Raw genomic sequence first — 288,358 nt, forward strand, 5'->3', positions numbered from 1 at the left:
AAACCGAGGCTTGAAAGCAAGCCTGTGTGATTGGGCTGGTTCTCCTGCATCTCTGTTATTTCCTCGAGAAGAGCCTGCCTGGGCTAGGCCGCTGGTCCCAGGAGGGAGATGAGAGATATGTGGGGCAGAGCTGCCCCAAGGAAGCCCAGCCCCGCCCTGCCTGGAACAGGGCTGTCCAGCTGCACCCCTCCCCCAGCCTGATGCTTGAAGAAACGGAGCCAAGATCAGCAGCTCTGCCTACCGAACCTTCCCAGGAACTGCAGATGCAGGAGCTGGAGTAGGAAGTGATTGTTATTTTAAGCCTCTGAATTTTGAGATGGTTGGTACCCAGCAGTGGCAATGAGCCCATGCCCTCTGAGACTGTTGCGGGTGATTGTATGAGAAACAAAAGCACTTTGCAAATGTGAAGCCATGGAGGGTGGGCAGAGGGGAGAGGTGGGCTGTGGAACAAGCTCTGAACCCGCAACCTGAAGACCAGAGTTAACATTCACTCCACTCCCCCAATTCACTCTGTAAACTTGGGCAGATCATTTAACTTTTCTGGGTCTTATCATAAATTACAGAGGTGGTTGCAGATGCAGATCTCATGCAGATACCATGAGAGCTTGAGAAGATGTTGGAAAACTAGTATAGGGCCTAGAACTTCTTTGGTAGGGAACTAAGAGAGGGGTGGGGAAGGTAGGAGAATATCCCCCGCCCAAATAAAAGGGACAGATTCATTGAGATGGGAATTGGATGATTTTGGAGAATATGTTTGGCTAAAAGCTGGGAGGTAGACTTGGAGCCCAGATAACAAGTCTCATTTCCCCAGAGACCAAAGACACTGTTCTAGGAGCATAGGATACATAAATACTCTTGAAAATGGGTTACAGAAGGTGCCTTCCTGACAGCTCTTTGCTTGGAACAAAGGGAGGCTGGGGACAATTATGGATTCTTTGGTCAGATGGAGAGGTAATAGGCTAGATTAGCAGTGAGGTGTGTCTTTGTGAGCTCCTTCCCTGGCCACCTTTTCTTCCTCATTTATTATCTGACCTTTGACAAGTCACTTATCCTTTGGAGAAGTAGATGAAATACGAGTCATTCATTTATTGTGTATTGATCATCACATGCTACATTCCAGGACCTGCTCCAGGCACTGGCGATGAAGCAGTGAGTGAGACAGTGTTCCCCAGCTGGCTACTAGCTCAGGCTGGATGAATTTTTTAAACACTGTCATTCACATCAAGACACGTAATAGGGATCCCTGGGTGGCGCAGCGGTTTGGCGCCTGCCTTTGGCCCAGGGCACGATCCTGGAGACCCAGGATTAAATCCCACTTCGGGCTCCCGGTGCATGGAGCCTGCTTCTCCCTCTGCCTATGTCTCTGCCTCTCTCTCTCTCAGTATGACTATCATAAAAAAAAAAAAAAAAAGACACGTAATACTAGATCTCTTTTCAGAGGGGAAAATTATAGCTCAGAGAGATTAAGTGGCTTGTCCAAAGTCACACAACTTGTAAGAAAAAGATGAAAAATTACACCTTTGACCTTAGATCTGTGTTGTTTCTACTGAACTATGCTGAATCTTCCAATTGGTTGTTTGATTTTATCTATAAAAATGTTATTTTGGGGGCACCTGGGTGGCTCAGTCGGTTAAGCTGTTGCCTCAGGTCATGATCTCGGGGCCCTGGGATCAAGCCCCGCATCAGGCTCCCTGCTCAGTGGGGAGCCTGCTTCCCCCTCTCCCTCTGCTGCTCCCCCTGCTTGTGTGCTCTGTGTCAAATAAATAAATAAAAATGTTCATTAAAATGTTATTTTTACACACTTTTAAGAGTACATCTCTGTATATGAAAGAGTTAGGTACTTGAATTTTTGTTGTTCTGTTCAAGGTGCCTTAGTTTCTGACTATGGAAGTAGGTTCCTGTATGGAGTAGGGACAAAACTTAAATGTACAAAAATAAGAGATGGTTTAATCGAGCGTGTCCTTCTGCTCAATGGATTGCTTTGAAAACCTTAAATACGATGGCTCTGTCTCCAACTTTATAGGTGAAGGTGTAAATTGTTATAGTTCCTCAAGGCAATGTGAAAATAGACATCAGAACTATAAATGAACATGCTTCGTTCTAACAGTTCTCACTTGAGGAAGTTGTTCTATAGAAATATAGCTCACAGATGTACAAAATTATGCAAGCAGCCTTTGTTTTTCTAGTAAAACACTGGAAATAACCTAAATTTTCTTGATCAATCTGTACCAACACTTATTGACTAGGTATTATATGGAAGGTGCTCAGATATATTTTATAGAAGATATAAAATGATATCTGTGAAGGTCCTTCTCATCTGGTACAGCTGAACTAGAGTGTACACAATCCTTATATCTACAAGATAGCTAACCATCGAACCCATCATACCAGAGACTGAATGTCGAATCAGCGTTATGTTAGGATGAGGAAGAAGTTTGGGCTCGAGGGCCTCAGAAGTCTTCAGGAGAATTTCATTTGAGCTAGGGCAGGGTTTAGGTAGAACAAGAGGATTGTGGGAGCCAGGCAGGAGTCTCTCTTAGCAGAGGCAGAGTCTGAAACCAGCAAGGCAAATTGGGAGCAAAGAGGACCTCTTTGGTGGAGATGGGAGGATGGGCTTGGAGAATGACTCGGTGGTAAGACCAGAATGGTGGGTTGGGGCAAAATGAAGAGGACCTTGGACGCCAAGATAAAGATCTGGAATTTTGTTTAGGTGTTCGAGCCAGGGGCAACACACACAAAACAGTGTCTGGGGGAGTGTAATCTGGCCACCCTATGCCAGATGGATTGTAGCAGAGCATGCCTGAGGTTAGGAGACTCCTGGAGACCTCAACAGGAGTCCAGGGATGAGGAAAGGGGCCCGAGCTAGGCTGGTGGCCAGAAAAGTAGAAAAAGAAAGGCAGACATCTAGGTGTTATTCCTCCACCTATCCTGCCTGGACATGATTTTGACATTCCCCTGGCAAGTCATAATTACTGGAACAGTTATTATCTTGGGTTTTACAGGTGTATAACACAGGCGATTGTGTAAGTACCCGAGGGTTATGGACATGGCGTTCAGTGGCATCGCTGGCTCTTTGTCTGCAGACTGTCATGGATTGAGAATTAATGCAGAACATGTTTTCCATCGCAGCCAGGGCTGCACCTAGCTTGCTGCTCTGAGAAACTGTAAACACAAATCCACTTCCTGAAAGCAAAGACTAGAAGGTAAAAGTAGTTCTTAAGACGTATTTCTAGTATTCAATCAGAAGGTTAACTGATGTTTTCATTTAAAAGGGGGAGGGTTGCTAAAATAACATGGAGCTCTTAAAAAATTAAGTAGATTATGAGTGCCATCATGTAAAGAAGTCCGTGCTTCACTGTTAGGTGATAAAAACAAGTCTCCTGACAGTATCATCACACGCTGCTCCTGCTAAAAGCACTGCATGTGTGGCAAGTATGAAGTCTGGGAGGCCACCCCTGAGCAGGGACACGGAGGGATGGGGTGGAGGAGGGTGCAGAATGGCAAAGTCGCTTCTGAGTTGTTACAGTATTTTACAGGCAGGTTAGTGCTTATAACTAAAAGGCTCTTAAAGGTATTTTGTGCATCCCAGAGAAGCACAGCTCCCACCTGCTCAGGCCTATGATAGGAAAACAGATGGGGTGCTTGGGTGACTCAGTCGGTTCAGCATCTGCCTTCCGCTCAGAGCATGATCCTGGGGCTCCGGAATCGAGTTTTGCATGGGGCTCCCTGCTCAGGGGAGAGCCTGCTTCTCCTTCTCCTTCTGCTGCTCCACCTGCTTGGGCTCTCTTCAAGTGTCTCTCTGTCAAATAAATAAAATCTAAAAGAAAGAAAAAGAAAAAGAAGAAAGGAAGGAAGAAAGAAAGAAAGAGAGAAAGAAAAGAAAGAAGAAAGAAAGAAAGAAAGAAAAGGAAGAAAGAAAGAAAGAAAGAAAAGAAAGAAAGAAAGAAGAAAGAAAGAAAGAAAGAAAGAAAGAAAGAAAGAAAGAAAGAAAGAAAGAAGAAAGAAAGAAAGAAAGAAGAAAATAGACAAAAATGCTATTTAGGGGAATGGAGGCAGGGAGAGGGATAATAAAAATCTTCCTGGATCTAATAGATCACCTCTCCAGGGTAACTCCCCAGCAGAGGCCGGTGTGTTTCATTGAGCAAGCCACATACTTCTAGGCTTCAGTTTCCTCAAATCTAAAATGACAATGTTGTGATCAAACAAAGTAAGGTATATATATAAAATGTTACTTCCCACGCTGTGGCCATCTCCAAGCTTTCAGCAGGCTATTGTTGTTCTCTACTTGGCATTCCAAATATCCAACAATGACTTTGTATTTTTCCCTGACTTTATTCACTTGCTTGACCCCCTCCTACTAGAATGTGTGTCCTCCTTGAAAGCAGGTTCTTAACGAGAAGTTATTTTAATCATTTTTTCTTCCCTGCCGACACAAATCGTGTGTTATTACGGTGGGATGGAGGCAAGAACTAAAAGCCTTCCTTTAGTATCAACCCTCCCATCTAGTATCAATGTAAAGATAATCATTACAGACTGTGGTTTCTAGAGATTCCTCTAGAATAGGGGTTGGGACAACACCGAGGCCCCATTTCTGTAAAGGGCCAGATGGTAAATACTTTTGGCTTTGTGGCCATACGGTTTCTGTCACAACTACTCAGCTTTATCCTTATAGCAGGGGAGTAGCCACAGCCGGTATCTAAACACATGGGTGTGGCTCTATGCCAATAACACTTAATTTGTAAAATCGGGCTTCAGCCTGATTTGGCCCTGGGACAATCATTTGCTGGCTCCTGATCGCGAATGGTGCTTGCTGTCTGATAGAAATATAATGGGAACCACATACATAATTTTACATTTTCTCATAGATATACTAAAAAACAATTTAAAAACAAGTAAAATCAATTTCAATAGTATGGTTTTTTTTTTTAACCCATTATATCCAAAATGTTATCATTTCAACATATAATCAAAATAATTACTGGGGCGCCTGAGTGGCTCAGTTAGTTGAACACCTGACTTATGATTTCGGCTCAGGTCATGATCTCAGGGTTGTGGGATTGAGCCCAGAGTCAGGCTTGTGCTCAGCGTGGAGTCTGTTTCTCCCTCTCCTTCTGCTCCTCCTCCTGCTCATGCTCTTTCTCTCTCTCAAATAAAAACCTTTAAAGACAAACAAACAGATAATAAATAAATATTGAAATATGTTCCTGTTTTCATAGTAAGCCTTTGAAATTTGCTGTGAATTTTGTACTTGTAGCCCATTGCATTTCCAACTAGACACCCTCCAAGTTCCAAGGCTACCATGTTGGACAGGTCAGCTGTAGAACCTAGACAGAGTTTGTGTGTATATAATTACATACATTAAAAAATAAAATGTAGAATATTTTATAAATATTCTATATAAATATAAATATTTTATAATAAAATAAAATAGTATATGTATGCTTTTTTCACTGAGTAATCTTTCTTGATGATCTTTTCTTATCGTCTATAAAGATCAACTTTTTAAATTGTATTATCATATGATCCAGTGATTCCGCTTCTGGGTGTTTATTAAAAAGAAAATGAAAATACTAAGTTGAAAAGATATATGCACTCCTATGTTCATTATAGCATTATATACAATAGCCAAGCTAGGGATAAAGAAATTTATATTTATATATACCTCACACACACACACACACAATGGATTATTACTCATGCCTAAGAAGAATGAAATCTCATCATTCGTGACAACATGGTTGGACCTAGAGGGTATGAGGCTAAGTGAAATAACTCAGAAAGAGAAAGACAAATACCATATAATTTTACTTATATGTGGTCTCTAAAAACCAAAACAAACAAAACAAACAGACTCATAGATACAAAAATCAATGTGGTGGTTGTCTGAGGGTCTGAGGGTAGGTTGACCAGTGAGAAAAAGGAAGGGGCTGAAAAGGCACAACCTTTCAGTTATAAAATAAAGAAGACACAGAGATACAATGCACAGCATGGGAGTTAATATGTGACAACTTTATACAGTGAGAGATGGGAGCTAGCTTTATCAGTGGTGATCACTTCACAGTGTATATAACTGTTAACTCACATCTGAAACTAATATAATATTGTATCAAGTATATACTTCAATAAAAATCAAATGAAATCAGCATGTAGGCACACATACACACAAAAGATCAACCCTTTTTGTGATAGTATCCTATTGTCTAAATTTATCATAATCAATTCTATCAGTTCCCTATTGGTGGACATTTGTTATCATTCCTAATTTTGAATTCGTATTTAAAATAGTTCAAAATAAGGGATCCCTGGGTGGCGCAGTGGTTTGGCGCCAGCCTTTGGCCCAGGGCGCGATCCTGGAGACCCGGGATCGAATCCCACATCAGGCTCCCGGTGCATGGAGCCTGCTTCTCCCTCTGCCTGTGTCTCTGCCTCTCTCTCTCTCTCTGTGACTATCATAAAATAAATAAAAAATTAAAAAAAATTAAAATAATTCAAAATAAAATCTTAAAAAAAAAAAAAAACTAAATAAAATCTTTGGGACGCCTGGGTGGCTCAGCAGTTGAGCGCCTGCCTTTGACCCAGGGCGTCATCCTGGAGACCCGGGATCGAGTCCCACATCAGGCTTCCTGCATGGAGCCTGCTTCTCTCTCAGCCTGTGTCTCTGCCTCTCTCTCTCTGTGTCTCTCATGAATAAATAAATACAATCTTAAAAAAAAATAACTAAAATAGTTCAGGAATTGTCCTTTTACATAATAGTGTTGGCACCTGTGGGAGTGTATCTTTAGAATAAATTCTTGGGAGTTGAACTGCTGAATCAGAGGCTGTGATGACTTTTAACTTTCAGTAACTGTTGCCAAGCTGGAAAGCTAGAGTTCTATCCTATTTTTCTTTGTATCTCTGACATGTTGGCATTCAACAGATAATTGTTAAATGGATGGATAAATTAAAAGGTCACGCCATTGAGAGAGGGAGGGAGAAGGAGGGCCGAGGGAGAGAAATAATCTGGCATAAAGTGGGAACATTTAATTGCACATTAAGGAGATGGAAATGCACTGAGTTGGTGTAAGGACAGGTGCTTGTGTAACATTCTGTTAAGCTCCTCGGAACTCAGCCCAATTTTTTCCCTCTTAAAAAGTCTCCAAGCCTTGGGTCTTGGGCTCTGGGACTGCAAGTTTCACTGGGAAATTGTTCCCTATGTTTGAAGGCCAGAGTGAACCCCAGTCTCCTCTGCTGTGGGCAGGACAGAGTTTCCAGTTAAGGGTGGAGGGTGGAGGATGGGAGGTGGCCAAAGGGCTACCTCCTCCCAGAGGCAATGGGAAAACCCCTGCCTTTCAGGGATGGGACAGGTTCCTGAGATTCTGGAGTCCCCCTGTGGAAATCTCTCATGCCAAACCCACTCCCCTTCTGGAACGAGAGGAGGTTGAACCACCTGGTACCAAGCAGAAAATGAGGTCCTCTGTCTAATGGCCCAGTACAAGGATAGAAAATCTGACTATGAAAACCTGAATTTATCTTGAGATCTTCCCTCCCCCCTTCCTGCTAAGAATTCTCCTCTGGCCCGCCTCCCAAAGCTGCCCTCTGGCCACACTCACAGCTCTGCCTGGCAAGCCACACTGCTGGGGTCTCTCTGCTGGCCTCCCCCCACCCAGGCTCCCTCTTTCTCCTGTCCATCCAGCCCTCCTCACCCCCATCCGCAACCCCATCCTAAAACCTGACTTCCGTGGCCAGCTGGAAGGCAGGGTCCAGCAGGTTCTCCCCAGAGGCTGCTGTAGTACCTGGCACACAGCACTTATTATGTGTTAGTTGAACAAAAAGACAAAATAATCACTAGGCTTTTTATTTTGCCATTCATGGCCTTCCACATGGAACAACACACTGAACAAGCATTGAACAAGTGCCAACTATACGCCAGGCACAGTGACAGGTGAGTCAGGTAGAGGTTCCAAGCTCATGGAGCTCATGATCTTGAATCCTTTTTGGGTTGTGTCTGACACTTCATGGCTTGCTGGACACCCACTGATCGTTCTGTACTGTTATTCACCCCCATACTTATCTGAGTACCTATCATGTTCTAGCACTATGCTAAATACATACTGTCTAATTTCGTCCTCACGAGAACCCTCCAAGGAAGGTAACACTGGCCCCATTTTACATGCAGGGAAAATAAGATGGAAGGACTCACTCAAATCCACACATGCCCAGGAGTGAGTGGGGCAGGCCTTGCACCCAGGCCTGCTTTGCTCGGGGTGGGGCCCACCCTCTTCACCCTGAAGTTCCACAGCCCGGCTGGGAAGCGCTTGACCCTTCGGGGATGAGGGGAGAGCATTCCAGACCAGGTGAACGACCTGCAGCCCAGTGGGACATCACTGTGTGTGTGGGTGGGGGTGGCTGAGACTGAGCAGCACAGTTCTCTGTGGCTGGGACACCAGGAAGGACAGTGAGGAACAAACTGGAAGATCCTGAAAGTAGCTGATGGCACAGTTCTCTCGATTACTTGTCTCCTCATCCCTAAGCCTTGGGGCTCAGTTTCTCTCTGTAACTTCTTTATCTTTATGATCTTACTCCTTTGCTCCATTTTCTGGGTGGAAGCTCCCTGAGGGACCTGGGAAGTGGCTTGTTCAGGGCGGTTGGTGGTGCGTCAGGACAAAACTCTCAAGATCCTCAGCTTACTTTCCAGGTTATGTTGGTTCTTATTTTGTCAAGCAAAGTAAAAGTCAGTGGTGCTGGCGCTGGTTGGGCGCTGTCATCGGAGGGCACTCCGCGGCATTCAGAAAGGACAGGCGACCCTTCAGCTGCTAGGCCTTTGCCTTCCTTACACTCAGGCCCAGCAGCCCCACTCGCCTCCTGCTCCAGTGCTTCTCGCAGCTGCCAGACCGTCTCCCTCCCAAGGCCATGCCTTCAGGAGCAAGGAAAGAAAAACAAGAGTAAGTCATTTTGATAAAATAAGGCCTAATGGATCCAGGGAAAATTATTGTAATCAGAGCCACAGCCATGGCACTGGGCAGGAGGGAAAAAAATCTGTAAAATAATGCTCACATTATCCTCTTTTTCTCCCCCCCCCCCCAAAGTTCTACTTTGAGTGGTGTACTTTTAAACATCCTGACGGTGTTTAAAATCTTGCCAGAGGCAGGAACACAGAGGGGAAATATTCCTGCCTATAAACAAAGGGGAAGGTTTCATACAAGGGACTGAGAATTTTGAGACTTAACTTGGAATTGGCAGTGGGAAAATGTAACGCTCTGGAAATAATGATCCCAGCATTAGGTCACTTGGGCAACGCAGCCATCCTGCACAGCCTTAGAAATGTTGCCTCAGCCTCTTCCCAACGTGAAGCCACAAGAAGGATGGTTCATTCATTTGTTCAATGGTCAGTGGTCTCTTACTATTTGCAGGGAACTGGGACAGATTCAGAGTGAAAATAACTCTCTTGACCTCCATGCGAGCGTATGTGAGCAGCAGGAAGATAAGCATGTGTCGGAGTAAGTACAGGGTCAGGGTGGGAGGTGATGGGGGAGCCCAGGGACTGCTCTCAGCCGCCTTTTTTTTTTTTTTTTAAGATTTTATTGATTTATTCATGAGAGACACAGAGAGAGGCAGAGACACAGGCAGAGGGAGAAGCAGACGGGGAGCCTGATCCCAGGACCCCAGGATCACAACCTGAGCCAAAGGTAGACGCTCAACCACTGAGCCACCGAGGTGCCCCATCTCTCAGCCTTCTGGCGTGCTGCCTCCCCAGCGCCAGCCGCTGAAGCCTCACCCATGGAACTCCCCTCTACAAGCACTGAAGGGCATCCCCGTACCTTTCTTGATCCTTCCATGGCACACTCCTTTCCCCCTGGACAATTCACCTACAACCAGCATGTAGATCTGGACTTGGATCCCCTGCTCTGCTGGATTATGGAGGAAGGAAGAAGAGGCATAGAAGACAGGAAATTGGCCCTGGGGAGCTGTGAGCTGGAGAACATACAGGACTGACTTCCTGAAGCTGGTCACTCAGTCATTCTCCCCTAGCGACATCCAGAAAGCCGAGATCAGCTTGCTCTTTTCCTCACTTAGGCTCAGTGATAGGGATGCTGCTCATGCTTTCTCACCGCAAGTCAGGGCAAGAGGTCTGATAGTGACCCACCTACGTTCTCGGTGGGTCTACCAGAAACCATCCGCTCCCACCTTCCATCTCTTTAGCCTGATTGCTGCTCTTTTCTAGATGAGGAAACTGGACCCTGGGGTGAGTGATTTGCCCAGACGGAGAGCTGGTTTGAAGCTGAGGTCCTCCAATCAGTCCATGGCATCCTCTGCTCTAGAATGCCACCCCCCCGCCTCGCCCCACCACCTCTCTGGCTCCAGTTCATCCTGACCATGAGGTCCTGAGGAAGAATGTGTCACAGGGTCAACTGTAATCCAGTGACTCTACTCCCAGATATTTGCTTATGGGAGAGAACACAGGTACCCTCAAAAAAGAAAAGAATTTTTCTTTTCATTTCTTTTTTAAAAATTTATTCATGAGAAACACAGAGTGAGAGAGAAAGAGGCAGAGGGAGAAGCAGGCTCCCTGTGGGGAGCCTGATACGGGACTCGATCCCAGGACCCCAGGATCACGATCTGAGCCAAAGGCAGACATTCAACCACTGAGCCACCCAGGTGCCCCAGACACGAATTTTTCTACACATTTATTCCTGATAATCAAAAACTGAAAGCAGGTGTCCATTGATAGATGATAACACAAACAAGGGTAGGTCCATGCCACAGAATACTGGTCATCAATAAAAAGGAGCAAACTGCCAGTAAATGTGACGACATGGATGGATGTCACAGATGTTGAGTGAAAGAAGCCAGACACAAGTACCTAGTTATGATTCTGCTTGTATGAAGTTCCAGAACAGCCTAAACTGGAAACCAGATCCCTGTTTGCTTGCAGGAGTTGGAAAGATAGGGAAACAGAAGGGGTTGGGGAGGAGATTAACTGGGAAGGGGCATGAGGAAACTTTGGGATGATGAAGATGTTCTTTTTTTAAAAAAAGATTTATTTATTTATTCATGAGAGACGGGGGGTGGGGGGCAGAGACTTAGGCAGAGGAAGAAGCAGGCTCTTTGCAGGAGTCCGACATGGGACTCGACTCTGGATCCCAGGACCCTGGATCCCTGAGCTGAAGGCAGTTGCCCAAACGCTGAGCCACCCAGGTTCCTGAAGATGTTCCATCTCTTGACAGGGGTGTGGATTATAAGGGTTCGTGCATTTGCTAGAACTGATCAATCAGTATACTTAAGATCTGTGCACTTGAGGATTGGAAGTTATATCTAAATTTTAAAAATAGGAAAAGAAGTAGGTATGTGATTGTTGCAAAACTTTATAAAGAAGTAATGAAGTAAGCAAAAACTTTTCCTACATCCAAATCTCACACTTCCAAGCTAACTGCTGTTCATTACTCCATGTCACCTTCCAGAGGCTCTTTCTGGTCATATCCTTCCACAGAAATGGGCTCCCCCTGCCCACTGTGTTGTAATCTGCTCTGTGACAATGCGTCCAGTGGAAGGAAGACCCTTGAGAGAAAAGATTGAAACAGCCATTTCTGGGTGTCAACAATTTCCCATTTTCATGTTGAAGTTTCATTGGTTTTCCATGTTAGCATGCTTCGAGTTTGTGGATACCATGAAGGGGCAAAAGAATGCCTTGATGGCACCATATTTTTCTAAATGATTTTTCTCTTGGGGCATCTGGGTAGCTCAGTCAGTTAGGCATCTGCCTTCAGCTCAGGTGGTGAACCCAGGGTCCTGGGATCAAGACCCACATTGATTGAGCTCCCTGCTCAGCGGGGAGTCTGCTTCTCCTTCTCCCTCTGCCCCTCCCACCCCACTCTTGTGCTCTCTCTTTCTCTCTCTCTCTCAAATGAGTAAATTTAAAAATCTTAAAAGAATAATTTTTCTTTTAAGGGAGCCACATTCCACTGCTGACCCCAGGCTCCCTGACCTCATCCTTGCCTCCCTCTGACATCTCAGGTGGTGCCCTTTAACCCCTGCTACTTTTTTGCCATTTCTTTTTAAGATTGATTGATTGATTGATTGATTGATTTGAGGTCGGAAAGGGGCAGAGGGAGAGAGAAACTTTAGCAGACTCTGCCCTGAGTGTGGAGCCCACCGTGGAGCCTGGTCCCAGAACCCTGAGATTATGACCTGAGCCGAAATTAAGAGTCCATCGCTTAACCCACCCAGCCACCCAGGCACCTCGCCTCTTTGCCAGTTCAACTGTGCCAAACACTGTCATCTTTCATGGGCTGGAGCCCCCCTGAGGTGCATGGAGACAGCGCTGCTCTCACAGTCCCAATGAGCGCTTTCCTAAGAGAGAGGACCCCTTCTTAAATCCTCAACGCCCCCAAAGACATTCCCTATGACACTTTCAGTATTTATTTTATTATTTTTTTAAAATATTTTATTTATTCATGACAGACGCACACACAGAGGCAGAAACACAGGCAGAGGGAGAAGCAGGCTCCATGCAGGGAGCCCGATGTGGGACTCGATCCCGGGTCTCCAGGATCACACCCTGGGCTGAAGGGAGGCGCTAAACCACTGAGCCACCCAGGAATCACCACTTTCAATATTTATTGAATGAGAAAATACATGGAAAGGAAAAGCTATTAATGAAATGATTTGCATTTAGTAATGATGACAGTATCTACATGCATTGAAATAATAATAAACAGCTAATATTTATTGTGTTCTTACTAGGTGCCAGGTGTTTTGCTAAGTGCCCTACACACATTATCTAGAATTCACCCCCAACCCCACAAGTGGAAATCATTGTTACCTCACCGGCTACATGAGGAAACTGAGGCTCAGAGATGTTAAATAATGTGCCCAAGTTCAGCCTACTGGGAAGTGGTGGCCCAGGAGCTCCGTGTGACAGGCACGAAGGGTTTAGTCACACGATCTTGCTTCCTCTATTTACTTATTCTGTGCTCAGTGCTGGAGAGCCTAGGAATTGCCCAGCACCCCCACACACACACTCCGGGGGGCCTCCTGGGAGCCAGGGAGTCACAGCCTATGTGGGAAACAAAGGAACAAATGCAGGTGCCTTGTGCTCAGCCTGCAGTCCAGCTCCAACTTGTTCGCTAGCACAGGACCCTTCCCGAAGCCAGCCCCACTCTTTTAGCATCCCTCAACCCCTGGTAGCTCCCTGTGCCCAGTCTGGCTTGTCCCCCTGTCCCCAGTTGCTTGGAGGGGTTAACAGTTGAAAACCTGTTTGCAGACCATTAGAAACAATAATCACCTTGCCAGTAACCTGATCTACCTCAAAAGAAGGGTCTTGGTTTTAGCAAACAGATTAAGTGGCGTGTGAAGTGGAGGGGTGGAGCGCAGGCCTCAGTCCGTTCCCCTAAGTCGCATTTCCTCTGGACCCCTGGAATTTGTGTGGTGATCAGGCCAGGCCCAAGGGCCACCTCTGGGGCTCGCACCCTTCTGGCTGTTTCTTCCTTCCCCTGGAACTCTGAAAACTGGCTCCCCTGTAGGCAGGGATCTGACACAAGCACCGCCCCCCCCCCCAGATGGTTGCTTTGTAGGCTGAGGGAGCACAGACCCCAAGCCTGTCTCCCCTCATCCCTGCCACTCAGGTCGGCTGAGAGACAGAGAGACAGCTGTGTGCAGGAGCCCAGCACTGATGGTTAAACTTTCAGGAATTTGGCAAGCTGGTGGTCAAACATGGCCATTATTAAAAATTGAATAAGCCTATAATTACATAAATTCTATTTTTTAAAAAAAGGTAATAAATACTCAAAACTCATCACTTCTTAATTATTTTCTTATGTTTCATTGGTGTCTGCACTTTGGAGTTGTTCACATCTGTTGTGTCCCTACAGTGGACAGTCCGTGCAACGGGATTCTACCCCACACATCTCCAGGCTCTCAGTTTCCTGACAGCACGTTGGAAAATTGAAGTCGGCCATGGCGGGGGTGTTGACACCACAGAAATTGGCAAATGTACAAATCGGGGCTTGTATTTCCCCCACTGCTTCTCCCTCCAGAGCTGGTTGTTAAACATTTACCAGTGTCTCCGTGCTAAGAGAGGGTGACTAACCCAGCAAGGTCACAAGCGTGCAGCTGGACCCCGGGGAGCTCACCACCATGCTGTTCTACCTCTTAAAAAATAACAAACCCTCTTGGACAAGTTAATTGCGAGGAAGTAAAAGAGTTGAAGGAGGATTAATGGTTAAAGATGAAAAGACTTAAAGACATACATCACACAATCACGATACGAACCTTATTTGGATTCTGATTAAAATAGACTACAAAAATGACATTTATGAGGCATTTGGAAGTTTGAGCCCTTACTAGATATTTGGCAGTGTCTGTGAATTATCCTTATTTTTTTAGGTGTGATGATGGCATCATTTTTTGAGCACTGAGTATTTCAGACAAAATTACATGCTATGCGAGATTAGTTTTATTTCTTTATTTTTAAAAAGATTTTAGTTATTTATTCATGAGACACAGAGAGGCAGAGACACAGGCAGAGGAGAAGCAGGCTCCCTGCAGGGAGCCCGATATGGGACTCGATCCCAGGACCCTGGGATCACATCCTGAGCTGAAGGTAGATGCTCAACCATTGAGCCACCGAGGCGCCCCTAGTTTTAATAATAATAAAAAAGTGAGTCTCTGTATAGACTGGTGGTTCTCAAAATAGGGTTTCCTGACCAGCAGCACCAGCAGCAATGGGAAAATGCAGATTCTCAGGTCTCACTCCGGACCTACTGACTCAGAAATTCAGTGTTAACATGCCCCCTAAGGGGATGCTGCTGCGAAGTCAAGTCAGAAGGACTGGTTTGGATGAAGCAAGATTCACCTTGAGTTGATGCTTGTTGAAGCTGGGTGACACGTGGGGGTGAAATCATCTGTGACAAAAAGTTAAAAGAATTAATAGCACAGTAGACAAAGGGAGGGTAGGTCTGATGGGAAGACATTGTGGCTGGAGAGACATGGATCCTCCTGGGTGCCTTCACCACATCCTATTGGCCTGTGTGTCTTTATTGTCTTTTGAATTAAAAATCCAGGTTAATGGCTTGCGAGGCCTCCCGACTCTCCAGCTGGGGGCCTCCTCCTGCCCACCACAGCTCCTGGGGTGTCTCTCATCAACCCCGCCCCCTCATTTGAAGCCCTAGTGTTAATAAGGTTTGATCCTGAAACCTCCAATCTCTCAGAGAAGCAACTATTTTAATTTTCAACTTCCACCTAAAGCTGTGTGACTTGAAAATAGCCACCCTCCAGACCTGCTTTATCAGCTACAGACGTGATGCAATTAATTAACTATATGCAGCCTCTCCGGCGCGAGCTGCTTAACTTCCAGCCCATTGTAGCCGGGGTTTACTTAGCAGATAGGGCCTAAGAGCCTGTAACTGTTTACCTCCCCGTGGAGGGCCGTCCTGGGCAGATGAATTCATTAGTCGGTGTTTGCAGAACAGCAGGAAACAAAAAAAAAAAAAAAAAAAAAAAAGCATTAGACATTAGATGAGTGTTTCTTTTTTTTTAAATTTTTGTGTAAAAGTTACCAAAAAACTGAACTTATATCCAAGTTATGTTGTTGCGTCCCACACCCCTCCCTACAGCTCCTGCTCTGTAACCCCCTCCACCCCTGCCGCTGTTCCCCCTCTGTACCTCCTCCCTCCCCCTATCTGTACCCCTTCCCCTCTGACCCCTCCTCTGCCCCTATCTGTACCCCATCCCTCCCCCCATATCCCCTCTCCTCATCCCCTCTCTGTACCCCTCCTCTACCCCCCCGACTCCTCTGCCCCTATCTGTACCCCCTCCCTCCCCCATATCCCCACCACCCCTCCCCCTCTGCACCCCCTCCCTCCCATCCTCTCTACCCCTCCCTATGTACCCCTCGTCTCTGCACCCCTCCTCTCCCCCTCCCCGACTCCTCTGTCCCTATCTGTACCCCCTCCCTCCCCATATCCCCTCCACCCCTCCCCCTCTGTACCCCCTCCCTCCCACCCCCTCTACCCCTCCCCCTCTACGTACCCCTTCCACTCCTCCCTCTGTACCCCTCCTGTACCCCTCCTCTCCCTGCACCCCCTCCCTCCCCCGTACCTTCTCCACCACTCCCCCTCCCCCTCTCTGCACCCCCTCCCTCCCCCTGTACCCCTCCCCCTCTCTGCACCCCCTCCCTCCCCCTGTACCCCTCCTCTCTCTGCACCCCCTCCCTCCCCTGTACCCTCTCCACCCCTCCCCCCTCTGCACCCCCTCCCTCCCCTGTGCCCTCTCCACCCCTCCCCCTCTCTGCACCCCCTCCCTCCCCTGTACCCTCTCCACCCCTCCCCCTCTCTGCACCCCTCCCTCCCCCTGTACCCCTCCCCCTCTCTGCACCCCCTCCCTCCCCTGTGCCCTCTCCACCCCTCCCCCTCTCTGAACCCCCTCCCTCCTCTGTACCCTCTCCACCCCTCCCCTCTGCACCCCCTCCCTCCCCCTGTACCCCTCCCCCTCTCTGCACCCTCTCCACCCCTCCCCCTCTCTGCACCCCCTCCCTCCCCCTGTACCCCTCCCCCTCTCTGCACCCCCTCCCTCCCCCTGTGCCCTCTCCACCCCTCCCCCTCTCTGCACCCCCTCCTTCCCTCCCTCCTCCTGTACCCCCTCCCAGTTTTTTTCTCTGTCTCTCATTTCCGCTATTTCTCCAACTGGAAAACTTTTTTGGATTCTGTCCCAGAGGATGGAAAAGGTCTGTCGTCTGTCCATTAGGTGGGATATTTGAGGATTTTTTTAGTTTTTTGGGTTTAACGGCCAAACGCCTCCAAATCCTCTTCCTGGTCCCCCCTCCCGGAAGCTGTCCTTCCCTCCTTTTTCCCTTCCTTCCCCACTCCCGTTCCTTTTAAAAAACAGTCTGGTCGAGGCCTTGTCAGGAGACGCGAGCCCATGTTTCTCCCAGAAACTGCACTTCCCAAACCTCCGGGGAAGGACGGAGGCGCGGGCGGGAGGCGGGAAGGCAGCCGCGGGGCGCCGCAGGGCGGCCTCAGCCCTTTCAGCCCGACGCCTCGAGCAGGAGCAGGATGCCCTCGTGGCCCCGGCGTGGGCCGCAGGCGCCGGGCCGCCCTCCCTCCCGCCCGCCTCAGCCGCGGCCTGCGGGCCCCGGGACCCCACTGAGGCCGGAGGCCCCGGCTCCCGAGGGTGCGGCCGCGGGCTGGGTGCCGGCTTCCGCCCAGCGACGGGGCAGCTCCGGCTCCGCTTTTCCAGAGGCCAAAGCCCGGCACCGTCTCGGGAGACACGAGCGCGCGGTTACCGCCTCTTCGTGGCGCTGGCTGTGCGCGGGCGCTGCCGACGCCTCCGCGTCCCCGCGGCGCCCACGTTGCAGACGAGGAGTCACGTGGGCGGGGGTCACGTGGGCGGGGGTCACGTGGGCGGGGGAGGCCGCGTGCCGCCGCGCGCAGAGCCCGTGGTGCAGGGGGGCGCCTGCGAGGCCGCCTGAGGCGCCGCCCGCGCCGCCCCGCCGAGACCCGGAGCCCGGAGCCCGGAGCCCGCCGCTTCTCCGGTAGGTTTTTATTTCTACAGACCGCGGCTCCGAGTATTCGCGTCCGGAGGGGTCCCCTTTACCGCGGGCACGTGTTGGCCTGTCCCTCCCCCACCCGTGGCCGTGGTCCTCGTCAGACGCGGCGGGCCGGGGACCCCAGCCCTCGCCCCGCGACCCCGGGGAGCCCTGGACCTTTGTAAGGAGCCGCGAGTTCCCGTCGCCTCCCCCCACCCCGTTGTCCTCCTCGGAGACCTTGCCCGGCGGGCGGCCTGGACGCCTTTCCTCTTGACGGAACGGAAGAGTGTCTGTGTGCCGGCTCTCGGTCACATCATGATTGGTCCTAGACTGACTTTGCCTACCTCGTGCTTTTTTTTTTTTTTTCTCCTAAAGATTTTGTTTATTCATGAGACACACGGAGAGGTGGAGACACAGGCAGAGGGAGAAGCGGGCTCCTCGCAGGAAGCCGGATGTGGGCCTCGATCCCGGGGCTGGGATCACGCCCTGAGCCACCCAGGCGTCCCCCGTACCTCGTTCTTCTGGAAGTTTTTTTTATTTTTATTTTTATTTATTTATGATAGTCACAGAGAGAGAGAGAGAGAGAGGGCCAGAGACACAGGCAGACGGAGAAGCAGGCTCCATGCAGGGAGCCCGATGTGGGACTTGATCCCGGGTCTCCAGGATCATGACCTGGGCTGAAGGCGGCGCTAAACCACTGAGCTACCTGGTCTGCCCAATATCACATACTTTTATTTATTTTATAGAGGGTGAGAGAGCACGAGCAGTGGGGGGACAGAGGGAGTGGGAGAATCTCAAGCAGGCTCCAGTACCACTGTGGACTCCGACTTGGGGCTTGACCTCACAACCCTGAGATCATGACCTTGACCTGAACCGAAATCAAGAGTCAGACTCCTAATGGACTAAACCACTCAGCCGCCCCTAAAGATCTTTTTTTTTTTTTTTTTTTTTTGAGTAATCTCTTCATCCAACGTGGGGCTCAAATCTACAACCTGGAGATCAAGAATCCCACCCTCCACTGACTGAGCCAGCCAGGTGCTCCTAGAATGGTAGTGATTTTTGAATCCAAGTTTGGAAATAACTTTTTTTTTATTGTGGTTCGATATCCATAGCATAAAATTGGCCATTTAAACAATTTTTAGGTGTCCAGTTCAGTGGCATTAAGTACATTCCCATTCAGTCACCACTCCTCCATCTCCAGAACATTTTCATTTTCCCTCACTGGCTTCTGTGCCCACAGAACACTGGCTCCCCTTTCTCCCTCACCCCACCCCTGCCCTGGCAATCACTAGTCTGCTTTGTCCCCCTGATATGACTGCTCTAGGTCCTCATACCAGTGTGATCACACGGTATTTGTCTTCTCATGTCTGGTTTACTGCACTTGTATCTTCAAGGATCATCCACATGATAGCGTATGTAGAATTTCCTTTCTAGGGCTAACAGTCCTTCGTATGTATAAACCACATTTTGTTTTTCCCTCTTCTATCATTCGTTCACACCTTTTGACTATTGTGAATAATGCTGCTATGAACATGGGTGTCCAAAGGTTTGCTTGAGTCCTCGCTATCATTTCCTTGGGGTAGGGACCCTCATGTGGCATTGCTGGATCATACGTAATACTTTGCTCACTCATTCAGGTACCACATCATATTCCATTGTGTGTTTCATGTGTTTATTGGCAATTTAAATTAACTTTTCCATAAATTGCCCATTGGTATGATTTTTGATGGTATTTTAGACAATCTTTATATAATCTGGATGTTCATTCTTTATCTGTTATATACCTGGCAAATTAATCACGTTTAAAAACAAGTTTCTACATCATTCCAGATCAAGCGCTTGTCCTTATCTCTGATTATTTAAGAAATATTTATGGATGAGGATTTTTACTATTATAAAGATAAGAGCCCACAGGCAGCCATTGGTAGGGCCTTTGGTAGGCGTAGGGCCTGCCTTGTAGAAGGTGCTCTGTAAATGTTTACTGAACGACTGGATTACTTTTGGCCAGCACATGGTCTCATTAGTTTCTTTTTAAGGGTTCACTGCGATCAGTCCAATCCAGGAATTAAATCCTTCATGATACCTCATAGTATAGCTTTTCCTAAGTTTAACCTGTTCTATCAGCCTCGGGGAAAAAAATTAAACCAAATTGCTATGAAAATAGATAGTTCAAGTCTCTGTTATTTGAAAAGCACTGTAGTGAAACCATCTTGCAGTGGGCTTTGTTAAAATGAGAATAGTTAGTGATCAAATAATCCCTGGACTAGAAAAGCTTGGAAAAGGGACAATAGTTCTTTACTCATTACTCCTGCCTCTTTTCCAGAAAGATTAGTATAGGTTTAATATGTATCAAATAATTTGCTTAACACTGTACACCTGTTATTTAATCTTCAACATAATCTTGAAGGGAACCCATGGCCATCCACATTTGAGAGATATGGGGGGCTCAGGAAAGCTAAGTCACTTGCACGAGATCACACAGCTTGTGGTAAATTGTAGAGCTGGGAATTAATCTGTGTTCCTTTGGGGCAGGCATTGAGATCTTAACCATTTTCTCATCTATGTCCATGGTACCCCAATACTAGAATGGGCTACTAGCAGGTACCATGGCCAATAGTGGGTGACCTTCCCAGGGTGTGTGCATGGAACGGGGGCAGGAAGGTTTGCCCGTGTCCCAGGGCTGGGTGTGGGACACAGGTTGGAGTGACTGTATCCATGAACCTCACAGGTCCACAGTGCACTGGCCAAGCCATTCCGTCCCCCCTCCTGAGACTGCTTCCCTAAGGCGCTACCAGGTCCTGGGGCTGGAGGGGCCTCCAGGGTCAGGCATGAATGCTCCACCTGTCATCCCTTGGGAATGGCTCTGCTCATCTCCTGGGTGATTCTGTCTCAAGCACAGCCCATAGGGATCTCTCTGTCTTTTGAACCCTGACCACACGGGGAGTTTGCAACTCACAACTTAATACAGGCTTATATTTGTTTTTGTCTTGTTCTCTGAACTTTGTTTCTTGTCAAATAGTGACAAAATTTGTCACACAAGACAAATAGTGACGTCTCTAGGGCCAGAGGCCTGGGGTACACTTTGCAAACAGTGCTTCTGAAATACAGTACTCGAGCCAGGTATGGACTGATAAAGTATATTTTAGTGGACCACCGTTTCAGAGCCTCTGAGACCTTAGAGTCAGCTGAGAATAAGTGGTTATGAACAACTTCTCAGAGAGGAGAAGAAAGATGAGAAGCTCTCGAATTGAATTTTCTGTTTCTGGAAAGAATGCTGTGTACCTGTTTCAAAGTGCAATCAGCAGAACATTAGGGGGAAGCCCCCCCAAATTCCAGCTATCATTTCCCTCATGCTCATTCTCACTTCCAGTCTTAGGCATAGCTCATTTTCTAGAATTGCCTGCTCCAGGGCCCATTAACTAGGTAGGAAGTGCCTCTAGGGAGCCTGGTGGGGGTGGTGGCAGCAAAGGTGAGAGAAGGACCCCCGTTTTACTTGGAGGCATGAAAAATTAATCTACCCGTTTGATGATTTAAAATGGCATTTGGAATTATGGTTCAAATCCTTTAGGGGTTTTGTCTGTTCTGCAAGCGTGTGGATCATTTTAAATACCAAGAAGTTGAGGGGCTTGTCACTTGTCTGTGATTTGCCTGCACCATCCTGATTCCCCGCCATCTAGATCTGCTGTGATTTCTATTCACCCAGCTGCTCTCATCTTTGAAATTGTCCCCATGTGATCTACTGTTACCTGTATCCGTTACAGAAGTCCTCACTGAAGGAAACAATGCTCCTTGAAAATAGGAGCCTCTCTCTTTCTCTGCTTCACTTGAAGTGTTTAACGAGCCAGCAGCCAGATGCCCTTGCACTGGTTCACACCCAGAACTGTGGCCCTGGCCTTATAGGCTCTGGGAAGAGCCATAACTAATGCTAGTAGGAATCCTTTGACAACTTTGGAGGAAAGGAGTGTAGACTAGTCTTACTGCCCCTGGGTAACCATAACAGAATGCCTTGACTGCACCAGGTAGAGTGGAGTCTCTAATCCCCCCCAACACACACACCTAGGTGTGGACAGCTTCTTTTTCTCATTTCAAGGTAAGATCACATGTGCCTACAACTAGGGAGCCCCAAATTGTGGTTGTCAGCAGAATGTGCGTGAGAGAAGTTGGCGGTCTCAGTCAAGGGAGACAGAAAAGACTGTTTCCCTTTAATTGGAAACCTTTCTCCTTAGGAGGTGCTCAAAGGCTTGTCATTTGCACAGATGTCTCTCTCTGAAGCAACACAGTCTGGGAGCAGACTTGCTCCTTGGCCACGGCAGGGATCAGGAACATCGTGGAAGGCTGTGTGCTGTCCGGTGTGGGAGCCTCTAGCCACAAGTGGCTACTTACATTTATACTACTTAAAATGAAATAAAACGAACCATTCATACTCTATGTTGCACGACCCATGACCTTTCAAGTGCAGGTGCCTTCTGTACTGGACAGCGTAGCCACAGGACGCTTCTGTCATTGCAGAACGTCCTGTTGGACAGTGTTACTCTGAGGCATGCCACTTACCAGAGGCTGCCTTTCTGGTCCCAGGAAGGGGGGACCCTCACTTTGGCCCTGATTGCCCCAAGTGAGGCTGGAGTGAGGCCAGTCACCGTGGTCATAGCACAGGCGTGGTCACTGGAGTGAAAACTTAATGCTACTTTCAATAAACATGTATTTCTTTTTAAAATTTTTATTCATTCATTCATGAGAGGCAGAGAAAGGCAGAGACATAGGCAGAGGGAGAAGCAGACTTCCTGCAGGGAGCCTGATGTGAGACTTGATCCCAGGCCCCCGGGATCATGCTCTGAGCCAAAGGCAGATGCTCAACCACTCAGCCACCCAGGTGCCCCCTAAACATGTATTTATTAAATAACAGCACTCCATTCAATGTCACTCAGACATTGGAAATCCTGACACATTTCTGTTGCCTTGGAGTTCATAATGTATACATTGATTGACGTGTCCTGGAAAGATGGAATAACAGCAGGAGAAGTGATGGTGGGACATTGAAGAGAGGGGACCGGAGAGATCCACAGGCGGTGAACTCGGTAACTTGGTGACAGGACACCGACTGGACAGCATGTGGGGTGTGGGTCGTGGACGTGAACTCTGGGCCTCACGGTCTTCAGTCTGGGAGTCTGAGTGGGCCATCTTCCCCTGACCTCTCTTGAGCCACCTCCTTGGCAGCTCTGGCATCCTTGGGCTCCCATTCCCCCTCCCAGAGCACAAGGCGGAGGGTGGAGGGCAGGTGGGAGGTGCTGAGTCTGCGCCACCAGACCCCATTCAGGGTGCACACTGTACCCTGTTTGCCCCCGGATCTGGGGGAACTGAACCAGCCTGTCTCTAGCCTAGAAGCACAGCCTGAGGAGGCTCTGGGCTCCTGTTTCAAGCCTCCCCGGGACTTGGTTTCCTGGTCTGGGTGTTTGGGACACGGCATGGGCTGCTATTACAGTTTTGCTTTTCACTTCCCGACTGAATCAGGATGTGCCCTTTATTGGGGTGGGGGGTGCAGGGGTGAAGGAACCCAGGCATCCGCCCAGAGCCTGAACAGTCCCCACAGCACGGCAGGAGGGAGGGAGAAAGAACCAGCAGGAGGGCATCTCCGGGGCGCCAGAAGCCAGTGTGCGGTCAGTGGCAGCGCGGGCTGGGTGCCAGGGTCCCCTTTCCCATCTCTCTCCTGACCGTTGTTGCACTGTTGCATGCGTGGGGCCAGCACCTTGGCCCCTCCACCCGCTCACGAGCTGGCCTGGTCAGGGGACACGTGGCCTGGAGCTCTGGGCCCCGCATTCCGAGTGGTCCCCCACCATCCTCCCAGCCTGAGGTGATGCCTGGGGAGGCCCCCCAATTGTTTCTGCTTTACTTTCCAGCCTGGAAAAGCCAGAGTGAGGAGGCGTGCTGCTTAGCAGGTCCTAGGTGAACCCGAGGGCTTTGCTTCTAAGACGGGGGCGATTTTATGGAGACTTTGCGTGGAGCGGATGCTTCCCCCGGCTTGTTTGTAAAGTCCATTACTAGGACTCTGGTGGGACCAAACACTGGGCAAGGGGAGGCATAGCTAGTGCCTTCGAAGGGAAACAAAAAGCACGGGCAGTAGAGTGAAGTGGGTACAAGTTACGAGATGAGTGCGTAGGGCTTCGAAAAACAAGTAGCAGGGCCAGCTTGGTGTCTTTGCACTTTCTGGAAACTGTGGTGTGGGCCAGGTGGGAGACAAGAGTGAGAGAGGATGTGAACAAAACTATGAATGGGGACGAACCTGGCCGTCCAGGAGACCAGCCTCACTTCGGGGGTGGAGGCATCTTTGCCCTAAAGAACTTTCTTTCATGGGGATCCCTGGGTGGCGCAGCGGTTTGGCGCCTGCCTTTGGCCCAGGGCGTGATCCTGGAGACCCGGGATCGAATCCCACATCAGGCTCCCGGTGCATGGAGCCTGCTTCTCCCTCCGCCTGTGTCTCTGCCTCTCTCTCTCTCTCTCTCTGTGACTATCATAAATAAAAATTAAAAAAAAAAAAAAAAGAACTTTCCTTCAGCCTCAGCTCTAACACACCAGGAACATCTCTGATAGTTTTGGGCATCTGTGAGGAGCAAGAGTGTTTGTGGTATCAGCCCAGGCCCTGAAAGTGCCCTGAAAGCAGGTTTCCCAGGCTGGTCCTGTGTTTAAACTGGGATGTGAACTTTGCAGGCAGCAAAGGCTCTGGATGTAGAAGTTTGGCTGATAGAAGCCCCCGGTGGGGAGGGGGGTGCTTGGCCCAGGCCCTCTGGGGGCGTCTCCCGGCTGGCTGCCAAAAGGGCTGGGCAGCTCCAAAGGCACTTGAAACAAATAAAACAGTGACTCTAAAACGTACCCCATATGTCACGTTCTTACCGAAAAATACTCTCTGTAATTAGTTACAAGCTTCTGAGAATAAAATCCAATTTACCTGTCAAAGAGAAAGTCTGAGCTGAGCTGTACCCCCCTCACCCCTGCAGGTTGCTGGGGGAGGGGCATGTGGCTTGTAGGCCCTTCCCTCCCCTCACCCCTACTTTTCTCCTGCCCCCTTTATTGGTGAGGACTGAAAAAAAAATTGGAAAGTTGGAAAAATCCTCTAAAGACACACAGCTTTCCAAGGACAATCAGGCCACTAATTACTGTTAAGCCCGAGCCCCGTTCTGTGTTCCAAGTGGGGGACCTCAGTGTGTAGCAACCACTTGCGTCTTTTCATGAGTTCGGGCTAACTCCTGAATAGCAGATTTCTTCCCCTGTCCTTTTCAACATTTGCTTGCTGCCCAGCCTTCTGTTCCTTTCTCCTTCATCTTCAAGTTCACCTTCTCCCTCTGTCCTTTTTTTCTTTCTTTCTCTCTCTCTCTCTCTTTTTTTGTTGCCCCCTCCCCTTTATTCTTTTTGCTTTTCTGATAGCATTTTTCTTCTGGCGTGGTGTTTTAAGTCTCTAAATGAAACTTGACTGCCCCCACGGCCGGCTGGAGAAGCACAAAGGCCTCCCGTTCCACTGGCTACAGTAACGCCATTGTGTGTCCTAACAATGCACTAATTGGTGGTGACAATTGTGGGGCTGGGAGGAAGAGGGGGGGCGCTCTTTTCCAATCAGCAGGGCCACCGGGATAAAAGGAAAGGAGGAGGAGGAGGAGGATGGGAGGCCCGGGGTGCCTGATGAGAGGGGGGACAGATCTGCAGAAGGGGCGCAGTGGTGGGGCTCGTGTTGGGCTTTCTAAATTAATAATACAAACAAAGGAGAAAAGAATTGTTTTGGGGAAAAAAAGTAGACTTTGCCTCAGACAACTTCAGAGTGGGGGGGTGGGTTGAACCCCCTCAGGGCGACTTGGTGGGAAGGGAACTGAACAGCGCCCACAGCTCCATCCCTGTCCAGCAGGGCTGCTAATTGATGGAGATGTGGGAGAGGCCCATGAGAAGAGGCCGGGGGACCTCTCTCCATGGGCTGGTGGAGAGGCAGGTGTTGAGGCTGCTGTGTGGCAACATCCCCATGTCCACCACATTTCTCAGGGAGGGGAGGAAGCCACAAAGGGAGGAGGCCGAACCATAGGCTGTGTGGCACATTAGACTCTCACAGCGTCCAGGAGCTGTAGATGGTGACTCTGACCTTTAAACTGGTCTGGAAGTGGAGTTGGGCAGGACCATAGACAACAAAATGGTAGCCAAATGGTGCTGCTGGAACTCTCAGGGCCTGCTGGAGGATGTGCGAGAGGCCCCAGAATGTCACCCAGAGCCTGCAGGAGCCTCCTGGCCACCTGGCTTCAGCCAACACCCTTCCTTTGCGCAGAATGACTCATCTTCCCAGACCAACATCAAACGTGCCCTCTCCTAGAAGCTCCTCCTGGCCAGGTGGGGTTGACCCACATCCTCTTTCATGCTGTCCCTCTGTGCCCTGAAAACGACAGGACCTGATGTCCAGTCATCTCTCCTGTGTGCCAGGCCCAGTGCTTAAGTGCCTTATCCACAGCATTTCACCTGAGTCTCACAACAGCCCCATAACAGGAAGATTATTTTTATCCCTATAGAGAAGACCATGGGGAAACTGAGGCCCCCGAGCTTCTCAACGAGGTTCAGTATTGCGCTCAAGGCCACCCAGCTCAAAGCGGAGAGGAGAGGAATCTATTGAACTGCTTCAGTGATGTTGCTGGTTCACAGGCCCTGTTTGCTTCCACACTCACCTTTCCCCAGTCACTGTGGTCTCTGCAGGGTGGAGGCTGTAACTGTGGGCTTTGCGTCCCCAGCACCTAGTGCTTGGCATACAGGGGGGCTCCAGAAAAGTTTGCTGACTGAAGGGGGAGATGGGTGGGCTGGATTATTGGCAGGTCTCTTCTGTGCCCCCCTTGGGTCTCAGACTTCAGCCTGCATCAGAATCCGCTGGGGTGGAAGGTTGCTAAAACACAGATCCTGGGGCTCTGGCCCACCACCCCCAGCCCTGTCTGGGTAGAGCCCGAGAATGTGCTTCTCTGATACTTTTTCCAGCAGCTCCTGCTGGCCCTGCGTCCCCAGCCTCACAAGGGCTGTTCCAGCTCCAGCATCATGCTAACATCGTGGTGGGGAATTCATTCCTCCTGTTATCTCTGTCTTTAGTAGTCCGAGATAAGAAGTTTTATTAAGGAGAAATTGACATTGACAGGTTTGGATTATAATAAATAATCTTAGGCTTCTGCTTGCTTTAAATAAAAATCTTATCGAATAGCCATTCGTACCTGATGAAAAAAAGCCACGTGCTCAACCAACCACACTGCAAATGGTGGCATTTTCAAGAAAACATCTGGACTGAGTCTGTTATTTGGGAGGACTCCGTCCAATGGCCTTTCTCTCTCACAGGTTTTTTTGTGCCTTTTGATTTTATGTCATGAATATCTTCTGCTTTAAAGGGAAATGTGCCTCCCAGGGAGGACTGAATGAAGAGCATTTGAGTTCTGGTCTTGGCAAGAGCATTGAGGGGTCAGGTGAGGCTTGAGGAGCCTTCCCATGAGGCCCAGAGTGTCAGGTCAGCTCAGGAGCCAATGCCCTGCATCTCAACATGTGCTGGGAAACAGTAGATGGGACCCTCTGCCATCCCTGCAAGTGAAGCGTTCTCTCTCTCTCTCTCTTTCCTCAATTCTATCGGAACTCTTTCTCTTGAGCCCGTCATTCCAATTAGTCTGTTCTTCAGCATCCTCGGTGAGCCACTAGCATCGTGTTGGGGGTGTTGCCTTGTCACAGCCTTTGGGCTATGGAGGCCAGGGATGGTGGCCCCTGGCAGGTTTGCTCTTATGTGTTCTGCTGGGAGCCTAGGGTGGGATGGGATGGCAAATGTACAGAAAAAGGGGACAAAATGTGATGAGATGTTGTGTGGGAAAAGCATTGTGTGAGAAACCAGGTCTGGTTAACCTAAAGAGAGAAGCCATTGTTGCATAGTTGATGGGAACTTAGGGAATAGAAACCCCCAGGTCTTTGGAAGAGCAGAGTTCAGGGCAGTTTCAGGGAGCTGGATAAGTGGAAAACCCCTTGAGCAGCTGTTGTGCAGGTGCACGCTCGGCTCCCGCCAAGTTCAAACTCCTGCTGGCCCAGCTTGGGCTATGGGTCTGACAGTCAGACTTTGACAGGCCACCTGGAATGGAAAGCACTGTCCTCTGAAGGAAGAGTGGGACACCTGTGCCTTAAAGAAAGTGGAAGGCGCCTGGCTGGCTCAATCGGAAGAGTGTGTGACTCTTGATCTCGGGGGTTGGTGAGTTCAAGCCCCACATTGGGTATAGCGATCTCTTAAAAAACAGAATCAAATCTTAAAAAAAAAAAAAAAAAAAAAGGAGAAGAAGAAAAAGAAGGTGGAAGGAAAGCTGAGGAGGTACCAGAGCCTATATCAAACCTTGGGGGTGGGGGAGCACCTCATAATCTTATTTTTATTTTGTAAAAGCTTTATTGTTTGAACAAACAAAACAACAAAAGATGTTTTTGAGATAAGATGAATTCGACTTGAAACAGAGTATCAGATAGCAAGGAAACATTGCTAATTTTGTTAGGTGTGTAATGGCATTGTGACTGTAGAAAAAATACACTATTTATGATTTATTTATTTGTTTGGAGGGGAGGAGCTGGGGAGAGAATCTGAAGCAGACTCCCTGCTGAGCACGGAGCCTGATGTGACCTGGCTGAGACCTTGACCGCAGCCAAAATCAAGAGTCGGATGGTCAATAGACTGAGCCACCCACACGTCTTTTTAGATGTGTACTAAAGCATGCAGGGGATAAAATGTCAATATGTCTGGGATTTGCTTTGTGATATTTCCTCAAAACAGTGAAAAATGAAAAGGTGAGGTGGAACAAACAAGGCAAAATCTAATAATTTTTATCTTAAAAAATGTTCATTTTTCTCTTTGAAAATCCTCATTAACCGCATCCTGTGTTGGGCCGCGTGTGAGCTGTTTGGGTGCCAGCAGGATAGGTGTAGGGGTGATTCAGGCAGGGCTAGGTTCTGGGGTTCACTGTCCAACCAGACGTTGCCACATGTTGCCAGCGGCTCTGGCCCCTGCTTCCCCCCCCCCCCCTTTCACCTTGGCGTGGGGTTGGACGTGCAGGTGCAGGATTACTTCCTTGAGATACCTGTCATGGGGCATCTCCTCCGGCTGTGGGGGCTGCTCCTGGCTGTGTCCTCAGTTGCCTCACTCCTGGGCTTCAGTGAGAAAGCCATCTGGGGAAGTTGACCTAGTTTAGAACTCAAATTCCCTTCCCTGCCTATGCAGTTGGAATTGGTTTCCTCTGCAAAAGGTTTGAATCTCAGCACAAAATGCCTCTAGCTGGGCTTGGGTGCACACACAGGGATCGTAATGGAGTCAGCTCCTGGTTTATTTTCCTAGCAGTGTGCACCTCGTGGTATCCTTGGAACCTGGCATCATTAAGAGCATGTCATCACAATACAGCACAGAAGCTAAGGCAATTTGGATGTCCTTGGGCCCCAAATTAATATGTGCTTTGTATAGTCTTGTAATTTGGGAGGCAATTTTCCATAACACAGTGAGAGATGTTCCTTCATACATTTGAGATAATTTAGCTCAATGTTCATTTGAAAAAATTACTGTGCTAATAGCAGCTCTTCAGCTTCAGAACAACAGCCCATCCTGGGAGCACACGAAAGTCCCTGCAAGTGATTCTCATATCGGTTTGTCTGGGAGCATCTGGATAAAAGCTGCTGGAATTTCCCCGAGACCTAGATGGCAGGATCTGAAATGTGGCATGAATGTGTGAACTCTAGCTGATTTGCATAAAGCCAGTCTCCCTCAATGGAGAAATATGAGATAAAGGTGGAGTCACGAGTGTCACTGTTGTCCAGGTAAACTGGAAGTCACTGTGCATAAATCAGAACTCCTATATATTCAGCTATGGGAAAAATTTATTCTTCCTGCTGGACTTTTCTGCCCAAAATACATGCCAAGGGGAAAGCAGGAACTCTATCTCTCTGCCGAGTGTGTTTGGCCCCGGGGTTCCTGGTTCCTATGTACCAGAGGACTTTGTTATCTAGGGGGCGGGGGTGGGGGGGGAGAGTGATTCTCCACCCCAGTCAGAACCTTTTTTTTAAAAAAAATTATTTATTTATTTATTCATAAGAGACACACAGAGGCAGAGACACAAGCAGAGGGAGAAGCAGGTTCCATGCAGGGAGCCTGATGTGGGACTTGATCCGGGGACTCCAGGATTATGCCCCGGGCCGAATGCAGGCACCAAACCGCTGAGCCACCCAGGGTTCCCTCTACCCCAGTCAGAATCTAATGGAATAATAAAAATACAATTTTTTCTTGAAGATTTTATTTATTTATTTGAGATAAAGTGAGAGTGAACGAGTGAGAGAGCATGAGTTGGGGGGAGGAAGGAGAGGGAGAAGCAGACTCCCTGCTGAGCAAGGAGCCTGATGTGGTGCTGGATCCCAGGACCCTGGGATCATGACCTCAGCTGAAGGCAGATGCTTAACCCACTGAGCCACCCAGGTGCCCCAATAAAAATAAATTTAAAACATTTTTTTCCAGGACGCCTGGGTGGCTTAGAGGTTGAGCATCTGCCTTGGGCTCAGGTTGTGATCCTGGATCGAGGATCGAGTCCCATGTCAGGCTTCCTTCATGGAGCCTGCTTCTCCCTCTGTATCTCTGCCTCTTTCTCTCTCTCTCTCTGTGTCTCTCATGAATAAATAAATACATAAAATCTTTAAAAAATCAAAACATTTTCCCCCCAATCAGGAATGTAGTTTCTAATGATCCTGCTTTAGAACAAATCCCAGGTAAGGCCCCAATAGACCCAAGTTAATTTCTAGTTGCATTCCTGCCCCACAGCACTACTGGCTGCCTATAGTGATTTTGAATGATGTCATCACTACTGTGGATGTGTTCCGTGTGATGAGCATTGTGGGCACGGAGGCGATGATAATTTTTAAGACTCAACTTTTAGGGAAAGCTCATGAATAAGGAATACTTGTCATCAAAGTCATTGACCTCAGAAAGAGAGGGGAGGGGGAAAACTGGCTGCTTTCATTCACCTGTAACTGGCATTTGAGGCTGAAAGTCATCCATCCATTCAGAAGGTGCCTGTGTTTGGAATGACTCTCGTTCATTTTCAAGTCTGATTCTTCTACTGAACCAAGGCAAATTTGGACACAGCTCAAGGTTTCATGCATTTCCCAGGTCTTTCTGGGCAAGAAGCACCTGGTGCATTTCCATTTTAAGCACCACTCTCAAGAGTGGTGAGGGTCATGTTGGCTGGATGGGTCTGAACTGAGAGCAGACTCTCACATGCATGCGCATGAGGAGAAGTGGAGCATCACCAGGAGGAACGAAAAAATGAAAGGGAGAATACAAGGCTCCCTTTGTAGCCAGCTTAGTCACCTGTGGCCATGACCTGGCCACTGCATTCACCAGGCTGTCTGGCGATAGTATATACTGGAGAAATAGAAGCTGACCGCACCCTGGAAGAAAATAAAAGGGGGTATAAAGGTGAGGTTTTATGGAAACGATTGTAACCCCTGAGCGGCAAGTCCCAAAGTACTGTTCTGTCCCGTGTCTGCTGGGAAGAAGGGCGGCGGCAACTGTTAGCTCGAGGGCAGCTAAGGCCATGCAGTCCCTCCACAGCCCTTTGACGTCCTTCCCTCTGCGGACCACCAGTATGCCAAGCAGATGTTTATTTCAGGGCAACTTGCTTCATTTCATCTAGTGGTTCTTAACTTTCAGAACACATGAGAATCACCCTGGGAGCTTTTAAGAAATACAAACACTCAGGCCCCATCCGGAGAGATTCGGATTCAGTTGTCTGTGATGGGGTCCTGACATTTTGCTTTTGTTTTTATGTTTCTGATGTGGGAACCACTGATTAAAGCCATCATCTTGAGCCATCATCAAAAGACAGGGCAGGGGAAACAATGAAGGGAGATTCAAATCACCATCTCCTGGGGCGGGGGGAGGGGAACAAAATAGTCTCTTTCCATCCTTCTGAAAACATCTTTGCATATCTTCTGTCTCTGATAATGCCAAACTTCCTGGAATTACCAACCAGTCCAGTTTACCAAAGCTAGGGGAAAGCTAACCAGTCCTGTGAATCAGGTGAATTCCGGCTCTGACTATGGTTTTGTGAAACATTAACTCGTTTCTCTTTATCATGGATTGTAGCAGGTTTCTTGTGAGGATGAAGTCCAGTTGTTGCCTGGACAGAACGGGTGTGAGCCCCAGTTGGTTTCCTGAGGGAGGAGGTGGAGAGGCTGGGCATGAGCACTTTGAGGTACGTCTTGGGTGTGAAGCTCAGGGTTCGCCTTTGGTAAATGTTTAACCGGAAGCACCTTTACTAGTCTCCAATGGCTGTCTTTGAGAAAGTGAGTTTAAATGGTGTTTTGAAAGTTTCCTAGTGGACAGGCGTACCCCCCCCCCCCCCCCCCCCCCCCCCCCCCCCCGCCATGGGCTTTGTGGTGGCAAAGCAAGGGCCAGCCCAGGCTAGGTAGAGCAGATACTCCCGATCACGTCTCAACAGCTAGAGGACTGCTCTCTCTCATGTAAACACCTACTCTGCTTGTCACTCTTTGCTCCCCAAATATGGTCTTCAGGAGACTAGCATCCTTGCCTGCTGGCTTACTGCCTGCCACTTGTCTATCCGATTTGGTGACGAGATGAAACCAGGGCGGGGAGGCTTGGGGCAAAGCTATGTAAGGTAAGACATTCCATGCATGAGCTTTGGCAGGTTTGTCTCAGACCTGAAAGAAATTGTGCCAGTTTCACAACCAAGACCCATAGTAGTACCTCTGCATTAAAAAAACAAAAAACAACTTTATATTCTTCACAAGCATTGTGAAGTAAAGTATTGCAAGCTGATAAATTAGAAAAAAGCTAAAATCTGGATTAATATTAGGAGAGATTTTTTAAAGTCCTTGTAGCTTACTTTCAATAAAGCTCAAATCTTGACTTTGAATTAGCATCCAGAGCTCATCTTGGGGTTTCACCAACCCTGTGAATACAGTATTTTAATGAAATTGTTATGAGAACAAAGTATTTTCTGCATTGTTTATTGAGAGAGAGATAATTTTATACATTAGGAACTGGTGCGCTTAAATTATATGACAGATGACCATAAAAACTAGGGTTCTTGTCAACAACACAACTTCATCTTATATTTTAACAGTTACTGATATTTAAAAATGATATAGACAAAAGTATGGATAAGTTATGCTAAAACAAAAGGCAAAAATTCCAGAAAACACAAACAACACATATGTGTGTATGTGTGTGTATGTATGTTAGTGCATTAGGTATTTCAAATAGCTCAGCACATAGTGATATAATAGCCCAAACCTTGTACTGCACTAGCAGAAATAAGGGAAAACAACACGGATCTGACCCAGGAGCAGAATGAGTGGTGTAGAACTCTTCTGCACCACATTTAATGCTCCTCATTTGCAGACTAAACATTTTCCCTCCTTTTCCTGTTCCCCCCCAAATCTTGTATGGTAGGCTTCTGGCTATTTAAAATAAGATTGTGGTAGGTGACTGAAATCAGAACCTAGACCTCCAGCAGCAAAAGCCAAATATTAATAGCTCGGTGGACCGCCCACACCACCCAGAAACATTTTTATCACAATGTATCCAAGAGGCTTCCCACTTCCTACTTGGAAAACAGGTGGTGAAGTAAAGCAGGAAACCTTTATACAGTAAAAGAAAAGAAAATTCTGTGTTTGTGTCATTTTTTAACCTGAAAAAGGCTGAGTTCAGTGACTTTACAGATTCAAATCTGGCTGACTGGTTTAATGCCTCCACTCATGCCTTGATGACCGCATGACATTCCCCTGAGTTTGGTTAATGAAAGCAAGCAAGCAAATAAATAAAAAAAGAGTGACTTAAAAAAGAAAAGAGAAACAACCCCAGCATAAAACAAAGTAAAACATTACGTGCTATGTCTTTTGTATTTCCTAGCATGAGTGTCCACAGAGCTAGAAGCCCATGTTTGTACCATTCTACTCTCACAATGTGCTCCCTGAAGGAATCCTTCCCTCCCGAGCTTAAGGCACCAGGTTAAGCAAAGGGGAAGGGTCTGCCATGCTGGAGGAATGTGCAGGTTCCAGCGCACCCGTGTAACGGTGGCTGGCAGGAGGAAGCCCTGTGGCCTTCAAGTGGGTCAGTGGAGGCGGCTAGAAGCACGAGGCGGTACTTAAGGCACTCCTGCGGGGCGGACAAGTGGGAGGAGCAGCGCAGGCTCCTGGGGCTGCAAGCCCCCCCCCCCCCTGAGGCTGGCGGGAGGCCTAGCTCTAGGGACCAGGGCAAGGAAGGGGAGAGGCTGGTCTAGAGCGCTATGGTGGGGGGGGGGGTAGTCTTCACTGCGCTAAGAGGTGTTGTAGGCGCCTGAACCTTCTCCCCTGGGCAATGGCTGTGGCTTCCACACCTTTTAACAGGGTGGCTTCTTTTTCCACAGGGAGGAACCAAAAGCCAAACAGCAGTTGCCCCTTTCCTGGGGTTTAACTCGCCTCACTTCGGAGGCCAACTGATGAGGAGAGTGCTCCCTAATACCATCACGGGGGGAACCCGTTTTAAATAAAACCCCTCACAACTACAGTTGTGCTGAGGAGGGGATGCCACACTTTTGACTTTTTACCTAGAGTTTAACCTTTTACCTAGAGTTTAACAGTGACTTAGACTTTACCATGGCATGCACCCACTAAGACACATTGAAGAAGGGACACCTGGGTGGCTCAATGGCTGAGCATCTGCCTTTGGTTCAGGTTGTGATCCCCAGGGTCCCAGGATTGAGTCCCACATCACGCTCCCCACAGGGAGCCTGCTTCTCCCTCTGCCTGTGTTTCTGCCTCTCTCTCTGTGTCTTTCATGAATAAATAAAGTCTTTAAAAAACAAAAAAGACACACTAAAGAAAACCCTTCAAGTCAGGGGGTCTGAAAACAATGACACTGGAATTGTCTACCATTCGGAATTGCTGGGTGCCAGGACTTAACTGCACCCCATGACAGGAATCAACACTTGTCTGCGTAAGTTAACCGAACGGGGCTCAGTCACCCGTCACTGGGCCCAACCTAGGCCAGCGAGTTCTGTCAGACACGGGGCTAGAAGGATGTCCAATGTCCACAGTGCGCTAATGCCTACTTGTTAACAAGTACCAAGGGAAGGAAAAAAGTACCTCTGGTGACTCAGTTCACGCAAAGGACAGTGTGTTCGTGTCTCTCTGTTTCACCCCCAATTCTCTACTTTTTGACATTATCTTAGAATCAGAAAAGAACTGAGGGGGATCCCTGGGTGGCGCAGTGGTTTAGCGCCTGCCTTTGGCCCAGGGCGCGATCCTGGAGACCCGGGATCGAATCCCATATCAGGCTCCCGGTGCATGGAGCCTGCTTCTCCCTCCGCCTGTGTCTCTGCCTCTCTCTCTCTCTGTGACTATCATAAATAAATAAAAAAAAAATTAAAAAAAAAAAAAAAGAAAAGAACTGAGACAGAAAATTCAAAAAATAAGGGGGGAACCTGTATGCATCACTCTTTACTGGGAGAAGTAAAAATAAATAAGTAAATAAATAAAATAACCCCTGTGCCGACTCTCGGCAGTATTAGAATCAAGAGCTGAAGGTTTACTTCCTTATCCAGATACTGCGGCGAAGTGCGGCAGAGCGGTGGCGATGAACGATTCCGCTCAAACTTGCGAACAGTAGCATTGGCTTCACCCGAAATTAGGAACAGAATGTACCCTGGCTTCCTCAGATAATGGCTCTCCCTGCAGGAAGCATTCGTGTGGCATCCAGGCCTACCCTGATGCAGTAACTCACACACGGCCCTGTTTGGCCAACAGGTAGAGAAACCACCCCACAGGTCTGGAAGCCGAACCTTTTCAAGGAGGCACAAGAAGGGGCTGTCTGGTGTCAGTGTTCAGTGTGTACACACGCAGGCCTCGTCGGAATGGACTCCCTCTCGGTGGCAGAGGCTGCCTATGGCTGCGGCATGACCTGAACACCACGGTTCGAGCCGCAGCCGGAAAGGAGTCACAGCCAGTCCCCTCTGCAGGAGTCCGAAATACCACTGAGTTAGTTGGAAACCACAAATCCCCAACGCTGATGATGTTCCCTGTTTGGGGGAGGCCTGGTCTAGTCGGATCCGAAGACGACTGCCCTGTCAGCGAATCAAGTATTAAAGCTCCTAACAATATGACCTTTTACGGATGGAAAAGAACTCTTAATACGGTCCCCTGAAAGGCAGTGAGGCAAGGGGGATGACGAGAGTTTGCATGGTTTTCATATAAAGAGGCTTTCAACTTTGGGGAAAATCAGCCCTGGAAAGAACATGATTCGATTCCAGTTGACTGCTTTTAAAGTACTTTGTGGCCTTCCTGCAGTGGTGCAACTGCGGTCTATTTCGGGAACTGGCTTCTCCACGGCAGGGTTAGATGCCAGCATTTTACCAGGGTTGGACTGTCTCACACATGAGTTTCTGGCACCGTTAGGAGGGATTTCCTCAAGTGATCCACCAGGGAATGGGCCTTTCAAGCGAACAGAGGTTCCTCCAGTCGGCCGCCGGCTCTAGGAGATTAATTGGCCATTTTCTTGTGTGTTTTATGTGCGAGATATTTAATATGGGATGAGAAAGGGAACGTGAAGGAAAGCAGGTATTAGTTTGGTCTTAAGGAGGTGGTAATCCACGGATTTGCTTTTGTTTCGATAGTTTCTAAGCAGTAGAACAATTACCTAACAGTGCACCGAGTCATTTGTTTGGGTTGAAAACAGTAAGGGCGTTCATGTGCTCCAAGGCGTTCTGGGCTGGAAAACAGCAATTTGGAATTTTTCATGACAGACCCAATTCCTGAGCTGGCTCCACTCTGTCCTATCAGATTTTGGTGGTGGTGGCTGAGAGCCGTGTAGGCCGGCAGGCGGCACCGGCCAGGCTGTCAGGGGCGGACAAGAAGGAGAGAAAACAGAAGCGGCTGGGATGCAGTCCTGCTTCTGGGTAGCCAAGGGCGAGCGTACCTCCCTCTCTCTCTTTTTTTTTTTTTTTGGTGCCCTTTTGAAAATAAGCAGAAAGTGATGTGGGTAGAAGGTTCTAACTCCTCCCAAGGAGAGGCTGCCAGGGGAGGCCAGTGTTTAGCAGGGCCCTCTAGGCGGGTGCCCCCGTGAAAACAAAGGCCTTTAGAACAGGGATCTGGAATCTCACCTCCTTGGCAGGCCTGCCACTAGGTGCCTGCAGGGTGGGACAGGAAATCTGTCCAGAGGGAGAGCAAACGTGCTGGCCGGGAGGAGGGGGGCCTGCGCTTCAGGACTGCAAACGCGCTGTGCTGGGGACCCTCGCTGACAGTCGGGACCTTGGATACATTAATTTCGGCAAAGGCAGAAGTAAGCCACGGTGACAGGGAGCCGGGGGTGGAGGAGAAAGGCACTTTGCCATCGGAGCACATCTGTTTTATAATAAGCAGGTCTATAATTCTCTTGTGAAAGATCATGTTCTGCTATCTTCTCTGAGGCTGGAAAATATAAAAACTGTATTTCACGAAGGGGAGGAAAAAGGAGGAGAGGATCAAATTTGTTTGCCTGTTTGCCAAGTGCTTGTTTGAGATTTTTTCCACCCTTTATCTTTCGTGTGCAGCATTCTCTGTAACTGGAGGGGGCGGGGGAGGAGTCAACCTGGTTTTCTAAGAATAAAAGGCACCCTAAGGTGTCCTTGTGAATGGGGTCTTGGCCTCTGGGGAAGTTTATATGCCCTTGGTTATGGCTGCTGTAGAATCAGAAAAGAAATGCATGCGCAGTGGTGCGCTGTGAAGTTGAAGCGAGTGGTCTGGGGCCCACGGAACCGGCAACAGGTTGTGCTGACTTCCGGCAGGCTGCGCGAAAGTCTGTCGGAAATGTCTTGCCTCTAAATGGACAGAGGTATCAAGAGTTAGGATCTGGGGGGAAGAGGTGTCAGGGAACATGGCCGTGGGGTTAAACGTATCGTGTACGGTGTGAGCCTCTGACTCTCCAGATCCTAACAGCAGCGAAACTACCAAACCAGGAAGGTGTTGGAGGCATCAGCTCAGTGGAAACAGGGTCGTCTCATATAGTCTGCTAAGAATGGTTTCAGTATCAATGTATCCTTGTGCTGTGGAGTTATGGTGGGAGGACCCGAGCCATGATTTCCAGCGCCGTCCCCCTGACACTTTGGTCACAACCACTGCTACGCTGGCTCCTACGAGGGCACTGCGGTGGGGGCCCCCTACTTGGTCAAGTGGCGAAGCAGTGCATTATATTTCCTATTCCTATGATACGATTTAGCACTTCCTGTTTCACTTTAAGGTGGCAATTATGTGTGTGTGTGTGTATATTTATTTAAACAATATTATTACACTGAATTCATTACTTATAAGTTTGGTATTTTCTTAATAGTCTAACGTGTTCTGACGTCCCATGTTACTTTGATTTTGTAAACAATTTAAAAAGCGTAGAAGTGGCAAAGTTGACAAATTAAGGGTCCAAATGAAAGTGCAGTGAAGAACAATGAGAAATAAAGTATTTAAAATAAATAAGTAGGAAATGCCTACACAAAATTCTGTGAAAAGACACCGAAGACCATCTCATAGAAGGTAAGCACTATACCCATAGGTCTACAAACCAATGTATTTAACCACAATCGCAGGAAATTTCCTCAGGCCAGCACTATTACAAAATCATAACTATTACCCATGAGACCCCGGGAAAACTCTTCGAAAGCTGTGTTTTCAACCAAATATGGAGGGGCGCCGTGTCATTGGGTAGCGCTGGGACTCGTACCAGCAAACAGCCGACAACGTGCAGGTATTGGTCGCAGAGGTCCCTTTTTTTTCCCCTCAGGAAAAAACCTGAGATCAACCTCAGAGCCAGAAGGAGCTCTCCTCATAAACCAGGGGTGCATGCTCTGCAGAGGGAGCTCAGTCGCCTCACTTCTGAGCCACTCGGCTCGGTTGAGGGGATCCCCACCTGTGTGGTAGAAACCGAGGTGCTGCCGTCAGGGACGCAGGGCCCCTTGGGCCATCCAGGCATCACTCCTGTGTCCGAAGATTTTCACATGAAACAAACGATGATGAGTGCTTGCCTCAGTGACTTCGTCCTCTGCAACGGCTAAAAATAAATAACACAAAAATAACCTGAAGTTCTGTGGTCCCGTAGGTAAGCTTCCTCCTGTGTCCTGTGTAACAAAACAGCCCCTGAGAGCAAAAAAAAAAAAAAAAAAAAAAAAAGTCTGACCTATAAAGCCTTGTGTGTAAACCACATTTTGCTTGGGAGCAAGCTGCTGAAATTCAGGGCTAAGTGTGATTTAGCTAATGGTAGTTGGGGTTTTTTTTTTTTTTTTTTTTTTGAGCCACAGTGGCTCCACTGACCGCGATTTACACAGAACATACATACGGGATGAACAGGTATGTGGGAATGTGTGTAAATATATATCTCTATCTAGCTGAACAGGAGACATACTCTTCTTCCAGAGGGATCTAACTGGCTAGCAAGGAAGCCACTGGGCTGCTGGATCAGCGAGAGGTCAGGCCCTGGCCTCAGGCTCCTGCTGAGTCAGGTGTTCTGGTAGGACAGCTCGAACATGTTGCAAGCCTCCTCCAGGCTCTCGTCCATGTTCAGCCTCCGCCAGAAAGATTTTTGCTTCTTCTGCAGCTCTCGGCGGACACATCTTGGGCAGGGGACGGACTTCTCTTTGCATTCGGCATGGAAAACGGCTCCACAGCTTTCACACCTGCAAAAGCCAACCACGGAGATGGTGAACGAGGCTGACGAGAGCAAGACAGAAAAGCCTCGGTGCAGCTCGGAGGACAACATGCGTCCCGGGGAGCCCTGCCACTGGGAAGAGCGATGACTCATAGAAAATGTGGGCTCTTGCCTTTTCCAAGATGCTCAAGGTTGAATTTTACTTGAAAAAAAAAAAAAAGAAAAAGTCCCCCCCCCCCCCCGATTGGAACTAGTTGGGGTGAGGCTTCTGGCTCACAGTAGAGAGGTGCCAACAGTCAACTAGCAACCACGTGATCACGGTGATGCTGGACAGAGCTCCAGAAACTGTGCATCAGTGTCCCTTCCTCTGGAAGGAGGCTGGGTAGCAAGCCTAGGGGTGGGAGCACGGGGATGGGGAACGGGAGTGACGGAGTGACGCGCTTCTCTCAACAGCAGCGCCACCCCAGCGTCAGCGCTGGGAAAAGGTTGCTTTCAGCCTCTGTAAACGTGGGAAAGGGGGGGGGGCCCTGGTACTCCTTGCCGCCTTTGACAGTTTGGAAAGATAAAATGACACATTTTCATTTTCTGAATCCTTGGGTCTACTGTCCTTCTGAGTTTTTTTTTTTTTTAAGTTACGAAAACCTTTGTAAGCCCACCTTTTAACACAAGTGGGAACGGTAAAGCATGAGAAAGTGGGGAAGAGAATAGTTTTTTTTTTTTTTAAGAGAATAGTTTTTTTTTCTTTTTTTTTTTTTAATTTTTATTTATTTATGATAGTCACAGAGAGACAGAGAGAGAGAGGCAAAGACATAGGCAGTGGGAGAAACAGGCTCCATGCACCAGGAGCCTGATGTGGAATTCGATCCCGGGTCTCCAGGATCGCGCCCTGGGCCAAAGGCAAGCGCCAAACCACTGTGCCACCCAGGGATCCAAGAGAATAGTTTTTAAAGAAAACACGCAGATACTGTAATTTATAGAGAGGAGGCATTCCAGGTGGATGACTAGTTTGTTGTCTGGCTTGGTGGAAGCCTGTGCATGAGGCCAGAAGGCTTGTTTTTACTGCAAAGTCTTTAATAATGAGTAAGTGACAAGCACGGCCATGGCTGCTCTGGGAGGTGGCTGGCCAGTGTGGATTAGGTTCCCATTCTGCCCAATGGGAGTGACAAGCAACTACTCCCTTATCTCAGGAGCCAGGGAATTGGGCCCGCATGGTTTCATTCAACCTGCAACCATCTATGGAGGGCCCAGCACTGGACTGGGCCCAAAGAGGACTGCAGGCTCAGCTTGTGCTTCTTTTGCTTTTCCTCTAGTGTCCTGGGCTTCAGTCCGGGGCATAGGCCGGTTCCCTAGCCTGCCACTGACTGAGCCCTGGCACCATTCAGGGTTCAGAAAGTTTGGTTCACGGAAGATCCTCCCTCCCACCCTTGTATCCAGGACAGGAGGCAGTGGTTTGGAGCAGAGAAGCTGGGCAAGGGAGGGGTAGGGTGGGGTGGGAGGGAAGGGGAGGCGGGCGTATTGAACAGCTGAGAGACCAAAAGACAGAAGTCCAGAGACTGTACCCGGCCGTCTCTGCCCAAGCTCAGCTCTCTGGGCAAGTAAAACATAGTGGTATTTAGGAAAGCAGGCACAGAGGGACATGGCCTGACTTCAAATCACTTTCTTGCTGTAGGACTGCTACAGACTGAATTGTGTCCCACCCCTCAATTGCCACCAAATCCCTATGTTGAACTCTACCCCCTTGTGACACTGTATTTGGAGATATGGTCTTTAGGAAGTGATTAAGGTTAAGTAGGTTCTTAAGGGTGGGTCCTGAGCTGACAGGTTAGTGTCCTTATAAGAGAACCAGAGAGCTTCTCGACTGTGTGTACCCAGAGGAAAGGCTGTGTGAGGAGCATAGCGAGAAGGTGGCCATCTGCAAGCCAGGAGGGGAGCTCTCACTGGAAACCAAGCCCTGCTGGATCTTGATCTGGGGACTCCCAGCTTCCAGAACCGTGAGAAATCAGTATCTATTGTTTGAACCCCCTAGTCTGTGGTATTTTGCAGGACAGCCTGAGCAGACTGTGACAGTGACCTGGAGCAAGTCTACTCCACCTCTCTGAGCTTCCATCACCTCATCTGCTACATGGAGTGTCCATCAACGTGTCCCTCATAAAGGTCTTATGAGGCTCAAAGGGAATAACAAATAAAACAGAGCTCCTGGCACAATAATACAGCCAAGACTGATCCTCCCAGGGTGAGCAGATGCCTCCTGCTGTCTTCTGACAACTCTTCCTGCAGCCTGACTGTACCAATGTCACATGGTGACCTGAGGACATCTTGATCAACCCCTCATGTCAGACATAAGACGACTGAGACTCTAAGAGGGGCAGTGATTGTCTCATGAGGACACTGAGTTGAAGACAGAGCTGAGACTAGAACCCAGGACTCCTGACAGCCTGGGCGTGGTGCCTCCTGAGGCCGGGTCATCTGAGTGAGGGGAATGTGCTGTCCTGGAGGCAAGCGCAAGCTTCCAGTCCGAAGACTCGTGCTCCAGTCACAACCCTTTTTTAGAGTTATCTGGGGCAAGTCATTGCCTTTTCTGGTGCTCTGGTCTCCTCATTTGTAAAGTGCTGCTCACAGTGACTTCCTTCCTACTCCTGGGGTTCTGTGGGACAAAAATGGGTGACCGTCTCTGGAAGAGCAGGTGTGTGATGCCATCTTTCATGATGACTCCACTACCTGCCTCGATGCTGCAGCCACAGGGGCCTGGACGGTCGAGGTGGGATCCTCTCTAGCATCTCCCGGCCCTTAGCCCCTCCCTCCTCTAGTGGGATGAAGGTTAGACTCAGGTCTCTGTGTGCCTCTGGTCTGGCTGGCTCCTCCCCGGGGCAGTGGCTTTGTCCTCACTGGATCACACTTCTGTACCCTCCTATCACTGAAGTGACACTAATGGTAGCCTTATCGAATACATTTCCTCCTTCCTGCCCCCCCCCCCCCCCCCCCCCCCGTGCCCTGCTGAGTTAGTGATTTATACACCAGGGATGTTGCCCTAGGGCAGCGATTGATAAGGAGAAAGCCATGGGGTTCCTTCAGAACCACTCCCTTATCTCTGCTGATACCGGCACCCCGCACCCTGCTTGGGTGAAGAGGCTGAGTGTTACTGGGTATTTCTGGTGCGACAAACACTCATGGGGTGACGGAGGGGCTGAGTACACCTGCTCTTTCTAGCCAAAGGTCAGTAACTGAAGAAAAAAAAAAAAGTCTGAGATAAAAAATTAATGATTTCAGAATGTACCCAAGTCCTATTTTCTAACCATTTGTAAGCCAGCAGTCATCTTTTGAACTTTATAATGGACAGACTGATCAATGACCTTCCCAAATTCAGACACTCCATTGTTAACTTTCCCCCTCATTTTTTTTTTTTTTAATGAAATGAATGTCAGGGAAAGGAAGGAGGAAGAAAAAACTATTTCTTACATAAACGTTACAGAGCTCTGTAAGAAAAATGTGCAAGAAAAATAAAGCATTTACATGAAAAAATGCAACCTATAGCCTCGCTCCTCTTTGAGAAACGGCTTTATTTAAAAGGATCTTTCACTTTAAAAGTGTTCACTGCCTCCTTAGTGTTTGCTGAATTTCCTGACTGTATTTAAAGTTTGATTTTACAAACAACTTTTCAGGAACACATCTTGTATATAAGGGAAATCTACCAGTGCAATCATCCATGTAGAAAATTGCAGCAGATAATGAAAGAGAAATGTCCTTCCATGTTCCCGAGTGATAAATCAAATGAAAGCCAGCCAGTTTCATCTTCATTTCTGAGCTCCCAGCTCCCAGCAATCAGCAGTTCCACTGCCTTTCGGTTGTTGCTGTGCATCTCCGAGAACAAAGAACCATGTCCTCCTTTCTAGTGTCACAGAGAATGCAACCACAGGGACACGTATTGCTACTGACCAAAGCCATCCCATGGGGTTTTCCTGAAAACATTCATTGCTTCACTGAATCCAGGGATCTTAGCCTGGGCACTACTGACATTTGGGGCCAGATAGTTCTCTGTTGTGGGGTGCTACCCCATGCATGCAAGATGATCACAACATCCCTGGCCTCTACCCATTGGATGCTGGGCACAGTCCCTCCCTCCAAGTTGTGACAACCAATGGTGTGTCTGGACACTGCCAAAAGTCCAGATGTGCCCTGGAAGGGGCTGGGAGATCATCCCAGTTGAAAACCACTGACATATAATCTACCTGGAGAAGGCATCCTAAAAGGAGTACCCAGGGGGCACTTAAACAGTGCCCTCTCCAGGTTGAATTTGCAAGTGTCAGCTGGCTTACACCAACCAATAAGGTCCAACATAGTGTTACTGATGCATTTCATTTTCACAGATGTATACTTTCAATACATCATTCGGTTAAAATAGCCGAAACTCGCTGGCATTACCCATTCTGTGGTTTTTAAAATTAATTTAGAACATCAGGTAAGAAGTCAATACCCATGACACAATTCTGTGCATTGCTACTAAGACCCTTAACTTTCTACCAATTCACTCTGATTTTTTAGTCTTCCTCAAAAGCCATCTTGGTGGTTGGCCCTCAGTTGCGCGTATTTGCTCTTTGGCCAAGAACATCTGGGCTGTTTTTCTGTGGTGGTCTTTGCTTCTTCATGTCCTGTGTAGGCCAACTAGCAAATCTAAACCAAAAACTTGTATTTGTTCCACAAAATAAATTGCTTTTATGTAACTGTGAAGCAGTTAGGTTTCAGCAACATCTACAATGAAATGAGACTAGAAAATATTAACGAGGCTGATTACTGCAGAGAGGAGGGCTCAACTAGAGTGAGGAGCATGGAGTTCTTGGCCCAGGTTGGCCCCATTGTCCCTGGGATCGTGGGTGAGTTACTTCATCCCTGAACCCCCCATTCTCCACAGAAGTATAAGTAAAAGGGGAGGCTGGATTATCTAAAGTTCCTTCCAACTTGCAGATTTTGTGCAGGGGTGAGGGGGCAGGGAAAAGCTACTCTGGGTTTTATCCTTCTCTTTCCACATTTTCTAGCCCAAGGTCTGTGGATGGGTGAGTGGGAATACCTTGCTGGCTGCTCCTTGGAATGTCTCAAACCGACGAACTAGGACTGAATGGGAGGATCCTTAAAGTGAAGAGTATTACTTTAAATTTTATTTATTTGCATTGATTAATCAAACCACGAAATAGCTTACAGACTAGTACATGCAGCTCTGGTTATCAGGAATTTGGCCAAAAGGAGCTGACTCTGCCTCTTTCTCAGAACATTTCAATAGTAAGGATTCCTTTCTAAGCATTTTCCCCAGCCCCTCATCAGCACCCTTTCTCCTCCCCGCCAAAAAAACCAGAATGGTTCAGTGTTGTTGACTTTTTATTTTGGGGGTGGTATGGGGACTGGCTAGAGGTGGCATCCTATGTGAAGAATTTTTTGTGTTTTAACCACTGGGACAGCCGCACAGGTGTGAACCCTATGCGTATTGGCACCCGTCTATACCACACGATGTGAGATGAGGAAAGGACTAGTTCTGTTTCTTTGGAAACTCCAGGGGGCAGTGCCGTGAACTGTCCACGTGTGTCGGGCAAGGTACGTGCTTGCCTATGTACCAGTCCCCTGGCTATGGCTGGCAGCGGGGGCAGAGCTCCGCCAGTCGGGGGCAACCTAGATCTCATTCTTTTAGTAAAGGCATCATTAAGTGAGACTACACTCTAGGAACAGTCTTTGACCTAACGATTACCTTACTGACCTTTGGCAGGTGACAGGGAGGTTCACACCCTAGAAATCTAATAGCCACAGGCACGGTGGTCTTATTTCCGCTCTCCAAACCAAGCAAATGGACCTGCTGCAAACAGACAGAACTACATATGTGCAGGGGCAAAGGTTTGCTTCTCAAATATTATGGCAAAGCGGCAAGAATTCCTGGCCGTAGACAGTTTCCTGTTCTGGAATGCTGATGATGTGAGACCAATTAGAGGCAGGCTCGATGGCTTTGTCTGTGTCTTCCAGATTCTAGCTGCACATATGCAGGTCACAGGAAGCTGCTAAAGGCCCCTGCCCCAAGTTGAGGTCACTGAAATGCTGCTGCTCTGTTCATGCTGGATTCTTCTCCTGCTGCATTTTTATTTTTGGCGCAGGCAATGACCTCAGATATTTCATTAGATTGAAATTCAGCCTTGAGTTTGGCTGGATCTCTGACAAGTGGAAGGACAGGCCTGCAGAGTAGGGCAGAGCTCTGGCTGATTTCCACTCTGCAGAGCCCACAGCGACTAGGGTGGGGTGCAGAAATAAGTGCATGCGAGCCGGCATGCGAGTGCGGTCGGGTGTATGGCTACTATGTAAGGCGCCCCACGGAGCCACTAGCTATTACTGGTTTTTCCAAGAAACCAAGATGATTATTGAAATCTCTTCGCTAAGGGAGGTAGTTATTGGGGCCTGGCTATTTTAATGTTTTGGGTTGGTGTTTTCTCCTGTTATTGTGTGAGTAAATGAATATAAGCCACTAACTTATAATTTGCTTGTATAGGAAGTCACATAGGTGTATGCCTGCGTACGTACGCATGTGCGATGTATGTATGTAGGTATGTATGCTGCTTAGAAGAACACACAGAACATGCTACTAAACATTTTAAGGTAAAATGAGTTAATTATGATACAGTTGAACAGATTTTTTCTTTTGTGGGGGAATAGGAGGGTTAAAATAAACGTTTCACACAATTCCAGTAACGTGCTGATGGCTGGGGACAGTCCAAGTTTCACAGCCTCTGCCTGGAGCACCACTTCCGGTGAAGCCTTGAGCCAGGATTACTAGAAATCCACACACGCTGCAGATGCCCTTCTCTTCTGCCTCAGGGGAAGCAAGGGGAATGGGGACGAAGAGAGCAAAGGGCCTAGAGATGTTGGATTACAGAACTGCTGTGGCTCCATGCAGAGTGAGGAATAGACTACATTTGGGATTATTCATCGTGGGTTTTTTTCTTCTTTTTTTGGCTGGGGGTGGGAGTGGGGCAAAATATATCCGTATGGTTTGACTGGAATTGTATGAGACTGGGAAAGGTCTAGCTCCTTTGGCCAGATGTCTGGCAGATTTAGGTGTATATGTGCTGGTGTATTCAGCTATTCCAATAGTTCTGAATGGTAAATGCAAATACAGGCAGATCAATATTGGACATTTAAATTAGGCAACATCTGTATAGCCTTCTCCCCTGTTTTTATAGAAATTATCCTTATAATACCTCTCTGAGCTAGGTATTATTTATTTTCCTCTTTCTTTCCTTTCTTTCTTTCTTTTTTATTTTTTTAATTTATTTTTTCTTTCTTTTTCTAGATTTTATTTTATTTATTATTTTTTTAAAGTCTTTTTTAGATTTTATTTATTTATTCATTAGAGACACACAGAGAGACAGAGATATAGGCAGAGGGAGAAGAGGCTGCATGCAGGGAGCCTGATGTGGGACTTGATCCGGGTACTCTGGGATCACGCCCTGAGCCAAAGGCAGACGCTCAACCGTTGAGCCACCCAGGCGTTCCTGCTTTCCCATTTCTAATAAGTAGTCACTCAGTATATGGATAAAATGAAATGAGGTAATAAAGTAACTGGTGGCTTCTCTGGTCCCCAAACTAGTAAGTGTGTGATCGACTCTGGCCTTGATTCTAGTCTTCTGACTTGAAGTCTGGCTCTCCTCCTGTTGCTAGCTAGTGGTCCTTTAAGTTATTTAGCACAGGCCCAAATATCTGCTAAGACTCAAATCATGGGAAGAACAGTTGGTATGCCCTGCAGCGATCTTTTTATTTACCTTTTAATCCTCAGAGTTAATTAAGGAAGAGTTTTTCCCTGATTGCAGACCACAAAGCCTTTGGCTTTGCACTTTTAGTTTGTAAACCAAGCTCAGTTAATAGCTTTGACAAAAGCTTTACTTAAAATCATGGCTTTGAAAGAGAATGTAAACAAGGGTTAATTAATTCATTTGTTAATTTTGCTATCCCATTGGGAATGGTAAATCACATTATCTTTAGTGCCAATGCTTAAATGCTTCTTGCTAATTTGTGGATGGTGATAGAACTTCTCAGTAATACTCTATGTATGTATATGAAATCTTAATAGGTTTGACCCAAGTGAAATAGTTATTTGAGGATAGAAAAAAACTAGTATTTCTGACACTTCTCAGGTTTTTTGTTGTTGTTGTTGTTTGTTTTTTAATGGTTCACCTTACAGTTAATATAATTGTCAATAAATGTCCATTTCTTCTTCGGGTACTTTAGGAAAAATCTTGTTTAATATTAGAAAAAGTAAGGAAACTGCAGGAAGATTTAAGAATTTTTCTATAATTTCCAGAAGAAGCTAGAATATATCATAGTTGTAGCCATTAGAGAACCATAAATAAGACCAGTGGCTTTCTATAAAAATTTAGTTCAATACACCTAAGAGTCCAAGAGATGTTTAGCTGTGTCTTACCACATCTAAGAGGTAGTGAATATAATAATATTTGGCTAATGTAGAGTTAAAAAAAAGCTTACACGTGGACTTCCAGTGATTCACCAGTCCACCTTTTTAATGTAAAACTGACAAATTAAACTGTCAAGGTGTTTGACGTAGGTCTGTCTCTCTCTCTCGTTTTGATGTAGGTCTCTTGAAAAGAAATAATAATTTATAAGGATGATACATATTCCTAAGACTCTGAATGGGATTTACTTCTATTTAACATATTACATACCAGATCCTCAAAGTACTAAGAGTCCTAATGGAGCCAAAATAAGACATTTTCAAGGATGGGTACATTAGAAAAATGCAAAACATTCAGAAGGAGAAAGACCTTCAAATCAAAGATCCAAAGTGTTTTGTCATTACTGTACACTGTTCCCCTAATTCGTCTCCTCTCACCAAGACAATTGTCTTAAATGAGATGATATCACGTAATTTTCTAATATTCAGTGTGTTCTAGGCCGTGGTTTTCAAAGTGTGGTCCCTGGACCAGCCAAACCAGCATCATCAGAGAATTTGTTAGAAATGAAAATTATTGGGTGCCACTCCAGACTTACTGCATCATAAATTCTAGGGTGGGACCTGGCAATCTGTGTTTGAACAAGCCCTCCAGAGAATTCTGATGAATATAACATTTTGAATACTGTTGCTCTAGGCCAGTTGTTTCCTAAAAGAGCAGGGCTGAAATATTAGACAGGACTGTTGTAAATATTTAGAACAAAAATATGGACTTTGCAAAATGAAAATGAGAAGTGGTATTAATGTTTTTATATTGGGATTTGCATTTCATATCTATTAATATTTTCTCATAGCTGCTAGGTAAGAACCTCATTTTACTTTCTTTAATTAGAAGTGATATTAAGCTGTTCAGATATTGGCCATTTACATATTTTTTCAGTCGGCTACTTCATGTCCTTTGCCCATTGTCTAATGACTTTTCCTTACTGAGTTTAAAAAAAATTTTATACTCAGGAAATGAATACTTTGTTAAATGTGTTAAAAATCTCTAAGTTTCCTGTTTGCACTTGTCTTTACGGAACTTTAAGCATTTACCTTTTTAAAAACATATTTAAAAGCATTTTGCTTCCATGGCTTCTAGGTTTGTGTCAAGCTAGAAAGACCTTCCCCACTTAAGATTATAAAAATATTCACTCATCTTTTCTTCTAGCACATTAGGGGTTTTATTTTTACACCAAAATATTTGATCCATCTGGAATTGATCTTGACATAGAGAGTATGGTAAAATCCGGAATTATTTTTCTTTCTCCAAATGGCTGTCTACTTCCCAGTTTCATTCCTTAAGGAATGTTCCATCTTTTGTTTTGTTAATTTGCTGTGCACCTTTGGCATGTACTAAATTCCCATATTACTTGAGTTTATTTTTGTACTTTCTGAAATCGTGTTCTGTTGATCTGTCTGTTCCTATGCCAGCACTGTACTGTGTAGTATATACTACATTTTTATATCTAACAAAAACAGTCTCCCTTCATGTAAACAACTTAGAGGTCAAATTCTATATTGAGTATGTTAGGAGAGTTTACTGCCACCCATCTTAATGTTAAATAAAAATTTTTTGAATTGTATATAATTAACTAATTTTAAAAACTTCTAGTATAATTTATAAGGTTTATCTAAAGTGAAATGCACCTGTGTAAACATCTCAGGTGGTCAAGGAGTAATTCTGGCTTTATATTTTTTTCATTTTTATATAGTGATAAAGGTATTGTATAAATTTGTTAAGACTGATTGTTTACATGTTTTTAGGAAACATAAAATTGTTTAGTAAGGTACACACTTTTAGTAGTTAAAATTATCCTATTTTGCATGAACTGTGGATGCATTATCTTGGAGAAATAGTTGCAATAATGCTTAAAGCATGGTATACATTATCATTGAACAAAGGAAGATGTGAAGAACAAAGCATGTTTTCGTAGTCCCTTTCATTCAGGGAAAACTGTTAGAACTTTTGTTTTTATTCTGCATATTAGTAAAAACTGGATAGAACTGATAATCATACTAACAGAAATAGTTATGCTCCCTATGTATACAAGCCATGAGCAGACGTGTAAGACCTCAAAGTCACTGAAAACTTTACGTCTTTCAACATGTGTATTCATAAGACAGGAACAGGGTAGAGAAGGCTAGATGCCAGTGTATCAGTAAAGGAAACTCTCAAAGGCAATAACACGCTTGCTCACTGGGGAAAGCCAATGGGAGGGAGCCTTTAGCTTAGGTCTGGGTAGCAAAGTGCTATGCTAACTAATAACTAAGCCTTTTCTTTCATTTCTCTGAGTGTGGCCAGGGCAAGCTCTCTAGACCTCCCAGGGAGAAAAACTGAAGTATGAAACGTTGGGGTAGGGTTAGGCAAGGTGGGGAGAAGGGTTACGTACTGCTCTTGGGTACTTTCTAAATATTAAGGTTCCCCTGATTAGGTTTCTCTCTTTTAAATAAGATACCTTAACTGCATTGTCAGGGAAGCGGAAGGGAGGACAAGTCATCTTTCTTGCTTGCTGCTTTGACATTCATTTCTATCCCGAGGTCCCTTGGCTGGTGCCTTTTTCAAGCACTGTATGAAAACTGTGTTACCTCAGGCCTCACTATCCCCTCCTCTACCCTGCCCTGCCATCCTGCTCCCACATCTTCCCCACTGCCAAGGAAAATTTTCTTATCTCTTTTTATTCTCAATTCTGAAATTTTTCTTTCAAATCGATGTAAGTTGCTTTCCAGCTAAGTCTTTTAATTTAAATTTCCTTTCTCTCCACCATCAAGGATTCTTTCTAGAAAAAAAGTGTTAACTCCTCTTAAAGAATGGCTTTTAGATACTTCAGCTTCCTACCTCTCAAGGCCAAACTAGATTTTTTTCAGTTGAAGTTAAGTCAGCTCAAGTTAGTGGCTTCCAATGTTTCCAATGCAGTCTTTGAATCAACCACTGGCTCATGACTTGCAAGGCAGTCTATTATGTTCTGGGTTTTATAAAAGGAAATTCCCGTATTTCTGTTTTTCACATGCTATCTTTTCCTGTTTTCTCATCAAAAGTTCATAAAATTCTTCCCATTATTTTTGTTAAGAACCCCTCCCCCCCAACCCTACCACCATTACCAGAAGTAAGTGAGACAAGTTAAGGGTATGTGGTATAGTCTTTTGCCCTCCTAAGGTTAGTTTGTGTGTTCCCTCAAATTTCAGGCTGATGCTGTGAGGACAAGGTGAGGCAGAAAGGGGACTGTATTGGAATTCAACAGCTGGCATCTCTCAGGAGCTATGGCTGTGGTATTGGGTGGGGATGCCAGCCTCCCTGGGGAGGGAAGAAGGGAAGGGGTATGTGTCAGGGGGTGAGAGTTACAGGCAGATGACTCTATGCAAGTTCTATGCTACATAGACATAATTGAGTCCAAGTGGTGACTGTGGTAGAGAATGAACATCAATAGAGATAGCCTTTTCTCTAGTTTAAATACTTTGAAAGCATCAGGAACTGAACAGATGATTATTAATGACAGCTACAGAGCCAATATTTCCTGATGCACCATCAAGTGGTTTAATATTCAGAATACTGAAGAGGTTTAATAAAGACATGATAATAGGAGATCCTTGGGTGGCTCAGCGGTTTGGTGCCTGCCTTCGGCCCAGGGCGTGATCCTGGAGTCCCAGGATTGAGTCCCACGTCGGCCTTCTGCATGGAGCCTGCTTCTCCCTCTGCCTATGTCTCTGCTTCTCTCTGTGTCTCTCATGAATGAATGAATGAATGAATGAATGAATATATAAATAAATCAATCTTAAAAAAATATATAAATTAGATGCTGAAATAAAAACAAAAAGAAAAGAAAGGGATTTTTATTTTTTTTAAAAGATTTTATTTATTCATGAGAAACACAGAGAGAGAGGCAGACACAGAGACAAAGGGAGAAGCAGGCTCCCGGCAAGGAGCCCGATGTGGGACTTTATCCCAGGACTCCAGGATCATGCCCTGAGCTGAAGGCAGACGCTCAACCACTGAGCCACCCAGGCGTCCCAAAAAAAGGATTTTTAAAAGATAAGTTTAACAAGATCTTGCTATCTGTATTCCGATAATTAGGCGAAAACAGTCTCACAATATCAAAAACACATGCTGACAAAACCAAGTTCCTATTGTACCTTTTGTAATTCTAAAGCATAAAATAGTTCATTTCAGAACATACTGCTCAGGCTGAAGAGTCAACATTTTTTGTATGGAAAGGTAAACACTCCTCTCTTCCCTATTGTGTATTCAGGTTACTTATTTACAGTGCCACAGGGAAAGAAAAAAACACACTCTAAAAAACGGCCAAAAAGATGTTTTGAAAATTAAAACTATCTGAGTAGCTTGGCAAAACTCAAGTTTTTGACATGAAAGTTTTCATTGGGCCAGAAAAATACATCTATGCCTAACATATGATAGAACGTTAGCTATCACTCAATAAAGTCATAGCTTGGTAATGTCTACATTTAAATATATAGTTTCCTTGAAATTCGTTTAAAAGTTATTTAAAATAAATGAAAATACATGGAAAAGCACAGATCTGAAAAACTAAAAATAAGCTCTTCATGAATTATTTGTTGAAAATTTACTATGTGCTGTTCTAAATGCAGAAAATTGAGCAGAGAGTAAAATAGAAAAAAGTCCATTTCCTCATGGAGCTGACATTATGTCAAAATGGTGGACTGAATCAAAAATTGAATTTATATCTTAATCCTTTCAGTAAATTGCATCAAAAATAGTCAACCTTGCTGAAAACATCATGACAAACTATCAAAAAAACTGGTACAAAATGATAAGCAAAGGAGCTGGATGAAGTAAAGTTCTATGTTCTTTGTTAATAAGAGCTTAAAACAGTGCTATATACCAGGTAGGCAAATCCAGAGGTGGGGTGGGGGATGGCTTGTCAAAGGTCACACAGCAAATCAGTGGACGAGTTAGGGATGACATCTAGACTTCTGTATTTCTACTCCAGTGATCTTTCTGTGGATTAGTCTGCCTCTAATTTTTAGATAGATCTTAATGATTTTAGAACCAATAAATTTTTTCTCCTGTTAAAGTAGCCATCAAAAAGTTTATGAACTTGGGATCCCTGGGTGGCGCAGCAGTTTAGCGCCTGCCTTTGGCCCAGGGCGCGATTCTGGAGACCCGGGATCGAATCCCACGTCGGGCTTCCGGTGCATGGAGCCTGCTTCTCCCTCTGCCTATGTCTCTGCCTCTCTCTCTCTCTGTCTCTCTCTCTGTGGCTATCATAAATAAAATTAAAAAAAAAATTAAAAAAAAAAGTTTATGAACTTGATTCTGATATGTGATAAAAAAGCTGGATATAAAACTATATATTCAACATACTGCCAATCTTATTAAAAAGTAAACATGCATACATACGTATGGAAAATTTTCTTTATACTCTCTGTGTACTTTTAAAATTTTCTCTAATGCAAATCAGTTAGACAGTTATGAGTTAAATAACGATGAACATTGTTGCCGCCAAACAACAAAAAATTAGGTTGTCTGAAATGCTTAGAGATAAGATGATAACACAGTATTAACCAGACACCTAACAAGAAGCCTGGTAAGAAATGTGTCTAGGTGGAGATGACAGCCATCTATTCAAGTGACCAAATGGCTTCAAAAAAACAATGGCAGCCTACCGGGGAGGACTACATTTATAAATGCACTGTATTTATAAAGTGGCTTAATGGCATAGAGGGTCAGGTCAGCCCTGTGAAACGAGGGTTTCACAGAGGTCTCGTCTGTGTTAGCAGACATTCTGAAACACTTTGACATGTGAATACAGGAGCCACCAGGCCAAGGTGAAATGTTATTTACCAAGTTACTCTTTGACCAAAGTTTAAAACTAACACTGTGTTAGAGATTTTTGTTTTTTGTTTTTTAATCAAGGAAAACCTTGACACAATGAATACATCGAAGAGCAGGCGGTCAGATAGCCTAAGAGCAGAATTGCATCTTGGTAAGTTGCCACTCTGCTTCTGCCACTGACAAACCCTTTGAGCACGTGGGGCTTCAGTTTTTCTACCCCCCAAGTGTCCAGATGTTCTCCACAGGCCTTTCCATCTCTGTTAATTTATGATTCCAGAACACAGGCAGGGGTCTTGTCCTCTATCATCAGTGTTAGAAGATGCGGAGAAAATTCCTCACTCTGCTCCTCGTCAATACCAGACAGAGGAAAGAACAGTAAGCAGATGGAAACTAAAGGTTCCTCAGCAAAGGTACCTAGGAAGAGGAGTTCCAAATTTCCTCTAGCTGTTTCAGGAATCCCACACCTCATCACAATATGCATTGAGTGGCTGCTTCCCAAGAAAAGCCACAGAAAGGAAATATCATTAAAAAAAAAGCATATACGCATTGGGGGGAGCTATTCCCTCCCTTAAGCCCAGCCTCGCCAAGGCTGTTGTCCTCTATTGTTGAACAGGATGTAACAGGACTGCCAAGCACAGCCCGCAAACCTGCTAATTAGGTGCGCTGACAGTGTTTGTTTTGGAACCATTTACCAACAAAGGAATGTGTCAGGCTGATTAGTGAGAAAGGGGTATGTAATGTATGTGTATTTGGGTCCAGATGAGGGAATAATCCAGGTATTCAGTCTGTTTGTGCAAGGACTGACAAAAACGAAGGCTGAACAAATAGGAAGCCACAAGGAAAGACCAGCTTCTGGGCAGCGCTTCTCTCTCGTTCTCCTCTGGAGTTTTGATCTATTCTCCAACCGCTGCCAAAATATTCCTGCCTAAACACGAACCTGTCTTTCAAGAAATGACAAACTATAACTGGCTTCTCAAAAAATGGAAAAGCCTTTGTAAGGTAGCTGGCAAATCTGGGGTTTGGTGATTTTCTAGGCAACTAAGGAAGTGACAACTTTGGGCAAAGCCATCTCCATGTTCATCCTCCAGGGACAAATCAAAGGAAGCAAGGGCCCACAACACACAGCTCTTAGCGGACTGCTCAAGCTGTGCTGAGAAAAACTGCATCTCAGTATCTTCTATAGCAAGAAGCAATTCTGTGCTTTATAATAAAGCAGTTGCTTTCTCTCTTTTAAACCTTTTTAAGGTTCGACTGCAATTAGCTCTTGGAAACTTTGTGTGTACATGAAGCTTCAGGAAGGGCAGAAAGTGCCAAGGCAAAGACCAAACTCCACGCCCCAACAAGTTGAGGTCCTCAGGGGCAGGGTTGTGTGGATTGCCATGAAATGTAAAATGACAAAGACCAATTCACAAGGGTGTTGGGAGGAGCCTCCATGTTCTTCAGTACAAACTGGGCCTTTCTGAAATTTGGCCAGATGGATGAAAGCAGTGGGGCTTGGGCTGAGTTCTCTGGGAGGCCTTCTTTTTTCTGTAAGTAACCTAACAAAATAGATTTCTTAAAATGAAAAAGACGAGAGGCCCTGTTAGAAACTCACTTGCTATGGCTTTTTCTATGAGGCCAGTGTTCATTCTCAACAGACATATGTAGGAAATGTTCTTGAAATGTGTACAAATTGGACATGGTGTCAGAGTATGTTAACTCAACTGCTAAGAGTTTAGTGTTGATAAGTTCAAGGTCCTGAGTGTAATCGTTATTTCTTGGAGGAGGGGAGGGAGTGATCAACTACTGTACACAAAGAAAAACTGTCAAGTTATGCTCAATCTGCTTCTCCAAACCCTAGTGCTTCAAACAACACAGACCCCTTTTAAAAGAGTAACTGCTGAGCTGAACTGCAAATGACCTCCCCCCTCAACAGGAAGAACACTTCCTTGAATGCATTCTCTGGGACAAGTAAATGTTGGGGACCTGGGCAGGCTGATGCTCACACTGCTGAAATACTTAAAACAGTAGGTCAGTTGCTTCAACTTTACAGATAAAGCTTACATATAAAGTAGTGCACTCAGACTTTCACTATGCTCCTCTGTCCTTGCAAATATTTCTCTGCCTCCCCCAGCTTTATGGAGATATAATTGACTTATAACATTGCATTAGTTTCAGGTATACGACATGATGAGTTCATATGTGTATATATTGCAAAATGATTACCCACAATGTTTAGTTAACATCCATCACCTAGTGTAGTTAAAAATTTTTTTCTTGTGATGAGAAATTTTAAGATCTACCACTCTCTTAGCAACTTTCAAATATATGATATAGTGCTGTTAGCTTTAGTCACCATGCTGTACATTATATCCCCAGAACTTATCTTATAACTGGAAGTTTTTATCTTTTGACCACTTTCACCCCCTGCATTTGGCAACCACCACCCACTCTGGTCTCTGTATCTATGAGTTTGGTTTTTTTAGATTTAACATGTAAGAGATCATAAAGAATCTTTCTCTATTTCAGATGGTTCAGGTATTTTAAGTTTTCTTAACTAACCAGTTTATTTAAAAAGCTTTGTTGGTGTTCTTAAGTGAATGCGCATGATATTCTGGGGAGAGCTGCACCAAATGATAACTATTTATGGAATGCGTACTATATGAAACACACACACCAAATTCAGTGTTAAGTATACCCTTCTTACAGTATACCCACATCTACATATAGCCAAAAATAAATAGGGGTCATAAGTCTCCCAAGTGCAATGTTTTGCATATTGGAAAACTTGTGGGGATGATTTGTATGTCACAAGAAAAAATCAACAAAACCAAATGGATCAGACTAAAAGGTTGGAACTGATTTATGAGAGTTGGTATATTTTGTAAGTCCCATGTTAAAATGCATGCTGAGTGTTTTTAAGATGAAGTATTCATGTTCATGTACTTGAGATCTGGAAGCATTTCAAGATTCAAGAATGGCATCTTCACACAAATTTGTGCAGCAGGATGGTCTCTTTAGCAGCATTATGTCTTTAATAACAAGAGAAGGTTAGTGATATGTAGAGATGTCAGAAAGAAAGCTAGATAGAAGGCAATTTAAGGATCTTAAAAAAAAATCTAAGCCTTGGGTCACTTTGTGCATATAGGTGACTTTTTTTTGCTTTTATATTCACTGTTTTCCCTTAAGCCTTAGAGTGTTATCGGTCCATTCTTCTGATTTGTAATTTGGAAGTTAGAGTTTTTATTTCTTCTTATTCTCAATCAAGGAGGTATGTTTGGTCATTTCTCTTTCTTTAGGATGTGGAATTTTATTGCTGTTTTAAGAGAATGTTTATCTCTCCTAAACTGTGCTTTCCTTTATCTAGAAGCGTAAATGTTGGATTAGGCTTAAGTTCTGGGATTCTGGATCTTACTATTGTATTTAAAATCTTACAATTTGGATTTTAGTGTTTTCCTACTTAGAAGTATGTAATTAATTTGTGTTGGAGAAGAAAGACTACCTCAAAGTAAAACAGTCAGCATTATCATCTGAATGGTGAGGGGGTAATAGTATATAGCACACTTAGCCTGAGTAAGGCGTCCTCAGCTTCCACAGGCCTCAGCTCCCACATGCGCCCCTGGGCCTCCTGACCTGCCTAGCAATGTGCAGAGGAGGGGGCTCCACTATAGTCTCTGCCCTCAGCCCCTCATCCCAGCTGCTCGGCGCTCTATCTCTCCCTCACCCTAACCTAACTCTGACCTACTGCTCCAAGTGTAAAAATCTTTACCATGGCACATATAGGGAGAATTCAAAATAACAGTTTGGGAGGAGGCTTCTTTAACAACAGAGGCACATAGTTTCTTCACATGTCTTTTAGGGGGTATACTGCAAAACTGGTTTGAAGACTATAGGTACAGAAGAAACAGTGATGGGTAATGGAAGAAGCATGGATTTTGGAGTCAGATGTACTTGGGTTCTAGTTTTGGCCTCATCTCTTGGGTAAAGTTCATTGCCTCCTCTGAACCTAGGCTTCCCCATTATTAAACGGAGGAGACAGTACCCCCTCAGAGGACTGGCCTAAAAATGAAATGATGAGCTATGTAAATTGCTGGCACCAGTATCAGTACATTATTAATGCCATTTCCCTACAATCTCAACACTTTCTCTATATCTGTCAGAGATGGCGTTCTAAAAATTAACACTAGGGCTATATTTTTAAATTACATATTCAGGAAGCTTCCTCCTGCATAACAATTAATTCAATAAGGAAAAAGTCTGAAGAGCTGATCAGTGTTTGACATATGGTCATTATCAAATAAGTGTGTTAAAACCAAGTATATTCTGATACTGAAGTACCTAAGTCAGTGCTTTAGAGTTCAACATGGAGCTCTCTAACAGTTTAGAAATTGTGAACTGCTTTTTCACCTACAGTGTCCATAACTCCTATGGATGATGCCCCTTCCTAGTGCTCTGGGACTACCCGCTAGACTGTGGCTCCTCTAACACTTCAGCATAACTGCCTAATGGCTCAGTGTCTCTTACTAGAGACTGAACAAATTGTGAGCAGGAGCATGCCATGTTCACTGTGTGTCTCCAGAGCCTAGCCCCGTGCACAAACACAGTATGCTCAATAAATAAATAATAAATCAGTATGCTCACTTATTCAAAGGATGGATAGTTCTGATACTTGTGGAATGCTTTATTACTGAGTTGTAATTATGCTGTTCAAATGATGTTCGAATCTGAAGGGATATTAAGTATATATCTGAGGACACAGAGGTGTGGACTTTAGCAAGGTGGTCAAGGATACATGGTGATGAATTCACTGAATATATCATACCTAAGCTTTTGACTTACATTTTTTTTTTTTTTTAAGATTTTTACTTATTCATGAGAGACACAGAGAGAGACAGAGATATAGGCAGAGGGAGAAGCAGGTTCCTTACGGGGAGCCTGATGTGGGACTTGATCCCAGGGCCCTGGGATCATGACCAAAGGCAGACGCTGAGCCACCCAGGCATCCCAATTACTTACAGATTTTTAAATATGTCTTATGGAAAATTTCAAACATACTCAAAAGTAGAGAGAATAGTGTAATAAACCCCTGTGTACCTATCACCTTGCTTCAACAATTATCTTTCATTTATATCTATTACCTGTCTCCCACTGTCAGATTATTATTTTTTGCAACATGAGATTATTTCACAAATCTCACAAAATCACATTACTTTACCCATCAAGATTTCAGTTACATGTAAATTTAAAAAATTACCCCACTATTTAAATTTATTTTTATTAATCACATTTAATTATTCAGCACATCTTTAGCTAATATTCCTTCCTGCTGGGTAAAGGGCACCCTGAACCTACAGACGTGCTAATGTGATCATTCTTATAAGAACCTGGCACCTCTGCCCATGGCCACAGCTATTTAGAGCAGTGATTCTTCTGGCTGTGATGCAGAATCACATGGTAAGCCTTTGAAGATAGATTCTTAGAGTTAAAAAAAAAAAACAAAAAAACCAACAAGTCTCACGGGAGATTCTGATGTGTAGTCAGAGGGAAGCATCCTTCCCTTGTCATGGGATGAGTCCTGGGATTGAGGGCTTTAAAAAATGTGTGTGCGACCTAGTGCCCTGATGTTGGTTTCTAATATTATATTCTCAAATAAAAGCAACCTGGGCTCTTTGGAGAAATGGCTACTTCTAGGATTAGGACAAGAAATATATATGATGTGTCTAGAACATCTGGTACCACAAGAATGTATGGAAATGATCAAAACCAAAACCCCACAATGATATGAGTATGTCAAAAATGATGCAGGAGCCAGTTGCAAGAGCTGGAGGGCAGAAATTCGAACAGTTTGGGCAACAAAATAATCTTGGATTATAACCCAAAAATTAAAACAAATATGCACCTGCTCATGCTGATGTGAATAGATAATTTAAAAAAATAAATAGGAAGAAGAGACAAATCACTCAAGCAGAATTCCAAATAATTTTGTATAAACTCCACTCCCAAGGGAAGTGGAGTATAATTAAGTGTAGGATAATATGGAAAAGGTGGGGGGAGAAGAGTATCTCCAGTGGAGAAACCTGACACAAACACTGCAGTGGTAAGTCATGTTGTTAGTATGTACCCTTGGTCTGATGTGATGAGAATGGCACTTTATGCCTGTGGTCTTCCTCCCCAAACTCATAAAACACAGTCTAATCGTAAGAAAAACATCAAGTCTATCCTCACAGAGGGGTTCTACAAAATACTCCTCAAAACTATCAATGTCCTAAAAACCAAAGTCTAAGAAAAGTCATAGCCAAGAGGAGATGTTACAACTACATGTAATATGGTATCCTGGAACAGAAAAGAAAATTAGGTAAAAACTAAGGAAATTAAAAAACAAAACAAAACAAAACAAAAAAACCCAAGGAAATTTGAAAAAGCTATGGACTTTTGTCCATAATGTATCAATACTGGCTCATGAATTGTAACAAATATACCATTTTAATATAAGATGTTAATAGGGGAAACTGGGTGTGGGGTATATGCGAATTTTCTGTACCATCTTTGTAAATTGTCTGTAAATCTGAAATTGTCCTAATATAGTTTATTCACATTGATTAGTTTTGGTATTTGAGTCAACTGTTCAGCTGGATGCATTGTGGTTGTTTTTTTTTTTTTTTTAAATTTTTTTTAGGACAGTTTTAGATTGACAGAAAAATTAAGCCCAGTTTTCCCTATTATCAACATCTTGCATTTGTGTGGTAAATTGATTATAATGAATGAACCAATATTGATACATTATTAATTAGAGTCAACAGTCTTTTTTTTTTTTTTTTTAAGATTTTATTTATTTATTCATGAGAGACACAGAGAAAGAGAGAGGCAGAGACACAGGCAGAGGGAGAAGCAGGCTCCATGCAGGAAGCCTGACGTGGGACTTGATCCCGGGTCTCCAGGCTCATGCCCTGGGCTGAAGGTGGCTCTAAATTGCTGAGCCACGCGGGCTGCCCAGAGTCAACAGTCTAAATTAAGGTTCTCTCCATGTTGCACAGCTATGTGAGTTTTGACAAATGTTATAGTGGGCATATATATATACACACAGATATATATACACATACAGAATAATTTTACTACCCTAAAAAACCTCCTGTGCATTACCTGGTCATCTTTCCTTACGTATTCTCAAGCCCCTGGTAATCACTGATTTCATTTTATTTTTCACTGTTTCTGCAGTTTTGCTCCTTTCAGAATGTTATATAGTTGGACTTATACAGTATGTAGCCTTTACAGACTGCTTCTTTCATTCTGTAATATGCATTTAAAGTTCCTCCATGTCCTTTTTTGGCTTTATAGCTCATTTCTTTTATCGCTGGATAATATTCCATCACATGGATATACCACAGTTTATTTATCCATCCACATGTGAAGGACCCCTAGGTTGTTCTCAGCTTTTGGTGATTATGGGTAGACCTGCTATAAACATCTCTGTGTAAGGTTTTGTGTGGACATAAATTATCAACTCATGTGTTACTTACAAATATATTGTTTAATCTACAAAAATGTTGGGATTTTGCAGGTATCATTGTTACTCATTTCTAGTTTAATTTCCTTATGGCTTGAAAGCATACTTTGCATGATTTCTATTCTTGTAAATTTGTTCAGATGTATTTTATGGCCCAGAATATGGTCTCTCTTGTTAAATGTTCCATGTGAGCTTGAGAATGCATATTCTGTTGTTGTTGGATGAACAACATGAATTGGCAGAGATGTCAATTAGATCCAGTTGACTGATAATGCTTTTCAGCTTAACGATATGCTTAAACTGATTTTCTGTCTGCTGGTTACTGACAGAGGGATGTTGAAGTCTAACTATAATAGTGGATAGATACGTATAGTTGTGTATTTGTCTGTTTCTCCTTGTAATTCTATTATTATTATTATTATTTTTTTTTGTCACGTATATCGTGACTCTGCTTGTGCACATCAAGGATTGTTGTGCCTTCCTGGAGAACTGACTGCTTTATCATTATGTGATACCCCTCTTTATCCCTGTGTGAAGGATTGGTATTATTTCTTTAAATATTCAACAAAATTCATCTATGAAGTCATCTGGCTTTATGGGAAGATTTAAAAACAAATTAATTCAGTTTCTTTACTTGTTATAGGGCTATTCATATTTCTATTTCTTCTTGAGTCTATTTTGGTAATTTGTTTTTCTAGAAACTTATTCATTTCATCTAAGTTGTCTAACTTGTTAGAATATAGTCATTTATGGTATTTCTTTATAATTCTTTTAATTGCTTTTTCCTTTTTCCTTCCTGATTTTGAGTATTTGGTCTTTCCTACTAATTTCTTGGTCAGTCTAGCCAAAGAGTTTTCAATTTTGTTGATTCTTTCAAGAAGCAATTTGTAATTTCATTGCTGTACTGTTTTTCTATCTTCCATTTCATTGATATCTGCTCTAATCTTTACTCTTAACTTTCTTCTGCTCACTTTGGATTTAGTTTGTTCTTTGTTATCTGGCTTCTCAAAGGAATTTCTGGTAATGGATTTGAGACCTTTCTTTTTTTTTTCTTTCTTTTGTTTTAAAAAAGATCTTATTTACTTATTCATGAGAGAGAGAGAGAGAGATAGGCAGAGGAAGAAGCAGACTACCTGCAGGGAGCCCAATGTGGGACTTGATCTCAGGACCCCGGGATCACAACCTGAGCCAAAGGCAGATGCTCAAACATTGAGCCACAGGTGCCCCTCCTTTCTTTTTTTTCTGACATTTTTTTTCATGATATGTTTATAGCTATAGGTTATACTCTAAGTACTATGTTAGCTGCATTCCATACTTTTTAATTTTATATTTCATTTTCATTCATTTCAAAATATTTTAAAATTTCTCTTGTAATTTATTTCTTCTTTGACTATAAATTTTTAGTTTGTTTGATTTAATTTCCAAATATTTGAGGGTTTCTCAGATTTTTTTCCTATTGGGGATCTTAATGTGTCAGAGAATATACTTGGTATGGTTTCAGTTTTTAAAAATTTATTGAAACTCATGAGACACCTGGGTGGCTATTGGTTAAGCAGCTGCCTTTGGCTCGGGTCATGATCTCAGGGTCCTGGGATGGAGCTATGCACTGGGCTCTCTGCTCAGTGGGGAGTTACTTCTCCCTCTACCCTGGTTCCTCCCTCCCCTGCTTGTGCTCTCTCTCTCTCTCAAATAAATAAAATCTTTTTAAAAATTTATTGAAATTTTTTTTGTGATCCAGCATATAGTTGGAAGAAGCATTTTTAACTTAATTTTTATTTTTTTTATTAAACACTTTTGATTATGATCTAATGCATATACCATAAAATTCATTCTTTTAAAGTCTATAATTCAGTGATTTTTAATGTATTCACAAGACCATGTAACCATCACCACAGTCTAATTCCAGAACATTCTTGTTACTCCTAAAACAAATTAGTACCCATGAGGAGTTATTCTTTTTCCTTTCTCCCATGACCGAGGCAACTACTAATCTACCTTCTGTCTCTATGTATTTGCCTATTTGGGACATTTCATATACACAGAACATAAAATATGTGGCCTTTTGTGTCTGGCTTCTCTCACTTGGCATAATGTTTTTAAGGTTCACCCATACTGCAGCCTGTATCAGATTCCTTTTCAGACTGGATTATATTCCATTATATGGATATACCACATCTTGTTTATCCATTCATCAGTTGATGGACACTTTTTGGCTATTATAAATACTGCTGTGAACATCTGTGTACAAGTTTTTGTGTGGTGTACATTTTTAAGAAGTCTATAATCTCTAGGCTATGAGTTAAGTACCTGTACTCAGGAAATAAGGCTGGAGTGTGTGTGTGTGTGTATCTTTCTGTGTGTGAAGCCAACCCAAGTTCCTGTATGTTTACAAAGAGTCTGTGGGTTTAAGAAGAGGCCAGAAGAGCTGAGTCAACTCTTAATATCTTAGTTTTACCCTACATGCTTCAGCTCTCCCTGGCTACATGCCTCCCCTTCTGTTCTGAACCACAGTGTAAGTGAGCCCTGCTGGGTGGGAAATGAAGCATGATTTCATGGCCAAAGAAGCCAGTGCACAGACACATAAACAGTATATATTTCTATGATGCTTTTGGAATGAAAGGAAAAGTGATATGTATCATTTTATGATTCAAGAAAAGCAATAGTAAAAACCCTACTCTCAAGTTAGCGGGAGAAGAAAATCATCCATCAATCAATGAATGCGATGATGCCCAAATATTACTTTGGTTAGAAAAATAATCCCACATAAACTCCCACTTTTCTCTCCTTTGGATCCTAAAACTTTCATCACCACACTGCAGCGCATCTGTGGAGAAATGCATGTGGTGAGCCAGACAGCTGTTTCCCAGTGTCTTGTAGTTTTATTCCTGGCGGTCAGTCCAGTTTTAGCATTGCTATGAAACTGCGATTTCCCTTTGCCTATCATTTGGCCCTGAAATATTGTGAGGATTCTTCTTCCCTGATCTTCATTCTAAAAATGAATCTAAACACTCTTCATTACCTAAGAAGGCAGAGTTAGGTGATGTTTTTTTTGCAACTCTTTTATCTCATTTTGGATAAAGATAGTGAAGTGAGCTGGGAATGAATATAGGAAACCAAAGGGTAAAAAATGTTCTCCTTGAATAAGGGAAATCCGATACAAGGTAAGAGAGATACAGTGCTTGACTAAAAGTTGGCCTGATTTGACCAAATAAAACTTCATGTGACATATTAAGGTATACTTTTATAAGACAAGAGATTCTGTACCTGCTTGTTGAAATATCCTCAAAAGGGTAGAGGATCTCTCCATTGTTACAGATTTCACAGATGAACCCCTTCTGGCTACAGAGACTGCAGCTGTACACGTGTGAGGTGGCAAATTTAATGACCTTGCCCAAGAATGGAGCCAGCTTCCCCTCTATTACCTGCGGAAAGAGAAATGGGACAGGGAAGCAAATCCATTGAGAACAGAAGTCTTGCAGACCCAACAAGACTGGAATTCCTTTCCTTTACACAACAGGAAAACCTCTAATTATAATTTCTCAGCAACTCTGAGAAAGAAAAGAGAGTATTTTCACTCCAAAAGAACTCTCTGGTTTAAACCACTGGAGGTTGGAAAATGAAGATGTTGAAACTTCTTTTGTATTCCTCTTTCACTGTAGCATGATATAGGGAATTGAGAAACAACAAATGGGGAACGCTACTTTCATAGACCAACTTACTGTTATTGTGTGCTATTAGAGGAATGGGGTAGATTTTCCCAAGATTAGAAAACATGCAAGGTAAACATTAACGTAGAATATTATGTTGTAAATTCAATAATACCTATCCTCTGATGAGTTAATAGTATAGCTTCTTTTACCATCTTCCCCAAAACATGTAAGAAATGTGGAAAAATAGGTTTCTTTTGGTGCTGATAATAAGTATGTTAATATAAAGAGATTGCAATTCGACAGTCTGAGAGCTGCATTCAGCCTGAGGATTTTTTTTTTTTATTTTAGTGTTTTAAAAAATGATCCAATTTGATAACTGGGAGATTTCACAGAAAAATCCTGAATTTGGGCTTTTTGGGAAAAATAATCAGATTTAGCAAAACCCGGCCTGAATTCCAACATGATGATGATCCTGATTATGAGTAGGGGCTGCTTGCTCCCACAGAAGCACATGTTCTGCGGTTGACAGTTGTCCCCTTCTAGGTCCTACTATTTTGAATCTGCCTGCATACCACCATTACGTTACCTGTTGGCCTGCAAACATCCATGAGTCTGGAACCAATGGTTAGTCAGATCCCTTTTCACTTAAGTAATGCTGAATGAGCTTCAAAGACTTCAGCAGTTCAAAACTGATATGAAAAAAATCTGCCTTCTTTCTCATCCATGCATGGGTATATACATGCTGATTTTGACATAACGAAGATTCAATTTAATTTGGAAATAGCTAGAAATAACTGGTAATAGCTGGATACTTTCACATCATGGAATAATCTCATGATGTTTTAAAAATGAAGAGAACAAATTGGAAAAGCAGATCTTTCACTGTGTGTGTATATAGTTTTTTTGTATTTTTAAAAACAATATATATTATTTTTGTATTAAGATACAGAAAGTGAACAAAAATAAATGTTCACTGCTTTATAAGAGTGGATTTTCTTTTTCTTAATAAAGAGAATAGAAATTATGCTGGCTGTTTTTTGAGTCAAGCAAGTACATTTTCTGCCATCCTTTTACACTCTCCTCTGCACTTCTTTCAGGAAGCCATAGGCCAACCTCCTTTTATTTATATTTTCTCAAGAGCCATTAACATTGATGAACCCCAATAACGTGTACTCCTAATACCACCACATGATATACACTTTCTAAGAAATAACCACTACCAAATCTTATACCAACCACCGGTAAACACTTTCCAATGTGTCATAGGGTTATTTCTAAATTGTGGTAACAACAGTTCAGCAGAGTTTGGTTTTATTTATGTTCCTCTTTACTAAACAACCAAGGTTAATGACACATTCAGAGATGCACGAACAAAATATAGCTCAGTTGGGGGAAAACATCAGGATATAGAACAGTCCAGAAACCAGGTGAGTAAAGATTTTTTGGAGGAACTGAGGGTGAGAAGGGAATATGTGGAAGAAAGTTATTATCTAGGGTCTAAAGGAGAAGGTTGGGCATCTTATGCATAAAGGTTTTTGTTTTTTTTTTCTGTTAGAAAACTTCCTTGAGACAAAGGGTGTGAACATTTTGAAGGCTTTTGAAATATTTCACCAAATTTACACTGCCAGAAATGTAAATGTATTTCTATCGGAAGACTTTAATAAGCTTTAAAAAATTAATCTGAGGACTGGTATCTTTATAATATTTATTCTCCTTATCAAAGGACCTTACCCATATCTCCATTTTATTAAATCTTCATTTGTTATTGCTTAATAAAGTTTTGGGTTATTTTTCCCTGTATAAGCAACTCACACTATTATTTAGGTTATTTTAGGGTTAAACTTTTATATAATACTTTTCCTTATTAGCTATTGCTGGTTTTAGAATATATTGACATTTGAGTATATCTTATATATAACTATTTCACTGAATCTTCATGAATGCAAATCACTTTTAGGTGATTCTTTTGGGTTTTCTGAAAGTAATAACTTGGTCCCTTCCTTTCTAATGTTATATCTCTTATTTATGTTTCATGTCTTATTTCATTGTACAGTGACCCTAAAATAATTTGACGTAATGGTGTTAGCAGATATTCTCGCTATTTCCATGAGAATTAAACTGGAAATTATGTAGTCTACAGTGAATGGTTCGTTTTCTCCATCAAACACGTATAGTCATTCACCACATTTATTAATTCCCTCTCCTTTTTAATAGCAGCTTTGAGATACAATTAACATGCCAAGTAATTCACCTATGTAAAGTCTACAGTTAAATGGTTTTTAGCATATTCACAGAGTTGTATGCCATCATCATAGTCAGTTGTAGAACATTTCACCAACACTTGCAAAAAACCCTATACCTATTAGTAGTTGTTCCTTTTCCCCCCATAACCTGTCTCCTCCCCACCAAGCCCTAAGGAACCAATAATCTTTTTTTTTTTGTCTCCATAAATTTACCTCTTCTGGACATTTCATATAAATAGACTCATACAATATATGGTTTTTTAATGACTGCTTCTTTCAGCATAATGTTTTCAAGGTTCATGTTGATTCTCTTGAATATCTCTGGTATAAGTAAGTCTCTTTTTCCTGTCTTGCCAGCTATTAACACTCCTCTCTAGATTAATGAAATCATTTTCTAGTTTTACTTCTGGAAGCCAGTCTTTTCCCTCTGGTTCATCCACAGCATATATACTAACCAATTTTGGACATCATCTTTATCAAATATCATCTCTTCTTTCAAATCTTGGTGAATTCTTATTTTGTTATTAATAAAAGTTCACTCATTCATTTCATAAAATTATATTGAGTTACAATGTCCTATATACTCACTAAAGGAGTGAACCAGATAAGACTAGAACTTACGTTTTTGCTTGGTGTGCAAGCGTCTCCATTAACTTATTCCATACTATTTATCCAGGCTCATTTTCCATTTCTTACTACATAACTTCCATTTTAAGAAAACTTTTCCCTGTGTAGAATATGCTTACTTTTGCTCTTGTGCCTTCACCCATGTCATTTCCTGTCTTAAGTTTCACTTCTTAACACATATTTATATTTCACCTAGGCTTCATGGCTCAGATCTAGTCAGTTTCATCTGGAAAGCCATCTTTGGCTACTTCAACTGTTACACTTCTCTTGTGCTTCATACAATTTACTTTTATATAATTTAATACAGAACTTGATGCTGTTTTGTACTCTTTACTATTGTTTAACATGTGATTGTTTTGCTTAATCCAACCAGATTGAACATATAAAAATGGTGATACTGACTGTAAAACAGTGACTTTACCTATAAAATGGTGATTTTATATGGAACGATATAAGAATGTAAATTGCTTCAAGGCAAAGACTGAGTCTCACACTTGTTTTAAATATCCCTTCTGCCAGGGACATGAGTTCTTGTTGATTGACCAAGGATGCCTTCTTATTTTTCCTCCTTGCCAGCAGCAGTCACATCTTAGGGGTGTCTTTGTGTCACAAACATTTTTAATCATTCTGCTGTGTGATTTAGGGAAGAGCATAAAGAGTGTGAGGACCTGGTGGCTGCTCAGCTGTTCACGAACTTTTTTTGCTTCTTTATACTTAATTAATTGCTTTTTCTATTTGTTAGCGTAGGGTTCATGGCCATGTTCCAAAGAGCTGATGATGCTGAAAGTTTTTCCTCCAGAAAAGTGAGGTAATAGTCTATACATTTATTTTAGAATGTACACACATTTCTTTAATAGTATAGAAAAGAAAACTATAGGTACAGATATATTTAGGACGTTTAAAGCTTGTCTTTGAATACAACTACTAGCAGCACTGGAAACAGAATCCAGCTCTTCTGGCTTCTGGTCTAGAAGTTTTATCACCACAAAGAAGTAGGTTCTAAGTATGAAATCTCCTTGGTTCAAAAAAAAAAAAAAACCAAACTCCTTGGTTCTTTTTAAAAATCAGATATATCTTCGCTTTGGATGATTGCTTAAAAAGAAATCAAGTATCCTACACCCCTACCACCTCCTCCTGCCTCCAAGAGTCTTGCAACTTACACTCCCAATTCCTATCCATCTTGGTGGAGCCTTAAGGTTAGGAACATATTCCATAAACACCACAAAGAGGATGGCCTCACAGAAGACCAAAGCCTAAGGAGCCACTATCTTCAGGGTCCAAATGAGAACCAAGTAGAAAAGGGCCACCAGGATGCCGATGGGTCTGGAAAATGACTATGGGTAGGGAAAAGTCAAATGTCCAATAAGCCAACAAGCTTGCCAGCAACCACACAGCCTGAGAGAAGTCACACATGAGACCTCTTCTGTGTCAACCCTAAATTGGAGCACTTCCCCGGGTAGTGTTACTACCTAGAGTAACAACAGTCTTCAATAGGGCCCGGCATGGGGAAAAGTTCTGCAAACTGGGTATTTAGATTAGAGTTGATCCAGGGGATTCTGATACCACTGAGAGCAAGCCAGGACTGATCAGGACAAAGAAAACCACAAAAGTACTTCCTTAATAAAACTGGCCAAAGCTTGTTTAAAAAAAGAAAAAAACCTAACCTTCGTAGTTTTAGCTTGACAACTTGGCTGTATTTTTCTGGTGTGTGGTAGTTTGATTCACCAGGGAGTCTCCCAGAGAGGCTGACATTACAGAGTTTTCCATATTCCCTCAGAACTTACTTGTCTCTGGGTACTGGGAAACAGCAAAGCAGAGTGGAAAAGGCAAAGCTGATCTGAGTACCTATTCTAGTTCATCCGCTTTCCAGCCACGAGATGTTGGCAAATTACTTAACCTTTTTGAGCCCCAGTTTATCAACTGAAAAGTTAGGATAATACCTACCTCGTAGGGTCGAAGGACGGATCAGATTTAATATAATGAAAGCACTGGATATAATGTCTAACTTAGAGCAAGTAATTAATAAATAATAGCTTATTATTTATCTTAATCTAAATAGAAACTTTAGATGATTTAGATTCATTCCAACTTTCAAACACTTGAGATTTACAGCAGGGGGAGAAAAGGTCTTTTTTTAATATGTCATTTCTAAAGGGAGAGAGAGTGAGAAAGAGAGAGGTGGGAGGAGGAAGGGCCAAGGAAGAGGAAGAGAGAGAATCTTCAGCAGGTTCCATGCTCAGTGCAGAGTCTGACTCGGGACCTGATCTCACAACCCTGGGATCATGACCTGAGCTGAAAACAAGAGTCAGAGGCTGAATGAACGGAGTCCCTCAGGCACCCTACATATCATCTTTTAAAAGGTATCAAATTGTCTTTCTGTTGGATGGAATCAGTAGCAATTAATGTAAAGCGGTCAGTTCCATTCCCTCCAACACTGCTGTTAATAAAGGAACAAGGCTTCTTTTTGCCAGGCAGGATGCTGGGGAAAGACAGTTAACACACCTCAAGCTTGATTTGACTCACTCATATAACACCTTAGCAACACTTGGAAACTATCTTTCTTAATCTTTTCTTGCTTGTAATTAGTCACAGGTTAATATAACTTTATAATAACCCATCAAAAGTCACAAGGCCATTCCATGTTTAGCATAACAGGCTTGTGATTTCCGTTAATCAGGTGGTCATTTAGGGATGTCAGGAGTGAAGGTGAAATAGAACTCTGAGATAAGGTTGTTATCCTTCCACTTATTTTCCTCAAATGGCCAGTCTACGTGAACAAAATCATGACAAAGTAGTTAGCAGAAGACATCTGTAGCTCTTCCCCATATCCCAGCCCCCTGACTACTACTCATCTTCTTTGTACCAAACTGCCCTATCTCCTTGAGAAAAGGCAGATGTCCAAAATGGGGGAAAACTGTTTGCTTCTGTTTTCCATTATACTTAATTTCTTGTCCTAAGGAAGGTACTACTCTGATTGACTTATTTGGAGAGTGTGCATATGTGAGAGGTATTTTACTGGTCAGGTAGTCAAAGAATATATACTTTCATTTGTAATTTAAAGTTATGTGTCCCTGAGCTCTGGTATTATATGTTGGCAAATTGAATTTAAATAAAATAAATAAAATTATGTGTCTTCTCATCACATGGTAGGATAAGGACAAAAGGAAACATCAAGCTGGTATCTTCACAATTCTATTTTTTACTTTTGCAATCTTTCTACAATTCTTTTCACTCATTTCAGGTACTTCTAAAACTCAAGGAGCTGGCAAATGTCACTTTTCATCATCCAGTTGGTTGACAAATATAACAAATGTGCTTACCCTTCTTGTGTGACTGCAGCCCACGAAAGCTGCCTGGTTGAACTTCCAGCTCAGGGATACACACATTTTCCCCCCTTTCTATTCTGGTCAAGATGGTCAGCATTGGAATTTGAGGCCTATGGCTTTCTTGCAGACTAAGACAACAGACTTTATTTGATTTACTTTCTTGCAGACCAATCAAAAATTACAATTAAGTTAAAAAATAACCTAGTGCTGCCTTCTCCAAACCACAGTTTCAGAAACAGCTGCTTATTACTCATGTGTGGCACCAGGAAATTGCAGTGTCATGTTCAAGGTCTGTGGCCAATAGAGATCTGTGGGATTGGGAAAAGGGCACAAATGATTCTTTTATGTCCGTTACCTTCACTCCCTTGGCACCACAACACCATTCAAAATCTACAGGGGGAGAGGGACAGACCACTAGTAACTTGGGCAAGAAAAGAGGAAAAACTCTTTCTCATTGAATTTCTTTATGCAGTGGCTCATTCTTTCCCCCTGATTTGTCAAGTTACCTTCCATTTCAATACAAGCATTCCTCAGCCATTGTGTAACATCTAGATTCTGGACAACTGTTGGGAATACTGTGATGAAGAGGGCTGTTGCACTTGACAAATGGCCCCTCCTTAAAAGTCTAACCAGAAGACCCCATTCACGGTAAACAAAGCCACCTGCCACTCATTGGTAACAAGCTAGCTTGATGAAATGAAAGAATCAAAACTGTCACACACTGTAAAATGATTTCAAATATAATTTAGTTTGCATTTGCTTGGCCAGAGGACTATGAAAGGTTTTGCTATTTTTTCTCTGCCATTTCTCAGCTGTAACAGGTGGGTACTGTGAAGTCCAGTGACCTTGGTCAGGTGAGTTTGTAGAGAGCTAGGAAAAAACAGTGTAGATTCTGCTCAGGTTTGAAAACCCTAACAGTAAGAGTATTCTGAATCTTCATTCAATTCTAAATTTTTCTTAATTGTAAGTCCTTAAAAATATAAAATAAAAAGCATACCACCATATTATTTTTCTTAAAAACAGAAAATAACTAGAGGCGCCTGGTTGGCTCAGTCAGCACAGTATGCGACTCCAGATCTTGGGGTCGTGAGTTCACCCACATTGGGTGAAAAAGGGGGAAAAAAAGAAAACAAGTAGTATAAGGGATTTTCCTATTTCAAAAAGTTTGTTAAAACCCTACTTTCCCATAATTAACCTTTGAGCTCCTTTTTTCTTTTTCTAAAGAAAGACAGCACAAGTCAGGGAAGGGGCAGAGGGAGAGAATCTCAAGTGGACTCCATGTTTTTTTTTTTTTTTAATTTATGGACTCCATGTTAAGCAGAGCCCGATGCAGGCCTTGATCTCACAACCCTGAAACCATGACATAAGCTGAAACCAAGAAGCTGAGGCTCAACCGACTGAGCCACCCAGGTGTCCCTGAGCTCCTTATAATGGCTCAGTGCTGGGAGGTTGGTGTGTAAACAGAAAACTTCTCTGATCAGCTGCTCCCTCTCACAGGACCGAAACTTTGGCTAATCAAGCACTTTGCTGCAGGTGGACTATGATGTCACCAATTAGCTATTATCTGAGCCCTTCCCAAAGGTGACAATTTCAACTTAGACTTTGTAAACTATGTGATAATTTAATCTAGTGTTGATGTAATTGGGTAGATTAGGGTATGGCCATCATCATTTCCATCAAATTGCATTTTGCTTCCTGCTGGAAACAGTCTCAGGGAATAAAAGAAAAACAATTTCCTTTGGTGAGTGAATGGCAAAGATAAATCCCAGAACACAAATTTCTTATTCAGAAAAATATATGGGATGGGGCCTACTTCAGATAATTTTTTCTGCACTAGGTAAAGTGCCTCCATGGCCACGACCCCAAGGAACTTCAGAGGAAGCATTTGCAAAGGGTGAGTACATGTATTTATGAGGAAAATGGATTAAAATATTTTAAATCGAGACAGTTCCAGAAAATTCCCATGGTCAGCAGGGTTTTACTTCTCTATTGAGTTAATTAGTTGTATGTCTGAAATAAATCATATTTAGGTCTTTATTGTTCATTTTGGCTTAAGATACTAGTGAGTCACTGAAAAGTAAGGAGACTTCCTAAGTGGTCTTTTACACTCAGCTTCCTTACTTCATATCTGAGAAAACCAAGGCCCCGTGATGCCGTGAGCTGCTCAAGATCACTCAGCTGATTGGTGGCAGACCCAGAGTCTCCCTGTTTAAGCAACCTTTCACTATTCGAGGAAGGGATACTTTTAGGGCATCTGAGGTCAGAGAGCAGCTCCTGGGTTTGGTTCAGCCTGGGAATTCTGAGGTTCCTGGATGTCTACTGACCCACCATGTATAAACAGAGGATTTCTAAACTGACTCAGTCCCAGCATGAAAGCAAGATGCACTGTCTACATCTCTATCTACATCTACCCACAATTTTGATCCAAACTAGACCTGCCTTTGGCTTACAGAAACACTTTTTTGTCCAACATATTCTCTTCTCGTATAACAATTCTCTTAAATGGTCACATCTTGTGTTGTTTTCTGAATATGGAATATGATTTTGAATACCTCATTATTCTTAGATTACTAGGATATTCACTGGTTAAAGTAACCACCAAATTCTGTGGCAAAAATGGACTTAACATCAAGTTAAACCCTAGCCTACTTACCAAAAGTAGAGAAGTAACTTCGTAAAAGGAGAAGCAACTACAGCTGGAAAGAGCAAAGCAAAACAAAACAACTCCACCTATGCATGTAACGTGGGAGAAATGAAAGAAGTATGCTTTTCAGAGAGGGCTCGAGTAGAGACCAATATAAAACATCTTAACAGAAAACAACAAAAGACTCCACACTTGAAGGAGAAAGATATCCGGAGAAATAAAAGCAGCATTACCTGATTACATAAGGATAGGAGAGACATAAAAGGCCAAAAGAAAGGGAAGGAGAAGTAGGGAAAGGATGGAAACAGGAAAAAAAAATTAAGAAATAGTAAGAAGCAAAATTGAAATGGTCACAGAAACAAAGGAGAGCGTTGACTGTGGGCTGAGATGGCAGCGAGGCGGCCAGGTTTCCATCCCAGCCGTGCGTGTCCCCATGAGCTGAGCAACCTTTTGTAAGTCACTTCACTTCTCCGTGCCTCGGCTTCCTCATCCACAGAATAAAGGGATTGCACGAAGTCATTCCAAAGTGAAGGATCAATAAGGGTCCCTCTCAGTTTGAAGATTCTATGATTTTGTGATTAACCAACAGGGAAAACATCAAAAGAAGCTTGTTGAATACCCCCAGGAATGTAGAAAGGGAATATCTGGGGAGATAGATAAAAGGTGAGTTTAACCAGACTAATTAGAAGATACCCAAGGAAATTTTCAAAAGAAGTGAAATAATGTCACCAGCTTTTTATTCCTCTGCTTGCTGAGTGCCATTCAAAGAGGGAGTTAATGCTTTTTAGGAATCATCCCCTCACAGGTGTGCAACCAGATATCAGTTTTCCCGAAGACGTCTGCAAATCCCTTCCTTTCATCAATGCATTTAATTAGTTAAAGTTTAGATAGCACTTACGGACGAAAGGCACAATATAAGTGCTCAAAATTATTATTACTTAACAGCTTTTATGAGACCAGCAATGCCTAAGACTAAATGAGAAACCAAAATTAGTTTCTGGCTAGAAGGTTGTGATCTAATAAATTGCTGGGTTATTGATGTGAGGAAAAACAACCCTGCATATAAACTGAAATAGGTGCTCTTTATTAGCTTGCATGCCATTGTCCTAAGACAGCTGGTAATTTTTCTTCCTTGCCTCAAGGAGTCAACAAGTAGTAAACCACCACTTACCGTGCAGTACTGATTATGATTTCATACATCCTGTTTTTCAAGAATATTATCTGCTGTGTTTGTAGCATCTGTATGCTGGACATCTGTATACCCAAGATATGGATTCAAATATATATGGGAACTTACCATACAATAAAAGTGGGGAAAGATAGGTTATTTAATAAATAATGCTGGGGTAACTGGTTAGACATTGTGGAAAAAATACAACTGAATCTCTAACTCATTTCATAAAAGAAGTAACTGCAAATAAATTGGAAGATTTAAATACAAAAAGAAAACCATAAAAGTATTTTAAAACTACAAAAAATATTAGAGAAAAATGTTAGAAAAATATTTATGTGGGGCAAATATTTTATAATCTTAGAAGCCATAAGAGTGATAAATGTGAATATGTAAAATTAAAAAATTAGTAAAGTACAAAATACTACTTACAAAGTGACATGACAAAAACAAACTGGGATAGTTCCCATTTATATAAAAAAGTGCCAATTTCCTTAATATAGAAAGAGCTCTTTTAAACTAATGAGAAAAGACTAATAACATAATTTAAATACAGGTTAATGAAATAAACAGGCAATTTACAAAAACTACAAATGGTGAATAACAAAAAAAGATGCTAAGCCTTACTTACAATGGAAAAGCATATAAATTAAAACAATAGTGTGAAGTTATTTTTTATTTATCAGATTGGCTAGGATTAAAAATATTAATATAGACAATGTGGGTGTAGGAAAATAGGTACTCTTACGATGCTGAATGGAAGTAAAAACTGGTTTCACCTTTTCAGAAGGCAAGTGGCAGTACTTATCAAAGTACAAAGCATGCCTACCCTTTGACCTGGCAGTCTGATATTAACTAATTTACACTACAGACACAGTCACACAAGTGCTCAGGGAAATATATGAGGATGTTTTTTTTTTTTTTTTTTTTTTTTTATATGAGGATGTTTACTGCAGTATTAGTTCTAGTAGAAAAAGATGCACTGGTTAAAAATTAGGATAACTCTAGGGCGCCTGGGTAGCACAGTCAGTTGAACATCTGATTCTTGATTTTGACTCTGGTCCTGAACTCGAGGTTATGGGATTGAGCCCTGCCAAGGACTCTGTGCTAGACAGGGAGTCTGCTTGAGATTTCTTTCCTTTTGCCCTTCCCTCTGCTCCAGTGCACAAGCACTGTCTCTCCCTCTCTCTTTCTCTAAAATAAATAAAATACATCTTTAAAAAAATGAAGATAACTGTATACTATGCAGCTGATGAAAAAATGAGGTAAATCTTTATATGCACTCAATATGCACATAGGCCTGGATGTTCACAGCATATTATTAGGTGAAAAAGGCAAGCTGCAGAAAAATAGTATTGCTTGATCCCATTTGCAAAAAAAATAAAAAATTAAATTAAAAATTAACATTTGTAAATGTGTAGAAATGTCTAGAAGAAGATAGGCCAGCTACAATAATGAAAACTACTTCTGCAGAGTGGTATGTTGGGGGAGAAAAGGGCAGACTTTAAAAATAGAAATCTGTAATGAAATATCAGAATGGGAGATTAAGAAAACAATCCCATTTACAACTGCATTGAAAAGAATAAAATACCCAGGAATAAGTATAATCAAGGAGGTGAAAGCCCCACACACTGAAAACTGTAAGACACCGATGAAAGACACTGAAGACACAAATAAATGGAAAGATATTCTGTGCTCACGGATTAGAAGAATTAGTATTGTTAAAATGTCCACACTACCCAAAGAAATCTACAGATTCAGTGGAATTCCTACCAAGATTCCAATAGCATTTTTCACAGAAACAGAACAAACAATCCTAAAATTTGGATGGAACCACAAAAGACCCCAAATAGCCAAAGCAATCTTGAGAAGGAAGAACACAGCCAGAAGTATCATGTTCCCTGATTTCAAACTATATTTCAAAGCTATAGTAATCAAATCAGCATGGTACTGGCATAAAAACAGACAAACAGATAAATGGCACAGAATAGACAGCCTGGAAATAAACCCACATGTTTACAGTCAACTAATTTATGACAAAGGAGCCAAACACATACAATGGGAAAAAAGTTTCTTCAGTAAATAGTGCTGGGAAAACTGGAGAGGCACCTACAAAAGAATTGAACTGGATTGCTATTTTATACCATACATAAAAAATTAACAGGGATTAAAGATTGGAATATAAGACCTGAAACCAGGGGCACCTGGGTGGCTCAGTGGTTGAGCATCTGCCTTTGGCTCAGGATCCCGGGGTCCTGGGATCGAGTTCCACATCAGACCTCGCAGGGAGCCTGCTTCTCCCTCTACCTATGTCTATCTCTCATGTGTCTCTGTGTCTTTCATGAATAAATAAAATCTTAAAAGAAAAAAAAAAAAAGACCTGAAGCCATGAAACTCCTAGAAGAAAACGTAGGTGGTAAGCTCCTTGACATCAGTCTTGCAAGGATGTTTTTTGGATTTGACACCAAAAGCAATGGCCACAAAAGCAAAATAAACACGTGGGATTACATTAAACTAAAAGGCTTCTACACAAAAAAGGAAACCATCAACAAAATAACAGGGCAAACTAGTGAATGGGAGAAAATACCTGTAAATACTATATCTGATAAGGTGTTAACATACAAATATAAAGAACTCCAACAGCAAAAAGGAATCTGATTAAAAAATGGGCAGAGATACACCTTGGCAAGAGGCTGCACTGCCACCCTGGGTTACTTTTGATGTCATTTCTAGGACCGATAGGTCTCTCATCCCTGATCTCTGGAAAAGAGACTGTGTTCACCAAGTCTCCCTATCAGGAATTTACTGACCATCTTGTAACGACCCACACCAGAGTTTCTGTGCAGAGGACCCAGGCTCCAGCTGTGGCCACCAAATTGTTTTAAAGATCAATTGATTTGAGAGAGCACACAGGTGCTCAGGGGGAGGCGGAGAGGGAGAGACTCTCAAGCAAATTCTTGGTGGAGCCCAATGTGGGGCTCAGCCCCAGGACCCTGAGATCATGACCTGAGCTGAAATCAGAATCAGATGCTTAACTGACTCAGCCACCCAGGTGTCCCACCACCCCATAGTTTTTTTTTTTTAAATAAACCCCATAGTTTTATACCAAAAATAAATAAATAAATAAATAAAGTGAATTAAGCTTGTTAAAAGAACAAATAGAGGATCTGAATGGACATTCTTCCAAAGAAGACATACAGATGGTCAAAAGGTCCATTAAAGGTGCTCAACATCATTAACCACCAGGAAAATACAAATCAAAATCACAGTCAACTATCATGTTGCATTTAGAATGGCTATTATTGAAAAAGACTAAAAATAACAAGTGTTGGTGAAAAATGTGGCATAAGGGGGAACCCTTGTGCACTGTTGGTGGGAATGTAATTTGGTGCAACCACTATGGAACATGGTATGGAGGTTCTTCAAAAAATTAAAAATAGAACCACCATATGATTCATCTTCTGGGTATTAATCTGAAGAAAACAAAAATATTAATGAGAAAAGATACCTGTACTCCCATGATCATTGCAGCATTATTTCCAATAGCCAAGATACAGAAACAATCTAAGTGTTCATCAGTGTAAGAATAAAGAAACTGCAACACACACAGTTATACTGCCCAGCCATAAAAAAGAGTGAAATCTTGTGACAACATGGATGAACCCAGAGGGCATTATGTTAAGTGAAATGTCAGACAGAAAGACAAATACTGTATGATCTCACAACGTAGAATCTAAAACAACAATAAAACCCGAACCCAAGCTCCTAGATACAGAGAACACGGTGGTGGTGGTTGCTGGGGGTGGTAGTAGGAGTTGGGGGGGTGGTAGTAAGTAAAATAGATGAAGAGAGTAAAAAAGTACATATGTCCAGTTATAAATTAGTTATGGGGCTGTAATGTACAGAATGGTGACTAGAATTAACTGTATTACATATTTGAAAGTAGCTGAGAATAGATCTTTTTTTTTTAATTTTTTTTAATTTATTTATGATAGTCACAGAGAGAGAGAGAGAGAGAGAGGCAGAGACACAGGCGGAAGGAGAAGCAGGCTCCATGCATCGGGAGCCCGATGTGGGATTCGATCCCGGGTCTCCAGGATCGCGCCCTGGGCCAAAGGCAGGCGCCAAACCGCTGCGCCACCCAGGGATCCCTGAGAATAGATCTTTAAAAATTCTCATGGGAAGAGAAAGTTTTTTGTTAATTATGTATGGTGATTTATGCTGTGGTGACTATTTCTCAATATACAACAACAGCAAATCATGTTGAATACTTGAAATGATTATGTCACATATCAATCATACCTCAAAGAAAGGAAAGAAATCTATCATAGACATTCAAAGGTGATCATTTCTTAGAAGTAAAAGAGTGGAGAGGGAAGAGAAATTTGAGTGGTAACACTGGGAGAACAAATTAGTGACTATGTGGATAATGTTTGTAATACAGAGTTAAACTTCCATTTTGAGGTTTGCCAACAGTTTTTTAGCCCCACGCCTGCCTTTCCTGTGTCCCACACCTGGGTAAGCTGATGGGAAGTCCAAGTGTTCTCCCTTTAGCACCTGCAGGAGATTCAAACCACTCAATTTCCTGCTTCCTATGGGAATCCTCACCCAGGCCCACCCCCTAACCGCAATAAAACCCTCAAGCCAGTCTGCTTTCCTCTCTCCAGCCATTTTGGACGTGTTTGAGACTGCTCTCCTTGTCCCCAAGACCTCAATTTGTAAGTAACTAGACTTTTCGTACTTTCAAAATATCTGTATAAAGGTTCTGGGTTTTTTTTATGTTTAAGTAATGAGAGTTAACACCTTTATAGTAAATGTTTAAATTGTTAAAAAAAAAAATGACAGCTCCACATAGCAAGGCTTTAGAAATATAGAAGTGAAATTTGCATATGCATATATGTGAACATTATAAAAATGCAGAAGACTTTCATTTTTTTGGTTTTGTATTGGCCTCTGTTTTCACTTGTCTCTGATAATATATTTTTACAAAAGTTCCTGAAAATTGCCTATCAGTGAACCTGTCATGACTGCTTTAGACTTAATGCTTGTATCTAAGGAGACCTATGTGTCTAATCAGAATGTTCCCTGACTTATGGGCGTTTTTAGGTTTTGGAAGGTAACACTGCCCCATTCAATTAGAACGACTTATAAGATATGTGGAGTGTCAATAGCCCTATCTAATACCAGGCAATTTAAGGTCAGGTTTTTGTTTACATAATTATCACCGAATTCTAGACATTTAATCTTATCTCTTTAAATACCTAACTGGGAGTTAGCAAGTAAGCAATCAGGATGCATATTGCATTTTCTACAAAACTTAAATGTTTTAAATGCCCTTTTGCAACTCTGCTTCTTCCTTCCTGCCCTCCCAGAAATGACCTGACCTTACGGCTCCCTCCCCTGAAGCACATTATTTGATCTTGATCACCGGGCTGGTCCCTAAATTCCAATAGTTCTAAATGGTGTTTTTGTAGTCAATAGGAGGAGAAATAGTATCGTTACATATTTTAAATCCATTCCCTAGACATTCAGAGGTCACAGTAGTTCCATACCACCCAGAGCACCGTGCAAGGGAGGTCTGTTACCCAGCTTGAACATTTTTACCACGTAGTTTGGTGTCAACCCAAGGAGAAGTCAGTGTACTGACTCAACTGCCTTAGACTTGGCCTTAAGCAAAAAATGAAAACTGGGATTTTACAACAGGATGACATTCCTAGATAAGATCAGGTTCAAAGAGAAAAGCATTTTGAATAGCAGGCCCACATGCGACATGTTCAGAGTTTTGGCAAACTAAATGGAAAAGGCTCCTAAGAAAGGAAACCCTGTTAAATAGCCAGTTTTTCAAAGGCAGATCATCTGTGCTCTGGTCCCCAGCATCCAACCTCCTCCTGCACACCACCCTGCTAGTCTGCCTTCCTCCCTTCCAGCATCCTTATGCCTCTAGGCCAGAAGAGAAATGACTCTTCTGTAGTCATTTACTATGGCCAGTAGCTCTAGCAAAGGGAAACTAGCAAGCAGGTCAGAGTTTTATAGGAGTTGTTGAGGTTTTGGTTTTCCCTGGGCTCTCTGTTCTTCAGGAGCATAGGTAATTGTAAAAGGATTTTACTTCATTCCCTTAGTTTCTTTTTTATTTTTTAAAATTCATTTTATTAATTTTTTTTTTTTTTAGTGAAGAGCACTCAGCTAATTGGGACTCCAGGCAGTTGTAGAGTAGCTCAGGTTAACTGGGACAAGATGCTTCACTGGCTGTATTTTTATTTTATATATGCATATGTAAAAAAATATATATAATTAAAAATTTATATATAAATGTATGTGCATATATAAAAGATAAATTTATATATATATTTAAATTGAAGCATTTATAAGGTAAAGTGCAAAATATATTTAAATATATATATTTTTATATTATAAATATTTATATACAGTTAATTGAGGTATCATATATAAGGTAAAGTGCACAGATCTTAGGTACAACTCAATGAATTTTCAATCATGTGTGTGGAACTACTATTGTCCTACCCTGCTCTCTTGCCCTCCAGTCCCAACCATGCCAACCCAATCTCTATGCCATCCACCAGAAGGATCTTACTAAAATATATGACCAAGTGATAAAAATGACATGAGCTGTTGCACCACCACCAGAGCAGTGACTGCTTAATCTGTGCCAGTCACTGCCCTAAGCTTTTTTTTTTTTTTTAAGATTTTATTTATTCATGAGACAGAGACAGAGAGAGAGAGAGAGAGAGGCAGAGACACAGGCAGAGGGAGAAGCAGGCTCCTTGCAGGGAGCCAGATGTGGGACTCGATCCCAGGACTCCAGGATCACACCCGCTGGGCTCAAGGCAGGTGCTAAACCGCTGAGCCACCCAGGGATCCCCTGCCTCAAGCTTTTTAATTCATTTTTTCTTTAAGCTAATACAAGTCAAGCACTTGGAACATTTGCAGGCACTCAATGGGCGTTAAATAAATAACTATTATTATGCACGGGAACCTTAAAAGGTCAATATTTTTATGATAACCAATTTGTAGGTGATAAAATTGAAGCTTATAAGGCTTATGTCCAAGGTCACCCAGCTTGGATGTATAGAGTAGGGAGCTGGATTCCCAGAGCCCCGTGCTAACCACTATACTTCAGTATGTTCCTAGAGTTGGTATTTCTTTTTTTAAAGATTTATTTATTTATTTGAGAGAGAGTGTGCACACACACATGCATACGAGTGGAGAGTGGGGCAGAGGGAGAGAATCTTCAGACTCCCTGCTGAGTGTGGAGGCTTATGTGGGGCTTGGTCTCATGACCCTGAGGTCATGACCTGAGCTGATACCAAGAGTTGGACGCTCATCCAGCGTTGAGCCACTCAGGTGCCCCCAGCTGGTATTTCTTTAATGAAAACCCCTTGAAACTTCCTCAGGCCCTACAAGAGAAGGTCTCAACTCCTTAATATGCCCTATAAGGTCTTCCCACAAGCTAGGTACATCCTATCTTTCCAAATTTGCTTCTAGTTTTTATCTACTGTGTATCCATCTCCTGCTCTCACAATGCCTACCTACCTCATCATTCCTTGAGACACTTTTAATTTTAATAACTATTTATTGCTATACTCATGTATGTGTCTGGATGCTTTCTGTATTTATCTCCAATTCTTACTGCTGCCGACTAAAATAAGTAATATCCTATGCATTGTACAGGTAAGTAAATGGAGCAGAAAAATTCAGGGGCTTGTCTCATGGTCAGAGAGCCAATATGCACCATAGCTGGAGTTTGAACTCAGGCCTGTATGATGATTTCAGTGCCTTGTCCTGCTCTTGTATGTGGTCCAATTGTCACCTAGTTTCTAAGGCATTTTTGCCACCACTGGCCCTATTGTGCTCTGCTGCCTTCCACAGATGTAAACAGATCGCTTGTTAAGGAAATTAATGCTCAATTTCCATTTTGGGCCTTTCCAAGTGCATTCAACCTTTGCATTCAAAAAGCTGAAATGGAATATTTCTGGAATATTCCTAATGCAGTCCCCAGAACCAAACATTTAAATGGCAACCTTGTCCAAACACAATGGCAAGTCTTTTGACCAGATGAGGTTATGGCTTAATGGCATGAACCTAGAGGGCAGAGGAGTTGCTGCCAGTTAAACACCACATGCACTTTAGCAGGGCCTCCAGGGGATGTGTGATTCATGAACTCCTGGGACATGTACAATTCCTGAGGGATGAGCTAGTCAGCTCTCCAAACATGAGGACAATGGACGATGAATTCTGTGGGCAGCCAGAAAGGCCAGAGTGGGCAATTTTTGAACTGATCTTGAAAAGCATTTTATCATTGGAATAGCTAACATTCTTGTTGATTATGTAGAATAAAAAAATATTGAAGCATCTGAACATTTGGTATATGTTCAGCTCTTTCTGTACCTCAAAAATGAATATTAATGTGCAGTCTGTAAAAGTCTTATAACTTGACAGGAAGTGCCTGACTCTGCAACTGTCTCCTGACAAGTTTTGGCAGCATTTGATGGTGATCATTCAATCATACTTGTATTTAAGATTATAAAATAAGTTAATTCCTTAAAAAAAAAAGATTTATTTATTTATTTTAGGGGTGTGGGGTAAAGGGATAGGGAGAGAGGGAATCTCAAGCAGATTCTATGCTCACTGCAGAGCCTGATATACAGGGCTCGATCCCACAACCCTGAGATCATAACCAGAACAGAAACCAAGCGTTAAACACTCAACTGACTGTACCACCCACATGTCCCTAAAATAAGTTATTTAGTTTATTAATCTTACATAAATTTAAACTACATGTGCTTCTTTTTAAGTCCCAAGCTAAAAATTCTCACTGTTAAGAAAAAGTATAGGACTTCAACTTGGAATCAGTACAATTATTAAAATAATTTAAAAAGTAAATTGGGTTGACAAAGTGATTCCAAAGTTGATCTGGAAGGATAAAGGGGCAGTTATAAGAAAGACAATTTTGTAAAACAAGAATATGAGGATATATTTGTGCTACCAGATATGAAAAGATCGTAAAATTCATTCAAATGATTGGTACTGGTGATTTGAATTACTACTGAGAAAATAGAAGTGATTGCTCAGAAATAGACCCCAGGACACACATGTAATTAGATTATCATGAATAGGGAATCAAAAGTCAGCATGGAAAGATTATTTAAAAAGGAGCTGAAATGACTGCTTAATCATTTTTTTGGGAAAAACCCTAAATCTTCACTTATACCATGAAGAAAAATAAATCCCAGAAATTAAACTACTAAATGAATAAAATTATTTTAACAGAAGAAAATGCAAATTATTATTTATCTGCTGCAAACATGGAGAAAGGGTTTGTAGGATTTAAAGCCACAGAAATAAGTGACAAAGGGGAAAAATGAACATATCTGAACTCATAAAAGTTGGAAACTTATGTTTCTCAAAACATTATATATAAAAATGGCAAACAAGAAAACTAGGAAAAATATGACACCTAATGTAACCTAATGTATATGGAAATCATGCAAACTAACTGAAAAAGTAGCCTGTCCTCAAACGGGCAAAAGATGTAGTTTATTTTATTTAAATGTAGCAATAAACATACAAGAAATGTTTAGCTTCCCAAATAATAAAAGAAATAGATATGCAAAGTCAAACAATGATAAAGAATCTCTTTTTGGTTCTAAAATTATGAAAGGTGTGTCTGTCTGTGTGTGAGCACTCATGTGTCTAAAATAACAATGGCTAATTCTCCAGGGATCTGAAGGGAGAACTTGCCATGTTGGCAGGTATTGATTTAGTAAACTGTATCGAGAGCTTTTAAAAAGTTCAAACCATCGCTATAATAATTCCTCTTCTGAATTTATCTTTAATCAGAAGTTAAATGATTTTATACAAGAATGTATATCTTAGTATTTATTTATAATATAAATTGGAAATGCCTAAATGTCCAATTAAAAGGAAAAGGAGTAAACTATAACAATGGAATTTTCTACAAGAAGACAAAAGAGCTAGTGCCTCTCTGAAGATTATTTAATAAGCCAAAGCAAAATAATTTATAAACTAAAGAATAAGCCACGTTTTATACCTAATACATGCATAGAACTAGCCAGGGGTGCCTGGGTTAAGCATCTGCCTTTGGCTCAGGTCATGATCCCAGGGTGCTGTGGTCAAGCCCCGCATGGGGCTCCTTGGTCTGCAGGGAGTCTACTTCTCCCTCTGCCTGCTTCTCCCCCTGCTTGTGCTCTATATAGTCTCTGTCAAATAAATAAATAAAATCTTTTTTTTTTTTACTTTTATTTTTTTTTTTAAAGATTTTATTTATTCATGAGAGGCAGAGGGAGAAGCAGGCTCCATGCAGAGAGCCCGACGTGGGACTTGATCCCGGGACTCCAGGATCACGCCCTGGGCGGAAGGCAGCACTAAACCGCTGAGCCGCCCAGGGATCCCCTAAATAAAATCTTAAAAACAAAACACAACAAAACAAAAAACAAAAAACAAAAAACAAAAAACCAACTAGCCAAATGTGTATCTAGTTGTTATCTGTGGTGCTGCGCTAATGGTAACTAATGAAAGTAGCAGCAGCTGACCTTCTTGGCTAGGTATGTGATCTCATTTAATCCTCACATCATCATTAGATCTTGTTTCCCCCGCTGTATGTGAGGATGCTGAGCAGTGACCTGGGATCTCAAACTCCGGTCTACCAAGGGCTGGGATCTGAACCTCTCTGCCCTGCTGCCTGATAGTTATTTTCTCACTAGTGACTTTTTGTACTTTCAGATTTTCTGACATGAATATACTTTAATAATCTGGGAAAAAACACAAACTTTAAAAAAGTGAATTGGGGCCAAGAAGCCCTTGGAAGTCTAGTGTTCTGTCCCATGACAGCCTGTGGTATGAGAGACTGTGCCATCAGTGAGTCCTTCCACTCTTGCCCTTGGCTCTGGATTTTCCTTCTTCAATTTCCCATCCCTTTCTCCTTTCCAGTATACATCATGGAGTCACTTGGTGATGATGGGAAGCCCTTGGTGCGTGGAGGTGCCATTCCAGGGCTGGTCTTGCCTACTCATTTCCTTTCCTCTGCCTCTCTCTTTTCCTTCCCTTCTGCCAAACCTTAGACTTCCTAGCACTCCCTGGGAATAAGCCTGGTTCAAGGTTCTGGTTTAACAAAACAAAACAGGGTATCCTGGGGTTAACTCGGCCTTTCACAGTTCTATGATTAAATTGCATTTTTCAGTGGTTCTGCCTTTAAACTCAAACCCTTTTAAAGAGAAATTTAAGGAGAGCAAAACATAGGAAACAGTGCCAAATGCCAATAACATATTTTAGTCGTTTGGGGAATGGGCAGCTTTAGAAACCGCAAATTCCCACTTATGCAAGGGCTACTTGAGCTTTTTTCTTTATTGCTTAGTGACAGAAGCCTGGCTTTAGACCATGGTCAGAGTTGTTCTCCCTTGTTTTCTTTGTCTCTCTTCCTCTGAAAACAGTTATAAAAGGCCTGAGTTATCACAATGAGAGTTGCCTAAGCCTAAAGCTCTAATCAAATAACAAAAATCATTTTCCACTGATGTACGTTGTTCAGACTAAAATGCAGATCCAAGTCTGTCTTGGTACCTGTTCCACCTGTTCAGCAAGCTGTCCTTACGGAACCCTGCACTCTAAGCTTGGGAGGCTCCACACGTGTGACTTCACTGCCAGTTGGCAAGGCTTTGGTACCATGTGCTCAGCTAGGTGTTCTGTCTCCTTTCTCCCAAAGAAAATGATGGAAGAGGAAGATATGAATATTGCTCTGTGATTATGCTGTCCCAAACCATAGATGGCACAATATTAAATGGAAAGAATCCCAGAGAGCTCCCTTCTGTGACTATCTGGGACTATGAACCCAAACATCAGAGTCCAGTGAGGTCAGCTCCCACCGTTAGAGCTAGATTATGGTGTGGCCCAGCCAGTCCCAGGACATGAATTGGTGAATTGTACTACGTTATCACCAAATACATTGGAAATAAGGTGCCAGTGAGCTCATGTTTCCATAACTACTTCTCAAATTACTGGTAAATGTGAACTAGTTCCTCTAGAGGATAAGTAGATAGCAGTGAAAATTTGAAAGACTTTTTAACATATTGAGTACTGAGCATTTTGGTGGTAAACACATGTACAGAGAAATTGTAAGCCAGAGAAAGCCTCTGAGTATGAAGCAGCTGACAGTTACCTGAGCAATCAATTAACATGAGAGCAAAAGATAAGTTTCATTGCATAAGTCAGTTAATTGATTCTGTAAAAACTGCAAACAAAAATCAAATAAGAACTATAAAGTTGGAAAAAGATACAAATATCCTAAAAAAAAAAAAAAAAAACTAGCCGGGGCACCTGGGTGGCTTAGTTGGCTAAGCATCTGATTCTAGATTTTGGCTCAGATTTTATGATCTGTGGATTGTGAGCATGGTTCTGGGCATGAAGCCTGCGTAATATTCTCTCTTTCCCCCTCACGCCCTCACCTCCTCACTCCTGTGCTCACTCTCTAAAACAACAAACTAGCCAATTAAATCTAGCAACATATAAAAAGAATCACTGAGCAATTGGGATTTATGCCAGGAATGCAAGGATGGTTTAACATCTAAAAATCAAGCAACATAATAGACCATATTAATAGAATAAAGGACAAAAATCACACGATCATCTCAATAGATACAAAAAAAGCATTAGACAAAATCCAACATCTGTGCTAAAAATCACTTAAACTAACAGGGGAACTTCTTCAGTTATAGGCTATCCATGAAAAACTCAGGTAAAGCATATTTAATGATGAAAGACCAAACATTTTATTTATTTATTTATTTATTTATTTATTTATTTATTTATTTATTTTATTTTTATTTTTATTTTTACTTATTTATGATAGTCACAGAGAGAGAGAGAGAGGCAGAGACACAGGCAGAGGGAGAAGCAGGCTCCATACACCGGGAGCCCGACGTGGGACTCGATCCCGGGTCTCCAGGATCGCGCCCTGGGCCAAAGGCAGGCGCCAAACTGTTGCGCCACCCAGGGATCCCAGACCAAACATTTTATGAGATTAGAACTAGACAAGAATGTCTATTCTAAACACATCTATTCAACATTTCACAGGAGGTTCTAGCTAGGACAATTGGCCAAGAAAAAGAAAAACTAATCGTGACAAGATCTGGTATATGAAAAAGTTGGAAACATTTTGCTGACATAAAAGCCAGGAAAAAAAAACCCCACCAACTTTAAGTATATTTTGATCAGGACTTTGTAATTATATCCATGTATGTTGCTTGTACTCGTGGAGAGGCTGTGACTAACATTATCCAGTTGAGAGTTATGGAAACACTTATTAAGGGATCCCATTCCAAATAAGTTAAAAAGTTAGCGCTACTGTTAGAACATGTACTAAATTCTTCATTTTCAACGGAAGTATATTTTTATTGATAATCAGCTTCTCTCCCTCCTTCCTTATCTACTAAGTATATTAAATACTCTTTGACCACATATTGAAAGTATGTTTAAAGAGTACCAATCAGTAAGATATGCCAAATTATTAGCCTACTTGGGCATCCACATATTTTAGACTGGCCCTGCTTTCTGCAGGTTCTGTGGGTCATGACTACTCCTAAGAGAAAAAAAGATAATGTTAGTCAGATAGGCTATTCCAGGTCCCCTTGTAGTGGATCATGAAAGACTCCATATGGACAATGGGGCTTAGTTTCAGATCAGAACAAGCCTTTGCCATCTGTTGCTGAAACAGGTTATTGGGCACATGAAAATGAGAATCTGCTTGTCTCTCTACAAAGATCCTTTAAGGTACAAGGAAAGCCATATAAGGGACAGCTCTACTCAAACATCTTACAGTTAGTGAAATAAAAATATGAAACCCAGTGATATCCACCAAGTCTACAGAGTGATCCAGGGGCCTGGGAATGTCTCAGGTCTGAGAGCTCTCTGACTAGTTTCTATTTGCTTCCTTAGAGCATTGACTATGGCCGTGATCCTGGTGATTTGGGGTTGCTGGCCAATGCTGGTCTTTGAATTTGTCAGTGCTTCCCTGGCTCAGACCTATCCTGACAAATCATCTTAAATTTTGCTAGTCTTTGAACTCTGCTTCTTGTCTGTGCTTTGGCTTTACAATTAACTCTTCCAACTCCAGTCTCCTTGACATTGGGTATTTGGGGCCTCCTCTCCCTTTTACAACTCTTTTTGCATTTCCAAATGGACTTCTAGATCAACTCTGAAATCTCAGGGTAAAATAGTTGTGTTGGTCAAAGCATGAAATGAAAAAACAGAAAAATTACTTTTCTTCTTAAATATGTCCAAGATTTTTAGTTTCTCTGTTCTTCTGAGTCCTAGAAACAACAGCAGCAACATTAAAAACAAAACAAAACAAAAAACCCATGTAAGTATTTCTCAATTGCGCTCTGAACTTTCCACTTTGGAAGTGCAAAATGAAATAAACATTTTAGCAAATAAGAGTATTCCAGTGGATTGGTTGCTCATAGTAACTATTTCAGAGATACACCATCTTTCAAAAAATATTTTATCAATAATTAGCATTGCAGTCCTGATAAGAAAATATAAATCTAGAGAACAGACATGAGAGAATTTCACAAGCAGGATCTCTTTAATAATTTCCCTGAAGAAAATGCTTGAATGCACTTTAGAAAGAGTTTGGCATGATTCCATATCACCCTTCCTGAAGTACTCAAGACTGCTAGGCAATGAAGAGGAATCAATTATACCATGAATAGTAACTGAGCAATGGCACCCAAATTTCATGTTTTCTGAATCAATATTTTTAACGTTTTTACTTTTCCCAAGGATGTTAAAGACCAATCTATTGAATATCACTATCATTTCACAAGAAAGTAATGGCATTTTAAAACTAAAAAAGTAGAAATAGTATGATTTCAATAAGAAAAAAAAAATCTATGAGGTGGTATTAAAAATTCACCACATTTGGGATCCCTGGGTGGCGCAGCGGTTTGGCGCCTGCCTTTGGCCCAGGGCGCGATCCTGGAGACCTGGGATCGAGTCCCATGTCGGGCTCCCGGTGCATGGAGCCTGCTTCTCCCTCTGCCTGTGTCTCTGCCTCTCTCTCTCTCTCTCTCTCTCTGACTATCATGAATAAATAATAATAAAAAAAAATTTAAAAAAAATTCACCACATTTTATTATTTTTCTCCTTTCTTTATGACCTGGCAAAAGCTCCATCCCAGATGAGCCCTCAATCCATGGAGGAAAGGTGGGGAGCTTTTTGATAAGAGCACAAGGAATCTCACTCAATGTTTGCCAAAACCACTGCTTTAAAGTGAATGAACTTCAAAATGGAAGAATCAGGACAGTGTTTCCCAAACTTCAGTCCCGTGAAAACACTTTCACAAACATTGTCATAGCTGCATTCCACCTATGTTATTTACTTAATGCTTTATTTAAACAAAGTCATTTGTTTACTCAAGTAAGTTTGTTTAAAAATGAAAGCTTTATATGAATACCATAAATGGAAGCCAGTATCCCTTGCCATAAAATAAGATAACACAATTGGCTGGAAGACTCTGAGCCTGCTGCCAACTCTTTTTTTTTTTTTTTTTTTGTTAACAAAGTTAGCAGGTGTTAGGGGTTCAAGTCACAGCAGCACCAGAATAAATCTTTGTTTAATTTAACCTCAAGGACAGAAAGAGAATTGAAGGGAACAATTTTCTCATTATGCAATTAAACGTCATTTCATGACATGTCCATGTACTGTCTAAGGCCATCTCTTGGACCAACCAATTTCATTTTGATAGAAAATCCATGGAATCAGAGGTGTCTTTACAGTAATTAAAAGCACTGGCTAACCTGGCCATCCTAAGTTCAAATTCTGAGACTTTTCCATGTACTAGCTGGTGACTTTGGGCTGGTTATTTACCTGCTCTGCCTAAGGTTTTCATCTAAGAAATGGACATAACAGTAATACCCACTTCACAGGTTGGTTGTGAGGGTAAAATGAATAGATAAATGTATAGCTCTTAGAACTGTAAATAGCAAATTAAGCACTCAAAAATGGGGGCACCTGGGTGGCTCAGTGGTTGAGCATCTGCCTTTGGCTCAGGGCATGATCCTGGGGTCCTGGGATGGAGTCCTGCATTGTGCTCCCCACAGGGAGCCTGCATCTCCCTCTGCCTATGTCTCTGCCTCTCTCTCTCTGTCTCTCATGAATGAATAAATAAAATCTTTAAAAACCCCAAAATATTAATTGTTATTCTTAATATCCCACACTTTGAGGAATGGCAAATTAGGATACTGAAGGCCTATAGTAAGCTCTATGAGGCAAAGAGTAATATAGTAACATATTTCTGGAAAGAACAGATAGTTAGGGAGTAAGAATGACCATTCTTTTGATAATGTGAATTAAATTATTAACTTTAAAATTAAATTTTAATTTTTTATTAACTTAAAATTAAATTATTAACTTTGTACACATGTGTCTATGGCAATTTATTGCTCATTGGTTTGCTACCTTCCATGCCCCATTTTCTTGGCTAAGAGCATGGCAGAGTGATGTATTTTTGCCTTTAAGGCCTAGTACACAATGCCTTTGACACAGAAAGGTCACGCCATACAGAAAGGCTTTGGGATTTTAACTCTGAAGTCACTACTTCGGTAAACAAGGCCGTCTAAATATATGAGGTTTTTAATTTTGAAATCAATGTCCCCTCTATTTAGAGTAAACAACAGAATTAACATAGGATTTGACCCTCAGAGTGGCTACACGTTATGATTTAATTCGCATTGCAAAATATAGTAAGGGAGGACTTACTCATCACTAAATCATCAAATAAATAAGCTAACATCAAAAAGCAGTCGTTCTAGGGGGCTCCTGAGATGGATTAGTTGGTCCTGAACAAGAAAGACATATATTAACATATCCTAAGCTGTTGCCTTTCATGTGTTTCATCCCTTTTGTCCCTGGAACTATATTTAGTACAGAGTGAACAACAGTGCTGCTAGGGCAGTCAAGTAGAAAGAGAGGGTATTAATTTAGTAGATCTTGGTCAAGGTTACATAGGGCAAGAGATAGTGGATAAGTACATGTTGAGTTAGACTACAATATAAGGTCATTTGGGAATTTTAGCAATCCCCAGACCCTGTGTTGGGTCTACCTTGATGGTGGCCTCGTTCAGAAGGATCTGGATTTTTAAAGTATTTGTCTTCAGTCCCTGTCCATTTGCCAAGGAGGGACTGTTTCTTCTACCTCTAGAAGTTGCTTCTTGGTAACACCTTTGTTGCTTCTTCCTCCTCTCAGCTCTGGCTGTTTCTTCTTCCAGTGTCCCAAGTTGAACGCTTTAGCTTTTCCCTTTTGCTGCCATCATCTCCCATTTGTAACTTGCCTTCCTTTATGCTACAGACCTCAGAATCTCTAAGCTTCTCTTTTGATCAGGCCAAATCCTTATGCTCATTTGCTCTGCTTTTTCAGGAAGGTTGCTCAGCTTTTCTGTTGAGTTTTGCATCAAACATTAACTATTCTTTCTTAAAAATATTATCTGTCCTTTCCCACTTCTTTTCTTCCTACACTGTCAAGGACTGTTTGTAAATTCCTTCACTCTACTTATTATGTCTGTAAGCAATAGAATGTTCCAGATGCTGGAAGTCAAATGAAGCCGTATCTTCTAATTTCTTTCTGCACCTCTTCCCTAGGGACCTACTCCTTTTAGAAAGCTTATCTTGAGTACTTTAGGGGAGACATGAAGAACAGAATAAACTCAGATGCAATGCAGTAAATTCCTTTTCCCTTCCTTTACTGAGTTTGCATTTGGTCCAGGTGGCTAATGGAAAAGAGTGCCCAGGGGCGCATGGCTGGCTCAGTGGAGCATGCAACTCTTGATCTCAGGGTTGTGGGTTCGAGCCCCATGCTAGCTGTGGAGTTTACTTAAAAAAAATTTATATATATATGTATATAAAAAGAGTGCCCAAGGTTGGAGCTCAATAAGCCTTAACTACTAGCAGTGCCTCTAGCTTTTAGTGAGCTCTATACCTTATCTATAAATGGTAAATGAACACTTGTGGATCTGATTACTTTTTAATGATCTGAATAGGTCATTTGTCAAAGTATAATACTATCCTAGAAATGTCACTTTATCACCAAAATAAGGAGCAAACTTTCCATATACATTTATGTAGAACCTGCAGTATGCCAGGGGTTGCTGCAAGTGCTGGGGATACTAGTGAACAACTCAGGCAAGGGCCCAGCTCTTCTGAAGCGATGACTTCCTGTGAGTATTTAAAGGCCAAGGAAAACTACTGGAATCATACTGGTCAAGGAAACCAGGTTAAAACCGTCCTATTTAAGGAGGAGTAAACCAATTCGTTGGTGGATATGCCACTATGTTAACAAAAGCTCCACCTCCCTGAAGTAGGATACACATTTAAGAGTGGGCAGGTTAAAAAAAAAAAAAAATCCTAACCCAACCCCAAAGATAATGGGAATCATCTGTTCTGTTCTCATGTGCAAACCTATAATTTATGGAAAGATGGGAAAGAGAAAGTCCCTGAGGAGACCTAGCCAAGTTCTGTGGTGAAAATTCAACTGTATTCAAAGCTCAGACTGGAAGAGGTGGGGGTGGAGAGGAGCAAGAAGCCACAGTAAAAATAACATGTCTTGAGGCAGCCAGCTCCTTTTCTTTTCCCCGATTCCAATGCCATTCCTGGGCTGTCACTGGACCAAGCTGCCTCCCTCCCTTGCTCCTGCCACCCCAGCCCTTCCCCATTCACAGGTTATTAATTTTTCCTCTGTGTTTTTCATTCATTTTTTTTAAAGAATTCCAAACTAGTTTGTAGTAATCATTAATTCTGTCACAAGGTAAGGTCAGCAGTATAAAGTATAGGGCAATTTAGGAACCAGGTAGTTAACATCATGTGAGAATGTGTGTTAATGAAACAGCAGGAATTTTCAAATTATGGAAAGGAGACCATTTCCTTAAACACATAACCATGTATAATATATATTTGTGCACACTTACAAATAAAGTGATTTACTACCAAGAATATACTATAAGACCTGATAATAGAAAAGCCTATCATTCTTAAATGCAATGTTACTGTCATTATCACCCCACCAAACTCTGATTTTTATCTCTTTATCATCATGGCTACATGTTGTCTTTTTTGATGCTATTATCACTGCTTTTTTGGCTAATTATTACTTATACTTTAGAAACAATATTATAAATATTATAAAGCTATGGTTACTAATAAGTCAACTATTTTTTTAATTTTATTTTTTGGAGGGGGGGGGCAGAGGTCAGAGAGAGAGAATCTTAAGCAGGCTCCATGCCCAGTACATGAGCTCGATCTCACAATGCTGGGCTGAAATCAAGAGTTGGATGCTTAACTGATTGAATCACCCAAGTGTTCCTCAATTATTATTTTAACTGTATTTTTTAAAATGCCAGTATTAGTGATTTCCACTGGGCCATTTGAAAAAGCATTTTTATTATACTTAATTTGGTCACATATTTCAATAAAATTTCAATATATATATGTTTTATTGGCTCCCTTATCAGCCATGTGAGGTAAATTATTATCCATGTCAGAGATTGAGAAATTGGGGCCAGCTAAACTAGAAAAGATTGGTGGTAGTGGTGGAAGGAGGATGTGAAATATATATTAAATTGTCCAGGCAGGGAATCCCCTTTGTAACATTTCAGTTTCTAATGTCTTTTAAAGTGTTCTTGCTATTCGTGGATAGTTTTCACTGTTAGAATAAAACCGAGAAAGAAAGCACCCCTGGTCATAGGGTGCATGATCAAGCTTCACTACAGTGCGTAAATCAACTGAACTTTGTTAATATGACTGTGAGGGACTTCTAACAACAGCACTCCTAGAGTATTTGCTATATGCCAAGCTATTCCCCAGAGCACTTGACATATTTGTGACTCCCTTAACCTCACAACCTTATGAGGTAGGTACTTTAATAATCCCCACTTTACAAATAAGGAAACTGAGGCATAACAAGTTAAAGTGATTTGTTCAAGGTCACACAGCAGGTAAGGGGCGTGGCTAAGATGCAAGCCCAGGCTGTCTGGCTCTAGACTCCACGTACAATCATTACACTACACTGCCTTTCAGAGAGTGTGCTACAGTTAAACAATAGACTGTGGTTATTTAAAGATTTACTTGAAAATCAGTTGTCCAGACTCAGGACTAAGCAGTCCTACAGAAAAACAAAAGATTAATGGTAAAAAAAAAAAAAAAAAAAAAAAAAAGATTAATGGTAGTGAGATCTTCAGTTCACACTTATGCAATAACATAGCTTGAATTCATGCATAGCTCCTTTTGAGTACATTCTCATCCTTATCTTCCTCTTCCAGTAACTGACTCATTCATTCACTCCATATTTATTAGGCACTTCCTCTTGCCAGGTATTGTTTTTAGTAGTGGAATCTAGGATGGATAAAGACTTGCATTCAACGTTGAATTTATCACTTATGAATTTTTTTTCTTTTCTTTTTTTTCTTTTTTTTAAAGTAAGCTCTACACCCAACATGGGGCTTGAACTCACAACCCTGAGATCAGAAGTTGTATGCTCTATGGACTGAGCCAATCAGGCACCCTTTGTGGATTATTTTTAAATGCCCTTACAAACTCAGGTAACATTTTATTACCTAACCTGGCAACTAGGCAGATGCACCAGATCCTACATATGAGGGGTTGCTCATTTTTTCCTAAATATATCTCCTGTCCACTCAGAGGACCCCTTCAGGATACTAGATACTATTGCCCATCTAGAATATGTGTCTTGTCTTACACATTTTGAATCCAGTGCATCACAGTACATAGTACCTAGCACTTAAGAAATTTTTATTTATTTATTTATTTTTATTAAAGATTTTTATTATTCACGAGAGACAGAGAGAAAGAGAGGCAGAGACACAGGTAGAGGAAGAAGCAGGCTCCATGCAGAAGCCTGCCATGGGACTCGATCCCAGGTCTCCAGGATCATGCCCTGGGCCAAAGGCAAGAGCCAAACCACTGAGCCACCTACGGATGCCCTTAAGAAATTTTTAGAAGGTCGTGAAATACAGTCCCTAAATTGAGGAGTGCTGGTGCTTTCCTGAGGTGGTCATGATCATTTTTTTTTTTTTTTAAAGAAGCTAGTATTTTATTGTGGTAAATGTACATTTACCATTTTGGGGCATATCTCATAATCCCTTTTGATTGGTTATACCTCATTGATTACTTTTCAGAATACTGCAACTTCGCCTCCACTGTTACCCACTTTGTGGGTAATAAAAGGTAATAAAGTCTCACTTCAATTAGTTGGTTTCCCTAATTAGCACAGCCAGCCCCATTAGTACCATGGGAAGAGAGGACTTCAGTCCCTGTGATGCCCCTTCCCACCCTTGATGGATTCAGAAGCTAGCTCCAAGGTCTGAAGTTTCTTTGCCTTCCTCATCCTAAGCAGCTGAAGCAACTTGTCTCTCCACCCCTTTCATTATCCCATTCGGTCCACCCCATCAGTGGGGTGGAGACTCACAGCTTATAAGTGTGCTGAAGAAAACCCCAGAGGCAAGAAACGAGAATAACTTGCTCGTGCTAACAAAACAAACCAGAATACACAGCAGGGGCCAGGACCTCACAGTAGCTGGCTTCCAAATCTTTCCTTATCCCAAGGAGACAGACTGCCTGCCTCTCTATTCTAAGCTCAGGCAATGTGGCTTAAGCAAACTCATAGAAGGAATTCAAGCCTCAAGATCCATTTTCAGCTTCTCCCAGATCCCCAATGTGCCTTTTTATCCTTACTCCATCTTGCCCAGCCAAACGTGAAAGCCTGTGTAAAGACCATTACATGTCTCACTTTGAAAGGACTTGAATGCCCTTATGAACTAGCTCCTGGCTGAAATCTTTGGTCCCATGGAGACAGAGAAAGCAACAGCCAGTTGGAAAACAAAAAAAGAGTTGTTATCTTTATGTCAAATTAAACTCAGATCTGCTTAATATCTTGGCCAACTTATGCCACAACTATTTTGGCCCTTTCCGCTACCCCAAAGCCTTTTGTGGCCAAAATGTACCATTGTGCTGCTGTTTGACACTGTGTGCCAGCAGGCTTCTGTGCCAAAGCCAAGTAACACCCTTCCTTCTTTGGGTTGTGGGGTAGCAGGGGAGGGTTTCTAATTCCTTTTGTGACCACTGACTAAGAGCTGACTGGTCAACAATTTGGTAAATTATATACACACCTAAAATGTCAGCTGCATCAGATTTTTGTTCTCTGTTGTTCCAGTAGCTGAAAGGAACCTTTAGGCCGAAGGCAATTCTGGAAGAGTTAGGTTTTCTAACCACATTCTGTGGGAGGAATGGTAGCAGAACTCTAGGCACACAGGATCCTAAGCAGCAAAGAATTATCTTTGATAAGGATATATACCAATGATTCAAACCAATGGCAAGGAATGGGAATTCAAATTAGCCAGTTACGAACACACACACAAAGAGAAAAAGAAAGAAGCTCTACCACAAAAGTCCTTTTTGGAAGCAGACTAGCTAAATACATAAATATATAAACACACTGACACAGGTCAGCCCTAACTATGAATGTAGAATATGCTAAGTCCAATCTTTTAAAAAACAAAAAGGAAATTCATAGTATCATAAGTCCATATGCAATTAACATGTTCTCCCTTTGGGACTATAATATATTCTGTGTGCTATTCAGTTTTTTCTGGAATTTTGCTGTATTTGACGACTCATCGGATTGGACAGAATGAAAATATTTTGACCACTATGGCAGTGGTTGAAACTGACCTGTAAAAATTTTACATGCCATGGACTATTGGGGGGGGATTCTGGGCCTGACCACTATGATCACAGCATCTATACTGACTCTCCTGGGCACTGGAATTTTTACATATGTGGTGCTGGTAGTCTGAGGCTAGTGATGGGTATAATTTACATAGCCCTGTTCCCCTCTTTGCCTTCTATTTCCTCCTTCTACCCAGTGGTAAGACTTGGTGGAGCTTCAGCCACGTAGGGCTTTGCGTTGCTGCCAGGTAGATCTAGGATGTCTCTAGAAATAAAGTTAGTGCTGGCGGGAAATGTAGTACAATGTAGTGGTTTCAAGTTTGTGCCCACTGGAGTAAGGAATCCTTCAACAGCAGGGGTAGGGACACCTGGGTAGCTAAGCGGTTGAGCGTCTGCCTTCAGCTCACGGCGTGATTCCTGGTCTGGAGATCGAGTCTCACATTGGGGTCCCTATGAGGAGCCTGCTCCTCCCTCTGTTTATGTTCCTGCCTCTCTCTGTGTCTCTCTCATGAATAAATAAATAAATAATCCTTAAAAAAAACCCAGCAGGGGTAATCAAGCAGCTGGTCATAGAGGTTATTCTTTTGATAAGTCTCCAATAATTCATACAAAACTGAAACAAAAGAGGATATGTGCTAGAACTGGACAGCTTGGGTTAGATGACTTTGGGCAAGTTCCCTTCATTTGTAAAAGGTGGTTTGTAAAAGGTAATAACAGTACCTATCTCAGAGGGCTATTGGGATTAAATGAGATAATCCACATAGATTTAGAAAGGGTCTGGCCTAAGGTAAGCAACTCCATAATCATAATAAAAAATCGCGATGATTAATTAGAACACTGTTCTCATTTTACAAAGAATTTAAGCACCAGAGATATTATGTGACTTGGTAAAGGATGAACTATTGTCACCCTCAATTTTCTGAATGTCCCTCTCCTGCCTCCCTGATTAAGTGCTATGAAATGAGGCCCCTTGTCTTCAGTGAGGCTGTGCCTCAACAACTCTGGGATGAAGCAAGCAGACTCAGAGTCCTGGCCCTTTCTTGATCCTTCTGTCTGTCAGATGATCAGTCCCTGCCCCCAGCTAGCAGCAGGCAGAGAAAAGAGAAAAAGATGAAACTCAAATCAGTAGTTTTACTACCTGGGATTGCTTGGACTTTCTCTCTGCATCCTTGACCTCTGTTCAACCAAGAACCCATTCAACAACATCCTTCCCCAGATTCCGTTTCTCTTCAGGCCTAAGCCTTCCCTTAGGATGCCCCATTCTTTTATTGTCCTTTACCTGACCTGCAATGGGCTCTCTGCTTTTAGCCCTGACACAAATGTCAACTCCTAGTTCACCAGATAACCTGAATGATGCTGCCCGTTTTAGTAGCAGACTCACTAGACAGCATATTAACTTTTGCACATTTTCATCGGCCAGCTTTTGTGTGCTGGGCACTATTCTGACTGCCATTAGATGGTAAGGTATTATGCAGTTAATCTGTCTTTAAGGGCTATATGAAATTAGTATTCTTTGGTTTTCGTAAGCTGTCCTTCAGATCCTATTTGTGAAAATGCTTAAAACTGCTATTTAAGGACAAAAAGTCAAAACATCTGTTGATCTTTGGCAATTGGAAATCTTGACATTTGTCCCTCGGGACTGAGGGAGCAGATATCTGGCTTTCATTCCAGGTTTCTTGCCGTGCCCAGAGCCCAGTGATGAAAACTGGCAAGAAAGTCCCAGATAGTAGATAGGTAAATGTAGAGTGGCTTCTACAATGTAATCACTTCTCAAGGATCATGGAACCAGGGTCTTAGAGCTAGGAGATGCTGTAAAAATTGTTTAATTCAACCTTTTCACTCCACAAATAAGGAAACTTAGGGCTCCAGGAAATAAAGTAGAGTCTGAGATTTTTGTACGAAGCCACAGCTGGAGGAAAAAAGTGGTCTAAGTTGGAGGTACTGTGTGAAATTGTCATTTGAAGATGTCCTGTATCTCCAACACGTGGGTTAACAGGATTGAGAATAACCCTTCAGGGGTTAAAAATCCATTAAAAAAAAAAAAAAAAACCCCGTTTTTGTAAAGCTGTAAGAAGGGACAAGGATGAGGATATTTTCAGAGGTAGGCTGTGTTTCCACTCCTAAGATTTAATGGAACACATGCATTCAGGGAGATGCGTGGAATTTCAACACAATTCAACATCAGTTAATTCTAAGAGTAAAGGTCCTTCAGTCCAGCTCCCTTCCACCTGCACGTTAAAGGAAGCTAGAAAGCCAATTACACTCACAGCAGGGCCTCTCCCTGACTGCAAAGGAAGAATGTACTGCAAATTCTACGTGTGCTTTACAAGCTAGTAAAACTATAATTGCAGGTGGGAGGGAAACATGGGTTCTCTTTGTTTCTGCCAACAGTTCAGTCTGGTAAGCTCCACCCTTCTATAGCTACAGAAACAGTGTGGACTCAGTCTTTTTTAAGCTAAAAAAAAAAAAAATACATTCTATGATTCTACAAAACTTAAAGCATGCTTTTTGTTAAAATTGAAAAGATCTGTGTACAACCCACCAAAAGGGCATGCATTCTTCTAAGAGACAGGTGCTGAAGGAGCCTACGTTTTTGCGGGAAGCCCAAACTCAGCTTCTGGTTCACGTGCTGAAGGCCTCTTAGCAAGACCAAAGAAAGATGGTGAGCCTGGGAGGCCCACATGTGATTTGGACTTGTTCTATCTAGCCTGGCCCTCTGGGGAGGTCTCACTGCTGGTCCAGCTTGGGGATGGGGGTGGGAGGGTGGGAGGCTCTGGAAGAGCAGTTCCCCTGTGGGGCCACGGGGGAGGTCTGGTTTAGGACCACCCTGGAAGCAGGAGGAAACCCACCAGGGTTTCTCCACTTTCCCTATCACGGTGCTAGTCCACACAAGGACTGTATAGCTGCTGTTGCTGCAGGGTCCTGTGACCCAGAGCCCATGCAGAATCTGAGGGGCAAGACAGGTATGGCAGGCGTGACTTCTGTGGTGGTGGCTGCCGTCCGGGGTCCACTGATGCAGTGTCTTGGTGGCGCCCAAGAAAGCACAGGGAACCACTATGGAAGGTCCACACCTCGTAGCCATCACTAACCCTGGCACTCGTGCCACTAGTGAAGCTCGTAGCTCTTAAGCCCCATGTGTCAAACAGTGTTCTGAGGGCCTTAGTGTCTTCAGTCCTCTAAACCTCTTGGCAACTTTTGGGGAAGGTACAGCTATTACCCCCAACTTCGGAGATGAAGTGTTTCTTGAGTTATGAAGAGAAGAGACTTGTCCAAGGTCACCCAGTGAGTCTGGAGCGAGCTAGCACTCGAATGTGGGCAGCTAGGCTCTGAGTGTATAACCCTGTACCATCCAGCCCTTCTGCAATAGCCAACATCGGGTATCATCAGCCTTCTGGAGATCTTTGCGCCAGGCAGAAACTTCATCCTATGTTGGCCTCACACTGGCCTGCTGGTCTCCTGAAGGCTCCTGATGGCCATCTTCATTTTGATTTGTATTTAATTTTCCACCTCACAAAGCAGTCCCAGAGAGAGGGAATCTGGTGATATCTCTTGAATATGATTTATTAATCAACAGCTAGAGAAAATGGAGGGCTTCCTTGCTGCCACCTGACCTTTGTCTTCAGCCTTCCTAATGTTTGCATTGCTGCCCTGACCTTGCAAAGTGACCTGGAATAGCTGGCCTGTTTCCTTGTGTGTGTCTACTTTGAGGGTCCAGCTGTCAGCCTGTGCAAGTCTGTCAATTAGTATCTCAAGAGTTTAGGATGGGGTCTGGAGCCTTTTGAGGAGCACAATCTAACACCAACCTCCAAATTCCTTCTCGTAATTGAGCATTCATTAGTTTTGGAGGAACAAAAGCAGGCATTCTCTATTATAAAGCAGAGGTCAAAACCAGTGGCTATGTTTTGTTTGGCCTGCAGAGTGTTTAAATATTGAGAAATTTCACATAAAAATACGGATTTCCGGCTTCTCTTGGAAAATGGGAAGAGATGACAACTCTGGGGCCACTGAATAACAGCTGTCCCCTTCAAAGAGGGACAGCTCTCTGGTTTCTCCTCACGACCTGAAGTCTCCCCTTGGGCCTGCCTCAGGCACGGATGCCACTTGCCTGGCCCCTGCAGGGACCCTGCTCTAAAGCCATATGGGTCTCCTTTAAATGCAGAATGGGATGGTTAGGCTGCCCCTGTGATGTGTTTGGCATGTCAGTACAGAATCAGGAGAGAATGTTCTCAGAAGGCAGGTAGGCGCTATGCTTTTTCGGTCCTGTCCCCAGTACCTGGCACAGTAAGTGCTTGGTACATAATACAACATTTACCACTTCTGGTATGGATAGATAAATGAATGACTGGCTTTCAGGAAAAAAGTGAATTTCTGAATGACAAGGAACCTGTTCAACAGCTAACAGAAGTCCAGGCTTATTAATGCTTCAGCAGCTTTCTGAGTGACTCGTGCTGCTCCCTATACCTCTCCTTGATTTGTTGGGCTATAAAGAGCTTCCCTGCTGTCACAAGTGATGTTAATCTTGTTTAAAATTCTAGGAGCAAATGTGTTGATGGTTCACCAGGATTTAGCCAGAAATTCAAAAACAAACAATAAGAGAAGCTGCCCTAGATGGCCTTCCACTTTTTCCTCGGAAAGATGGGGGCAGTATTATTGAAAAGCAACAAGTTCCAAATGTAGATGGAAGTGCAGGCCACCAACTGATGCCACCAGTGACTTCATCAAAGACACGTGTATTAATGCTGTCTTGTGAGCCTACCATCCTGCTCCATCTCTGGAGCAACATCAAGTGAATGAACTTTGTGAAAACCTCCTTAGCCTTTAACACCTGACTAGACCTGATCCCTGAGGCCCCTTGAGGACCAACTATAAATGTGGCAGAGTAGCTGGCATGAGGCATCAAGGGTAAAGTCCTGCAGGATGTCATTAGGTTAAGTACAGTCATGGGCAGCCTCTACCAGAAGTTCTTGGCACAGACAGTATAGGAGTTTGACCAGAATCAGTAAGAATTAGTAGTCTTTTTCTGAGTAAATGAGCTACTTCAACTTCAGGGCCAGCATGGCTCTGGGGACATAGCGCCCGTACTTAACATCTGAATGAATGAATGGAGAGGAGACACCCCGCCAGGGGTTTGGTGACTGGGAATTTGACTCCTGTTTCAGCAGCACAGGTAGAAAAATTATAAACTCCAAGTTCTTTGTAGCTCTAGCCTGGAGACTTTTGCACAGACTTTTTTTATTACGTTCATTTCTGAGGAAAGTAAAGCGATCCCATCATACTCATTCCATGAATGTTTGTTGAGACAATTTATCAAAATAATCCTGAAGCATGCAGACAGAATGTTCTTCAGAAATGTCAAAGTCAGTAATGAAAACTTTTCCCTGCTTGCCTCCATGACAGAAACATGCAGATTAGATTGTTGATGGGTTTGAAATGATCAAGGCCTGAAAGTTCTCTTCCCATTCCCCTCCATCTGGCTTCCGCCTATAGGCCCTCACATTTTAACTTAGATCGCAGCCTCCAGGAAGCCTTATAACAGTTCAGTTAATGGTGTTCAGTGACCACTGCTGCAAAACAAAATACCCCGAAACTAGTGGTATGAAACAATCATTTTATTCTCAGAATTTGTGGGTCAGAAGTTTAGGCAGGATATAGTGGAGATGGCTTTTCTCTGCTCCATACCTGTTGCATCTAGAGATGGGAATCCTAGAGATGAGAATCCTTTGAAAGTATCTTCACTCCATGCCTAGTAGTTGACGATGACTGTCAGCTAGAATGACTACATGTGACCTCTCCTTGTGGTCTCTGTGCATGGGCTGGTTTGGGGTTCCTTACAACATGGTGTCTGCATCCAAGAGTGAACAGCTGGGTTGAAGCTGTACCATCTTTTATGACCCAGCCTTGAAAGCCACATAGCATCCTAGCATCACTTCCACGGTTCCAAGCCCAGCCAAATTCAGGGAAAGGGAACACAGACCCCCACCTCTTGATGGGAGGAATGCCAGAGTCACAATGCTGCAAGGAGGGCATGTGGGATGGGAGATGTAGTTAAAACCATCTTTGCAAACTATAATTTATTTCCAAAGTACTGAATGTGGCAGAAGTGATGGCTGTCAGACTTGAGAGGCAAATACCTACAAAGGATAGCTTCAGATCACTCACAAGGCAGCCTGCAACGAGGGCCCATGTGAGGAGGAGCAGAGGCCTCCACCAATGACCAGCATCAACTTTAGGTGGGAGTAAGCCACCTTGGAAGCAGATGCTCCAGCTCCAGTTAATAAGGCTTCTTCCAATGAGTTCTCCCAAACAACATCTGGACTACAACCTAACAGGGCCTGAGCCTGAAATGCCCAATTAAACTATTCTCAAATTCCTGACCCACAGAAACCATGGGTGAAAAGGCTTTACTTTTGTTTGAGGTTACTGGGTTTGGGAGTAATTTGTCATATATCAATAGACAACTAATGCACAGACTTATGCCCCACTAAGCAACCACTGGTGTGGCAGTTATTTCCCTGACCGCATGATAGATTGGGTCTGATGCCAATCCATTCTTGCCTGTTCCCAACGGCTAACCACATTTGTGTGTGAAATGGCAGGCTGGGCAGGGAGGGTCTGATTCCACCAATAGTAAGACTGACACTCACCTTACTCTGTATCTTTAAGTAAAGTCTTTGAAATCAGGCCCTCTCCTTGCCGGTATCCTAGCTGCTTTTTTTTAGAAGTGGGAAACAACAATAATACAAACCCCACATCAACAACAACCAAAAACCCAGCTGATTGGAAGCCAAAGTAGAAGCAGGGCTTCCAGGGAAACTGGCTTCCAGGAAAGTGATTTCGGCACTGACTGAGCACCTCCCAGTTCTGTGGCTGCCACCTCATCTATTATCATGATGCTTACACTTGGGCTCACATATGGCTTCTGGGAATCTTATCTCCCCCAAGCTCTTTCTCACCTGGAGGATGTGGCTCTCCATCCAGCACTTACAGCATACGGTCCACTTTCTGCCCCGGATTCCCAAGAAGAGCAACATATTGTGCTCAGCTACCCACAGTTTGTGCCACAGCCCCTGCCCTGCCCACCTTCCCCAATCCTTCACTGCGTCTGTGGACATAGCTGGGTGTCGTGCCCAGGTCTGCAGACGAAGTGTTCTCTGAGCAAAAAAGACTAACCAGCTGGCATAAAAAATTATCTGTATCACCACCTTGTTAAACCCTTGCTTTTACCCACTCAGCTAACTGGCCCTATCACTAAAACACCAATAAATCAATAGTCAATACCCCAAGGACTGAAGGCCTCCTGCCGAGGAGTCAGAAGGCCCAGGTTCCAGTTCAGGCACTGAGCATTAGTTGTCACTTCCCCTTCCCCCTGGCTGTCAAACGTCCTGCAAGACTGAGCATGAGGCCTGAACTATTCAGCGCCTACTCAAGATACACCTCTCCTAAGAAACAGTGACTTTCCATTTGCTCTAGTGCCAGCCTGCCAGTTCTTCAAAGAACAACATTCAGTTCCTTCCCTTTACTCTTGAAACATACGTTCACTTTTGAAATATCTGGTTATTTAAAAAGGCATGATTTGTGCCCCCCCCCCAATAATTTATGTTCCTCCTTCCTAACTCACTGATTAGAACAACTCTGGCTAAAGTAGCTAACAGAGATTTAGTGATGTTTTAATGGAGGCCTCATTCCTATCTTGCTCCAGATTACCTCAGAAGTTTCTGAAGGCAATGATGGCTGCGGCAGACACAGGCCCTGGACATGGAACAACACAGGCAAGCTGTCACACTTTGTTTTTCTGCTTGTTAAATCCGAATGCTCCTAATTAGTTACCCTGCCCGCTAACGCAGGGGTGGACAATGGAGCAGGGATCAGGGGTGCTGAGAGGCTATGAATACAAGTTCCTCAGGCTGCTGAAGCTTGGAGACTGGTGACTTGGTTGTGGGCACCGAGGCGCTGTGTCCCTGTGGACTGTGGATTCAAAGATGTCAGCCTTGTGTGAATAAAGGTCATCACCTGTTGCTTCTTCGGTGAAAGGGCAGCTGTGCTGGGTGCCCACTCAGGCTCGGCCTTTGTCTGCTGACTCTCTGAATAGCGCCCACAGAGAATAACTTTCTCTGATTGTTTGCTTGGTGGGGCAGGGCCATGCAAAATTACTCACATACTTCCCAAAGAATTCAGCAAAGTGTGTTTTTAAAAAGTTCCCTCGAAATGTCTTAAACATTGCCTTTGGTGACTGTACTCACTAGCTAGAAAACACTACATCACCTTCATGGTAGGACCACCGTTTATGTTATTGTTTCTGGTGACCATTTTGACAAATGCTTAGATCACCGAGATGACAACTCCTAAGTCATATGGGTGTGGGGGACTAGTGAAAAAGTTAACTGAAAAGTTGGCTAGCTGTTCAGGAATGTTTAGTGTTTGGAAAGTTTGCAACAATGAACAACATGCCATTATCCCAATGTATAAAAAGCATGGATTTTATTTGGTTTTAGAATTCTGTGCATTGCTGTTTTACAGAGAAGCATTTCTAATGTTTTGTTTCAGGTCTAACATTAAATTAGTTTGTTTGGGGAGAGTGTGTGCTAATACGTTTGGGATAGTGTGTATATATATTCATCCATCCATCCATCTGTTGATACATTGAATACATGCCCAGTTGCTTAGCATAAGCGCTTACTGCTTTAGCATTCTAGGCAACTCTAGAAAGGTAGGCTGCATTTGATTTACCTCTCTCTCTTCATGGCTCGAGTGCTATGGACCCTCTTCTCTGGCATCATTCCCAATTCACATCTTGTTAGTAAGTACAGACAACATTCCAGACTGTTCCATCTTCTTTCATCATCATATCTGCTGAAATGTATCTCCCCTTGAATACCATCCCGTGCTTTTAACTTACTAATAAGATGAAAGAATTTGTGCCAAAATAATTTATTCTCCTCAGGTAATATTTTGTATTACTGGAATCTAAATTGCCTTAACTTGAAGGTAGGATCTAGTTTGGAAAATTTAGGGCCCTTGGAAGATGGGTGTGTGTATTGGCAGGTAGGTGGTAGGCGGTGGAGCAGGTGGCTAGGAGGGGCTAGTCTAACCAGCTGCCTCACCTGTGGGATCATCCAGTATCCTTTCTCATGAATCACATACAAATGGAATCATTCAATGCTTAGCTTACATATGCCCTAAAGGTGAGTAACACCAGAAGATTTAGTCATTAATATACATTTTAGGTTTTGTCACAAGAGCACTGCTTGCCAAAATTCAGAACATAAATGTGATCTTTCCTTTCAGCAAGTAGAAGGAACTTGAGAAGAATTCTCTTATCACTTACACCGTCTGAGGAATGAGCTATTAAACCAGGGTTCTGATTTGCTCCTTAAGAGCAACTATGATCTCTTGAACATTAACTTACATATACTAATGTATTCTACTGGTACAATGTGGAATTTTCTTATCAGCAATGTAAGTAAGGAGATGGTTTGTCACAGACTTTATAGGGAAAGGAGAGAGCTAATACAGAAAGCTAATGCACTGAGAGTTCTAGTATTGTTCCTACTCTCTCATTGGGGCTTATCTTTTCATTGTATTCCTATCTTAAAGCCTTCCTGTGGACTTGTGATAATGCTGGATAGACAGAAAATAGCAAGACACAAATTCCATTCTACTTCCCCCTCTTAAAAGTATCAATGTAGGAGAAAGCTCTTAAAAAGCAGTGCCTTAGTTTCCCCATTCAAAACATGCCTCAGTACTGTCCATTCATTCATATAGGCTTCATCCTTGTCTGCCAAATCCTTTAGACTGAACTCCTCTCAGTTAAAAAAAACAAAACACTGCATTCACACCTCCTCCAGAAAGTTTCTGTTTATATGATTTTATTTTTTTAAAAAATCAGCAGTATGTTAGATTTACATTCAAAGAACACGGATTGAATAATTTTTTCTAACAATATCTATGAGCTGAACAGAAATTCACCTGAAATTCTAAACTGAAGAAATGACGGGCTCAAGTCACCGCCCCTCCAAGTTTCTAGGATTTGAAGAGCCTATGCTCCCATATTTTACCTTCCTTGGAACTGCTACAAGGCACAAGTACTTGGTTCTATCTTACGTGTGACATGTTACAATGCTATCAACTGATTATAGTCAGGTAATGACCATAGTGGTCAACTACTACCTTTATGAGGTACTAGTAAAACCCAGCAAACAATTTAATGACTGGTGAAATAAATCGACAATTAGGAACTCGGCACCAGCATAAGCTACTAATTTTGCCAATAACTGGCACTCACTGGCTAGCGGGTAGGCAACTACAGCTCTCAGAACAACTGGAGGGAGTTCCTTTTGCTAAGCAGTGTCCGTCTGTGCTATTATTTGTTTCCTTATATTCAAGTGTACAGGAGTAAAGGAGAACACCTGCAAGGAGGCCAGTAAATTCAAATAATGAGAAGTGGGGGGGAAATGGTCTTGAATTAAACTTCAGAAGCATTACAGTAGCTTAAAATCTTTAGCCAAATTGTTGAATTGAGCCTATCTCCTAAACTTTGGGATTGATAAATATAAAAATGAAAACAGAGATGTAAGAAGAGAGCAAATTTTTTGGTTATCAGAATTATTTTTTAAAGATTTTATTTATTCATAAGAAACAGAGAGAGAGGCTGAGACATAGGCAGAAGGAGAAGCAGGCTCTTTGTAGGGAGTTCGATGTGGGACTCGATCCCAGGACTTTAGGATCACGCCGTGAGCCAAAGGCAGATGCTCAATCACTGAGCCACCCAGGCATCCCGGTTATCAGAATTCTTTTAGCATCTTTATCTTAGGTATTACTAGTGTTTTGTGTATTACTTAAGATTATATATCCTTAAATTTTAAGTGTCCTCCTTTACCGTGTTTATTAAGTTCTTAACTTTTTTGATTTTTGGAGAGGGAGATGTCCACATTTTGTTTTTGAAATAAAAGTGAATGGATAAAACCAAATTAAGAGGAATTTGTAGAAAGCAACCTATGCCTTTAGGAAGGATATTTATATTATCATTATTCAAGATCTAGAACTCTTCAGTTACTTTAGTTTATCTTCTACTCATCTGCAAAACTTGTAAACTGAAAATCATTTTTCTATAGTTATTTTATGTGATCTGCTTTTATAGAGATCTTTATTTTAGGAGTGTGAAGGATAATGAAATGGGGGGAAATAACCTACTCTGAAACTCCTGAAGCTGACGTGACACAGGATGACCAAGAAACCAGACATAGGCCAAAATAGGGCTGGCAGCTGGCTCCATCAGTTAGGTCGGATTGCCTGCTGTCCTCGACACACTCTATGTTTTCTCCCTTGTGTTCCCTTCTTACGTACTCACAAGAACAACTGAGATTCAGAAAACATGCCTGAAATTTACTCAGAAACCAAGGGAAATTGAGGTGGAGGGGCCTTTCAGTACTGATAGCCTAGATGCAGACAGATCAAAAGCTAAATTCAATTTAAACCACCTCAGGCAGAAAAAGTAATTGAATTAAACTTCCTCTAAATATGATAAGTTTGGGGATCTTAAAACCATGCACAAAGGACCAGGTTAGAGTGAGCTGTTGCGTATTAAATGGATGCACAGAGCTCTAGCTGGTCCACCCCCCCCCCCCCCCCCCCCGCCGCCCCAGGGAGTTTGATGAGCTGCTCCTGATTGTCTCTATCACTTTACTACTGAGGCTGAAAACTGATTAAGCTGCTTACGGGGCTCCAGGGGCTAATGGTCTGGCCCACCAGGAATACTGCTGTCACTGACTTAAGTAAGCTGCGTGACATAGTGGTTTGGTTATTACAAGGGGGAGAAAAAGTCTGCAAGGCTCAGGAAAGCTTTAAAAAGCAGGTTTTATCATGTGAAATGGATATACTGCTTTGACACCCTAAAATGAATATGGAATTTCTCTGAAATTTTTCTCTTCATCTGGTATCAAAATTCATTTTTGAAAGGCTTCCTCAAAGAGTACTCACGTTGGACCCCACCCATTGTTTTTCTAAAGCACCCTTACAAGACTATATGCATGCCTTTTTTTTTTTTTTTTTATATATATATGCATGCCTTTAAACATACTTCTCAAGTGGGTCCTCAGATACTACAGTCAGGTAGAGTCCTGGAAAATAGCTAAGTGAATAATGGGTATTTTGATTGATTTTCCTCCTTGCATGCCACTGGGCAATGGTAATTAAAAATATACCTTTTCCCACCCTAGCCAGCAGATCACTACTGCTTGATTATGTAGTAAAGGGTCTGCAGGACTGAAGAAGTGAGAGGAGCTGATGTGTGCAAACAGGTTCAATTAGATGCATGCATGGAAATTAAAACCATTATCTTGGACCTTTCCAACTAAATGCTCTAAAAATAAATGCTTTAAAATAACTTTCCTCCCTTAGGGTATACAAAGAAAACACAAAAGTCTTTAAGTTAAAAAGCAACAGCAGGGACGCCTGGGTGGCTCAGTGGTTGAGCATCTGCCTTCCACTCAGGGCATGATCCTGGGGTCCTGGGATTGAGCCCCATGTTGGGCTCCCTGCATGGAGCCTGCTTCTCTCTCGGCCTGTGTCTCTGTTTCTCTCTCTGTGTCTCATGAATAAGTAAATATAAAGTCTTTTAAAGAACACACACACAAAGTAATTTAAAGTCTTGGAAAATGACTGAAGGATCTGAACAGCTTTTTAGTTGACCTCTTTTCCCTGGGTAACGCAACCAGTGAGGAAAACAACAAACAGAACAGAATTGGTGCAGTTTGAAATGCTCCGAAAGCTGTCACAATTAATTATTTTTAAAAATTTTGACTCTAGAAAGAATAGATATATGGGAAGTTCTGCTTTCAGTTAGTGTCTAAAAGCTTCTGAGGGAGTGAGTTGTTGATTTAAATGATTAACTGAAGCTTACCATATTCAGAACTTTGGGTTGAACAGACAAAATCTTGGTTTTCTTCCTGGTTGCTAACTTGGTCAATTATTAAAAGGACAAGAACTAGGAAAAGTTTTAAAAGATGGTTTTTGACTCTCATATGCTTCCTTATGTTTTATTAAACTTTAAAGTCCTCCAACTGTTTGACCTAAGCACAAGTCAGAGTTTCCTTGAGGCAATGCCTTTTAGATCTTTTTTTTCCTTGTACAATTTTTTATTGAGATGTAATTCACATGCCATAAAATTCACTCTTCTCAAGTATACAGTTCAGTGGGTTGTGGTATATTCACACAGTTGTGCAACCATCACTTCCATAATTCCAGAACATTTTCAGCAGCTACAAAGGAAACTCCGGGCCATGAGCAGTCACCCCTCAGTCCCTTGCTCTTCCCAGGTGCTGGTAACCCCTCCTCTATTTTCTGGCTCCATGAGTTTGCCTATTTTGGACATTTCATTTAAACCATGTCAAGGGCAGCCCAGGTGGCTCAGCAGTTTAGCGCCGCCTGCCTTCAGCCCAGGGTGTGATCCTGGAGACCCGGGATTGAGTCCTACCTACATCAGGCTCCCTGCATGGAGCCTGCTTCTCCCTCTGCCTGTGTCTCTGCCTCTCTCTCTGTGTCTCTCATGAATAAATAAATAAAATCTTCAAAAAAATAAATAAACACTGTCGGAAAAGATATATTCTTTTCTGTCTGGCTTCTTTCGGCAGGAGGCTTTCAAGGTTTACCCATGTTGTAGCATGCATCAGTACTTTGCTCCTTTTTATGGTCAGATAATATTCACTGTGTGGATATACAACATTTTGTGTTCATCAGTTGATGAGCATTGGTTGCTTTACTCTTTGGCTATTACAAGTAATGCTGCTCTGAATGTGTATAAGTTTTTCGTGGACACAAGTTTTTGATTCTCTTGGGTATATCCTAGGAGAGGAACTAACTGCTGGTTCACATGGTAACACTATTCAACTTTTTGAGGGACCACCAAACAGTTTTCCAAAGTGGCTGTACCACTTTACATTCCCACCAATAACGTATGAGAGCTCCAGTTTCTCCGTACATCCTTGCCAACATTCTTAGTGTCCCATACTATCTCTATATAGCAAGGCTTCCCCCCCCCCCCATTCTGAGTAGAATTATTAGGGCTTGAGAAGAAATTACCCCAAAGATGGCAGAATTCAGTGCCTAGACCATAACCAACAAAGACAACTTCCCAGGGAGAAAACAGAAATGGCCCTTCTGAGAGCTCACCTGCTGCAGATCAGCGAGGGAATACAGGTGGATCTGTTGAAGGAGGTATTCTCTGGGGAAAATTCTGAAAACAAGGACAGAAACATGAATGAACTGTGGTGCTGACACAAAACAAGTTTTGTCTCATTTAAGACCCCTTTCCTCTGCCTTCTTCCCTTTCCACCGATACTCCTTCCAGAATTCTCTGAGAAACCTCTTAACAATACACCTTTTCTCTCTCATACAAAGATGGAAGTAAAAGTTTGATCTTTTTTTTTTTTTAATTCCTAAATGAGTTTATTTCCAGACAAAAAGGAGTAATGCTCTGTTCTGTTGTTTTAACCCAAGTGTAGATGACATACAGCATTCTGGTAGTTTCAAGTATTCAGCAAAGTGCTAGAACAGTTATATACATGATGAAATGAAGTGACCACCATGATAAGTCTACCTACCATCTATCATCATACAAAGTTGTTGTATATTATTAACTTTATTCCCTGTGCTGTACATTGTATCACTGTGTCTTAGAAGTAGAAGTTTGTACCTTTTAATCCCCCTTCCTCTCTGTTACCCCTCACCCCACCTCATTCCCCCTCGGCAACCACCATATTACTCTCTGTATCTATGAGTCTGTTTCTGTTATATTTTGTTTGCTTTTTAAGGTTCCACACATAAGTGAAATTATGCGGTATTTGTCTTTCTCTTATTTCACTTAGTATTATACCTCTAGGTCCATCCATTTTGTTGCAAATGAAAGTTTCATTCTTTTATTATGGCTGGGTAATATTCCATCGTATGTGTACACTACCTCTTCATTATCCATTCATCCAAAGATTGGCATTTGGGTTGCTTTCCTCTCCTGCCTATTATAAATAATACTGCAATGAATATAAGGCTGCATATTCTTTTCAAGTTAGTTTTTCTGTGGATAAATACCCAAAAGTAGAGTTGCTGGATCACATATTTTTAATTTTTTTTGAGGAACCTCCATACTATTTTCCATGGCGACTGTAACAAATTACATTGCTATCGGTAGTGTAGAAGGATTCTCTTTTCCCACATCCTCACCAATATTTGTTACTTGTCTTTTTGATACCAGCCAGTCTGATAGGTGTCATTTGATTTTCATTTACATTTCCCTGATAATTAGTGATGTTGAGCATCTTTTTGTGTGTCTCTTGGCCCTCTTTGGAGAAATGTCTTCAGATCCTCTGCCTATTTTTTAAATTGGTTTGTTTTTATGATATTCGGCTGTGAGTTCTTTATATATTTTGGATATTAACCCTTTATCAGTTATGTTATTTGCAAATATCTTTTCTCATTCAGTAGGTTACCTTTCCTTTTTGTTGATGGTTTTCTTCACTGTACAAAAGCTTTTTACTCTAATGTTGTCCCATTTGGGTTTTTTTTTTTGCTTTTGGTGCCCTTGCCTGAGAAGACAGATCCAAAGAAATATTGCTAAGACCTACATCTGAGAACCTACTGCCTATATTTTCTTCAAGGACTTCCATGGTTTCAGGTCTACATTTAAGACTTTACTCCATTTTGAGTTTATTTTGTATATAAGAAAATGATCGAGGGACACTTGGTCAGTTAAGTGTCTGCCTTCAGCTCAGGTCATGATCCCAGAGTCCTGGGATGGAGCCTCACATTGGGCTCCCTGCTCAGGGGAAAGCCTTCTTCTCCCTCCTCCACTTCCCCCTGCTTTTGCTCGCTCGCTCTCTCTGTCAAATAAATAAATTCTTTAAAAAAAAAAAAAAAAAAAAGGTTCAACTTTATTCTTTTGCATGTAGTTGTCCAGTTTCCCCAACACCATTTATTGAAGAGATTATCTTTTCCTCATTGTATACTCTTGCCTCCTTTGTTGGGCATTAACTGAACATATGAGCATGGGTTTATTTCTGGACTTTCTAGTCTGTTCATTAATTAATGTGTTTGTTTTTGTGCCACTGCCATAGTATTTTGATTACAATAGCTTTGTAGTATAGTGGGAGATTGGGGCGTAATACCTTCTGCTTTGCTCTTCTCAAGATTGCTTCGGCTCTTCAGGGTCTTTTGTAGTTCCATATAAACATTAGGATAATTTGTACTAGTTCTGTGAAAAATTCCATTAGTATTTTCATAGGGATCCCACTGAATCTGTAGATTGTAGCTAGTAGATTTCTTCCAATCCATGGTATGTATGTCTGTCCATTTATTTGTGTCATCTTCAATTTCTTTCATCAGTGTTTTACAGTTTTCAAAGTACAGGTCTTTCATTTCCTCAATTAAATTTATTTCTAGGTATTTTATTCTCCTTGAGGCAATTGTAAATGTGATTGTTTTCCTAATTTCTGATAGTTTTATTAGTGTATAAAAATGCAAGAGATTTCTGTATATTAATTTTGTATCATGCAATAGTATTGAGTTCATGTATTCTAATAGTTTTTTAGTGGAGTCTTTAGAGTTTTCCATATATAGTGTCATGTTATTTGCAAATAGTTTTATTTCCTCTTTTCCAGTTTGGATGCCTTTTATTTATTTTTCTTTAAATGACTATTATAGCTAGGATTTCCAATACTATGTTGAATATAAGTGGTAAGAGTGGGCATCTTTGTCCTATGCCTGATCTTGGAAAAGATTTTAGCTTTTTACCATTGAGTATATTATTTGTGGGTCTGTCATATATGGCCAGCCTTATGGTGAGGTATGTTCCCTCTGTACCTACTTTGCTGACTTTTTACCATAAGTAGATGTTTAATTTTGTCATGCTTTTTCTGCATTTACTGAGATGATTATATAATTCTTACCCTTCTTTCTGTTATTGTGGTATATTATTTTGAGTTTGTAGATATTGAACCATCCTGCATTTCTGGAATAAATTCCACTTGATCACTGTCAATGATCCTTTCAACTTCAATGTATAATTGAATTTGGTTTGCTAATAGTTTGTTGAGGACACCTGCATGTATGTTCATCAGCAACATTGGCCTGTAATTTTTTCTTCTGGAATGTCTTTGTCTGGTTTTGGTATTAAGATAATGCTAGCCTCCTAGAATACATTTGGAAGTGCTCCTTCTCTTCAATTTTTTGGGAATAGTTTGAGAGGCATAGGTGTTAGCTCTTCTTCAATGTTTGGTAGAATTCACCTATAAAGTCATCTGGTACTGGATTTTTATTATTTGTTGGCGGTTTTTTGATTACTGATTCAATTTCATTATTAGTAGTTGGTCTGTTCAGATTTTCTATTTCTTCTTGATTCAGTCTTGGAAGACTGCATGTTCTCTAGGAATGTATCCTAATCTTTGATTCTACTGTAATCAAGGTGCTAGTGACCCAGGCTTGAGGGCTAGAGTATCAGGTTTCTTGCACTAGCTGTATTCCTTACAAGCTGTGTCATCTCAGGCAAGTCCTAAATCCGTCTAACTTCAGCTTCTTCACTGTTTAATAAAGATGAATGAATACAGTGTCTTTAAATATCTTTCCAGTTCTGTGCCTAAATTAATAGATTTTGGAGTCGAGAAAATTGATTGGTATGGCAACCTGTGTGTCTTTGTTTAATAGCTTCTATGGCTTTCATTAATGGGGACAGTGATGTTGAATATCACATTAATGAATTATCCTTTTACATATATAGTGATGAATTTTAGTACATAGATACAGATGAGAATAATGGAATAAAATATTTCAAATTGGGAGTCCCTGATAAAGTCTAATATCTTTAGCTGCTGTCAGTTCACAGCATCTGGGTAAATGACAGTAAATAGGAAAAAACAATGGATTATGGAGAAGCAGATAGGTACCAAAGTGTTGATGGTTATAACCCTCCCCTTTTCCCCAACACACATACACTCCCCAAACAAAACTCATGGTGCTTGCTAGCATTTTTTTTCTCTCTTATGTACTACTATGCAATTTTCTTGTACCCTAAAGGAAAGAAACAACCAATTTATTTAATTAATGTTTATGATTGTCCACTATATACCAAGTACTGTGCCAGGCACTAGGTAGATAATTATGAATAAGATAGTCCCAGTACTGAGTTCAAGGAGCATTAAGTCAACTAAGCATATATATCAAAAGATATATAAACTGATAACTGAGAATTACGACTTATGCACAGGAAATATATTTTTAAAGTGGCCTAGCATGTTGGATCTCAATCCTATTAAAATCACATGGGGGAGCTTTTAGAAAATAACAGGGCACAAGCATGGGTAGAACCCAGAAATCAGTGTTAAAACAAAACAAAACCTCTCCTGGTGATTAGTGCAGCAAAGGTTCAGAACCACTGGCCTAACAGCTAGCTTTCAGTCTTTCAGCTAAGTCTGTGTGGAACATATGTGTGGAATAGGAAACCTAGGACCGTCTTAGTGTGGGGCACCTAGGGTAGTGATGGAGGATAATCTAATATGGGGACACAGCATGGTTCAGTGGGAGGAATAATCTTCCAACGACAATTGCTTAATAATGAAATCCCTTAAATAAAGTACCATGAAAGCAATGTGGCAGAAGGGCTAAGAAATGGAGACAGAGTGGATCAAGTAAGTAGGCTGGAAAATTATTTAAAGATTAGCTTCTGCCTCTTCTGTTTTGTACAAACTTAGGTCAGCTGGACACCATGGGAGAAGGAAAGCCACTGAAATGGACTGCAGCAAGAACAAATGCAGGGTAGTGTTCTCTTGATGTTTTGCCACTTAGTTCTTTCTGCTCTAAAATCCTAAAACTTCAACAGAGCACAAGGAACTAAAAAAAAAATAAGTATAAATTTACAAACCAAATCATACTGATATACTTTATACTTCTACTAGAGCATTACAGCCAGTTGGTTATCCAGTTAACAATTACTGGGTGTGTAAAATAAGCCAAGTGTTGTGTTAAGTGCTGTAGATGAATGTATCAGTGAACACAGTTGATGAGCAACAAAGAGAATTTGCAGATTCTCCATACTAGGCTGGGTTCTTCTTGCTTCCAAACACTGTTCATTAATTAACTCCTCTTCTCACACTAACTCACCAACTTTGTGCACGGTCTGCTAAAGTTATCTATGTATTTATTTACGTTTCTGTGTATAAATAGATTTCACGTTTGTTTCCTCTCCCCCAGAAGCACCTTATCTATGGTCTCCTCTCTACCACTCGTTCGTGTCTACCTCTGTAATTTACATAAGGTCAGCCATACCAGACACCAAGAGCTAGAAAATGCAATATAATGTAGAAAAGATAAAGGAACTAAGCTTAGTGCTTAGTGCGTCTGGAGAAGATGCGTTCAGGAGATAACGATGGTGGCCATAAAATACACAGGCTTTTAAGACTGGATGACGCCAATCAGCTTTTCTTTTCCCCAAGGATGGAAATTGTAGCACAAAAGCATTGAAGTCAAATACGACAATAAGTTTCCTGAGAGGGAAGACTGAGAGGTATTAAAATATATCTCTTATCATGATGTTTTTTAATGTCAATAAAAAAAGATGTTTTGCAGCTATTTAGAGGTAGGGACACACTCTTCTGCCATCAGAGGAAAGGGCCAGATGATGTAAGGCTTATTTCCTGCTACCAGTTTGTTCCTCTTTCCCACTGTCTTCCATCTTCAGGGTAGACCAACTGTGCAAGACACCCTCTGAACTAAAATCTTTAGGCAGATCCACAGGGGAAGCACAGGGTGAATAAGAACATAAAAGTCAAGCCCAGGAAGGCACCTGCTCTTGTCATCTGGGTGATGCCATGGGCTTTTCCCTGTGGTGGTTTAGCTGTACAAGTTGGCGCTTTCAACCAAGCTATTTAGATGGACCAAATGAGTAGGAGCATCCAGGGGCGAGTTTCCCTTATACTCTGAGTAGTAAAAGGGGTTGTGGAGAATCTGCAGGCCCAATGTGTGCTCAGGTAGCATTAAACTGCCTCAGACAGAGCTGACCAGGCAGGACAGGACTCTGCAGGGGATGCAGACATGAATTCACAGTCACTTCAGGGGCTGCTGGGGGAACCATTCATGTTTTGGAGAGAAAGCCTGGCATCCCTTTGAGATAGTCATCTCAGCATTAATTTTACTACTAACGTATTCAATAAACGAATGGATTATTTGCATTTTGTCAGAAAACATAACCTCTGATCATCACATCTCCCAATGAATTTAATGCAAATGAAATACAGCCTTACAACCTCTGTGACTTGTCACGATGGTAAAAACTCTAAAATCAGAACCTGAAATCTGCATATATTTCATTGCAATAAATAGATGGTGAGTACATAATATGTGACAGGCATTGTTCGAGGTCCTGGAGCTTTGGAGAAGACATGGTTTTTTAACATCAAAGAATATGCAGATAAGTGGGATAAACAGGCAAGTAGACAAGCAGTTCCAGTTCACAATGCAGAGTGCTGAGATCTGTAGACACACATGTAGGGATGAGGGAAGCCTCCAGAGCACCTGGTCAGGAAAGGCCTCCCAGAACCGCCTAGAGGTACTCTCAAGAAGTGGAAGGAGGGGTATTCTGGCAGAGGGAACAGCATGAGTGAGAGCTCAGAGGCCAGTGTGAGTACAGAGCTTTCAGGGTACTGGCTGTGTGAGCAGATGAAGGAGCTGTGCACGTGTACAAATGGTAAGGGGGACCTGCAGGCTATGAGCTTAGAAAGGCAACATATAGCCAGACATAAGAGGCCTTGTATGCCTTGCTAATTAAGCACCTACCTCAAAAGAGATGGGGTGCCACAGAAGTGTAGCATAACGTGGTTAGATCTGTCACTTAACAATGAAAGCAGAAGGTAGACAGGGGAAGAGACAGACCACTTTTTTGGTAAATTAGGTGAGAAATTATGGGGCCTGAACAGAATTTAAATGGTTACCCTAGGATAGTAGAAAATGGGCCTACCATGAGATAGATTTCTATAGCAGAATCCACACGTGATGATGACTAACAGGAAGTAAAGGCCAGACAGGGAGCTTGGGATCATTTGTTTTTTCCAGCTAGGTAGTAGGAAAATGGCAGTTCCATTTACTGGCATAGGGAATAAGGAAGAGGAATTGTCTTTGGGGAGCAGGGAGTTCAGTTGGGGCAGAAGACTGGAACCGTCTGTAGAATGTCCAGGTAAAGTCATCCATGAGTCCAGGCAGGAGATCTGTGTGCCCTACAGGTGTTAAGTGGAGCCATGAAAATGAGTCCCAACCCAGGACAGCACATCTTAGAAAAAGAGAAAAGATGACTCTGGCAGAACAGTATTATTTAGGGAGTAGATGAAGGAAGACTGGGAAGAGCAGCTGATTAGAGGGGAAAAAAGCAGAAAAGCCAGCTTCAGTGAAGTCAAAGAAGGAGAGAATTTCAAGAAGAAAAAGAGGGTCACTGGCATCCAAGGCAGTGGAGAGGTCAAATAATATGAGTGAGACCGTCACAAAGCCTAAAAAGTCTCTGCTGGATTTGGCAAATGGGAATCATTAGTAATGTTGGACAGGACGATTTCAGGGTAGGAAGCCAGAAGCCAGACTGCAGAGGGGTAGAGGACCATGGATTACTCTTTGAAGAAGTTACCCTTTAAGAAAGGAGAGAAATTAGGCCATGGCTAAAAACGGATGTAGGACTAAGAAGGGATCCTTTAAAAAAAAAAAAAGAAAGAAAGAAAGAAAAAGAAAGAAAGAAAGAAAGAAAAGAAAATGTATTATTTCAATTTAAATACTTTTCAATTGTAGTTAACATTAGTTTCAGGTGTACAGCAAAGTGATTCAACATGATATATATCACAAAATAAATACCGTGGGTCTAGTTACCATTTGTCACCATACATAGGTATTACAATGTTAACTGTATTCCCTACACTATACATTCTCTGTGACTTTTTTTATAACTGGAAGTCTGTACCTCTTAATCCTCTTCACCTATTTCACCCATCCTTTACTCACCTCCTCTAGCAACCACCAATTTATTATTTGGGTCTTTTTCCATTTTTTGTTTATTCATGTTTTGTTTCCTAGATTCTACATATAAGTGAAATCCTATAGTACTTGTCTTTCTCTGACTTATTTCACTTAGCATAGCACCCGCTATATCCATCTGTGTTGTTACAAATGGCAAGATTTAATTTTTGAAATCAGATTATGGCCGAGTAATATTCCATGCACACTCACATCACAGTTTCTTTTCTTTTTTTTTTTTTTTTTTTAAGATTTATTCATTTATTTATGAGAGAGAGAGAGAGAGAGAGAGAGAGAGAGAGAGGCAGAGACACAGGAGGAGGGAGAAGCAGGCTCCATGCCGGGAGCCCGATGTGGGACTCGATCCCGGGACTCCAGGATCGCGCCCTGGGCCAAAGGCAGGTGCTAAACCGCTGCGCCACCCAGGAATTCCCACATCACAGTTTCTTTATTCATTCATTCACTGACAGACACATAGGCTGTTTCCATATCTTGGCTACTGTAAATAATGCTGCAATGAACATAGGGGTACATATCTTTCTGTGTTAGTATTTTCATTTTATTTAGATAAATCCCGAAGTGGAATTGCTCGATATGGTTTTTGTTCTATTTTTAATTTTTGGAGGAATTTTTATACTGTTTTCCATAGTGGTTGCATCAAGTATATTCCCACAAACAGTGCATAAGGGAGCCTTTTATTCCTACATCTTCACTAACATTTCATTTCTCCTATTGATACTAGCTCTTCTGCAAGGGAGGCCATATCTTACTATGGCTTTGGTTTGCATTTCCCTGATGATCAGTGATGCTGAGTATCTTTTCATGTGTCTGTTGACTGTATGTTTTCTTTGAAGAAGATGTTTATTTTAGGTCCTCTGCCCATTTTTTAATCAGGTTTTTAAAATATATTTTGGATATTAATACCTTATCATTTGTAAGTATCTTCTCCTGTTCAGTAGGTTACCTTTTCATTTTATTGATAGTTTTCTTTCTTGGGCAAAAGCTTTTTGTTTGATACTGTTTATTTTTGCTTTCATCCTTCCCTGAGGAAACATCCAAAAAAATTGCAAAGAGTGATGTACAAAAGTTTACTGCCTGTTTTCTTCTAGAAGTTTTATGGTTTTAGGTCCTACATTTAAGTCTTTAATTCATTTTGTTTATTTTTGGTATATAGTTTAAGAAGGTGGTCTAATTTTCCCAGCACTGTTTATTGAGACTGTCTTTTCCCCATTGTATATTCTTGCTTTCTTTGTTGTAGTTACTTGACCATGTAAATGGGTTTATTTCTGGGCTCTCTATTCTGTTTTATTGATTTGTTTTTGTGTCAATACCATCCTGTTTGATTGCTATGGCTTTATAATATAGCTTGAAATCAGGAGGCATGATATCTCAAGATTGTTTTTGCTATTCAAGGTCTTCGCCGGTTCCATACATATTTTATGTTTACTTGTTCTAGTTCTGTGAAAAATGCTATTGGTATTTTGATAGGGGTCGCACTGAATCTGTAGACTACCTTGGGTAATATGGATATTTTAACAATATTCTTTCAAACTGTGAACATGGTATATTCTTCTATTTATTTTTCTTCCATTTTTTTCATTGGGGTTTTTCACCTTGGTTAAATTTATTCCTAGGTATTTTATTCTTGATACACTTGTAAATGGGATTGTTCTCCTAATTTCTCTGTTAGTGTATAAACATTCCAACAGATTTCTATATATTATTTTTGTATGCTGCAACTGTACCAAATTAATTTAAGTTTTTTTTTTTTTTTAAGATTTATTTATTTAAGAGAAAGAGAGACCAAGAGCAAGGGGAGGAGCAGAAAAAGAGGGAGGAAAGCAAACTCCCCCCTGAGGTTGGAGCCCAATATGGGGCTTGATCCCTGGAGCCCCACATCATGACCTGAGCTGAAATCAAAAGTCAGATACTCAACTGGCTAAGCCACTCAGGCGCCCCTATTCTAACAGGTTTTAGTGGAGTCTTTAGGGTCTTCTATATATAGTAACAGTCACAGTTTTACTTCCCCTGTTCCAATCTGGATACCTTTTCTTTCCCTTTTTTTTGTGTGACTGCTGTAACTAAAACTTCCAATACAACATTGAATAAAAGTGGTAAAAGTGGGCATCTTTGTCTTGTGCTTGATCTTAGAGGAAAAGCTTTCAGCTTTTCACCATTGAGTATGATGTTAGCTATGGATTTGTTATATATATGGACTTTATGTTGACGTATGTTCCCTCTATACCCACTTTGAGAGTTTTTATCATAAATGGATGAATTTTGTCTAATGCTTTTTCTGCATCTGTTGAGATGACCATATGATTATTACCCTTCTCTTGTTAATGTGCTGTATCAGATTGATTTTGTGGATAGTAAACCCTCCTTGTGGGGGATCCCTGGATGGCTCAGCGGTTTAGCGCCTGCCTTTGGCCCAGGGCACGATCCTGGAGTCCTGGGATCAAGTCCCACATCGGGCTCCCAGCGTGGAGCCTGCTTCTCCCTCCTCCTGTGTCTCTGACTCTCTCTCTCTGTGTCTATCTCTATCATAAATAAATCTTTAAAAAAAATAAAATAAACCCTCCTTGTATCCCAGGAATAAATCCCACTTGCCTGTGGTATATGACCTTTTTAATGTATTGTTGGCTTTGGTTTGCTAAAATTTCACCAAAGATTTCTGCATCTATCTTTATCAGAGCTATTGATCTGTAAATCCTTTTTTTGTGTGTGTGTGTGTGGGGGGGAAGTAGTGTCTTTGGTTTGGTAGCAGGATAATGCTGGCATTGTAGAATGAATTTGGAAGCATTTCTTCCTCTGAAATTTTTTGGAATATTTTGGGAATATTTTGAAAAGAACAGGTATTTACTCTACTTTAAATATCTGGTGAAATTCACCTGTTGTGAAGCCTTCTGGTCCTGGACTTTTGTTTGCTGAGAAGTTTTAAAATTACTGTTTGAATTTCACTACTAGCAATGCTAGCAATGGTCTGTTCAGATTTTCTATTTCTTCCTGATTCAGTCTTGGAAGATGATACATTTCTAGGAATTCATCTATTTCTCTAGCTATCCAATTTATTGTTCATATTAGTCTTTTATAATCCTTTGTATTCCTCTAGTGTTGATTATAACTTCTCTCATTTTTGATTTTACTTATTTGAGCCCTTTCCTTTTATTCTTGATGAGTCTGGCTAAAGGTTTATCATTTTTATCTTTTCAAAGAACCAACTCTTAGTTTCATTGACTTTTTTATCGTTTTTTTTTTTTTTTTTGTCTCTATTTCATTATTATTTCCTTCCATTAAATTGGGTTTTGCTTGTTCCTCTTTTTCTAGTTCCTTTAGCTGTAAGGTTAGACTATTTGAAATTCTGTTTCTTGTGATAGGCCTGTATTGCTATGAACTTTCTGTTTGCAACTACTTTTGCTGGGTCCCCTAGATTCTAGGATGTTGTTTCTAATTTCATTTGTCTCAAGGTAACCTTTAAATTTCCTCTTTGGTTTCTTCACAATCCATTGATTGTTTAGTAGCATATTTATATGCTAAAATGAAGGTGCTAGTATAAGAGAACCTATAGATACAAAAGTAGGGATAACTGACAGCCTGGCCTTGGAATGGCTTAGAGAAAATGCGGTGCGGACCGAGCAGGAAGGTCTTTAAATACACCTATTTGCACACATATGCGTGCACACACACAAACACACACGTCTCCTGTATTTTCTTAACTAAATTGCTTCAGGTTTCCACTACAATGTTATATAAAAGGTAGTTACTAATTTTTCCAATGTTCCCTTTAAGGGGGGTACCTACTGGGAACCAAAAGGCTCCAAACTACCTGAAAGTAATCTAATTTAGCCATTCTTTGGTAAACATGATTTTTGCTACAGAAGGGTACTGCTTTTTGCTTTCTGACAAGGCTGCTGTGTTTAAGGTTTTCTGTGATTAAATGACCTTATTGCACTGCCAGGCTATTAACCATCAGATCTGACAACATTTCTCCAGCAAGCCAACTATGGGAACAGCCCTGTCCGTGCCAATGCAAGTTCATCTGGTCAGTCCTGACATCAGAGCCCAAAGACAAATGTATTAAGGAGTGTCAACTCCACAACTTTAGTCACCCATCAGGGCAAATCACATTACTGGCAGGTAGCACTATCAAGTTCTCTGATACCAAAGACCAATAAAGAAGCTTGCTAAGGAATGATGGAAACCAAGAAGCACAATCATTTCTAATGCCAAAGTTTTCTATTTTACCATCTTCAGAATTGCCTGACACACCAAGAAGGTAACTTGCTTGAATGAGAAAGATGAGAAAAGATGAAAATTAAAAAAACATCATATATGATTCAGAGTCCTTATGTTATGCAGCTGGTACTTGGGGTTAAAATGCAGAGATAATTGCCTATGAAATCAAAGGCAACAGTCTTTATAAAAAAGGTAGTGGTCCTCATTCCATTTTGTACTTAGGACACTGAGTCAAAAAAAATCAAGACTCATTTAACCCAACTGATTTCTGAGGTCTTTACTTCAGCTCCCACCAAATTCTGATGCTCATGAGAGAAGAGGCACTAGGTCAGACTCTGAAGTAAGTAAATGCTTTGCAGGATTTTGAAAGATTTAATAATATCACCATTTCCCTGAAGCTCAGTTCTTGGAGGTGCACACCTGGCATTTAAAAACCAGTGATTAATATTTGAAGAAAGGGGGTGCCTGGGTGGCTGTGTTGATTGGGTGTCTGCCTTCCTCTGGGGTCATGATCCCAGGGTTGTGGGATTGAGCCTTGAGTCAAGTTCCCTGCTCAAAGAGGAGTCTGCTTCTTCCTCTCCCTCTGCTGCTCCCCCTGCTTGTGCTTGCACTCTCTCTGTCAAATACGTAACTAAAATCTTTTTTTAAAAATGTGAAAAAGTTTGTAATGGAAATGTTAGCACATGTAAGAAATAGGTTTTAAAGAAAAGACCCATCTACACACACAACGCACACACACACACCCCACCACCACCACCACAGAAAACCTCCAACTTTGACTCTAAGTCATAATAGTCTAAACGAAGAATATGGATAGAAGTGCATAAAGAATAATTTAAAAAAGGAAACCATTTATTCATGTAGCATTATTGTGTTTTCCAAGAATATGTGCTCTAGGTTGGGTAATTTGCACTATGTTGAGAGGGCTGTGTAGCACCCACACTGAAATCGGTAATGTGATTTTAGCACCGTGAAACATCCCCAGGGAGATGCAATTTGGTGTTCTTGATATGAGCTGCAAACTCTTCCTGCAATCGTTACATTAGGCTGAACGTGGACAGGAATCATATGTCTAGCCATGCTCCCAGCTAATGGAAAAACAATTTTAAATCAAAGGCGGATATTTTGATAGCAACCCATGTGGAAGAAACAAGCTTCAATCATTTCTCTAGATGCTTCATTTTGTTAATCCCATTGGTGGAAAAAGTAGCAAGATTGCATCAGACATATCTTGACAGATAGTTATGGGAAATCAGGGCCTCTTTTACCTGCTCATTGAAAAATTGTGTTAAGTTTCTCAGTAACAATCCAAAGCCTTAGTAGGAATATCTGGGAAGTAATTTTGGTTGTGATTATTCTATGTATCACAGTTATAGATCCTAGCTGAAAAGTCTTATAGTATTTTTTAACAATTCCAAGAACATAACATTTATCTAACTGCACGGAGTTTTATTTTTTTGTTCTCTAGAAAATGATTTTATTTATTATTTTTTTTAGAAAATGATTTTTAGATCATTTCTGTGTGTTTATTTCCTCTCAGAATAAGAAAAAAATTAATACATAACTTGCCAGGATTCCTTTTTCACAGTTTATTAATCTGTTTAGTTTTAAAGGATACTGTCTTTTGCAGTCTGTAGCCACCTTTTAGCCTGCTGATATTGTTATATAATTTGCTAAATAAGATCTCTGAAGAAAATGAAGGAAGGTGGGGGAGCTATTAGGAGATCAGGAGGTTACATGACTTGAAAACCTTAGATGTTCTAGAAGTCATCCAAGGGAAAAGGAATTCTTAAAGTAGAATGAAAACAATGATTGTTTTGAAAGCAAAAACATCCTGTGTTTTAGTAGTTTTGAAGTCCTGATAGGTTCATAATGTTAAGACTAAAGCCCCAACTGCAGCTAATGACTCTTAAACAGCTAACTTGAAAAATAAAGCCACAAAATCTGGCTAATATTAAATCTTAGAAAGAACAAAGTCATATTCATTTACTGAACCTAAGTGTTATCTTATATACTTAACAATCCTACTAATGCTTATTCTTCTAAAATTCAACATTAACCAGTCTTTGTTGGCTAATAATTGTACAATTATATCTCAGATTTTGGTTATAAGACAGTCCTCACACGCAGGACACAGCAAGTCATGTCTGTGTAGATTGTGTTTTAAGGCTGCCCTAAGAGATATATCTTAACAAGCTAGCCTCCTAAATTAAGCGTATTCGATTCCCAACAGCATGCAATCTTTCCTCTTTGCAACAGATAACCCCTACACCTAATATGTCTGATTTTGAAGGGCGAAGTGTTGGTAGAGGAAGGTGAGGTATTGCTATGAAATGATCTCTCTCAGCTTATTATTAGTTCATGCATGCTTTTGGGCACACTAAATAATATCCTCATTTACTTTTTCCAAGATCAATGGTATATATCAAAGCACCATTTTTTCTGTTTAGTGAATCATGCTTAAGACAAATATTTACTGGCATAAAAAGATGTTCAAAGTATACTAGATGCAATGATTGAGTTAAAATTAGTATGTACAGTATGAAACAATTTCTGTGGGGAAAAAATCAGAGGAAAAAGTCTGAAGAGATATGTACCAAAGTGGTAGGATAATGGATGGCTTTCTTATTTTTGTTTTCTATACTGACTGGTATCTTTTTGTAATAAGAAAAAAAACCGGATCTCTGGGTGGCTCAGTGGTTTAGCACCTGCCTTCATGCCCAGGGCATGATCCTGGGGTCCCGGGATCGAGTCCCACATCAGGCTCCCTGCATGGAGCCTACTTCTCCCTCTGCCTGTGTCTCTGCCTCTCTCTCTGTGCCTCTCATTAATAAATAAATGAAATCTTAATTCGATCAAACTCTTTTTTTTTAAGTGGGTAGAATCTTGGCAACAATTCATTTAGCTAATTTGTTCACCAAATGTTGATAAAGCCCTCACTATATGTCAGGTATGGCTCTAAGCTCTGGGGATATAGCAGTGAACAAAACAGATGAACCTTTCGTAGCTTAAACCTGGTGGGGAAAGCAGGCCACTGCATATGGCTGTGAGCACAGCACATAGACTGAGCAGAGCACAACCTCCATATCCATGCATGACAGCCCAAGAGATGGAGACAGACAAAATACCATGTTATATGGTAGTAAGTACAGAAAGAAGACAGGAAGTATGTGTGGGGGGAGGAGGAGTCAAGGATACTTTATTAATGTGACAGTTGTGTAAAGACCTAAAAGAGGTAAGGAAGCAACCCTGCAATTACCTGGGAAAAGGAAAAACAAGGATGGAAACTCACACAAGAGCCTGCTCAAAGACCAGAAAAGGCCAGTGTGACCAGAGCAGAAGAATAAGGGGACAGGTAGTAGGAGTGCGAACAAAGAGGTGACTGGGGATGACACCATACATGGACTTGGCTTTTACCTGGGGTGAGAGGAGAAGCTATTAGTTTGGATGAAGACTGACATCATCTGATCTACCCATTGGCTTGAACTGTAGTTGATGAACAGATTGAAGGGGAAGATCAGTTACTGCAAATAATGCAGGGGAAAGAGGACTGTGGCTGGGACCTGGGTGGTAGAAGGGGAGGTGATGATGATTGGATGTATTTTGAAGGCGAAGCCAATAGGATTTGCTGAGGGACTGGATGTGGACAGGGGAAAAGGGCTTTGGCCTTGAACAGCAGGATGGCTAGAGGTGCCAGTAAGCTAGGCGGGAAGTCTGCAGCAGGCACCGTTGATAACGGCAGTGGGCTCAGGAAGATGCATTCTGCTATTCTGCTCTGGGCATATGAAGTTTAAGAAGCCGGCCTAACGGACATTTCAACTTTTGTACTTAGTCTCCCCTCAACTCAGTAGAAAGACGGTTTTCCCCAGGGTAACAAAGGAAGGAATGGGAATCAGATGACACTGATGGGGACTGGTCTAAGAGCTGAGCCAGCTGCTGAATTCTGCTGGAAAGAAGAGGCACACCCATATTCCTTTTTTTCCTGGTACTCAACTGGATAAATGATGTTAGTAAGAATGAGAAACTTTATGAGAGAAATTTCTGTTAAGTAAAGCTGATATTTCAGTGAGAAATAATCCTGGATATAATTATAATTTTGAGTAAAATGTGGGACCAAAGGCCAGAAAAGGTGACTTAAAAGGTAGCAGAATTGTGTTTGGTATTCTCCTAATACTCCAAAGTTGAGCTGTTAAACACGTAGGACCAAACGTTCCCCAACACAGTTCTGCCCTAAGCAACTGGGAGAATAGGTGTAACATTTCCAACTGGCCTTAACTAGTGTTGGAGAGAAACTAGTTTTAAATTTATAACATGATAGGAACTTTGGATTCACCAAGTACTCCAAGTCCCCAAATCACATTTTGATGACAGAGAATGGGAAAAACTCAGATATCCATATTAATTTCTAGAATGCCTTTCCCTGGACTGAATGGTGTACTTTAACACTCAGAAGAAAAAATAGGACTTAAGGGGCACTGGGTGGCTCAGTGGTTGAGCATCTGCCTTTGGTTTAGGGAGTGATCCCAGTCCTGGGATCAAGCCCCACATCAGGCTCCCTGCAGGGACTCTGCTTCTCCCTCTGCCTATGTCTGCATCTCTCTCTGTGTATTTCTCACGAATGAATAAATAAAATGTTTAAAGAAAAATAAGATTTAAATTTCTGAAAAGCTAGTCCAAATAGCTGGTGTCAGTTGGATGATATTTTCAGCAGTCCAAGATAAAATGAGGAAAAGAGAATAGAATGAATTTTATAATCTATTTGATTTTAGGGGCACCCGGGTGGCTCAGCTGGTTTAAGTGTCTGCCTTTGGTTCAGATCATGATCCTGTGGTCCTGGGATGGAGCCCCACATCAGGCTGTCTGCTCAGTGGGGAGCCTGCTTCTTCCTCTCCCCCATGCTTGTGCGTGCTCTCTCTTAGGTGAATAAATAAAATCTTAAAAAAAAAAAATCTATTTGATTTGATTTTTTTGTTTTTTGTTTTTTTTCTTTTTTTTTTTTTTCTATTTGATTTTAAAAAGCTGTTTGACTTTTGAGGTCATTTTTTAAAATACCACTATGTTCTTTTATGAAATGGTGAGAAATCTGCGGTAATGTTTAAGTTCATTCTGGTTAAAGATATGTATGTAAGACAACCTTATAGATATCTCCATATTCGTGTTTTAAATTTACAGGACTGTAAAATGGAAAGGTCTGGTAAATGCCGTCTTAGGGAAAATGCACTTGTTAACGCTAAACCAGTTGTCATGCTTGCTCTCCTAGGCTGCCTGAGCAACTCTGAGCATAAGAGTGCCTGTGTCAGCAACCCCACCTTCCCCCTCATGGGACATCACCATCTGCCACCTCCCTGCCAGGCTTCCCACTCTTCTACATGACCTCAGTCAAGGCTTCAGGAGAATTAAAAGTGGTTCCTGTTAAGAGTCTGGAGGCCTCTGGACGCCGCCACCACCACCAGCAGCAAATATACTGGAGAAAGCTACGGTGACTTGGTTCTGAGCGGGCACTCTGCTGCTCACCAGCTTTGTCACATCTGGCAAGTCACATAGCATCTCAGAGTCACAGTTCTTTCTCTTCCTTCTAAATAACATCTGTTTCCCATCTTAAAGGACTGTTGTGAACAAATAATATATTTATGGGAAAGCACTTTTTAATTGATAAACCATAATTATCTTACATGAGCCCCAGGCATCACCATAAATAAATGAAATAGGGCAGGGAGAAGAAAAACAGGGTAGCAACGTAGTCTACAGTGAATGACTCTGGGTTTGGGGAGAACAGGAGCAGGAGAGACCATGCAAAGTGGAGCGCCCAGGATCTAATGCTAAGTGACCACTGCCCCTGTGTAATCAGAGCTGCTGGTTTCCTCAGAGACACCAGGGAGCTTCACTGTGCATACATGGAAACACCCAGGGTATTTAAAGGTTAGCAACTAATTCACAACTTTAAAAGCCAGAGAGACCATTCCTGAAAGGCCAAACAAAACATGTCCGAGGGCAAATTTGGCCCTGAGTGCCCATTTGTGACGTGTGATGTACACACACATCCATGTGATGTTCCTGTTGTTCAGGATACACAAGGCTAAGATCCGCCGCCATTTCTTCTTAGTGTCCCTCCCCAAGACTTCCCTATGGCTGCTGACACAGCTGTGTCCTCAGTGCTAAGATTCTTCCGAGAGTTCTTCATGTACCTTCAGGTGTGGACACTGTAAATAACTCTTCTCATGAAAAGTTAACTAGGCCTTGAACCAATCCAACAGGGTCACCATCTGGTAGTCCTCAGGAACAGTGAACTGTCAGCACTGTAAACATTTTAGACTTCATGCAAGACACTGACTTTTTCTAAACTAATCATCCCTGCCAGTCAAGATTTGCAGTATGGGTTCAGGCACAAGGCATTCATTTAACAACAATAACAAGAATACTGAGGATGAAGACCGGGCGGTCATCATAATGAAAGGTCTAAAAGCAAACTGTGACTTCCCTAATAAGGCGACGACCAAAGTTAGCTCTCTGGCTGTGGAGCACCAATACGATTAATCAGTCTGTTTTCAGTTTTCTCACGACAGCAATATTAACAGTTTGCTTTATTCTGTTTATATGGTGCTGACAGGTCTTCAGCATGTTGGGCCTACTTGCTGGAGATTAATGGCTACTCCTATATGGAGGTAAAAACCAGGCAAAGAGAGAACGCCTTTCACAACTAGATAAGAACTGGCTTCTCTTGCTCTCCTTTTGTTCCCCTCTATTAATTTCTATCAGGGTTATGTAAGATTAGTTGTGTATAGTAGGTTTCTCTTAAGTTTAAATTCTACTTTAAATGAATGCTCTGTCCCCAAGTGACACAGAAACAAAGAGAACTTTAAATATTACTTCTGGTTGATGAAGAGATGCTAAGTTTATCATCTCTCTTATCAAGGGTGCAGCTGGCTAATTTTGTTTTTAAAATGTCAGATTCCTTATAAAGGTAAAAGATAGGTAAGAGAGGGCTTCTGGTGACAGGAATTTGAGTATATTCGGTGGGTAATGGCTCCTCTTTGCACCTATGGTTATGTAGTGCACACTGTAAGAAGGCAGAAATGATATTAAGTATGGCCTGCTGCAAGAAGTACAGGCATCCCAAAAATCTCAGACCTATTGTACTAAATGGTCTTATTTCAAATCTTTTTATTTTGAAATAACTTCAGACCAGCCCCCTGTAAGAACTGCTTGACACTGGTATACTTTTCTCTGTGCCAGGGTGGGAAGACATGGTAAACCCAAATGCTATTTTAATAGCATCTAAGTATAGAGAAACTAAGATAGCAAATTAAAAAAAAAAAAAAAATCAACCTGTCTCCTCTAGAGTTCTGTAGGAATCTCATTCTTTGGTCTTAGGGAACCTCCTGCTGCACTCATTTTTATGCAACAACTGCATGAATAAGTATGCGTTGTATACACAGGAACCTCAGGTCCTATGGCCAGGATGAGCCCTCCAGCCCACTTCCTCTGGCTCACTCCTCTCCTGACATAGGAGAAGGGAACTGGTTCCAGTAGATAGGGCATCAGGGGTGGCTTTTAAGTGGAAATTTTGGGTTTTTAAAAAGATTTTATTTATTTATTCATTAGAGACACAGAGGCAGAGACAGAGGGAGAAGTGGGCTCCATGCAGGGAGCCTGATGCAGAACTTGATCCTGGGACTAGGGTATCATGCCCTGAGCCAAAGGCAGATGCTCAACCACTGGCCACCCAGGCATCCCTTAGGTGGAAACTTCTAACAAAGATTTTCAAAGCCAGAGATAAATAAGAACATTCTAGATAGTAAAACAGTATTAATAATGGTATTTATTGAGTGCTTACTATGTATAAGCACTACTGTTTAAGCACTTTAGTTGTAAAAAACCAATTTAATTCCCACATTAAAGAAAGTTAAATCATGTTTCAAGTACAAGATATTTGACAGTAGACCAACATACTGGACTAGATTTGCAAAGATCTTGAATTCCATATTGTACTTAAATAATTTGCCTGATGAAGGTTCATGAGAGAGGGAAGAAACCGATGTGAAGCTAGCTAGTCTGAAGGATATTGCAATAGTCTTGAGACTCCAAGCCAGGGTGGTACATTTAAAGTGAAAAGGAGAAGAAAGATTTGAGACTTATCTCTAAAACATAACCAATTAAAATTTTTTGACTGCTTTGATTTTTTAGTTCCATTATTCATTCAATATTCAATTATTTTTGAGGGTTTCAGATGGGTCAGGCATTGTACTAAAGGATATCTAAGAAAAAATAAAGTCCAAAGATCAACTCCTTCCTCAAAATTGGGCTATTAGCCATCATTCAGTGGTCTAAAGTGACACCACAGTAGACATCCTTCCATTCCTCCCTCCTTCCTTTCATTCAAAACTTACTGAGTGCCTACCTGTGCCAGGAATGTGTTACATAATGGTCATTAACAAGTGAGGGAAAAAAATGAAAGGAAAAAAAGACTGCTCTCTTCATTTTCATAGCCCTGGGAGTGCCTTCTTTCTGGAACTTCCATTCCTTTTCTGGCCATAGATGCAGGATATGATGATAAACCACCAGACTGCAGCACAGGTATTCTTAGTCATCCAAATGAGAGCAGATCTATTCAATTTCTAAATGTATGCCCTGGCATATTTATCCAAAGCAAAACACTGTATCAGAAAGGTATCTAGGGGCACCTGGGTGGCTCAGACAGCTAAGTGTCTGCCTTCAGCTCAGGTTGTGATCTCAGGGTCCTGGGATTGAGCCCCGTGGTGGGCTCCCTGCTCAGCAAGGCCCCTGCTTCTCCCTCTCCTTCTGCCTTTCCACCCTTCTCAGGCTTACTTACTTGCTCTCAAATGAATAAAAACAAACAAACAAAAACACCTTCAAAAAACGGTATCTAACATGATTCCTAATGTAGATTTTAATACTCTCTAGAAGGACAGGCACAGGAAAAACTAGCTCTGAGCAAAGCCAAAAGTGTGAATAGAACAAATATACTTTGAACAGTATCTCAGGGTACCTGGGTGGCTCAGTGAATGAGCATCTGCCTTTGGCTCAGGTCCAGATCCCAGGGCCCTGGGATCAAGTCCTGCATCAGGCTCCTTCTCCCTCTGCCTATGTCTCTGCCTCTCTGTGTTTCTCATGAATAAATAAATAAAACTCTTAAAAAAAATAAAAATAAAAACCTTGTATCTAGTTCAGTTGGTAAATTAGAGACACATAATCTAACTGCCTTTCAGGGAAAGCCCTGATCTTTTAAAATTAAGATTTGCCTAGATTTTATAAGAATAAATCCTGACCATTTCCTAGTGCTTTTTGAAAAACAACTAGGTAATAGAATGACTACCACTGAGAAGTATTTTGCTTCGTGGCAGCTGCCTTTTCATTAGTATTTTATGAGAGCTTGTCTAGATATTATGTATTCCTCACTATCTACGTTTAGTTCTTTTTAAAATGTCTTCTTCAGATGCCTGGGATTATGTCAGTATCTTTCTAACCAGATCCCAAATAACAAACTATATCATTTTAATACTTTCCAAAGGTTCTTTTGCATGTAGGCTTACCTCCAGAAACCATGACTAAGGTGTGCTTTTGGTCATGTCTATTAAAACATTAAAAGGTATTTTTAGGGACCAATGAACACCATCAACAATTATTTCAAGTATATGATAGTTGGTACATGCCAAGGGTGAGACTTGAAATGCCAATAAAATCTAACTGTAAAAGAAGGAATTTGATGAAAGCAGGCATATTTTAACTTCAGTTTTATTTTGAGGATCTGGACCTGGTATGGACTTGTGTGTTCTATGAATTCTGAGATAACTAAGCTATGGAAGAAGAGCCTGCACAGATGGGGACGTTTAAAGCAGAATCCTGGGCCTGTGCATCTTAGTCCCAGCCCCCACCGCCCGCATCACTTACCACAACCATCTCCGTATGGAAAGTAAGTTTGAATAACTACTTATTTCCACTGAAAAATGTCTTTAAGTTATAACAGATCAAATGCGTTCATTTTACAAATGGAACTAGGAGAAGTGTAAAATACTCCAGAAGTGATCAAGGAGGACACTCCCATTGATCATCCTCTCACGTTAAGCTACAGAGAGGAGCAGTCTTCACTATTGGGGAAACTAGTTCCAAGGGTGAAAAGCCTTTAGTTATGCTAAACTATCCCCTTCATTTATCTGGGCTCAAACCAGAGAGGAATTTGGAGGAAGCAAGTCAAAGACTAGCCCAAAGGGAGAGCCACAGGACTTGGGCAGTCCACAAGGGGAAGGCCAGGGAGGTCATCTGACGACCTTCTCAGTGGGAGAGGAAAGCCAAGTGGAGCTGCTTGCTCCCTGTGACCTACCTGCGGCGCAGATCCTCGGCCACAGCGGCCCGGCAGCTGAACAGGTAGGCTCGCAGGGACTTCAGCCGCTGCCGCAGCCGCACCACAGTGGCCAGCGGCTCAGCGTGCAGATACAGCATGGGGTTCTCCCGTTGGATGTCAATCAGGGGCTCTTCATACACGTACTCCAGGAACTCTTTGGCCTGCTTAGATACCTAGGAGATAAACCTCCTCAGTCAGTCTGGAGAATCATCTGGCTTGCCATACCTCTTCCAACTAGGAGCCAGAGTTTAAGTACCAAAGTCACATTTCTGAACAAGCCAAGAGAAAAAGCCCATAATGTAACTAAATATAAATGTTGGTTTTGCTTTCTCTCTTCCGGAAACTTGTAAAAGTAACCTTGGCATGGAAAGAAATTAATTCTGTATCCTGATTATGGTGATGATTACATGAATCTACATGTGTTAAAATGACACAGAACTATACAGACCCAGGATACTCAAGTCCACTTCTGTTTTTTTTTGATGTTAGTGATCTAAGACGTAACCAATGGGAGAAACTGGGTGAAAGGTACATGGGACCTCTCTTTACTATCCATGCATCTTCATGTGAATCTATAATCTCAAAACTTAACACTACTGATAAAAGTCTTAATTTTTTTTAATTTTAAAAACTACATACATGTATATTTACCGGTTTTATAAGTAGTCATTTTTTAAAAATAGGTAAATCATGTACATATTAAAAATTCAAAAGGAATAAAAGGATAGCTTAAAAGGACATTATATACAGGATAACTTGCATAAAAAAACAGGCTCAAAAACACACTGTAGTGAGCAGAAAGGAGTACTCTTAGTATAACTTTGAGCTTGGACTGACTGGCTAATATATCCATCCAATTCTATATCCATTTCTGATACTAAACATCAAAACTATGAGAAAGATAGTTTTAAAATGCCATTGTCAGGTCACCAGGGTGGCTCAGTCAGATAAGCATCTGCCTCGGGCTCAGGGTTCTGGGATTGAGCCCCACATGGCTCTCTGCTCAGCAGGGAGTCTGCTTCTCCCTCTCTCTCCCTCTGTGCTCCCCCTCAAAGAAGAAGTAAACAAAATCTTTTAAAAAATGTCATTGTCACTAGAGTAGAAACACAAGGTGTCTGAGATACAGAGGGAGTAGCTTAAATAATGTGTAACAAGTGGGTAATTTGGGGGACTCTTTACATGCCAATTCACTAATTCTGAGATGTGGATTGGCTAGTGACATGTAGAACTGGCTTAGTTTCTATTTATGGAAGGTAAAACCTCTCTAAAAATTTCCACCAAAACTGCTCTAGTACTAGGAGTAAGGATAGAATTCAACATTAAAAATTGAAAATCCACAATGCTTTGCTTTACATTCCAGACTAGAAGTTTATTAATGAAGATAAATAGGATGCAGTCCTTGCCCTCAAGGGACTATTTAGTATAAGAGATAAATATTTAAAACAAAAACTACATGTAGTACAGAGCCTGTCCTCTATTATAAAAGAAATACAGATGGGGTGCACTGGTATCTTGAAGGAGAAATCAGCTGTCCTGCGGGGGAAGGGAGCCCTTGGCAAAGCAAGCCACACTGCCTCAAGGTCTAGAAGGATAAACATAAATTCATTTGGTGGGCAAAGATGGTACAGAGGATAGTACCACAAGTAGATCCAACCATGAAAACAAATCAATACGAATAGGTGGTAACTAAATGTAAGGCTATTGAATGTTGATTAAAACACATTTATGTAATTTAATATTTTCTAATATAAAGCTCAACAAAAGTGTTATGGAGAGATACAAAAAATGGCCTCGATGTTTTTTTTTCCTAATGAAAGTCTCATTCTCCCCCCCCCTAATTATTAGCAATTATTTTTGAGGTACCTGTTGTGTGATCCTTTGGGGTCCTGCAGAGTTACATAGGGGGTGAAGTTTACAGTCTCTGTAAACCAGCTCACAAAGAGGCACCCAGAATTAGCCAAAACCTTTCACTATTTAACCAGATGGGAAATAACCATTGGCAGGGATAAATAACGCCTCACTTAGAGGTGCAGAGACACAGGTACATGCCAGATAGATACCATAGCCGGTATTAGTGGAGAATAAAGCAGGCATAGCCCTGTCCTCATGTAGCTCAAGGTTCAGTGGAGAAAGAGAGAACTGGGTTCAAATATTTTATTTATCATAGTTAAATATTTGCTATATTTAAATATCTTAAATGAGGAAAAAACGGATGGTGTTCTGGGAAAAGAAGTACAGTCCACTTGAAACTGTTGCTGAAAAATGATGTATTGTACAATTCAATTAGTCTTCCTGGCTCTATTGAGCAGTGTTTATACTGAGTCAGGGCCCTGCTGAATTAGGCTAACAATACTACCTTTTAGTAGGTGAACAGAAGGACAAAGGGCACTGGCCAGTCTCCCAGGCCTGAAAAGGCTTCTCTCTTCAGGTGGTACTTAAGCCCAAAAGGGGAAAAAAAAAAAGTCTTTTACAGAGACAGTATAAGCAGTGAGACAAATGGCACAGCAGCTACCGACATCAGTGTTCATAAGCTGAAATTACTAAAAACAAAAACAGAGCTAGTTCAATAATGTCTAAGGCACTGCTTCACAAAGTTATTACCAAGGGTTAAGAATACAGAGCATACTGTGACCATGGCTGCCTGAGTAGGTGAACAAACCCCTGTAACTCTGAGGAATGGTTTTGGCAGCGTGGTTGAGCACACACTCACTTTTGAGAATCCACCACTTACAATGGTAAGGGAATTTTTGAAAGAACTAATAAGAATTTGGCATAAAATGCTATTTTTGCAAAATCGAATGCTATATCCCCACTGGTTTCTTAAGTTCTAAATAACCCTGCATACTGGTATAAGGATTCCATTTTCAAACTCAACTATAATTGGAAAGCTTTTTAAAAACGACATTAAACATATATAGTTACTTAGGGAAGGAAGCCAATGATATTCTTAGGTGATAAAGTTTATGTGAGAGAAAGTTTCTTTCCTGTTAACAGAAATATTACATAAATTATACGTGAACACCAAATATATTCCACCTAAGAGCTACTGTCCTATTTCTTGCCAACCAATTTATGAAAACCATGAAAAAGCCTGAGTGCATTTTCTGATATATATAAAAACTCAGCTCATAGGTGCAGATGGATAGGCCCAATACATTTTTAAAATTGGTTTTGGTTGGCATTCTTTTCCATGATCTCGGGAACTCCATTCACATTAGAAGCAACTTTTGTAGGGTCAATAGTTCATTTTTCAAATCTACTGACCTTTTAGCATTTTACTAAATAATATTTAAGGTTTATTAATAATATAATTGCTTTCCATACCTTTTAGCTTATAAACAGACTAAGTTCTAAGAGCTCAAGTCTGTGACTTTATTTTATTGCAATTTGTGAACTGGTGTCCCCTTCACAGGGCTGCAGTCCACGGGATTCAGAAGCTGAGCAGGAGAAAGTCGAGGTAGAAAGCAATTTCTCCACACCTCACACACAAGGGTTGTTGGAGGAAACAGCCAGTGGGTTATAATTAGCTACAAATTAAACATATGTATTTATTAATAAACATAGTTGTTATTTGAGTAGTAACCATCACTAGTATAGATTTAAACATAATACATCTTTTGATGGGGGATCCCTGGGTGGCGCAGCGGTTTGGCGCCTGCCTTTGGCCCAGGGCGCGATCCTGGAGACCCGGGATCGAATCCCACATCAGGCTCCCGGTACATGGAGCCTGCTTCTCCCTCCGCCTGTGTCTCTGCCTCTCTCTCTCTCTCTCTCTGTGACTATCATTAAAAAAACAAAAAAAATCTTTTGTTAAGCTGGTGACGGCTACCTCTTAAAAACAGAGTTCTCAAATATTCAGGTTTATGTAATTCTGAGAAAGAGGTTCTGGAATGGTGTCCTGGTATGCTCCCCCACAAAAATAGCCCTGGGTAAGACAGCAATGGAGCAAAGGGAATGTTTAACCAGAGACAGCAATTTGGAGATTGGGGCGGGGGAGGCGGATAGTCAGGACTTCAGTTAAAACAGATGAGGAACACCTGGGTGGCTCAGCCTTTGGCTCAAGGCACAATCCTGAGGTCTCAGGATCAAGTCCACATCAGGCTTCTTGCAGGGAGCCTGCTTCTCACTCTGCCTATGTTTCTGCCTGTCTCTGTCTCTCATGAATAAATTAAATATTTAAAAAAACAAAAACAGGTGAGAACAGAGTTTTAGAATAAGAAGAACTGGTACAAATATCTAGTTCAGTTTTTCTCAGACTGTTCCAAGGAATACTAGTCCCACAAAAATGGTGTTCTGAGGTCCACCAAGAAAAATGCCACAGGCCACATTCTTCCCTTGGTGATTCAAAGTGTAGCATGTTAGCCTACAAAAGCTTATGGATGTCCTTGTCTGCCTCACATGCTTAGCCCAGCAATTTCCCAAACCTATCTGACTGCAGACAGGCAGCTATGTACTGTCGTACGGGAAACTCAGTCTGGGGCCTCTTTATCAACCGGAGGAAAGGGCTGCTGTCTCCAACTCCTTCCATCCTCTTGCCATGCTGTGAGCTCCCAGGGATGCTTTCTCTTGAGGGGCCCTGTTCCAGTTACAAAGCTGTCCTAGCTGTGGCCCTCCTATAGAACCCTCTTTTTGAGGAACACCTATTAACAAGCACATACCTTGTTAATGATCCATGGAACATATTCTGAGAAATGCTGAATTAAAATACTTAGTAGGAAAAAAACCCACTGAATCCAGAGAGCTTAAAGATCTCTGGATACTCTGTTTTATGCTTTTTAGTATTATTTATATCACAGTTCTTTTTATTTTTTAACAACTCTACCATAAACTCTCTCATCATCACCCCTCAAAGAAGGTGATGCCTGTCCGTGTTCTCTCCTTCCTTTTTCCCAAATACAAAGCCAAGGCATTACAAAGGGAGACTAACCGATGATATAATTTAGTTAAAATCAGATGGCCAGCATACTACTATGAAACAAAAATTAAAGTCCAGGGGCTCCTGGGTGGCTGAGTCAGCTAAGCATCTTCCTTAGGCTCAGGTCATGATCCCAGGGTTCTGGGATGGAGCCCTGTGTCAGGCTCCCTGCTTCTCCCACTCCCTCTGTCTGCTGCTCCCCCTGCTTGTGTTCTCTGTCAAATAAATAAAATCTTAAAAAAGAATTAAAGTCCAGTGACCCACCATTTATCTAGAAGTCACTTATTTGTGTATTTGTTTACGGTCTTTCTCCCTCCACTGGAGTACAAGCATTCAAAAGGCAGAGACTATATCTCCACTGCCTAGAACAGTGAGCATGGTGAGTGTTCAATTAATACTGGCTGAAGAAATGAATGAGTGTTTTACAGTGCTCTGGCTGTGAGTCTAGACCACACACTCTTACTTTACACACACTTCTAACAGCTATTTGTTTCTAAGTTTACCACATATTTAGAGTTAAGAAAGTCAAAAAGGGGAAGGACAGCTTGAGGCAGCACAGTCACACCAGAAGTGATGGCTGACATCCTGGTACTAAGGAAGAAAAGTGTTTGCAAGAAGATACAGGTAGAAGTGTAGCACACAATCCCTACTGAGGAAATTTGGAATTTGCAGCAAACTCAAAAATGTACAAACCTACATCTAGGAAGGTGTCCTCAGTCTTACTTGTGAATGAAAGAACTTACATTCATAATGTATAAAGTTGTTCATTGAATCATTACCTGTAATAGCAAAAAACTGAAAAGCAATCATGAAAAAAAAAAAAAGACTGGTTAGGTTGTCATGTGTGTATAAAATGTGTAAAATTCATGACAGAAAATGGAGTGGCTATAAAAAAAAAAAAAAAGAAAAGCAGGCAAGCCTAGGAAGAGTGATATGATCTAAATGGAACAGAGAGCTCTCCAAAAGTAGCATGTAGATCATCTATTGCCACTGTTGTGTAAAAAAGCACATACACATAAAATATCTCTGGAAAGATACACAAGAGTAATTTGGTTGCCTGTGGGAAGAAGAATAAGAGAGGTGGGAGGCAGATTAACTCTATGCATGCCCTTTGTACTTTTTGCAACTTAAAATTTGTGGAAGTTTATTCTTCTCTTTCAAACATAAGTGTATAGCAGTGCAAGGTAATTTATTTATGGAAAAGTAGCCTTCTATACCACATTAAATCACACTAAAGTAATCACAGAACAATCATATTTATAAGTCTGAGGCATTAAAAAAGGCAAATGTCTATACATATTTTCTGAAATAGAATATATGGAGCTAAGTGAGTTAAAATTTTAGGAATAACAAAAGCAACGATTACATTACTGAAAGTCTGGAGAATAAAGATCATGAAAGGAAAAATGTATCACAATTTTACCACAGTAAAATAACCACTTATTACTTTGGTATAATGTTTCCTTCTTGTATTTTTCCCCATTTATTGTGAAAAATTATGGCAAAAGTCTTACTAAAATCAATCCCAACCATAATACTTCTTGGTGCTCTTAAAACAGGCACTGGGGACTAATGGAGAAGGAATCAGGAGATCTTAAGGTTAATTGCAATTTGTTCACAAAATCTCCAAATGACTCTGAACAAGTGGTTTTTCCCATCAGCGAGCTGCTCTCCAGCTCTGTGAGGGCAGTACAGCTTGCCTTGAATGCCTCTCAAGATGTAGAGATAGGAAATGGTTTATGTAACATGGAAAACCCCTAGCTAAATGGAATGTGAATATTCAGGCTAGAACACAAAAATATTTTTTAAAAGCACAACAGAAGGGAACAATATAGGAAGAGCTGAGGCCAAGTTTGAGGTCCTCACCACCTCTTTGTCCTGCTTGGTCTTTTTGAATGGGAGGGCGGAGAGTAGGGGGCAAGGTGCCTTCAAAGAGAATTTCATTAGAAAATGGCTATAGAACACGACGGTAAGGTTTAGCTTCTGGGTAATCCTGGAGCTCAATTCAATTTGCAGGATGTATACCGGAAAATAGATGAAATCCTGCTTTAAAAATAATTAGGAGTATTATTACTCCAGAGGGCAGACAAGGAAATGCTTCAGATGACAGATTTCAATCTGCTCTGCAAAACCATTTTTTCACTCTTAAATGGATATTTAAGCCAGTCACGTACTTCTTATTAAGGAGAGGAGGCAGATCTAGCAGAATGATGTCTGGTCTGGGAAACTGATAGGTCTGAATTGATCCTCACAATTAGAAACATTAAGTTAAATCCTGGTGTCTGAGCAAAGACAAACAGATCCTGGACTAAATGGAATATAGTTACTTAATGCCAGTGAGAGATGATCCTGATAAAATCGACCAGCTCTGTTGTTGCTTTAAAATCTTCCCTGGTCCACTGAGAACCTTGCAAGGAAGGTCTGACAAAGGAGATTCTCCTAATGTACAACATGGATGAAGCGAGGGTACCTAACACCTTCAGTGAGTTACTTATCCTCTAAATCAAACCTTGTCAATGACCAGCACGGCAAAATGTCTGCTCTAGAAAAAAAGGCTGCATCAGTGACAGCTAAACTGATGGTTTCAGTGGCCTTTACAGCTTACTACAAACAGATCTGGATTTCCTCTACCATTTCACATCTCCATAAGCCATGTCTGATTTTCAAATTTTCCTCATTTAGTGCCACCTCTTCTGTTTTAACTCCTCGGAGTGGTACATATTCTTTCTGTTGGCAGGTGTCACTAGCCTAAGCTCTGGGTGACCACGGGGCTGGCATTGCCTCCCTAACTTGCTCTCTGTACACCTCTCTTAGCTGCCAAAGTCCTGCTATAAGCAGATTAATCTAAATAATCTAAACCAAACTCAACCAGCATTCTTTCCCTCTAAATACACTGTTATCTAATACACACAAGGCAAATATATTTATAGCTGATATTCAGAGTGTCAAGTACAAGATGCAGAGGAGAGAATGATAACTCCGTCTGGGAAAGGAAATGAAGTTTAAGACAGGCTCAGTTAGGGCTTGCCACACTGAATGAGGGCAAGGGGACGATGAGAGGTGGGAACCAGCACAGCAGGACTGAGGACTAGGATGCTCATGGAGGCAGGGAGGTAGCGCATGAAGGGGCTAGAAGAGCAGGGATGAGAGATCCCAGGCTAAGAGATTTGTGTTTAACTTGTATACAATCATAGTAAAAGCTGGCATTAGCCAAGCACCCATTGTGCTAGGGGCTTTCTCTGAGTCGTTGTTTTAAGCAAACAGCAATCTTATGAAGTGGTTACTATCATCAACACCTCCATTCTAGAGGTGAAGAAACAGACTGAGACAGAGTACAAAACTTACCCATGGCAAGATTAGGGTTTTCTGAACCACTGCTGGAGCAAAACTTGCAGGCAAGAAGCAGTTAGGAGGCTACCAAACTCCTTCATGGAAGTGACGCCAAAGGTTTGAGTTCGTGGGGTGGGATCACAGGTGCAGAAGAGTGTAAAGCCAGCAGTTGACTTATGCTAACTGATTAGATAGGGCGAGGGTGGCAGAGGGAAGAGCCCAAGCTATCTCCCAGTGCGGGCAGTGGGGACTGGTGGGACCACAGACATTCCGGAGGGACATGTTATGAGGGTGATGAAGCTGATTTGGGAGGTACTGAGTTAGAGGGGCCCATAAGATAGGCCTCATCCTCTCACTGATTCAGTGTACATTCTTGCTTATGTACCACATGCCAGAAACTACTGAGACAGGTTCCCTGTGTCCAGGGAGCTCACAGAGAAGGGCAGCATAAATGTGAGGATTATGAAAATAATTAAAACAGCTTCCACCATTTAAGCACTTACCAGGATTATCTGCAGATAGGGTCCTGTTTACCCTATTCACATGACTTTTGTAGGTAACTATCGGAATTACAATAAGAATGAATCCTTATTCGGCACACACTATGTCCTAGGCACTATTCTAAACACTTGACATGTATGAACCCATGTAACCAGCAGTGGTCCTATGAAGTGTTATTAATGTACTCATTTTACAGATGAGGACACTCAAACATAGGGAGACAACATAACCTGCCCAGGTTAGACAGCTAATAAATGGCCAAGACAAAACCTGAACTTAGGGAATCTGGGTTCATTTTACAAAGTAGGAAACTGAGGCTCAGGAAAGTTCAAGTAATTTGTCCCAGCAAATCAAGCCCCGAATAAGAGGTGGAAGTAGGATTTGGACAAATGCCTGTTTAACTCCAAGCTGCTGCTACTAAGCCTAACTAAGAGTAATTATAGAGACACACACATGGTAGTGGTGGCACGAAGGAGAGAGCCAACAATGCAGCAAATAGGATAGGGTAGGAATATCAGGAAAGATGTTGCCAAAGAGGACATGCTTTTATCAGCTCTGGAAGAATGAAGAGTTCCCCCTATGGATAACAGTACCTATAGTACATGTGGAAGGATGCTCTCTAAACAGGAAAAAGGGCTCTTTTCCCTGTGATAGGGGAAGCAGTAAGGACAGGTACAAATACAGATACATTTGTGGGAATTCATATCCGTATCTTGTAATTTCAATGTTGTCCTTGAAGTAGAGGCAAGGTCATATGCTGAAAAGGACAGGGATGAGGCACCCTGAAGACAGTGAAGATGTGGATGGTTATTAGATTGACCAGGAGACAGAGCTGCCCAGGGATATAGAAAAGGTGTCAGCCAAATAGCCCCTCACAATTTTCATGTTTGTTTTAGAATTCAAAAATTACAGATAGGGGACAGTTATGAGTCCCTTCCCCACTTACCTTGCTCCCAGGTTACACTGAAAGCAAGTGTCACACATCTATTAGCAAGGAGGTATAAAAGCAGTCATATGGACTATGTTTGGACAAAGCACTTTGCATGGAAGGTATATTCAAGGCAGATGGACAGCATTCTGGCAGAAGAATCAGAAAAGCTTCTAGTCAGTTAGGTACCAGAATTCGGGCCCAACACAGGACCACAAAAGAATCCTAGGCCTAGAGTGCTTCAGTGGCTTAGATTCCCTGACTTGCCAAATTCTGCCTTGTTTATGCATCGGGGGAACTGCAGTATAGTGCAGCTAATGAGTGCAGTATGATTCACAAACCTTGAAGACTACCAGGTTGAAAGTTAGAGCTAAGATGTCATTTAGCAATTAAATCCACAGATCTCCTTTTTAGTAGCAAAACTGGAGTTGGAGATAAAAGTAGGAATCATCAGGGAGTTAAAACCATGGAAGAGAAAAGAGATAATGCAACAGAGTATAAAGTGGGAAAAGGAAACAAAAAATGAAGCCAAGGAACTGCAACATGAAAGGTGTAGGCATAAGACAAAGAATCAGATAAGGTGAGAGAGGAAAAAGAGTTCAGGGTAGGAGGAGAACCAGGAGAATTCCTGGTCAAATAGTATATCCCAGAGAAGTCCAGTAGAACAAGAAACTGATGAGGATCAATCACATTTGGCAAAACTGACGGAGAAGCTAAGATCATGAGCAGAGGCAGAAGGAAGTGATGTTTCCATAGAAGGAGTGATGTTTCTTCTGTGGCTGGAAGGAGGACGAGGAGGATGGGTGTAGATGTGGACAAGTTTAGAAAAGGGTTGTCAGAATTACTGCCCAATCACTTCTATATCGCTATGAAATAGAAGGTAAAGGCACTTCCCAGAGTGACTGGGGCTGGGTGTTTCATCTCTTTAGGATCACAGGTGCTGAAATCAATGTGATGACAGCTACTGATGAAAATGGAAGAGGACTTCTCCAAGCTCCCCACTGGCACCTACATCCACAGACTCTGCCTTTTCTCTTACTTCCTGCTCCAAGCAAAGGGCAACCCTCCTACTGTCTACACGATTCTTACTCAACCACATCATTCTAGCAATTCTCTCTCTCCTAGGTAGCATAGAAAACATGCTGTTATTTCTTCCAAAAATCAAACCCAATTTCATCCTACTTCCCCTCTCGTTACTCCTCACACCTCTCCATCCCCTTAGAGCAAAACTTCTCGGGAGCTGTCTGTCCTTGTCTCTTGTTCCTCTCCTGTTCCATGTCAAACTCACTCCCATCAGAGCTTCACTGCCACTGCTCAATTCAAACTGCTCTCATGAAGGTTGCTCATTAACTCCACATTCCTAAATCCCATGGTCAATTCTCAGGGCTCATCTTACCTGACCTATGTAGCCTCTGTCACAAGTGATCTGAAGACCTGTTCTATGTGTGGCTGGTTGGACACCCTTGGGTCCTTCTCCCTCACTGTGCACTGTTTGCTCCTCTCCTCTCGACCCTCTTAAGGTGAGTGTCCTGGTGCTCAGACTTCCTCTCCTCCTCTGTTGACTTGCACTTTTACAGCTACCAAGTCTGTTATTTGTACTTCTGGGATACCCTGCTTGGCTGTTAGCAGTTACTTTGCAAAGCTGTTAGCATATACCTGTGCTTCTCACTTCCTCCCTTTTTGAAAAGTAAACAACATTCCAGGTGAAGAGTGGCTCAGTGCACTGCTCCTTGGTGGGGACCGCCACCCAGAAATCCTCATAGCTTTTCTCCAGTTTCTAATTCCAGGGGAGATGGACTTGCTGGAAGACTGACGTTCAAATGAGTAGGAGTGCTACTCTAAGAAATATCTTTTTTTTAATTTATTTATTTATTTATTTATTTATTTATTTATTTATTTATTTATTTATTTATTTATGATAGTCACAGAGAGAGAGAGAGAGAGAGGCAGAGACACGGGCAGAGGGAGAAGCAGGCTCCATGCACCGGGAGCCTGATATGGGATTCGATCCCGGGTCTCCAGGATCGCGCCCTGGGCCAAAGGCAGGCGCCAAACCGCTGCGCCACCCAGGGATCCCTACTCTAAGAAATATCTTGAATTATATTAAGTCCTCTCCTTCAGAAGTCACCAGTATACTACTTTCCTGTTGCATTATTTTCCTGTTTTTATCCTCTGAGAGTGTTCTGATTTTGGAGATAAGATCTAATAAAAAATAAGGGAGGCCTCTTTTTCTATCAGAATTCTTTTTTAGCATTCCATAGTTCATTTTCGAGGCCCAGAAGTAAAAACTGCTATATTATCTTTTTAAATGAGGAAATTAATAAGTCATAGTTACACTTTTAAATGTGAGATATTTAAGAACCATTAGATAAGATCTTGTAGCTTTTATGAGACTACCTAGTCAAGTTTGCTTCAAATTCTTAGGTCATTATTTTTATAACCCACACAACAATAGCTGAATACCTACATTGCTATTATGAAGTAAACTGAGGTTCTGTACTTACCTTATATTTTGAAGTATCCCAGTTGTGAACTATGCGTGCTGGGATGAGAAAACTGTCGTCCACATGGCAGTTGCTGCAGTAATACCACCCACTGTAATTGCACACCTTGGCTTTCCCATTGGAAAGGCCTATGGATCGCTGACATCCTGTCCAAGGCAAAAGAGAATCTATGATTAGTGTTGTACTTTTAACATCACAGAACAAAGTTATACAACCCTCAAACAAAAGTCCACAACAGGGGGAAAAAACAAAAAACTTGTAAAAAAAAAAAAAAAAAAAAAAACTTGTGAGAATACACGTAGAGATATGTCCTCCTCTTCCTAGCCTGATAGCCTCCACCCCCTCACCTCCTAAGGCGCTGCCATAACTGGCACCTAGCTGGTCCCGTTTCTGGTCCCCTTACATCTTCTGCAGACAGATGTCAGAGATCAGCCTTTCTACAACCCCACTATTAGCACCTCACTTCTCCTCATAAACTCTATTTCTACCACCAGACATTTTGCTGGGGGCTTCTCATCAAGGATCTTATTCACCAGGCACAACATTTCTGTGAGATGATGTCAGCTAAGTTAAGAATTTTGTCTGAGGTCACCCACCCAGTAAGAGGTGGAGTTTGGATTTGGCTCTTAGCTTGTCACTTGTCTGAGTTTAAAATGATTCTAAAAACTGATATGTGGCTTTCCTTCACTTACATAGTCAATGAAAGAAATCTGTCCTTCGATTGGCCCCTGTATCACCTTTCCAACTACCTACTCCTACTACTCTCCAATGGGAATATAACTTCTTTATTGCAATCAGAGAACTCTCCTCACTATTCCTCAAATAAACAGTGTGCTCATTCCATCCTCCACATGCTGGCACATAATTACTTCTCCTTACACAACACCCTCTTCTCTGATTTCCACTTTGCCAAATCCTGCCCATTACTCAAGACCAGTGGCTGCTTGCAAGTCCTTGCTAAGGCCCTTTTTATGTTCAAGGAAATCCATGATTCTGTGAGTACTGTCCTGAGACTCTCAGGGGGAATGGTAATAATCTTGGCCCTGTCACAAAGAAGTCATTCTTTTTCTTTAGGTAGGAGGAACTACCTTTTCTTGGTGAGTATAGAAATTCTATCACAATCCAAAGGACAAAATCCTGGCAGCCCAGAACAGGTGATCATGATTATACAAACAGCAACATTATCCTGGTATTTCTGATCTACTGCTTTCATTTCAGAAACCCTTCCATGTGGCCCATTTCATGGCTGGATCAAGAACTGTACTGATCAAAGAAATCTCACATTAAGCCTATTTCATGATAAGGGTACAAAATGATTTACTCTTAATCCTCCTCCTCCTCCTCTTCATCGCCACCATCACCATCACTAATGCACCTCATTTCCATTAAAGGGGCTCCAGTTTATTTAACAAACTGCTAAGTGAAGAAGAAACTGATTCACATGAACTACATGAATGAAAATATCACAAAACTCAAAGGACTTTCATTTTCAGCACAAATAAAATGGTATCAGTAATCAAACAATTTCACAGTGCATTCTCCAGGAAGAGAATTAGATCCTATTGTTTTTAAAGACAAGAGGTACTGAAAGACAGTAAGTAAAATATCAGTATTATGCTTCAGAAGCTTCATAGTGTTCCCTCCTGGAAAGGTTATTTCTTTACTACTGAGTAGCAGCAAAATCAGGACAAGCTCCTGTTTTTCAGAAAGGCTGAGCAATGGGATATGTGCAATACATAAAGAAGAACGGAATACGCATGCTGCTGCTATTGCACAGAGGAGAGGCCATCACAATGACTACGCTATGAGCACTGGAATGCTGTTTGCTGCACTCACTGGCTGCGTTATTGCTCATCTGGCACTTAGCACATGCTTCCTGAAACTACTATGCCTTTTTATGTGCTTGTCCAGCAAGAACCATTCTATAAACTCCTTCAGATCTGTTTTTTACCCTTAGTATGTAACACAGAGCTTAACATACAGCAGACTATTAATAACTGTTTGTGTAGAAAGGATGACAAACTGAATATTATTTGACACACATATACCTGCATAAAGAGATTTTAATTTCTCATAAGGATTCTAGAACTGATCCTCCTAACCTGGTCACTTTTTAAACAGCGTACTTTTGTTAATAACCTCTTGAAAAATATGCTGCTCATTCTAGGAATTACACATTACTCATGTGTTCATATATGGACTATGGAAGAGAATTCAGTGGAACTTGACGTATCCTAGAGACTGGGATATTGCTGTTTCCCAAAATTTGCTGATGGTCAAATTGACTTAACACTGAAATGACAATGAATAAAACTCAGTCGTTCCTAATGATTTAGAAAATGATCATGGTCTTGTAGGAATTCCAGAGTTTATTTTTTATTTTTATTTTTTTCACCTCACTGAATTCCAGAGTTTAAACCTCTCACCACAAAACACACCATAACACACCAAAAATAAATTCAGGTCACTTTAGTTTTTTGATTGTTTGAATTTTGGATGTAATTAGCATCAGTAAGCACTTGCTGGATATTTATATATGATTTAGTGGGTATTACTGGGTTTATCAGTCTATAATTTTTAATGACTTTATTATAATTTTTAGATGCAACATACATAAGCAATATTAAAATACATAAATGTGCATTTTAAGAAAGTACTGGTCTTAAAACATGTATATCAAGCAGGCACACAGGTCCAAAGCCTAACATGTTGGGGGTTCAACTATAATGAGCTAAGCATTCTCACCACTGCACTAGTTTCCAGGTTCATCAAAGTAGAGCTGAGAGACGTGGCGAGGGCTCACTCAGGTTTTATGTTAGAAAGAAGCTAACAGCACATAAACTCCTAGCTCTTGGGTTTCTTTACCTTCATACCATATTTAGAACCATGCTCTCCTACTTTCCATGCTGAAATCACCCCTAAGGACCCAGAAGTAGGTTTGAACCTATCTGCATGCTTAGAACTATTTTGGATACATGGTGTATAGACAAGCACAAGTCTAGAGTTAGAAAGCCCGTTCTTGTGTAGGACACATTGTGAACTTGACCCATCAAACTCTCAAAATAAAGAGGCCAGCCTAAATCAGTGGTTTCCTATATTCAGTGAGGGTCAGAATTTTCTGGAGATGTTTGTGAAAATACTGTTTTCTCCCCCACCCCAACTCCTATCCACATACCTCAATTCTGCAGATCTGGATTAGGGCTCAGGAACCTACATTTCTGCCCAATCAGCCAACTACCACCTGAGACCCTGGTGGGGAGAAGCTGACGATGGCTCCTTGTTTTCTAGGTGATTGCAGAAGTCTCTCCAAGCTCTAAAATTCCAATTCTATTCAAGTACAGAGGGTGTACAGACCCCTAAGTGAAAAGCTCATAATTTGTCATGTAATTTATGTTCTAGGCTTCGAAAATCAACATTTCAGGTTCTTAGTCAATTTCTAAAAATCTGCTATATAGAAAGAACCTCAGTTCATTTTACCGGTGTTTTTCCCAGAGCATTCACTGTCCCTACTGAGAATCATCTTATTTAGTTTAGAATTAAAAGTTTAATCTCCAAATCCAATGTAGTATTTGATACTGAAAGAACATAGGATATCAAGAAAGATTAGAGGCTAGTGGCCTTATACAGATTCATTTTCCAAAAAGCAACACCTACCCTTTATTTGAAGAAGGAAACACCTATTCTTTCAACTAACTGTAAGATTTCCTTCTTTAATATCATACTAGTGGGCAGCCCAGGTGGCTCAGTGGTTGGGCGTCTGCCTTTCGGCCCAGGGCATGATCCTGGAGTCCTAAGATCGAGTCCCACATCGGGCTCCCTGCATGGAGCCTGCTTCTCCCTCTGCCTGTGTCTCTGCCTCTCTCTGTGTGTCTATCATGAATAAATAAATAAAATCTTTAAAAAAATATATACTAGCAAATCATAGACTAAAAATGTCTGAAATGATTCCCTGTAAAGATACACGATCTGGATTTTACTTTATCATTGTGATGTTCTCAACAGGGCAAAAAAAGGTTTCTTAATAACGACTACTAGAAAAACACATTTTTTTGGATGGCAAAGCTAGACTCTGACAAGAGGCATTAAGGGGAGGAAAACGGAGCTGAAAGCAGAGACAAAAAATAATTAATTGAAATAACTAATTAGACCTTATTTACATATTATATTTCTTTGCACTTTGAAACAGACTTTTCAATAATGCTTCTAAATTAAGGGGTATTTGTAGTAGGGAACCCTCCACATATTGGATCAAAGCAAATACATTCTTCCCAGTCTCTTTTTGAAACTTTTCAGAGGGCGTTCAATTCATAGGAACAAAAAACTATCTCACAAGAGAACTCACTGCCTTTTTTTTTTTTTTTTTTTTTTATTGCTTCCCACCCCACTTCAAATCTTTAATGAACACATGCTCTGAAGAGCTTAGCTTCCCCTCTGGTACTCTTTTGGAAACAAATGTTACCATTTAACTGAAATCCTATTTGCTGCTTGTACAGTCCATTTCCCAAATGGTCTTTCACTAAAGACGACCAAAAGGATCTGTTGCCGGGGGTTGAAGCAGAAATTTTGGCATAATTCTTCAGAAAGGCACAATCTTTCTTCTAAACAAGTGCACCTAGTTAGCTCAATTGGCTGCAATGTGGTGTTACTGAAGCCAAGATGCTGAGGAGAAGCCAACCACCTTCTCCTTACTTCACAGCTACCAACTTAGCCCTCCTTCCCCCTGACCAGCAGCTGGAAAATTCATGGGCATCGGAGGAAAATGACGCGAGCTGCGGGTATATCCAGGTGAATCTCTCTAGGGAAAGAACTCACAATGCTTTCTACGTATGGTCAGCCACACACTATCCCCTTTACCTAATTTGGTAAAATAAACTTGGTATTTTGCATTTGGAAGGTAGAAATGCTCTAAGAAAAAGACAAAGGCAAATAAAAAGAGAAAAGGACTTAATGAAAGAGATAAGAAAATTTCATTTTGTTAAAAGAGAAAAAACTGGCAAATTTCCTCTCTTACTGTATGCACATAGTGGAGGAAGAGGTGGCCATAGGAAGGGCCAAAGGACTGCCCTTGCCCCACCGTTCCATCCAATGCCCTGGCGTGGGACAATGACCTGTGGTAAGTAAGCACTTTGTAAAATGTGACTTGAAGGCCCAGACTTAAGCTCTATAGACCAGATTTTCCAAATTGAAGGAAAACAGAAATGGGGATGGGGGTGTTCAGTGACTTACTATCTTATAAAAATAAGCACGAAAAAGGTCATACAGAACTCTGCTTTCCTAGTTTATAGTCTGTAACCACTGACTCACTGAAGACTGAAAATATAGATACGACCAGCAATCCTGTGCATCTGTCTCTTGCTTCAACAGTGTTTGCATGAAACAGACCTGGGGATCACCCCTTCTTCCAACCTCCAACCACCTCCCAACCTCCTTCCTATCCTAGTTGCAACCTCCAGGACCATCTTTCCTTGGCCAACCTCTGCCTCTGGGACCAGCTGACACTTTTTTTTGTGGTTAACTCCTTACTGCCCACCAGCCTTGAGCCCCTAGATTCATCAGAATTATTCCACCAAAGTGGAGGCTGCTGTCTACTGCTGGGTCAACCTACATCTGCAGGCTTTCTACACCTACCTCTCCATGGGCTTCTATTTTTGCCACAACGATGTGACTCTGGAGGGCATGGGGCAGCTCTTTTGCCAGGTGGCCAACGGGAAGCATGAGGGTGCCCAGTGTCTCTTGAAGATGCAAAACCAGAGTAGAGGCTGCAGCCTCTTCCAGGACATGCAAATGCCACTCCTCCCCCAAGATGAGTGGAGGAAAGCCTTGTACGCATGGAAGCTGCCATGGCCCTGGAGAACTGAACCAGGACCTTTTGGATCAGCCTGCCCTGGATTCTGCCTACATAACCCAGAGATGGAGAGCTAGACCTCCATCTCTGTGACTTCCTGGAGAGCCACTTCCTAGATGAGCAGGTGAAACTCATCAAGAAGATGGTGCCCACCTGACTAATTTATGCAGCCTGGACTGCATAAATCTCTCGTAAAGTCTCACTCTCAAGCAGGACTAGGAGCCTCTGGAGCCCAGTAGACTTGGAGGGGTCCCTCTGTATCAACCAGGTGTCAGGGCATCTGCTTCCTGCAGCCGCTAAGCAGTTTTTTAACACTCTGAAGCCTTCTCCTCAGCTGTGGACCAAATGGAAACAAAGTTTTTACAGAAAAAAAATATATATATATAAAAATAGCCTGTCTACACTGGATAAATGCTATAATATTTGTTTAATCTTCATGGAATGTTCTTATTAAGATTATAAATCATATGAAATAAATTAATAAATACCAAGTAGATTCCAACTCAAGTTGAGAAATGTCAAGATTCATTTGTCTTTCAGGTAAACAATGATTGAGAGACTAAAGTCAATATTTAGTCAAAATTTATCTTGAAAGGCAATAAATCTTGATTTTTGCCAAGGCAAGTAAGTAAATATGTGCACTGTTCTAGAGATTCCGACTGCTTTTCTACTAAATAGTTACACTGAGCTAAAAATATCTGTGACACAGATTTTCACTTCCAAAGACATAGTTTGGATGATGTTTATGATAAGATGCTTCATTAGTATAAGTATTATGGTAATGTAAGGTCAGAGAAGGTTAACAATGAAATGTTATTCTTTCAACATCTAGTATATATAAATCAGTCTAAACTTAGTATTTTTTCCATACTTGTTCTCTTAATAGTCTATGACTAGATTATCTCATTAACTTCTGTGCCTGACTGCTCTTTACCCAAAGACTTTCAAGAAAATAGTAAGCAATTTTAAATGGAAATAGTTAAATAGATAAACGGATAAACAAATACTTACACTGTGCTTACTTTATGCCAGGCAGGCTTACTTTGTGTGTGTTTTACATACACACATATTTCTTTAATCCTCACCAATTCTGATAAGGTAGGTATTATCCCCATTTTACCCATGAAGAAACTCTGGCAGAGGTGATAAAGTAATTCTGTTCATGGTTGAACAATTAGGAAAGATGGCAGAGCTTAAGAGAAGTGGCTGATGTGGCACTTGATAAGAAACACTTATATATATATATATGTGTGTGTGTGTGTGTGTGTGTGTGTATATATATATATATATATTTCCATGTAACTACTGCCTTGTGGAAAGTATTTAAAAAATGGTCTCTTTGTGTATGGCAATACGAGAAGCACAGAAAATATAAATCAATTATACAAAAGAGTATAATTCACTTTGTCAATGAGTGTTAGCCTAGGACCTCCTGTCAGTGAATCAGCCTAGGATCTCACAGTATCAGCAACACCCTGAATATGAAGGATGAGAGAGACAAGAATACAAATCTGGAAGGTGGAAAGCAGGAGACAGCAAGAGATAAGGCAAGGAGGAAGCTCTAACTGTGGAGACTGCGGAAGGCTGTGTAGGGATGGTGCATTTGAAAAAGGAAAGATATTTTTGTAAGAGGATAGCTCAGAAAAATAGGGGCACGTTTGGAAAACACTGATTATTCTAGATATCTGAAGTGCCCTGTAACAAGAGGGGTATTAGGAAAAAAGAACCTGGAACCATAAACTAAAGCTAGAACGTAAGAATCCTGAATGCTTAGGGGGAAGAATCCTTACTAACCAATAAGACATTACTAAGACATGGGAACAGCTAGAGTTGTTTGAAGCAGAACAGCGGTCTAAGCTTTGGAAAGATTAATTGGCAAGGGAAAAAAAAAAACAGAAGTGGGGGAACCAGTCGATAAGTTATTGTACCAGCCTGGGCTTAAGGAGGCAGTGAGCTTGGGATCAGGAAGGGGAGAGACAAGGAGATACTACAGAGATGAACTGTAAACATTTTGGTGACTGACTAATGTGGAAAGGATTGAGATTGTCAGAGATGCCCATGATGTATGAGAAGTCTATCAGTCAGAAAAGGTAGGTGGTTTCAGGGAGAAAACACTGTTTGGAGCATTAAGTCTAAAAGACAGAATTCAAAAAATTTGAGCTACCAGACCTTCTGATTCCTAAAGCTCAGCTGGCTGAGCTAATTCCCCTTTACTGTACAAATCAATTTGAATTTGATTTTCTGTTATGTGACTGAGAGGATCTGATTGATGTATTTGACACTAAATAATGGCTGATTGAGGGTTCTCTTTCTATAACCTAATATCTTTACCTAGAGCTACCCATTAAGATGCCAGGGTCTCATTCTAAACCATTAGGTAGTACAAAATCATCAACATGCATCTCCGTAGAAGACAATTATTACTTTTTTTTTTAAGATTTTATTTATTTATTCACAAGAGACACAGAGAGGAAGAGACATAGGCAGAGGGAGAAGCAGGCTCCATGCAGTGAGCCCAATGTGGGATTCGATCCTGGATCCCAGGATCACGCCCTGAGCAAAAGGCAGACGCTCAACCGCTGAGCCACTCAGGCATCCCCAATTATTACTTTATATAGAAGTGTATAAAGAAATGAGTATAAGCCAAGTGAGGAAGAGATAACATAGCCGTTAGGCCTTATTTCTAGACAGCACAGTGGTTCTCAATCTTTGTCCCAAAAGGGGGCATTTACTATATCTGGAGACATTTTTGGTTGTCATAAAAGGGTGAGTAGAGTAGCTACTATCACCTAGTGGATAGAGGCCAGGGACGTTGTTAAACATGTGTCACAGCACAGGACAGCCCCCCACAACATAGAATTATCTGGCCCCAAATGTCAGAAGTGCCACTGTTGAGAAACCCTGTGACAGCACAAAGATAAGAAGGGAAAATAAGAGGTCTGAGTATGGACGTTACTTAATCACTTTTCTCTGCAAGTGACAGACACTCGGTCTATCATGGGAAGGAGGAAAGCCCTCTCCCCAGCTCTACTTTCTGAACTAAAAGAAATGATTCATGCCCCTAGGTTAATTTAGAGAGGCACCATCAAAGAGAGGTCTTATCCACTCTGTGCCATCATCTCCTAGACTACCTGCCAGTAACATCAGCTCTTCGTGAAGTAATCCTTCTGGTGAGACACTTTCGACCAATAACTCATTTGGAAAACTGCAGAAATGGAAAGGGCTGAGCTAACCTGGTTATTTTAGATGTGAAAGTGGCCAGTGGTGGGAATATTGTCCCTCTGTGACAGTCTGCCTCCTGCTCCCAGTTGTCTCTTAAACATGGGAGTACCAGGGTTCCCCATATTGTACCCCTGCAGCCCCAGACAGGAAAGGGAAGTCAGCCTCACCATCCTCGTAGCAAGGCAGATTCTGGGCTGGGCCACTTGGAACTTAAACATGGAAAGCTTTGGGGGAACTTGTCTTATTAAATCAACTGTCTTACTAGAAGGTTCCTCTGAACCAGTGCTGAGCCATATAAGAGCCTAAGACAAAAGGAAAATTCAGTCATACTGATCCTATCTCTAAAATTTTATATTTTGTTCATCATGGATTTTTTTGGCATTAATTTTTACTTTTGAATAATATTAAAAATATTATTTATCTTGATTACTGAGGGGTTTGGAGTGGGGGGTGGGGCATGCTCTAAGTTGTATGCCCAAAGCAGTTCACTCAGTCCCCCACCCTAGTCCCAGCCCTGTACTGAACCTTTTCCTCAGAGTCGGCTGTGTACCCCAATAGTGCTCGTTCCACAGTGGTTCTCCACAATCTTTAATATTGTATTAAACCACCACTAACTGTTTTTGTGAGACACCACTTTATTAAAAAGTGAGGAAAAGCTGAGTGAGGAAGAGAAGATAGAGTTGGCAGGCCTTGTTTCTTTTTTTTTCTTTTTTCTTTTTTTTGCAGGCCTTGTTTCTTGACAGCACAGTGGCTACACCTCTATGTTGATGGCTTTGAACGGTCAATAACCTCTTACTGGCTTAGAACCTCATATTATCTTTTTGGTTTCCCTGAGAAGCAAGCTGTCTTTCTTTACTCTTTTTCTGGAACCTATGTTTCCTTTCACCTTGTCTTAGAAGTCTCTGTGTAGGGACGCTGGGGTGGCTCAGCGGTTGAGCATCTGCCTTTGGCTCAGGTCGTGACCCTGGGGTCCTGGGATCAAGTCTTACATCGGGCTCCCTGCAGGGAGCCTGCTTCTCCCTCTGTGTCCCTGCCTCTCTCTCTGTGTCCCTCATGAATAAATAAATAAAATCTTAAAAAAAAAAAAAAAGAAGTCTCTATGTACATCAGCCTCATTTTGCCTGTCGCGTCTGTGACAAACACTGTCCCACCAAGGTCGCCTCGGACTTCTTTCACATCACTCCCCATTCTGAATGTCTGCTTCTCTTTCCTTATATTTTTTGTGAGTCTCATCTCTTTGAACTTTACAGTATATTTACAACGCAACCTTTCCTCTTCTTAGCTAAAACCCCTGAAAAAAAAAAAAAACCTGACAGCATCTCTCAGAGTAATTTCTACTTGAGCTATTTTAGTAATGACAACAATTTGATAAAATTAAAGTCATGAGAGTGGATCCAAGTAGTACTAGGAACAGTCTCAAAGTGAAAAGATCACTTTCATCAGCTTCCCTTAAACCCATGCTTGAATTTCTTCATTTTCACCCCAAACCAAATTCTTTATGTTCTAGAGGATTTAGGAACTAACTCAGTGTATGCTTTCCTTGACCCTTTTCCCTATGCCTTTTCTGGCCTTCTTACCAAGCTTTTCTGTCTCTCTAAAAGCACAGATTTGTGACCACCTCCAAAGCTAACCTTTTAATGTATGTTTAGTATTTAAAAACAGGCTCCTTGTATTGGGATATTTAGAGTTAGAGGGCAAGACACACAAAAAAAATACCTACAAGCGGGAAACTCCTATTCCCTGGTCCTCATGTTGCCATTTGAAAGGAATTTCCTAGAGTTGTATTCCCAGCATATCTTACCATGGTTTCGTCGGCCCTCCTCACAGATGGAGACACGAGGCATCTGACTAGTGAATTTAGAAGAACCCTGGCATGTGCAGCCTGGCCTGCAGGAAGCAGTTTTTGTTGTCTGCTACGGCAAGAAGGCATGGCCTTTGGGACTTCAGCTGTGACCATGTGAATAAGTCTCCCTAATTTAGGGGTCCATTATATAATAAGTGTAATTGGTAAGTCATACATGCAATACTTTGATCTCCACCTTCCTGACCCCTGGAAGTAGAATGAAGAGGAATGATACATTAACCCTGTAAGGCCTCTATAAGGATCATGGCTCAGACATCACATGTACCAATGGGAGTGGGAAGGAAGAAGGAAGGCAATCAGGTAACCCAAGCACGCATGGCAGTGGGTGATGGGTCACTGAGAAGGGGATTGTACAGGAAAGCTGGGCTCAGAGGCTTACAAGGAGACCCTCTGCATTACCAGGCACCTTTCATTCAGTTAAAATTCTTCACCTTAACAATGGATGAATAACACCATTTTCCTAAAGGTTTCCCATCCATTATTAGGCCACAATAAGACTTCCACTCATCCAAGAACTCTCCCATATTTTCTGGGGGAAAAAATGTAGTGACGTACAATATTACTGAATTAAAATTTGGCGCTTTTGGTTCAGGTGATCTTTTGTAACATTTGAATTGCACATAGTCAAGGCAGTTCAATCTTCCCTCAAATTAGTGTTGAAGATGCTGACCCGCAAGACTAAATAAAAAGGCTGGCCTGAGGGTATATAATAAATCAGTGGCAGGCTATAAACAGAAGACCAAGCTCTTCTCCTAATGTATTACTTATCCCACTGAGTCTGGATGCTTCCTAGCCACCAAATCATGGGAATCTATTATTTTGTCTAGTCTCTAAAAGCTTGGGGGTTACAAATATCTTTATTGATAAAGATGCAGAAAGAAACCAAGAATTTCAAACTAAGTCTATCCTCTATGTCAGAGGTACAGGTTTGGTGATTTGACAAGGAAATTATTTTCAGTAAAGCTTTGGAAAGCTTTCAGCCCCACATGATTTACTTACTTCACTGAAAAAATTAGCAAGATACAACCCCTGGCATACTGATACATACCTGGTCAGAATGTGATTTTCAGCATGGTGACTATTTTATTATACACCTGAAAGTTTCTAAGAGAGTAGATCTTAAAAAGTCTCACCACACACACCCACAAAAGGTAACCATGTGAGGTGATGGATGTGTTAACTAAACTTATAATAGTAATCATTTTACAATGTATATGTATATCAAATCACCACACTGTACAACTTAAATTTACACAATGTTATATACCAATTTTATCTCAAAAAAGCTGGGGGGGGGGAATGAATAAGTTCTGAGGATCTAATGTACAGCATGGTGACTATAGTTAAGAATACTACATTGTATATTTGATAGTTAATAAGGGAGTAAATCTTAAATGTTCTCACAACAAAAAAATATTAATTATGTGAGATGATGGATGTCTTTACAAACCTTAATTGTGGCAACCATTTCATTATATATATATATAAAATCATCACAATGTATATATAAACTAACACGTTGTTATTTGTCAGTTATTATCTCAATAAAGCTGGGAAATAATAAAAGAATGTGATTTTCAATCTGTTGGAAATTCACACAAGCCTGCATGTCTTTAGTTTTAGAATCCTAGTTCCCTTCTAGAAGTGGTATCTAACACATGCTAAATTAGCTAAAGCTAATAAATGAAATTAATTTTGCTGGTAACCTTTAAAATATCTATTTAAAAAGAAACTCTCTATTTTAAGCCAAGATTTGAGAGTATATCTGGGTTAGAGAGTGGGATCATAAAGTCACTGGATGTGCACATCATCCTACAACCCTGGGAGGGCTTTAGCCAGGCTGGGCAAACCAGAGCCAGCCAGTTTCCTGGCTGTTTCTGAAGCTGCTTAGTTCCAGGAAGACCCTGGAAGATACCACCAGAATCTTCCCTCCTGAGTGAATGCAGTGCTGGAAGGCACCCACTATTAGCAGACTGGAAATGAGAGAACAAGGTAAACAGGCCAAGGCCTCCTCCTTCTCTGAGGGGTAGCCACATATATCACTTATCCTCCTTTCATCCAGATTCCATTTTTTGCTATGCACTGTTGTATAATAAAGAATTGTTTCATCTTTGTCCCTCATTTTAGCAGGGAGTTCTTAAAACCCTTGGAACTTCCTGAGTGATACAAGGGTCTTTATTATTCCTGAGCCTCTTGGACCATAACTGACTTTGTGCTAATGAGGTGACTCATGGTGGGCCACCAAACAGCTTGAGATAGACAGTGGTCACCAGACACCAGGAGGACCAACCCCTGATTTGAGGATTTGGATCCTGAGCCAGTCTGACCTCTGGGGAAGGAAAGGGAGGGGCTGGAGAATGAGTTCAATCACAAGGTCAAGGATTCAATCAAGCATGCCTATATAATGAAATCCCAATAAAAACTCTGGACACTGAAACTCTGTTGGACTCCCGGGTTGATGAATACATTGATGTGTGGGAAGGGTGACATGCCCTGATTCCATGGGCAGTTGGAACCCTCCCAGACCTCGCCTTCTGAGTCTCTTCATTTGGTTGTTCCTGACTTATATCCTTTCTAATAAAATAGAATTATAAGTATAGTGCTTTCTGGACTTGTAAGTTGTTCCAGCAAATTATTAACCTGAGAGGGTTGTGGGAACCCCCAAATTTGTAGCTAATTAGTCAGAGTGCGAGTGGCCTGGGGATGCCCTGGACTTGTGGCGGGGATCTGTAGTTGGAGCAGTCCTGTGAAGGATCAAGCCCTTAATTCGAGGGGTTTATGTTAACTGTGGGTAGTTAGTACCAGAACTGAAATCGCAGTACACCAGCTGGGATTGAAATAACATGTGCATATATGAGGAAACTCTGATGGTACAGTGCCTGGAGTAGGAGTCTGCACCATTTGTTTGAGGAATGCTAGTCATGCAAAGAGGTCAATTAAGTTGGAAATGTTGCATATTTATACTTCATAGTCAGTATAATAAAGGCTCTAAAAGGTTACATAGTAAAGAAAAAATTTTTTAAGTTTTATTTTTTTTAACTAATCTCTACACTCAACGTTGGGCTCCAACTCATGACCCCAAGATCAACAGTCACATGACTGCCTGAGCCAGCCAGGCACCCCACATAGTCAAAATTTTTTTAAAAAGTCCCTGGAAACCTTCAAGATCATAACTGGCTTTCCAAAAGGATAGGTTTTGGATCCATCATTTTCTAGTATTATTAAACAACCTAAATAACTAAGTAGAGAACATGTTAATTATATCTGCAGATGACTCCAAACTAGTATTTCTAGAAAAGACAGTAGAGTAGGGAGGAAGGACTCAAAACAGAGGATGACTAAAACTATTTAGTACATACCTACTGTGTACCAGATGCAGAGCTAGGGAGACAGCAATAAACAAGAAAACACAGGTCACTATTGCATTTGCAGTCAGGTGGAGGAGACAGGTATTAAATAAACAATTACACAAATGACACTACAATATCAATTATGACAAGTGCTAAAGTAAGAGGTACTAAACCAGCATTACAAAGGAGAGAGCTAAATAGGTCCTAAGTCAGTCTGGGGGGTTGGCTGAAGAAAGTAATGTTGAGGGGGATCCCTGGGAGGCGCAGCGGTTTGGCGCCTGCCTTTGGCCCAGGGCGCGATCCTGGAGCCCTGGGATCGAGTCCCGCGTCGGGCTCTCGGTGCATGGAGACTGCTTCTCCCTCTGCCTATGTCTCTGCCTCTCTCTCTATGACTATCATAAATAGATAATAAAAAAAAATTAAAAAAAAAAAGAAAGTAATGTTGAAGTAGTGACCTAAAGAAAGAATTGAGGTAGGGCAGATGGTGGCTATATTCCAGGGAGAGGCAACTGCACACGAGAAGGCTCTGAGGGGAGTGGGAAGGAAGTGGAGTATTTGAGAAACAGAGTGAAGTCAGTGTGGCTTGGACTTGGTGTGTGGGAGGAAGTGTCAAGAAGAGCTGAAGGTGAGGAAGTAGGCAGGAGTCAAATCATGTGGGGTCACTTTAAGGATCCTGGTCTTCATGCCAAAATATATGCCGAAAAGCCACTGAAGGAAGGTATGTAAAAAGATCTACTGGGGTCAATCTGTATTGTAATAAAACCACACTCAACTTATAGTAAGACAAGGTTGGGAAAGGTTAGAATGGAAGAAGACTGGCTGGAGGTCACTGTAGTTGTCTAGGTGAAAGATGACCTAGCAAAGAAATGAGGGAGTAAAAGCTATCTCAACATTCAAATACGTAATATGCTCATCAGGTTTAAAATAGAAACTAGGCATAACATTAGGATGTATTAAAAAGGAAGCCAGAATGTGAGTAAAGGGCTTGAACAAATCTCTTTTCTTCATTTGTATTCACCATTTGGTAGAACCTTATTAGAACACCATGGTAGTTTCCACAATGGTAAGGAAGACATTGGTAAGGAAGACATGGAAACCTGGAGATTATCAGCAGATTGATATCTCAATGGTTAAAATGTTAGACATACATAGAAGAAACAGTTAAAAGAATGTGCTTACATTACCTAGAGAAAACTGAAGTAAGGCTTGATTCATTCGCTAAGAACATTCTATGAGTTAGGAATTGGTTTCTCAAACTTTGTTATGTATGCAAATCAACTGGAAAGTTTGTTAAAACCTCCAGACCCGGGACATCTGGGTGGCTCAGTAGTTGAGCGTCTGCCTTTGGCTCAAGTCGTGATCCTGGAGTCCTGGGATCGAGTCTTACATCAGGCTCCCCACAGGGAGCCTGCCTCTCCCTCTGCCTATGTCTTTGCCTCTCTCATGAATAAATAAATAAAATCTGAAAAAAAAAAAAATCTCTAGACCCAATTCCAGAGATCCTGACTTCAACAGGTCTATGGAAGTGTCCAGCCATGTCTCCCCTCACCACTCTCCAGATTCTGATGAAAATGGTGCTCTGATCACTCTGAAAAGTGCTGGGGTCCTGCCTTCAAAAAAGTCAGACACATATCATAGGACCATGACAGGAGTCCAGGAGACTGGAGGAGGGTAGGGTCATGCAGGAAAAATGTTCAATTCTACTTGGGGAATTAGAGTAGGGTAGTCAAGGAAGGCTTGTAAAGAAGTCTTTAAGAGTGTATAAAGTATTTTTCACATCCAAAAGTCTTCAGCAAAACATAATATAAAACTACCCAGAACTCTCCCTGTCACCCATGACCTCAGGGCTCACTGCTGTGCAGGCCTGCTCCATTCTGCATCTGAAATATGGAAAGGAGTTTTACGTTCTTTGTTTCTTATTAATGTGATTTAATTAAAACATTTTCCGTGTTAACATATTTCGAGATATAAGAACCTGCATAAGCAATATGTTGTACACTTGAAACTAACGTAACATTGTATGTCAATTATACTGCAATTAAAAAACAAAACCTGCATTCAGTCATATTTTCTACTGCAAAATTAACTTTTAGTTTACTCCCACACTTCAATTTCTGGAACTGCATGGTGTCCTTGTTTGTTGAATGATTGGATGAAAATATTATTGCAAGAAATAAATTAACATTACTCTATTACTAGATTTCCTTATCTAGGGATGCATTTGCTCATTTCAGTTAAGTACGTTTCTGCTTTTAGGCAGTATAATGAATTTTAGAAAACCTCTTACATTTAGAGGAGTCCATGAAAAGCTGTTTTTCAAGGAACTTAGCTAGAAATTAAAAGAATATTGGCCTACCCCTTGGTAGGATATCCCTCGTCTATCCTAAAACCACACTTAGACCAATTTCTGTCTCAGTGAGAGGTCAGTAAATAGAAACTATTAACTCAATGCAGGGTCCAATAGTACATTAACACCTACTTTGGAAGTTTAACTGGAAATGAACACATGATGAGAACAATGTTAACCATAAAGGAAGCTACAAAAAGGGACAAGAACTTTCCAGACCAAAGTATAGCAACAAAGACTGGGAGAAATGAACAGCTTTAAAAAAAAAAAAAAAAAGATAGCACAGCTATGGCCTATGAAGTTCAGGAAGGTCTATCAAAAGATCCATATCTTCTGAAATTCAAAATGATTTTATTCTTCTGAAACATATCAAAGACCAACATGTGACTTCTATGATGAGATACCAGGAATAAATCAAAAAGCAAATTTATATCCTATAAAATCAAACAGCCTACTTATATAAAGTGATCAAATCTCTCTGAATTTTCGAATGTGAAACAGTTCAAAACCCAAACTATATAACTATCTTCTTCCATAGTCATATTACTACTTCAGCATGTATTCAGATTCTTAATGTACATTTATTTTTATCTAAAATCATTTCCTAGACTGAAACATTTAGACTACAAAAAAAAGTAAAAAGCAAATTTATCCACTGATAAACATCAGAGTCAAGGAAAAAGATTCCCACCTCCTATCTTTTTAGTCAAGTGATATTTCTACTGGTTTAAAATACCTTTCCCAAAGGAAGGATTTACTTATTATTAAATGAAGTTTAAATGCAGGGATCACATTAACCTAATTTTCTCTAATCTTCTATAGACATTCAAAGAACCACAGAATGAGAGATAAAAGGGACCATATAGAGCAAGGCTGTTCCTTCTAAAATATCCCAGACAGATGGAAGTGTTGGAAGGAAATTCAAAGACCTCTGAGTTCAATTGTGTGCTATAATTACTCATTTGGCCTCCAATTTTCAATTTCTGTGAGGGCAAATAATGGGATTATTCTGTTCACTATGCATCAAGCATAGTGTTTAGAACACAGTAGGGCTTCCACAAACATTTGCAGAAGGACTGAATTAATAAATCTCTTCATCTTGCAGATGAGAAAACTGTAGCTCAGACAAGTGTCTTGCCTTGAGGTCACAATTCCAGTTCTTCCAGTCTCATTGGCCAGGGCTCTTGACACTACTGATTTTCGCCTCTGGCCATCAAATCTTAAATAAGGGAAATCCACTTCAATCTGGACATATCTGTTCCCTTGGTCTGGTGGAGTTACCCAGAGTAAGTCTATTTTCTCTTCTTAGTGGCAGCCTTCAAAAATATGGGGACAACACTAGTGTCCTTCCTATTTTGGTTACATGTGCACGGCATGGTTCACTATCCTATCACGTGTCAAAAGATGTAGTAGTTTGTTCTTTAAGAGCAACAGTTGTAACTGAAGTTTCCAGATGTGATCTGGCCAGGGCAGAACACAGTGAGGACATGTCTTCTTTCTCTGGACCTGTTTTGTGAATGCTTTTGAAGTAAACACAGTGGTATAGATTCTGGTTTCCCATTGCCTCATTTGTATAAACACATGAGCTACTATTAGATCAAGCATCCTGGGCCTTCTATCTTTGCAGCTGATTTTCTAAATATAAGCATGGGACTATTTATCCCTACTAAAGTCACATCTTGTTTAGTCCATTTCTCTAGCTTATGTTTCAGAATCTGGATACTGTCATTTAACATATTTTTGTGCAAGTTGCATATTTGATAAGTATGCCCATGATATCTTTATCCAGGAGACAAATAATAAAAGGAACTAATTCTGATATGTACTTACTCTGTGCCAAGCACTGTCCCATGCCCTTTTACCTCATTTTATTCTCACTACAAATATATGAGGTGGATTTTATTATCTTCTCACATCTTAGGTTAAAAAAATGGAGATGCAGAGAGGTCAAGTAAGTACACAGGGTCACACAGTGAATAGCAAATCTGGAAACCCAGTCTGATTCCAGAGTCCTTGATCTTAACTACTAAGTGATGCTCATTCTCATTATTATCATGTATCTTTACCAACTACCTTCTAGACTGATAGGGATCCACTGGTCAATAATCCTTGTGTAAAGGGATCCCTGGGTGGCGCAGCGGTTTAGCGCCTGCCTTTTGGCCCAGGGCGCGATCCTGGAGACCCAGGATCGAATCCCACGTCCCAGTGCATGGAGCCTGCTTCTCTTCTCCGTCTGCCTATGTCTCTGCCTCTCTCTCTCTCTCTCTCTCTGTGACTATCATAAATAAATAAAAATTTAAAAAAAAATCCTTGTGTGAAGCTGCCAATCAATCACAAAATGACAGAACTATAATCTCTGAATACCCACACTTCTTTGTCTTGAGGATTTTGCCAAATGCTTTTCTTTTTTCTTTTAATTTTAATTTTTTTTAACAGAAGAAGTCTTGATTTTTTTACTCACTTTTCTTTTTATTTAGCTTTGTGATTCTGTCCTTGTGCCTTTAACAATTTCATAATTTTCTGCTCCCCAGTAAGGAAAGCATGCTTGATCTTGTCATGAACACATTTAGCACACGTGGAACCACCTCGCTGATGTGGTCTTTTTTTTGTTTTGTTTTGTTTTGTTTTTTTAAGAAAACCTGGTAAGACCTGTAGGTCTCACAGCGTGAAATTCTTGAAGTCAGCCTGGGCACACATCATATATGGAATTTGGTGCTTTCCCAACCTTGGTATGAAGATAAACGATTCTATTACTGGGGGTTCACAACAGCCTAGTTGTATTAGAGGCTGTATTGGATATGTCGAACTCTGGACCACTCTGAATACCTACAGATGCCGTCCCCAGAAGAGGAAAAAAAAAAAAAAAACCCAGATAATTTTTCTGAACAGCAAGTGCCATAAGGCATGGACCTGTCTAGTAACCCCTCATTTTCCTTTGTGCATCCTCAACCAGACTACAAAGTCCTAGGAGCCCAGATCATATCTATGCTTCTCTTATATCTCCCATAGTACCTACTACACATTAAGCACGTAACAGAAATTCAATTTTTATCTTGGATAGATGGGTAGTAAAAGCCAAAGAGATCTCCCTGAGTTTAATTCTATAGGAAATCTGAGTATGAAGTTTGAAATGGAGAAGTGGGAAGAGACACTACTTTAGCTTTCAAATTCTCTAGCATAAGCAGAGAGGGGATGCCCTGGTCTCCAAGACAGTGACCACAACAGCCTAGCCCCCTATCTCCCAGTCACATTCTCCTGCTCACCGCCTTCAAGTTCCCAAATCCTCTTGGAGGGGGTTCTAGAAGTCTTTGAAGAGTACAGCCCACATATTACTCCTACTTTCATATCCCAAGGTGCCTGGCAGAGATGTGTGTGGCACACATGAGGGGTTTAATGAATGCTTGCAGAAATGAACATTTCACCAAAACTCCACTTAAAGATTTTACAATAGATGACAATCTATCCATGGTCATATTCAAAGCTGGGGAAATAAAAATAAAACTTTGCCTGTCAGGACACACATACATGCACACACACAGGAGACTTCTCCGTAAGACAACAACCCAATACATTAAAAAACAAAATGACAGACAATACAAGGGTAAGAAAGCAACAATAAACTAAAATATTAAATATTAAAATATTTCTCTTTTATCCAAGCTGTTTATATGTTTCGAGAGGGATAAGCTTTTCTTTATTGTCATATTCTTCTCCAATTAGCTACCTGCCTATTCCTTAACTCAAATAAATCTTCACCTTACCATCATTTTTAGAAAGTAAAAGACAAACTTGAAAATAGTACTAAAGGTAGGAATTGGAGATATCAAGGAAAGTAAATTTTTTTATTTCTGTACCTTTTTTCCTTAGCAGATCTTACATTTTGGCTGCTAGAGGATTCCCTAATTTTTCACATAAGAATCAAAACAGGTTTTGGCTATGCTAGAAGAACATAATATACAACTTCCCTTCTTGGCCCTTAAAAACCTACATATCTTTCTTTACCTACTCTCATATGCATAATCACCCCCTAAATTCAATCTCTCTTTTTCTTAAGAATTGCTATTCTGGGGGATCCCTGGGTGGCGCAGCGGTTTGGCGCCTGCCTTTGGCCCAGGGTGTGATCCTGGAGACCCGGGATCGAATCCCACGTCGGGCTCCCGGTGCATGGAGCCTGCTTCTCCCTCTGCCTATGTCTCTGCTTCTCTCTCTCTCTCTGTGTGACTATCATAAATAAATTTTAAAAAATTAAAAAAAAAAAGAATTGCTATTCTGCATGATTTATTCTGAGGCCAGTAAGTAACTATGCCCAACTCAGAAATATTGCTTACTTCCAGAGACTGGCAACTATTTAATGAATAATTAACCACTCCATACTTTCTATCAGGGATGCTTGTATTACCAGGGTAAAGGTATCCTTGATGTCTAAACAATGTCATAAAACAGGCCTTTGCCAGAAAGACACCCTCATTTATCACATGAAATGCCATGCGGTATTAACAAGGTCGATACTGTTTGTTCAATATATTTTGCTTTCATAGGGGCTTGAAATGATTTGTTTTTGCAGCTGTGATGGAGTTAAATTAGGGATTTAGCTTCTGCTTAGCTAGTAGAGCATATATAACCAGCAGCTATTAATTATCTGCCACTAGTCATCTTCCCACAACTTTCAGCATCCCGGGGGTACGGAGTTACACCACCAGCAGCCAGAGTCTACCCTTGAATAGCCAATCCTGGCTTCTCAGGAACTGAAGGGAGATGAAATCATTCAAATTGTTATTTCTTACTCCACAGCCACCCTCATCCCAACGTGTAAATGTTATTAGTGCACAGATTTTTTAAAAGTTGAGTAAGCAGTTGAAAAGAAAAATCTTAGTTCAGAGACTAGTTTCAGACATCCATCTTCACAAATGAGAAACTAATAACACCAAAAAACTTTTGTGACCCTAACACACCAACAATCAGCCCCTCTCCCCTTTTTCTCTCCTCTCACACCACCATTCTGTCTTAAATGGAGCAGGGGGAGAGGAGGAAGTTTGCTGCCAACATAAACTTGTCAAAAGCCTGCACTACAGTGCTAATTCCTGTCTACCTGTTTGTGTCAGCTGGGAGCAGCCTCCGAAAAGCTCTGGGGAAAAGGCAAGGGGAGAGAAGGAGCGAGAAGGAGGGAGAAAGGGCGGGGGCAAAGAAAAACTAGAATGTAATTCAAACAAAAATGAAATTGTGTGTACACGTGCGCGCGCGCACACACACACACTCTCTCTCTCTCTCTCTCTCTCTCTCTCTCTCACACACACACACACACACACACACACAAAGAGAGGGGGGGAAATGCTCCCCTCTCCTCAGGTCCTAACAACATACTTCTTTATCAGAGGTTCATTGTCAATCAATTAGCCAAGGCAGCAGGGGTCTGTGAGGTGGGGGCACCCGGGGAAACAATGGACAGCCCTGTTGTATTACTATTTAATCACTTTTGCTAAATAAATAGAGCAGCCCTGAGGTGCTGTCATGTCAAGGGAATTTATAACAAAACAACAAAAAAAAAACAACCTTCATTTTTCCTTGGTCAGTCCTTTTTTCCCTTCAGGACAAGAGAGGGTTATTACTGTAGCCTTAAGTTCCATCTTTGTGTTTCTTGCCTTTGATTCCCACTCGGACCCTGCCACTTTCTGGCACTAATTTGTCAGGCTGAACAAAGAGAGGATTTGTACCTCCTGTAAGGTCTCAATTAGGAATGGCTTCTGCTGTATTATGTGCCATTCAAGGAGGACACAATGCCGGTAATTACAGGAATTTGCACTAAATGGCTGAAGAATTCACAGCAAAACTCCCCCCCCCCCCCTTGGGTTTACTCCTCCCAAGGGCTGGGGGGAAAAAAGGAAAGCAAAAGCTCTTAATGCCAGAGAGATGTAATTACCAACAGCAGTCCCAAGAGGTTAAACAGCAGCCAAGGGAGTAAAACCATAAAACTGACAGTGTGAAAATAGTAGAGGGGATCCCCTCAGCTCACTATTTTTCTTGCTGTCTCTTCTGTTAACATTATTCAACTTCAGTCCAGAATCAGGAACACTGTCCCACAGTGGCCATCCGATATCACTCCCAGATTACAAAGCAGTAACAACGCTTTCAACAGTGAGCTTTCCAACTCTTACGGCACCTAAAACTAGGCCCTGGGCCCTTTTATTATAGTACTCAATTGGTAGGTTTCTTGACTGCTGGGAAATTACATGAAAAATAGCTGTAGATATTTGTGCCAAGAAAACCTTGTATCTAGTCAAGGGAAATAGGTATGTACACATGTCTAATTCCTGAAGAAAACAGGGCTGTTGCCTTATGATCTAATTTATACAACATTTTTGTAAACCCTATTTAGAACCACTTACAGGTACATACTTCATAAATATTTTAATAAGCTAAATAATCATGTTTTAGTACTAATATTTTGATACCACAAATGCCCCATTGCCAAACCAAATTTTGAATTCCAACCAGTAACTTTGCTAGAAAATCATGCCTCATTTTCTTCTTCTACAGAGGTGTTCCCGAAGAGCTGTACTAAACCAGCACCAAATTATTTGTTCTGAAATACCACTTGCATCAGATGCTCCTCTCTGCTCAGGAACCTTCTGTGACTTCAGGGTCACATGTTCAGTTCAACTCTATCAAATTCCTTTTGCCAGTCAAATATGACTGAATAGCTGCTATTTCATATAGTTCTACTTGCCACCACCTAGCTTTGTCACAGTGGCCATTTGGCATTCCTGATGTGATTATTTGATTAATGTCTGGTTCCCCTCGCAGACTGTAAGTTCCATGAGAGCAGGGACCATGTCTGCTTTCTTGCAGCATGGCCTTCTCTGGTGCACCTGAGTTTTTGGCACATAGGCAGAAACTCAACACACAATAAATGGTAGAATGAAAGAAAGAACTTCATTTCCAAAGGCATTGTTTGCAGGAAGAAGGAATGCATGTGAAAAGGCCCTACAGGCAAGAATGACCAAGGTAGGTTCCAGAACAACAAGACAATCATTGTGGCTGCAAGGCTTCCTAGGATGAGGCAGCAGTGGAGCTGGAGAGGAAGCCATGGAATGAACCACACATAATCAAATACAACTATAAAAAGTTCAAGCCATGTTAAGAAATACACAGTTATATATAAGCATGTGTTTTCAAAACCATAACCTCAGGCATTTTGGGATGGTCGTGCTCCATTTTCTCTGCAGGGGCTCTTTAAATTTCCAAAAAGGATATCGAAAATTCTTCACCTACAGAGTTTAGTGAAATAAGGCCAACCGCACTATTTTGTAGATTTAAAAGCCAACATTTGTATCTCGACTGGATAGCAACTGAATGACATCATAATAGAGAGCTCCTCAGTGCAATCTTCCACTTTTAAAGTTTTTTCATTGAAAATATTTAAATGGAATAAATAAATCCTCAAAAAATATTTAAAGAAGGAGGTACTAAGTAGATGTAAAAACTTACAATCTGAGACACTCACTATAACCATGAAATATTCTGGATTAGCTTCTCCTTAAAATAACAGATTAACAACAAGTTCAACTAAAAACAATTTAGTAAGCATTTTGACATTTTATAAGGTAAACATACTATGCTACTAGCTTTTTCACCAAATGTATATTTTTACAAGGATGAAAATTCAGGGGACACAAAACTAAATGAATAAACATCCACTTTAGATTGATTATGTTTGTGAGAAACAGATCAATTTTTAAAGTTCTATCTGCTATAATAATCTTCAATTTAATGAACCTTCCAAGTAATTTTAAAAACATTCAGAGGTTTGCTTAAAAAGTTTTAGCCTTTTTCTTTTGAGACTCTGCCCCCTACAGGAGATGAAGTATTCCTACCTGGGGTAGGAAACCAATATTCCGTGTTGCAATTAAGGAAAATGAAAAGCAACCTGGTAAACCATGTGTACCCCCATAGCAATCAAATGTAGCATTTTCCAATTAAAGGGCACTAAAGTGAAATAAAATATTTCTACTTTGGAATCTGCCATACTACACAAATTAGATTGACTTCTCCCCACCTCAGATTAGAAACCTACGTGTACCTTATTAGAACTCCAAACCAAAGCATGAAGGTAAAAACTGAGCAAAGCAAATGAGTTTTAGACCTCATTCTCCTGCCTCCTGGATTCCCTATCACCCTCATCCCTAACCTATTGTCCGAACCGGGCCAAACTGAGTGAGGACATTTAGACAGCAAAGGAATATATCTTAATGGAACCTAAAGCAGCTGCCAAAAAGTTCTATCCCTGCCCATTCGGTAATCCTTTCCCTATTCTTTTCTACTTAGTTTCCTTCTCTCTGCCTCTTCTACTCACCTTTCCTTGTCTTCTTCCTTTTTCCATTTCTTTGCTAGATGTGATGGACTTGCTGAATGCTACCTCTACTTGTATTTCTCCTTCCTCTGAGTGCTAGATACACTGCTAATACAGTCCAGAATGTGGGCAGTGCACACTTCATCAGGAAGCAAACTTATGAGAGGAAGGTAAATTAGGAGTCAACTAGGTGGCAATCCTTATGTAATCCCTCAGACTTTTCTGCCTCTGTTTACTAGAAAATTTTCCAATTCAGCTATTCCAGTCTCTACCTTGAGGGCGAGTTATTCTCCTTGATTCCAATATTACTACAGATTTGTTGACCCTTTCAGCAATCCAAAGCCACGGAAGTGTATCAGAATTCCAGAATGTTCAGAGTCAGCATCAACAAATTATTGTTGAATGACTAAACTTTGAAAATATATGTACTAATATAAGACACTAAAATGTCAATAATTTCTAAAAGCTGTGGTAAAGCAAGGGTTCCTTTATTTCAAAACCATCTTGCAAAAAGTAGCTGGCTGACTTAACACAAGGTCATTCATGCCTGCAGATACATGCGTATCCCCTAGTATGACTTCCTTACTGGCTCAGTGTTGCTGGTCTCCCCTACCCAACCCTGCCAGTTTCTGCTTCATGGTCACTGAGGCCCTCCAGAAAAAGCAGGGATGATTCACTTAATCCCCTCTTTAGTTATATTATTTTTCAATAGAAAAGGCAATCTTTACAACTAACCTAAATGGAAATTTTCATTGGGCCCCGACTATTTGGCTTTCAAGACCAAAAATGTCAAGCAAAAATTGAAAATTTGGTCTTGGCTGGTGGTGGGCATCCCGTTCTTTTTAAAATAACATACTTAAATCTGGTATGCTTGAATTAGAATCTTCCAAATCAGGTTTCCAATTAAATGACCTTCATGGTAAATTTACCTTCAGGATGAATTTCTTGTCCTGTATTGTGGGGTTTAGTGAAAGGGAAATAACTGGATTTAGTTTATAGTAGATATATAGATTTGGTGTAGTGAGGGTTCTATTCTGCCTGGAGTACTGGTTGAGGGAAAGTGCAAGGAATGGGAGGTAGGGCAGAGAAGCAGTAACAGGGTTTGAAGAAATGACAGAGGATCGGCCTTGAACTCTACTTTGCGCCTCACCCTTCCACAGCAGTTCCAGAAGCCCCAGGTTCCCCGGGGATGAAGCACAGGCCCACTGTGACTCAGAGGTCATCTGCTGAATCATCATCCACCCTGCTGTTAGCCACCTCCAGATTTTCTGTCAAGGCTGACTTTCTAGATTCTACCTTAACAGGATTTGACAAGGTCATGATCAATGACAGTTACTGACTATGGACATTTTTCTTCCCTAAGAAGTGTCTCAGCAGTCAACTTTGGGTGTGAAAGTCTCTTTTGAGACAATTTGTGACATCCACATTCCCAGTGACCTTCTTAAGAAGACAGAGGAAATGGAATCACAGCAGACAAAAGAAACCTAAATTCTAGTCTGGTTATGCTTTAGCTAAGTCATTTTGACTCAGTGGGGTATATCCTATCTGCTTCTGCTTACTTCACCAGCATGGCATGAAGACAGATGTTTTGATGTAGCGAACTCCTTGAAGGAGAGATGCTTTTGAAACAAGAGGTAGCTGTCACTGGCCCACTGAGGGATTTTTAAAGTAAATTCCAATTGTAGGATTCAGGATTGGTCTTTAATAATCTTTAGACTAAAAATTCGCTTCATACCTGCACATTTGAAACTCTGAGCAGTGAGTCCTCGTTCCAAAGACAAAGTTGTCAGAATGCTGAGGAAGCTGGTGGTCACAGACTGACGTTTGTTCTTCCTGAGTTCGTGCCCACCCATCTGATCCTTGGGTTTGCTCCTCAGGGTGACCTGCAGGTTTTGCTCTGAACTTCTCGCTGCGTTGGCTGCTGTTCTCAGAGCCTCCATCCACTCCTCGGCCCTCTGCCGGGTCTCAGCACGAAGGCGGAGGACATCTTGGGGGAAAATGACTTGAAAGCAAGAGTCACAGTCGTCCAGGTTGTCCATCTGGACAGCCAGACACACGTCCACATTGTAGCTTAGCAGGGGATCCTCATCTAGCTTGCCAGGTTGAAAAGCCATAAGGTAGGCCCTGCTCAGCACAAAAGTAAATGCCTTCCAGTTGTTTTGGACAGTTAGCCTGTACAGCGTCCCTGATTTGATGATGTTTTGGTATTGTTTGGGGCTATCCAAGACAGGTGATGGCGCGAACAGCTCACTGGATTTCTTCTGTAAACAATGATTCTGTGTACAGTCAATGTGATGACCAAGCCCTGGTGAGTTTGCCAACTCGTCCTGCCGTCCCACGTAACCAGGCACAGTGGCGTGCACAACTTCCCAAAGCTTCTGCCCCCAGTCCAAAGCCTCCCATGGTGACTCTGCCTTTAACTGCAGCTGGGTGTTGTCATACAGAACGGTATCCACCAGCCTGGCCTCCAGGTTGCCCAAAACAGATATGCTCTGGAAGTGTGAAAGTTGGTAGGTGGCATAGAGGGCTTGATTGCCACTGCTGTCAAGGCTGTAGAAGTATAAGTTGTAGGGTGAAAGTTCTGCATAACAGCTTTGCCAGTAACTGTCATGGTCCTTCCTAATCTCCAGGTACCCCTTCTTCAGAATGTTTGGGAATGCCTGCTTGTGTTCTAGAAAGAAAAAACAAGACGAGAGAAGCAATGTATATTAATTTATGCATATGAGTGAACTCAATGAGATGAAAAGGCAGATGCAAGGAACCAAAGAGATCAGATCTTTCTGGTTCGAAGCAAACACAGTAGAAGCAGTACAGTTCCAAGATAGTACAATTACAAGATGTAATTGGGGGGAAATTTCAGGTCTAAAGAACTTCACAAGGGTAGAATCATGAGCATAAGAGGTGGGTGGTTTGCAATGTCAGTGTGACATGCAGAGGCCTGAGTGAAAAACAGAAATACTGGAATAACTGGGATTATCCCCCTTGAGCCCACAAAACACCTGCACTTCCCCAGGATTTCATGTTTTCTAGGTAACATTCTACAGAGTACCAAATACATGAGAGAGAATATTCCTCCTATCACTTGACCTAACTTCTTGCTAATACTTTACCTTTCTTTGGGTTAGGAAAGCCAGGAAGAGTCAATGGAAAGGACAGAGCATGAAGTGTGCTACTGATAGACTCCTGCTTCTCAGACCTCCCCCAACAGTTTTCAAGGCCAGTTCATGAGCCTTCTGTCTTCTAATCACTTCCCCAGGCTTGACTCAACTAGCTCGTTTTAGGTCTCTGGTTACATAGCAGTTCTCTCACACCTCTTGAGCCTGGATGCTCTTGTACTGTTCCTTCTGCTTACAATGTTCCTTCCCACTGCTTCCACCAGCTACCACACATTTATCCTTCACTTAGCCATCCTCTCTTCTAAGAACAGAGTCTGTCCTGACTCCCCCAATCCCTCACCTGCAAAGACACGGCCCTGGGTCAGTAACTGGTAGTATTCCTATTATTCCTCTCTGATGGGTTGTAGAGCTATATTATAATAGTTTATTTCAATATCTGAGTAAATAAAATAAATTTTGAAGTATTTTAAAAAAAAGTCTGTCCTTCCCATTGGACTGTAAGCTCCACTGAGGACAGAGGAGAGGTCTGTCTTGTCATCCTTCTATCACAGCACATAATGCAATGCCTAGTACATAGTAGGCTCTTAAAAAGTACTTGTTGAATGAGAAATATAGCTCCTAGCACAATACCCAACATATAATAGGTATAATTTTTTTCCCTCCCCGTTTCACTAGTTTATCTGGTCATGCCATCTTTAATCAATGATTAGCTGCAATGTATACAAGTTGAGTACTTTAATAGAAGGAGACTATCATTTGGGAGACTTCCTTATACTTTTTTATCAGGCGTGAAAATGATATCCATGCAAAAGGCAGCACCCCTCTCTGGTAGAGATTTTCATTTCATCCTTTCTCTATGGCTAGACTACTCTGATGACTCAGATTTCAGATATTATTTCACATTTATCACATACATATTCAGTTATATAATAATATTATTCAAACAAATTTCTCAATTTGTTTGCTAAAATACATCAGAGACAGTCACAAACTAATTGAGTCATTCCCTAAAGAAGACATATCGCACTCCCAAAGTGTATGATTTCTGATCTTGGCTGAAGAAAAAAAAAAAAAAAGGTAACACAGATCTAGATCTTAAAATAGCAAACTAAAAGAGAAAAGGAGAGAAATGAGACAGAGAAAAGCCAATTTTACCTGCTTTACATCTCCAGTCCTGACATTCATTAGTATTTCTGTGATAACTCAAAAGCCATTAATTTCTTGCAACTTACACTAATCCCTTTGTAGAGAGAGATAATGGATGCCTATTCTCAGTTATCTATCTTTTCTGATAATGCAATAAGGGAGGTAGTGCTGTTAGAAACGCTGCTGCTACCTCTCCCCCTCTCATTTTCATCAAGCACTGATGGTAGTTCACTATTTTCCATAATAAGACTTGTAACCATGTATCCCTCCATCCCCATCTGTCCTGTGACCCAGTGGCTCAGCTATGTATCCCTTAGTAAAATAAAAACCACCTTTCTTGTTTTTAGCTAGGAATTTTTCTCTTCTTTCCTCCCTGAGAGCTTTTTACAACAGCTAGCATGAATTAGAAATTCTACTTTAATTGGGCCCAAGCCAGCACCGAACTCAACTAAAACCTCATCTCTTTCTGACTGTCCAAGCCAGGGTGGTAGATGCCAGCTTGGGTGGACAGAGTGAGAAGTCCTGCCTAGGTGGTTCAAAGGTCCCCTCACTTTCTTGATGTAGAGTAAGGGTAGAGAATGCATTGTGTTTCCAGATTTTGCCCCCACCTGGCTTGGCCCTCCCTAAATAGGCATGTTAAACTGAGCCAGAAGAGACTGGTGTTGATAATAGGAAATGACCCATACTTATAGGCTGTAGTTGTACCATTAATTTCTTGAAAAAGAACAATCAAGAAGAGAGCATACGTGATCAGAAAGCTATCCTGTGGTGTGCATATTCCTCTCTGGAGGGTCTTACTATACCAGATCTTACTATATTTCCTGTATGAAGTACTAATGGTCTTTGAATTCTAGAGAGCTCAAGAACTACCACTTCTCTTTAGTCTCTAACAAAGGCTACTTTCTATTTCTTAAATTTTTTTAAGGTTTTATTTATTTATGAGAGACACAGAGAGAGAGAGAGAGAGAGAGAGAGAGAGAGAGAGAGAGGCAGAGACACAGGCAGAGGGAGAAGCAGGCTCCATGCAGCAAGCCCGACATGGGACTTGATCCCAGGTATCCAGGATCATGCCCTGGGCTGAAGGCGGCACTAAACCGCTGAGCCGCCCGGGCTGCCCAACTTTCGATTTCTATCTAAAGTTTGTTTTTAATATTTGCGCTACTGACAAATCAGTAATTTATAGTTCATCATTAATTTACAGCTCAATTTTTATATCCCTAGACCATATCATTTCAGTTCATTTAATTAACCTCACACCATTATTGTAAAGTGTTCAGTTTCACAAATGAGTAATATAAAATCTATTTAACCAATATCATAAATGATTCAGAAGAGACCACTGACAAAGATCATGACCATTTTCTCAACAAAACAGGAAAGGATGATCAAAATGAATCACTATACCCAAAAATTTCAAAATCACGAGTAATCCCTTGTAAAAAAGAGGGAAACCACCCCCTTGAATTCTTCATTTCCCCATTGCTTTCCACTTTGACTAATATGAAGACCTGGTTCAGTTCCTCTGCAGGTCTTCTTCTTCCTCTTCTCCTTCTTCCTCTTCTCCAAGTCCTGTAATGTCAGTGCCATGGCTTAGGGACAATGACTGCTATTTACTGAAGAGGAAGAAGGGAACTTTCCCCATCATGTGTACTGCCACTTTGGTACAGCCAATCTGCCAGAGTTCCTCTTTTGCTATTGTTTCCTCTATCTGTTCTCAGAAAAGTTTCCTTTCTCATGGCCACCACCTTAATCAAGGTCTGGGTTTGTTTTTTTTTTTTTTTTTTTTCCTATTGTGGTACAATTGTCATATAACATTATATTAGTTTTAAGTATACAAATGTATACAAATGTAATGATTTGATATCTGCATATAATTTGAAATCATCACCACAGGAAGTCTAGTTCACACCCATCAGCATACATAACTACAAAACATTTTTTTCTTGTAATGAGTAATGAGAAATTTTTTTTTTAAGATTTTATTTATTTATTCATGATAAACACACACAAAGAGAGAGAGTGAGAGTAGCAGAGAGATAGGCAGAGGGAGAAGCAGGCTCCTCCATGCAGGGTGCCCCATGTGGGACTTGATCCCAGGACTCCAGGATCAGGCTTTGGGCCGAAGGCAGGTACTGAACCGCTGAGCCACCCAGGGATCCCCGTGATGAGAACTTTTAAGGTGTATTCTCTTAGCAACTTCCAAATATTCAATACAGTATTATTAACTGTAGTTGCCATGCTGTACATTACATCCCCATGACTTTTTATTTTATAACTGGAAAGCTGTACCTTTAAGACCTAATCCAGATTCAGATGGGCTCCCACCTCTAGTCCTCTTTCCTCCCGGGCCATCTCACGGGCCATCTCACGTGCTGTTACCAGGGTCACTCACAGCCCTTCTCACACCCCCTTTCCCGGCCCAAAACCCTTCACAAGTTCCCTAGCGTTATCCAGTAAAGTTCAAACTCCTTAAGACATTTTATTATGGAAAATTTCAAACACACTCCAAAGCATGTAGAAGAGTAAAACAAACACCCAGGGACTGATCCTTCAGCTGCAAAAATCAAGTCTCTGCTATTCTTGTTTCCTACCTCCCGCCCCTCTCTGGCTCTGGCTTTTTATTGGTTGTTTTGGCTGCAATATTTGAAAGCATATTGCTAACACTTTATCATTTCTACTCTACTTCAGGGGTATCTCTAATCTGACAGGTAAAACTTTAATACACACACACACACACACACACACCATTTTCACACTCAACATGAATAATTCCTCATCTAATACCTAGTCTGTATCTGATTTCCCCAGATTATCTCAAAAACTTATTTTACACAGATGACTTGTACAACCTCGTTTCACACATTGATTTGGCTGATACATCTTCTAAGTCTCTTTAAATCTATAACAGTTCTTTCTCCTTTTTCTTTCATGCCACATATTTATTGAAAAATGAGTTCATTTGTCCTGTAGAACTTCTCACATTCTGGACTTGGCCGAGTGTAAGCTCATGGTATTATTTGAATGTTCTTCTGTTTCCCATGTTTCTGTCAATTGCAATTTAGATCTTGAGGTTAATTTATTTTTTTATTTTGGGGGTCTTTTTTTGGGCAAGAATATGTAACAGGTGGTTGTCCCACTTCCAAGGGTATTAAGATTGATTAGGGAGTCTAGAAGATGTTAGTCTGATCCCTCCATAATAACTTTCCCCACTGACCTTTCACACAATGCAAGTACTTTTCTCCACTCCCCCATATATTAGCCAGGTGACCTGATGCTGTTTCTACCCCCCACCCCTCCCAACCTTTGTGCATGTTCTCTCATTGACCTTTCTGCCCAGATTTCCCCTCGCCTCTGCTTGTGCGTATTTTCCTCACACATGAGGCCTAGTACAAAAATCTCACCTATTCCTGAAGAACTTCTTCATCCCCTCTAGTTGAAAGTAACTGTTGTCCTCTGAACCCCCAAACTCTATGGCTAGACTACTCTGATGACTCAGATTTCAGATACTATTTCACATTTATCACATACATATTCAGTTATATAATAATATTATTCAAAATATCAAAAAGAATGTAAAAAGCAACAACAAAAAGTTTTTGCCTCCATATCCCAGCATCCACAATCCTCCTGTCCAGACTGTATACTGTTTGATATGAAGCCTTCAGACATGTTATATATGCAATAATATAAACAATAATTCGAGGTATATTATATTTATATAATTATTGAAGTTACTCACTTTCATGTTTATTATTTTATGCAATTTTATCTTTTTAAAAACCATTATATCCCAAATCAAATATATGAAAGAAACATTTCAGTGATCTTAGTTTACCAAGAAAATCTGGACTGCCTGAGTCAAGCACAATGAATGAAGTCACAAAAACAGATTCTGAAGATCAGGCAATAGAATGAAAGTCAAAGAGCAACATTGCAATGTTTTCAAAGAACTCAAAAGCCCAATGTGATGCCAATATTCCAAATCAAAGTTATCTTGCCAAATTTAAAGGAAACATTTAAATTCTTATAACAAGATTAATAAATGTGAAAGGAAGCCAAGGTGGAGAGTGAATGGAGACTAATCATAATACTTCAGTGTGACACTATCTAAGACAAGCCTAAAAGGACTGCCTTTCAAAGTCTGGCAGGTATGTTACATTTCTCCTGTGGTGGAAGGGGCTAGGAAGCTCTTTGAGTCTCTTGTAAATAAGAGCACTGATACCATTGATGAGGGCTCCAGCCTTGTGATGTATGTACCTCCCAAAGTCCGTATCTCCTAATACAATCACTTTAGGAGACAGGAGTTCAATATATGAACTTTGGGAGTGACATAAATATTCAGACCATAATACCAACCAGAAACTCATGTTGCTCAATTTCTATCATATCTTTTAGTCTTGACAACTCATTATTTGATTTATTTCAGTGGATCCCAAACACAATCCCCACAACAGTTTTTCCACACTTCCTTTATTCTTTCCAAACACCTAATCCCACTGCTTCATTTTGTGCACTGCAGGGAGCTCCTTTATATGTATTATGCTTGGCTTCATGTCAATGTTGCAATAGCTAATGTCCTGTGCAAATGCTACAGCACACAGTGGTTAAGGCCACAGGTGCTGAAGCCAATGAGCCCAAATTGAAATAACAATTCTGCCCTTACTGGCTGTGTGACCCGGGGCAAATTACTTAACCTGAGTCTCAGTTTCATCATCTTTAAGATGGTTATAATAACAGCACCTACCTCACGGTACTGTTGTGAGAAAGAAAGGAGTAGTTCTTAGAACAATGCCTAATACATTGTGAGTATTCAACAGATGTTTCTTATTTTGGTCGTCTGGCCTCAAAGGAATCTTCTTTCCTCCTTGTTAGAGCTAACTCTTCCACCTCTACTCTGTGCCTAATTCCTTCCTACTTCTTCAGAATCCCTTCCTCTGCAACATCTTAATATTATCCCTCCACTAATCTCTTTTCCTTCTGTTTTCCAGTACCCTAAGGTTTGTCATATCTATTAAAAAAGCATTCACTTGATCCTACCTCTCATCCGCCTCAATGGGTCTCCTTCCTTCAGACGCCAAATTCTCACATTGCCTCCACGTCCCGTTCCACACAATCTGGCTTCTGACTACTGCTCTGACCTCATCTCACATCATTTCACATCCCTTCTCTCATTCCAGCCACATTCTTTTATATTCTGTGAACAAGTTGAGTGCAGGCCAGCCTTAGGAATTCGGAGGTTGCTCTAGCCTCCATTTGGAACTTCTCTCCTCAGCCCCACTGACTTACATGCCTCCCTCACTTTTTTTCCCCTCAACTAGGACACCCTTTACCACCTTAAAGAGTCCCCTGTCTTATACCTTGCTTTATTTCCCTCAGAGAACTCTCTCCTTCTCCTTGAGGGCTGGGGCCTGGATATCTCTCTCACTCCTGTGTGCTAAGTGGCTGGCCCTATAAATATTTGTTGAATGCATGTACAAAGGACTCTGCTAGAATCTGTGAAAACCAAATGAATCAGACACAGATCCTGTCAACAGATCTATGGCCTAATTAGACCCCTTCTTTTTCCTTTCACAAGTCTCACTTTCTCTTTGGTCACAGCCACCCTAAGTTGAGACCTTATCGCTTCACAGCATGATAACTGGCAGAGTAGTCTAATTAGTTTCAAATCTCTTCCATTGCTTCCATATACCAATCCATCCTATATTCTGAGGGGGCCTGATGGGAGCCAATAAATAGCATCCCTTTACTCACCCAAGTTTTAAACCAACTGAGACTGATAGGCATTGTCAGACACATGGAGATCAAAACATCAGCCAGTTGGAGGATGTGGCTTAGGTGTCCTCCTACCAAATATACTCACCTCTGAGTCACAAGCAGTACTGATCACCACAGGCTCCCCCTCCTGAGGGACTGCCCACGAAAGGCTGATGGATGGAGGAGGAAGTGTGAAGGAACAGACCAGAATTAGGGCTTCCTGTGAGAGAGGATGAGTTATCTACATCTAGTTCCTCTTCTAAACTTGCCTATAAGTTGCTCCTCCCTGGGGGTGGAGTATGCAAAGGGAAGGAAAAAGGCTAAGGGTGTTAACATAACTGATATCCCTTTACAAAGACCGAAAAGCTACAGGAGAGGAGGTTCCCTAGTACCTACCCCCATTACCCCTCAATCATGCTGACTTATATACTTTTATAAAACATCTTTTTAACCTTGACTTTCAAGTAATTCTCAAGTGTTTCTGTGCTAAACATATCACATGAAGTCTATCTGTTTGGTTTTAAATGTCCTCCATGACCTCAGACTACAACCCCCCCAAAATGCAGCCCTGTTTGACTTAGCCTCCCGGACATCTCACACACACGCTGTGTTCACTTGATCTTGTGCTCAACCCTCTAAATCCAGCTGAAGCATCCTTTCCTCAATGAAGACTTCTCTGACATTCTAGATTACAATCATGTCTCTTTTCTTTATATTCCTAGTTAACAAAACATGGTTTTCCAAGTCTATTTGTTTCATGTTATAGTATCCAACTGTTTAAGCCAGAAACTAGGGGAGAAAGTTTTAAATAATTTTAAGGTTTTGTTCTCCTCATTAGAGGCACACAAGAGAAGTGACATTAACAGGATTCACATTAATCATGACACTGCCACAAATGTCCATAGAAAAGAATATGAAGAGATTAATACTACAGGAACCAAAGAGAGGCTGTGTCTTGAACATATGAAATATGCTCCTGAGGCCAACACTCAGCAGTGGCTCACAGATACTTGTTAATAAACTAATTCTGGCAGAAATGAAATAGACTCAAGTAATGTCTTTTCTGAGAGCTACTTTGGAGACCTGTCTTTATGGGTAAAGTAGACTATCCCATTGGCTCTCCCTTCATAATAAACCTAGGGGAAAAGACATATTATCTGTGCAGGCTATAATTTATCTGGCTACATATTAGCTGGACAGATATACCAACTTAGGGATCTTCTCCATCTAAGTCCTTCGCTATGGGCAACAGTGATAGGGCATTAGTCCACAGTCCTGGTCGATTTCACTTCTAAGTGACTCCCACTAGGAGATCACTGACCCAACTTCTTAAATGCAGAGGCTTTCTGCCTTCTGTGACAAGGGTAATCCCTAGTCTTTAAGAATTTTGTGGGCAGCCAGGGTGGCTCAGCAGTTTGGCACTGCCTTCAGCCCAGGGCCTGATCCTGGAGACCCGGAATTGAGTCCCACGTTGAGCTCCCTGCATGAAGCCTGCTTCTTCCTCTGCCTGTGTCTCTGTCTCTCTCTCTGTGTGTGTCTCTCATGAATAAATAAATAAAATCTTAAAAAAAAAAAAAAGAATTTTGTGACCCAGAAAACAATTCCAAACCAACTTCCAAGCTATGACCATTCATCGCCATGGTGGGCTTTTCACTGTTTCTGTAGGAATTCTATAGGACTTAAGTATAAAAGATTATAAAATAATATAATATAAAAGAATCTCCCATACATACTTAGGCCAGCAGATTTTTTTAAGACCAGCAGATTTTAAGGTAAATATCATTTTCAGTGTCTTTGGGTAACAAATTAGAATCATAGAAATTTAAAGTCAGAAGGGACTCTTAAACCCAGTCTCATCTGAGGTAGAACTTTGTCCATTGTTTACCTCATTATATGTCCTCCTGCTTCTTTACCAACAGAACCCTAACGGAACAAGATATGCTTAATCCAATCACAGAAATGCTATTTTCCCTTGCCAGACACTGCTTTAGGAGTGTGACTCTAGCTACCGAGTAGGTACTATCAGGGACCACTGGGAAAGAAACCCAGAGGAGGTGCTCTGGCTTTTCCTTCTTGACTTTGGCTATTGGTATATAAGAAAATGACTTTTGGGACTGCTGTAGCTATCTTGTACCAATGAAAGAAAAGAAGAGACATTACCAAGATACTGAGAAGCAGAGCAAAAAGATGGAAAGTGTCTAGATTCTTGATGAGCCAGGGACTGCCTACATCTGGACTTCTTAAGCGCTTACTGCATATAGTGCTTGATATTCACTAAGTGTTCCACAGCTACCTGTTACATAGATGAAAACATAAGATGGTAAATGACCTTATTACTTATGCCACTTTTAGTTGGGTATGTTGGTAATTGCCTCTGAAAATATTCTTAACTAATTTGACAGATTTGGAAAGAAATCCCAGGAAGCAAAATGACTTGGCCAAGATTATACCACAAAGTTTACAAGTTGAGAGAACTCTAACCTCCAAACTTGGAATCTATATCATACTGTATTTATTTGTGGTAGAGGGAATGAAACTTCCCCAGGCTTGAGAGACAGCATTATTGAGTAGTTACGTGTGGCCTCTGATATCAGGCCTGGTTTAAAATCCTAGTCTCACCACATACTACTGCATGGCCTTGGATGAGGTCAACTTCTCTAAGACTCAGTTTCCTCATTTGTAAAATCAGAACAACATCATCTGTCATATTAAACTATTATGAATATTGAATAAGATAATAGACTTGTCTTAGCACACAGCTGAGCATAAAGTTAACTCTCATTAAATGATAGCTCTTATTGATAGTATTAATAACAAACTTTATTCAAGTTATCGGGAAGGAAAAAGGAAAGAGAGGCTATTTCCATTCTGGAAAACAAACAAAACAAAATGGTACTGTTTTGAGGTTCCAAGCACCAATACATAGAGTTCAACCGGACATTTTGCATATGCTCATACTTGGTACAATACAAAGTTTTCTATGATATTGTTTATAGCATCAAAAACCTTCCAACCTAATGTGGGAGATGGATATACAAGCAATTACCTATAATTCACAGAATAAAATATGCTATGAAAACATATAATGAAAGAAAAAAAGAATTTTAATTGAAAAAAATACAGAAAGGTCTGAGGGAAGACATGGCATTTGGATTAGTCCTTGAAAGATAATGGTGGATTCTGAAAGGTGAAAAAGCTAGGGAAGGCATTCTGGATGGAGAGACAGCATGAGCAAAAGTTCAGGAGCTTGAAAGGACATGTCACATTCAAAAATGGCACATAGGTGGAGTGATGGAAAGTGCGATCAATAAGGCTGGGAAGATATCTGGGTGCTTTATAAAACTTATACTTGATTTTGTAAAGAACTGGGAATGATAATTCATTTTTGAGAACAGAGAGGAATGAACAGATTTGTGTTTTAAGAAGGTAATTCTAGGAGTTTGTGAAATCAGTAACTATAGTTCTCCTTAGCCAAGAAAGATAAACTATATCAACAGAGCAACCACAAAAAAAAAAAAAAAAAAAAAAAAAAAAAATCAGAAACTTCATTTTCAGAGTTCCCATATAGAAATGTTAGGATTAGGATTTGGGCTGTTGATGAGGCATGTTGGGTTCCCAATACCTGCCACAGGCCAACATTCAATAATGTAACCAGTGGAAACTATACAACCATTTAAAATCAACTTTCTGTGACCTATTTTAGCAACTTCTTTGTACTGACTAATCTTGCTAAAGGGTGAATCATAAATTCAGCAAGAGACCATGTCCTGGTGACCTCACTTGTTCTAAGCCTGCAGGAATATTCCCACCTCTATTGGCTCCAAGGCTTCTGAGAAACATCATAATTGAAAAAGTAGTCATTTTAGTATAAGTCCCAAATTTGGCTTTTTTTTTTTTTTAAGTGAAAGATGGGGGGAAAAGGGAATCAAAACAGAGTAACATGAAACTCAAGATAAAGAAACCATACTGCCATGGTTTTTCTAGCTCTAAAGAAAATCTCTGCTTGAGATCTTCTCCTAAAGTACTGAGAACAAGAAGATACAGGTATAGACATGGTACCAGGTCACCAGAGAGTGAAACCAAATGAAACAAAAGCCCAGTTGACCACTGCCCTTGCCAAGCAGATGAAAATGTGAACACAGTCAGGGAGAGAAAAGTAAGTCAGATTCTGACAGTCTGTTGAGTTTCAGAGCTCCGTAGCTAACGCAGAGGATTTCTTTTAAAGAAAAAACTGATTTTAAAAATTACAACCACAGCAGCTCACCCAAAAGTAGAGTTAGTTACAAGGCACACAGAAATTCTTCTGTTTAAATAATTTCAACCATACCCATATTTCCATTACGACCTTCCATTATCAGTCTGACTATAGTTAATTAGCTCCCATACAACCATGAGTCAGGATCAGTTCAAATATATTCTAAAATGATAGAATTTTAGAGTTGGGAGGATCTTAGAGACAATCCAACCTGCTTCACTAGGTTCTTAAATCAAAGGCAACTGACAAGCGATTTTCCCAAACCTACATAGTTGAGTCCTAATTGAGTGTTCTTTGCACACACCTTCACCTTCCTCTACTATGTGTATATGTTTATAGGTATAAGTACGTGTATGTGATCTATTTTTCATATCGGTAACATAGCTAGTGTCCACATGTTCATATGATTTTTTATGTTCTTGCTATAATTCGCATTTATATTTGGATTGTAATTCTATGATGTTAGGATCCTGTCTTCCTTATTCTATGGGAAATTCCCTACTGCCTGTGGCTGAACAAGAACAGGATGGCAGTGATAGAAAAGGGAAAGGGTTAAGTACATATCTTAATCAAAAGCATGCCTGTACAGAACTAAGATTAGTGCTAGCACAAGCAATGAGCTGTTCTGGTTGTAGGATTAGGACCGTTCCCCAGGGCTAGTTCCTTGTCATACCTTGCTACAGCTGCCCAGAGCATGGCAGCAAGGATGGGAGCTGACCATGAAGAAGCTCTGTCTCCACTACCTGTCTTGAGGACTTTTAGAAATAACTGTTCTGACATGTGGTGGTGGATGTGCTAACTAGACAGGGGGAATCCTTGCACTATGTATATGTATATCAAATCATCACGACATACACTTTAAATGCTTCCAACTTGGTCAATTATACTTCAATAAAGCCGAGAGGAAAAATCTGCCTATTTCCATCTTGTCTTAGATTTAGTGCTTCCCAGTGATTTAAGATCTAACCTTTTCAACATTGTTATCCCACCCTCAGATAGTGCAGACAGTCTTAACAGGGTGGGATTCAAGCCACACCCACCAACCTAGTAGGACCCACAGACAGTACCCTTCATCTACTTAGCACTGGCAACATTCCCTTGTACGAAGCCTGTCCTGGGTCTGTCTCTGCCTGAGGCAATGAAATTTCTAGAATGCATTCTAAATTTGCTTCTAAGTAAGACTGTAAAAGGCAGCCAAAGATGGACCAAAACCCCAAAGCCCTCTTCCCAGAGTTACAAACCCACGGGGCCAGTTCACTTAAACTCTTCCACATAGCCAAAATTCAAAAGTATGAAGGGCAAAGTTACAGTCTTCCTTTCATGGACTCACTGGTCCTCCAAAGAACTGTTGCCAGCTCTGCACTGACCATATATTTTAGTGAATATGTTAAACTCAAAAAACAATCCTTACTTATCTAGGCTGCTCTGTGTGACTCACTTTCTCCTTGTTAGGGATCTCCTGAGGGATTAATTGTAGTTTGATGGACATCTTCCAGGTCTGTCTCTTCCACACCACTTCCCACCCTCAACACCCACAGGGCCTGATTGCTAATAAGGCTTTCAAAGTAGAGGGTTTTGGAGACCTAGATCTACTGGCTTCCAAGGAAAGGGTTTATAGCTCCAGTTTAGTGGTTAAAAGTGTGGACTCTGGAAAGACTGCCCAAGTTCAAATCAAGGATCCACGTAATACCAGCTATGGAACTCTAAGCATATAACTCAAGCTCTCTGTGACTCAGGTTTCATCATCCTCAAAATGGGATCAGTAAAAATATCTATATTACCAGAGTATTCTATGAATTAAATAAGCTGCTACTTGTAAGGAACTTAAAATAGTGCACAGCATTTGTTATTGTCGCCATTTTTCCCTTCTCTTCCTACCTGGGCTCTCTTACCCTGAGAACAGACACGCTGGGTGCCTGGGTGTTGGCTCTGACAGTGACAAGGAGGCTGCTAGTCTGTTTCATGTATTCTGCTCTCATATATCCCAAGCAAAAAGCTAGGAAAGAAATGATCTTCAAATCCAAAGCAATAATCTTGTATAAAGAAACAATATTAGGGAACCGGGAAAAGTTGAGGAGGGATGCAAAATTACTTCAAATGACTGCCAGCTTTACAAAGACTAAAGAGCAAAGCATAATTATTGCACAAGGCTTTGTGCTCACCAAGCAGCAGTCACATTCCTCCACAAACGGGAATCCTAACTGTACGTATGCGACCCGGGAGTCTGAGAGGTATCTGGATACTCCTCCAAGACCAGGGCACCAACATTCTGCCAATATGAGGGGCCACATTATACACTATATCTGTTTGATTTTCTGTTATCACAAAGATAGTTCAGTGCAGCCTTTGAGATGAAAGCAAATCTTCATTTTTCACTGCTGCTAAAGAGTTTCACAGAGAGGATGTGCAGGTTATGAAATGCTAGATGATGGCACAAGGCCCTCAGAAAAGAGGGTAGAACTTTTTTCTAGAAAGACACAAACTGGCTGACCAGTAGGAGACAGTAAACAGCTGATCACAAATCAGTGTGAGAGGAGGGAATGAATGGTTCACTTCCTACTAACAAACTCACACCTCACAGAATTCATGTGCACATGCACATGTATGAAGTACAAAGAAAAAAAGAAATTCAGGGCTCCACCCCATGACGTCTCCCACCTTCTCCTCCTGCTACCCTCCATGGGGTCCTCTGTTCCCCCCTGCACCTCTCATCTCCTCACCTTCATTCCCACTATAATCCTGACCAAGTGTCCTCTACTGCAACCCCCTTTCTGCATCTTAGTGTCTTTTGCGATCCAGCTGAAGCTCCATGAACTCTCATAAGCCCTTCCTGACAAGCCCAGCACAGTGTCTTCTTCCTTCTTCTGTCCTCTCATAGTCATTGTCACTTGCTCATTGAAAGTATAATATAAAGTAAAACCCAACAATATAAAGTAAAACCAAAGCTCCCTCACAAATATTTCAGTTGACTATTAGTTTCTCTCACTCCTGGTGCATTCTTGAGGGTTTGCTTGTGTCTGATCCCCTTGGCTAAAGCAAGAAGTTCTTTAAGGCAGGGATGGTATCTTTACGCATCTTTAAATGCTTCATAGCACAAGACTATGCCCAGTGTGTGATCTGATGAACACGTACTGATGCGAACAAGCAGTATCAAACTGTACAAAAGCAAATACTACATGAATTAGGAGACTATTCAGATTCTAACACATAAGATTAAAAGGGAGATTAACCAGAGTCATCTTTTCACTCAGCACTTCTTATGAAGACACCAAGACTGAGGCTTAAGGTAAAGTGTGAAAGCAAATGGAAGAGGGAGCTTAATTAGCAAACCAGAGAGGGACACTGGAGAGTACACTTCCTCTGAGATAAATGGAAGAGAGACAAAGGAAAGTCAAAGATTGTTCAATAGCAGTCAGATATAAAAACATACCAGTATTTCCTTGAGCATCTTCGACCTTATTTGGTGAGGATGACAGAAAAGCTGGTCTGGTGAAATGAGGGCCCCGAAGACATGGCTGCTGCTGCAGAGGCATGGTTTGGAGGACTAGCCTCCAGTCCACCTGGGTAATATCTGACCTTGACCGAGTATGCCCCGGCTTAAAAGTAGAGGTCTCATCCAGTAAGTCATTCACGGAGCGAGGCCTGTCCCTCCGACGCTGACAGATGTTGAAAAAGTTAAAGGTCGATGCTTCCTTTTGTTCCATCCACGAAAGATTATCTGGAGCTGTCCCTTTCTGGACCATAAACTGTTCTTTGGCAGGGAAGACATTTTGAGCTTTGGTTTCCAAGAGCCTGCTCTTACAGTGGTCCCAAATCAGGCCCCCCTTGCCCAGGGAGGTAACATTTCTGATAGCACCATTATCTGTTATGTTAGTGAGAACTTCATGCCCCACCAATTCAGGGACTTCCTGAATCCCATAAACCTCAGCTTGCTGCACAGCCTTCTCTAGCTTACTGTCAAAAGTACTAAAGAAATCCTCAGTAACTTCCAAGGCCGGACTGATATCATCCACTTCCAAAGCTTCCATGTCACAGGCTCTAAGAGGCTTAAAGCTCCTAAGCTGGTTCGGGAAAGGGCTTCATTGAACATTCATTCACCCAACAAAAGGAGATGTGCTTCAGCAATAGAGTTCTGGAAAGAAACCTTCATTCGACTGCCTTCAACAGGCCAAGCACAAGGATAGTTGATGTTTTTTTCAGTCATTAAAAGCATTTGCTAGCAGCTAATGGCCATTAGCAGAGGTATGGGGTGACAAATGTTCCTTTGAGATTATTCTTCATTGAGATCTGTATAAAAACAACAGGAAGTGCTTGTCAAAGCAATGCCATGAAATCCTTAATTTCCTGGAAGAGAAGAAACAGCACAACATTGGCACACGGTTCACTGTATTGATAGTACACGAATCTGCCCAACAATTTTCCCATCTCTACATCTCTTTTATGGCAGACATGCCCCAAGGTGGACAACACCTACACAGAAGTTCATTGTAAAGAGTACACAGCACTACCGGCTTTGTGTGAGAACCTACACAGAACAGGGTGAAACACTTGATAAGGGGAATTAAGGTCAATAGCTTTTACTCATACAAAAAAGCCTTTGAGAGCAGTTGTGAAAAGACTGTCCTGGCAAATCTCTGTGATACACTGACCTATAAAACAGTAAGCAAAGAGACTAAGAATTCTGTGTCTGGGCCTACATCATAATCAGTCGAAAAGTCATAAATACACAAGTCCTTTCACAAACTTTGAAAGCACTGATGTTTGTCAGGCTAAAAAGTGCAAGGGGGAAGTACCCAGGGGGTCTCTGCCCTTTGATTAAACCCAAATGTTACTGTGTTTGTGCTTCCCAGGCTTGGATTATATAATACCTAATGCCTCTGGACTTCAGAATTCCTCCAGTCAACTTAAAAAAAAAGGTTTCAGGCTCCAACTCCCTGATGTTTTTGAGTATTGGCCTAGGAGTACAGGTCCAGCCTCAGGGCTGAGCAGAAAATACCTTTCATGAGCACTAACTCATTATCTCTTGGGAAAGATCTCCAAAGTCAGGCCTGATGAGCACAGACCTTGACAGTAATGCTGTCCAATATGGTAGACACTTGCCATATATGATTATTTCAATGTAAACTTATCATAAAAAAATTAAGTTTCTCAGTCACACTATTATACTTCATGTGCTCAGCAGTCACATATACCTTTGTATTTGTACAAAAAAAAATGAACAAAACAACTATGCAAAGGCTTTTTGCCCTTAACTACTTAAAAGTAGGTAAAGTTAGACAATTAGCAACACTTCTATGTTTTTTTGTTTAAAACTGAGCAATTTTATGGTTAATTAAACTCATTTTTAGCACACAGGTCATTAACCATTACATTTAAATCAACAGTACCAATCTACATTGCTTAATATATGTAAACTAAATTAGTATATACAGCCCTTTATTTTAAAATGTGTCAAGACATTTGCAGTTCAGAGGAACTCTGTGGTTAACCTCTTGTGAAGTGATAATGACTATGAATTTGTCTACATTTTATATTTTGATACTTATTATATTAGCCCTCATGCAGTAAGGCACTGATTGACTTTTAGAGATAAGTATCAGTTATAATAGTTGCGAACAGGGTTTCTTTGCCTGTGTCTTCAGCTAAGCCTTAATTAAGCCTCCTGAATTATGCAACAGGGTTTCACTACTTCTATAATTTTAAAACATGGGATTTTTAGTTTCATCCTCTATACTAGAGTCTATGAAAAAAATACATAATTATGAAACTTTTAGTTCTTTCTTTACTAAAACTTCAAATGAACAGAATATGTGTTTAAAAAAGAAACAAGGGATCCCTGGGTGGCGCAGTGGTTTGGCGCCTGCCTTTGGCCCGGGGCGCGATCCTGGAGACCCGGGATCGAATCCCACATCAGGCTCCCGGTGCATGGAGCCTGCTTCTCCCTCTGCCTGTGTCTCTGCCTCTCTCTCTCTCTCACTGTGTGCCTATCATAAATAAATAAAAATTAAAAAAAAAATAATAAAAATAAAAAAATAAAAAAGAAACAACAGATTCAAAATGGAGTCACTTGTGCAGAATCCGACATCAGCAAATCAAGACTATCTAAACATCAGTACTTTGGCCTTTCCCAGGAATGTGACCTTTAACCAGTTAATCTGGAATTACCTAATCAGCACTACTGAGGTAATCTGCTTGATAGATCCCTGCCCTTCCCCCAAAGGAAGGTGACCTTCCATCCCTTCTGCCTATAAAAAGACTTCCATTTTACAGAGCTTTCTATTTACTAAATGGTATGTCACCTGATTCATGAATTGCTGAATATGGCCAAACTGATCTTCAAGTTTACTCACTCAAATTTTGTTTTTAACATGTTTCTCATTTTATAGAAGAGACACCAAGGTGCAGAGCAGTTAGTGATTCATTTAAGATGATACCACCCATTTTCCTTTCCTTACCTAGTGCTTACAGTTCAGTCTTTAATCATATTAGAAAGGGAGAGTAAATACCTTCAAAGTGATTCTTTCTTTTTTTAAATCAAAATGTCTAGAAATATATTCTTTGTGTTTGATAGGCTGGTTAGATGCATATAACCATTGATGGCCAGCACCGCTATCTTGTGACTCACATATCCTAAAACCATAGACTGTTAGAGAAGGAAGGAAACTTTGAAGTCATCCTTCCATCCCCACCCTTTCACGGAAGGGGACACTGGGGCCAAGAGATTATGTGATCACATGGATACTTCTCTATGCATTAGAAAGTCTTCAAAAGAAGGTGCCCTTTGAGTTGAGCCTAAGAAATTTAGAAGGTATTTGCCTAAATGGCTAGGAACAAATTATAAAGACTAAATTATTTTTTGATTAGGAAGGGATTTTCAAGTTTATTATATGACTTTCCATAGGCAGTGTGGTCAGCAATATAGTGGAAAGGGTCTGCGCTCTAGAGTCAGTTCTGGGTTCAAATCCCAATTGTCTCAAGAGCTATGTGATTTGGGGGAATATTTCCCTGACCCATATCCACTCTACCCCAAGTCTTTCTCTAGGCTAACGTGTACTTTCTCTTATAGGAATTTTGAGTTTCACTATTTAGCACTTTCCATTGCCTCTGTTTGGAATTTGTGCAGCTATTCCCTTTCCTTTCTGATGGAAATATGCATTTAACCTTATAACCACACCCTAGACTTCTACTCTTCTCTATGTGACCCAGCATTTTCCTGCCACTCATCCTCTTCTTCCTCCACTCAGTAACATAGGCCTTTCAGTCCCTCCTTTTTGACCTCCAGGCCTGTCCATGATACTGTTCTCATTGCTGGAGAGATTATTCCCTCCCTCACTCTTTTGCCTATCTAATGCCAAAATAACCTTCAACCTAACATCAAGTAACACATATTCTCTAAAGATGGCCACAACAAATTCCACCCTACGTGCTTTTCTGCGATGAGACCTTGTTACTCCTCCATCTAGAACTGACTTTATTTTTCCACTCCCTTGAATCTGGGCAGGACTTGTGATGTTTTGATCAAGAGAGTGTGGCAGAAATGATGCTGTGCCCACTTGAGGCATAGCCCTTACCTGGCCTGGCAGCTCCCTCTGCCTAGCTTTTGGAGCTCTAAACTGTTATCTAGGAACTATTTGCTAGAAAGAGAGGTCACATTGCAGCAGGAAGGCACCAGAATGTTCATGAAGAAGCCATCCTGGATGACAGCCCAGTCAAACTTGCAGAGGATTCCAGCCCCAGTCAGTATCTAACTGCAATTCATAAGAAATCCCAATTGAGGATTGTCCAGCTGAGCCTAAGTAGTCCAGAACTGTGAGAGGCAATAAATTGTTTTAAGATACTAAGTTTGGGAGTATTTTGTCACATATCAACGACTAATCAGGACTTTTCGCTTCTTCAGGGTGTCCCAGACTAGGTGAAATGTCCTTAAGTTTCCATGATATTTGCATGTCTGTAAGTGATATGCTTTACATTTGTTATTAGCAGTTTCAATGTCAATAGCCCCTCTTAGGCAGCAGCTGCATCCTTTGGACTTCCAGAACACAGTTGCAGTTTAATATAGTTTTTAAGTAAATTAATGAATTATTTTTGAGTAGCTATCTTTAGGATTATTAACATTGTTCCCTTTTCCTCTTTTTCCTTTGTTACGAGTACCTCTGACTTACCACTTCTTACCACTTTAACAAACACTGGCAACGAACAGTAAAGATAGCTGTTGCTTTAGCGGTAGCCAAAAAAAAAAAAATTACTCTTTAATATGTGAATTGACAGACCAGTGTGAGAGGTCCAGCTCTTTGCCTATATTTGCACAGTACAAATAAATAGCTAAAAAGAGTTCTTGGGAGTTACAGTGATTTATTCATTCCATAAATATTTATTGAAGCAGCTACTGAGTTCTAAGCACAGGTGATACTACAATGAACAAAACAGACATAAACCCTGCTCTCATGGAACTTACATTACTACAAGAGTAATGGAGCTCTTACTGTATGCCAGGCACAGCTCTAAATGCTTTCGGTGTCTTACCTTCATGTGTAAGGTGTGGCTGAGAAGGCCTCCTGAGAAGGTGGTGCACTCCTCTATACCCTGTGTCAATCTGACCCATCCCATCCCAAATCCCAGCCCTCTATGAAATCTTTCCTGAGGACTCAGTCCTTTCAGATCTCTTCTTTCCCTGAATGTCTAACCCATTGCTGAACAAGTCAACTTCGTAAACCACCTTTTTCCTTTCAATTAGACTGTGAGCTTCTTGAAGGCAAGCCCCATCTCCACATCCATGTCCCTGTTCCACAAAACCAGAAAGGTCTTCAGCCTTTTGCCTTCCTCCCTCTAATGCACCTTCCACATCACTTCTTGTAACCCTTCAGAGTCTCTTCAGTAGAACAAGAGTCAGCAAACATTTTCTGTAAAGAGTAATAAGTAGGTTTGGCTTTAGGAGCCATATAGTTGCTTTTGGTACAACTCACCTCTACTGTTGTAGTGCAAAGGCAGCCGTAGGCAATATGGAAATGAATGGGCATATCTGTGTCTGATAAAACTTTACTTACAAAACAGGCTACAAAACAGGCTGATAAACAGAATGTGGTATATCTGTACAATAAAATATAATTCAGCCTCAAAAAAGCAAGGAAATCCTGCTATATGCTATAACATGAATGAACTGCGAGGACATCATGCCAAGTAAAATAAGCCAGTCACAACAAGACATAATACATGATCCAATGGAGATGAGAAATCAAACGTAGTCTAATTCATAGAAACAGAAAGTAGAATGCTGGTTTACCAGGGGCTTGGGGGACAGCAAAGAGAGCCGCTAGTGTTTAAGAGGTACAGATGTTCAGATTTGCAAGATGAGAAAGTTCTGGAGACCTGTTTCACAGCAATGTGAATACACTTAACACTACTGACACATAAAAATTGTTAAGATGACAAATCTTATTTATTTTTTTAAAAGATTTTATTTATTGGGGATTCCTGGGTGGCGCAGCGGTTTGGCGCCTGCCTTTGGCCCAGGGCGCGATCCTGGAGACCCGGGATCGAATCCCACATCAGGCTCCCGGTGCATGGAGCCTGCTTCTCCCTCCGCCTGTGTCTCTGCCTCTCTCTCTCTGTGACTATCATAAATTAAAAAAAAAAAAAAATTAAAAAAAAAAGATTTTATTTATTTATTCATGAGAAACACACAGAGAGGCAGAGACACAGGCAGAGGGAGAAGCAGGCTCCATGCAGGGAGCCCGACGTGGGATTCAATCCCGGGTCTCCAGGATCACGCCCTGGGTTTAAGGCGGCGCTAAACCACTAAGCCACCCAGGCTGCCCAATGATAAATTTTATATGTTTTTTTTTTTTTCAACTTAAGATAACAACAGGCAGAAAGTAAGATTTTCTTGTGGGAAGTAGTTTCCTTGAAGATCTAGTCCAGCAATGCGACTTCAACAAGTTACTAACTTCTTTAATTTCAGTTTTCTCATTTACAGAATCAGCAAACTAATAATACTCCTCTCTCGGGACAATTGAGAGAATGAAGTAAGACAATATGTGGCATGGTTTCTGGCACACAATACATAACTAACCATGGCCTAAAAGCTCTTACCTCAATCTGCTCCACCACCTCTCCCCCATGACTTCATATTCTCCTTCTTGCCACACTCCCTTCCATCTGGCCACACTGGCCTCTATGTGGATTCACAAACTAATAGGCATGTTCTCACCTTGGAGTCTTTGCATTGGCTGTTCCCTCAGAACCAACATGACCAACTCTCTCTTGAAGTGATTGTTCATGTCACCTTTCCACTGAGGCCTACCCTGACCATCCTATTTAAAATTATAGCATCTATCTCTTCAATGGACTTCTGGTTCCCTTTACTCTGCTTTCTTTAAAATAAACTTACAATTTTAAAAGTTTTATATTTATAAAATTATTGCAATGATAATAGAGTACCAACATACTCCACAATCAGTTTCCTCTATGTGACATTTTACATTAGTATGGCACATTTGTCACATTTATGGACCAGTATTGATACATTACTATTAACTAAAGTTCATACTTTATTGAGATTTCCTCAATTTTTTCTAATATCCTTTTTCTGTCTCATGATTCTATCCAAGACACCACATGACATTTAATTGTCATATCTCCTTAACCTCCTCTTGGCTGTGAGTTTCTCAGACTACTTGTTTTTGACGACCTTGACAATTTTGAGGAGTACTGCCCAGGTATTTCATAGATTGTCCCTCAGCAGGGGTTTGCTTAATGTTTTTCTCATGATTAGATTAGAGCTATATGTTTGGGGGGGGGGGGACCACAGAGGCAAAGTGCCATTCTCATCACATCATATCAAGGGTAGGTACTTATCAATATGACTTACACTGTTTATGCTAACCTTGATCACCTGGCTTGACCCTTTCTCCTTATGAAAGGAAAGAGTCAAGAATTTAGAAGAAATTACTATCTTTTAAAGCACCACTTAATTTACTTATTTATTTAATGTTTAATGTTTCTACCTAATATAAGCTCCTCAAGGGCAGGAATTTATGCTTGCTTTGTTCACTAAGGTATCCCAAGTGCACAGAATAGTGTCTAACTTGCTAAAATAAACAAACAAATATTTAAAAAATTAAAAATTAAAAAAAAGGTACTGATTATTCATGTGTTTATTGAAGGCCTTGTTATTCGTTTACATGACATTCATGGCCTTTCATGACCCATCCACCTCTCTGATTTATAGATTCTCACCAACATTCACCTTGCCGTATTACTCCTCCATGCTTTGTTCCAAGTTGGGGAGTCTTTCCCAATGGCTCAGGCCCTCTCTTAGCACCATGGGTTTGCCACATTGCACTGAAATGATCGACAATCTCTACCCATGTATCTGACTCTACACTCTAAGTGACTTAACATCCTACACAATCTTTATGTCTTCATCCTTTGGGGCTTCATTTTTAACCTTATTCTTTTTAGAACTTCATCTTTTCCCTAGGAAGGGAAATTCACTACAATTCACTACAATGTAAGGATCTAATGCCAAGTTTAGTCTCTATAAATAAACACTTCTTCTCAGCTTTCCTCATTTTTTAAAAATTAATTAATCAGAAATAACAATGGCATATTCAGACAGGTCAAAATATGAAGATTATGCTCCTTTGACAAAGTGAACTAAATAAAATGAGTGAGTAGGTGCGGTGTGGTTTGCCTCAGCACAAACTGGAAATTAGGAGCTAATTAGAACTGTGTTCTAAATCTGGCTCAACCACACACACACACACACACACACACACACACACACACGTGCTGGGTGGCCTCCAGCAAACCATTTAACCTCTGGGTGCTTTACTCAGCTACCTGTATCCAATAAAGTTGCTAACATCAAATTGCTATGCCTGTGTATCATTCACTAGGTAGCTGTTCCAACATGTCTTTAAAAAATGTAAACTACTATATAATTATGGAGCACTCCACTGGACCTCACCCATTCAACAACCACATGCTCTTAGGCTATACCTTCAAAGATTTGTCAGCCCCACAAAGGCAAAGTCAGCAACCAACTACTTATGCTACTTTTCAGCCAAACCCCATGATCTATAGATATTTTATTTTTATACAAAATATCCTTTCTATAAAAAGGGTTATTTCTCCTACTTAACAGATTGACAAACTGAGATCCATTTGTCCCTGCTGTAGTAAAAGTTCAACCCAAAGAATCTCCTGCATGCATCAAAATGTAACAGGATGGAGAATCAGTGTATTGCTATTTTCTAACAAGGAAATCTGCTGTTTACATACTCATTAGGCAATGCTAATTAACAGGATGAATACAGCCGTCCTCCCACACTGAAGAAGCAGATATGAGCAATAATACCAGCCCAGCCCACACAAAGGTGTCATGTTCTCCCAAGCTGGATGGTACAAGTGCTGACTTCCCCCCACTTGACTAAATGGCTTGTAATCAGAATTTAATGAGTGCTGAGAGGGTGTCTGAGGCCAGGTAATTTTAGAAGCAGCTGGACTAGGGAGAAAAAGGCAATGCTGAAGACACATAGAGTGAACTGTTTCTGCCAACCCATTTTCAAACATGAGGATGAAGAGGGATTACCAGGACAGTCGCACATGTGGCTCTCATGTGTTCTTCCCTTTGGTTAAGGCTGAGGCTGACTGAAAATTTTCTAAGTTATATAATATAAAGAATTGACCAGAAAAGGATCTGACCCTACTAAGATGACCTTTCTGGACCATAAGGCTACAAGAGATAATGACTTGTTTGTGGTGCTTTGATATAGACAATGTAGGCATTTGGATGGAGCACAGGCAAGCCACAGAACGCAGATAAGGAGACGGTGCTGGTGTGGACCTCATAAGGAGTTCAGGCGTCTTCCAGAGGAAAAGGACAGCCAGAAATACAGATGGAATCCCATTTCATAGGCCTAGTAGGAACACTAGATAGCTATGTTGTATACTAGCTTTAATAAATGAGATATCTATTGCTATGTAACACTTTAGAGGAATAACATTTTAAAAAATAAGTGGTATAGTGTTTTCCCAGTTCTAAACGCAATAGATATTCATAGAAACTCTGGAAAACTCTGACAGATACGGCAAAGAAAATCAGAATCAGTCTTGATCTCATAATTCAGAGAAAACAAATCAATAGTTAGGTGTGTTTTGTCCAGTAATTAACTGGAATCAGATCATATAGACAATTTGGGCACACTGTTTATACGGATGCTCAAAAAGCAAGTAACACTAACCTTGAAAAAATCTCAAGCAATGTTCCAGAATGGGTTGTGCCCACTTACACAAGGGTCCACTCAATTGAGCCTTCTTTCTACAGCTCTCTAGAGACTTCCTCAGTACACAATCACTAGTGTTCTTCCAAGGCTTGACTCTCTTTAATGCTGTCAACCAGCCCTTCCTCAAACAGCTCCAGGGCTTCATAGACATCACACATTCTCATCCTTCTCATTTCTACTCTCTCATTCTGGGTCCCCTCACCAAATGCAGGCATTGCCTAAGCTCTCTTCTCTAACTATAGCTACATGTTCTCCTGAGGTCCATTTATCCACACTTGTGGCTTCAATAATTATTTCTATGTTCATGCCTTCCAAATGTCCACTGTCAGTCTCAATCTCAAGAGATCTCAATCAAGAGATCAGGTCTTAGGTTCCCAACTATTTATAAGACTTTTCTACCTGGCTTATCTCATGATAAAATTAAGCTCATCTTGTCTAAAGTCACAGTTATTCATTCGATAAATATCTGCTGAATGCTCACCATGGGCTGGGCACTGTTCCAGGCCCTGGAGGGACAGGAGCAAATCAAATCCTTCAGGGCCACTTCTGTTGACAAAAGGTCCCACTTGCTCACCTGACACCAAACCTTTCACAACCTTGGCCCAGCCTGCCTGTCCAGCTGCTCATTTCTTTTCCATGATATACTCTTTTCCTCCAAACTGCAATGCTATAGCTCAAATTTTGTTTTCCCAACTCCAAAACTTTACTTAAACACAGTTACCAAAAAAAAAAAATAATAAAAAAAAAAAAATAAACACAGTTACCTTTGAGGTTCCCTCTCCCTCTCTCTACCTATGAAATCCTACCCACTCTATAAGCTGGGATGCTGCTTCTTCCACAAGCTTTAATACTTGATCCTAAAATAGTGCACTCTTTTCTTTAAATGTCCATAGAATGTCTTTGGTACTTTCCCCACAACATAAATTGCATGTTGCCTGTTCTTTCTGAAATGATGATGACAATAATAATTATAACTTATCAAAAGCCCATACTGTGCCAGGTACACTGCTTGGTATTATATATCACTAAGCCTCACAATGTATGAGTATTATTACCTCCATTTTACAGACAGAAAACAGAAGCTCAGAAATAATTTGCCTGAGGTCACAAACCACCCCCGACTGAACTTACAGCAACTTGAGAGTGGTGATTTTAACCTATTTCATTTTTATAATCCCCCACTGGGCCTAGAACTATGGCTAGTACACAATAGATGCTCAGTAAATATTTGTTGAATGAACTGAATAAAGAGTAAATTTTCAAAGCACTGACATCTGTAAATATAAATACCACTCTGACTCTCTGGCAGAAAAAAAGTACATCTGAATTTATTATAAGCTCATTTAAGTAAAATCTGACAAAACATGTGTTGAGTTGAGCTTTTAAGATTTTCCTGGGTTGAGAAGGCTTCTAAGCTATAGAAACCAGGTTTAAAAATAACATGGCAAAGGTCAGGCACCTCACTCAGACCTCTTCTAGAAACAAAAGCACCTATGCAGCACTACGAATTGTTTTGTGAACCACTCCAAATCAGTAGTTGGGCTGGTCTCATTTTCCACTGACTTAGTGTTCAACCTCTTTCTAATACCAGTAAAGGGATGTTCCCTTTGAAATACACCAGGCAATCAATTTAAAGCATTTTTCAGTACATCTCTGTGCTTGCTTATTGTTTGCCACTTGCAAAATCGAGACATTTGATGCCCCAAGATGTTTTCCCAGAAACTAAACTAAATATAAGCACGGCACTTCAAATCTCAGATGGTTTTGCTGTTGAAGGCAGTCATGTTACTCTGCCACTATGTCAACCACTGGACTGGAAAGCCAAGGCTCCTGATTGGGAATCCCATTTCATAAAATCACCAGAGTTCTAGTATGTCCCACTTTTAGGAACCAAACAGACACAAATTTCAGTTGTGTAAGTGTCTAAAAATGCAAACTCAATGTTTTCCACTTCCTTTTACCTCCACGGTAAGAATAGAGATTAAAAAAACAAACAAAATACCCATTCAAATTATCTAGGACTGAGGTGAAATAGGCAAAAACTTCCATTATAAAAATCACATCTTGCTACAGTCAGCCTCCAACTGCAATGGAACTTACTGGCCCACGTGGGTGCCACCTAAGTCTCTCCAGCTGGCAGAAGCTTGAATGTGACAGATCACAACAATGAAGGTAACAACCACCAGGGAGGTTCACTGAGACCCAGATATGCAAGATATCCAAAAGGAACCAGGAAAGGGGCTTTAAAGATGTCATCAACTCCTGTAACCATTTGGCTTTACTGAAAATAAGCATTTTCATATGCACGGTTTAGAGAATGGTTTATAAAGCACTTGATAATCTTCTTGATAAAAACTAGTAGTAAACAGAGAGAAGTAATAGCTAGATTATTTCAAAGATGATGAACAAGAAACCAAGATGACTCCTCTTTTGTCAGTTGAAGGCCCTATGAGGAACAAAAAAGGTTCCTGAACCCCTGTCTACCCTGGGTCTACCAAGTTTAATTACTTTTTAAGTCACCTTAAATCACTCAGGGGCCCTGTTAGAAGAACCATACACTGTAAGTAGACTGAATCCAACAATTAGCTACCCAGTTGTAAGTTAGTTCAAAGGGCAGATGTATGACAATGAGAACACAAATTTCTGAGACCAAAAAGGGTTAATGTCCCAGGACTGCCTTCTAAGCTGAATGACTACAAGCAAGTCAGGCTGACTCAGGACTTGCAGGCCCTCCTTAACTGCAAAATGGAAATCTTCCCGTGCCTGCTCCCATCTACCTTAGAGAATTGTAAAGCACAAATGTGGATAATGTATGTGAAAGCTCTTTGTAAAATCTAAAGTAATTACTATTCCTATTAGAAGCTAACTGATTCCTAACCACACAGCCATTTATACTCAACAAGCATTTACAAGGATGGACTAAATACACAAACACTATGTTAGAGGCTAGGAACACAAAACCAGAGCTTCTGCCCTAGACAAGCATAACAACTAATGAGGAAACAACATAAAACTGACTGTAAACAATGCCTTAAGAAAAGTATCCAAATAGGTACATAATAGGTACATAAATAACCATTATAATCAAGAGATAATAGTTGTAATGACCAAACACAATTAAATGACGTAACAATCTACACAGAAATGACTTCAGTTGGAAGAAACCAAAGACAAAGGAAACAATCAAAACAAAACCAATCATACCTGCTCTAGAAATGATACTGCTTCTGGCATAAAGCTGTCAGCCTATGGTAAGAGCTGGAAAGGCTCCACCAAAGGGTAAGCTCAAATTAATCTAGCAATTGCACAAATAGAAGGCACAGATGCAGAGCACTGTTCATAAGCTGCTCAAGTCTTTCTCATCCACAGAAACATCACTGGCCAACAGAAGGCCTCTGCTGCGTGGCTGAGATATCATGGGAAATGAATAAATGCCTCACGTCCTATTGACTTTTTTAAATTTTTTTTTAAAGATTTATTTATTTATATATTCATGATAGAGAGAGACAGAGACAGAGACACAGGCAGAGGGAGAGGGAGAAGCAGGCTCCATGCCAGGAGCCCAACGCGGAACTCGACCCCAGGACTCCAGGATCACACCCTGGGCGAAAGGCAGGTGCCAAACCACTGAGCCACCCAGGGATTCCCCCCCACCCCCCACCCCCCGTCCTATTGACTTTATTTCCTTAGGTCACTGCAGCTGATTAGCAGAAGGAAAAATACTTACAACTTTAACTTTCAAAACAATAATCAGCCTATGACTTAGCACATATTCACCAAACCAGTTCCTATGGGCATTTAGGGTGAATGTACATGAGATAATTAAATGATATTTTTTTCTTTCTCTGCTATAACTGAACCTGCGAAAAAGTGAGGCTGTGTCTTTGTTAAATGGCATCCTGAGAGTTATAAGACCCATGATAAGGTCTAAGTAAAAGATGACTCCTTATTTGAAAAGACAGACACACTCAGTGGTAATGAACTGCATCCATGACCCCTCCCTCCTTTTTTGTCTTAATTTGTGACAACAACCTTGACTACCAAGCAGCCTCTTACTGACTTACTGATTCTGTCAGGAAACAAGCAGGGCTGGCAAAGGCAGACAAAACAGTCCATGACCTTCAAAGATAAGGATAAGGTAAGGTAAAAATAATAGGATGAGTCTTTGTTATTTTACCATGTACAACATGAAGGTCAGAAAAACCTCTATCATACAGAACAAAGGAAAAGTTTACAAAATGTGAAAGAGAACAATAGGAATACCTTCATCTCCAGTTCTGTATTTAAATTTCTTTTATTGTAGACTATTATCATGAGTTTGAAATGGATTTTTAGAAAATAACGGAGCAGCTTGTAAACATCCTGGAGCTCTGGTTGGTACACATTTAACTTTTTAAAAAAATATATTTAAAAAAAATAAAAAAATAAAAAAAATTAAAAAATATATTATTTATTTATTTATTTGAAATAGAGAAGGAGAAAACAAGCAGGGTGAGGGGCAGAGGGAGAGGGACAAGCAGACTCCCCACTGAGTGCCGCACCCAACAGAGAGCTCAATCCCAAGAGCCTGAGCCAAAGGCAGACACTTAACCTACTGAGCCACACAAGTGCCCCTCTTCAGCTCTTTTGATTTGACATTAAGATGATAGGCATATGACAATTGGGACTCAAACAGCTGCTCATCATGCAAGATACCAATACTAAACTCATTAAATGTCCTGCAAAGGGCTTATTTAATGTGGATGGACACATTTAAATGTGGAATCACAGATGCAATGAAACGCCGGGACACCTGCACCCCGATGTTTCTAGCAGCAATGTCCACAATAGCCAAACTGTGGAAGGAGCCTCGGTGTCCATCGAAAGATGAATGGATAAAGAAGATGTGGTTTATGTATACAATGGAATATTACTCAGCCATTAGAAACGACAAATACCCACCATTTGCTTCAACGTGGATGGAACTGGAGGGTATTATGCTGAGTGAAGTAAGTCAATCGGAGAAGGACAAACAGTGTATGTTCTCATTCATTTGGGGAATATAAATAATAGTGAAAGGGAATATAAGGGAAGGGAGAAGAAATGTGTGGGAAATATCAGAAAGGGAGACAGAACATAAAGACTCCTAACTCTGGGAAATGAACTAGGGGTGGTGGAGGGGGAGGAGGGCGGGGGGTGGGGGTGCCTGGGTGACAGGCACTGAGGGGGACACTTGACGGGATGAGCACTGGGTGTTATTCTGTATGTTGGTTAATTGAACACCAATAAAAAAATTAATTTATTGAAAAAAATAAATGTGGAATCATGTATTTAGTAAAATGTTTAAAAACAAAATAAAGACAGTTCTTGTAACTCCTAAGCCAAGACCAAGATTAAGGGGTCACAGCTAATATTTTTGAGTACTTATTAAAGGACAGTCATTATTTGTGCCCTTTATCTGCATCATGTTGTTAAATCCTCACAACAATCCTATTGGAGTGCTGCTATTATTACTACCACCTTACAGAAAAAGAAATTCAGATTTAAACAGATGAAGTTATGTATCCAAAGTAATACAGCCAGTGGAAATAAGACTGTAAAAGGCACATAAAGTCCTGTATGGAATTTAATGGCAAATTAATTACCCTGAGATAATACAGTTAAAATTTTACACACATGGTGCTTTGAATTTGTGTCAAACATCAACTTTAAATTAGTTATTATTAATAATTAATAACAATTATTTAAACCATTTATTTTTAAATCTTTGTTAGTCCCACAACTCAGAAAGTTCAATGCTAAATATCATCTTTACACCCAGGGAAACAGTTTATACTTAATTTACTCAAAAAAATCATGTCTGTAATACTTCTGTGTCATTGCAAATTCTCTAAGGGAATGGTGGCTGAGAGGTCCCAGAACAAACAGAGTAAAAAGCTGTTCTCTAACTAAATAGCTAACCTCAATTCTTTTAGTGACCTTGAACACATTCCTTGGAATGTCTGCAACGGTATAATAACTGTGACTTCGTTTAGGCTAAATAAGTGCTTTTGCAAATGTTGACATAGGCCTAATTGCCCAAACCTTTTACTAATGTTTCTCTAAGACATCATTTTTCATTTAGCCAATAAATAGAAACACTTGTAAAAATGTTTACTTAAAAAAAAAAACCATAATAAGTGTTTCTGTCAAAAGAATTAAAGAACTATTTTCAAATTAAATGTGACTATAGATAATTCCAACATATTTTAACTATTAAGGCAAAGGAGGCCAAATAAAGCGCCTCCTTCTAAAACCAACTGAACTTTTTTGGGGGAAGGAATAGGGGTAAGAATATCAATATACGTGGGGCTCAACCAAAATAACAAAGTTGACCCACAACCATCAGTCTTAAGTCTACTGAAAGATGGTAAGCCCAGGTTCCACATGACCACACTACCAGGAATCCATAGATCTCATATCTAACATTTCAGTGAAGTACAATCATTTTGGGACCACAAGATCTGGAACCAGAAGACCTCAGTTTCAATGTTCCATGCCCTGCTACCAGAGGTGTGATTCTGGGCAAACCATTTGAACCTGAATTCCCGTTACCTTCACGCAGTTCAAGTAAGGATACCTGTCCTACGCTCTTCAAAAGTTGGCTTGGAGAGCAAGTCAAATGACATAATGCAGTGGCTTTGTGAATGCCAAAGCAGGGCACAGGATGCCGACAGGGGTGTGTGTGGTGCCAGAGAAAGGGTTACCACATTCTCTCTGATCTCCTCCCATTATAAACCAACAAGCTGGTACAGAGAGCAGCGACAGCAATCAGTTTAGAAAGCTCTGAGATAGGTTTTAACCTATTCACAGAACTGCACCGTTCAAGGCAGCCTGAGTTACTGTGCTTCTGCTTTTCTGGAGGTCTTAGAGTGGGAGATTCAATAGCGCAAGTGTATGACGATTCAAAAGGAGTATCTCCCTCAATGAAGAAACACCAAGTGAGTAAAACCCTCCCTTGCCCTCCAAGTTCCTCTATAGCTAAAATACTTTCTCTTCCTTTTCAATTCCGAATTTCTAGAAGAAACTTGCTCTTTATGCTTTCTGACTACTTCTCACCAACCATTCATTTGCCCTTCAGAGACAATCTGGTTCTGCCCCAGCTGAAAATGCAGAGGCCAAAGGTCAGCAACCATTTTCTTGCTGCTAAACCCAGGAGACTTCACTGCACGTCCGACCTGACCCCTCAGCGGTGTCTGACCTACTGCACGCCCACTCTACATTGCTCTCATGAATATACTGACACAGCCTCTTCTGATGTTTCTCCTTTATTTCTGGATGCTTGGTTCAGTCCCCACTAAGAGCTCCCTTCTTATGCTCCTATCATAAATGCAGGCATTCCTCCATTTTCTCCATAACTTTCTTCTTTAGTCCCTCTTCTAGCTGAGTGACCTCCACTTTTGTGGCTTCCGCTGCAGTCCACATGGAAGATAAGAAATGGATGACTCCCTTGAGCACTAGGCCCCCAGATGCAACTGCCATTTGGATGTCTCCTAACTCCTAATATGCACAAACCCAGCTCCTCATCTCAGCCTCGTCCATATAGTGAAGGACACCATCATCTGCCCCAGAAAGTGAACACCACCCTTGACCCTTCTGGCTCATTTACCCGCCGTCACTCCAAACAGCAAGTCATATTAATCCTACCTCTACCACATCTGTCCAATCGATCCATTTCTTTCTTTACTGTCTGAGTTCAGACACCACCACCCTCTTCCTCCTTTCAGTCTCACCCTCCTCTGATCCAGTCACCACACTGCAACCTAAGTGGGCTTTCTAAAATGAAAACCCTGCTGTCTTCTGGGGAAACCATATACTCCTTAACATCGCCTATAAGTGTTCATTGCCACCACCTCTCCTGGGCTCATCTCTTGAATCTCCCTCTTTACCCCCACCCAACCCCCACCCCACAACACACAGGGGTACAACTTGGTTAATTTTAATTCAGCCTCTGAGTCTCTGCCAGAGGGAGTATCACTTCTTCCCTGGCCTCCCACATCCATTTTGATTGTCCCTCTTGCGTGTTCCCATAGCATCCTCACATGCTGTGTAAAATGGCCTGCTTACTTGTCTGACTCCCCGACTAGATCATAGGTTTTACCAAGGCAAAGACTATGCCTGTTTCATTCAAAGTTGTACTTCTGGCCCCAAGTACAAGAGCTACATGTCATGGTACAAAACAACTACTTCTTATTTGTTCAGTCAATGAATCAATGAATCCCTGATGGTAGAAGGGAAGTTGTTCTGGAAAAGCTAAAATGTGGATTCAAATGGATCAACACGTGGAAAAAGACCACTTAGTTAATTTCCTGAGGCATAAAAATCGCTGGTTACCTTTCTGATGTTTTCTAGCTAGTAGTACATGTTCCCTGTTCTGTGACCAAAAAATACATATACAATCATATATACAAGCCACAAAGTAAAGTGGGTATTTAGTAATCTCCCCATTCGATAAATGTCCACAAGTAAACTGAATAATGCAGAACCAGGAAGCTTTTGTTTGTACTGAATATAATGGTTACACCAATCAAGATAACTGGACAAATAAATCTCTACTATTCTCACAGATAGGGCATATAATCGGAGAATACACTTTGAAACAGATAACTCAAATTAACAGTTAATGTGTATGAAAAACAAACAAAACGTTACTGAAAAAAAACATGCCCTGACATTTCAATACACGGCCTCTACAGTTTAACTTTGGTTTCTGCTCATAACTCATGTTGCCATCAAAGCTAAGTACACCCACAGACCAAATACAGTTCTTACCTTATTGTCAGTATGAAGGTAAATTATGTGGGCTTTTTATTGTCTGGCCGGTAATATCCACACTAGCCAATGAAGTAGAGCAAACATAACATATGGAATTTGCTACTGGTGGTCATTTTTATCATAGTGTCACTCAATACTGAGTTCTCACTTGCACTAGAAGCTCTAAGCTAGAATATGGTTCAGCTACTTATGAACCAAATACAAAATCACTGTAAAAAAAAAAAAGATTAAAAAAAAGCAATTCCTTGCTAGATGTCTTTTAAGGGATTTCTTTTAAGGGATTTACATTCCTCATGAAGAAAATCACCATTTGGCTAGTGCCAATGGGGCAACAGACACTTTCTGGACATTTCTTGTAAGGTGTGAAAGAACAAAGCAAAATGGAAACAGGAAAGAGAACCAGTGGGGAAAATTAAAGAGTATCAGTGCTCTGGTTCTCCTGGAAGCTGTCTAGAGATGGAAAATCCTAAAAAATCTACCCCAATGATCTAATCTTTTCCAGGTTCCTGTTTAAAAAATCAGGTCTTCCAAAACAAGTAATTAAAGTAGTACCCATCTACCCGCCTGCTTTTAAATATATAATTATATAGCTTGACTTCATGTATTATGGGAAGGCTGCATGCATGCTTAAACTGGAATAGATTATGTCAAGTATCTGATAAATATGCAATGAATATTAGCTTTGGGTGTTTTCTAATGCAAATGTCACCGGCCTGGGTCCAGCTTGGTTTTCCTAGCTAGAACGTGTAGACGTCTTTCTTTCTGCAAATGGTTACATATCCATCACAGTTCTTCATTTTCCACTTATAAAATTAACCTAGGTCTATCACCCAAAGCCTAAAATCCATCAATCTATGAGAAAACAAAGCTACATTAAGCATTTGTGAACATTAACTTTAAAAATATTTCTAAGTTCCTTTGGATCGATTGCTAGAAGTATTAGGTCAAGAGGTAGGAACATTAGTGAGGCTGTTCATATAGTCGTCAGCCAATGAGATTTTCAGAAAGGTTATACCATTTGGTCACCCCTCATGGCATTTGAGAGTGTCTGCTGCACTGCACACTAATTAACGTGAAGAATTGAAATTTTTAACAATCTATGTAATTTAAGAGTTGGAAAAATGAGACCCTGCTTGTTGTTCATTTTTATTTCTCTGGTTAATGAAAAGAGAATGTATTTTCATGTCTATTATTCACTTAATTTTCTCTTCTATGGATAGTCTGTTCATGTCTTTTGCCCACTTTTCTGCTGGAGTCTGTATTGGTTTTCTATTGCTTTTTAACAAATTTCCACAAACTTATAAGCTTAAAGCCAACACCTATTTCTTATTTCACAATTCTGAAGATCAGAAGTCTGGGTTAGCTTCACTGGGTTCCCTGTTTCAGGGTCTCTCTCAAGAGGCTAAAATCAAGGTGTTGTCCACCAGGCTGGATTCTTATCTACAGGCTCTGGTAAAGAACCCAGTTCTAAGCTCATTCAGGTTGTTGGCATAGTCCGGTTCCTAGATTGTGCCCCTAAATCTGAGGTTCCAGTTCCCATGCTGGGCCACCGTCAGCAATTCTTGGTATCCTGCATTCCTCAAGGCTCCCCCATTCCTTCTCAAGTGTTGCCTCCATCTTCAAAACAGCAACATTATTCAGTCCTCTTCAAGCTTCAAATCCTTTGGATTTCTCCAGCCAGAGAAAGCTCTCCACTTTTATGGGTTGGGTTCTGGTGATTAGATTTTGGCCACTCAGATATTTTCTCTATTTTAAATTCAACTATGTCGTGTAACATAAGACAATCAAAAGAATAATATTTTGTCAACTTTCCAGGTTGCAAGGATTAGAGCATGCAATCTTGGTAGAGGGGCATTTTTAGAATTTTGCCTGCTACAGAGTCTTGGGTGTTATTTCTCACCATTTGTTCACGGTCTTTATGATAAATCTTTTTTTTAAAAAAAAAAGATTTTATTTATTTATTCATGAGAGACACAGAGAGACAGAGAGAGAGAGAGAGAAACAGAGAGGCAGAGACACAGGCAGAGGGAGAAGCAGGCTCCATGCAGGGAGCCCGACGTGGGGCTCGATTCCGGGTCTCCAGGATCATGCCCTAGGCTGAAGGTGGCGCTAAACCGCTGAGCCACCCAGGCTTCCCTCTTTATGATAAATCTTAATTGCATGAATTTACCAAATAAATCTTACTAATGACTGCAAGAAGTTGCATTTTCACAATGGCAAAGACCACTATGGAGGGGGTTGCTGTGCACCAATAAGAATTTTGAGGGGTGTCTGGGTGGCTCAGTCAGTTAAGCAACCAACTCTTGATTTTGGCTCAGGTCATGATTTCAGAGTTGTGAGACTAAGCCCTGCATTGCACCAGGCGTGGAGTCTACTTAAGATTCTCTCTCAGGGCACCTGGGTGGCTCAGTCAGTTAAGCATCTGCCTCCAGCTCAGTTCATGATCCCTGGGTCCTGTGGTGGAGCCCTACTGGGGCTCCCTGTTCAGCAAGATGCTTGCTTCTCCCTCTACTCCTCTCCACTGCTTGTGTGTGCATGCTCTCTCTCTCTCTCTGTCAAACGAATAAAATCATTAAAAAAATTTTTTTAATTAAAAAAAAAAAGATTCTCTCCCTCTGCCCCTCCTTCACCTAAAAAAAAAAAAAAAAAAAAAAAAAAAACAAAGAATTTTGAATACCTAACTTTGCCAAAACCGATATTTTTTTAAAATTTTAATTGTGGAAAAAAAATTATTTAAGGGAAAAATTACCTATAAAATTGGCCAGCTTAACCATTCTCAAGTGTACAGTTCAGTAATAAGTACATTCACATTGTTGTGCGACCAATCTATAAAACTCTTCATCTTGCAAAACTGAAATGATACTCCTTTAACAAAACTCTTCATTTTGCCCCTCCCCCAGCTTCTGAAACCACCATTCTACTTTCAATACTGGCTTATTCTTATTATATGTATTTAAAAAAAAAATCAATGAAATAGTTTATTAGGTTTTTTTTAAGTAATCTCTATACCCAATGTGGGGCTTGAACTCATGACCCCAAGATCAAGATTCACACGCTGTCCAGGCTGAGCCAACCAGGTGTCCCTTATGTATTCATTAACAAACATGTATATAGCAATTGCTACATGCACTGTTCTTAACGCTTTAAAAATGCTAATTCATTTCGTCCTCATAACAAACCTATGAGGTCAGAACTATTATTAAAATACCCGTTCTTCAGATTTCAGAAACGCAGCAGGTAACTTCCCAACGGTATACGATAGGAAGTAGCCACACAGGAACTGGAATCCAGGTATACTCTAACTTTATAGTTCTTGCTATGAACCATGATATCGTGAAAATATTCATTTTAAAGTCAAAACCCTAAGACATTATTTCTTTGACGTGCTTGATTCCAAAAACACTTCTCTATGTGCAATTTAATCTAATACTCTTGGGACAACCGGGTGGCTCAGGGGTTGAGCACCTGCCTTCAGCCCAGGGCATGACCCTGGAGACCTGGGGTCGAGTCCCACGTCGGGCTCCCTGCATGGAGCCTGCTTCTCCCTCTGCCTGTGTCTCTGCCCCTCTCTCTCTCTCTCTCTCTCATGAATAAATAAATCTTTAAAAATAATAATAATACTCTTCTACTAACTAAAAGACTATGGTGACGAAAGAGACTCATCTATACATAGCCCGATTTTTTGAGAAGGCATTTTCTTGAAGCTAATGTAATGAAAACCGCCCTGTATTTGGTAAGTAAGACAATTAAAACTCACACGCAGTCTATTTATAATAAAATACCTTATGGATGAATACAAATCGCCATTCCCTGGGACTACTGAAATTAAAGTATTCAAGAAAAAAAAAAAAGTGTTTCTCTTTTCCGAGGAGAAAAAAAAAGGGGGGGGGGGTACTTCCAAGTAAGTTTTCACCAGCGTAGCTCAATCTCGGCTTAACCCGTGAAATCCAAATCTGCCCTTCCTCGTAAGCTATAAATCTAGACCAACCTCAGGCTGTCACTCAACTGTATCTCAGTGGACACTTCTTTACTGAGTGGGTCTGAAATGTCCTTGTCCCGGTTCGTTCGGCTTAGCCATCCTCTCACAGGAGGCCGAGTCGTGCTTGTCATCGGCCACACGGTACCGCTTCCAGGACGCGAGAAAGGACGGGAGGCCTCGGAGGCCAGCACCGCGGCCGGCCAGGAGCTCCGCAGCGGCGGGGGCGGGCGCGGGCGCGGGGCGCTCGGCGGGCTCGGGATTCCAGGGCCCGGCGAGCAGGGCGCCTCAGCGACGCACCCAACGGCAGCGGCTCCTCCAAGCCGCCTTCTGCCCGCACACCTGACGCACAAAAGCCAGCCGCCCGCGCACCCCCTCACCTCCCCGCACCCGTTACCCGCTGCGCCGTGCTGCGGCCCCAGCACGAAACCAAAACCAGAGCGCGGCACAAACAGCAAAATCATCGCCGCCCCAGGGATGCCCCCGGCGCTCCGTCAGTGTTGTCATCCGCACGCCCCTCCCCCCCGGCGCCCCCGGCGCCCGGGAGCCGGCAGACGCTCGGCCGGCCGGCGGCCGGGACTCCCCGCTCACCTGCGGGGCCCGCGGGCCCTCCCGGCTGGGGCTCGGCGCCGCCGCGAGGCCGCCTCACCGTGACAGTCCGTCCGGCCGCGACCCTCGCCGCCCCGCCGTCTGTTTACAAGCGCCCCTCGCGGTCCCGCTCGGAAATGCTTCCCCCCGGCCACCCGGGAAGCGAGACCCGGCGCACAAGGTTCCAGGCGGCGCGGACCCGGCCGCCCCCGGCCCCGCCCTCGGCCCCGCCCCCGGCCCCGGCCCCGCCCCCCGCCGACCCGGGCAGGGCCCGCCCGCACCGCCCGGCCTAGTCGCTGGGGCCCTCGGCTCGCTCTCGGTCGCTCGCGTCTCGGGAACAATGCGGTTGCCGCAGAGTCTCGGCCGCGCTCCTCCCAGCGCCCGAGTGGATGCAATTGGAACATTTCCCTTGGAGCAGATGCAGGATTGGGCCCATTTTTAGCAGCGCCCTGAGAAAATTACTCAGCTCAGTTCTTTCTGAAAATAGGACCATTGCACCCTGGAGGTGGCTTCCCATGGCAGGCTTGGAGCTGCGGAGAAAATCACTTTGGGCTGTCCTTTCATGTGGGAGACGGCGGGTGGAAAGGGGGTGCCTTGGAGGGGAGGTCCTCAACCCCCATCCCCATCCCCACACAACGGTGTGTGTGTGTGGTGTTCGCGTACACACACACTGGCCCCCGGATGCTCCTTAGTAAGATGCCCCATCCCACCAAACCCACAGTGATATTGGCCCCATTGCAAGAGGGTACGCTGGTCTAGCTGGACCGGCCCTGCCTGAACTTTCCCTACCATAGCACACTTCCTAACCATCTTCCCAGTGGACAATTACTCAGTTATTTATTTACCTATTTTATTGGTTTCTCCACCCCTACCCCTCTCACCTACAAACTCCTTGAGGGCAGGAGCTGTTTCTTCTCATGCACCAGGCACAAAGCACCAGTGCCCGATGTATGTCTCTTTGAATGAATGAGTGAGAAGAAATGGATGCAAAAAAAAAAAAAAAAAATGTCAAAGGAGGCTAGAGAAAGCAGCATGGAAGGAATGGAAAATCTGATCCCCTTCCCTTTCCCTTAAAGATTAATGAGAAAATCTTTAACCATAGAATTTTTCTTAATATTTATTTATTTGAGAGAGAGCAAAGCGTTGCAGGAATAGGGGGAGGGGCAGAAGGAGAGGGAGGACCTTCAAGCAGACCCCCCCCCCCCCCCCCCCCCCGCCCAGCTCAGGGGAGGAGGGGGAGCTGATCCTAGGACCCTGAGATCATGACCTGAGGTGAAAGCAAGAGTGGGATGCCAGCCAGATGCCCAATCTCGGAATTTTAAAAAAATATCTTTTTCCATTGATGTTCAAAGTTTATTTAAGTAAGTTAAAAAAACAAAAACCAAGATAGTGCAATTTGAGGCACATTTCTTGTTCCATAAACAGTGTTCTCTTTTGCCTTAGGACTTTTGTATGGTAGTTTCCTCTGATGAGATCTCTTACCCCTGCCCCATCATGTTAGCCTAACTCCCTGCTCTTTAAAAAGTGGGTGCTATCACATCTCTCCTGGAAACCTGTTCCTTTTATGCAGGAATTCAGTGTTCCTTTATAAATGCACTCATCACATTGTTACAAAGTCATCTAAATACTTGTCAGTCTTTCTAGGCCAGTGATTTTCAAGCTTCAGCATGTAACAATCTTCTAGAAAAGTGCTTCTCAAACCCAAATTTTCATGTACGAGGATCCTGTTTAAATAAAGATTCTAAAAAAAAAAAAAATGCAGATTCTGATTCAGGACATCTGTGGTGGGGTCTCTGCACCTCTAAGGAGCTCCCAGGCGATGACATATTTCAAGAGTCAAGGCTCTTGGATACTTGTTAGAAATGCAAATTCCTGGGTCACACATCACAGATTTTTATTCTGAAAGTCTGTAACAGGGTCCTGAATTTTGTGATTTGCACAACTGCCTCAAAGTGCTTCCAATTATAGGTGATCAGGGGACTACCCTTTGAGAAACCTATACAGTTTTGTGAAGTTTGAGGGCCAGGGCCTGTGCTTTGTCATTGTTTACCCACTGTGCATTAAGCACAGGGGCTGGCCCATAAAATGCATTAAAAACTCACATTTACAGAATGTCTCAATTTATTCACTAACACCTCAGCACCTAATCAGGGGGGTGATCCCAGAAAAGGGATGAAAGTCAACGGCTGAGAATAATCTCAGCTGGGCAGGCTCTCAGGCCTCCATTAGATCAGCAGGGAACATTTTATTCCTTTAAATTTAAAATATTTAAGTTCATGTCTCCATTCAAATGGCTGTCTGCTAACAGCAGTCCCACCATCTTTTCTTTTTTTTTTTTTTTTCTAATAGACTTTATTTGTAGAGTAGTTTTAGGTTAACAGCAAAATTAAGTGGAAAGTACGGAGTTTCCATATGCCCCCTGCTTCCATACAGGCACAACCTCCCCCCACTGTCAGCATCCCGCACCACAGTGGTACATTTGTTATAATCAGTGAATTTACATTGACACATCATTATTTCCCCAAATTCATAGGATCACCTATCTATTTATACTGTTTAGGCCTCACAGTTATTACCACCAATTAAATCACGGTTTGCTCCAGGTATCTTGAGTAGGTTTGTCAGTTGCAACTGAAAGTATCTTGACTAATATCTCACCTTTTCAGACTTGTCTCCTGCATATTCTTTTTCTCTCACTCTGTATTCCAGACTCACATTTCTTTTAACACTCCTGAATACTCTTCCTTTCCCATTATCCTGCTTTAGGCTCCCCTGTTGTACCTCCTTCTGCATGCTCTGAAGGTCAAGGACTTGTCTTACTCATCTTTGCATATTCTACAACACTTACCTTTGTATCTAGTAAATGATCTCAATAAATATGCATTGGAACAAAATGAGATACTGAATGACATGTAAGAAGATTTAATTATCATACCTTTTCATTAATTTTTTTCCTTTTAGCTTCCATTTTCTACAGTAATGGTCAGGCCAGGATTCAATAAAGCAATGCTGTCTTCCAAGAAATAAAACAACAGTCTCATCAGAAAATGTTTTAAACTTAATCAGAAAATCTGGAGTGCTATTTATAGCTTAAAGTGTGCAAGCCAACTATACCTCATTCCCATCTCCCCAGATATGCCCAAGTAGAGGTGATTAGGATATTCATTGAAAGCAATACAATTTGTCTCCCTAGGTAAATTAAAAGCATTTGAGATATGGACTACTAAAGTCACAGAAGGAGTCACTTGTTGAAAGTACAAATGAGCCTGATATTCAGCTAGCAGACATCATCAAGGTCATACCCATTGTTAAAATATTGAAACCATTCCATACAGATTGGTAATTAGCTTCTGTCCCTAAGCTTCATAAGTGTCCCAAGTCTCTTTCTGAAGAGCCCCCTCCCAATCCATCCTAAGATCCAACACCCAAAGAATTAATACCTAACTCTATTCTGCTGGGATGACGGATGTTTCCAGATCCTGCTCTTCTTACCTTAGGGCCAGGATTCTTTGCGATTAGTTGATTGTCTGGCCATACATGTTTTTAAGTCTTCTATCACTTGAACAGGAGGAATTAATTGTCTTCCAGGTAGGGGGTTCGTGGTGACTTGTATAATGGCGAATACTTAAGACTTTATCTCTGGGGTGCCTGGGTGGCGCAGTCAGTTAAGCGTCTCTTGGTTTCAGCTCCGGTCATGATCTCATGGATGGTGAGGATAGAGCCCTGCAATGGGCTCCATGCTCAGTGAGGAATCTGCTTGAAGATTCTCTCCCTCTCCCCTCCCCCCAATCACATGCTCATACTCTCTCTTTCCAATAAATAGATAAATCTTAAAAAAAAAAAAAAAAAGGGCCTAACTATTGAGCAATATCATTTGTCATTGGGAAATTAAAAATTGAAATCCAGGGGTGCCTGGGTCACTCAGTCAGTTAAGCATCTGCCTTTGGCTTAGGTCATGATCCCAGAGTCCTGGGATAGAGCCCCATGTTGGGCTCTCTGCTCAGTGAGGAGCCTGCTACTCCCTCTCCCTCTGCCTGCTACCTCCCCTGCTTGTGCTCTCTGTCAAATAAATAAATAAAATATTTTTTAAAAATTGAACTCCAGCTTAGAGGCCACCAGTAATCCCTCAGAACTAATAAAATTAGAAAAAGAACTGACAGTACTAAGTGAAATATATTTGGCAGCATCTTTTGAATTAGAACACATAAAAACCTTATGATTCCATATGTGCACCAAGGGACAGACATGAATGTTGTTAGCACCATTTCTCATAATAGTCTCAAATTGAGAACAATCTAAAGTTAAATGTATATAGATAATCAAATGTTTATACTCATGTTACTATCACCACAATCCAAGTAATAAGCAGATTCATTGCATATGTACCAACTCACTAATTTGTATAAATTATGTGCATGTTTTTATATATTAATTATACTTCAGTAAAGATGAAAAAAACAGTCAAATGTATACAGAAATTGTGGTCTGTATTAGCCTTGGAGATATTTTTCAAGATTTTATTTATTTATTTTTAGAGAGAAAGAGAGAGAGAGAGAGAGCACAGAAGCAGGGAGAGGAACAGGGTTGAGGGGAGGGAGATAATCTCCAGCAGACCCCATGCTGAGCACAGAGCCCAACACAGGGCTGGATCCCACCCTCCCTAGATCATGACCCAGGCCAAAACCAAGGGTTGGAGACTTAACTGACTGAGCCATCTGAGGGTCCCAAGCAATGGACACTCTTAATACTTACATTGTATAACATTGCACATACCACTTCATGAAGCTACTGAAAAGTGACCAGTCAGAATTGAGATGTACCGTTGGTATAAAATGCACACTAGGTTTCTAAAACTTCATATGTAAAAAGAGTGTAAAATGTCTCCATAAAAAAAAATGTGTAATGATTACATATTGAAATGACAATATTTTGGATATATTGGAATAAATAAAGTATACTTAATTTTATTTTTAAGTTAAAAGCTTGCATCAGAAACACTGTCTCGATCTTGTGGGACAGAACCTTTTTGTATGATACATTCTCAATTTCCTTCTAGGAAAACCTATTCCTGATAAAGTGCCTAAGCAATCTGCAAAGCTTAGATAAACTTTAACAGTAGTAAGGGTTGTTGCAGGCTGAGTTCCCCAGAAAGCAGACTTGGAGAGTTTGGCATGCAGAAAGAGCCCTTAGGATCAACACTTGTGCATAGGGTGCATCAGGGGATAGCAGCTCTATCGGGGCAGAGGGAGAGGTACAGCTTTGAGCCCCTGCAAAGACAGCCTAGGCTAACCTCACTAAGACCTCTGAGACCAAGTGGCCTTTCAGAAGCTTCAGCCAAGTCCGGCATTGGCCCCAGAATTGTGGTGTGCTGGCCAACTGACTCTCCGAAAAACAAAAGCCCCGATCTGTTTGCATTTGCCAATTTCCACAGAGTAATTGCCTAATTTTAAGTTCTGGATGTCATGTCAATGAACATGGAGTTCAGGATGTTCATAGTCAATGGAAGCCAGTTCCAGGACACCACGGACCAATATGGCCAAGCCTTTACACTCCCCCATCCCTCAGTCCATGGATGTGGGCCACTCTGGGAGGTAGTGTGGCATTGGGCAAGGTGTCTCTCTGCAGTTGACATAGTCCCTGAAAGGACCGACCGCTGAAAGCAATCTGCTGACAGCACTCCCTTCTAGAAGCTGGGGGAACAATTCTTTTCCAGTGGGGTATTTGGCAACTCATCACAGAGTCCACCATACTTATTCTGGGAAACCAAACACCTGCCCACTCAACACATTGTCAGGGAAGAGTCCGGTCATCCTTTTTTTTTTTTTTTTTTGGTGGAGCTAATAGATAAACCTGTGAGAAGATTCCCAGCAGTCCCAAACAATAAGGATCTGGAGAGTGATGAAGGCAAAAGAAACTCCAGATGTTCAGAAAATTGGGAGGAGAATGAAAATGCTCAGACAGTCCTCTACAAAAGTCCGAGAGTTCGAGCCTGCCTTGGAGGAGATGTAGAACTGAGGTAGAAAAGCAAAAGAAGTTGAGTAGAAGCTGCATTGCCTTATGGTTAGAAGCTGGGCATGGCCCTTACTAGCTATCAGGTCTGCACAAATCACCTTACTTCTCTGTGCCTCTGTTTCCTCATGGATAAAATGGGGATGATGATGATGATGATAGTAATAATGTTATCTACCTCAAAGTGTTTTGGGGGGCTTGGGAGGCTCAGCAGTTGAGCATCTGCCTTTGGCTCAGGTTGTGATCCCGGGGTCCTGGGACTGAGTTCCTCATCAGGCTTCCCACAGGGAGCCTTCTTCTCCCTCTGCCTGTGTCTCTGCCTCTCTGTGTCTCTCATGAATAAATAGATAAAATCTTTATTTTAAAAAGTGCTTTTGGAATAAATGAATTCAAAATAAGAGTTTCTAATAGTGGTTGGCAATATTAGGCCCCCAACAAGTGAGTTGTCATTGTAGCAAGTACTATAAATATATACACATACAAATTATATATATATACACATATATAAAATAAATATAGATATATAAAAAGCACAAATGGAACCATAACTTACAGACTATATATATATATATTTAAATATATTTAAAATTGAATTTATATATTTGTATAAATATATGTGTGTATGTGTATTCATTCATTCACTGGAACTGGGCAGGCATAACTGATATTTATAGGGACAAGAGAAAAAAAGACCGCTGCCCTTAGCTTCCTATCCTAGACCCTGTCTTGCTTTGCAAGGCTCCACATAAGCATGTAGACGCCTCTGTCACCATGTCCTAACATCTACTGTCCTGTCATCTTAACATGTCCTTTCGTTTACTGCTTCCCTAGCAGTAAGCACCCCTCAGCCTATGAGGACACTGGCAACTGGGTCAGCCCCCAGAAGACAACTCCTGGGGGAAAAGTCTCTGTAGCCCTGGAGGCAGGTTTCTGGCTTTTGGGCAGGGAATGCGGAGTCCCCAGTTTCCTGATCTAGGAGGAGGGGGGTCCAGACAGCCACCTTCTTGGCCAGGGAGAGATGTAGTCAGAGGAAAACCTAAAACCCAGAGCGCAGGACAGCAGCCCAATTGCCCACATCTAAGGGCAGCACTTGGTTCTACTGGAGATCAACCTTCTTCATACAATATTCTATCTTTGGTACATGCTGGATTATGATCAGGTAATTGTGTTACAAGACAGGCTTTGCTGTACTAGAAAAAGCACTGGATTGGGGATCAGGTCCTTTGAATTATGATCCTAGCCACAAAGTCTAAGACTGTGGATTATAGACATTATACTTGTTATCCTTCACAGCACTAAGCACCATGATGGCCCATAATGAGATCTAATGAGCAATTTATATTTGTAGTGTCCAAGATTATTGAGATTCCAGAATTCAATTTGTTTTTTTTTTCCAATTTGGTTTTTTAAGAGTGATTTTTAAGATTTTGTTGTCTGTTCTTTAACATTTTTTTAATTTTAATTTTTTTTTGTTTTGTTCTTTTTCTAATGTACCCAAAGTCACAAACCTGTCCCTAACAGCTGGATCCCCTTTTCCTTTTGTACATGATCAAAATTCACTTCCCTAACACATCCAAATGAACTTTTACACTATTCCGTCCTTTTCACCAGAATGGGGATCACTGATATGAGTCCAATGCCCAAAACACTGAGTTTGTCATTTCCTACTGAGTGATTCCTTATTTCACACATTTTAACTAAATATCATACAAATGCAAGTTGTTACCCGACAGGTCGTTAATGGCGCAGTTGTAAGAAACTAGCATCTCTAAGAAACTCTTTGTGTCTTTGAAAAAAAATAATAGCAGAAATTTAGATTATACAGAAGGAGCCCCCCCCCCCATAAACCATTCAGTCATTAAAATGAAAGGTAAAGAAAAAAAGTGAGAACTAAATGGAACATCCTTTCGTTTTCCCAAGTAGAATATTTCCTTGCCTATAGTGTCTTTCTAGAATCCAGAATCAGAGAGTGCTTCTTTTATCTTGTTGGCTGTAATGTGATCAATCTTCCAGGATTTGTCAAACTGTGTGTGTGTGTGTGTGTGTGTGTGTGTGTGGTGGGTGCTCTGTGATACTCACTGAGATGCATATAACTCACTTTCATGTATTTGTGTGAGGTCACCCCACTTCCTTATGCTGGCCTGTTTTTACATTCCCTCTGTTCAAGAACTGTCAAATCAGACCATTCTGGAAACTGAAAAAGTCTTCCAGACAGAGGTGGGCAAGAGCCGGTTCCAGCCAGTTTGAATTCACTACAGTGTTTCTGAATGTTGTTTTACCCATTTTTATAACAAAGTTGCTCGTGATTGAATTTTTTCACTCCCATATAGAAGAATTTGACCCTTCCCCCCCAAAAAAGTGAGATTGCCCTTTTTTCACATTCTCTGTCAGGATATAACCTGTCTTTAAAGATAACTCTGCAGTCTAATTACCAGAAAAAAGAGTTGCCAGCATCAGGAGAGAGGGCTACAGAGGAAAGTATTCCAAGCATCTCAGCATTCCCTCCTCTATGTTTTGTCTCCCACACTTTTCCTTCCACATTTATAAAACTTTTCAGATTTTTCAACTCTGAGCAGTAGACATGAATTGGGATGACTATATTGTCTTTGCGCTATTATGGTTTGAGACTTGAAGTTCTTCAAAGGCAAAGATAACTTTAAGATCACATCCTACCAGGAAATGCTTAGGAAATTAAGAATGATAGGCACCTTCTGCAAGCATTTGAGGGTCGATTGCTATTTCTAGGAGTAGATTTTCACCCAGTCGAGGACTTGATAGACAAAGTGATGCATTTTATTTCTGGGAGAGATGAGTTTACAAGGGAACAGAGGAACAGAAGGAAGCAACATTTAAAATTGACCCCCCGCCATAAGCTGAGCTCTTCAACACACACACACACACACACACACACACACACACACACACACACTCACACACACTCATTGGCACACAGACACACACAGAGTTTGCTATTCTTCAGCTAATGGGATTGGCACCGCTTAAAGCAGACTACTAGGTCATTGTCTGAGAACACAGCAAGAGAAACATTATTTAAAGGCCATTCAGACCCTAAAAGAAGCGGCTGAGCAGAGTAATTATCGGAGACTCTCCATTAACTAGGGCATCTTTACTCTTTGTCTGAATTGGTTTAATAAGGCCCACTAATGGGACTGTGGGGGAGGGGGCATGCTAATGGTTCTAAAAAAGTCCCTTCTTGGCTCTTTTATTACTGGGGACTGTCCTGAGAGATGCTGACAGTAAAGCCAGAAGTTACCATAATGCAAAATGACCTTCACAAAAACTTGGTTTGGACCCCTGCCGCTTAGGACTCTGATTTCTAAAATTAAGAAACACCTTTGTCTTTTTCTCTCTTTTATTCCAAGGTGATTTTCGCCCACCTTCTCTTGCTGGACCTTGGTCCTTTGGTTTTTTGGGAACTTGTCATTGGAAACAGCAGCACTCAGTGGTAATAAAGCAGAATGACACTTCCTGACCAATTTTTCCTTTACCTTGCTGCTCTCACTCATTGTCCAGTAGTCTACTTCTCTAGAAAAATTGCCTGCTCCATTATTCCTTTAAAAATTTGAAACCAAAGTCAGCTAAACACTTACATGTCAAGCTTAGGTTGGCCTCCGGAATTCAAACTGCTGTCTTATAATCAGCCAGCTATATAAACAAGGCCTCAGACACTCAGTTTTCTTAGAGGTTTGCATCAAATGAGGCGGGACTCTCGTGCATTATTAGTTTAGCTGGCAAGTGGCCTGAGCTGTTCTCATCTCATACCCCAACCCTTAGACCAAGCTTTCATCTTCTCTCCCCTGGATGACTGCAATAGTCCCCTAATTGGTCTCCCAGCAGCACCATTGGCCCTCTCAATCCATTTGCCTTACAATAACGAGAGTAAGTCTTTCAAAACAGAAATCTAACATTTCAGTGGCCTCCTATTACCCATAGGAATTCTTTTTTTATAACTATTTTATTGAATTATAACATCACTTTCATTGTATTTTTTTGTAAGATTTTATTTATCTATTCATGAGAGACACACAGAGAGAGAGAGAGGCAGAGAGACACAGGCAGAGGGAGAAGCAGGCTCCATGCAGGGAGCCTGATGTGGAACTTGATCCCGGGACTCCAGGATCACGCCCTGGGCCGAAGGCAGCGCTAAACCACCAAGCCACCCAGGGCTGCCCACCCATAGGAATTCTTAATGTTGTCTGTGAGCCCTACACATGGTCTGGCCCTTTCCTCCTTTCTAGCAACATCTTGTAATCCACTTCTCCCAATGTGTGTACTAGCCTCTGGGTTTTTTTTTTTTTTTCAATAAATAAACATGTCATGCCATTCCTGCCAGAGGGCCTTTGTACATCTTTTAGTCTGAAACACTCTTTGCTCTCGTAGTTCCCACTCATCCTTCAGCTCTCAGCTCAGTACTCACATCACCAGAAAAGCCTTTTTCCCTCACTATCCTTGGTAGGTTGGCAACTTCTATTTCATGCATTTAAGGCATATATCCCTCCTTCACAGCACTTAACTTTAATTAAGTGTTTCCATTTGTTTGAATGGTTTATATTAATAATTACCTTCTCATGAGACTGTGTCATGAGAACAATTATAAGCTCCCTAAGCAATAACTATGTCTGTTTGGGGGTATCGTTAGATCCTTAGTGCCTGGTATAAAGTTCATGATCCAAGTACATAATAAATATTTGTCATGGTAGATAGTGACTCAGAATACTGTACCCAACTCCTCCACTCCTGTTTTCAATTTATCAACCAAAGTTTATTTCCTGAGAGGTTCCCATGACTACTATATTTGGAAACTACCCATATCCCATATTTTCTCCTACCTTCCCACATCAGTGTAGAGGGCCAGGTCTCCTTTCTTAAGCGATTAAAGACTACTTTTCTAGTTTACAGGTAGAACTAGAAGCACATTCTTATTCTCTGAATGTGTGACCCTTTGTGTAGTAACACAGATTCACAGGCACAAATAAACACACACAAGCTTCAGTGATGGCTCCTGTCTTCTCAAGACCTGGTGGCAAAGAGAATAGTGCAGCCAAAGAGGAGAGTCCAACATTGGTTTCTTAGCACTCCAGGCACACTGGCACAGAGACCACAGGGGAAGGGGGAGGAGGTCCCAGTTGTCTATGGTTCCTGAGAAAACTGGGGACTTTCTCTAGTGACTGCGGTAGAAGGGTGGGTATAAGCAGGTGTAAATTAGCAGGAGGGATTGGGTGTAGGTTCTGTGGCTTGGGGCTGCTCTGGAGAGGTGGCCATCAGGTTGGCCTTTATAGGCCAACTGAGTGTATGTACACTGACTTACATGAGTGGGGCCAGGCATTCATACAGTAAGCTGACCAAGTTTATGTATCCCATCATTACTTAAAAAAATAAAGCTTGAAGTCAATTGTACACTTGCTAGAAGTCAGTTCACACTTAGTTGTGGCCACCCAAATTCAGACTGCTCTATTACAATTGAGTTGCATCAGCCAGCCTCCAGATTGCACTAATATAGAGTCTAGAAAAAAAAAGGAAGTCTTTTTTATTTTTAAAGATTTTATTTATTTATTTACTCATGAGAGACACAGAAAGAGAGAGAGAGGGAGGCGGAGACCTTGGCAGAGAGAGAAGCAGGCTCCATGCAAGGAGCCCGATGTGGGACTCAATCTTGGATCCTGGGATCACGCCTTGAGCCAAAGGCAGATGTTCAACCGCTGAGCCTTGCAGGCATCCCAGGAAGTTTTTTTTAAAAAAGTTTTTTTTAAAAACTTTTTATTTTAAGTAGTCTCTGCACCCAACATGGGACTTGAACTCATGACCCTGTGATCAAGAGTCATACACAGAAAGAAAGTCTTGTTATAAAATTGTGTTTTCAGAGACTCTGAGGCCCATGGAGGAATCATCCTCCTGAGGTAGGTATGTACATTGTCCCTTAACTGACATAAAGTCACATGGCCATACACATGGATTCATGATGCATTCAAGTTCAGAAACAGGGCCAGAAAGTTTTCTGGAGCCAGTACAAATGGAAGACACAGCTGCAAAGTCTTACATGATTTTTGCAACTGTCTACATACTGAGAAGCCTGTAAACTCCCAAGCCTCAGGTAATGTGTATCCTATGAAGATCTTTTGGTTCTTGAACTGCAGAGAATACAGAGGAGTGTAAAACAATGTTCCTACCCACAGTTGCTGGCCATCTAGTGGAAGAGACAAGTGACCTATGAAATAAATGAAGCAACAGAATCTACAGAGTTTGGATCATTGCTTTCTAGACCAGGGACTCTGATGTGTGATCTACAGCCCACAGCATTGTCACTTGGGTGTATTGTTAGGAGTACAGCAGACTTTGGGGCCTGACCTTGGGGCCTAGAGGGTCAGAGTATCTGGGGGTGGGGGGAATCAGTAACAAGAGCATTAACAATCCCTTCAGGGAATTCTTACAGACACCAAAGTTTGAAAGGCATTATAATAATTGAGGAAAGAAGGAGTCTGAGTGGATTGAGAGTCGAGGGAAGAGTCTCAAGGAGACCCTTGAATTTAATCTGAGCTGTCCTTGAAGGTCCCAGAGATAGGATTTGAATAATGAAAGGTTTGGTGGGGGCATTTCAGGCAGGCAAAAGGAATCACAGGAGTAGAGGTGTGGAGGGGAGAATAAGCCTGGCCTGAGCAGGACTGAAGCTGAAAGTCTGGGATGGTCTGAAGGCAAGGCCATACCTTGTAAGCAACTGAGTTTTAGAAAACATGTTGCACATAAAATATGGATATATATGTGTGTGTGTGTATGTAGAAGTATAGATATCTCTATGTATACACATATATAGAGGTGCATATAGCTTTTGCTGATTTCAAAGGTAGTTTTTTAAATAAAACCATAAAATATGGGAATCCCTGGGTGGCTCAGTGGTTTAGTGCCTGCCTTTGGCCCAGGGCGTGATCCTGGAGTCCTGGGATCAAGTCCCACATCAGGCTCCCTGCATGGAGCCTGCTTCTCCCTCTGCCTGTGTCTCTGCCTCTCTCTCTCTCTCTCTGTGTCTCTCATAAATAAATAAATAAAATCTTAAAAAAAATCATAAAATATCAGAGAAGCACATGATACAAAAAAATTTCCCCATGATGTATACATTCCCTTGGAACTTTCTCCATGCATAGTTTAATCACCTCTGTCCACAAGAAACACTAGATAGCGTTCTCTATTTACAGCTCTGCAGCTTCTTTGGTTCATATCACAACATAGTCTTTGAATCTGCGTCAGCCTTTCTGCTAGTCCTAATGATCTACCTCTTGCTTTTTAATGGCCCCATAGTATTTCATTGCACAAAGAGGCCTCACTTAGCAAAGTACCATAATATACTGCTGTTGGTTCTTATGTTAGGAAGTATCTGATGATAGGGATGCTTTAGAATATAAATGTGAAAGGGGCACCTGGGTGGCTCAGTGGTTGAGCATCTGCCTTTGGCTCAGGTTGTGATCCCAGGGCCCTGGGATCGAGTCCCTCATCAGGCTCCCTGTGAAGAGCCTGCTTCTGCCTCTGCCTCTGCCTATGTCTCTGCCTCTCTCTGTGTGTGTCTCATGAATAAATAAATGAATATAAATGTGAAACTGGCTATGTATATGATATGATCAGACTTTGAGAAGATCAGCTGGAATAGAGGTCTGAGGTGTTCAAAGTAACCTGACAGCTCTGTACTTAGAGGTAACCTTAGTCCTCTACATCTGTGTCTGTGTCTATATGTATATGTATAGCTAACTATTAACCTATATATATATTTTTAAGATTTCATTAATTTATTTGAGAGAGAGCAAGAGAGAAAGAGTGAGAGCACGCACAAGCAGGAGGGAGGGATAGAGGCAGAGGGAGAAGCAGACTCTCCACTGAGCAGGGAGCCCAGTGCAGAATTAGATCCCGGGACATAAGCTGAAGGCAGATGCTTAACTGACTGAGCCACCCAGGCGCCCCTCAAAAAGTATGTTCTTGACCTCATTGAGGACAAAACATGGACCTAATACTGAAAAAGAAGGAGTAACACTAGATGAGCAGAGAATTGTTTCACTATTGGGTAGCTTGGGCAGGAAAAACATGATGTGCAGAGTGACTATTGCTCTATTATTCTCTTCCTTCGGGGAGTTTCTTTGGATGGGCCCTTTACTTTTTTTTTTTTTTTAAGATTTTTATTTATTTATTCATGAGACGCGTGCACGCGCACGCACACACACACACACACACACACACACATAGAGAGAGAGAGAGAGAGAGAGAGAGAGGCAGAGGAAGAAGCAGGATCCATGCAGGGAGCCCGATGTGGGACTTGATCCCTGGTCTCCAGGGTCAGGCCCTGGGCTGAAGGAGGCACTAAACCGCTGAGTCACCCGGGCTGCCCTGGATGGGCCCTTTGGATGGGTCCAATGACATGTACATGAATGGTAAATGGTTAGTATTGCTTAGTGGCCCAAGGATGCTTACATAATTCGATGTAATCTAGACAATTCAAGAGCTTGAAAGATGAGTGGACAGGAAAAAGATTGTCAATATTTGACTTTGTAGTAGACTGCTCCCGGTTTAAGTCTCCAGACCTTGTGATATTCATGGTGATTGAATATGATAACGCACTATTTTATCCTTTCTTGGTCACACATAAAAAGGAAAGTAACAAAAATGGAAGAAATATTAAGCTACCAGGCATAAAAATCTTGGCAAAAAACAAAAACAAAGAAAGTAGAAAATGAAATAATTTTGGCTCAGAGCAGTTACAGTCTCTCCTACATCAGAGTTAAGCATTTTTCTTAATGGATCATCCTTCAGGCTGATAGAACAACATACTGCAGCCTGAGGGCTTATAAACGATGAAAACATATTTATTATTGCTATGCAGGCTGGGAAGTCCAAGACATTAGCACCAGCAGATTTGGTGTCTAGTTAGGGACTGCTTCCCTTCTCCAGGTCCTTCCGTGGTGGAAGGGGCAAGGTCATTCCTTGGGGAAGGACCCAAAGGGCACTAATCCCTTCACTTGTGAGCCCTCTATCCTCTTGACCTAATCATTCTCCAATGGTCATCAGGATCCCCTAATCACCTCCTGATGTCACCATCTTGGGAGGGAGGATTTCAACATGAATTTTGGTGGGACACAAACATTCAGACCACAGCATGGATCTTTCTTTTGCAATAGCACTGGAATGATTTAAAACTGTAGTGAACCTCAAATACAAATTTCCCCTTATGGGGACTTCAAGTACACCCCAAATTTATTTCAGTACCTTTCCAGCAGCAGAAGAATTTAATAGCTTTAATTTCCAAGCACTTTACCTAAGCCATATCCATTACTCCATCCCAAGAGACCCTCAGTTTTATGTGGGATGGCAATGCGCCCTGGTAAAATAAAAAACGCTTTATTTCCCACTCTCTCTTGCCATTAGGAGTGGCCAGATGACAAGTTCTAGCCAAGGAGATGTAAACAGAAATCTAGTGGATGAGATTTCTAGGAAAGGTAGCGATTTCCTCATAAAAAAGGGACTGATTTGGCTTTGGGAGCATTTTGCTTGCTCTTTGTGTGCCTCATCTTGCATCTAGTGCCGGCACAGGATCTTGAGGTTTGACAGCTGTTTTGTGAGCCTAAGGGCAAAAGGCAAAAGGGAAGGATGTTGGTGCAAAAAAAACAGAGGGAGTGTGCAGCACAGGGCTCTCCACCAGCCCTGAGCGGTCTGTTACACAAAGAAACTATTTCCCTCACTTGCTTAAACCTTTCAATCTGCTTCCTGACACATGCAGGGAGAGCATAACTCTCCCTGATTAAACCACAGCCCTCTCTCTGGAGGATAATTAGAAAAAGAGAGACCTCTAGGGTCTGGCATTTGGTTTCACAGCCAGATTTACCAGAATTATTCAAACTACTGGTAGGCCCAGGGCAGAGTGGTGGGGACAACGATGAAGTCGTCTGCCCTTTGTTATGGCCAGGTGCCAGTAAACGTCCACAAAGTCAGTGAGAAGATATTTCTAGCTGAAAAATATCTTTGGCCTAAATTTAAATGATTGCTGAGGTTACTGAATTTTAGTAGTTTGCACAAAAACTTGCCATTTACCACATTTTATTACTATTTTTCCTTTAGTAGATGTGTTCAACATGGACATTAATCACAAGAATTCCCAGTCACACACTGAGCTTCCAACAGCACATGGGGACACAGGCTCATTTCATTTTTTTTTTAAGATTTTATTTATTTATTCATGAGAGACACACAGAAAGAGGCAGAGACACAGGCAGAGGGAGAAGCAGGCTCCATGCAGGAAGCCTGACATGGGACTCGATCCCAGGTCTCCAGGGTCACGCCTTGGGCTGAAGGCGGCGCTAAACCGCTGAGCGATTTAGCTCATTTCAAAGGTAACTTTATAATGGTTCAGGATTGTTCTAGTCACTTTAGGGGTCCAGTTTGTGTTTCCAATCCCCACAGTACTACAAATGCCTGTGTTTAAGCAGTAGATTCTAAATAAGTAATAACAACAGTGATTGCAAAGACAAGGAATCAGAGCATGAGTCAAGTTTGGTTTTGTAATTCCTTGTGAATACTTGGATTTTTGGTATTTTAAAAGATAAACAGATAAAAAAAAAAGATAAAACTGCAAGGTGAACAGTTTTTATTAGAAAGCACAAAATTTATGTGTTAAATGTTTTGCTGAATTTGAATAGTATCTTCATAAATTTTTTTAAAGTAGACTCCAAGAATGTTATCTTTATAAATTTTTTGTAAGCAAGCTCCACATCTGGCATGGAGCCCAACATGGGATGACCCTGAGATCAAGACCTGAGCTGAGGGGATCCCTGGGTGGCTCAGTGGTTTAGCGCCTGCCTTTGGCCCAAGGCGTGGAGTCCCGGAATCAAGTCCCACATCCGGCTCCCTGTGTGGAGCCTGTTTCTCCCTCTGCCTGTGTGTCTGCTTCTCTGTGTGTGTGTGTCTTTCATGAATAAATAAATAAAATCTTTAAAAAAAAAAAAAGACCTGAGCTGAGATCAAGAGTCAGACACTTAACCAACTGAGTCACCTAGTGACCCAAATATTATCTTTAAAATAGAAATTTTGGGGGGATCCCTTGGTGGCTCAGCGGTTTAACACCTGCCTTCAGTCCAGGGCGTGATCCTGGAGTCCTGGGATCGAGTCCTGCATCAGGCTCCCTGCATGGAGCTTGCTTCTCCCTCCACCTGTGTCTCTGCCTCTCTCTCTCTCTCTTTCTCTCTGTGTCTCTCTCATGAATGAATAAATAAAATCTTAAAAAAGTAAAATAGAAATTTCTTCCTGTTTTTAATTTTAAAATAATTTTTATTAAATTATAATGCTATTATTCATTACATGACCAACCAATACGTAGGTACAAGGGCTCAAGTTTTTTCCTTGTCAAAAAAATCCTACAACATTGTAATTAAAAAGTGGTAATCCATATTCCCCTTTTCATTAATCTAATAATTTCTGAAAAAAATATTTTATTTATTTATTCATGAAAGACACAGAGAGAGGCAGAGACACAGGCAGAGGGAGAAGCAGGCTCCCTGTGAGAAGGAACTTCATCCCAGGACCTGGGGATCACACCCTGAGCCAAAGGCAGATGCTCAACCACTGAGCCACCCAGGTCTCCCAATATAATAATTTCTTTATTTGTATATTATATATACAAGTTTCAATAAACTATTTTAACTTTCTACATTTATTTTCTGACCATTGTTATTGTTTTATTTAAAGATTATTGCTGAAAATAATTTTGCCTTACAAAGGGTGGAGAAGTTAATGAATAATTTATTCTTCTGTTATCTCAGTTTTGATTTTAGCACTCAACACTGATGATTTCATTCTATGACTTACCAGCTCATAAGTTTTGTTTTTTTTTTTAAGATTTTATTTATTTATTCATGAGAGACACAAAGAGAGAGAGACAGAGACACAGGCAGAGGGAGAAGCAGGCTGCACGCAGGGAGCCCAATGTGGGACTCAATCCCGGGACCCAAGGATCACGCCCTGGCCCAAAGGCAGGCACTAACCCATTGAGCCACCCAGGGATCCCCCAGATCATAAGTTTGTCAGGGTGAAGTAATTTTTGAAAAGGTCCATAGGTGGCATCCGCTCTAAGTGCTTGGCGAATTAAATCTTCATATTATCTTTCCCTGAGCGTGATTAGATTCCAACCTCTCCTTAGCATCCTGTCAGCATTGCCTCGTTGTCATTACGGATTTTGTGTGGCAGAGAAAGAAAAGCTTGAGAGAATTTTTTAATTTGTTGTTTTGGGTACTTTTTTTTTTTTAAAGGAGAAAATGGAAAAATAAAATAAAAGGAGAAAATGGGTATGGGGTAGCATATTCCCCCATTTATCCTGTGGTTCAAAAGTTTTGTCCAAATGTGTCTGTCTAGGTATGGGTTTCTCTTGACCCATTGCACCTGAGATGTGGTTTAGCACTTCTGATCTGGTTAAACATCTGCACTCACAAATTCGTTCACTATCTTTATCTCAGATCTATTTTACAATGGTTCTGATGTATTTTTTTCCCCTGACGTAACTGAAGGACACAGCGCAGCCCAACCAGCAGTTATTCATCATTGCCATTTCAAGGCACACCATTCCTTCCAGCCAGTCCTGGTCATGTGCCCACCAGGGCTGTTACCCTCATCTCCAACCCTCCAGGCAGAAGCACTCTCCTAACCCACCTTTGGCCACTGTGTCCTTCCCATTGTTCTGGATTTTTCTTAAGGACACCAGTCGACTCTCTTTGCTCTCTATCCTTCTTTTCTGTCATCTTAACTTTTTCATCTCTTTGCCCTTCTCTCTCTACTTTGAGAGTGATTTATCCTCTACATCACTACAGCATCCATTTTGCTATACCTCCCATGTTTTTTCCCTAATTCTAGCCTTCCATTTTAATTTCCTTTCAATCTTTCCTTATCACATCATCCTCCCTTTAAAAAGCTTGCTGCATTTTTATTTCACTCAAGTGTGTTCTCACTATATTCTCTTATTTTAATATACGTAACTCTCCCCTTGTTAAAAGTCCATTTTGTGCCTGTGGAGGTTAGCAGTTCTCTGAAGTTTTCTTCTGTATCCTACAGTGGGTCAATTCCTAGCACAAGCTCTTCCTGGAGTCTTCCGGAAGTTGTTTCCTTTCTTGTATTCTGCAAAAGTTTTTTTTTTTTTTTTTTTTTTTTGTGAGGTTGGCTGCAGTGTTTTGTTCTCCAGACTCATCCTTGAATAAAGCGAGCTATGTCCAGACTGAAGCTTTATCACCAGGCATGCTCTTGAATCCATTCCCTGTGAAGTGGAATAACGCTTGAAGCCTCTCCCCAGATACAAATGGAGAAGAGATCACACACAGAGCTCTCACATCAATTTCCAGGCTTTCGCTAGCATTCACCTGTGCTGTCTCATAAGTGACATCTTTCTCTGGTGCCTACTCATTGATTATGTCTCAATCCATTCCATCCATTCCTTCCCCTTAGAAGTAACACTCTACCAACATTTCTCATACTTCTTTCCTTACTTATATTTCTATAGTTTTATCACCTGTGTGGTAACACATCCCTAAACAATTTAATTAGTATTGACTTTTATTAACTCCATTTGGATAGAAGTTTATATGTTTTATGACTTGCTTCTTTCCCTCAATTTAATGAATCAGTGCCCTCCGGTCACACAGACAGACTCCGGTAGTTGACAAGGCTCCGATTGATTGATTGATTTTAAAGCTTTTAAAATTTTATTTATTTATTTATTTATTTATTTATTTATTTATTTATTGACACAGAGAGAGAGGCAGAGATGCAAGCAGAGGGAAAAGTAGTATCCCTGAGGGGGGCCCGATGTGGGACTCAATCCCCTGGGGATCACCACCTGAGCCAAAGTAGATGCTCAACCACTGAGCCACCCAGGTGCCCCAAGGCTGGGTTTATTATTCATTATGGTGAGGGACAGCACACACCAGCGGGGAGCAGTGGGCATCTCAGGAGCAGAGTTCCTGATTTATTATAGGCATTGAGGAGATCCCTGGGTGGCGCAGCGGTTTGGCGCCTGCCTTTGGCCCAGGGCGCGATCCTGGAGACCCAGGATCGAATCCCACGTCGGGCTCCCGGTGCATGGAGCCTGCTTCTCCCTCTGCCTATGTCTCTGCCTCTCTCTCTCTCTCTCCCTCTCTCTCTCTCTGTGACTATCATAAATAAATTAAAAAAAAATATTATAGGCATTGAGCTTGTGTTAGGTGAACTGGGGGAGAGTTTAAGGAAGTGGGGCTTTGCTCTGGTTTGGATAATGCTAATCAGGAAGCCAGGTTATTCTGCTCTTGGGTATCACTCTGAATCTTACCTCAAAGAAAGGAAGACAAGACCGAGGGTAAAGCTATAATTGGAAAAGAAGCAGTAGTCCCTCATATCAGTTCTATAAGAAAATATTGGGTCATTTTTGCAATTTGGGCAATATTAGTGTTTTGTCGGATGTCAGACGGGATAACAGCCGTTTTGGTTTTGTCTTGATCTATCATGGTCACAGAGTGGCTTTGTCTGGTGTTTTCCTGTGAGAAATCATTTATGTTCATCAGAACACCAAGGCCTGGGTGGCCCCGGTGGCACAGCGGCTTAGCGCAGCCTGCAGCCTGAGGTGTGATCCTGGAGACCCGGGATCGAGTCCCATGTTGGGCTCCCTGCATGGAGCCTGCTTCTCCCTCTGCCTGTGTCTCTGCCTCTCTTTCTCTCTGTGTCTTTCATGAATAAACAAATAAAATCTTAAAAACAAACAAACAAACAAAACACCAAGGCCTCCCTGTGAGTGGCTGAAAGCACCAGACTGGGTCCTGGATATCGGGGCAGCTTTTCTCTTTCTCAAATGCTGATGTGCTGCATCTGTGTCATTATGTGTAGCTCTAGTTTATTCATTTTCGCCACTCAGTAGTGTTCTGTTCCACACTCAGCATAATGTATTCATGTGGATTATAATACAACCGTATTTCATTTATTTGTTCTACTCTTGATGGACATTTGAATTGTGTATAAACAGGGCTCTGACAAATAACACCCCACTGGCCCATTGCTTGATTTTTCTGATGCTTTAAACTTCATGTGGTACATAGGAGCTGCAAGCCCCAGAATTCACTACAGTGTTCTTCCTCTTTGCTCCCACTCAGCACTTGACTTAGGAGGACCAGAACTTTCACAGTGCCACACACTTCCTGTTTCACTTATAATTGGGGACTCTTGAAAAGTTTTGAATGAAGTCAATAAAGATCGAGAGATTAAAGATAGAGGAGAGGCAGAGAATGATACATAGTGTCCCAGTCAGGTGAAAGAAGATGATGTCCAGAGCCTGTGTGAAGGCGTTGGCATCTCTTCCACTGCAAAGTAAACCACCAAGACAGGAATTCCGGAAGGGGGGAGAGGGAAGTAATTGTAATTACTGTATTGGGCTGGGGTGGTCAGGGAAGTCTCTAGGGAAGACGTTAGATTGAAGTTGATCTTGAAGTAAGGCTGTGATAGAGAAGAGCAGAAAGGAAGGGAGACAAGCTGATCTAGGGTTAAGACAAAATTGTGTACGTCAAACAGTAATGCAAGTATGGACGGTAAATGTGTGGGCAGTAACAGTGGAAGGAGGCTTAGATGAGAGTGAGGAAGGCTTGGCATCCAAGATAACAATGAAGTCTTCCTCTCTTGAGAGAGTTTGAGGGGATTTGTGTAAGGAAGTGATATAACAAAACCCATGTTTAATAATTGTTGTGCCATTAATAGCATTTCAAACTAGATTGGACTGGGGTCTGGGCATGAGTGAGTTAGAATGAGAAAGAAGAGAAAGAAGGGTCAGGTCTTAGGCACCCTCACAGCTTCAGCAAAATGCTTTCAATCAGCAATGGAAACAGCAGACCATAAACCATACAAACTAAACACTGACTCCATTCTCTCCTCGACAAAAACCCTACCTTATTCTATAGGAGTGTTTGTCCATTTGCTGCCTAGTAGCCAATCAGGAGACAGTTTAGACTGGTGGAAAGAATATTTTTTAGAAAAACGAAAAGCTTCAAATGTATGGAAAAATATGAATACATTTGCCTACTGTCAGAATTAACAAATGTTAATATTGTGTGATATTTGCTTTTGATGTTTTATTAAAAAAATATTGTAGACTGAATTCCATTCCTTTTCCTATCCTCATAGGCAACCACAATCACACATTTGATGTTGACTTTTTCCTATGATTTTTGATTTATTTTTTAAAGATTTTATTTATTTACTCATGAGAGACACAGAGAGGCAGAGACATAGGCAGACGGAGAAGCAGGCTTCCTGTGGGGAGCCCGATGATGGACTCATCCCAGGACCCTGCGATCATGACCTGAGCCAAAGGCAGACGCTTAACCACTCAGCCACCCAGGTCCCCCTCCTATGATTTTTTAAATAAAAATTTTTATTTTTTTAAAAGATTTTATTTATTTGTTCATATGAGACACAGAGAGAGAGAGAGAGAGAGAGAGAGGCAGAGACACAAGCAGAAGGAGAAGCAGGCTCCACTCAGGGAGCCCAACGTAGGACTTGATCCTGGTACTCCAGGATCATGCCCTGGGTCAAAGGCAGGCACCCAACTGCTGAACCACCCAGTCTTCCCAATAAACATTTTTAAATAAATTTTTTTTTAAATGTTTAAGAGGTATAACACAATGATTTGATATACATAGTGAAATGGTTACCAAGTTTAGCTAATTAAAATATCATCTCCTCATATAGCTATTTTTTGTGAATGATGAGAGCCCCTAAAATCTATAAATATCCACTTTTTATTTATTTAATATTTATTTATTTATTTGAGAGAGAGAGAGAGCACATGCATGAGTGGGGGCGGGGATGGGGAGGGACAGAGGGAGAAGCAGGCTCCCCACTGAGCACAGACCCCCATGAAGGGCTGGATCCCAGGACCCTGAGATCATGGCCTGAGCTGAAGTCAGACACTTAACCAACTGAGCCACCCAGGTGCCCATAAATAATTCTACTTTTTATTGCTAAACAATATTTTGTTGTATGGCTATACTCATTGTCTTTGATATGTAATTATTTAATTGTGAAAGAGATGAAGATTTTGGTATATTTGACCATGTTTCTTCTGATTTGATTTGACTTATTGAGTTGTACCATGTGTTGTATATTAATGATAATTTCTTAGCCAAGGGTATTGAGATATTTTTTCCCAGTTCGTATATGTTCAAATTTGTTTTACTCTTCCTTTTAGACTTTAAGATTATGTGTCCTAGAAAGTGTTTTTGTATGCCAAGATTATCCACCAAATAATAAATTCACTAAAGTTTTAAACTACTAATATTATAATTTTATTTTTTATGTTGAAAATTAAATCTTCTGGAATTTTTTTGGATATAAAGAATATGGTAAAAGACCATTTTATTTATTTTTTCATTCCTAGGCAGTTTAACCACCACTATTTATTAATACATCTTTCCTCCTCCTCACCTCCCATAAATTTGATCCATCTACCTTTTTCACACATTAAGTTCAATAGATATTTGGAGTTATTTCTGCTCATTCTATTCTAATCTATTTAGCTTTCTATTTCTTCTCCGGAATAAAATATGTTGATTATTGTAACTTTATAAGACATTTAAAATATGGTTGTACTCATTATTTCCCCATTACTGTTTTCAGAATTTAAAAAATTACCCATTTCCATTTGCTAATGAACTTTAGTACTATTTTCTCATGTTTAAAAAAAAACACGTTGGTGATTTATTTGGTTCTGCATTGAATTTATAGATTAATTAAGGAAATGAATATTTTTATAACTGTGGAGAGTCGACTCTCTTACTGCTGTAAGCAAAGAGGGAAAATCTAAAGTGGAAAAGGAGGAGGAAGAAGAGGAAAAGGAAGAGGAAGAAAAGAAGAGACATTTTCCTTCATAATTCACATTTAAAATATAACAAATTGCATTTTCTCTCTGAATAGCACAAAACACTTTTAAAACATCACCCCAGTTTCTAAAATATCACATGCAATTACTATTTCTAATTTATAGACTGAAAGTTCAAGGCAGAATCTTGGCCAAGTTCTTTAAGTTTTATATATTTATTCTTAAATGATTTCCTTTCTTTTGAATATTTATGAAGAACTGAGTATAAATCTTTCCTGCCTTTAGGCTTTTGGCAGCTTCTGTCAGAGTGACGTGAAATAATGGATGGGCTTAATAGAAAAGCTATATATATACACAGGCGCATGAATCTAATTGATGGTGACTGTATTCTGATATAAGTTACTTTCTGTAGATGTTGAGTTTTATCCCAACTTTGACTCTTTTCCACTGTCAAAATTATTTCCAGATTATCCAAAGTGGTAGGTAATAAACAGAGAAAGAAATTAAGGCTCATTCTTAGCTTCTCATACCTCTTAATTTTGAACAGTTTCCTTTGGAGAATCATAAAATTAAAGGTTATTTTCTTGCAATTTTTTTCCTCCTAAATATTTGGATAACACACTGGGGTGACTAAATGGATAGTTCAAATCTCCCATGAAGACAGCCAATCTGTAAAGCAAAGCTAAGAGAATGGAGAGTCCAAATGCACTTGGAGTACCTGGAAATTACACCTGGCAGCCCGCAACCTTTTGTGCTTCTTTGCTGTACGGTATTTTCTGGCAGCAGGCTTTCAAGGGTACCTTTATTTCACTGATTACTAAATTAGTGTTGGATTTAATGAGGGAGATCTGTCCTTTTATTTGTGCCTTTTTTCCTTCTTCTTCTTACTTAAAAAAAAAAAAGGATCAGCATCACAAAAGCTTTGTACATTTCTAGTTTGCTTTTGATGATGTGACCATTTGCTCCCATCTATCTCCATGGTAATAAGCTTCCTCCAACCCCCACTCTCCAAAGCCTCAGATACTTAGGAAGCTTCAGGACTGGGGTAGAGTTGCATGCTAAAATGATGTGGAGAAACAAATTGGTCTTTGTAAATAGGCCCCATCTTCAAAGCATTCGAATATCCTTCAAAATGTGATCCATTTTTCTGTGCTTGAAAACAGGTGTATTTTAGATAAAATATTCAAAAGTAAAATTTGCATCTCAAGAAATGCATGACAATAAGTGCCTGTATTCCAAAACAAGACTTGGACAGGATTTTAAAGCTGGAAGAAGCCTCAGACTTCATATAGGACAGAATTTTATTAAACATTTGAGGAAACTGAGGCTTAATACAGTTCATTGTCTTGCATCTTATCATAACTTGGAGCTGGGACTTTTGTCTCCCAGAAACTATTCTTTCCTCTGTTACCAATATTTCAACAATAATAATTAATAACAAATATTATGAATTGTTAATAGTATTTTGGATATTAATAATAGCTATTAGTAGTATTAATAAGAGAAAATGCACAGAAGATGTGCTATAAAATGCGAGTAACTATTATTATGTCTGTGCTAGGCAACTTTTCCCTATAACTTGAAGTCCATTCGGAGTTGACCTTTTGGGATGCCTGGGTGGCTCAGCAATCTGCCTTCGGCCCAGGGCATGATCCTGGAGTCCTGGGATCGAGTCCCACATCGGGCTCCCTGCATGGAGCCTGCTTCTCCTTCTGCCTATGTCTCTGTCTCTCTCATGAATAAGTAAATAAAATCTTAAAAAAAAAAGGGGGGAGTTGATCTTTCAGATTTCAATTACTGTTCTTTTATATACTCATAGAAATCAATATTCCTAAAAGATGATTTATAGATATATATGTATAACACATAATACATAAATAGAATATTAACAGTGGTAGCTTCTGAGGAGTGGGTTAGAAGTCCTTTTTTATGATTTTATATATTTAAAATTTTCTATGTTAAAATATATTACTTCTAAGAAACAAAGTCTTTTTTTTGACAGAGAGAGAAAGAGCACAAGCAGGGGGAGCAGCAGGCAGAGGGAGTGGGAGAAGCAGGTCCCTTGCAGTGCAGGGAGCCTGACAAGAGGCTTGATCCCAGCACCCTGACATCATGACCTGAGCTAAAAGCAGACATCTACCCGACTGAGCTACCTAGGCGCCCCAATGAAGAGTCTTTTTAATTTTAGAAAGAAAATTCATACATTTGATGCTTAAGATATAAATCATTCATTCATACTTGGCCTGATCTCACTGTTCTTTTCCTACAAAATGTAAAACAATGTATGGTTCACAATAGCTGGAGATACTCTGTCCTGCTCTACCTACTAAGACTTACTTCTGGGCCCGGGATGGCTGCATTTCCTCATTATTCACAACATACCTGGGATTCTCACTGAGTCAGGAGAGAATGGACTGTAGAACCCAAGATCTTTGTAAAGAATATCCCCTTCACAGTTTTTTTTTTTTGGACCCACATTTTGTTTATTATTTTGTTTGGGAGCAATTTTTAAGGTAGAGATAATATTAATGGCTACTACAGAGGGCTTTTCACCCGAAAACCTCACGATACTTCACATGCCTTAACCCATTTATGATCTCATTAAGGCATGTATTTGGTCTCAAAGACTCATCGTGGTTCTACCAACGAAACCCAAACAATCAATTGCATTTAGGAAGCCATGGAAAACCCTCTGAGAACAAAGAGGTGTTCAAGAATAACAATAGCAGTGCAGCCTGTGACACAGTGACAGTCCCCAGCCTAGTGCCCCATGGATGACAAATGCTAAGAAAATGTTCCATGACTAAAGCAGCTCCAATTCAGAGATTACATCAGGGCTTGATTATCTGTTCAGGTATCTGCCCCCCAGGTAACCTATGCATTCTGATCATGCACCATCTGCCTAAACAGAGTCAGTTGCAAGCTATAAGTTTATCTCTGTTTCTAACCATGCAAAATATTGCAAACAGCTTAGTTTAATCTGTTAATTTTTTTCCTGCTTGACTAAAACTGAAATCAACTAGACCCAAACATCCTTTATTATCAACAGTAAGATTGATCAATTCCTTTTTATAGAAGGATCATGCTTGAGCCTTTGAGAAGCTATCAAGTACTCACTTACCATATCTTCTTTTACATCTGACTGAACTACCTTCCTAGGAACAGCTCTAATTGGATACCCGAGAAGAATGAGAAAGGAACATATAACTTATACTGAGACATTAAAAATTAATGGGAAGTAACTATGTCTCTTGAAATAATTGTCCAAAATATTCCTCTAGATTTTTACCCCAGATCTGCTACTTCTCCAGGAGTCATCTCTTCTTATATGGTACTGGTATTTACCAGGTTGCTCAAACTAAAAACCACAGAGACACTCTTGGCTCCTGTCTTCCCCTTACTGCCAAATTCAGTCTGCTGGCAAGTCCTGTTAGCTCAACTTCTAAAAAATTCCTGCATTTCTCTGCTTTTTTTTTTGCTTTCCACAGCTGTTCACTGGGCCAAGCCCCTGTCATCTTGCATTTGAACAACACCAATGACTCCTAACCAGTCCTCCACTTCTGACCTGCGCTGCAATCTCTTCTCCCCATGGTAGCCAGATTTAACACATAGATCAGATCATGAAAGGTCAATACCTCTGGCAAAAGGATCCCTTCTTATAGAATGAAATCCGAACTCCTTTTTGCCCAGAGTCCCCCTACTCAATCTAGTCACTGCCTACTTCAAGCCATTTCTCCCATTCTCTCCCCGACTTTCCTGGCTGTGCCAGCTTCTATGCTGTCCCTAGCTCTGCAGATGCTCCTACATGCACAGAAAGCTCTTCTCCGAGGACTTCACATAATTTTCCCATTTACATCATTTAAGTCTACCCAAATGCTTTTTCCACAAGAAGGCTTTCCCTCACCATCCTATCTGAAATAGCATTTCTGGGATCCCTGGGTGGCGCAGCGGTTTAGCACCTGCCTTTGGCCCAGGGCACGATCCTGGAGACCTGGGATCGAATCTCACGTCGGGTTCCCAGTGCATGGAGCCTGCTTCTCCCTCTGCCTGTGTCTCTGCCTCTCTTTCTCTATTATAAATAAATAAAAATTAAAAAAAATAAAATAGCATTTCCCTCTTTCTCTTCTTGACTTGCTGGCTCTTAATACTATTTGAAATGATGTTATATAATTTAACTTGTTTGTTTTCTGTCTCTGCTTCTAGAATCCAATCTTCACAAGGATGGATGAGGTCTTTCTTGTTATGCACTATGATCTCAGCTCCAAGAGCAGTTCCTCACTCAATAAATATTGTAGGATGAATGAATGGTCCTGCCTTAATCCTTTCTTCTCTGAAAAAAGAGCATTTGGTGGATGTAGATCAATGTTGGATGTAATCAGGATATCTAGAGAATAATAGATCAGCATGTGTCATATACAATAGCAAACACATTGCATTTCTACCATGGATCACTGTAGATGTAAGTGAGCACTTCATATGGATATTTGGACCCCATATTTCTGTAGCTCAGAGAGGTGCTACCGCAACAGATAAACATTAAATGCTATGTAAGACTCACTGTACTAATTTATAAAAATTGTAATCATTTATGTAAGTGCTTATTGCCCCCTTCAGGTGGTTATCTTCAGGGCAGACACCATGGCTTGCTCATCAGCCTGTATTTTCTGACAGCAATCTGCAAACAGTAGGTAATGTGTAAATATTAGTGAACTGAATTAAATTGGTCCTTTCAAAATTGGCATGAATTTTTAGATTCTAGGATGTGTATGTGTGTGTCTGTGTACATTCAAACTAAAAATATCTATTTTGAAGTGATTGGACTTGGAAGACATGTCAGTTCTCCCTAATTCAATTTATTAATTATCACAATCCCAATAAATATAGCAACAAAATAAATACATTTTTATGGGGCCAAATTAGCTGATACTAAAACTTATATGAAAAAATAAAGAGGCAAGAACAGTCAGGTAGAAGAAAAACTGTGAGTGGGGAGACTAGCCTGACCGGATACTAAAATATTCTATAAAGCCCTTATAATTAAAATGTCTTCTATTCTTAGATAGGATGACCCAACATCACAGAGATACCAATCTTTCATAAGTCAATTTTTAAAAAAGATTTTGTTTATTTATTCATGAGAGATACAGAGAGAGAGAGAGAGAGGCAGAGACATAGGCCGAGAGAGAAGCAGGCTCCCTGCAAGGAGCCCGATGTGGGACTTGATCTTGGACCCTGGGATCACGCCCTGAGTGGAAGGCAGAGGCTCAACCGCTGAACCACCCAGGCATCCTGTAAGTCAATTTTTAAAAAAGAGTTTAACATTTTTAATTTTAGAGAGAGAAACAGAGAGAGAGAGAGAGAACAAACTGGGAGAGGGGCAGAGGGAGAGAGAGAATCCTCATGTCGATTCTACACTAAGCACAGAGCCCAACTCAGGGCTTGATCTCATGACCCTGAGATCATGACCTGAACTGAAACCAAGAGTCCAGTGCTTAAGCAACTGAGCCACCTAGACTCCCCTTCTAAGGGTATTAATTATTGTAATCCCAATAAAAAGAACAACAAGCTCTTTTATGGAGCCAGACAAGTTGATACTAAAGCTTATATGGGGAAAATAGTAAAATATCATCAGGAAAATAATTTAAAAATTCGGAGAACGATTAGACCTATAAGTTATTAAAACATCCTATAAAGCTTTTATAATTCAAACAGTGTGGTCTTGTGAAATAGAACAATATACATACAGGAATTTAGTATATGGAGAAATGTCATCTCAAACCACTGGGGAAAAGATGAATTTCTTCCTAAATGGTGCTGGGACAAACGTTACATTTGAAAAAAGATAAAATGAAAACCCATACCTAATACCATAGTCAAGAATTAGTTCAAAATGGTCAAGGATCTAAATACAAAACACTAAATCATCTGTATTAGAAGTATTAGAAGTATTAGAAGACAATACGAGTGAATTCTTTAACCCTGGAATGGGGAAAGATTCAAAATCTAAAAGCAATAAAGAAAATACTTAAATATATCTGATAACATACAAAATTTTTAGAAAAGGTTCTTTTTTTTTTTTTTTTGGAAGGCTAAGAACCCGAGAATAAACAAAATCAAAAGACAACTAAAATATTGGTAGAAAACATTTGTAAGATACAGCAGAGATGGAGGGCTAATATATCCTTAATGTGTAAAGAACTCTTAAAAATGGAGAGACAAAGGACCAAAAACCTGATAGGAAAATGTGAAAAACATATTGATAGACAATTCTGCTAAGAAAGCAGAAAAAAGTTTTAATTTATGGTTAAATAAATAAATCACCCACAGAAAGAAAAAAAAAGAAAGAAAGAAAAAAGAGAGAAAGAGTAAGAAAGAAACTTGCCTCAGTCTCCATCAACAAACAGAAGGCCAAAAGAAGATAGCTTAGGAGAGTTTAATAGAGTCAAGATTTAGGGAAACTAATAAAGAATAATGAGTGTCTGGAACTAGCAAGAGCCAGGAAGCCATTACTACCCTAGGTCTTTCAAATGAGAAGGCTGTCTGGGGAACTATGGAGCCAATCCACAATAGCTCAACTGGGAGGGAACTGCAGGAATAAATGCCAGGACTTCATTCATCCCCCACCCCCATCCCCCATAAACCTGCTGGTATTGCCTAGTGGCTGAACTCAACCAGAAGCCTCCTGGAACATAGAGCAAGTGAAAACAGGTAAAGACAACTGGAAAGATGAATGGAAAATATTAAGAACACCAAGTATTTCAAACACAGTGTGCATCGAATATAAAACTTAAGAGTCACAAAACGAAATAGTCACAAGGCAACTTTATGTAGAAGATAAGAACTTAGAGTCCGCTCCCCTTTATGAATGACAACTGGACAGAAGTCGAGTTGTATCTGAATTTCTGTTCTCATGAAGTTTTATCATAGGTGTTATTATAGTCCTTGTAATGAAAGTGTGGCGGATAAAGCTAACTAGGGATTTTTGACTCTAGTCATGTTGAGAATGAGACAATGTCTCCTCTCCTTGATTTTGGTCAGGCTGTCTGCTTTGACTACAGAGCATTGTGGAAGTGCTGTTCCAGGCTTGGCCTTAAAAGCCTGGCACCTTCTATTTCCATCTCTTGGGATGTTGACTGGAGTCCTGAGTTGCCCTGTAGAAGTCTGACAATCCAGAGGCTGCCATCTAATGAGGAAGCCTAAGATGGAGCCATAAAGAAACCCTGGGGAGGGAGAGAGGAGGAGGAGGAGGAGGAGGAGGAGGAGGAGGAGGAGGAGGAGGAGGAGAGACAGAGTGAGAGAAAGAGATTGAGAAAGATGCCCCCCCAAGCATCTTGGCACCCCCCAAGGCATTCAACTCATATCAGGTGAGGTCCCGGGCATTCTGGGACAGAAATGAGCTGAGCCTTGCTGTGTCCAGTCCAAATATCATCATTATAAGCTGTTGTTTCCAGCCACTGAGTTTATCATACATCAATAGGTCCTGTGGACAGAATGTGGTACTTGGAAGTGAGGTGCTGCTGTAATGAATCTCTAAACTACATGACATTGGCTTTGGGACAGGGTGACAGGGGGACACACAAAAGGCTGTGAGAGGACCACTGGTGAGGGCATGAAGGACTGTGAGGATAATGTGGTCAGAGGTTGGAAAACACAGAACCTTTGTTCTATAATGGCCGAGAGTATGGCTGGACCGTTGGCTGCTTAGTAACTCACGGGGTGGCTGGGAGCTATGTGGGCAGAATGCAGAACGTGCCCCTGGCCTCTCCTAGCTGCCTACCACAGGGTACGAGACCAGAGGGGTGACCCAACGGAGAAGCCGATCAGGTGTTCAGCAGAATGGGAAGGAAATACAAGGAAAGCAGGATTTACAGTGTTCTAAGCTAAAATTGTTTCTCAGCCCCACTCCCTCCCATGAAAGGACTTCCAAATGAGAAAGGACTTCAGGGCTAAGGTCAAGTCCCGAGTGTGGCTGTGAGGAGCTTTGCTGGAGAATCTAGGGGTAGTCCCCACAGCACTTCCAGGAATCTTCAGGGTGTGCCTCATAGACAGGCTCAGTAAGCAACAGAACTTTCGAAAATTTCAAGGGTGTGCTCCACGTCGGCCTCAGAGGAGGTTCCAAATTCCTAATGTGTGAAACGGGCATATTCACGTCTAGTGCCGGCCTAGTAAACAAAACACTGTCCATTCGTTCTAGATAGAGCCGATTGGGGATCCCTGGGTGGCTCAGAGGTTTAGCACCTGCCTTTGACCCAGGGTGTGATCCTGGAGACCTGGGATCGAGTCCCACATCAGGCTCCCTGCGTGGAGCCTGCTCCTCCCTCTGCCTGTCTCCCCACACCCCTGTGTGTGTCTCTCATGAAAAAATAAATAAAATCTTAAAAAAAAATAAATAGAGCTGACTGTCTACTCTGGGCCAGGTGCCGTACTACTGCTTGTACATTCCTGATAGGTATCAATCTTCCAGACTCTGGAACAAGAAATGGGCATTTCTAGGAATTCATGGAAATTCTCAAAGTCATAAGATATCTATATTTCTCTTTAACACCTTCTTTACATGTTTTTAAAAAAGATTTTATTTATTTATTCATGAGAGACACAACAGAGAGAGAGAGAGAGAGAGACAGGCAGAGGGAGAAGCAGGCTCCATGCAGGGAGCCCGATGTGGGACTCGATCCCGGGTCTCCAGGATCACACCCTGGGCTGAAAGCAGGTGCCAAACCGCTGAGCCACCCGGGCTGCCCTCTTTACATGTTTTAAATGACTGACCATAATAAACAGTGAACCATTTTTCTTTTTGTTCCCCCATTTTTCTTTTTTTCCCCCCATTTTTCTATAATAGGGTCATACTAAATGTTTCTGAAGCTTTCTGTGAAAAAGAAAAAGGTAGTAATAAATGCATGGTTTATTATGATCATGTACCAATTATGTATTGGTAGAAAATAATACTACATTTCAATGACATGTAAAAGTAATCCTTATCTGGTATAGACTTTTGATAATAGAAAATATTAAAAGAGGGGCTCCTTGGGTAGCTCAGTTGGTTAAACATCTGCCTTCAGCTCAGGTCCTGACCTCAGGGTTCTGAGATCGAGCTCCCCTCACCCTCCCCAATCAGGCTCCCCGCTCAGTGGGGAGACTGCTTCTCCCTCTCCCTCTGCTCCTCCCCGCTGCCTGTGCTCTCTCCCTTTTAAATGAATAAAATCTTTTTTTAAAAAGAAAACATTAAAAGAAGGAAATATCAACATAAAACTAAAGACATAAGTAATTTTAAAAATTGAAAAATACACTTAAATTTTAAGTTATCATTCTTAAAACGAAATTTATAAACATGTAAAGTGTGAATTGCCCTAATTGTCTTCATCCTTCTTTTATGACAAATATTCCAAGTGTAGAAAGATCTTTCATTGTGTGTTGACATGTTTTGGATTGTTGGGAGTGTGTCTAGAAGCATCTTCTAGAGTTGGTCGTTAAGGTACATGCTGCTTATTGTATAATACACGCTTTTTTCCCTAATGATTAAAATATTGTCTTCTCTGATTTTGATCGTGCCCTTGAAGTCCATATTCTGTTTGCTAATTCAGACTTTAGATCAGTGTCAGACTTCACGATGGATAGACCACAACACTTCTCTTTGCAATTTCTTCTGATAAAGCCTATCTTCCTTCACAAGTCTTTCCATTAATGATTTTACTAATTGAACTACCATTCTTGTTTGCCAAAGCAAAAAAGTTGTCCACCTCATATAAACTACTAACATTGCTTAAATGTTTAATGAAGGATATTAGACCTTTATTCTGCATCAAGCAATTTGGTTCTAATTTCTTTTAAAAGCATACTGCTCAAAGCAGAATTCTGATTTTGTTTAGAAGATTTTGCATCACAGTTGTTACTTCATGCTTCAACTGCTACTCAAACTGGTTTTAAGCAATTTGAAATGTCTCCTTCTGTTTCAAAATATTCCTCTTTACAAAAGTATCCTAGTTTCAGTAGGTAGAAAATAATTTTTATCAGATCTAGAGTCTTTAGAAATCTTTCCATCTTTCTTTTTTTCCTTTTAGTGTGTTCCAGGGTGCTTTGCAGCTCAAAATGATCTGTAAAAAATTTTTTCCTATTCTTATTGCAAAAGAGAATTTCTCACTGGTGAAAATTTTAAAAAGTTTTACCATTTTTCTTCTAGAATTGCCAGAAGGACAACACCTTGCAGTTCATAGTGATTCATGCCAGCTACATCATATGAATTACTTGCTTTCATCTTTCTTGTGTTCAGAACCTGCAGTGTGTGTGCTTCCTCTGCTTGCTAGCTGTTCTTGATGCTCCATCTTTTAAGTGTTTGAATAAAAATGCTTTGGTTACAGGAAAGGCAAGGAGAGTAACTGATGAAAACTTCCCCAATTTTTTTCACCATATGATCATTAATTATAGATACTGGTGGATTCCTTCAAATGGGTAACATCTCCATGAAGATTGTTGAAATTTATTTCCTGTGAGAAAAATCATAATACTTTCCCCAACTGATTTCTCAACTGATTCTTCCTGGAATTCAGAACAACAGCAACCCTCTGAGAAACTCTGGGAGGGAATTCTGCAAAGAAATATCATTCTGTAACAGGTGCTTGGGATCCTGCAGGGGGTGAGAGAGACCCGGATGCTCATGTAAACACAAATGAATGAGCTGTTTCAGGTAGTGAAGAAAAGAGGGTGATGTGTCCGGGGATGGGTGTGGTATATTTAATTAATATTAAGGTGTGGTGGCATGTAATAGGAAAACTACAAGTAGCAGTGATTTAAAGAAACAGTTTATTTTTCTTCTACATAAAAGATACCTATGCAGCTCGGGTGGCTCAGCGGTTTAGTGCTGCTTTTGGCCCAGGGTGTGATCCTGGAGTCCCAGGATCAAGTCCTGCATCAGACTCCCTGCGTGGGGCCTGCTTCTCCCTCTGCCTTTGTCTCTGCCTCTCTCTCTCTCTGTGTCTCTCATGAATAAATAAAATAAAATAAAATAAAATAAAATAAAATAAAATAAAACAAAATATACCTAGAGGCTGATATTTTATGCTCTGTCCCAATTCTATAGTTTCATTAGTTTTTTTCTGGCTCCTGTTTGTCATCACTGACATCTCAGGATATAGGAGGCTTCCAGAAGTTCCAGTTATTACATCTGCATTCCAGATAGTAGGAGAAAGGGAAATAGGAAGGAGGGTGTGTCTGCTTCTCTTCAAGGAGGATTCTAGGAAGTCCCACTCAATGTTTTCACTTACATCCCATTAGGCAGAAACATGGCCACATGGAGCTGCTAACAAGGCTACGAAGTGTGGACTGGAATCCTGGGCAGCAATGTGCCCGGCTGGAGAGCAGGGTTCTGCTGGGAAGGGCAGACAGGAGTGGGTGGTTTAGGAAGTCTTTTCCTAGGAAGTGGCAATTAATCTGGAACGTGAATGATAAAAAGCCTCTAGTTAGATGATGGGAGCAAAACATTTCAGGCAGACGACAGCAGGGGAAAACGTAGGTATAGGAAAAGGTACGATGTGAGGAAGGAAGGAAGGTACGAGAAGAGAGGAGAGCATCCCGGATGTAGGCAACAGCTAGACCATCTAGGCTTTTACCTGTTACCATGAGAGCTTTCTGTTCATTTCTTTCTCTCTCTTTTAAAAATTTTATTTATTCATGAGACATACAGAGAGAGGCAGAGACACAGGCTGAGGGAGCAGCAGGCTCCATGCAGGGAGCCCAATGTGGGACTCGATCCCGGGACTCCAGGATCAGGCCCTGGGTCAAAGGCAGACGCTCAACCACTGAGCCACCCAGGTGTCCCCTTTCTGTTCATTTCTAAAAATTTACTAGAATGCTTGGCTCTAATAGTCGCTAGAGAAATTTATTCTCACATACACTGGAAGTGTCTTGGTCTAATCCTGATTTCATCCTTGATTATTTAACAGGATGTGGCAAATTGTTGTTTGTTCCGCCTTTGATTTGTCTGTGGGCAACATGTATAATTATATTTGCTCATTAGCTGCCTCAGTGAGAAACAGATAATATCACATAGCAGATCCACTGTGGAATGCTTTCTAGGGGCGTGAGGTGCAGCAGATAGGAGGGCTTTGGGCACAGGGTGGGGGGTACTAATAAATTAGAAATAGTACCATATCTGTGGATTTGTGGTTGGCTCTTTCAGGATGTGTAAAAGCCATGAAAAGCTTTTCAAAAATCACTCCTTTTCCACTTTCTAATCTTTTTTCTTTCTAAGGTCATGAGCATTCGGTAGGGATCTATATGCTACTACTGGGCCAGGCTATACAACAACATTTACATATGTAAATATTCACTGGAGTTTTCAGTATCTGTTGCATATTCTGTGCTCCTCTAATGCTCAAGGCGAAGCTAAGCAAGTGCAATGGGAACTTTCAGCTGGTAGAGGAATTGCCACAAATGCCTGTCTGTGGTCTCCCTCTAGGGGACTAGTTGGGCATAACATTTGAGGGCCGCCTGACAACCGAGTTTCTCCACTATCCTCACCTGCCAATATCCACTCGCCTTAAGTGATGATGCAGCAGTGTCTCCTGAGCGGAGCACAACCTCCCATATGCTTGGGCAACCAAAGAAATGAGCTGTAAATATGAGCTTTAGGTCTTTTAGGTAAAGACTCAGACCCCCCCCCCCAACACCCCCACACTTCCTCTCGGTTCATGTTATTCCAAAGTGTTTGGTGGTTTTTCTCTTTGTCCAAATGCTTAGCATTCTACTACCTTTGTGTCACAGCCATCCTTGGGTGCCCTGAATTTTGTCTTCTTCCTAATAGTCCTCCTGGTTGTTGACCTCCACGCTGTATGTATGTGTGTGTGCATGTGCACGTGAGTGTGTGCATGTCCTACTGCCTGCTTGGGTGGGGCTTGAGATAAGAGTGTGAAGGTGAGAGTGTTGGGGCATGTGGGAGGGAAGTGTAAAGGGGTCCAAACTCCCCATCAAAAGAACTGAAGCTGGTAAGATTCCCTTGTGACTCATTTTTTTTTTTCCCTCAACAAACATGAAATGGATGGGGTGCCTGGGTGGCTCAGTTGCTTAAGCGTCTGCCTTTGGCTGGGGCCATGATCCTGGAGTCTTGGGATAGAGCCCCATGTCTGGCTCCCTGCTCCACAGGGAGCCTGCTTCTCCCGCTCCCTCTGCTGCTCCCTCGCTCTCAAATAAATAAATAAAATCTTAAAAAACAAACTAAAAACTGTGAAATGTACACACATGGAAACACTTTGAATACATTGGTTTTGGTAAAGATTAACAAGAATAGTTAACAGTGATCCTGTGTGATAACGCCTTAAGGTTTACAGTAAAATCATTATAATCGAGTAGATGACCTGGAATAATGCAAAATGAAATGTGCTGTATCACTGCATTCCCAATATGAAAGGAAATAGAGAAGCCTCCTTTTCCTTGTGGAGGCAGTTGTGTTGAGGTGAAGGCAGCACTGCAATCATCTGAAGAACGGGAACTGAGTTTTTACTTGTTTGTTTACCATTTCTGGGACTCAGGGCCAGTCATGGGCTCTGAGTCTCATCTGTTAAAGTGAGGGTATTAGTGTTCATCCCACAGGACTGGAACAGGGATCGAGTGAGACTGTGAGAAAGTCCTTTGTATGTAGTGAAGCCCTAATCAAATGTGAAGTTTTATTGTCAGAGAATAATTCTATAGGTAACCCCTGTGTTTTTTAAGGTGGAGAGGTAAGGCCCAGGATGGTGAAAAAAGGACAATACTGATGGGCTAAGTAGTTCGATTAGATTAAGTATTTACATAAATATTTTCCAGAAAATTCTCTGTTAGCTGCTGCAGATTGACCCTCCCACCCTTCCCACTACAATTTGTTAGTTCATATCCCAGCAAAACTGGCTGAAGATGTTATAATCATCACCAACCTTCAGTGTTTCCTCTCACCAACCCGTCTACAAAGCCAAGAGAATTCGATTTCTAAGAATTACCTACGATAGTATTACTCCTCTGCTTAAACCTAACATGGCAGCTCCTTATTGTCTGTAAAACAGAGGCCTTAGGATGGCTTCTGAAGCTTTTTAAGGGCTGGCCCCAACTTCTCTAACTTCATTTTCTCCTAATCCCCATCTACTATCCAATATGGCAGGAAGGATCTGGCCTCTCCAGTAGAGAACACAATTATGTCCAAGATGGCCAACTGAAGAAGTCAGATTGAGTGGCCAGTACGGTTAGAAATATGAGGCAGATTAGAGATCATACGCCAGGTGAACCCAAGATCATCAGGAAGTGAAGCGTGAGGGTCAGAGATGGTGACCTGAGTCGGACAGGTCTGGTGGGTTCATGGGGTGCTGATGATTTGGTACATGGTACACAGGCCAGAGTCAAAGGCAAAGATGGCAGTCACACACTTGGCCCAATGAGCCCATCCTCCTCTGTAGGTCCTTTGTCTGTGCTGGCTTCTTCTTCTTTTTTAAAGATTTTATTCATTTATTCATGAGAGACGCACACATACAGAGGCAGAGACACAGGCAGAGGGAGAAGCAGACTCCATGCAGGGAGCCTGATGTGGGACTCCATCCCGGGTCTCCAGGATCACATCCTAGGCTGAAGGCAGTGCTAAACCGCTGAGCCACCCAGGCTACCCATGTCCTGGCTTCTTAATTTCAGTCCTACCTTTGTATGAAGAGCACCAGCTCTTTAGCCCTGGCCGGGGGGCTTCTAAAAGGCATATTGACCTGTGCCTGGAGAGAGTGCCTCTCTGCGGCTTGGCTTGTCGAGGGCTTTCCCTCTCAGCATGAAGAAATCCCCTGTGTGCAGGGATGTGACATTCCCCTACAGACCAAGTAGCACTGTGGACGTAAAGCTGGTAAGATACACATGACCTTACATAACTGGTTATGAAGTTCTGTTGAATTGGCATCTATCATGTCTTGAGATTAAGAACCTAAATAGAATCAGCAAAGAAGAATATTTGTCTCGTTTGCATTGGTGGCAGTTAAACACTTTATTCATGGGGTGCCTGTCTAGCTCAGGTTATGAGTTCAGATCCCATGTTGGGTGTAGAAATTACATAAATACACTTAAATAAAATGAATACTTTGTTCAGAAAGCAAATTATCCCAATGGTTGCCAGTGCTGCCTACATGTTAGAATTGGCTGGGGAACCTCATAAATGTTGGGATACCTCAGCCCTGTGTCAGAATAATTCAGCTTCATCTTTGGGGTGAGGCCAAGCTTCAGGATTTTTTGAAAAACTCCCCAGGTGATTCAAATGTACAGTGACTGCTCTGGTAGAATGTCTCAGAGTGATGGGCTGATGTGGTTTGGGAGGATGCAACATTGGTGTCTTGCAGAGAGAGGAAGGAAATAGGGAAGAGGGGATGGTGGAGAATCTTCTAGACACTGAAGAGGGATATATACCAATGAAATAATTAAAAACTCAAGATAGAAAAAAATGGCAACCAGAAATAACACAGAGATTAAAAAAAATTGTCTCAAGAAACATTTCCATAATCTAAAGGTAAAAATAGACCAATTACAAAGAAAGGAATGAAAATCCACTAAGTAATTCATAACTATCTTTATTAAAGGAGAAAATATGATTGTTTCCCTAGAAGGGAGGGAGGCTAAGCTTTAAATGAACTTCTATCCACATTTATTAAAATGTTCAAATATGAATAGCTGCTCACTTGGGGGAGAGTCTAGGAATGTGTTTGAAGTCGAGTGGCTCTGTGAGCAGCAGTTTTATTACAGAGTGATTACACGTGTCTACCCCACAATTAACTAGGACAAGTTCCAGTTAAATACTGGCTTCCTGAACACTATTGCATTTGTTCCTCACAAAAAGCTGGTGAGGCAAATAGGGCAGGAATTTGGGTCAGTATGTACCAGAAAAGGAAACTGAGGCACAGAGAGTTAGATAAAGCTATGTAACTAACAAGAAGCATATTGGGCACTTGTGACCCCCAAATCAAACCTCGTCGCACAACCCCACTGCTAGTTACAAGCGGGAGCTTTACAAAGTCTTGGTTTTAGAACTCTACAGAAGTTCCAAGTCTGGTTTTCAAAGTGAGATAATAGATTAAAGGGCTATATTAGGCATATGGTTGTGGGAAGGCTTGGCCATTCAGAGCAACGGGATTACTTTGCAGATCGCTGCAAGACTGGCCTGGAAGACATCAGCAAGGTCATTGACCCTAGTTTTTAGACAGTTTCTGCTAGAACAATCTTCCAGCTTTACACATTCATTCCATCCCGGGCTCTCCTCACTTTCATCAACAGGAAGCTCTTACTTAACCCTAAGTCCTTTTAGTAACATGGAAAAAAAAAATCTAAATTCCAAGGAAGAAGGAAATCATGTTCTGCTTCACAAAGTCAAAGTTGACAGGGTGCTGACCTGAGAACTCAGGGTGTTATCAATGGACTTCAGCGTCTGTGTTCCTCGTAATGATGGAGTTGGTAGCTAGTTTGTTCACTGAGTAGCTGGGGTATTTGCTACATCCTGTTGCATAAAGCTACCAACTGTGGTGCCTGGGTGGTTCAGTCGGTTAAGCATCTGCCTTTGGCTCAGGTTGTGATCTCAGGGTCCTGGGATCAAGCCCACATTGGGCTCCCAGCTCAGCAGGGAGTATGCTTCCCCCTCTCCCCCAACTCCTCCCCCTCAACTCTCTCAAACGAATAAATAAAATCCTTAAAAATTAAAAGACTTTCTCTCCCTCTGCCCCTCCTCCCAACTCTCAAACGAATAAATAAATCTTAAAAAAAAAAAAAAACACACTCAAGACTGTTTATTTTTATTTATTTTTATTTTTTATTTTTAATTTAGCACTGGGGATCACCTGGGTGGCAAATATCTGTGTTTTTTTCCTCCTGCTGCTTGGAATCCATACCACTTTCTAGGGCCCCTGTGTTCTTTAGGTGATTGCCTCTTCCTCATTCTCATTCCGGGTAGGATAGGTCTCGTGAACTCTATCCCCCAGCTCCAGGATTTATAGCCCAGGCTTCATCTCTGGCCATTCAGAGCATTCTATTCTACTGGCCCCAGTAACTGGCTCAAGAAAGGGGAAATTAACTCAAGCGAGGCCAGTGAGACTCAATGCCAAGACTTTTTTAGAGCTCTCCTTTGGGATTCTGAGACACAGGATGCTGTAACCTTGGAGCTGTTGAGGTCCGCCATATGGAAAGAGCCTGTTGGCAGTAAAGCCAAGCACAGAGGAAAGACATAGGGCTACAGGGAAGAATTCTTGATGATCTCATCTGAACCCCTGCACCCATCCATGACTAAAGCGTTTAGATTTTATGGGCCAGTAAATTCTCTTTTTTCCTTTAAGACAGTGTGAGTTAGTTTTTCAGGCACTTGCCATTGGAAGAGTCTTGCCCAACAATGTAGCAGTGACCCTAGTTCAGAGTTAGCTGCATCCTAACCCGGTAGGCTGATCCTACCTTTCCTATTCTGCTAGAAGGCAGAAATGAAACTCCATAGATCACATAGCAGTTGCTGTTGATCTTCTACTGGAAGCTCTCGGTGCAAAGCTGGGTCCAGAGTGCTTTGAAGATTTGGGGTGCCTGGGTAGGCTCAGTCAGTTAAGTATCTGACTCTTGATCTCAGCTCAGGTCTCAATTTCAGGATCATGGGTTCAAGCCCCATGTTGGGCTCCACATTCAGCGTGGAAGCTACTTTAAAAAAAAGCATTTTGGGGATTAAGTGTAAAACACTGAGGACTTATCTCTAGCAAGTGAGATATTTGCTCATACAGGCTTCTTTAAGAAATCAACTTTGCCTTTAACTTTACTTTTAGGTTAGGTTATTATAAATGTCAACAAAGCTCATTATTGAAAATGGAAGCTGGAAGTTTTTCCTAAGTTAAAACTATGTGCAAGACTTCAAAGGAAGGGAGAGAAAGGATGAGGCTCATTTAAAAATGTAATTAGTGCATATTTTTGGGAAAAGGAGTTGATGAATTTTAGGTCCATATTTCCTGTTTGTTTTTTTTTTTTTTTCCCAAAGGGAGGGTAAATAATGTTGGTTACATTTTTCCTTACTTTTCTTACCACTATGGGTATCAAAACTGGAGACATAGAAGTTGTTGTTTTTTAGTGTTTTGGTAGTTACTTGTGCTTTATATCTTTAAAAAAACTCAAAAGGAGAATAATGCATTGACTATAAAAGGTACAATATTGATAATACAGTAGCTACAGCAACAGCAGAAGTTTACATATATTGAGCATAATGTATATGCCAAATTCTGTGCTAAATTATTAGTATATTAATTTTGTCCTTCACAATAACCTGGCCAACCATCTTGCATGTTGAGACTCCAAGAGGCTACTCTAACTTACTAACCCTGGCCCTCTGATTGGTTAGTGGGACAAACCAGATTTCAAACCCAGGTCAGTCTGACTCCAAGGCTTAATTACCAAACTATACTGACTCAGTTCTTAATGTCTCCTTTGGTCCTAATTGTGCAGAAATGTAACTGAGGAAGTTTTGCTTGCCCTGCAGGGCGACTGTTTAAAGTTTAAGCCAATGTTAAAAATCAGAGTGGTGGGTAGTTGGTCAACATCAGAATGTACAGTTCTAGATTGTCATGAAAAATGGGGAAATCTGGGCAGCCCGGGTGGCTCAGCGGTTTAGCACCGCCTTCAGCCCAGAGCGTGATCCTGGAGACCTGGGATCGAGTCCCATGTCAGGCTCCCTGCATGGAGCTTGCTTCTCCCTCTGCCTGTGTCTCTGCCCCACCACCATCTCTCTCTGCCTCTCATGAATAAAAAAAAATAAAATCTTAAATAAAGGGGTGGGGGGAGATCTGGCCACGCTGGGCCTCCTTTCCCTGGAAGGAAGACAAGGTACAAATGGCAGCAGGTCCTCTGTACATGCTCTGTGGCTCCCTAGGCTTCCTGCTTCCATCCTCCCTTCTGATAATTAGTATTTTGTCTTTAAGGAAACAGGTCCAGGCACATCAAGCCTTCTGAATGCCTTCCATGATCCCCTACTATCATACTATCAGAAAGTGCTTTATACCCTGCTCCACCCCATCTCTCTAGGGTTTTCTCTGATCCATCACCCCTCTGCTTCCTCCAGCCATGAGGGGTTCCTCACAGTCAGCCCAGTGCACCACGCCCTGTCATGCCTCCATGTGTTCCAGCCTTTCTCATGATGCTCTGGTGCTATCAGAGCGCTTCTACTTTTTCTCCATTGATATATTCTTACTCAGACTTTAAACTCCATCTCTAATGTCATCTCTTTGGGAGATAGCAAATCTTTTTCTGGAATTCTCCTTACTTACCCAGGAAGACTTCACATCTTCCTTCATTCTTGCCTCTGCAGCCCTTCGCATCCAGCTCCTACACAGGTAACCACAGTTTACTTCATCAAGTTAACTGTGGGCCTGGCTCTCCAGCTGGACTCCAAGCCCCTTAAGGGGAAAGGCTGTCTTAGTCCTCTTCGCATTTCCATAACCTGAAATAGAGATCGGCACAGAGTAAGGGCTCAGTTGGTTGGTCCCCTCTCCTCTCTCCTAATGGCAGTGACTATCTTACCATCTCCGAAATTTCTTGGCTTAACTCAGCAGCATAGGTTCCTGGGGCATAATCGGTGGCTCACCGAGTCTGTGTTGAACTATCAGTTGAAAGAACGTCTGCCTGTCATAGCAGGTCTTCACCTGTGTCTGAGCCACTATTGAGTTTGGCCCTTCCAGGACCTTCTCTGTCTCTATCTGCTCAAGTACTTGCAGCTGCCAGCAGTACCTGTTACCTGCAGGCTCTGCCCTTCTAATCATGAAGCCAATGAGGGAGTCAGCTCAGGAACCAACATTTGTTACAATCAGTGTTCTTAGAAGCAATAGAGGTGAGCAAAATCCCAGGTGGCTGCCTGGATAACAAGCTCTTTGTCCCCGTGGCCTGCCTGTTTGCCTGGTGGGAATTATATTCTGCTTGACGGGCCTCACCTTCCTGTCTGAGTTCCTTGCAGGGACAGAAGCCCAGGCTCGTGCAGCAGCCTCATAGGTGTGGATTCTGGGCACCTGGCCAACTTCTCGATGCCCATCTTCATGGATCCTATTATTCTTTTTATTGACACCGCATTAGACACTGTTTAATGTCCTTTGCCATGCCTTGTCGGGTCTTTTTGAACCCTGATGAAAACTCAGAACTTACTAGCATTGGTGCTTCTCTCAAACTTGGTCATTTACACAGTAAACTGTCTGTTGGAGTAGGGAGCACATCTCTGCTCCTGTGTTAGCTAACTCCGGCCAGCTACCCATTCCTGCCAGGAACCCCCAGGGTGCCTTCTAGAATTGTGTCCACTCTTTCGCTGGGTCGTCTAGCCTCTCCTTCCAAGCTGAGGTTTTCCCTTTATCTTCTGTCTTCTTTTAAAAATATTTTATTTATTAGAGCGGTATGTGTGTGTGGGGAGGGGGTGGCAGGACAGAGGGAAAGGGAGAAGCAGACTCTGCTGAGCAGGGAGCCTGATGCAGAGCTCAATCCCAGGACCCCAGGATCATGACCTGAGCCAAAGGAAGACACTTAACTGATGGAGCCACCCAGGCACTCCTGTTCTCTGTCTTCGAAAGATAGATCTTGGACTTCCTAGTCCTTCAATTAACTATCTTGGTAGATTTATTCTTCTATTAAAAAAAAAAAACGCACTTGGGTGGCTTGGCTTATTAGTTAGGCAACTGATTCTTGATTTTAGTTCAGGTCATGAATTCAGGGTAGGGTTGTGAGATCAAGCCCTGAGTTGGGCTCCATGCTGGGTGTGGAGTCTGCTTGAGAGTCTTCCTCTCCTTTTCCCTCTGCCCCTCTCCCTCCGTCTCTAAAACCATGCCCCCCAAACATGTTCATGGTATCTTTAACTCAGGATAACAAATAATAATCATCATGCTATGGGTTTTCAGCCCTGGGCTGACAAAATGTCTTTCTTAAAAGAATTCCTCCAGGAGACTGCCCCCACCAGTAAGTCTCTGCCGTAGGAGGGGTCGTTAGCCCTCCCTCCCTCAGACTCAGCACACTCTACTCCGGGTCAGGTGACTCACCGCCAAACTGGCTGATCCCAGTGGTGTCCTGCACTCACATTCCTTGTCTTCCCAAGAGCTCAGAGATGGGTTTCCTCTGCTCTCTGACAGCAATATTGGAAAGCATTCTTCCGGCTTCCTCACCGGGAGTGACTTACTGGGATATGGTGGCACTTTCCATGCCTTCATTCTCTTTCCTCGGTTACCTCATACCAATTGTCCTTATGAGACAACCCTGCCAGTGCCTTAGGGCATCCTGCAGAAGCAACATGAGTGCTGGTCTATGAAGCCTGTTCCTCCCCAGATGAACCAGGATTGTTGATGGGGGGAGGGGGCAAATTTCTGCAAGTCCAGGCCTTGCAAATGTATTGCAAGAATGTCCCTTGGAAGCAGGGACCCCACCAGTGCGCCTTCTACTACGGTCTTGCTGACAATCCTGTCTAAAATGACAGAAGCTCCAACATCCAGCCTGGGTTCCTGAGTGTTACAGGCCGAAATCTCCTCAAACAACTCTTGCTTTTCAAAGTTTTTCAAAGATCCTTCTCTTCTTTGTTTCCAGTCTTCCAGTGGGGGCCGCTTTCCCTGCCTTTCCCTCCGCCTCTTTCCTTCTGGTTTTGGATAAGATTGCAACCTCTGAGTAAATTATTGCTAGAAATGGCATGTCCCAGGAAATAGTATACACATTTCTCTGTGTCCCCTCCCCTTCCCCCAAACCTCCTGTGTGTCTCCTTCCACGTAGAGGCAGCATAACTTACTGGTGAAATGTGAGGATTCTGGAATCAGAGAGTTCTGGCTTCAAATCCTGGCTCTACTGCCTCCGTGTGTCTGTAGCACTGGATTAATCATTTAACGGCTCTGAACTTGTATCCTCGCCACAGCAGATAGGACTGGTATCTAACTCATTCGGTTGCTCTGAAAGGATTGAAGCGGGTGTGAAGCGATTGGCACCATGCCTTGGAAACACTGTAATTGTCAATTATTATAATTGGCTGCATGGCAGAAAGAAAGATTATCAAAGCGGCAGGCCAGCCTTCCAGAGCTGCCGTCCTTTCAACGGCTGCTCAGTCCTTGCTCACTGATGTGTGGGTTATATGTGCCAACAAGTCAGCCTCACATATCTGCAAATATATTCCAGATGCTTCAAGAATTTCGACATTTTCCTGTGTAATAAAACCACAGTGGAGAATCATCTTAAAAGTGTCAATTGGTTTTATCTCTAAAATTCCAATAATGCGTATTATACCTCATGGGGAATTTTTTTGTTTGCGTCTAAGCTAATAGAAACATTAAAATTAATCCCTCCAGTGAGGAAGTGGGTAGGCAAGCAGCCCCTTCCCACTGTCACCATTTTATTTTATTTATTTATATATTTTTATATTTATTATTATTTTTTTTAATTTTTTATTTATTTTATTTTATTTTTTTAAAAGGTTTTATTTATTTGAGAGAGGATGGGAGGGGGAGGGGCAGAGGGAGAAGCAGGCCCCCTACCGGTGGCTGGATCCCAGAGGGGTCATGACCTGAGAGGAAGGCAGAGGCTTAACTGACTGAGCCACCAGGCATATCACACTGTCACCATTTTTAAAAGTTCCCTATAGGGTATTGGTGACAGTGAGTCCTCACTAGCCTGGGCACGCTGAGCAGGAGCAGTGTACATTGCTACAGCTTTTGTCACTAGAAGCACCATCAGGTTGGCTCCTGTGTCTCTCCCTTCCTTGCTCCCTCCTTTTTCTTTTAGCATTTTCCTACCTTCTGGCACCATCAGAAGTTCCAGCCTCATCTTGTATTTCCTCTATTCCTGCCCCAGGATTAACCACTTCTCCTGGAAGCTCTAGGTCCTTCTATTGGGCTATGTGCTTAGAACTAAAGGAAAAACATATTACTGTTTTCCCTTATGTGACACACAATACTCTGGACACTTCCATATTCTGGTCACCAAATATTTTATCCCACATCAAGCAATTCTGTGACACCAACTGGGTGTCCTACAATTTAACTCAATTCTCACATCAGCCACTTGGAGATGACATCAGGTCCCACAGGTAAAGGGCTCCATCCTACGAGACTGCCCCCCCATCTCCACCCCACTTCAGACACCAGTCAAAAGTCCAGGTTGTCACCTGTGCTCCTGATCAACTGGCTAAACTGGAGGTTTCCATGATCTCCTCATTGGGTTTATTTTGCTATCTTGACTCACAGAACTCAGAAAAACAGTTTATTTACCAGATTGCACAGTTTATAAAATGATATTTTAAGTGGTTTTAGTTTTTCATTTATTGGTTCAAAGAAAAGAATTTTACTAAAAGCAGCCAGCTATAAGACCATGTCCATCAGGGCAGCCCTGGTGGCGCAGTGGTTTAGCGCCGCCTGCAGCCCAGGGCGTCATCCTGGAGACGGCGGATCAAGTCCCACATCAGGCTCTCTGTATCGTGCCTGCTTCTCCCTCTGCCTGTGTCTCTGCCTCTCTCTCTCGGTCTCTATGAATAAATAAATAAAATCTTAAAAAAAAAAAAAAAGACCATGTCCATCAAACTAGTTTCTCTCACAGGAAGTGGCTATTCCTTGAAGTGTTTCTGAGATTTTTTTGGACAACCTCAGTGTTCTAAAGAGTCTGTACTTCTGCATATATCATTTATTATCACTTAACAGTCTTGGGCACAACAGCCCAGACGGCAGAGAGGCATATGGCAAGGCAGGGGCGAAGTGGGCTCTGAGCTTCCAAACCCCCTCTGGGCACACCCCTCTCCTGGTACCTTCCTGTGTTCACCAGTTTGGAAGCTTCCCAGACCTCATCCTTTTGGCTTTTTAAGGAGGCTTCATGACACAGTCGTGGGTGGTTAAATCCTTAACCATTGGTGATTGAGCTCAATCTCCAGCCCCTCTCCCTTCCCAAGAAGTAGGGGTGGAGCTGAAAGTTCCAACACTTTAATTTAATTTCATGTTGGTTTCCAGCTCCCATCCTTAGGGGCTTTCTTTCTTTTTTTTTTTAAATTTATGATAGTCATAGAGAGAGAGAGAGAGAGAGGCAGAGACACAGGCAGAGGGAGAAGCAGGCTCCATGCACTGGGAGCCTGATGTGGGATTCGATCCCGGGTCCCCAGGATCGCGCCCTGGGCCAAAGGCAGGCGCCAAACCGCTGCGCCACCCAGGGATCCCCTTAGGGGCTTTCTAACAGTTAGCTAAGTTCTCAGGACACAAAATGAGATAAATAGGAAAGCGATTGTCAAAGGATCAATAACCAATGGGTACCCCAAAACCAAATTCACATGTGTCATGATTCAGAGACCTAATTCTTACAAACGTTTTTATCCTGCTAATCTGAGTTTGGAAAGGAAAGATCAAAGTGACATTTTACCTTCCTTTCTCGATTGGGCACCAGAGGCAGAGATCTGGGAGAGATGACTTTGCTAGGAATTCTTAGCCTTCCCCAGCTTCTGGATTACCGGGATCCCATCTGCAGGTTCCGGGGCAGGTGGTATGTCCTAGTGGGTCCCATCTGGATTGCCAAAAGTTTAGAGGAGGAAAAATAACTTTCTACCTTTCTGAGTTCTTGGTTGGAACATTCTATAATGAAAGACCGATTAAGAAACACTCTAGGGGATCCGTGGATGACTCAGCGGTTTAGTGCCTGACTTTGGCCGGGGGCCTGATCCTGGAGACCCAGGATCGAGTCCCGCGTGGGGTTCTTTGCATGGAGCCTGCTTCTCCCTCTGCTTGTGTCTCTGCCTCTCTTTCTCTCTGTGTCTCTCATGAATAAATTAATTTAAAAAAAAAGAAACACTTTATAATAGAAGACAGTTTATTCACATGTAGATCTCATGTATACATGTGAGATTCCCAGAGAAATTCCCAAGTAACTCCCCAAGACAGCTCAAGCCACCACCTTCAATACCGTCTTTAGCTAAAGACAGAAGGAAGATGTCGGGGTATGGTGGGGAGACCAGTCTGGGAGGCTGTCAGGAAAAGCATGGTAAACAATGGTAAGATTTGTTTTATAGAGTTAAGTTGCTGCTTTCTTTGTTGATAAGAGTCTCTTGTGATTTAGAGTCATCCTTCTTTCCCTTCCTGGTATAGAGAGAGACACACAAATGGCATGGGGAAAAAAAAAAAACAATGGATTTTTTGGTAAATGTAAATGTCCTTACAAAAAAGTAACTTGTACTCTGTTCTCAGAGCTTCTCCTGTGTCTGCTGTTTCTTAAAAAATGATCACCTCAAAATAATCCTTATGCCAAAAAGACATATTTTGGGATGGCATATTCTGCTACCTTTCACCCCTCAGCCAAAGACCACCAGGAGCACACCTATTGGTGAACAAAGTTGAGTTTAGTGATACTTGCTGCACCAAGGGAGGCTGCATACCTTGGGGCACCCCAGCACAAAGGTTTTTGGAGGGGCTGCTATTTTGGATTTGGTCTTGTGTTAGGTGACTTGGGGGAGGGTCACAAGCTGGGACCACTGCTATTATCTAAATATAATCTCGGAGGTGGGAGGAATGGAGTGAGACTAAAGCTGTAATGGGAAGAAGGAGATAGCAATCACTCATTGTTGTCTGGAATGTTTGGTCATCTCCTCCATTTTTGGTGTCCTTGCTCTTGCTTTTGGTGCTCAGACACAGTACAGAGAGGCCTTGTTTTTGTCTGGCTCCATCACAGTCAGAGTGACCTCAACTGATGAAAGTATGCTGTTAATTGTTTATGTTGAATTGGAAATCATGATGGCCTAGCTGAGTGCCAGGCTGGTTGCCAGCTGTGGACTGTCAGGGTCTGGTTCCCAGCTGCTTTTTCCTCTCCCTCTTGACCCAGGTAAGTGCCCTCCAGGGATCTCCCACCAGAGCAAGGGGGCTGGGGCAGACAGTGGTGGTGCTCCTCAGGGTACTTATCTTCCCAGTCAACAAGCTGTCAGCAAGGAGCTATGTCCTTCCCAACCCCATGGTAGGCATATTCTTGAGCTGGTTGTTGAAAATATTTGAATTGCTTCCATACCGTTTGGCATATCACTTTTGCCCTGAATCTTGAGGCTCACCCATGCCACTCCTTTGGGATCCCAGTTCAGCCTCAGGACCCCATAGCTGGTACCTAATGTTTTTGCCTTACCAGGTCTTCCACACTTTACAGACCACCCCTGTGTCTCCTTGCTCACTGCCACAGAAATATGTTAAACCCTCATGGCATGTATTTCTTTTTTTCCATTTTAAATCAGTTTAGTGAATGCCCATCTCTTTTAGGCATGCAGGACTATGTGTACATGACATTTATTTTCTGAGGTTTCATGACAATGCTAGGCATATAGAAGGCCTTAACCATTGTCTGTTATGTATTGAGCCAAATTGGTCCCCTGACCTCCAGGCGCTTATGATCAAGGCAGTTTGGTTTGGAAACAAAATTATAAATTTTTATTTATTTTCTTTTTCTTTCTTTCTTATTATATAATTTATAAATATTCATTGCAGAAAAAAATAGCTATACAATAATTTATGTCATCTTGAGTCGCATACCTTAGAGACAAATACCATTGACATTGTAGTGTTGATTTTTCCAGACTATTTCCTACTTGCACAGAGAAACATGAGATTATACTTTTAGGCTCTTTTGACAAATGTTATTTTACTTAAAACATCATGACCAGATTTCCATATCAATAAATGTTGACCTACACCATCAATAGCCAATTGCACATATGTATTAAACAATGACTACCATGGGGATTTTAAAGTCTGACAGTTTTCCTGCTGATATTATTAATTCAACATCACTGATATTGTGGGTACTTAAAAAGATTAATTAATGCCACAGACATAACAGGAAGAGCAGAAGCTCTTATTTAGATTCAGAGTAGTGGGGTGAGGAGGTGGTGGTGCATACCCACAAAGGAATTGAAATTTAGGTACTTCTTTTTTCTTTTCTTTTCTTCTTTTTTTTTTTAGATTTTATTTATTTATTCATGAGACACACACACACACACACACAGAGAGAGAGAGAGAGAGAGAGAGGCAGAGACACAGGCAGAGGGAGAAGCAGGCTCTCCTTGGGGAGCCTGATGTGGGACTCAATCCCAGGACTCTGGGATCACACTCTGAGCCAATTTCAGGTGCCTGAAATTTAGGTACTTCTGATATTTTAAGCAGATGTTGCTGTGAAGAGGTTTGTGCTGTACATGAAACATTTCTACTGGAAAGGAATTTTTGAAAATCTTGGGAAATTCTCTGATCCATTAAGACAAAAGTTATCCTATAGGGAGAATTTGGCACATTTCTAGATAATCTACAAATTAACCTTTCCATTTCCATTCATTTGTGCCAAATTGAAACCAATTGGCTCCTACATTCCAATAGTTATTATTTCTGGAAAGAAATTTACTTCCAGATTACTTTGGTAGTTACAATAATAATAACTAATAGATGGAACCTCTTATAGAAGGAAAATGTGACCCTAGCAGGGAAAATGTTTACAGAAGGAAAAATAAAGTAGTGTTTATATTTTACATCTGTAAATAGTGGGCAATACTTTACCAAAAAAGGGGGGGCTTTTTTTGGGATCACCCAGAGAAACTGGAGGCATATTTGTTATCTGCGTATTCAGGAGTCCTCTTGTAGCAGATAACTGTTAGCATTTGTCGACTCAACATCTCTTTGACAGCTGCTCTGCACCCCTTGCCCCCCATCACAGTGGAGCTAGTGGTTTCAAGTTTCCCATCTCCCCAACACAGTGGTGGACATGGAACCAGGGCTGGTGGAGAACAAGCAGTTCTCTGGCCCTCATGGTTCAGGGGTGGTCTCCTGCCCCTACAGGATCAACAGGGATTTTGGACACTAAGGATCAGGTAACCCTGGAGTTCCTAGCAACCATCTCATGGAAAAAGCCTGGAAGCCCACATGGCAGAAAGTTTATCATTGTTTGAACTCTGGAATCCATCTTGTGTGACAACAGCTGTGACCTCCTACTTCTAATCCTGTTTCAGTTTAAATTCTTTTGAGTTCATTATCTGTCATGTGCAATGAAAGGAGTCTACTATACCTTCCTGGAATCACATAAACAACTCCCATGAGTAAGAAGAGATCTCACTGCTAAGTTCAGTTCCCACCTACATGGAAACCCTCTTATTATTATTCACTGCATGTCAGCACCTCATTGAATACTATGCAAGGCTCCCATTACATTGCCTGATACTTCTGACTCCTTCAAAATCTCTTTCATGTTGAACTGATAACAGCCTTTCCCCAAATTACATACATTGGTATTAATTCTATACTGGGCTCACAGGGCAAATAGTGAGCCTTTTCACATGGTAACATTTTGTTTATTTATTTTTCAAAGACTTTATTTATTATTCATGAGACACATACACAGAGAGGCAGAGGGAGAAGCAGGATCCGTGTGGGGAGCCCTATGTGAGACTCGATCCTAGGACCCCGGATCAACTGCTGAGCCACCCAGGCATTCCTGCTGCTGCTTCTTAAATGTAAAATTGTGGTCTGTGAATCCTTGAATATGGATTTAACATGGAGGGTGGCTTGGGGCGGGGGGACAGGGGAGATAGAACAATTCTGAATAAAGCCTTTAAGATTAAATAAATATTAAAGACGAAGAGTTGTGAAGAATAAAATTCAAGATAGGTGGAACAGGGGATCCCTGGGTGGTGCAGCGGTTTGGCGCCTGCCTTTGGCCCAGGGCGCGATCCTGGAGACCCGGGATCAAATCCCACATCAGGCTCCCAGTGCATGGAGCCTGCTTCTCCCTCTGCCTGTGTCTCTGCGCCTCTCTCTCTCTCTCTCTCTCTCTCTGTGACTATCATAAATAAATAAAAATTAAAAAAAAATTCAAGATAGGTGGAACAAAATTTGAAAATGGGTAAATAACAAAATTACAACATAGGTGGGAAGAGTGAGCTGTGGGACATGGAAACCACAGAGCAGTATCAGACATGGGCAGCAGAGTGGTGGTTTGGGAGAGTGTGATGGTGAGACTTGGCTTAGAACAGGCCTGTTTGATTTCCTGGAAAGATGATGAGGAAAGACAGGGTTTATCTTATTTTCCAGGCCAGCACCCTGAGAGAGGGAGGCAGGTGGCCACAAAGTCAGAGTGGGAGAGGCTAGGTTTCAAAGCTGGAGTCTGTAGATCCTCAAAGGGACCTGGATCTGGGCTGGTTTGCAGCAATCCCCTGCCATGTGGAACTTAGAATGAAGGTTTTCTGGAATGCCTAATAGAGCCCCAAGTATATGAGAATGTGAACTATATTGTGAGCTCTATCGATAGTTCCCAACTCCCACTTTTGAAACCAACGTAAACTGGGCTCAGGCAGAGACAAATGTCTCTTGGAGGACACTGCTCAATGCAGCCCGAAGATGCTTAGCTTGGGGAGCGCTTGGGTGCTTCAGTTAGTTAGGCATCTGCCTTTGGCTCAGGCCATGTTTTTTTTTTTTTTTTATATATATAAATTTATTTTTTATTGGTGTTTAATTTGCCAACATATAGAATAACACCCAGTGCTCATCCCATCAAGTGCCCCCCTCAGTGCCCATCACCCAGTCACCCCGACCCCCCGCCTACCTCCCCTTCCATCCCCCCCCTAGTTCGTTTTCCCAGAGTTAGGAATCTCTCATGTTCTGTCTCCCTTTCTGATAATTCCCACTCATTTTTTCTCCTTTCCCCTTTATTCCCTGTCACTATTTTTTATATTCCCCAAATGAATGAGACCATATAATGTTTGTCCTTCTCCGATTGACTTACTTCACTCAGCATAATACCCTCCAGTTCCGTCCACGTCGAAGCAAATGGTGGGTATTTGTCGTTTCTAATGGCTGAGGAATATTCCATTGTATACATAGACCACAGCTTCTTTATCCATTCATCTTTCGATGGACACCGAGGCTCCTTCCACAGTGTGGTTATTGTGGCCATTGCTGCTAGAAACATCGGGGTGCAGGTGTCCCGGCGTTTCATTGCAGCTGAATCTTTGGGGTAAATCCTCAGCAGTGCAATTGCTGGGTCCTAGGGCAGGTCTATTTTTAACTCTTTGAGGAACCTCCACAGTTTTCCAGAGTAGGCCATGGTTTAATAAGAATTTTGGCTAATAATGTTTGCCCTGCGTACACTGCCTAGCAGAGTATATTTAAAAGGTGCAAAATAATCTCTTAATCTATGTGTTTTTGGAAAAAGCTTTTAAACGACGCTTGTCTTTTTTCTGGTGAGCACTGGGTGGAGCTCTTATCTAAATTAAGTAAAAGCATTGTCTAAGCGAAGGAGAACGAAGCTACTTGAAAGAGTTTTGATTTTTTATTTAGTCTGTGTGGTGCAAAAGATTTCCAATTTTTTGCTAAAAACAAGTAGCTAGGGCAACCCGGGTTTAGCGCCGCCTTTGGTCCAGGGCGTGATCCTGGGGACCTGGGATCGAGTCCCAAGTTGAACTCCCTCCTCTTCCTGTGTCTCTGCCTCTCTCTGTGTCATGAATAAATAAATAAAATCTTAAAAAACAAACAAACAAACAAACAAACAAACAAAATAAGTAAATAGAGGAGCACCTGGCTGGATCAGTTGGTAGAGCATGTGACTTTTGATTTCAGGGTCATGAATTCAAGCCCTACATTAGGTATAAAGCTTAATAAAAAAAATAAAATAAAATAAAAATGGGTCTTCCTTAAAAAAAAAGATAAAACAATTTTAAAACGGAAGAAAAGAGAATTACAGGAACCATACATCAGTAGGAAAGATGTGAGAACAATGGTACATAGAGAGGATTTGTGAATGGAAAGATCTCTTGTTAATAATAAATTCGGCTGACAATTTTGGCTTAGCTAGGTCTAAAGATTTCTTCATATCCAAAAAGCTGTTCCTGAGATAAACATCTCCTTGATCCTCAGGTGATTGCAGCTTAATCAACAACAACAAAAAAATCAAGGAGAGTCGTTGCTGACCTCACTGGGTCTGTCTGTGGCTTCCCCTGCAGGGCCTGCCTGCCTAACGGTGCTCCCCTCCCCTCACCCTTCCCTGCTGAGCCTGGTCCTACCTACCACCAGGGCAGGGCTGTCCCTAGGAAGGACTCCTGCACTCAGGTAGCTGCCCTGCCTGTGCCTGGTGGTTAGTTTGATTTGAGGAGAAGCTCTGGGGCACCTGGGTGGCCCAGCGATTGAGCGTCTGTCTGCCTTTGGCTCAGGTTATGATCCTGGGGTCCTGGGATCGAGTTCCGCATCAGGGTCCCCACAGGGAGCCTGCTTCTCCCTCTGCCTATGTCTCTGTTTCTCTCATGAATAAATACATAAAATTGTTAAAAAAATAAAATGAAGAGAATTTCAGAGCCCCATCTTGACCCTAGATTCAAACCCTGTTTTCCAATCCAGCTTCAACATTATTAAAATATTAGGTATATTTGGATGTCTAGAATATATAAGTAAAATAACATACGTACGTTGATAAATTTTAAATCAGAAGAGAAAAATTATTTGAAAATTATGTACTTAATTCGGAATCTTTAGTGTGGCCCAGGCATTAGAATTTTTAAAAGCTCTGTGGATGATTCTAATATATAGCCAGACATGGGAAGCAGTGATCTATATTGTACTGGATTTAGGGGATACCGGCACTCCTTAGCCTGCAGCTTCTCAAATTGGTATGCACGTGAGAATCATCTAGGGGTCTTGTTAAAATGCAGATTCTGATTCAGCATGTCTGGGGGGAGGTCTGGGATTCTATATTTTTAACAAACTCCCAGGGCATCCCCGTGCTGCTGGTTTGCAGACGACACTTTGGGAAGAAAGGCTTTCACTCAGGGTTTTCCAAATGTTCAGGATCATAATCCTTGTCAGGGGGGGCTTGTTAATTCGTACAGATGCACAAGAAATTCCCCGGAGATGTCTGATTCACCAGGTGTGAGCATCGTGTGTTGGAAGTGCCTGGGTGATTCTCCTGAGCTGTGTGCTTGAGACAGACTGCCCTCACTTAATTTGGGTAGTTGATTGTGTACCAGGCCTTTGTGACTGTCACAGAAGCTTCAAAGTCCTTAATCCCTTAATAATTCTAAATATCGCTGTATAAGCATCATGGTATTACTTAGTATTCATAACAGTTTTCTAAGTTTTCTTCTTTTTTTAAAAGCCTGTTTATTTATTTATTGTTGGTAATCTCTACACCAGCATGGGACTCGAACTCACAGCCTTGAGATCAAGAGTCGAATGCTCTTCGTACTGAGTCAGCCAGGCGCCCCTCAAATTTTCTTGATGAACTGGTAGATAGTGCTCCCTAGTGTAATGGTCAGAAAATCAAAAGTGATGTGAAACAACAATTAGATTTCACTTTTCTAATTACTTTGGCATTGTTCCTGCTGACTTCCTTGTTTCCAGATTACTTGCTTTTAAGACTTAGCTAAAAAGTCATTACCGTCTATTTAAAAAAAAATGAAATTCTTAAACATTTTTTCTTTTATTTTTCATTATTATTATTATTTAAGTAGGCTCCATGTCCAGCGTGGAGCCCAGCATAGGACTTGAACTCACGACCCTGAGATCATGACCAGAGCTGAAACGGAGAGTCAGACAGTTAACTGACTGAGTTACCTGGACTCCCCATTAAAAAAAAAACACCATAAAACCCTCTTTTATTTTTTAAAATTAAATTAAATTGTTTTATTATTTTTTTAAAGATTTATTTATTCATGAGAGACAGAGAGAAAGAGAGAAAGAGAGAGAGAGAGACAGAGGGAGAAGCAAGCTCCATGCAGGGAGCCCGATGTGGGACTCGATCCTGGGTCTCCAGGATCACACCCCAAACACCAAACCGATACGCCACCGGGGCTGCCCGGGACACATTTTTATTAGCCCTCGGACCCTGAGGAGGGATGCTCTGCCTGGATCCCCTCACATCCTTTTCCAGCTCTGCATGCTTGCTTGCCCTCCTACCCCGCTTCTGCAGATCGCCCTGCAACTTTCTGAAGATTACCTCTTGCTGGCAGGTGAAGGGAATCCAAAGGGTCTGGGGGTTTTGTGTCCTCCTCCCCTCCAGTGACCAATGACAGAGGGGACTGGTGTGGGAATACCAGCCTCCCCCACCCCCCCATTGCCTCCAGGCTGGAGAGACTAGAAAAGGGAATGCAGGCTCCAGGCTCTCCACAGGGTCAGACTGAGCTGGCTTTGTGCCCGCCTCTATCTGGCTCCCCTATTCCCTCACCTGCCCTCCTGGGAGCACTCCTCTGATCAGTCACCCTCGAGTCCTTGGTTCCTGATCTGGGTCTGGGGGACCTGCCCTAAGACTCTAGCCTGGCTAACACTGGATACAGATGACATTCAAACCCAAGCAGTCAGATCGAACTCCAGGCAGATTTTAGACTTCTAATCCCTCCATTATGCTGCCTGTCGTGTCCGTGTGATGCTTCTGTGTCAGTGTTCGGTCCCTAGCATTCCGCTAGAAAAGTTACCAGAAGATTTTGGAGCAGTATTTTTTTTAAAGATTTTATTTATTTGAGAGAGAGAGAGAGAGCGCGAGCGAGCGCACCAGCATCAAGAAGGGCAGAGGGAGAGGGAGAATCAGACCCCCCCTCCACCCCCTCCCGAGCAGGAGCCCTAGTGGCCCCATCCCAGGGCCCTAACAAAGATCATGACCTGAGCTGAAGGCAGACACCCAATTGACTGCGCCACCCAGGTGCCCCCGGGTGATACATGTTCATACTTCTTACCGCGGTAATGGGAATGTTCAAAGTCCCTTGAGTGATGGGTGAAGACGCAGTGAAAACTCTGACAAGCCTCTCCGGCTTCTTCCTCAAAGCCCCTACGGCCCTTTTGACATACTTGCCTCTACTAGGTGCAGGCATAATTACTTTAAAAATTCTGTAGAAGAAATGTGTGGGAAATATCAGGAAGGGAGACAGAACATAAAGACTCCTAACTCTGGGAAACGAACTAGGGGTGGTGGAAGGGGAGGAGGGCGGGGGGTGGGGGGAAAGGGGGACGGGCACTGAGGGGGACACTTGACGGGATGAGCACTGGGTGTTTTTCTGTATGTTGGTAAATTGAACGCCAATAAAAATTAATTTATTTAAAAAAAAATTCTTTTGGGGGCAGCCCTGGTGCCTCAGCGGTTTAGTGCCGCCTACAGTCCGGGGTGTGATCCTGGAGACCCGGGATCGAGTCCTACGTCGGGCTCCCTGCATGGAGCCTGCTTCTCCCTCTGCCTGTGTCTCTGCCTCTCTCTCTCCTCTCTGTGTATTCTCATGAATAAATAAATAAAATCTTTAAAAAACATTCTGTTGGAAGTTCTATTCCCCCTCTAGACTGTTAGACTCCTTATTTCCCAGTGGAGAGCACAGTGTCTAAAATAGGGGTGCTTGATCTTTTGGGATGTGATTCTGCACTACGAAAAGCTAGATTTAGCACCATGGTTCTCAAATACCATTTGCAGAAGCAGCAGCTGGGGGTGTGTGTGTGTCTCAGAATCTGCATTTTTAACAAGTGTCCAAGTGATTCTGATGCAGCTGATTCCTGATCCATTACTGATAAAACACTAGTTGATTAAGCCCAAATACTCTATAATAATCGAGGAGCATTTATGTTTGTAAATGCTTATTACACAGCATTTACTTTGTGCCTGGCACCATTGTAAGAAAATTAAAAATTTAAAAATAAAAACTTGCCTGATCCACGTCACGATCTTATGAGATGAAGAGTGCCATTAGCCCAATTTTTACGAATTAGAAAACCGAGGCACAGGAATGCCCAGGAACGTGCCCCATCGCCTACAGCTAGTAAGGCTTTGGACCAGGCGCCCGGGCTCCCGAGGCTGTGCTCCTAACTGCTGCCCCACGCCAGCCCATGCACTGACAGGTGTCAGCAGATCCACATTATTCCAGGCTTTCTGCTGAGCCCCTCCAAGGAGGCCGAAAGGAAAACAGGACCACATGGCTGCATGAAACACACAGGAAATATTTTATTAGCTTCCAGATGGAGAACAGGGTAGAGTAAAAATGTTTCAGTAGAAATCCACGGCTCTCCTCAAGGAGCCCACCCGGGCACTTGGGGCGCCCCAGTCGTGGTAGCGCCTGTAGTCCCCCGGCCTCAGCAGGTACTGGCGCCCCCGGTAGTTGGGCAGCTCGTAGAGGACCCAGTAGCCCTCCAGCACGTGGAAGGAGTGGATCTCACTGAAGTGGAAGCGGTCGTGAAGCGAGGAGCAGTCCTCGGTGATCTCTACCATCTGGCCCCTGTAGTCCTCTCGCTCGTAGATCCTGATCCTGTGGGAGCTGGTCTGTGGGTTCGGCCATCAGCAGGCGAGGAAAAGTCAGAAAACCGAGCCGTTAGCAACCAGTCACACGTGCTACAGAGGGATTGGGCATTTCTTTATCTTTTCTGTATCAAAGATGACAAATTTTGAAAGACAGCCAATGCCAGGGCAGCTGTGTACATTTGAATGGGTTGCGCACTGCAAAACTGAAGAAGGCGTCATTCCTACAGCTCAAGTTACCTGTGGTGCTGCCAAGAGTTTCTCAGGCCACAACCTGTATGAACCATCCACACTGGCCGTATTTAGTATCATTCTTAAATAACTATGTGCAGATTGCTGTGGCCTTTATGGGTTTATGGTGGGCTCAAGTGATCCTTGGATGACATAAGAATAATTAGACATTTAAATACAATTTTAGAAAGGACCCCTGGGAAAGAAAGTTCTCATTTTGAACCTCAACAGTATTAGAAGAAGCTAGTGGGAAGGGAGGTCAAGTTGCTTTTCCCTCAGGTGAAGTCACAGACTAGTGGCAATTCAAGAAGAAGCCCAGCCCGGGCAATCCCTAATCCCTTCCCTTCTGCCTTCAGCCCCGCTCCTCTAAGGCCCTGGAAAGCAAAAGGCCCCCCGGGGACTAGGTTCGGGTGTCAGCTCCAGGGCGCTCCTGCAGATCTGCTTTAGGTAAGAAGCAACACGGAAAGCCCAAGGTCCTGGAGGAGGCCTGCACAGGACCAAGGGGGAATAAAACCCGAGAACAGCGGAAAGCGAGGCTGTCTGTCCGGAGCAAACCCTGCCTGTCTTCCTCGGGCACTTGATCTCTCCTCTGCCTTCCCAGAGGGCGGACGGTCTCCCTGTCTTCCTTCTCCCGCCACCGCCACCGAATGCTCTTGGGGAAAGTGCTCAGGAGCAGCCCCCCGCGGTAGAAAGCGCTTCCGAGGGGCATCTCCGTGGCTGAAGGGCCCGCGGTGCACCACCTGGTCTTCACGAGGCCCTGCACCCGCGCAGCAGCACCACAGCCTTTGCCTCTTTGATGAGAAGCGGAGGCCTAGGGCGCTCGGCCGAATTAGAAAGGGCGGGGGGGGGGGGGGGGGTCCCCGGGGCTCAGCGGCTTGGCGCCTGACATCCGCCCAGGGCGACCCCGGGGCCGGGATCGAGTCCCGCACGGGGCTCCTGCGAGGAGCCTGCTTCTCCCTCTGCCTCTCTCTCTCTCTCTCTCTCTCTCTCTGTGTCTCATGAATAAATAAATAAATAAAATCTTCTTAAAAAGGAAAAAAAAAAAATCTTCTTAAAAAGGAAAGAAAGGGCGGGGGTGGGGTGGGGAGCCGGGCGCGCGGGCTCCGGGGCTGCTCTGGGGCCCTCTCAGCCGCGGGCCTTGCGGGAGCTGCCGGCGCCCACGGTCGGCTCGGGGTTGGGCGGCACAGGAGGCGGGACTGCGCGTGCGCGGGACGCCAGCGCTCAGGGCACGGGTGGCCGCCGCGTGCTCGGGGCCGCTCCCGGCCTGGTCCGACCCCACGAGGCGACAGGTGCAGAAGGAGAGCAGCGGCGGCGGGGCCGGCGGGCCACCTGCGGGCCACCTGCGGGCCACGTGCGGAGCGGAGCCGCGGGGCTGCACGGCGGGGTCACCGCTTAGGTCGGGGCGCGGGCGGCGGAGTCCCGGGGCGGGGGGCGGGGGGGCGGGGGCCGCACTCACCTGGGGGATGAGGCGGCAGGAGCGGACGGCGTCGCTGAGGCCCAGCCACTGCTGGTAGTCGGGGTAGTCCCCGCGCCGCAGGAAGTACTGGCCCCCCGCGTAGTTGGGCTGCTCGTAGAGCATCCAGCAGCCGCTGTCCACGCGGACGGAGTTGCAGCGGCTCAAGTAGGGCTGCAGGTTGGGGTGGTCGCTGCTGCACTCGTAGTGCCGGCCCTGGAAGCCGCGCTCCTCGTAGAAGGTGATCTGCAAGGCAAGGGAGGGAGAGCTCGGAGGCCTGGCCCCGGGCTGGGGGCGGGGGTGGGGGCCGGGCCGGGGCTGGCGGGGCTCACCTTCCCCATGGCGGTGGAGGCAGGTCCAGGTCCAGGTCCAGGTCGGGGACGGCCGGCGCGCGGCTATATAGCAGGAGGCCTGCTGCGTTGGCAGGAACCACACAAAAGGGGCCCGCGGGGCGAGGAGGGGATTTTCTCTCTCTCTTTTCTATATAATGACTGTGGGGGGTGGGGTGCGGGACTTATTGTATGTTTTCTCTTAGACTCTCCAGTGTTTTCGATTTGATGACCCGCGTTAAAACTGTCACTTGGTGCCTCTGGGGCCTTTAGGCGAAGCCTATTTAGGACTTTGGAGCTGAGCAAAAGCCCTCACCGAGTTAATAATGGCAATGGAATATTTTAGGTATCTTCTTAAATTGCAAAACGATCTCTTTTTGGGTAACAGAGCCGGGTAGTGGGTCTCCTTTTGGGTAACAGAGCCGGGTAGGGACCGAGTGAGGTCAGAACTGAGGTCACTGAGGTCAGTGAGGTCACTGAGGTCAGAACAGGCCCAGCTGGAGGCGTTTGGATGAGAGCATTTTCTTGGTGTGAGAACCTGGCACAGGGGGAAGAGCCTGCCTTCTCCGTAGTATGTTTAAAGTAAGATGGGATTTCTGTCTAAGAGGAAGAACCTCTCCATGACCCTCCGGGCTGACAAGTGGGTACAGCAGATGTTGCTAACACTTGAGGAAGGGTGACCAGGAGTTGGGCCCTAAGGAAGCCCCGTTTAGGGACGCACCTGCCACCCTGCTGCCTGGAGCCTGGAAGGACCAGGGACATCTCCAGGGCCTCAGCTGGGGTGCCTCTCCCTGCACAGGCAAGGAGAACCACCAGTGGTTCTGTCTCACGCATTAACTTTCTATTTAATAATTTTGCAAACCAGGTGCTAAGATTAGTTCTGGCTGTTGAGAAATACAAGTTAATATGCAAATATAACGAGTTTAAGATCCTACAATCTTACATCTTTCTCTACCCTTCCCAGCTCCAGGCAAGCTGTGGTTGCTCTGGAGTTAAGGCTCTGACTCCAGAGCCTAGAGTCTGCCTTCCTCTCTCAAGACCCTACCTTCATCCCCAGTAGCTCCTGGTGCTCAGCTCTCTTTAGAGCAGAGTTTCTCAGCCTCACACTATTTTGACATCTTGGATCAAAATATTCTGTTACAGGGTGGTTGTCCTGTGCACTTAAGGATGTTTAACGGCATCTCTGGTGTCAACCCTCCAGATGTTAGTAGTGTTACTCTTCTGGTTGTGACAACCAAAAATGTTTTCAGACATTGGAAATGTTTCCTGGGGGAGCAAAATCAACACAGATTGAAAACCACTCCTTAAGAAGAAGCAAGTCCTGATATGCATGCTCTATTTCATTCCTTAGTTTGGATTGTTGCTACCAAAATCTAATACTAAAAAATTGTTTTCATTTGATGCTCACACATTTAATAAACCTTATTCACATTCTTTCTTTTAAAAATTCTTACTTTTATAGAACATTTAGAAGCTATAGAGAAAAATTTTATTTATTTATTTTTTTTTTAGAGAAAAATTTTAAACCAAAATTTAAAAGATGAAAAAGTTCTAAAGGTCCATTGCACAAAAATGTGCATATAGTTAACACTACTGTACTATGTGGTAAAAATGGTTAGGATGGTAAATTTACTGTTATGTGTATTTTACGACAGTAAAACCCTCTTAATTTTCACTTCTTTGATATAATACCTTCATCTTTAAGAATTTGTTGAAAGAGTTAAAAGACATGCAGACATTTAGGCGCACTAATATGTTATCTGACCATTGTTTATAATATAAAAAAAGATACAAATGAAATGTCCAAAATAGGGCATTAATTAGGTAAGTTATAGAACATCTGTTTGATGAGGTGTTAGGCAGCTACCAAAAATCATGTTTTCACAGAATTTACTGAAATATATGAATAATGCTCACCATATGTTAAGTTTCTTTTTAAGTAAGTACATTATACCACTGAGAAATATTGCTGAAAGAAAGAAGATATAAATAAATATAAATACATCTTGTGCTTATGGATCGGAAGAATCAATATTGTTCAGATATCTTGCCCAAAGTGATCAACAGATTCAATGCAGTCCCTATCAAAATTCCAGCAACGTTTTATATAGGAATAAAAAAAAGTCCCTCCTAAAATTCACATAGAATCTCAAGGGACCCTAAATGCCCAAAACAATCTTGAAAAAAAGAACAGAGCTGGAGAGCTTGAACTTTATGATTTCAAAATGTACCACAAAGCCACAGTGATCAAAACAGTGTGGTATTAGTGCAGCAATAGATATACAGACCAATGGAAGAGAACAGGAAACCCAGAAACAAGCCCTCACATATATTGTTAACTGATTTTTTACAAGGTTGGCAATACCATTCAATAGGAAAATGACCGGCTTTTAAACAAATGATACTGGGGAAAATGAATATCCACATGCAAAAGAATGAAGTTGACTCCTAACTTACACCATATACAAAACCTAAATCAAAATGGATTCAAGATTCAAGACTCAAGAACTAAAACCATAAAACTCTTAGAAGGAAACATAAGGGAAAAGTTTCATGACACTAAATTTGGCAATGATTTCTTGGATAAGACAATGAAGCATAGGCAATAGGTAAATTGGACTTCATCAAAATAAAAACTGTGTGACAGAGGAGACTATCAACAGAGTGAAAGGCCATGTAATGTGAGAAAATATTTGCAAATCATATATTTGATAAGGCATCGGTACATAAAGAACTCCTATAACTTAGCAACAACAGGCAAAAAGCGAAAAAAAAATCCCAAATTTTAATACAAGAACAGGAATAAACGTTTCTCCAAAGAAGATATACAAATGGGCAATAGTCACATTAAAGAAACTCAACATCACTAATCATTGGGGAAATGCAATCAAAATTACAATGAGATACTACTTCATACCTGTAAAGATGGCTATTATAGAAATATAAAATAGAAAATAACAAGTGTTAGTGAGGATGTGGAAAAATTAGAAATGTTGTGCATTGCTGGTGGGAATGTGAAATGTTGTAGCCACTGTGAAAGAGCCAAAAGATGGAAGCAACCCAAATGCCCATTGAGGGGTGAGTAGATGCAAAACATGTGGTATATGCATGGAATGGAATATGATTCAGCCTTAAAAAGGAAATATGTTATAAATGCCACAACATGGACCAATCTTAAGAACATGATGCTAAGTGAAATGAGCCCGGCAAGATGGATATCGTACAATTCCATTTATTTGAGGTACATACAACAGTCAGATTCATGGAGATAAGAAGTGGAATGGGCATTGCGGGGGGCTACAGGGAGGTGGGGATGGGGACTTAGTCTGGAATGAGTGCAGAGTTTCAGATTGGGATGATGACAAAGTTCTGGAGATGAATAGTGCTGATGGTTGCACAGCGACATGAACGTGCTTTATGCCACTGAATCGAACACTTAAAGGTTGTTATAATGGTAAATTTTATATTATGTATATTTTACCACAATTTAAAGCATTTTCCATGAGCGATAAGAAAAAAAATACATTGATGTTAATTTTATCAATACGAACTTCTTGATTTCAATAATTCTACTGAGGTTGTAAGAAAATATTGAAATGGGTGAATACTAGGGTTTCAAAGGGAATTAAACAGTATTTAAAAGTTTAAGGTACTTATACTTCTTACTTTATGATAGGAAAAAAATCAGTAATAAATATAATTAATGTCTTAAATTTTTTTAAATTAGTACCTTTCCCTTCTTGGGCTTCCTCCTTCTTTCTCTCTTTATCTTTCTTTCTTTTTTAAAATTTTATTTATTCATTCATGAGAGACATACAGAGAGAGGCAGAGACATAAGCAGAAAGAGAAGCAGGCTCCCTGCAGGGAACCCAATGTGGGACTCAATCCCAAGACTTGGGAATCATGCCCTGAGCCAAAGGCAGGTGCTCAACCACTGAGCCATTCAGGCACCCCTCCCTTTATTCCTTGCATTTGATTTACCTTATATCACCAAAGCTTACACTCAAGAACCTGATGACATTTCAAGGTCCTCTTTAATTCTGGGGATTTGTGCTGTGCACAACTGTGTTGTAGAGATTGTGGGGTGCTCGTCCGCACCCAGTGTTCCTTCTGTGCTGCCTCAGTCTTAGCTAGCAGCTCTCCTATGGTTACCAGGGATGCCTGGCTGCTCCAGGACCCTGCAGATGCTAAATATGGTGGGAGACAGACAAAACCTGGGGCCCTAATGACATTGCTGAGCTGCTGAATCAACCATCCCTAAATCCTGTGCTATCCTAGCACTTCCTGTCATGTGAGCTAATTTCTGTATTGCTTGCCCATTTGATATGGAGCTTCTGCTACTTCCAGTCTGATGTTTCTGAGATGATGCAGATTCATATCTGGCTGAGAGAGTCGGGTGAATTTTGATCAAGCTTTGGAGAAGGAGCTGCTCACCAGGGGGAAGTTGGGGAAAAGTAATTCAGGGATGGAAAAGATTGTGAGAAAAGGCAAAGGGATGTGAAAATCCTTGGTGTGATGGGAAGACCCAGGCAGGTCAGGAGCATCAGGTTAATAAGAGAGGAAATAGATGAGCTGGGGCCGTAGGTTCTTGTAAGAAGAAATTTTCCCTGTGGACAGTGGAGAAATATCAAAGGTTTTTAAGCAGGACAATGACTTGATCATATCTCTTTGAACCTACATACCGTTCTTCCTTCCTAAAATTCCAGCAATGAGAGCACAAGACAGAACAGAAAGTAGAAGACTCAATGTAAGCGAATATAGTGCCCTACTTCCCTATAACTTAGTGTATAGTATGCTAACACACACACACACACACACACACACACATTATACGTACAAGTACAGGGTTATGTAAATATATTTGGCTGTGTGTATGGGATGTGCATAGATATATATATATATATATAGACAGAATGCAGCTTTGGGTTGTCCTATATATTTAATTCAATTCCTGGTTGGTTGTTTGCAATGACCTCATAGTAAGAATCAGTAAGCTAGTGCTGTCATTACTTTGACAAGAATCTTCCTGATTCCATGATGGAAAAAAGTGATCTCTGAGCTGTGGGTTCTGGCTTCTGATGCCACTTCTGTTATTGACTGTTTGGTATTAGAATTGGACTTCAGCATACTTTACATGAAATGAGTTATCTAAGTTATAGATGATCTCCAGGTCCAAAATATGCTAAATATCATATCACTTCATTGTTTAATAGTGCCTGACTTCCTTCCCTCTCTTTCTTTCTTCTTCTCCTGATTTTTTCCCGCGTTTTTTCCATTAGGAATTTCTTTGAATACATACTCAACAATCACCTCAGAAAAAGTCACATATGCTCTGTATTAGCTAGAGATATGTATTGAACTACAAATAACAGAACATCCAATTGCAGTGGCATAAATGAATTTGGGGTTATTTTACTCCCATTATAAAAAGTGTGAAGGTAAAACACTGCTGGCATTGCCCTTACTGGTGAATGGACCATCCGGTCTGTTGAGCGCCTGACTAGAATGAAAAGGTGGGGGAAGGACAAGTTAGTTCTCTGCTTAAGCTGAGATATTCATCTTCTCTCTTGCCCTCAGACACCAGAGCTCCTGGTTGTCAGGCCTTTGGACTCAGACTAGAGGACACCACCAGCTTTCTTGGTTCTTCAGCTTGCAGATCATGGGACTTCTCAGACTCCATTAGTGAGGTAATACTTCTCATAAATCTACTCATATTATCCATATATATCCTATTGGTTCTGTTCTCTTGTGAGCCCTGGCGGGTAAACATTGGCTCAGGGGCTTGACCACATCAAGGCCAGCGTTTCTGAAACTGGTAGTTCCCTCACACATGTCACCTCTTGGGTATAAGATGCCCCAAAGAGGAGGGGATTATGGCACCAGGGGCAGCAACTCCTTTTCATCAGGAAAGCAATTGTTTTTCTGGCACCATCTCTTCTCTCTCCCCATCAGCATTCGGCCACTTAGGTTTCCATGTCCATGGAGTGTCAAGCGACAGCCTCAGCATCAAGAGAGTCTGCCAGAGATTTGTGAACTCAACTTTTACCTGCAGCTTAGGGGATTCAAAAACCTTTTGAGGCCCATCGTGGTATCCCTGTTTTAAAATGTGGGTCACACTATTTCTGAACCTCAGCTTCAGATCCTCACCGCTCAGAAAAAAACTGAAATCTAAACAGATTTTTAAGATTTCTTTGAGAGAGAGACAGAAAGAGAGTGTAAACAAACAGGGGGGCAGGGCAGAGGGAAAGGGAGAGGCAGGCTGCCTGCTGAACAGGAAGCCCCATGATGTCTAGGACTCCGAGATCATAACCCAAGCAAAAGCAGATACTTAACCAACTGATCCACCCAAATGCCTCAAATCTAAACAGATTTTTAATAATCTTGTTTGAAGCAACATCTTGTTTAAATACCAGAGAGTCAAATGAGATTATGTATCATAAAAGTGTTTCACAAGCTATTAAGTTCTACTGAATATGAAGGCATATTTTTATTGTGAGAGACGTGTTTTATTTCGTATGGATCACACATCTTGGTTTCCACTTGTGTTGTGTGGGTTTGTGTATCTGTGTGTGAAAATGAAAGAATAAAATAAGAGGACAGGGACGCGTGGATGGCTCAGTGGTTGAACATCTGCCTTTGGCTCAAGTCATGATCCCAGAGTCCTGGGATCAAGTTCTGTATTGGGCTACCGGCAGGGAGCCTGCTTCTCCCTCTGCCTATGTCTGTGCTTCTCTCTGTCTGTCTCTCGTGTATAAATAAAATCTTTAAAAAAGAAAGAAAAAGCGGCGGACCAAGAAAAATACAAGCAAACCAATGCCAGGAACACACAGAAAATATTTTATTAGTTTCCAGGTTGAGAAATGATGAAGAACCTATTTTAGTAGTAATCCATGACTCTCCTCAAAGAGCCCACCCGGGCACTTGTGCCTCCCCAGTCATGGTAGCGCCTGTAGTCCCCTGGCCTCAGCAGGTATTGCCGCCCCCGGTAGTTGGGCAGCTCGTAGAGGACCCAAGAGCCCTCCAGCACATGCAGGGAGTAAATCTCATTGAAGTGGAAGCGGTCCTGAAGAGAGGAGCAGTCCTCGGTGAACTCCATCATCTGGCCTCTATAATCTTCCCTCTCATAGAGTCTGATCCTGTGAGAGCCAGCCTGGCCCATCCAGAGATGGAAAGAGGGGGAAAGCAAAGCATGAAATGGTTGCAACACTTTCATGCAGTCCAGCTCAAGCTATTTTGAAATATATGGCAAGCCTTAAGTAATTGCCTTAAGTAATTCTCAATATTTATATATTCCCCATTTTCAAAGCTGGAGATTTAGTACCTTTTCAAGGCCATAAAGTAGGATAGAATTCAAAAGGAAATTTCACTCTTTATATATTTAAATATTTGCCAGAATAAAATACTAGTCATGCTCAGTCAACCATACCAGAGAGAAACTCAAACCTTTAAGAGCGTATTACTATTTTTGCCATTTTGAAAAGATGTTTTTAATTTTTCAAGCATGTGTGCTTGAACAGTAAGGTCAGTTTATGAAATGAATGACCTTGCTTTGGGCTTAAGATAAATCTTGGAAAAATCACCAAGGACTTGGATCCTTCTGTTTCTGGCGAAACAAAGTCAAACATCTTAAGTGACTCAGACAATAGTTGATTCTTATTTGATAGTTCAGGGATAAAATGAAGAAGAATGAGAAAGAAAAATCAGTAAGCCCCAGCACTAATTTTTCAAAAACCTTAGTGTTTTAAAACACGTATTTGAAATGTATGTGCTTGTGTGCATAAAATGTCTCTGGGTTTCTTTCCATTGAGAGAAAGTACTTCTATTTGGGTGGGTGGTGGGACCAAAATACGCAAGTGGGGAGCAAAAGAGAGAGAGGTCTTAAAAAAATTAACCCCTCTAAGTTTCCTTTTCAACTCCTGTCTGCTCTATAACTAGCACATATTCTAGCACTTGATTATTCTTCTATTGAATATTAGTGGCTTTTCTACAACTCCACTGTAAGTGATTCCAGGACAGGACCTATTGCTGGTACATGACCACTGTGGCCAACACATTCTTAATAAATATTTGTTGATTACTTGGTACCCGGGTTACCCTTTGCTTCTGTTTGGGGCAAACTATACTGAACTACTGTAGGGTAGCTGGTCTTCTGTCCAAACCTTCAGTTATTCTGAATGATCACTAATGATTGTGTTTAACCTTTGCTTGAACCTATCCATCCTGTGTCCCCATCTGGAGCTGCACTCACGTGGGGGATGAGACGACAGGAGCGGACGGAGTCACTGAGGCCCATCCACTGCTGGTAGTCGGGGTAGTCCCCGCGCCGCAGGAAGTACTGGCCTCCCGCGTAGTTGGGCTGCTCGTAGAGCATCCAGCAGCCGCTGTCCACCCGCACCGAGTTGCAGCGGCTGAAGTAGGGCTGCAGGTTGGAGTGGTCACTGCTGCACTCATAGTGGTGGCCCTGGAAGCCGCGGTCCTCGTAGAAGGTGATCTGCAAGGCAAGGGAGGGAGAGGCTCAAGAGGCCTGGCCCGGGTGTGGTGGGGAGAGGGGGCCCCCCAGGCTGGGGCTGCACTGGGCTCACCTTCCCCATGGTGGTGGATGCAGGTCAGGGATGGGCGGCAGCGCATGGCTATATAGCAGGAGGCCTGCTGCGTTGGCAGGAACCACACAAAAGGGGCCCGCGGGGCGAGGAGGGGATTTTCATGTGCTCTTTTTTTCTCTTTGCTGTCATAGTCCATGGGGCTCATTGTGGGTTTTGGTCCCATTCTCTCTGGAGTATTCGGGTTGCTATCACTGGCTGATGCTATTGAGACCGTTTGGAAAAAAAGTAATTTGGAACATTGTTGATTTAATAATAGAAATAGAGTTTCAGCCATTTCATATATAGTCTACACTTTTATTTGCATAGGCTGGGGAAAAACAAAAAAAAGTGTAAGTGAGGGAGCCAGATTTATTCCTTCCTCTCCCCACACCATTTTAGCTGAAGCACCTCCTCGTGTTCAATATTGAATACTAATTGCATACTAATTGTTAATAGGAAGAAAATGACCTTAACGGAATGTTGATAATTTCAACTTTGTCCTTTAAGAGAATTTTCTTATTAAAGGGTGTAAGAAATGGGGATATTTTACCAAGGGAATTCATAAAACTTCAAACTTGCAGTATGGTAACAACCAAAGCCAAAACCAAACCAAACCAAATCAAAACAAAACAAAAATCCTAGCAAGCACAGATATTCAGTATTTGGTCTGAATTTGCTACAGTCATGTCTGGAAGTAGACTGATGATTAGATGTTTTATCTTGGCTAATTGTAATTCAATAGGGAGAATAGTTTTAAGAGGTTTCATCCCAGAAAGAACTAAAAGGGAAATTTCTCACTTGGAGGAAATAAGAAAAAGTTAAAACACAAAAATCGATCATCTCTCAGGTTATTATAAAATAAAACCAAATTCCTAAGAAATGCATTTCTAGTAGGAATCTACATATACCTTTTCCTCAGGGGAACAAGGGTACACAGAGTTCTGGACTCAAAGGATATTCATTGCATGAACATGAGGAAGAGCTACAGTTAAAATGGTGTGGGGAGAGGAAGGAATAAATCTGGAAGCTGAGACTCTAGGAAGGCTTTAGAAAGTATTTATTAGCCTGGAAGAGAATAGTTTGATGGGCTGGAAAGAGCATTGGAGTGGAAGATGACCTATGCCTTGAGCCTCTTTCATGTTCAAAGAATTGTTCACAGTCCTGTGTTGTCTCATGGAAATACTTTGTCTTGACTTTGGTTCAGACATCTTTGTAAGTTGGTATTCATGAATAAAACACCAGCTGTGTACAACAGGATGATTTCAGTTCTTATTACCCACTATATATAGGCTTGTGTTTGCAAAATTACTTCTGTTTATAGAAAGTACGCAGCTCAAATCAAAAGAATTTTTTAAAAATCATCATTTCAATTAAAAATTTAAAGAATAATAATTAACAAAATAAAAACTTTAATACCATCATTTCACTCAGAGTTGTTTCTGTGGGGAGAGGATTGATAGATAAAAACAGTAAAATATGAGAAAGAACCAAATGGGGAGCCCCAGAGAACACCCAGGGGGAGCCTGCTGGGGATGGCTGTGAGGACCACCACCATCACAGCTGACATGCAACGACAAATTTGGGATACATCTGGAGGGCTAAAACAGGAAGACTCTGGGTTTGGTTTTCTCAATGACTCGGAAGAGAAAAGGCTTTATTTCAGCCTGGGGAAAGAAACAGGGAAAAAGAAAAAAACAAAACAAAACAAAACAAAAAAAACACCTCACAGTTTTCATAGAGCTGAAAAGTGAATGGCTTGCGCCAAAATGTGCTTGACTTAAATGCATTACAGAAAATTCTAGGATTGACAAATGTGTGTCCGACTGAAGCCCCAAGTTGCACTCAGTGTGCTAAATGAACATAAGTAAAAAACTGAGAATCCTCATGCCTATAGCCCTGAAGCAGAGTTCTATACGCATTGCCTGGAATGACTGATGGCGACCGTCTTTGGAGGGAGAATAAGAGATAAGGGTCAGGGACTCTCAATCCTGAGCTCTAGTCCAGCAGGTAACCTATTGTCACTCCTAAATATTCAGGTGGTTTCAAACAAGAGTAGAGGCAAAATACATGAGTTAAGGTTAGAGTTCTGCTACATGCAGGGTCAAAGATTTCTGTTACTGCTGTGTCACCTACAAAATGAAGCATATAAGAAATGCTCCTTTCTGGGCTGCCTGGGTGGCTCAGTGGTTGAGCGTCTGCCTTCGGCTCAGGTCGTGATCCCTGGGTCCTGCATCGGACTTGATGAGCCTGCTCCTCCCTCTGCCTATGTTTCTGCCTATCTCTCTGTGTCTTTCAGGAGTGAATAAATAAAATCTTTAAAAAAAAAAAAAAAAGAAATACCACTTTCCTTATTTCTTAGAGCTCAAAATATTATGAATCTAAATCTCATTCCCCTGGGATGGAGAGAAAATTTCACTGTGGTTCATACCTGGGGTTTTGTCTGCTCACATTCCCAGGCTCTAAGGTTGGGTTCTGTAGGCTTAACATGAGACCAAGGCATTTCATGTGGGGAGAGGGTGCCCTGGGAACTCTCATGCAGTCAGTTGGTGGTGGCCCTCCCCAGCTTTCACACCGGTATGGAAATGACAACTGGCAGCCCTGAAGGCTGTGGAATTAGGATGTGTTTTATTTGGCTGGCACAATGTTTGGATTTTTTCATGATGCTTTGGGTTGGTTTGCACTTTTCACAGCTCACCATACTCTTCATCACTCCTTGTTGTGTTAATGGAAGTTGTTTTGCTCATTTGCATAACCTCTCTAGCCCCTGAAGGCATTGGGCCTTAACCTCAAACAATAGTCTTCAAACTCTGCTCAGTTTTTGCCAGATGAAGGCACTACACATCAGAGCAAATTCCCGAGCATTCTTCCTTGGTCTGAGCCATACTTTATTAGGAACTTGTGTATTTTGGGGTGTTAAAAATGTCATTTTGTAAATGTCTCTTCTTGTATAAAATGATGTACAAATGGATGGTGCTTAGTTTTACAATTTCATTGTTTTGTTTTTAATTTTCAAGGTCCTTGCCTGGCAAAATAAAAATAGGCAATCCTATGTTGGTCTCTATTTAAAGAAAACTGGTCTGGGAAATCTAAAATTTTGAGAACCATTTTATTTGGTAGTATGGTTTAAACCATTTGATATCATAAGAAGTATGTAAATAAATATTGTTTACATATATAACAAGTTTACACTTGTTTCCCCTAGAAATTTGTCTTGGAATGACTTTAAAGTACTAAATAAAAGTATTTGATAAAAGTGATTATGTATGTATTATTTAGCACTTGAGGAGTACTTGACTTTAAAAAGTGGTTGCATACTTACTGTCTACTGTAAGTATTTCATATTATTTCTGTGTAGAACTCTGTGGTGGTAGGGACAATGTCTTTTATTTGTTTCTGTTTGCTTTTTCATCCCCAGTGCTACATATGGCAGGCCTATGGTAGGTGCTTAGTAAGTGGTAAAGACACTAACTCAAGTTAGGATCTTTGGTAGCTAACAATTTGGGCAGAGTCTATTAAAATGGAAAATATCTTGTGCTATCATTGGGCAGTCTCACTTCTAGGTCTCTATGCTCTAAAAGTTATGGTATGTGTAGATAAAGGTAGACATACAAGGATATTCTTTGCAGGCTTGTTTGTAAAAGGAACATTGGACAAGCCCAATCACCAATGGATAAATGGTAAAGTAATCTAGGGTGCTTTCAAATAATGGAACACGGGGATCCCTGGGTGGCTCAGTGGTTTAAGTGCCTGCCTTCCACCTGGGCTGTGATGCTGGAGACCTGGAATCGAGTCCCACATTGGACTCCTGGCATGGAGCCTGCTTCTCGTTTGGAGCCTGCTTCTCTCTCTGCCTCTCTCTCTGTGTGTGTCTCTCATGAAAAAACAAATAAAATCTTAAAAAAGCAAAAAACAAATAATGGAACACAATGCAGTCATGAAACAGAATAAGGTATACTATACTGATCGAGATCTATGTCTGTATCATTTTGCATGTTAAAAACAAGTTGCAGGCTAATATGAACAGCATGATTCCATATTTGCAAATAAGTAAATAAATAATTTAAAAAAGCATGTTTCATGAGATGTCAATATAAAGAACAAAAAATTCTAGAAGGATGCCCACCAAGTGTAAAGAAGAGCTAGCAACGAGGAGTAGAATCAGAAGGACCCTCTCTACTTCTTTCTTTATAGAATTTGTGAAGTAGTAGGATTATAGGAGGCTTTTACTTTGAAGGAAAAAATTAAAAAACAAATTAATTCTCTAGTGACGAAAAGATTTTTAATTTTTTTTAACTTATAGGGCTTTGCTTATGAGCAAGCAGATTTTACTTCAATCGAAGTCTATTTAAAACACTAACATCTATCTCATTAATTTATTTGCACTAGCTGCACTTCAGGTAGAGTTTGACCCTGGGAATATACTGGCCAAGAGGTGCAACCAAGTCAGGAGGCATTCTGGGAGAGGAGGGGAGAATCTTCAACTGGTTCAATGGTGGCCTGGGGATTAGGTATGTCATACTGTGTTCAAAAGTAAACAGTACTACAATTCCTCATGCAGTCTAATCAGGCTTTTTGCCAAGTGGGCTTCTCTTCACTGCTCACCTATGACCCTCTATGGCTTCCAGTCACCTGCTGGATCAGAAGGAAGTTCCTGGAATGCTGTTCCTTAGGGCCCTCAACCCAATGCCTCCCTGCTCACCGGTCACCCTTAGACAGGCCACCTCCTCTTTCCACCCCTACTTCTGAGCCTGTTTCAGACTCATTTCACTTTGCAGAGCTTCTAGAACGGATCCCTCCCCGCTTACTTGCTCCTCAACCTTTACCGGGGAGCATTTACAGGTGAATTCCTTGGCACACGGTGAAAGAAAAACAGAAGTCAGCAATTGCCAACAATACAGACTAAATACTTTATTAGGTTCCAAATTGAGAAAATGGTAGTGTGAACCTATTTTAGTATAAATCCACCACCCTCCGCAAAGAGCCTGCCTTAGCATCCATGGCTCCCCAGTCGTGGTAGCGCCTGTACTCTTGGGGCCTCAGCAGGTATTGCCGCCCCAGGTAGTTGGGCATCTCGTAGAGGACCCAGCAGCCCTCCAGCACGTGCACGGAGCGGACCTCACTCAGGTGGAAGCGGTCCTGGATGCAGGAGCAGTCCTCGCTCAGCTCAACCATGAGGCCTTTGTGATCCTCTCTCTCATACAGCCGCAGCCTGTGGGAGCTTGTCTGCTCGGTCCACAAAGAGAAGGAGCGGAAGAAGCAACCAAACAACAAATGAACTTGGTAGGTTGAGGCACGGGATGGCCAATGTAGAAACCCAGACTCTGAGATGGCTGTGTGTGCCGTGTATGGATCTGTGTTCTACTGGTGTTTAATAAATGTTTGCATTCTCATTTTTTAAATTTCACATCTAGGAAAGGTAAATTTTTAGAGGTTCAGAGTCTGGGTTAGAGTCTATCAAAAATTCAATAATCTTGACTCCCAATTCTCTAATTTCTATTGATTTCTAGGTGATAAGTCAAATATATATTCTGAGGGGGAAATGGAAAGCATTTTGACTAACATTCTTTTAATAGGGGTATTATTATTATTTTTTGGAATAATATGAGAGTTATCTCCCAAATTTATATACATACGAGTTTACAACCAAAGTTGGACTTTCAAAATCACATGCTTCAGTGAAAATAAGTTTAAACAGTCCCTTGAAACCAGTATTCAACTACTTTTCCAAATTAAGGGCAGTGAATTACCTTTTCCAAAGTTGGACACAAACTTCGATTAGCCTCTGCTAACAATAGAGTCACAGTTTTTACTAGCCTGTACTGGAACCTAAATCATTCCCCATCCATTCTTTACTGTTCATTAAAATGACAATCTTACAGTTTCAAATTTTTAAATTTTTTTTTAATTTTTATTTATTTATGATAGTCACAGAGAGAGAGAGAGAGAGAGAGAGAGAGAGAGAGGCAGAGACACAGGCAGAGGGAGAAGCAGGCTCCATGCACCGGGAGCCTGATGTGGGATTCGATCCTGGGTCTCCAGGATCGCGCCCTGGGCCAAAGGCAGGCGCCAAACCGCTGCGCCACCCAGGGATCCCCACAGTTTCAAATTTTTAAAAGCCACCCGTTTGAAGTACAGCCCTCCTAGGTCCAACCAGCATCCCATTCGCAAGTTTTGTTCTATATCCCACTGTGACAGTACATTTGTTACAAACACCTTTGCAAGGGACATAATGGTAGCAAAAGTGAGGCTGATTCTTCCCATAAGGGAATTCTTCATGAATTCTCGGCTGGCTTTGTGCATTTGTCTCTCTGGGCTTAGGCAGTAGCCAAAGCCCACTCTACCCTGAATGGCTTTTAAAGGAGAAACGTCCCTCCCTGGTCAACCATGCAGGGAGGACAGCAGGCAGCCTGGTGGAAACCAGGTTGACCTCACCTGGGGGATGAGACAGCAGGAGCGGATGGAGTCGCTGAAGCCCAGCCACTGCTGGTAGTCGGGGTAGTCCCCGCGCCGCAGGAAGTACTGGTGGCCCTGGTAGTTGGGGCGCTCGTAGAGCATCCAGCAGCCGCTGTCCACGCGGATGGAGTTGCAGCGGCTGAAGTAGGGCTGCAGGTTGGGGCAGTCGCTGCTGCACTCGTAGCAGCGGCCCTGGAAGCCGCGGTCCT

General features: G+C 41.8%; 4 protein-coding genes across 8 annotated transcripts in view; all 4 read right to left on the reverse strand.

Moving 5' to 3' along the window:
* Positions 1-38,069: 38,069 nt before the first annotated feature.
* Positions 38,070-212,190, reverse strand: PLEKHM3 (pleckstrin homology domain containing M3). Of its 3 annotated transcripts, XR_005985002.1 has the most exons (9): positions 212,043-212,190; positions 188,827-189,740; positions 172,861-173,796; positions 146,151-146,296; positions 133,952-134,145; positions 111,517-111,580; positions 64,191-64,348; positions 38,919-39,189; positions 38,070-38,567 (listed from the first exon to the last, which is right to left on the reverse strand). XR_005985002.1 is itself a non-coding variant. In XM_041737121.1 (8 exons), exons 2-8 carry the CDS (start codon positions 189,422-189,424, stop codon positions 39,012-39,014), a joined length of 2,274 nt encoding a protein of 757 aa, XP_041593055.1. In that variant the 5' UTR covers positions 189,425-189,683; positions 212,043-212,190; the 3' UTR covers positions 38,070-39,011. The 3 variants fall into 3 exon arrangements, 2 of the variants coding, with proteins under 2 accessions (XP_041593055.1, XP_041593054.1); XM_041737121.1 differs by having other exon boundaries at positions 38,070-39,189; positions 188,827-189,683; XM_041737120.1 differs by having other exon boundaries at positions 38,070-39,189.
* A 58,662-nt stretch (positions 212,191-270,852) lies between these two features.
* LOC121480709 (gamma-crystallin F) lies at positions 270,853-273,126 on the reverse strand. Of its 2 annotated transcripts, XM_041737552.1 has the most exons (4): positions 273,118-273,126; positions 272,789-273,031; positions 271,192-271,194; positions 270,853-271,125 (listed from the first exon to the last, which is right to left on the reverse strand). In XM_041737552.1, the coding sequence occupies exons 1-4, from the start codon at positions 273,124-273,126 to the stop codon at positions 270,853-270,855; spliced, it is 528 nt and encodes a 175-aa protein (XP_041593486.1). The 2 variants fall into 2 exon arrangements, with proteins under 2 accessions (XP_041593486.1, XP_041593487.1); XM_041737553.1 differs by lacking the exon at positions 271,192-271,194.
* A 6,865-nt stretch (positions 273,127-279,991) lies between these two features.
* On the reverse strand, positions 279,992-281,705 carry LOC121480710 (gamma-crystallin D). The gene is made up of 3 exons (XM_041737554.1): positions 281,697-281,705; positions 281,363-281,605; positions 279,992-280,264 (listed from the first exon to the last, which is right to left on the reverse strand). Exons 1-3 carry the CDS (start codon positions 281,703-281,705, stop codon positions 279,992-279,994), a joined length of 525 nt encoding a protein of 174 aa, XP_041593488.1.
* Positions 281,706-286,646: 4,941 nt separating this feature from the next.
* The window catches only part of LOC121480733 (gamma-crystallin C), a 1,834-nt gene continuing 122 nt past the window's right edge, over positions 286,647-288,358 (reverse strand). Inside the window, exons 2-3 of one of the 2 annotated variants that reach the window (XM_041737589.1) lie at positions 288,129-288,358; positions 286,647-286,919 (exon numbers count right to left, since the gene is read on the reverse strand). The exon at positions 288,129-288,358 is cut by the window's right edge and continues 13 nt beyond it. In XM_041737589.1, coding sequence (XP_041593523.1) covers positions 286,647-286,919; positions 288,129-288,358 — 503 coding nt within the window. Of the gene's footprint in view, positions 286,923-288,128 lie in introns of both variants that reach the window. The other variant, XM_041737591.1, reaches the window with a different exon arrangement.

This window comes from Vulpes lagopus, chromosome 22 (genome assembly GCF_018345385.1).
Source record: "Vulpes lagopus strain Blue_001 chromosome 22, ASM1834538v1, whole genome shotgun sequence".
Lineage (NCBI taxonomy): Eukaryota > Metazoa > Chordata > Mammalia > Carnivora > Canidae > Vulpes > Vulpes lagopus.

What these genes read in the sequence shown, in the direction of transcription:
- LOC121480710 (XM_041737554.1), bottom strand. An exon ending in CCTGTCGTCTCATCCCCCAC is followed by an intron (nt 280,265 to 281,362) that starts GTGAGTGCAGCT and finishes TGGATGGGCCAG; the next exon opens with GCTGGCTCTCACAGGATCAG.
- PLEKHM3 (XM_041737121.1), bottom strand. Translation starts at nt 189,424, where the DNA reads ATGGAAGCTTTGGAAGTGGATGATATCAGTCCGGCCTTGGAAGTTACT. An exon ending in TCAGAGTTTCAAATGTGCAG is followed by an intron (nt 146,297 to 172,860) that starts GTATGAAGCGAA and finishes TGCCTTGGACAG; the next exon opens with GATGTCAGCGATCCATAGGC. An exon ending in GAGGATATTTCAACAAGCAG is followed by an intron (nt 39,190 to 64,190) that starts GTACAGAATCTC and finishes TGGCTTTTGCAG; the next exon opens with GTGTGAAAGCTGTGGAGCCG.